This window comes from Phalacrocorax carbo, chromosome 10 (genome assembly GCF_963921805.1).
Source record: "Phalacrocorax carbo chromosome 10, bPhaCar2.1, whole genome shotgun sequence".
Taxonomy (NCBI): Eukaryota; Metazoa; Chordata; class Aves; order Suliformes; family Phalacrocoracidae; genus Phalacrocorax; species Phalacrocorax carbo.
The window spans coordinates 9,014,408-9,221,895 of NC_087522.1; the positions used below are offsets into that span (position 1 = coordinate 9,014,408).

Sequence of the window (207,488 nt, forward strand, 5' to 3'; positions counted from 1 at the left end):
TTCCTGGCACAGGAGTTAGCCAGAGAAGAGCAAGGTCCCAACACTTGTATTGGTTATGTCCAGACTAAGGACCAGGCCTGGTGGTTACAAGACTGTGAGCTGTCCCCTCAAAGTGTTCGGGTCCCCCACAGCGGGAGGCACACGATAGATGCTTCTGAATTTAAACCTGAAAACAGCCTGACTCACCACCAGCACTGGCCCTGAATCCAACCTGAGGTTCCAGCAAAATCCTCCCTTTCAAAATTCAGATGAGAAGCCCTGATTTGGACCCCCTGAACTACACCTGTGTCTGTCAGCAGTCATTCTACTCTCAGAACTGAAATTATCCCTGTGGGGAACAGAGTGAGATTCAAATCAGCCCCCACAGACCAGCAATTAAGAAACAGGCAATATTCTTCTTTACGCTTTGTAAGCGGTGGCTGTCTCCATGCCTTCTGATGGATGCTACCCCCACCTCCTTTGTTACACTTGCCAAGCACTCCAGCTCTCTGGGACAGCAGCTATAACTAAAGACAAGACTTGCAGTGCCAAATTTCACCAATTTTCATCTTAGTGACACTACGGTGAAGTGAAGATGCCCTGCTGGGCTTTTCTGTTAGGAGATTCTGCTATTTAAAAGTGCCTTTGATAGAGAACAATTTCATATTGTTTAAACTATACAAGTATAATAAGTTATACCTGTCTAAATAAAGCAATAAAAAACCACAGTAAGAGCTCCATTTTGAACAGTTTAAAAGGGCTAGTATCAGGCAGTTTATTCTCAAACTGAAAGGGAAATAAATCATACTGAAGATGACGGTATCATTAGATACTGGAGCCATTACAAAAACACTCTCCCACCTCAAATCATAGAGGCCAAGTATTTCCATTCTTTTCTCAGGACTAAGCAAAGACTGAGGGCACAGGGATGCCTCAGTAGCAGTCCTGCAAATGAGCACTTCAGCCCTTACATCTTATCCCATAGTAGTCCCAAACGTTGCATGTGTAACTGAATGAGAATAAAACAGCACATCAACCATTCAAGTTTTCTGGAGGAAAACAGATTTTCTTCATACACATCTAGTTATTTCTTCCCAGTTAGTTACTTCTGACTGTTGAAAGTTTATTAAATCAGAGATGGAACAATAAAAACAACACCGAGAATTTCTGGAAGCTTGCAATAGTAGTATTGAACTTTGGCAAATTATAAAGAAAAAACCAAAAGCAAACCCCCCACGCAATGACTGAAACTCTACTGAGAAAAGTGACAAAAAGAACAACTTTATTGACCAGCCAGATGAAACCAGACAAAGTGAATGAGGGGGCTGAGTGATGCAGGCCATCAGTGTTTGCGTGTCTGACATGCAAACAATGGCTTCCATCTCACTGTCCTCACCCAAGCAATATTCCCACCAACAACCAGAAACACTGAAACCAGGCAAGTTCTGGCAGGCTGAGCCTCAGATTTATTTTCACATTTTTTAAAAGTACAGATTTTTATTTATTCATTGTGAATAGATTAAAAATGCAGCATACAGCAATATCATTCCAAAAGTCTGTCAAATATATAGTTTTTCTCTTCAAAAGAATGTCATAAGTTGTGCAGATTTCTGTAAACAATTTCTATTTTGAACTTATTGAAAGTCCTATTCATTGTGTAGCTAAATAATACAATACCACCTTAGGACTGAAGGTAGCCTGCATTACTAAAAAAAAGTAGTATTTGAAAACAAAGAATTAATAATCATCATAAATTTTATATTGAGCTTTGTTCACATTTACATGCCAGATCTACAGAGAACTGTCAGCAACTTTAACAACTACTGAATTTAGCAAATTAACCTACATCAAAAAGTGTAAATAATTACATTCTACATACATTACATACACATTTTGGGCAAGCACATTCAATCTCCTCTCCTCCCTACATTGTTGGTGGTGGAGTTACAAATGCTTCCTTCTCAAGGAAAATCTCAAAGCCGTGGCATCAACACCTTATGAGGAAAACAAATCCTTTTGTCTGAATTTGTTACAGTGCCTACACTGTATCTGTTCTGCACAAAACACTGTTCAGCTGTCTTCAGAGGTGAAAGGTACATTCACATTTCATTGACAGCTGGTATTTTAATGCTATAAACTGAAAGGGCAAAAAGGCCACATCTAAAAGAGGCTTTAGGCACCTAAAGCAGACCTTTGGATAGGCACTTAAAACATCCATCTGACTTGTGAACCTACAAACGCTGGTTCTATTTCAGCATATTAGGTCCTAAAAATATTAGGTCCTAACATTTGGTTATTTTAGTACCTAGCTTAGTATCTACCTGAGCCCAACAGAGATCTAGAAATTAAGATATTCCTCCACTAATGGGTGAAGAGCTTCACTTTCACTCTCAAAAGAAAACAAACACATAAAAAGGCCACAAGCACTACTTTCCCACAGCCCCTGCATTACATATGCAGCAAGAAGATGCGGCCCTGTGTTACAAGGGTACTCACGGCTACAGCTGCCTGGTGGTTACAGCACCCACCCAGAAGTACGACACCCAAGGATAACTTTTCTTTCTCTCCTAGAAAGGATTCAGATCTTCCCATCTCACTTAACCACCAGTATACCACCTCTTTCAGACTGTGGCAGTTGTTACTAATATCACGCTTGGAGACTGTCTAAACGGTAATTCAAGATCCACTTGCCAGAAAGAGAGTAAGTGGGGAGCACAAGTTTAGAGCCCAGTGATAAGCACTCGCACAGGAAAGGAACAATTGATTTCTGTTCTTTGAATGGTTTCTATATTTTACAAGAAATTAATATTACTTGGCTATGCATGCAAGAAGTCCCAATGAAATCAACTGCATCATCTAGCAGCCTGCTTAGTTTTAAGCATGTTTTTAAAAACTTGGCTGAAGTGAGGCTGGTGAACATCACAGGTCATTCAGCACTTCACAGGGGCTGCCCCTTATTTTTACCAATTTACACCCTCAGGAGACTATAAGGCCAAGAATGCAAAAGCTTCCATCTTAATCTTCTGCAAAATGACTGTTAACCATGACCAAGAAATAGGAACAGCTTCTGTACTATCCATATAGATAGCACGACAGCTTTGGAATAAATACTGGATTTGGAAGAGAATTATCCCTATGCAGTGATAATTTAACCACCACCATGTTATTTGTCCTCTCATTACTGGTTAGGATTATGCAAACAAGACACAAATTCAAGGTCTTTGGGGATAATACTGTTTTCTCTTTTTAACCAGTGATTTTCTCTAACTGGTATCTGAAACCATTTGCAGATAAAACACTATTTTAAAAGCTACTTAAACCAGATAAATTATTTCCTATACATAGAAATAGGTGAATCAACATCCTCTAACCTTTTCAAACATCCCTCTGGAAATGGCGGAAAGCGTATTCTCATTTTAAGTGAGATGATCTAGCATCACTGAGAATTGAGATGTCACTGTAAAAATAACTTCAAATTACCCATACATTACAGGTCTTGCTACTGTACGTCACTGGACAAATTTAATAAGATCAGCAGAATTTTGTACAACTAGGTTATTATATGGTGCAAAATACGAAAGTGAGAGAGGTAGCTGGATGCCTCACCTCATCAAGAACATCAGTGATGTTACTGATAGAAACATGCAATATTGGAAATGAATAAAACATATTCTAACCTTGAATATCCTCACTGCCAATCCAAAGCATCTTCCCCACCTGCCCCCAAACTGTAAGGATTCTATCTGGAATTCATTTGAGAAGAACAGAGGCGCCCAATGACACCAGTGTAACAGAATGCAACTAATTAAAATTAGTAGTTGCATGCTTACATTGAAAAATTATATTAACATGCAGATTTGGTGAGATACACCAAAAATTATGAAGAAATGCTGAGAATTTAGAAAATATTTTCCTGTATGTGGGAAGGAGAAGAAAAATGAAAACACATTAATCATTTGCCATGTAAAAAACAGGATATGTGAAACCTAAACAAACATCAGCTTCATTTTTCATCAAAAAAACTAGGCCCCTCAGTTCTAACAGTTAAAAATATACAAAAGGTCAAGTGTGTCTGTATTACAGCTTTAAAACCCTAGCAGAAGGATGCTATGGCACCCTATACACCACTTACATTTGGATTGCTCCCCTCAAAAAAAATTATAAAACTAAAATACAAAAAATAAACTTGTAACACCACATAAAAATATATCTTTTAGCTGCAAATGCAGCAAGTCTATAAAAAAAGGTTATATACAAGATCTGCTTAATTGTGGTGTCATTCTTCCATCATCGCCCAAGCCTCTTCCGCTTTCTGGTAGTACTGATTTGCCAGTCTGCCTTTCATGGCTTCCATTGCTGCTTCTGCTGCTTCTGTGTACAGCTCACCTAGAGGAAACAGGATCAGTTACATTGACATGGTAAAGAAAAAGCATCTTTCTATACTGAAGCAATTAAAGGACAAAAAGAGAAATTGAGGTCAAACTACAGGGCTGGATGTACAGATATATTTTAATAGTGTCAGCAGAGTTTCATCAGCTGGGAATCTGGCTTTTGCTCTTCAAGCTGAAAGTTATATGACTGGCTGCTGATGGCTCTTCAATGTATTTGCAAGGATTGGATACATTACCAGCCTGTAGGAGCCCCCAAGATGACTGTATGACTTAGACGCCTGACGTAGATTACAGAACAACTAAGACAATGCTGTGTAGGGCCTGGGAGTCATGGGTGTAACTCAAAACACAAGGAGCAACCACCTGCAATTCAGAGGCCTCACAGGTTGTGAAGGTTGCTTGCTAGTGAGTCAGTGTGTCACAGGATTGGACCTTGCACCACCCACTACCCCTGTCATCAGAAAGGTCTCTTATTTCACTGTCTTCAGCCTTGTAACACCCAGCATCATTAAAGCTTAATTCACAAATCTGAGGGTACTGACACTCTATGTTTTTCAACAGCTGAAGTGGGAAATATATTTTGGGGGTACGTGTTGGGGGAAAGGGAAGGAAAAGCAGGATTACTGATTAGAGAAACAAAATGAGACCTCACCTGATCTCTGTGGATCCTTATTCAGGTGGAACCCTCCCGTCATTAACATCTCTGCTTCCCTGGCCAGGAGCAGATACCGGGGCTCATCGTGAGTGCCATCGTATTCACCTCCTTCATCATAGTCGGTCATGTTCAGTGCAGCATTGTACCAGTACAGTGCCTCCTTCCAATCCTGTACTCTGAAGTTAAAAATAATTTTTGAAGATGGTTACCTTGGGAAACAAATGTACTTTGCACTGGAGATTCAGAATTCACTTTTGCACTAGCTTCTCAGAGCCTTGATGCTCTCCAAGGAAGCAAAAGTTCTCAGAGGCTCGCTAACCCTGCACTGCAGCATTAGGCCACTGTACCAAATGAGGCTGGGGTCACTTCATGTAGTAATTACAGAGGAGAAAGTATGAGACTGAAGTGTCATGCTGATCACCGGAGTCTGAGCTTTACATTACTAGTTGTATGGTTTTGCTCTGGCATTCATGTTTGTGAAGATAACTGATTTAGAAACAATCTGAAGTTGCGGAGACTCTTGTTTCATAAATACTTTAAAACCAGCCATTTGCCTACTGAGGATGCTCAGTGCATTTCAATGAGAAGTTTAATATTATTTTAAATTTCACCATTGCCAAGGGGTTCATTGTTGTGCAGAACAGAAACCTCATGTAAATAACGAAGATATGCTCCAATACAAAATCACTATCATCACCTGTTATATTTGGTACTTAAGGAAATTAATGTTTTTAAAAATGGACAAACTCATCTAGAATGCTAAATACAAAAAAATTCAAACCAATATACTGTGTAGCCTTTTGGCAAATCAGAATCTATTTCTTAGTCACAATGCTGATCCCATCCCTCCTATCAAGGTAGGAGTGCTGGCTGAATTAAGAGAGACTTACTGAGGGAAAAGCATTTTTAAACTTCTTAAAACTTAAAATTATCGTTAATTAAAAGTAACAACTTCAGCATTAAGAATATGTTCCTCTGAAATGTTCATTCCTACTTTTATTATGAGAAGTGATGAAAGACTACAGCTGTGACAAATACTTTGTTCATCTGACTGCATCTTGTCTGTAGTCACTTTATAACTTCACCTATTTCTCCTGTTCTACAGCTTCTTTCACAGCTTAATTAGAAAAAAAAACCCCAAACCCTTCTTTAAAAATAAAAAAGAACAACTGTGCTTTTAAAACAAAAAAATCACTAAGGAGGAGGCATGGTAGTTGTAAATACTTTTCACTTATTTTTTGGGTACTACATCTCCAAAACATCTCGTGTTCATTTTTTCCCCACTAATCCCACTATTTTCAAGTATGCAAATCCCAGTGAAGTCAAGGGGAGTTTTATCACCAACATCAGAGAAAAAAAAAACAACTTAGCTATCATAGGGCAACCTCGGTGTAAGGGCTAAACTCAAACATGCAGGTGGATCCAACACACATGCAGGTGTCCAACAGCAGAAATGGTCTCTGATTTTTGTTCTGTGTTTATATATCACGGCCTAAATTCTGCTTTTATTCACTACTGTGTAAGTTTGAAGTAACTCCCAGAACACTAATTCATAGCAGCTGTTTATCTGAATGAAAGACATGCAGCAAGTGCTTCTCCACCCCCACCCCACTGTGGAGTACCACCAAGTGAGTCAGTCATGCACAGTACCTGTCTGAACCAAGATTTACACCTGTATCATATGCTCTTGCTACCAGAATCATGGAAGGCCGGTCTCCAGCTTCTGCTGCTTTCAGCAAGTAATCAAATCCTTTATTTCTGTTCTCCTTTGTGTCCTAGTAAAACAAACAGAACCTTCAAAATGTGTATTTCTAAGTAAAACCTTCTCTTCCTTCCTCTAACACTAAATGCAGTTTCTCCAAGTCAGTAATGGCTGCACGTGTTTAGTGTGTCTGAGAAACAGGCCCAGCCACAAGAAACTAAGAAGCTGAATAGTAAGGATCACTTCAGAAACTTCCCAAAGATATGCAGTAATTTGCAGGCAAAACAAGGAACAGGCAGCATTTTTTGCTGCTTTGTCCAAGTCCTTAATTACAAAGTAATCTATTTTCTCTGAAGATGCTACAGAACACCTAGCTACAGTTCATGTTTTGTCTCCGTTTCCTGCTGTTCTTTATGTGATTTTTTACAATGGACCACAATTCCACATTTTGGCACTTTCTTTGATCTTTCTGTTTACCTCCAGAGTGACCTCAGAAAGAATGTGATGTGGTAGCTGAGAGCACATGAGTCCTAACCCAACGATGGCTTCTAGCTCCCCGCAGTCTGCAGCATGCTCCAGGTGAAACAGGGCTGACTCCCGATCCCATTCCTTGTCTTTCTCACAGAAACGCCCAGCTTCATGATAGCGAACCATGGCCAAATGAACCTAGAACACAATTGCATAGGAAAGACACACAAGCATTAAGTATAGACCTGCTTCTTCAAAAGCCCTGTGCCCATACTTAGGAACAAAAATACCTCTCTGAGGTAACTACTTAAAGCTAATTTGTGACTGAGCAGAGGACTAGTTTGATAACACATAACACAAACTGAGCAGGCAAAAAGTCATGCTTATATGCAGTGCAGCTGCTTCTCCAGTTCTGTAAGTTTAGACACATACAGCTTTATAAACTTGACTACTAGAAATAAAAGACTGAATTCAGCAAGACAGTAGCTGCCACATCACCTTCCCACATCAGTGTGCCCTAAGCAGTAATCTACCAGGTTGCCACACCAGAGCACCAGGTCTTAGGGGCATGTCCCAGCATGTCTGCTAGGGCCTTAGACACCTTTATGAGGGAGTCATAGTTAAAGGCAGCCAGCCTGCAACCACCTAATATGCCAGCCAGCAGCACAAACAGCAGTGACCATGCGTCACAGACTTTTATGTACAGCAAGGGCCCTCACAGGAAAGGAACTACCCTAAGACATAGAAAATCAATAAGGTTATCCAGGGTAAAATCCTCATACCCCTGAAGCCTTTATTGTCAGTGGGGGCAGGATTTAATTCCAAACATGTCATGGGATTTTCAGTTTTTTTCCCTCCCCTCCCCAAGGGAAAGGCAGATTTCCTCTCACACCAAAAGGCCTGAGAACATCTGAGGCTCTCAGGATGTTCAGGAAGATCTACGCCATGTGTTTTGAGTGTGGGCTTAAGCCCGTACATAAACTTAATTCACATTTGCATTGTCTGGGATAGTCTGAAGCAAAAAGAGTTGGTCCATGCTACCATTTTTCAAGAGGCCAACCTTGCCTATTTGCAAGGTATGCGGGTCAGGCACACCACATCTATCCCACTGTATCTTCTCTGCATGATGCCTCTGGAAAGGCAGATGAACTGACAGCAGGATCCTTCCCAAAGAAGCCCAGATTTTGCAAGTCTAAACACAAATGGAATTAATAGGTTCCTGAGCTTAGGTGTCCCTTATGAAATATGATTAGGTGACAGAAAGCTATAGACATGTTATTTATTTTCACCTGCACAAATAACTCATGCAGGGCAACACTTCTATGTAAGTAATAAATACAAGATGGTTCTTTCCAGGTGGAAAGAACAGGATTACTATACTCAGTGTACCTTCCCAAGGACTGACTTCCCAATTTTCTTTTCAAGTTCTAGTGCATTGAGCCTCTGAATTTCTTGGGCAACACACGACGGTCTGTGGATGTGGACTCTGGAAGAGTTGTAGAGATTCCATTTCTCCACACTGATCTGAAATAGGGAATATACTATCATTTCTATAAAAAAATTAAAATTTCCATACTATTTATATGGATTACCATCCAGAAATCACAGCCTCCATTAATATTATTAGTAAATACTGTGATTTAAGACAGAGCTTTCAAAAGTTGTGTTAGTAGCTGAATGAGTGGTTATTATTCTTCATTAAAGAAACAGAGTAAAGCCCTCTACTTCTACTCCCAACATCAAATATCTTCCATAAATGACAGTAGCAAAGCAAAGCATTATCTTTAAGTTCTGAATCAGAAAAAAGGTACTTATAAAAATAAGCACCTGAATAGTCACACTGCAAGCACTGAGGTTATCCATGCACAAAAAAATTAAACCCATACTTTTCTAGTCAGAATTTCAGTTCAAAACATTTTAAATGCTGCTTGCATTCTACAACTCTAGAAAAATTAAAAGTAACAATGCAGAAGATAGGCAGATACATGTATTAGTGCTTTTCAGGATGTCCAACACAAATAACAACAAACAACTTTTCAACATAATCGGTGGATGGGAAACAGTAGCCAAAAACAATCCTATCAAAGTGAAAGCCTTTGGAGGTACACGGGGGAAACACAACAGGGAAGGTTACTGGCACAGAACTTCAGTCTGGTAAAGCTTTCAACTTCCTGAAACAGCAATATATAATCATTACAAGGAAATTCTGAAAAGTGTGTCTAATTAAATTATTCATTGTTGTCAAAGCGCTGTTTTTTCTTTCCTTGCATAATAGTTATTTAAGTTTATAGCCACAGAAACTAATTATCACAGAAGCAACATTTTGTAAAAACATACAAGGTCTGGTCTTCCCTGAGGTACACAACGGAGAGAGCTACTGTCACATATTTCAAACACTGCATGTTTTAAAAAACAAAAATCATCCAACCACGTATGGGCCACAACTCCAAAACTGAAGTGAAGAAAGGAAATCTAATCTAGTTAGGCAGAAAAACAGTCCATAGAACTAGACTTCCACCCCCCCAAGTGAGAAACCCATGCATAATCACTAATTTATGTCAGGGATCAGTTGCAGAGGCTACAATTTGTTTATAACTACTTTAAGTGGAAAATAAAGACAAAACAAAAACAGAGTGGCAAGTTAATATTAATAAACATATTCAGTAGCTGAAAAGGAAGGAAACCTGACATCTGAGTTAGTGATGTGAAGTTAGATGGCAGATGAATGGAACAAAGGACAAGAAGAGTGGCAAACTCATAGTCTATGAACATATCTGCTTTATTTACCCTTGCAGAGCTTCCCAAACTGTCTTCATCAGATTCATGTCTTCGGTTGTTGTTTGAATGGCCCTACATTAATGTAAAGATTTGCATCATTTAATTTGCAGCAACTGATGTGTGCCAGTTACCATAAAATAATTAAGGTTGGAAAAAACCTCTAGAATCATCAAGTCCAACTGTCAAACCAACACCACCAGGCCTCCTAAACCATCTCCTGAAGTGCCACATCTACACGACCTGTAAATACCTCCAGGGACAGTGACTCCACCACCTCTCTGGGCAGCCCGTTCCAATGCCTGACCACACTCTCAGTAAAGAAATTTTTCCTAAAAATCAAATCTAGACCTCCCCTGATGCAGCTTGAGGCTATTTCCTCTCGTTCTATCGCTAGTAATTTGGGAGAAGAGACCAACATCCACCTATTCCCATCCAGCAAACTTAATAGTGACAATGACCAAAATAGTTCCCACTGGATCCTTCTCCCTCAGTGATACCGCAATATAAAAAGAAACATACTGAAATGGCAAAGAATATGGCATACCCAGGCTTTAATCCTGCAAACTGGATATCCCATGACAAACACCTTGCCACTTCAAAGGTGACAAAAGGAGTGGTATCTTTGGAAGCAGGATTCTCTTTCCTATCCTCTAATTAAATACTTAGTTAAGATCTTCAGGTCAAAAAGCATTTATTTATAAGTTTGTATTTTAAAGGAGTAGCCAACTAACCCACAGGAATTCTAAAGCTGCATATTATTAACTGACAACAACATTAAGTCATACAAAGTAGAGGGGGTAAAAGAGTCTGAAAGTAGATCATATTCATGGATTCCACGTGACAAGCTAGCTACATTTCTCAAATGCAGTACAGAATACTTAAAAAAACTTCAAAACAATATGCAATCAAATGTAATATTTGAAATTAAGCTCCTCATTACAAACAGTCTTTGTCCTGTAAAAGTGTCATTAACATTCCCAAGGTAAGTAATTTTGCAACATGTGGGTATTTCTTTCCAACCGTTTCATCTGTTTACAAAGTCTAGATCAAGAGGGATAAAAAGTAAGATTCTTCTATGGAAACAGTTCAAGTATGAACAGGCCCAACTATACTAAACCCAGAGTCAGGTTCCTACCCTCTCTCTATGATCCAGATCTTCTAGCTCACTTCTCTTTTCACTGGGATATCCACTGTCTCCACCATTTTCAAAATCCTACAGAAGACAAGAACAAAACATCACAGCATTAGCACTACCCTTTGTAAGGATCTCAGCTTGACATTTCCCACAGAAAAAACCTTCTGCTGTTTAGTGGGATATGTTGGATGGATATGCTGCATGAAAATGATTTTATGTTGTGCTATGTCTGACAGAACAGGCCTTAACGACTCAGAACATACTGTCCAAGCTTGTGTTCTCTCTTAGATACATAACCCACCCCTGCAAGGACTCACATACTTTGTCAAACCAAGAGTCCACTTAATATAGTTTTCAGTCTTCAGTGGTAGCCAGTTAAAAGATAAATCAGTTACCAACAGCCCCTGGTACTAAGGCCCTAGTGTTGGAAAATTCCCACTGCAATCTTATTGATTGCAGAGAACCCCAGGTGAGGTTCTCTAACATCTCACAGTACCAGCATTTGCAGAGACCTAATCAATGGGGATTCTGTTTAGCTTTTATACCACAGCAGTTGGTACAAGTGCCAAAGACACAGTATGCAGGCAGGGCAACACACACACACTTTAATGAACTGTTAAAATACACCAAATGCAAATACATTTCTGGAGGGAAAAAATGAATACTATTTTAAAATAAAATGTTCTTCCTTTTTAGGAACAGCAAATGCATGCAGATAACATGACCTGCAGCAAGGAAAGCAGGCAGAGCACCTTTATAGGCTTTTGCTGAACAAAGCCTTCAAGCAGTCCTTTAAGGACGCACTCATTAAGGAACTGCAATTTCATTTCCTGTTGGATAGACACTCACCCTTTGGTTATCAAGTTGATCATAGTCTTTGTGAACCAAGTTATCTACTTCATTGAACACAGGCCAATCTAGGAAGAAAAGGATTTACTACTTATTGTAAGGATAACATGCTTGAGGAGAAAGCTCTTAGATACCATTTTACCACAGTTTTTTCACAGAAGCACCTCTGCATTAATTATCTACATAGAAGTACCTTTAGTTTTATTTCTCCTCAAAGGAATGCTAGAGACAAGTATTCTAGACTAAATACAACCTGCTGTTGTGTTTAAAACCAACAAAATAAAACAAGTCACTGTCAATTGTTCTGGAACCTCCAAGGAAGTTATGTATGAAGCTAACTCACTAAGCATGTCCATCTTTTGGCTGTGAGGGGTTGCTGAGGAAGGAGAGCAAGGTAGAGAGTCAAATGCCACATCGCTCATGCTTTCATCTCCAGAGTTTTCAGACACGCGGAAGAGCAGAGGAGGCCGACTACCAGAGACTGTTCTCACCCGGCTGCTGCCACATTTTTCCTCTGTGCCACGGAGAATTGTTTGAGCGGATTCCTTGGCAAATTAACAAGAAAGTCCCATGAATAATGCTTCTCTGTATTCTAAGCATGCTATGTAAGCCAATATGAATGTTTATCACGGGTCCTCTACAAAAAGGAGGGTAAAAATACACACATGTATACTTAACTATTTGCTTTGAAAAGTTCTACACCCCAACCAAATATCAAGTCCTGGAATTGTTACAGTCAGAGAGAGTTCTGTTTAGGACTGAATTTCATTCAAAGTGTTTCATCAAGTCTCATTCCCACTAATATCAGTTGAAATTGATATCCCTTGAAGACTAGCAGTTCTATTTGTTTTTCTCCCAAAATTAAGTTTGTGAGATACAAAACTTACTAATGACTTCAGCATTCAAAGGTATACTTGGTCCTAAATATACATGTTACAAGATTCCCAATTAATTAAAGCTACAGCATTAATTCAGAGACAAGTATGGATAAGTCAGCTTTAAACTGCTGTATTTTAAACTGCAACATTAGTGATTAAGGTAGTTTTATTTGTCATGTAAATAGCATATTTCGGTTTTATTTACAGGGCTTTTAGAGTTAGAATAAACCAGCTATTCGCCTTAGTTATACTTTTTTCATCAGGCACTTACAAGCAATTTTTTATTACAATCCAAGGCATCTTTCTCTTTGGATGAAAGATCAAATGGTGCAAGCCCCATGCTTTTGCAAATCTTGTTGCAGAAATGAGAATGAAAGAACAAGGCCATACCTCGAACACCTATGGCATTAAAAAAAAAAGTGAGGAAAGGGTTTACTCAAAGTGTATATGACCGTTTACTTATTAAAAGCTAGAAGTCCCAAAGCATTTTTTAAGAAGTCAAAAGAGAAGGAAAGTGCTTTGCAGCACACACAGTTCAACCAACTCCCATTTTCTTTTAACACCTCTAAGGGCTTTTCACTCTCTCTTGCAAAGTGAGTGAAAGGAAGTCTGAAAAATCTTCAAAAGCTACGTATGCACAGGGATATAATAATAATTTCGGCTGCATCCTTGAGAAACATGCCTAAAGTTGATCCTGCTTACAAAACTTGCTGTGTCCTATGAACAACTTCATGTATGGACACTTGGAGCTTTAAAAATATGCAAAGCTTATCTCTCCACATTCAGCCATATTCATTCCTGCAATGTGGCAAGGGAATTAAAGGCTATGATTATTGCTCTCACATTGTAGGAAGCTACTTAATTTCATTACTTGTTTGGTTTAAGAGTAGGCCAGGAGACATGAGCTAAGACCAGCTCTCATTTTAAATCTGCCCTTGTGTGACAGCTGCCCTGTTCAGGGCCTCCTTACAACAGAACTTCCCCAGCTGTTTGCATGAACCTCAGAAATGTGCCTGCTCACTCAGCCATGTAGCAGCTATTCAGCAGACAGCCTGGAAGAGAAAATAAGCATCTGTTAGCATGTGAAACAGGATCGTTGATTTTACCTAGGTTGCCATCTCCAAAATCTGTCCCGTTCTCTGTATGGATCTGAGGGTCCGTGTAAAGATCTCCAACTCCCTGGATATCAACAATAATAAGCTGGTGTCCTGAGCGCTCAAAGGTGAAGTGACTAAAGGCCTAGGAAGAACCACAGAAGATGTCTGAGAAAACTCTCCTTTGATCTACTGAAAACAGCAACACATATTCACCTCTTATAAGTGGGCAAAGAAGTCTGATAACCCTATTGGTAAAATATAACTGGTATAAATGTCATGATGAAAGCAATTGGAGACTAAAAGCATGTAGCAGATTGCTTCTTCAGCCTGCCACCAAACAGAGATGGGCTAAAGAGGTCGGGTGTAAAGCAGCAGTGGGATCATGCAGGGGAGATTGCTTTATTCCTCCTCCTTGTACTGGGGATTCTGTTTTCCACTACAGTCTTCACCTTAAGAAGTGGGGAGCTGCCTGGCAGAGGGAACAACAGTGGTGAAGCCAGTGCAGAATAACTTCTGCATAAACATCCCGGCTGTGCCTGTGGATCTCCAAGCTCAGCAGCCCTGCAACATTGCTTCCTTCCGCCAACAGGCAAAGATCTGCTACATTTTGGGGAGAAAAAAAAAGAAGAAAAAAAAAAAAAGACCAGCATCCCCACAAATTTTCCTTTCCCATACTGTGCCCTCTGGGAGGTCTTCCTGAGCTGCTGATCTGGCTCTACATTCATGTATCAGATAATGAAGTGTATGTTTGTACTCTTTAAATGCAGCATTTCAAGAATCAGGTATAAAAAGCCCTTCTCTTCGGCATAAAGCTAAGACGTGAGGAATCTTCTGGGAAGGTCTCCAAAAAAGCACTGTGGGCCTGGGGGAGGTGACTGGTGGTGATAGACAAACATTTTAACTGCAGCAAATCTCATGGAACATTTTGTTCCTAACTTGTGAAAGCATAGCACTGATTCGGTGTACAAAAGACAGCCCAGAACGTAAACCCTCTGCTTACATTAAGCATCATGACAAATACCTTAAAAATGGGAAAAAAAATGAAAAAGCCAAAACCCTCAAGCCCCAGTAAAACACTCCTTTGCTACACCAACACTTTGCATTTTTCACCAGTATTTTAAAATTCTCTTATGAGATTCAAGGAGCACTTGAAATCTGTACTTATATTTCTATACACAATCTCAGATTCACCTATTCAGAGGCTGCAGCTAAAAAAACCAGATTCTTATGTGCAGATAGACTAGATTTCTTATTTACGTGAGTTGGATATCTGCCACCTCCTTTGGTATATTACATGAGGCACCAGAAAACTATTTAGCACATAGTACGTGAGAGGTCTTTCTCCCCACCTGAATTTGAAGAGAGTCGAAATATGTTGATGCCTGCAATTACAATCAGAGTGAAGGGGCTTAAGGTTTCCAAAGAGTATTAACCATGTTCAACTCAACTAAAATCAACAGACACCGAAATGCAGTGAAGAAGCACTCAGCTCTTGAAACAGTGGGCCCCAAATAATGGTCAGACTTACGGCAAAAAGAGAAATTAATCTGGCATTGTACTGGAAAGCCTGCAGTTTCCTTTCTTGGCAGTAATGCAAGACCTTTGGACAGAGCCAAGAAGCTCCCTGCAGCAGACTCTATGGAAAGCATTAAACAAAGCCTCACTTGCGGGGTAAGACGAATGTTGTCGTCTCGCACAAATCCAGAATTTGAGTTGTATTTGATGTATTTGCCCTCAATGTAATGTTCCAGATGAAAGAGAGGCTTTCCAGGTCTGTTCTTCAATTCAATAATACAGGTCTGTACTATATCCACCTAGAGAGGGAAAGAAGATAAGCAATGACTAACAGAATACCGTCTTCAGATCAAAGTGTGTGTGAATCCTCCAGCTGTGGAAACTTTCCCCATGAAAGAAGCCGAATAATTGCAAAGATATGTCTGTTTAACAAGGGGGTGAGGGAAGAGTCACATGCTTTGTAGGTTATTGGAGGAATTCCAGAAATTAAAAGCAGTCACTTCAAAACAGCTCACTTCTGGAACAAATCCCTCTGAAAATTCCTAGTAAGTGTTGGTTTTCTATTTTATTTTTGTGGGCACCTTAAGAGTACCCTGCAAAGAGTCTATACCCAGAGAGCAAACCATACATTAACTACTACACAACCTGAAGAAATGCTTTTTCAGAGTACTGAAGACTTCTACCATTCAGATATTTCTGGATTCTGCCTCACCTCCTCCCTCTGTCTTGGACGCAGAGGAGGTGAGCAGGATAAAGATGAAACCATCACAACTCTCACTTTGCTTACATCTTTTCCCCCACATGGCATTTCAAACTTCTAGATTCCTCTGTGCACTTCACTCTTGTGCCTCACCTTGCTGTTGTGAGACAGGTAGTTATTAACTGTTATTAGCCCTCATATGGAGAGAATGCACATAGTCCACATATTCAAAAGCACTCATTTTGGCTATGAAATTTTTAAGGCCCCCACGCTGAGGCATACTTCTTGACCCAAGCATCTTGTCACATTACACACAGTCAGTGGTAGAGCCAAGAGCAGGAACCAAGATACCACAGTGCATGTATAGCAACCTTCCTACAAGCTGCCTGTTCCACTCATTTGAAGTCATAGTTACACTCATGCATTCAGTACCAGCTGTGGATTAAAGAGACTTGACAGTTTCACTGATGCATGTCAGATACATACCAGGGACATACTCAGCAAAGAAGAGCTTCTGGCTGGGAGTGCATGACAGCTGCAGTCCTTCATACCTGCACTTCAGTTTCTTGTCTTTTAACAAGGTGATTGCTGCTGGAGGTGTTTTTGTCCAGGACACAATGGCCAGCTTTCACCAGCAGCTATCCAGCTTACCAGCATGGAAAAGCACAAAGCTATGTTGGCTGTACAAAATGTTTAGCAAGGACCCCAGAACCAGAAACACAGCCAGCAAAGCAGGACTCAGGAAGAAGTGGTTCTGCTATGTGTTCATGGACATCCCTAGCACAGAGGATGGGAACTTCTCTTGATACCCTGAGCCCAGCTTGATATTCCATCCACCTGTGAGTTTCATACATCTTTGTGTTAAGTGCAAAGCATAATGTGCTAGTATTGTCTCTGAGACACCTAAAGGAAACAAAGCCACGGTATCTTAATTTTTCAGAAAATTCTTCACCACTCCTCAGAAATCTGTGTTTGAATAGCTTTGTAAAGCTATTCAGGTTTCCAGCTGTTCTTAAAAATCAGTGCTAGTTAGGTGTTTAGATAGGTTTACAAGATTTAAGCATCTACTTTCCTGGAGCACTAACAGTTAAGTGCTTGCTGAGACTGCTGCAGGCAATAAATTCTGTGACATCTTTGGTTATCTCAAAAGCAGCTAGGCAAATATCAAAAAGAGCAATACAAACACCATTTTATTTTGGTCTTCAGTCAACAGCTGAGAACAGTCAGACATTCACAAACACCCTAATGCCCCTAATTTTGGAAATATAAAGCAACTTCATTTGAAATATACTTCGTTGGAAATATAAAGCATTTACTTCATTAAAAATCAGCTACCATTTAATGGAAAACACAGTAGGGCAGATGAATCTATCTAAACAATTAAATTTAATGGAATATGAGAACTAATCTAATAGGAGAACCAGACCACATTTTTACTTAGCAATATCTTTGAATATACCTGTTTTGGTGGCTTGTGCCGGTTGTACTCTTCTCCCCAGAGTTTTGCTTCCATCTGAAGTCGGACATCCTCAAAATACACATCCCTGCCCACACTCTCTATGTATTGCTTGGCAACATAGTTATAGGCACCTTTCCAGTTCTGCGTGTGTAAGAAGTTGGACAGCTTTTTCCTGAAAGACAGGTCGATTGTTGATGAAGGGAAAACCAAGTTTTTAATTCCACGTTCCCCATTTCTTTGCCCACAGAGCCAGGCGCTGAGATCAGCATTACCCTCAGTCATTTACCAAATATTCTAGCTGAAGAGTGAAGCACAGGTGGGGGGCAAGGGAAAAAACATCCCACACGAATGGCTGGGACATGCCAAAGTGCCTGTTTCATTTGACTGCAGCTACTTCTACTCTCAACTTCCTCCCTTTCTCATTTCCTTCCCCTCCCCACTCCTCTCAAACCCAGAATATGAAGGGTTGGTGCCTCCTCAACACCCTGTTCTAATGTCAACAATTAACTTCTGCAGAAATTAACAGGGAGCGGTGTTTTAAACATGAACCGAGAGGAGAAACCCCGCTCCTATGGTAAGAACAAACTGCTGCCTTCTCAACGCACAGGGGTAACTACTTAGTATCCCCCCACGATCCCACAAGGAAAACTGCACGTGACAGTTGTTCTTAGGATGTAGCTTTTAACTTTTGTTCATGTGCAAATCTTTAATCAACAGATGTCTCAAGACTCGGGGGGGATGGGACACATACTTTAGGACTTTGACAACAGAGAGTCTGCTGGCTGTCAACAAATGGATTAAGCACGTACCCAGCAGTTGCAGAAGATGCCAACATTCAAGTTAAAGGAGGAAAAAAACCCCACTGTTATCAAGAATTTCAAAGCAGACACACTCTTCTTTCCTAGAACAACCTCATCCATTTGTATGGGATGCAAGGGGGAAAGCACTTCTCCCCCACCCCCCAAGAACTTAATTCAACAGAGAAGGTGGCAAAACAGTATCAAAACCCTCTCCTGTGGCAGCAGTGGTGCTGCTGGAGACGCCAGCAATGCCAAGCCAGTCTGAAGGGGGAGGAGGAGTATGAAAAGAAGTATCTAGAGTAAGGCATGGCTGGCTACTGAGCAGTTCTTGTATTCTGCTCAATAACAATGGTCCTCCAAGCCTTTCTTGGTGCCATGGCAAATTTTACATTTTGAGAAGCAAGTAGCAGCACTCAAAGTCTCAGACCTTCCCCTCCTTCCTTTCCTCTCTCTCTCCCAAGACTTTGGTCAGAGGCAGAAGTACATGGATGCTCTAAAGGCAAAGCAACTCCGGATTGTCTCTCCTCCTGCAGGGATAGGCAGACAGTCGCTATAACGTAGGTCTTGGAAAGAAGTAACAAGCATGTGAGATAAGAATTTCGGCCAGGATTTTAAACCTTACCAGTTCTCTGAAGAAACAAACTTTTCTGCATAAACCAAGCTAGCCCATGTGCTCCTCCAAAGCCAACCCTCTCTGAAGTTCCTTGAGCCAAGTGCAGCTAATGCTGCCTCTGTAATGACTAAAGACTTGCAGAGTTGCAAAAATCTATAAGAGAGCGCTCCAGATGGGAAATATCAGTGCGCCATTGAGAGTTATGGAAAATCCAGGAGTAGAAAGTTGACATTCGAGTTATGTCTTCTTTGTACAAAAGGTTAAGGCAAAGCTGCAAAGATAAATTTCTGTTTATGGCATTACTCAAGATATTCTGTAAAGAGGAATTTGGTCATTCAGAAACAAGACCTAAAAGCGATGTCAGCAGCAAAGTCAGCAGGCTAAGATTTGTTACTTCCTAGGCTTCATCCACTGCTGTCTCTATCTGGGTTTGCAAGAACAGAGCCACCAGCACGAACTGACACTGAAACAATGCCTAACTGGAGGACTAAGGGGTTACTTTTCCCCCTTTTTCCTCAAGTTCAAAACATGACATTGTCATTCAGGAGATTCTTTCTTCCCAGAAGTGAAAAAAGACATGAAATGCATTTTCTCTGGATTGTGCAGCTGGGAAGAGTGGGGAGTGGCCTTAAACACACACATGTCCAGGAAACATTCATTTCCAGAGCCTGCAAAGGGTGGGGTACTCTTCTAGCACAAACTGACTTATAACTAACTACATGCTGATGCCCACAACTGTATTTGCTAACACTCTCTGAGGAAAGAAAAGGTCCTCCTCTGTCTTCCCCCACACTTCACCCTTCTGGAAAGGGGAACTGTTAGTATTCAAGCTCTGCCTTATTCACAACAGGATTATTCTGGTACACATGATCTACTGGGAGGATAACTTTCTTTACCAAGGGAGGCTTTCTGAGTTGAGATTGCACCCTCCAACTATTCCTTCCCTTTTCTCTGCCTAACTATAGGCCTCAAGCTGGCCTTCAGGCTGAATACACCTACTGCTTCATATTAAATTCAAAGGTATTTTAACACACTAGGAACACAGACACAAAGTAGCCTCCAAGAGATGGTGGAAATAGCATTAATTTATGAACTGCTAATTGATAGGCTGATAGCTTGCTGGAGCTGGGCATGATTGCACATTATCCATCCCACAGCAGCTCTAGTACAGACAATGGCTTGACTTTCCAAAGCAAGCTCACTGGATGCCTGCATCATGCTTACTTGTGCTTCCCTTAAGAGAATGTTCTGCTTTCTGATCCCCACTCCCTGTGCTGCAGCTGGAGTCACACTAACAGGAATAAACCTCTCAGCTATGCCTTTTAGAAAGACAGAGCAGGGAGCTAATAAGGAGCCACACTTTACACAATTTCCACCACACCCAAGTAGAATTCCAGTCACCACCGAAGCAAATACTGCATGGAAGCCAACAAAGATAAAGCCAGCAGATACTTACGTTCTGAAACACTCTCGCATTGCTCCACGGCCAAAAGGCTAAAGAAAAAAAAACAACAACTCAGCATTGCCATTTCCACAAAGTCAATTTCTAACCAGTAAGAGTGACAACCATGTCTTCCCCCTTTGTATCCTGCAGAAAGCAGTTCTCTAACAGGGTCTATATGATACAAACAGTCTTCCCAAAGAAAAGTGAAAACTCACTGGCAGTTAAGTAGGAATCTGGGGAAAAGACACTGGGAATAAGCCCCCCTCTCAATATCTCATGGAGCAGACATGATGTGTCTTTTAAAGAAGCTATTTAAATTCCCTCTCCAGTTTGGAGTCAGCTCTGTTGTGACTGCCTAGAGAAGCTGGCCTTGCAGACCTCATGCTCTCCACATTTAGGCTTCCATACAGGATGTGCCAAACAGAGCATCACCTCCCTGAACACCAGATACTATGTCAGTAGCACAGAGCAAGGTGACTCCAACACACCACGAAACCTGTGATTTAACTAGAAAGTGACAGTAGCTTCTACCCTCAGATACCAAAAATTCAGTCTGTTTTCATCCTAAGAGCAGAAATTATTTGGAAGCACACAAAATAGTAGGACTACTGCCAGGCAGGGAGATGAGGCCAACAGGAAATGGGAGGGCTGAAATAGGAAGGAGATCACTGGGAAAGGAATGAATGCCTCATGTTGCTGATGGGGAAGGGCTGACTCCGTGTTATACTCTATTCTGAGGAAAAACGGCTGTCGGGACACCAAAACATAATGGATGAGCCAAGGAAAAGAGAGGCAGGAGAAAAGCATAACATTGAGACTTCAAAACTTCTATACAAGGAAAACATCTTGCTGCCACTATTCAGTAACAGGAAGGAAATTACAAATATGGGTGCTAATAAACATGAAGGACAGTGTGATCTTACTTGTGAAGCCATCTTGATGAGGACTTCATCTTCAACCCAGTCCCCAGTAACTGCATTGTACCTGCAAAATCAGGATATGTGCCTCAGAAAAATGCAGAGGGAACCCAAATCCTCCCATCCCCAGTGCCTATCCTCCCCTGTCTCTAGCTGACTGCTAAAAAGTGCTGCCACCACTCCAACACAAAATCTTCTAGTCTTCGCACCACACTCCTCCCCTCCTTACTTCAGGTGGGAAACAAAAAATATGTATAGCTCTTTGAAGAGACACTGAATCCTATTGACAATGAACAGATTCCACTACAGAAACTAAATTTTTGTGACATTACAGATTAGGCTTTATCTGCTTTGCCATTAAATCTCCTCTGGAATGCCTAGGCAGTACACTGATAGCAGAAAGAGCCTTACCAAGCCCTATACACTGGACAGGTTGCCTCCCCCAGCCCTGAGCTTGAATAAACCTGGTTCTTACTGGGGATCTGCCACAGTGCTGTGGAGGATAAGCAGAACGCAGCACCGGCTGTGGCTACAAAAAGCAGCAGAGCCAAGAACTGCCCAACACTGCACCAAGGGAGGAGCAAGTCTCTGCACAACCCTATGATAATGGAAAGAGTATGACTGGTTTCTCCCCACCCCCTTAACTCCCAACACAGTAAGAGCCAAATTGAGAACACAGTGGTTGAGTCACTGACATGTGATTGTTTCCAGCCTGACCTGCACTGAGCACTTTGTGCATGCAGACACCCCATATACACCCTGTATATTCTGTATCACCCCAGTTTGCAGCATACAAAAGAGGTAAAAACAGGAATATCAGAGCCATCTCTTTTTAACAGGTATTATTCGAGTAGCCCTATACCAATATTAACGCTTATTTGTATTCTAAAATATGCAAACTATTTAGGGACTGTGTGCTAACCAGGGACAGATGCAGTCTATGGGGAAGAAGAGCACTCACTGCATGACAGGGTTATGTGATTGGAAGGGAGGCCTCCCCAGACACTGATGCTAAGTGGTAATTAACTGGCCTCTAACTCCTACCCCTTCCACCCAGAAACCTGTGTCAGTAGGGGAAACGTTTTGTCAAAGCCTGTGCTAAAACACTGAGAACAGTTTAAGTGCCAAACTCAGTTTCAGCATGTACACCATGCTGAGCTATTCTGGGCTTTATAAGGATTTAAATTCCAGCCACATGCAGCAATACTACACGGACAAGCAACAGTAAAACTGCTATTTTGGGAAAGGCACAGAGCGTTATGTTGCTTTTTTTTCTAAACTATTTAAACTGAGTATGCTGCCTCTTTATTGGGATTCATTTCCTTATTAGATTAAGTTTACAGCATTAATAAATCAGCTAGAAAATACTTCTCAGCCTCATTTCCTGTCTACATGGTGAAACTCATAGATAGTACTTAGGTGGGAGAGAGAGAAAGAACGTGACACAGGTTTGCTTTTTGATGATATGCAGAATTTACATATTCCTCGGTGATTCAGTTAAGACACACTTATTTTGGGCATTATTGAAAGTTCTTCAGCCATGTAGATACGCATATTCTGCGCTACACAAACACAGCCCTTTCATAAAGCAGCACATTCTGTTTAACAGCAGCATTAAAAGCAGAAAGACCCACAGACCTGTAACGAGTGGCTTGCTCTGTCTCAATGTCCTCAAGATGAAATTCTGCCCATGGATCAGGCATGTGCTTAGCTTTCTGAATAGCATGTTTCCATGTTTCCTGAAGAAGTTACAAATTGGCAGGTTATTTATAATCAGCAGCAACTCACAACAACAGCATTTTCCAGAGCACATCAGGATCCCAATGCTACGAAGACAGGCAACCACACAACCCCCAAAGCACTATTCACAGCAGGGACCAAGCAGTACAGAAGACCACCCTAACATTTTATAGCTTCAGGTTTAATGAAACACAGTTCAGAACTATAAAGCATCAGGTTTCAGTTCAATCTGCACTGCCGTAAAGTTACTGAGAATAGAATCTGGTCTAGTATATACCAAACATAATTTGCAAAACCTGTTGTAATTTGCAAATATGTCTAACATACGCTGCAATTAGTGATAAGGCACAACCAGATTATATTAATTCACTTTTACTGTTTTGATTTTTAACTTCTTGTAACTAACAGCATATACTGGCAGTGTAGGTGTAAAAAAGTCCATTAGCGATAGAGCAATATGGATGAAGAAAAAAAGTTCTGTAAACCCCAAGGCCCCCGAACTGTGCTCAGCATAAGAAAGAAGAAATTAGAATGTTGTAAAAGTGGATTATTATAACAATTCCAGATAAGTAGCTATTTCAATCTCCACCATTTCAACACTAAAAAAAATCAAAAGCGTTTTCTGGAATATAAACAGTCTTTCTCTAACAGTCACTTTGGCTGCTTTTCTCTTAACACTTTGATCTCCCTCTTTTTACATTGTACTGTTCGAAGAGAACTGCAGATATGATCCTGTGATGTGCCAAACACCTTCCACAAGGTGAGCACAAGAAAAGGCCACTCTGCACCCCTACCAGTACAGACACACCGAGCTCTGAGGTTTTTTACTGCCTCTGTGACTGAATTTCAAGTATGCAGAAACAGTAATTTTTAAAATATTGGGGTTTTTTTTCCCCCGTTGGCATTTAAATCTCAGTCAAAACTTTTAAAAAAATACAGGATAAACTGGTGTCAGCAATGACATCAAGGAACTTTTTGAAGCAGCTGAGCTTTTAAATTGTTCATGTTTATTTTTATTTTAGCCACAATACTGCGTACCTTGCAAACAATTTAAATGCTCCCCTTTCTGACAATAAAACCACAAAATGAACACAATACTACAATAAACAAAACAAGTTTGAAGGACTTGCTGAGAAAGAGTTCCTACATGTTTCATAAGAAAATGAAGTTGCCTCAGATCGTGTGATGATACGTATTTCATATAGACCTGGGAACTTCCATACCTGAATATGTATGAAGGAAAGAGGGAGAGACAGAAACAGGTAGAATTGCTTGGTCAGTTATCTATGTCAAATCATTCTTGAGCAGGGTCCCTCTCCAAAAGGTGATCTGTTTGCATGCTAGGTAATGATTTAAATAAATTAACTGTGCTTGATTTTGTGAGGTCCTTTGTACAAAAGCCGCATTCTAATCTTCAAACAAGCAGAAGTTGGACTTCACGGAAATGGTGCTAACAGTGCCATTTTTTTCCTGCTGTAGGCATATGGCTGCCACACAGACTAAGTAGTGGTCTTGCATCCTACTTGTCCCACAGTAGGAAATACTGTGAAGAAACAACTACAGATACGCACTTTAAAAGAAGTGATATTTCAGGGTAGGGAACAAAAGATGGGTATTATCTCATTTAACAGATATCTTTTTTTAGTTTTGACTTCATGACTTTTATGGGCTGAGGCAAGCAGTTCTCCCAGACAATAAAATAATGAACAAAAAAGGCCATAAAAGGAAAAAAAAACCAAAACAAAAATCTTAATGCATCTATTAGATATGGTGTTCACATTTTCTTTTTAACCTACCCGACTATGGTCAACCACAGAGCCGTGCTTAGAACGATGCTGTGTGTCATTCTAAAGGATGCATGAGAAACATAAAAGTAGGAAAATACATGTCATAAGACAAATGATTGACAAAGAGTCTCTGTTCTCTTTGTTAATTAAAAAAAAGAAAATATTTTTTCACTTAAAAGCCACTTTTCAATTTATATTCCTAATTTAAGTTCATTTTTAGAACAGCTGTGAACAAAACTACTGAAGTACATTGGCAATTTTTTTTATTTGAAAACGTGTTAAAAGGGTCTTGCCTATTAAGTAGCTAATTAAACATTGCTGAGTCCTGTTTAAAGGCAGAGAGTTAATAGTAACACTTCTATCTGTCTCTGCATTTCATTATCAATGGCCCACACTGCCATTAGCTTTGGGGTCTGCAAGCTAGACTCTGATCAGACCAAGCTGTGGTAGTTTGCGATGTTATCAGTGCTGGCTGGCTGCTTCACTGTGTGTTGGAAGTCACCATTTCTCCAGCTTAAGCAGCAGATGGAGATTTGCTTGCTCTACATCTCAATCCAATGCATTTTACCTGTGATAGGAGCTAAAATGCCAAACTAGACTTTGTGAAGCCCAAAGCATGAGCGTATATATTCTGCAGAAGCAACACGATAGCTTAGGAAGAAGGAAATAACTGCAGTTTCTTAAGTCTTTATCAGTTTTATCTCAGGCCACATGAGTCAGAACTCACGCTGCAAACCCAGAGGCAAGTGTTTAGTACATGCTAAAACATACACACAAATGAAGACTAAGCTCCCTATCAGATCCTAACTTGCTCAGCATGACATAGGCTAAAATCTGTCCCCTCTTTTATAACTAAATTTTTACTCTTCACCTTCCGTAGGAACATATACCTTTCAATATTTCTCTTAACTAGCCTTGGTAAAAATCTTACTGCAGATAAGACAGTTTCACTTTTAATATGTTACTTAATATGTTAGCTGACTGAAATAAACCATCTGGTATCTCTCCAGGAATAAAGCATGCATTAGGCATAACCAAGGCTTTAGAGCATCTATTAAATAAGTAACACGTTAATATTTATAACAAGAAACGTGTTAATAAAACACATTAAATCCTAGTTTAGACAAAACCTAAAAGACATGCCAGTTTACCACAAATGGTGCATTCTTGGAATATGTAACCTATAGAGTGAATGTCACTTGCATTCTTGAAGTTCCATCACCTGTCCTGTCCTGTGCAAAGGGAGCCAAGTGACACAGGACACACTGCCAAGGAAGCCCCAGTTACGGCCCCTTTGACCTCTCTGCAATGCTGTGATTGCCATTCGTTTCAAAAAGGTCAGATACTGCTCGAGTACACTGTCAGGAACTACAGCCATAGTGACACTTCATGCCCAAGCATGAGAGTCAACATGTTAAAAGCTCCCTAAGAAGGAACTATAACCTAAAAACCTATCATTACAATTTCATAATTTACAATTTTATTTGTCCAAATAAAAATATTATGGACTGTTAACTCTGCTTGGCAAAATCCATAATAAAGTATCTTCTGCTGGGCCCCAATTTATCTTACAGTAAGTATCATCTTTTAAATCTCCCAATCAATGTATTGCTTTTTAAATGGTTTGATCATAACAGCAGTGAATTGTTCGCCTGGAATCTGCTACCTTTGTAGATGAAAATCTCCCACTGAACTAAAAGGGAGAGTAAGCAATTCAATGGCAGTGTCAGACTATTGGCTTAATAGAATTAACTGCAAGTCTGGAAAAAGCAGATGTATTTTTTCATTGAAAAGTGTTAATTACAAGACATGAAGCAGCTAGATAATCTCTTGTGGCATCTAAGTAAAACCAAAACCTTATTGAAGGCTGGAGCCAACACTTACCTTAAAGTTAAATGAGTTCCTAGGAGAAGAGCTTGAACTGTACTGTTCAGCTTTTGCTAAGTTTCTATAATAATTGTCAACTTTGATACTGGCAGACTTGCTAGAAACTGGATCATCAGTTATTGGACAGATAAAATAATTGTCTTCATCATCACTATCAGCATCAAGATAATTTCCAGAGTTTGCTGTAGTCGATCCAGCATTATCAATCCCTTCCATTCGAAAAATAAGGTCCTCGTCTGCCATGTTTGTGGGAGGTTGGTTTAACTCCTGCAGCGATTAAAACAGCCACTATTCCAACACACATGCAAATAGAGGGAAGAAACTGGGAGGGAGAGAAAAAAACAGAAAGAGGTTATTAAAGGAACAAATTATGCATGAAACTGATGTCAGCACACTGGCAGAAAAAAATCATTTGCATATGGCTCTATAAAAATGATCCCTAAGTACCTACATGTGTTTTTGAACACCTCAGTGCTAGATCTGGGTTTCCAGAACACACTCAGTTTTTAAATTGCTGCGTGACTGAGAAAAGATGATAACCAAGTATAGAACAATACTATAAAATCTGAGGGACCACAAACACCACCTGCTGCCCATGGCTGACATTTGCTAATGCTCCTATCTCTTCCCCTCAATGTTTTTATTCTTCCTTACCTGAAATGCTGAGTTTCACAACACTTGTCTTAGAAACTTGACGGAGTTTTACCTCGAACACCACAGTCGGGTTTTTGAATTTTTTCAGGAAGTCTTCTCAAGGATATTGCATACAAATCAACAGCCAAAGGAGTTAGAAAGTATTATTAGGACAACGTAGAAAATTGTCCCACCACTGCCAAGATTTAAGCTGGCTTTTAGCTCACATACAGCCAATGGTCCACAGTGGAAAGCACGCTGCTGAAAGTGCAGCATGTTGCCCAGGCTACCCAGGACGTCCTCGCAAGGACAAAGTACAAGAGAGGCCAAGAAAGGAGGCCTGCCATGCCGCTGCTGCTGCCCAAGTGCAGTCACTAGTAGACTACAGAGACAAGAGGAGGTACGTGTAAGGGGTACCTCAACCCTTCTGTCTTTTACACTCTGTGAAGGGATTTCACTTTGGACTACTCTTGTATGATCTAAACAATCATCTTCCAACTCCAAAGACAGCAGACAAGGCAGTCCGCTCAACAGCATCAAGTCTAAGATGTGTTTGCTTAAAGGAAAAAATATTCTCTCTCTAGCTAGTAGTTCTTTTCCAAAGAGGTTAGAAAGCTTGATTTTGTCACTTTTTAGTAGCTTCCTCGATCCTAAGAGAATAGAATAAGTAGGGTTTGGCTTCTCCTGGGTCCTAGCTCCAAAGTAAACTAGGCAAATTGAAAGTAAAAGCAACAGTGTGAGGCAGATAGGTCATGGGGTTTTATTAAAATCTGATCAACTATTTCTAAGCCCCGATGGTGACGTTCTAGTTAAAGATTCCACTGAGGCCTTCTGACACATTAAACGATGTTAGAGTAAACAATAAGGGGAGTTCCATATGGGTACCAAAACTGCAGCTCTGCAAAGCCTCCCATCAGTGTACCTTTTCCAAGTTAGTGACACCAGTTTCAGGGAGGCAGAGCACAGACACTGCACAGCCCAACGTGTTATAAGAGAAGATAGGTGAATCATGGAAGTATTTTTCTGGAAGCTCAGGTCCCACCCCTGGAGATCTTACAACAGGAATGTGCCCAGCAGCCTCCATCCAAGAAACAGTTTGTGATGATTCAGCAGAACTCAAACAGAAATAAATTCCTACAGTCCCAGGCTATGGAAGGCGAACATGGTGTCTTTCACACATTACCAGCCATACAGATGCAAACAGTTTCCCTCCTTCCACATTTCACAGTTCAGAGCCACTGGCAGCAGGACGCCAACGCAGACTTTCAGAGAAAAGAGTGTGCCAGTTTCTAGACCTATAAAGTCTCCCCCTTCTACCCCACAACACAGCTTTGGCAAGGAGGCCTCTGGCACACAAGGAGGCAGGTGGCCGTGACACCCCTGGAGTAGAGTAGCACTGCACTTCCTGTGCAAGGGCCCATCATATATAACATATGCTGCCAAGCAGATGGCTAGGGATATATACCTGAGTAGGAAACTGGTGTTACCTGCCAGCATCCCCGCCTCCTGTTCAGTGTGATGCCTTTGCTTCACAGTGCTTCTCTATAGCTCAGGCTCCCTTTCCACACTGCCAGCTTATTTCCCGGATACTCTTGCACTTAAAGGTCTTTTTTACCTCTGAATTTTTGTCCTCTTCCCACTCGCACTATCAAGTACATGTCTATGGAGGCTTCTAGCTATCGAGGAAGGTATGAAGAGCCAGTGTGGAACAGGTCCATGATTCACCTAATACCATCTGCTTCAAAGAGCAAAGAAACCTTCACAGAACAACAATCCATCCCTGTTCATGTTTTACTAATTGCTGATAGTTCAAATTTTCTGATACTCTGTTTTCATTAATTGCACTGACTCTAGGTTTCAGAGTCATTTCCTGAAGTCTGTAACACCTGTCTTTGCCAAATTTAATAACTTTCTGTAATGACTTTAATACCCAATCACACCAAATCAAGCTCAGACCACACTAAAGAGAACATACAAAATGAAGAGAAATAATCTTTCTGACACACACTTTCATTAACTGTTTCTTCTATTGAGCATACCACAACATAGGACTGATTCCCCTATGACCGTATCCTGCTTGGAGCTTTCCAGGTCACTCCACTGTTTCCTGTTGCATTTTTGTTCATGCTAAGGTCAATCAGCTTGGTCATGATCAGATTTGCTAACAGCAAAGAACAACCTGACTCACCAGAAGAATCTAACGCCTGGACAAGAACCCAGGGGGTATCAACACAACACAAATTCTTCCACACCACAAGTACTGTGGTGAACTGGGGGCAGGTCTGTAAAGCAGCACAGTTGCATTGAGGGTCTGACATCCTCTAGTCTGGTCTCAGGGAGTGGACACCACCAGTGGCTGTGCTATTTTCTCCAGTTAATTTTCATGCACAAGGAGTTTAGCTTGCAAGCTCTGAGACTGCATTTCAACGTGAATCAAAGTGCAGTGAGCTGAGATGATCAGGAGAGTCACTTTAGAAGCACTTTTCTCATCAGAACAAAAAGACAGTGTAGGCCTACCCAGGGAAGGCTGGAAAGGGACGTGCAAGGGACTGGACTACTGCTTGATTTTACTGTACATTTTTCTCCTTACAAATAATATATAATGTTTACAAACCATACCATGATTCTTAAAACACTACCAGCGCTTAAGGGTATTTTCTTTGAAGCAGTCGGAAACCAGTAGCACAAGCACAAACTCCTGGACCCACTCAAATTAATGGGAATATTTTCTCCTCATTTTAAGCTTTGATTATTCACATTGCTCTGCTGCATGAAATACAGGAAGGGGTTAAATGAATGCAAAATAATCACTGAAATCTTCACACAGATTTAGCTACGTTTAAACAAATATTTGCTGGAAAGTCTGCTTCAGTGAATTTTGCTGGTTCTTCAGATGGGTACTGTAAGTATACTACAGTCAGGTCTGCCTGCTTTGTTCTCAAGCACAAGGCAGAAGCAGACTACACAAAGCAGCGTATCTTGATTTGTTCCACACGACATATAGCTTAAAGTCCTTTTGGTCCTGGAGCCCTGAAAACAACGATTTGAACTTAGAGACTATTGCAATTAATTTGTTCTCAATATTATGTAAGTATCACCCTTCCTTTTGATATCCATCTAACGGAAGTATCATCTGTTCTACAAGCTAGAAAAATTAGAGGTAGGAATGATCAAAGCCTTTGGAATAGGAAGTCTACATAGATACTTTGAAAATACCTGCACCTACAGAAGTGAGGGTTAGTTAGTATTTTCAAAATTCAGCCCTGATGCTGGCTGTGCAACAGCACACAACTTAAAGCGGACGCTTAGAAGTGTCCCATCAATTGCTTAGTTCTAGAGCAACCTCACACAACCAGACAAATCAGGGATTTTCACCCAGCTAGACAACTATAAAACAAGGTTTTCAGCTTTGCTTCACTGTTACGCTTCAGCTCTGTGCATATCCAACCTCCTGTCTCCATGAAAAAGTACCAGATAAATACACCCCTACAGCAGCATTCATAGCTGCAGACCTTACACCACAGCTACTGAGAAGACCGTCACCACAAAAACAGTGACTTAATGTACGGCAGCTTTCACCAGCAACATTATATTGTTGCTTACTGACTTTCTGACAGAGGTAACATTCCCAAAGCTTAGCTGGCAACACAGGTAACACCAGAACTCCACCTGCATCAGGCAGCATCAGCTTCAGTAAACCTCTGCTGAAGGAGGTCTGAGCCAACTCATCTGACTTGGCACTGAAGCAGCTTTGGAGCATTCACATAATCTGATTTTCTGGCAAAGACCACACAAAAGCTGTCATTTCTGGAATGAGGCAGTAGCACTTAACTGGAAGGGGAAGGTATCCTCAGTTGCCACCGCCATTTTTACTGCGATCATCTTACTAGAGTCTAACAAGTATTTGAAAACATTAACCTCTACTGCTTGTCAGGCACACATGAAGAGCAGATGTAAAATGATGCTTCAAGTACAGGACTAACTCCAGGATATACTGTAGCACAGGACCAGCCTCATTACCCACAGCTGCTGTCCTGCACTTATTTCTGCTACTCAAGTCAAATATACACCAACAGATCCATCAGGTCTGAGGCAGTTGGGAAGAAGCAGCAACAAGAACACATGTTTATGCAGCAATGGTTGCAAACATTCATGATGTCTGTGATTTACTGTGTAAATAGATCATCATCACACAAATCAGTTTGTATTTAAAGTCAATAGTGTTTATAAAACTCTGTCCGTTTTTCTTGGAACCATACTTCTTGTAAAGGACTTGCAGTGTTTACTTTGGAAGTGTATTTACTAAAAATTGTCCTCACATAACATGCTCTTTAAAACAGAATTCAATAACCAAACTTTAAACTCCACAAACACTGCTCTAAACATCACAGTTTATTTGACCAAAAGCCCTATAAAAAGCCTGAGCTTCATCCCAAGGCTTATATTCTGTGCTTTTGCATCATGGCATAAAGGTGCACTATCTAGGAACCCTTAGTCTTTAAGACCCGTTACAGAAGCTTTCCTAGGGCTAAGCAGCAGAGAGAGTCACACTGCACGGAACCTAGCCTGCAAGCCTGCATTATCACACACAAGCTGTAATTTAAAATACCCACTCCAATCTACTTAGAAAATTTATTCCATTTTGTTAATCAACCTTGTACTATGTGATTCAAAACAAAGATAATCTAAAATACAGTCAGTTATTAAATCTGCTCAAATCTCTCATAATTTTGGGGGCTTTTCCAATGCCTGTCTGAATTACTTTTCTTTCCCTTGCCTTTACACCCAAGAGTCACACCACCAGCAGGGGCAGGCGAGTTGCAAGGACAATCCACTGTGTTTCCAAGCACAATGCATATGCAAACACAGATAAACAGAGGGGAAAATTCACATCACAGTGCTGGTAAAACATGACTTGTTTCTTGTAGGGTGTCTGTTGTTACAAAACATTCCTGACTTGGCAGGACCCTTGAGCAGGACCTCACAGCTGCCTCAGCATTGAAACCTGCCTTAATTCATCCCAAAGAACTGAGCAATAGGAATGCTCTACTCTAATCAGCAAAAGGGATAACTGGAGCATCGGCAGCTACTTCTCAGTGGCTGTTTCAGCTCAGACACAGCCCTCTGCACCACTTTAGCACAGGACAGGGGAACAGGAACTGCCCTAGAACAGAGGAAGTCCCACCTTCTCTTGCAGAGAAGCATTCAAGCAAGAATAATCCCCCTCTCCCTGGTATAATAGCAAATCCCTTTTGGTTTAATACCACATCAGCTAAAGCCATCTAGGAGGATACCTGTAACAGCAACCAGCAGTTTCTTCTTTTAAGAGAGAAATTGGGGTTTTGGTTTTTTTTTTTTTTTCAGATTAACATTACTTTAAAATACAGATTTGAAATTTAACCTAAGCAACTATACAGGCTGTGCACCTTACAATGTATTGTTATCATCTTTATGAACTAGAGACACAAAGCTGCATAACATGGTCCAGAACAACCCCACTGCTACATTAACGTCCTGTAGCACGTTACAAAACTACTGCACTCTCCAAACACCCAACCGACCCTTGTAAAGCAAACATTTATACTCATCTGCACCACACACTGGTAAGAAAACAGGTTTATTGAGTCAAAGTAACAGCTCTAATAAAAAACAAACACCCAGAAATGTCTCAACTCACTTGCTACCCTTGACAAACCTGTTCTTATCAAGTACAGATCTTCTAATGAGAAAGAAGCCTTTACTTCAGGGCCCTTCCAGTGTGTCACTACTGCAAACACCATGGCACAAATCACATCCAGTCTTGTCTGCAAGCACAGCTGAGAAAATGCGTTGCATTAGCCAGACAGTGTTACAGAGCAATAATGCAAAATTCATGAGGTGAATGGGAGAGTTCGTCTGCACCAGCCCAGAGTATGAAACATTTGAGACTTAAAACCCCATACAAGGAAACGCACTGTGGCTTCAATCACTGAAATGGATTTTGGAGTTGCAAGCAATATATCACAGAAATGGCCCTTCTGAGTCAAGTCTACCCTTCTGCCAAACATGCAAACAGATACTACGTTAGCGGTAGCCAAAACATGAGGGTATAGAAGGACAGAAAAGGAACTTTCGAGATAACTTTAATATGTCCTTCCGTTGCCAATAATAGCTTTGTTATTTCAACTGGCTTTAAACACACCGAACAATTAAGTATCACTGACTTTTTGTAAGCATTTGCTCAGTACTCTATGTTGTTCATCAACCCCATGCTTTATGCATATTGAGGCATATGAAGAACTATCCAGATATGAAAAGTCCTAGAGACCATTACAGGCTGTAACCATGTACTCGCCTTGCCCTTCACGTGCCTGTGGGCCACCAGTGCCCGCCATCGCTCTGTGCACCCCGGCCCTGTCCTCCTCTTGGGCTGTTCTGCAGTTAGGAACAGGATTTTGGGACTTTAAAACTGGGCATGGTCTAAAATTATTTACACTGTCCTAGGAAGATACATGGATGAAACAATTATCTCCAGGCGTAAGTGCAGGAGCGCTGCCCAATACAAAAATATCAGGTTATTTTTAGGTCACCGCAGAAGCTCACGGTTTGGCCACCGGCCTCTTACAGGCTCTAACCGCTAAGTTGTTCGCTATTTTCTGTAATTAAAAACGCCCATTCCACCCTCCGCACTCCACCCCGCGAGCAGCCTGCGACAGCCTTCGCGGGCCCGATCCCCGGCCTGTGTCGGCCCCGCAGCGCCAAGGCACCTACCGAGTTAGCGCAGTCCAAACCTGCCGCCCCCGCCGGTGAGGAGCGGAGCAACCCCACGGCCACCGCGCCGCCGCCGCCCGGCCCACGGCAGGCAGGCGCGCAGCCGCCCCGCTGAGGGGAGGCGGGAGGCGGTGCCGCCCCTCACCAGCCGCGGTGCCGCCCCTCACCAGCCGCGGTGCGGCCGCCTTCCCGCCCTCCGCCTGCAGGAGCGGCGCCTCCCGCTCGCCTTAGCGGCTGCGGGGTGTTTGCGACCCGCTGGTAGCCTTATACCGAGCTGGCGCGCTCCAAGACGCTTTTTTCCTCTGAGAAAAAAAAAAAAAGCATTGAAAATTCGAGGAGAAACCCCCCGATTAGCACTGCTAGGTGTTAGAGACGGGGGAATCCCGGGAGAGAGGGAGCAGGAGGGAAAGTGGCTGCGCTAGAACCCGCATGAAGCCGGGTCTCCTGAGCCCTGCTCACAGGAGCGGCATCCGAGTTTCCTTCCGTTTCTGCTTCCTTTGGGTTTAGAGCCGAAAGGTGGGCTTCCCGGGGCAGGTGCTCCCACGGGAAGGGCCCGCCGCACAGCAGCCCTCCCGAAGACCCTGGGCGAAGGCAGGGAGCAGACAGGCAGTGACCGTGGGGGCTCCGTGCACCTCAGGTTGGCCGCTTCAGCTAAATAGCACAGTGCTCTATTTACCGATGAGAAATGGTAGAAGTGTGCACCAGATTGCAAGTTCCAAAGGCTTCAGATTTCTTCAGATCACCCGCATGTGCTTTCTTCCTAAAACATTGGGTTTCTGGGTTGAAAACGCCCACGTTGAAGTTTTTCCTCAAGCTAGAATTTGTAGAAAATTTAAACTCCTTATCCTTTCATGGGTTACATGGAAATTAATGTAAATAGGTTCTGGCTTAATTGTACTACTTGGCAGCCTGCAAAGGGTCTGCCACTTTTACTCTTGTTGAATCTTTTTTTCATGTAAATAATCCTCATTAGTGCTTTTTACCATGAGCAGGGGTTACAAAACCGAGACTGGAAGATGTGAGTACGACCTTTATGACAGATGGTCTCTTGTGGCATCACAGACAGAAGAATGCACAACCCCTGTGCTCTCCAAAGAGGGAGGGAATACAGAGAAATGCTGCTGCAACACTAGCGGAGAGATAATCTTCAGGAGGATGACTACTAACATTTAATTAAAAACACAGAGCAGATGCTCTGACTCTCTGCCAGGAACACCCGCCTGCCACCACCATTACTTACATGGATTAAACTCTATCTTAGCTTGGGGACTGGAGGGAGTGGCACGTGCGTGCAGGAACGCCACCTAAGATTTGAGGGTACCTGTAATTTTGGTAGGAATTTCCAGCACTATGCTGAAGGTGCAGCCCTTGTTTGTGAATGTAAAGGGGAGCCTTGACTGAGCCTCCATTTAATGCCACTTCCTACACGCACATTTCTGAGTAGCCTCAAATTCCTGCAGAGTTTAAGCTCAAATTAAACACGTTTACAACGTTTGTGGATTGTGCAGAAAACCTCTCAGGTCCTAGTCATCTACCAGCTGCAAACCACTCTTGTAAATATTAACAACTACTGAAAACTGAGTGGTTTTGCCCCATCAGCACCAAAATGTGCATCTCCCCATTTCTCATTCTGCAGGCAGCCCAGCTGAGCATCCTGGGGAGAGCAGCACCCGGCAGGGCTGCGATCGGGGTGCCTCACAGCAGGGCCTGGGAAGAGCACAGACTTGTCACATTAATTCTGAAGGCCTGGTGAAAGCCAGATGCCCGGTTCCCACTGCATAAAAATGTGTTGATAATGGTTAAAAAAAAATCACCATCTGCTATTGCAGGCTACTGATAGCAGTGGAATACTGTTACCAATGTGATACATGAGCACAGCTGAACAAGTCCCAAGAATAAGTGGCTTCAAACTCGTGTAAATACACAGCATTGGTTTGGACTAAAAGGGACCCAGTGGCATTTGGCTGTATTATCCTATAAAGCTTCATGGAGAGTGTTCTGCTCTCTTAGGAACATAGCTGGGCTATACTGTCTCAAGCTACACATTTCTCATGCTTTTAAGTAAGTGAGCTCTGGTACCCTGATGCAAGGGTGTACTTATCTGCAGGTTTGAGCCTGGGGCTTCTCTATAACATTTTTTTAAAAGAACAATCAGTGATGATGAAAACGTGTTTGATGAAATACTAAAGCTGTATATTGAAATTAGGTATTAGATATTAGCCCAGACATGCTGCACCTTATAGTTTTAGTTTTCTATTTAGATGTTACCTGTTATATCCTTAACACTTAAGGAGTTTGAGTCACGTTTTTGTTTGAAAATATTAAAAATTAAATTTAAAGTGGCAGCCTTGGAAATTAGTGCCCTGCAAGTCTTGTGTGTTACCCTTCCATCTGGTATGGTCTTCAATGCATATGTATTTTTTCCAAGAGCACCAAAGCTTGTAAAGTTCCAGTATCCTAGTGCTAAACGAGGTTCTGTTTAGAAACTGCTGTTCTGGGGAACTGCAGTTTTTGAAAGGAAAAAGGAAACCATACCCCAGATAACGCTAACTTTCAGAGCAATTTTGTTCTGCATTCATTTGAAAATCCAGATGAAAAATTGCCTGTAAATAAAAGAATGCTCTCAACAATGTGTGCCTACATACTCCTACAACAGTCCTTTCTTATAAAGTAAATCCAGTTGGTCATAAACCTCACTTCAGCCATATGGTAGATGCATGTAATACACATACATAAAACTTCCTGGAGCACCAGTGCATGACCTCCTACAAGAAGAAAAGCATGAGCAGACATCATTTCTCTGTGTTGTTTTAATTGCATGGCATTTAGGCCTGATGTTTTTAGCTACATCCACAAAGTAATTGTACAGATTCCTCCTGCAGGCCTCCCAGAACAAGAGATTTTGTCTTTCTACTCACCAGTGACAGCTTGAATCTGGCTCTTGTTGCAAAACCCAGCTCCCTCATTGAGTTGGACAGGAAAAGCAGCTGCTTACACCATGCCCGAGCTCGGACACCAATGCAGCAGGACAACAAGCTGCATATGGACAGCCCTGGCAACCAGCTGCACTTTGTACTGGCCTCCACTGCTCCATGTTGGGCAGCACAGAGATAAAGGCAGCCAGGGGCCTCCCATTTTGGGTGGGAATGGTTCAGCTGAAGACATATGGTGATGCCAAGCCAGCAGCTGTCTGGGAAGGTCACTAGCACGACAGCGTGCAGGCAGCTCTGGGGCGTGCAGGTCTGCGGGCAGCACTTGGGCTGTGGCAGGCCGGGGGGCTACTGTCTCCCCGAGAGAAGCTGAAAGTGAAGGTGGGAGGTCCAGCTTGTGGGGCAGGCGGCAGACCAGGCCCCCTTCCTGGCAGGGAGGCGCGTGCAGGTCTGTTCTTGCGGCTGCAAAGGCACCACTGAAGGGCTGCCCTCGTCCCTGCGTGGCCATGGCAAGGACAGCCCTGGGGTGGCGCATCCGCGCCGCCGGGCCAAAGCCCTCCTGAGGGCAAGCTGGCTCTCCACCGCTGCTGAGGCTGCGGGGAACAGGCCCCCGGGCAGCGCCTTGCCGGAGCCCTGGCCTGCGCCTGCCGCGGACAAAGCGCCCCGCGGGAGGAGGGAGCCGGGACCCGGGGGCTGGCGCCGCCCCGGGGTCTGTCCGGGTTCCGCTCCGGCCTACCCAGCCGGCGGCCGCGGGCCCGCTCTCAGGGCGGGCGGCGCCCAGGTCCACGTGTGCAGCCGGCGCGGGGCAGCGGCGCCCCCTACCGGACGCGCGCGGGCCGCGGGGTGCCGGCGACGCCTGGGGCGGAAAACGGGCCGCGGTGGCAGCGTCAGTGCCGGAGCCCTCCGCCGGTGGGGGGCGCGGAGACCGTGCCCGCCGCGGCAGTTGCGGTCTCCGCCGCGGCGAGGGCCGACCGCGTCGAAGGGCGGGGCGGGAGCGCAAGGGCAGGTGGGCACCGTGCGGGGGTGGGTGGGGAGAGCGGCGGCGCCGCCCCCTTGAAAGAGGCCTGGCGGGCGGCTGAGCACCCAGGCGGTAGCGTGGCCGAGTGGTCTAAGGCGCTGGATTTAGGCTCCAGTCATTTCGATGGCGTGGGTTCGAATCCCACCGCTGCCAAGCTGTTTTGGCCGCGCCGCGGCGGCGGCTCCTTTTCGCCGCGCCGGCGGCGAGCGGGGCCGGCACGGTTCGGTACGGTATAGCCTTCCCGGGCCGGGCCCGGCGGCCTGCGGCCGCTCGGGGGATGGGGCTGGAGTGGCCGGTCACGCCTGATAAAATCGAATTATAGAAAGTTGTGGTATGTACTGGGGAAAGGGGCTTCTCCTCCTTGCGTCTCTTTTGGATTAAAAATAAAATCAGAAATACTGATTTCGGCAGTTGTAGCTTCCCGCGCTGCGTCGGAGTTACTGCGCCCTCAGCCGTAGGCCCGCGCCCGGCCTTCGCTACCTGCCCTGAGGCGACTGAGCCGAACTCCAAGCGCTCTCGCCTTCTCCAGAGTTCTCAGATCCATCCGTGACTCCCTCTCACCCCCGACCTTGATTCCTCTGGATCGGGGGTCTCATCTCCCCAGCTCTCCCGTCCCGCTCCCGACTGTTCCCTCCCCATGTTCCGGGCTGGGAAAGGTGCAGGTGCGGAGGGAGGTGTCTGTGATAAATCACCATCGTAAGTGGCGGTGGGAGGCAGGGAGGAGGGCCTTCCACACCCCCGGCGGTTCAGGCTCATTTTAGCTGAACAAATTCAAAGTACATTTTTCACTTTAGCTACTGCAGGGCTTTGCTCAGCGCAGCTGCTATAATTTAGAAATTAGATGCAAAAACATAGGCGTACCTAAAGTTCAGCTGATAAGCAGCTAAACTTTATTGTTAGTAGTTATCTGCAGTAACTACAGGAGGTAAAGGAAGTAGTACAAATATTAGAGCAACCCGTAGTGTCAGATTCCTGTACTGTGACATGAATGCACTTAGGTAATGTAACTTAGCTAATAACTTCAATTTAACTGAAATACACAGTTTTGAATTGTGAAAAAACCCCTAGGCCTCCAAAGTGCCACAAGGTGCTGTGGCAGGTGGCCGCACCCCAGGGGTGCAATGGGAAGCGATTCTGCAACAGTGTGCACAGAGGCGCAGGACAGACTTAGCAAAGTTTCAAGTACACTTTTATTTCCCCTCATATGCAGTGATACAGCTGATTCATGAAAGAAAGTCACACAGTGTGAACTGTCTGTATGGCTGGGATGTGTTATTCACAGTCATGTCTGTCCCTTTGCACATTCCCCAAGGTAGTGAGCCATGCCAGCAGCTGTGGTCAGTTTTTCTCCTTACTTTAGCCATTTTTCTTTACCAGTAAAGCACTGCAGACTGGCTGTAGCTCTTGTTCTTCCTGCAGGTTTCATTGACTTCAGCAATCAATTTGGAAATTATATTTTTTGGGTGTGAAATGAACAGAGGCAACAATCTTGACCCTAGTGTGTTTCAGTGATTTGGCCATAACTGTGTACTGTATTTTAATTTCTCAAGTACAGCTACTGATATGTTACAGTTTTGGTTTTAAATCTAAAAATAACTGCCCGTTTATTGCATTGGGACAAGTAACTATTGTGGAGATCGGAATGATCCAGGTAGCAGTACTGTGACTGTGTATGTGCAGTTTATGCAAGTCAGTGTTGTCTTTCTTTAAAAAAATGCAGAACTGAAAGGCTATCAAATCTTAAAGAAAGAAAGATCAAACTTAAACTAACAATTAAAGAAAGCAAAACTTTGAGGAAGATGTGATGACGCTGGGCTTCTGGTCTGGTTTTAATGTAATGGTCCACAGAATCGGCAAATGCAAACTTCTCTGGGCTGTACCCCAGCTGACTCCGCGCCTTGTCTATTCGAAATGTATGAGTTATAGAAATGTTCTGTACCTGTAGGGCAAAAGAGTCAACATACAAAGATATTAATACCTAGGGAATTGGAACAAAGTCTGTATAGCAAAGACACAGTTAAAGGAAATGTAAAATAAAAAAACACCACAACATTATATCAATGTCCAATTGACGTATGTCACATTATTTTTTAAATTGTTCACTCAGAAAGGAGAATCTTGAAAGCCCAAAGAGGCAGAAAAAGCTGCAAAGCAGAATCTTCTAGTCTCAAAAACATCCATAAAAAAAAATGTTCTGCACTCTTGTTTATGTACCTAAGGAGGCAGACAAAAGCCATCTCTTAGATTACTAAATATCTTCAGAAATTAAGGCCCAAGTGACCAGCCAAAGCCATACAGAATACTGGGCCTTGGAAGGAAGGAGCTGAAGCAGTCTCTCCCACATGGCAAGCATAAGCTCTTACCTTCTCAAAGATTATGGTAACGAGCATACTATTTTGCCTAAAATGTATGATGCATACATTTGCCTTGGAAACTGGAGGCTGAAGTAGTACTGTGTGGATTTTACTTTCTGCTGACTTAATCTTAAATTGTACCTCAGTATTAACACGTACGTAAGTATCCTCTAAGAATTAAGGAGAGTTTACAAAGACTTTACCTCATTTCTAGTCAGCAGTGGGGACAGTTCAACAAATGGCTTCAGCGTCAGATGGAGGTATTCCATTATCATGGCTGCATAACAAAAGATTTCTACTTTAGGTAAGAGTAGTAAATTTCTATGCCTTTATGATTTTGGCATATCTCATGCTGTCTATAATAGTGAAGGATAATCACATGCCTAAGAGCCCAGGGCACCATTACTAATACCAACAGGACTACTTGCTCACAAGGGGCTGGATTTAATACTTCAGTCAGCATGAATTAGGGTGTTTGTGTGAAAAGGGTTTGGAGGGTTGGTGACAGGTCTAGTGAGAAGCTCATGAGATTTTATAAAACTAAATACTCCAAGTGGGATTCTGTCTTAGTTGCACATGGGGTTGGTTCTGGAGAGAGCACATGTTACAGGAGAACAAGAAATTTACCCATGCAGCAAAGCAGAATTCTTCAGTGTCCTTCATGAAGTAATGGATTTTTACATTTAACTTTTGGTATTTATACCATTAACTCCACAAAGTTATAAATCTGTTAAGTCCTACATAAAACCTGTTTTTGTGGGACTTAAATAACAGATCATTCTGGTTTCAACACACTGCATACACACAGCATAGAGCTGAGCCTCACCCCTAACCTGCTGCGCACTGGATGAGCCCGCAGCATATTATTTTTATACATGAAGCTGCAAATTGTGGGCAAATTAAAAAAAACCCAAAACATTATATTACAATTAGGAATGAGGGTAGTGTGTACAGGAAAGAGAAATGTTAAATAGTTATAAAACACCTTTAATTAGTATTTATATATTATTTATATTATTACACAATTATATTATTTATATTTATTAAAATGATAAAATACTTTTACCTGATGCATAAACTAAGGAAGTAGGAATACGTATCCATGGCTTATTGCAACCTAATCTTTCAAACTGAAATAAATTTTAAAAACAGTGAAAAAACCAGAAACATCAAACAAGTTTTAAAGTTTCAATACAGTAGATATTTGTGGAAATATTTACTGATAAAACAGAAAAATTAATCATTGCTGGTACTATTTGAGTTTTAATTTTTCAGGGAATTCCTATTAAATGTCACATGCAGACACTATGTAATTTTCAAGTGGCAGTCTTAAAAAAAGGAAAAAACAATTAGAATGATCAATCGAAATGTCATGGTGCTCTGATACCTAATATAACATTGTGACATATTTATGGTTTTGAGCCTATCATTTTGAGCCTATGTATATTACAGATTAATAATTAGGATTTATATTTTTTGTCCACCCAAAATAGCCACCGTTATCAGATGCACAACTCAGAAGAGGATATTGGTTTAGATGGTCCTTTGGTCTCAGTGAAGACAGTTGCTTTAATGTAATATTTTAGGTAGGCTTTGTTACAGCACTGATCACACTGAATTTTAAGCAGGAATTAAACCAACATTCAGAACAGAGCTCTTACACCTGAAGCAAACATACCAAATGTAAGATGCATACAAAAGCTGGAGCTTTATACGGTCAAAGAAATTAATGTATTTGGAGATAAAGTGTATGCATTGTACGTACAAGTGGAGTTAACCATTCAAAAAGGTTGAATTTTTCACCATCATTAATGAAATACACCTGGCCACTCTGTTAAAGACGTAGAGGAGAGACAAGTTAGTAAAAACAATACTGCATATATATTGACTTATTCTTCTTTATCTCACTCCTTATTAACAGCTGAAAAATAATACAGCAATATAAAATATTCATGGATGTACATCCAAGCCAACAAAGTATCTACATGTGTTTCGGTCAGTTGCACTAATGTGTGCAATGAAATTGGTGGACAAGTGGGTTATGTGATTAACATGCCTTGGTATAACTTATTTACTACCAATGTGCCTATACAGAATGTCTATACTGACTACGCAGAGATTATCATGTGCACTGCAAGTGGTGCCACATCTAACTTGTGCTGTTAACACACACTTGCTAAATGGTGGGACATGTGCTGCGCTCAGTCTAGTTAACTCATTGAAATCTCTAAGACTCCATCTGTGTAACCAAGGCGTAAGTCACCTCTTCTTCTTTTGCCTTTAGGGTTTTAGAAAAAGTAGTTTAATCTACCTTGAAAATCTTTCTAATACACTTTAAGGGTATTCTAGGGGCTTCTAGGTCAAATAAAAAACTGTGTTTACAAGGAAGAAAACAGTTGCAACTATTTTTGAAATCAATGAACCCAAATAAAATGTGCTTTCATTTGCATATGGTATGGGAAGAACTGATAATCATAGTTCAGAACATTAAGTCTGGATCTATATACAGGGAAACAGAATAAATCTGCCTGAACTTCCAGTTTAATTTCTGACGTAGCAAACATTCTTTGTTCATCTTCCAGAAATGGCAAATATTATACTACAAAAATGCAAAGATGGACATATCCTTACAGAACTGAATATTCCAACTCTTAACATGCTGCACAGCCAGTGCTGCCAGGTCCCACACTGTTCATAGCACATTTGTCAACTAAAACCAGAGACGACAACAGGACCATAACACATACTTAATTACCGCTGCTCCAGTAGTTACTGTAGTACAGGGTACAGTGGCAGGATCCACTGTCAAATGAACACTGTGGTGCTTTTATTGTTTACTTACAGCTATGTAGTTCTTTTCAGGGGTGAGAGCTTCAGCAGCTAGAATTTGAGCTTGTACAAGGTTCTGTGCATGCACCCAGTTCATCTTAGCAGAAGGATCCCCAAACTTGAAGCTAAGGAGCCCTCTCTCAATATTCTTCTGCAGAAATAAACAAACATGAAACCAAAGCAACGTGGGTTTTAAAATGAGGTACAGTGCACTTTCTTGTCCAGCTGTTTGTCTCTAATAAAAAAAAAAATTATATGAATCCATTAAAAAGAGCCAAGAGGAGTGCAGAGCGCTCTAAAAATATTGCTCAGGAGGAAGGATCAAAGAACATATTGAGCACAATATGTCCTGAATTTACAAAAAATGCAAGTCTATTCAAGGATAAGTAAAATATTGTATGGAAAGGTAAGATAGAGTTCTGAATGGATCAAAAGTATTTGCAATACTGGATCAAATTTAATAGCTTTGGCTGGGAAAAAAATGGAAAGTAATGCTAGGTGTCACATTTTTCATTTAACAGGTACATTTTAGAAACTGCAAAATGTGACAGTTGCATAATGCCTTCAAGTGGGCTCATAATAAATAAGCTTGAAATCTTAAATAGAAATTTTTAAATACTATTTTTTTTTCCAGGGGCTAAAGAAAACACCTCAGTTTTAACTAAAATGACACTCACCATTCTTAAAAAGTATTTTATTTAGAAGACGATGAAGTATATTTTGACTGACTTCAATATGATTCCCTACTTCAGCCACAAAACAAAAATGTTTACTTTGTAGTAAGCTTGAAGCTATTCTTTCCTCAAAGCTGTGCGTAACTTAATATTGTACTGATTCTTCTAAAATAACTGACTCATACAGTTCTACAGGGATCATATTCTAAACACTGTACCAGTCCTACAAGTTAAGAGACAGCGAGTGGAAAAGAGTAAAACATGAGCACCTCAGCTGTTTGCCCTTTAGTAACCTATTGTGCCAGGAGGTGCTTCCGACTCCTTAACTTGTTTCATTGGATAGTGAAAGCTGCTAATAGCTGAGACTGGAAATAAGATATTTTGCCGTATCTCTTTTCATTAATATTTTAAACCATTTGGTGTAAGTTGCATGTAGACAGACATTTGAAATATCATAGATTGGCCTGAGTCTTATAACTATATTAAGCATTAAATTATAAAGCTGGACTTACATCTGTTTGCATGTTAAAAAAAGGCTTTTCTAATGTACTATATGTTCTTTACAGAACAATATAGTGCCTGTTAACAACAGTTCTAATATCCTCAACAGACAATTGAATTGATGAATTGCTGCCCAGTAAGAAATTCAGTCAATTTATAACACAAATAAGTGATGCTGTTGTATATCATAGAAAATTCTGCTGATTAAAAAATTAAAATACCTACTGCTAGCCTTGGCAAGTGTCTTTGCTCATCTGGTCCATAGATGCCTGGTGGGCGAAGAACACACGTATAGAGTATTCCACCTCCTAGAAGAATTGATAATACCATTCTTCAGTGACTTTCACATGACTACGTTACATCTTTCTTTGTATGAATCAAAGACTGTGGTAGCAGAACTTACTCTGAAATTAATTAACTTCACCATCTTAAAAAATAATACACAGCAAAAGATGTGAATTAGTAGCTGGATATTAAGTTGGCAGATCAGAACATGCCAAATAGCAAGGTAGGATTCAGAGAAGTCCTGCCAGCATAGTCAGGCTCCTAGAAATTACCAGATATTTCAAAACCTCTTTCTAACCAGTCCTTTGTCTCTGCGCCAAAGCAGTGAATGAATGTGCCAACAGTGGTGATGAGTTTGCTGAAGTGAGCAAGGTATTGGTAAGAAAGTGGAATAAAACCAACTAATGTCACACAAAATTATTGATGGGAAACAGTGACTCCCTAGCACTACAGGATAGAGCTGAAATGTTCTCAACAGCAGGCACAGCCAGCTCCCGCTAGAACTGCTCTAGAAGCCCTTGGTAACTTCAGTGGGGGAAAGTAAGGACCATCATAAAAATCCAGTCACTTCCCAAGTATCTCAGTTGGCTGGTTGGTTCATCATCTGCTAATAACTGAACCTGATGGTTCTTGAAAACATGCAAAACAATCCTGCTATGGCACAGGACCACAATGGGATGTTTGGAACAATGGCATTCTAGTTTCATTGAGAGATACAGGACTGTGTATTGCTCCTAAAATGAAGAGGGTCTTTGTTGTGAAGAGCTGCTGAAGAAAGAGGAAACAAGGAAAAAAACCTTTATTTTTAAAACTAAGTATATTGGAGTAGAATGCCCATCAATGACTTTATATCTCTTTATAGCCCTCTGCAAGTATCAAGTGGAGAGATTGTTTTCTGTAAGTTGTCTACAGCTAAATTTAGCTCAGTATCACTTTGACACATAGAATCACATTGCACTTTACATTAATTTGTTTTGCACTGGCAGTTATAGTATCTCACAGGTGAGCTTAAATATTCAAGTGTATAACTGGCTTCCTCAACATGGAAAACTTTGGGAAGCACTAATAAATAATTCCAGGCTGTAGTATCAGGTGTCTTCTTCAGATTTTAATATATGACTCAATTTAATCAGCATTCATGTTTTACTTTTGTTGCATAATACAGTGACATTAAACACTTGTTTAATTTATAGCTGTCTGCATTCTCCAGTTAACATGCTGCACTCATTGCTACCATGCTAAAACCTTTTACGGACTCTGTGGGAACTTAAAACTAATTAAAAACGGTTTTTAAGTGAAAATCTTCTATTTTGTGCGAGGGGGTAGATAACTTGATTTTATAATTGCTGGACAGTCTTGTCCACTAAGGATTGATATGGGATACAGGATGTTAGTGAGGAACAAGAAAAGGAGGAGTAAATTCCACTCTGAACTCATGCTAAGATGAAAGTACCTGCTAGTGGAGTTCCATTAGCTGCTAGTACCATTTGTTCTGCAATTGATTTGGTTCTGGAATAATGATCAACATGCTACAGAGAGAAAGCAAATATATTTTTATCTATTCCTGAAATGACAGAACAGAGGGGCATCTCTTCTCCAATGTTTTTTACTTAGCATATGGCAACAATTACCTCAAAATACAGAAGCTGCAGGGTATTAGTTTAGGATAAAACACATGCATATTGCTAAGGTAAGCAAGCATTTTTGTTTATTCAAATCCAGTTAATTAATTTCAGCACATTTGAGAAGCAATAAATACATGTATGCTTTGAATGGTGCCAAGAATGTAATTGATCACTACTTTGTAATCTGGATTTCTTTTTCAGGTAATGGAAAAGCCAAAAGCCAAGTTTTAAAGACATTACGATTGGTCTGAATAATCCTGTTCACTTCCTTGTGACACTGTCCCAGAGAAAATATTATTTGATATATTATTCAACATATTATTAAATATTTTCTCTACCCATCTCTGCTTGAAAGATGGTGAAGTACTTGATGGAGAGAGGAGGGACACAAAAACCAACTGTGTATGCAAAGCACCCAGAAGTACTTTCTCCTTTTTAATTAAATGCAAGAAAACCATATAAAAATAGGCTGCTTTTCCATATCAGCTCTGCATTGAATATGTAATCTTCCATATGGGAGAAACAGAAAAATCATATAAATAATAAATGGCTAAAGAGGCACCAAGCCATATAACACAATCCCTATGTCCAGGTGGAATTTCATTAATGTTAAGAGGACACTGTATGAATTATTCTCCAAAATCAAGGCCTTGGTGGGAAACAGAGAAATATATACTGCAGTGTACATAAAACTGATGTGTTAAGGTTGTGAATAGCATCTACAAAAAGTGTAAGGAGTTTTCTTTCTTCTTTCTTGTACCTGGATTCTGGCATCAGGCAAAACATGGTCATGGAAACTTTAGGCTTTTTCAGAAACAAGAAAGTAAACAAAGATGAAACTTGAAAATATAATACAACCAAAATACCTTTTCAATTGGAAAATATGGCACAGTTTCCTCATCTCCATCTTCAATAGGAAGCCCTCCAAACACCACATTTACTGTACTGGTGTATATCAATCTAGTGATGTTCCTTTGTTTACAGGCTGCAGCAATGTATAAAGTAAATTAGTTTAGTGGAAACAAACAATACGGAAAAAAGTCCGTATGACCTTTTTCTGAGAAACTGTCAAATCTTAAAAGAGAAAATCCTTCCATTTTATGATTGGGTGATTTAAAGTGCAAAGCATATTTATTGAGAAGACATCAGTGTAGAACCAAGTCCTTCATAGTCTGGTACATCCTAATTTGGGTGCTGTAAGCTAACACTGTGCCTCTGGGAGGGCCGCTACCAGCCCAGCGAGGTGGGCTTCAGCTCTGGCCGGGCAGGTGGCCAGAAGTCCATCTGCTTTGAGGGCTGCCCACTACCTGTGCACGAGCTATCAGATAGCAACGAGATTTACTGCTACAGGATACACATGGAAATAATTAACGCCTCGCATGGATGTGGATTCTGACAGCAGGTCAAACGTGGTTACAAAAAACTGAAGTAGTTGAACTACAGTGCCAGCTCTCATATCACACCCCATAGCAGAATCGAGTGTAAAGATCCCCAATGACATGTTTCCTCATCTTCTGCCAACAATATAAAGTATTTGGTAAAAACCACTGTGTGCCAAAAAAGCCAACTGGCTATTTCCAAGTGGTACAATATTTTGATATGCTATACCAATGCCCATCAGCAAGGTTAGATACGTACCATCAATGATGAATCTTGTTCCATGAATATTTACAGTCTCAATCTCTTCTCTGTGCAACTAGGAAAATAAAGAAATTGTGCATTTTTTAATAATATACATTTTAAATTCTATAGGGGTATGTTATACATGTCCCCAAATAAAGGTAATGAGTTTAGTGCTTTGATTACAAAAAAAGATAATTTAGACTGCTGTTTCAGGCTTCAAGAAGTCAAAGAATTATTTTTAAATTATACCTGTATTTTTCTTATATTTTTACAGACTAGCCTGCTTGAAGCAAAGAGAATCACAGTGCTTCTGAACATACATTTACAGTTATTACACATCTTGCAGCTGATATATTAAATGTCCATGTTTCAGTAGCACTTCAGTGACCAGTTGCCTCTACCCAGAGCAATTCCAAGTATGCATTGCTTAATTGCAAACATCTTTGGATGAGCTATTCTATGCAGCTAAGGTAATTACCAATGTTCCTTTTATTAAATAAGGTAAGAAAGGGGGTGTGTTTGTGTTTGTAATTCTAATCACAAAAATTGTGGCTCAGAGTCCTACATTGAGTACATCCTTTCAGCTTTTTACCCAATGGCAAACAATTAAGACTTGGAATACAGCCATTGTTATCATTTAGTTATATAAAATAATTTACAATTTAGTTCAGGTTCTATTCCTCCCGGTTGACCTTATACCTAGGAGTTCTATGTGAAAGGTTTAGCAAAGGATCAGGGTTTTGGAGGGAACCTGTCTCCCTTGTCTTTCCTTATGTCCTCGCGCTATTTCAGAACTCTTCAATGCCATTTCCAACCCAACAGCTCTCCCAGGGTGCTGGTGGAGCCTCTAATGGGGAGGAAATAATTTCACAACTGGGAAAACAGTACTGTAAGCAGGCTGCTTGCAGCTAGCACACCAGTTTGCACAGAGCAGTTTACCAGAACAGCATGGACATGGATTCAGGCTCTCAGGATAATCTGAAGAGATAAAATCTAACACGCAGTGATACAGCATCAGGTCTCTCACCCTCACTGTGGGCAGTCACACAGAAAAATACAAAACTATTTGGACTCACTTGCTCTCTTCCTGACATTCCATATGAAGCTACATGAAACACACAGTCAGCCCCTTCACAGGCTGCAAATATGGCATCATAATCCCTGACATCTGCCTGTAATACATAAGAAAAGATATTTGAACTTGAAATCAAAGCTGCAGGTTGGCATTTGTCATATAGTGGGTTAGCACAGAGGGAATGCATGTATATAATTATACTTACTGCACACCCTGGGACTGAAAACTAGGCCCATTTCAGTACTTGCTGATAATCATGCTTTTCTTCCACAGAACTCAAAGGACTTAAAAAAAGTTCATTAAGCCTCATAATACCCCTATGTTCATTCTACAGGTGATTAAACCAAGGCACAGGTGAGGGCAGTGACCGGCTGCTGAGGAGTACTTCGGAGTCAGAGGCGAAGCGGGTACTCTGTGCTAGGCATGACAGGTTTTGTTGTTTTCCTTATTTCAGGCATGCTAAAATCAGTTGACCAAAAAATTGTGTGGGATATTTAGACAGTTGAAAAGATTATTGAAATTTACAATAATTTGCAGTTAGGTATCTGGATCCTGTCACAACCAGTAAGACATTATGGGAAAGACAAATTAACTAGTTTTGACTGTTGTGAAAATATAATTTATCATACCTGGATACACACTACTCCATTGGGAATTTCCCAGGTGGGCTTGTGTATGTCATACAGAACAACAGAAGCTCCTGCCTTGGCAAGAGCACATCCCAGCTTGTATCCAAAATAGCCTCCGCCGCCTGTCACCACAGCTCTCATACTTGTTCCATTCACTTTGGAGTTAGAGGTTTGGTGCCAGGGTGTTGCTACGCCGCTCAGTATAAGTTTTCTGTCAGTGAAATACTGTCTTCTATTACCAGACACATGTAACAATTTCTCCTCCATGTTGAAAATTGCTCCATAGCGCTCCTGGATGCCGACGATTCCAGTGAGTTTCATGTTAAGCTCTATTCACAGCAGCAAGGTTCTACTTTAATGCAACCTGTTTAAGAGAGATAAAGACAAAAGCAGAACACTAGCTACGAAAGATTCAGGCTTCAAAGATTTCTTTTAAAAACCCATTTAAATTTTCTGCTTAGATCATTTAAGACCTTTTTAAACTGTAATTTTCACATTTTACAAACATTTGTCTGTATGGTGTATTAAAGACAGCATCCTGAAAACACATAACAAAGGTTGCATGTTTTGAATTAAATATTTATTTGCAAATGGGATCCAGAATAATAAAACAGAAAAATAAAAATTCCCCTAGTGCAGAGAACATGAATTCAAATATTTTCCACAAATGGGTCAGAATTAGAATAACGGTACAGACCATAATTTTTTATTAGCAGAAGAGAAATTGCCACCTGTGTGAAATGCATCCCCTCGTCTTAGTTCACTGTGTTCTGCTCTGTGTCACAAGCTCAGAGACGGCCTTTAGGGGTCAGGTGTGATACCTGAATTTGAAATCTTGGACTGTCAGGAAAACACTAAAGATGAACAAATTGCATTGAAGTTTCTGTGCTTAAACCAGCAAGCAAGGGCAAGTGGAACAGCAGCACAAAACATCCCCTAAAGCAAAAGAAATCTTTAATGCTTCTTCCACTTCTCCCTGGTTTATCACAAAGACAGACATCTGAGAAAAGTGGTATTTCCAACTCCTTTCTAAGTAGCAGCAGCTGAATGTGAATTAAGAATACACCGTGTCTTTATCATTGGCAGTGATGGAGTTGAGATGAACGAGGATTTCAGAAGGGAAGAGGAATGCCTTATGCTAACTCGGTATCTTTAGGTGTATCAAAGAACGAGGTTATCAAACCCCTCACTTCCCAGCGGAACTAGAGTGAAATAATTGCCATGTGACAGAAGGGGTCACTGAGTGTATTAAGAAAAAAGTAACGGTGAATTATTTAGGCCTTAAACATCTGTGCAATGGTCAGGGGTTCATCCCAGACGAGGCGTTTTAGAGGCTGCAGCTGCCGATCCGCGTAGTTCCCCACCTCCCTTCCCTGTCCGCAATGAAAGATTTAGCGTCACCCGAGCTCCCGCGGCGACTCTCTGCATCTCACTTGCAAATTTGCCGGGGAAGGGCGCTGCGGGGGGACGGCGCCGCTCGGCCGCGGGCCCGGCACCCCGCGGGGCGGCCGTTGGGGCTGCTCCGTGTCGTGTCCCGCCCCGGGGCCGTTGGGCGCCGCCCGCGGGGCCCAGGAGCGGAAGCGGCACCGCCGCGTCCCCGCCGCGCTCGGGCTGCGGCTCCGGGCCGGGGGCTCCCCGCCGCCAGCCCCCGCGGCCACCCGGCCCCCGCCGCCGGGCAGCGCGCCGGCCTCCTCGGCGTCCCGCAGCACCTCCCGGCCCCCCTCATGCCGCGCAGCATCTCTGGCATCCCACTGCACTCACAGGCTCCCACAGCCCCCCTCGGGTCCCACATCCCCTCACCCCGGGGTCCCACAGGCCCCCTGGGGTCCCACTCATTTTGCAGCAACTTTGGAATGCCACAACCTTCTTGGGATATTGCTCATCCCACAGCACCCTTGGGAGCCCACAGCATCCCTGGGATCCCACGGCATTCCTGGGGTCTCACAGCATTCCTGGGATCCCACGTCATTCCTGGGGTCCCACGGCATTTCTGGGATTCTGCTCATCCCACAGCAGTCTTGGGAGCCCACAGCGTTCCTGGGTTCCCACAGCATTCCTGGGATCCCACAGCATTCCTGGGATCCCACGGCATCCCTGGGATCCAACAGCGTCCTACAGCACCTCTAGGATTCTGCTCGTCCCACAGCACCCTCGGGAGCCCACAGCATCCTGGAGATCCTAGAGCATTCCTGGGATCCTACAGCATTCCTGGGGTCCCACAGCATTCCTGGGATTTTGCTCATCCCACAGCACCCTTGGAAGCCCACAGCATTCCTGGGTTCCCACAGCATTCCTGGGATCCCATGGCATCCCTGGGATCCCACAGCATCCTATAGCACCTCTAGGATTCTGCTCATCCCACAGCACCCTTGGGAGCCCACAGCATCCCGGGGATCTTAGAGCATTCCTGGGATTCCGCAGCTCCCCTGAGATCCCACAGTATCCTAAGGTGGCTCTTACCTCTATGTGTCTTCGTACAGCCAGGACCACTGCAGGAAAGCATCCTGTGGGTGGCTAGGGCTCCGTCCACACTGAGCTACCTGTTGAACAGGTTGTTCAGGGAAAATTTTAATCATTTAAAGACACACTTGCAATTATGTTAGAGCGTAAGTAACTCGAACAATAGTCAGCTTAAACTAAGATTCAGTAAAGACTGATGGAATTGAGCCCCCAGCTGATACTAAAATTTGTCTTAAAACTTCAAATACTGGATTTGTAATGATAAAGCAATTGAACTAAGCCAGGTAGTATTAGTCAGTACTATTATAACAGTGATATAAAAAGCATCTTACCTGAAATAACAAACTAGAGGTCTGACATCACAGGGCTGGAATGGCATAACTCCAGGGGGACTTGCAAATGCAAAACCAGTGAATTCCTCCGTTAGTCCGTACTGAGGAGTATCCACAAAAAGGCCAGAGTCTACATTTCTCACTGGGCTGCAGTCAGCTGCCCGGCATCTCTTCTGAAAAGTGTCAGTGTGATCCAGGATGCAGTCCCGAGCTCTTAGTCTGATAAAAGCAATATATGAAAGATTTGTAAATAACTAATTGAAGCAAATTAAATGTTTGCATAGTTAAAATGCTGGGAAGCAACTTTGTACTTGTGGTTTTCTATTCTTCATTTCTAGGGAAACAAAGCTTGCGCAGTGCCTCCTGCTGTGCTTGTCAGTCGGCTGCACCTCTGTATTGATAAATTGTGAACTTAACCGGTTTTAAGCACACTTGTCTAAGTGGATAAAGGTCTCATATATACTGAGTTTCTTTAAGTTTCCTGACAACAGGTAGTCAGGAGTATGAGAGAGGGCTGCGCACTGGTCCTGCTAAGGGAAGATGTACGGTGTGAGCTCAGTTTGTGTGGGCAAGGACAATCTCCAAATGCAAATCCGTAAGAGAGCAAGTGTTACAACTTTCACTCCACACCGAACTATTTGTTTGACGAAGACAAAATAGAGTGAAACAAATCTTTGCTCGCGTAAGCTGCAGTGGTAATTGTAGTTGCTCACACATTTTCTTGACACTGTGTATTATCTTTTACCTATAACGCTTTATTCTTGTAGGGTTGCTGTTAGCTCTCCTGGGTACCCTGTACGTTTAAAGATAGAATGAGAGAGTCTCCATAAACTTATTGGTCTTAAAAATCCTGTAAAATGCTAACCGAAAGGCAAGATAAATACAGAGTGGAGATAATCAGATGGCAGAGCTTTTCCATCTCTCCTTCTGTGACCCACCCTGGGAAGTCCAGCTCTGCTGATCCATGTGGGGTGCAACAGAGGGAGAAGCTGCTCCCTGGTGAGACCACAGCTGGTCCCTGAGAAAATCCATGTGACCTCATGAGAATTCAGCTGGGCTACATGTGGCATGCATACATGTAGTAGACATGTAGCATCTGTAGTTTGTGCAGTTACAATCCACCCAAGAAGCAACTAACGTAAGTCTTAAGAAGGGTGAAAAGAGAGAGGTTGGATCCTCACTCGAGTCTTAATGCTTGGCTTGCCTGCTCACCCCGAAACAGCAATTCGCTGAACAAACAGCGTGTACCTGCACTGGTACAGGATTACAGATAGCGTGACTTACCTTCATTTACATGGAAAGGCAGCAGTAACAGCTTGCCTAACTCCAAGGCCCTCCCTCCCCCTTCCCACAGATTCCTTAAAAACAGTATTTGGTTCAGTTATTATTTATTATTGCATTGAAAGGATATGATTTGATTTACAAACACAGTGTTATTACATTTTTACAAAGCTTTTGAACAATAAAACTATTTTACATAAATACGACTTTCAGTCCTCTCACTATCTGTTATTTATAAATATTTACTTTTCATATTTTTTGTACTATTTTCCAGGTCTTCATAACTCCCCGTACTGGCATACAGTAGCAGTAGCTTCATCAGAATAATTGTTTAGTCAACCTTTTCTTCATTGGAGCTACTGACTTGTTACAGCACTGCAGTCCTACCATGGTTCGTCTTCTTCCAATTTCTTACCCTCCTGAATTATCATTTTTAGAAAATCATTCTCAGCATGAAGCAATCAATTAATGAAGAGCCATTAAAACTATTCCTGCAACTGTTAGTGATGCACTCCTTGGGGTTTGTGACACTGCATTGTCCTTTGAGAACATTTCCTGATGTGTCCTGTGTTTTCACTTTCGTGGGGTTTTGTTTTGGTTTTTTAAATGAAATCACAGAGGTGTCATCATCATAATAATAAGAAAAATAAAATCCTTAGTGACTGAGGGATGTACTATGGCCAGATCATTAATACTCAGAAACAAAAGAGGTTTCCTGGAACAGGTGGGTAGTTATTAGATTTTAGTAGAAAGAAAGAATGATCAAACTTAACAAGAAGCCAAAAGCAAACACCATTTTAAGGAATGTGTGATCTTCTTGGCAAGTAGGTCTTGTTTTAAGATAATGATCCACAGAATCAGCGAATGAGAATTTCTTGGGTTTGTAACCAAGTTGATTTCGAGCCTTGTCTATTCGGAAAGTGTGAGTTACAGTAACATTCCATACCTAAAATCCAAAAGGACAGTTACAGAAGTGACTTTAATGTCTGATTTTCTAGAACTTGGATGAAAATATGTCAAAAATGATACTACAGTGGAATTAAAAACATGAATAAAGATACACAAAAATGTATACATTTTGGAGTCGTATTCTGTCCAGAGCTAACAGAACGAGCTGATGTAGCTGACAGGTAAAGAGCCAAAGCTCTATGGACTGGGTGCTGGAGGAGTTTATGACACTGATTTCTCACTTGTGAATGTGAGATAAAGAACTAAGGAAATCCCATGCAACAGATCAGCACGCTTCCCTCAAACTGGTACAGAGAAACGCGCAATGGAACTGCATGAATATATTGGAGAAGAGTGTGTGGCTTCTCAACTTTGGAGAAATGCATATCTAAGGAGTTGAAAACACACACTTCTGGAGAGTTATATCTTCCATCTCTGAAAACAGGGTACCCGTGGAAGTGCTTAAATTGCGTAATCTCAATGATTTCTGCTTCTGATGTAGAACTAATGTAGAAGTATAAAAACAGATAGATAAATTGTGGAATAACTGAAAAGCTACAGCAGAAGTCAAGGAGGTCCATTCAGTCCCTTCAGTGTCCTATTATGTTACATGCTACAATACAGCAAGAGATTAGATTATAGATTAAAGCATTTTGTCTTATATTATAAATCATAATATTGTACAAAAGTGTAAGTTAGATCAGAAGGAATTTGCCCAGAAGTTTGGGTGGTTTTTGGTTTTGGGTTTTTTTTTTCCCCCCTCAGAAAATGGACTTTTCATTCCACTTTAGAATTATTTTTAGTGGACTTTCTAATTATTGGCTAGGCTGGTATTATGATAATTGCCACCACATTGACCTGAGACTCGTGCTCTGTACTCTTGGACTGCCTTCCTTTAACAAGCAGTTCCACAGCATAAGACAGCTCGCTGGAAATGATGATGTAGTGCCTGTTTTCCCCTTTGCCAGCTCTATGTCAACCGCTCTGTCTTGCACCTCTAGGATGTTTCTCTGGATCATTTAATTTTCAAGTAAGGATTAATTTCTGATGATTTTATACGAGGTGGCCACAACAGCATGGAAAAATCAAGCTACAAAATGACTGTGCAAGCCCTGAATGGGCTACGCCCTGAGCAGAAAACCAGAGCTTTAATGCATCCAGTTCTGGCTGCATCCAAAGGGTGTAGCATGTACTTCATGAGAATTTTGGTCAGAAATATATAAGCATTCCCTCTTTTTACATATTTACCTCATTCCTTGTCAAGAAAGGTGTAAAGCTAAAAACAGGCTTTAGTATCAGGTGCAGATATTCCATCACAGCGGCTGTGAAATAGAAAGTTACTTAATGAGACAGCTGCATAACAATAAACTCAGATAATATCAAACTTGTACATCCTATAATTCCCACTGATATCAGAGGATGCAATTAAGGTGGTAGAAGGCAGTGTTTAATTTATAAAGTACGTGATGGACTTAGTTTATTAATAGCCTTTATATATAAACACACCAGTTTATCTGGTATAATTAATGCCAAATGGCATAAACAATTATTGTATTAATTGGAATTATGTTAAGTTATATAATTTCTACAATTTGGGTGCCTGAATTTTATAGAAACATTATGTAGCTTTATAGGAATTAAAAAAAATTTAAAAAATAAGTAGCACAATAATTAGGTATGTATTTTATTATTTTTTACCTGCTATATGAACCAGAAGAACAGGAATATGTATCCAGGGTTTCCTGTAGCCTAATTTTTCAAACTAGAAGGGGTATAAATGGAAGGAATAACAGAGAATTTGTACCAAGTTGAGGGTGTAAATGAAGCATGAAAATGGAAAAATGAATATTGATAAAACATGTATCTAAACTTTTTTCCAGTTAATAATAATACTACCAATACTGATAGTAAGAAATGTAATTGAAACCCACATTCTTCAGCATCCACCTCCCACCGTTCAAATGCAATTGGATAGTAAAGGCGAAACAATGGTATTTCCAAGGGGTAAGTGACCGAGACTGGCATACTTAATTACATTTAGATACAGGCCCACCATTCTACTGCAATAATTCTCCTGGAAGTCGTCTTTGTGTTGGCATTGCAGGGTCAAAGCTTTAGCATGTTTCTAAAATCCCAGCCTGAAATTTATGAAAATGTAATGTTGCCTCTTTTTAGCTTTTAAGATATGATTCTAAATGACCTTCTCTTCTGTGCTGCAGTTGATGGTAGAACAATGAAATAAACAATGGTTATAACAGGCCTGCCAGATGCTAATAAGTAGAACTTCTCATGCACTGTGAGCTTGCTTTACAGAAATGCTACTGTTCTGTAGCAGGTTCTATACCTCTCAGCTAAATTCTCTCAGAACAACGAGGGCTGAACTCCAGAGTTAGGCATATACAAAACTTCCCTTAAACCCAGCGGAACTTTGGGATATGCAGGGAGGAGAGGACTAACTTCAATGTTAAATAATTCAGTAATTAATGTGCACTGAACTTCATTTAGTTAGTATGGTCTTTTAGTTAATGATATGAACAGGGCCCATACGGCGCATTAGAGCTAAATGTGTGTGCAATACATACTAAAGGGACTATCCATTCAGAAAATATGACGTTTTCGCCATCATGTATGTAATATGCCTGACCACTCTGTTAAAGAAGAAGAGAAAAACAATTAGAAAAACGCTATATGTAGGACGGCATTTTCATTCTCTCTCATACATACCTATCCTTCTTGGTTTTGTGAATAACACGCCAGCGTGCATATGGTGAACGTACACAAATCAGCTCAAACTACCTTCACTGGACTTCACTGTGATCTCAAACATGTCTCATACTTTTGGGTAACCCCATGGTGATAGTAGAGCTAATCATTATTAACCATGGTCTAATGTAGGTCAGAGCTTGACTTCACTGTGCAGTAACCCAACTGTTGGAGCATTGAGTTCTTCATGATGTGCAGCGGCCAGAATTATCTTCATGAGTCCAACAGAAGTGGCAACACTGACAGCATTTAATAAACACAGCTTTTTGAGGTCAAGTTCCAACTCTGACTAATTTTCTGGTTAAAACAAATGCAGTACACATATTCCATGGACATGTCACAGTGCCTGATTCCACTTCTGGCTTCCAGTCTATCTTCTTCTAGACTTCCAGATGTGCAGGCAATACTTCCTTGACAGCTATGCTCTGGATGAGGAGTCTATCCAGCTGTGAGCACCATGAACACCTGAGCACTCCAGCAGACCCTGGGAATTTGGGCATTATGCCATTCTAAAACAGCCGCATATCTTCCAAGCACTTAACTGGTTGACAGCATGTGGAGAGATGTTCAGACATATCTGTACCTGTTGCCTACGTGTTCCTACCAACATAAATGAAGCTGGAGCCTTCAGGAACTCTGAATGTAGCAGCTGCTGCAACACTGTCAGTTCTGTAATGCTTCACAGTCCTCAAATTGTTGCAATTATGACCAGTAGAAGAATAGAAAACCCTTTTAAAATTGCCCATTAATTTTGTACATCTCTCTCTGGAATTTTCAACCCTGAAAATTAAACTGGAATGCCTCAGAATGGTTGCTTTAAATTTTATGCATCTAGAATCAGAATCTATTTTCAAAAGAGTAACAGAATATGTAGATTTGTATGATGGTGAATATATTAACCTGGTTAAAAATACTATTTCCTCCAATCAAACAGGAAATTATATTTTTTCAAAATGGAAAAAAAACCCAGAATCAAAATATTAGCAGAATGTATTTGCAATTGCACTGTGCATGTGCTTGTGGAGCCACACACCGTTTTTGAGAATTTAGCACACAACCTTTTGGAGAACCATTGATCTCAAAACATCAAAAATTAAACCTATTTGAGAGCTAAAGCTAGTAGGACACAATGTTTATATTGTTTACTTACAGCCACATAACTCTTCTCAGAGGTGAGAGCCTCAGCAGCTAGTAAGTGAGCTTGTACTAGATTTCCTATGTGAACCCAGTTCATCTGAACTTTGTGATTCCCAAACTTGAAGTTAAATAGTCTCCGCTGGATATTTACCTGTAGGAACAGAAAACACGATATAACAATGTTATTGTTTTATTATGCAGTATAACATATCCATTTTGACTCAGCCTGAATACTTAGAATTTGTTATATTTGTGTACAATTACAGCACAAGAAATGTGTCACAAGAAAAAAAAACAACTAGTTGGTGGTTTTACAAATGAAGGACTGTTGCACTGATACACAGTGGTAAAATATGGTGACATTTTATGGTGTTTGGCTGAAATTAAAGTGCATATTTAGAAGACAGTAATTACATTAAATGATCAGGGATGCAAACCTAGTTCTTCTGCCACAGCATTTCAGCCTTACATTTTTTTATTTTCACTTAAAAGTACAGCTTGATCCTTGCCGTTTCTGCAAACCTCATGTCATGCAATTTGTTATCTTGCATCATATGACCTGTCACCAACTTTCACAACAGTTTTCCTGGAGGAATTGTTAAGAACTGTAATCAAGATACTTCCGGTTTTGTTATGCCCTTACAACTACTTGTAGTGTCCTCCAGAGCTGACTACATAACACATACGGCTACTCGTGGCAAGTGGCGCGGCTCTTCTGGTCCGTATATGCCTGGTGGACGAAGCACACAAGTATGGAGCTTATCACCTCCTTGGAGAGAGAACAAAATGTGATTTTCAGATGGCCTTGATACCAACACATGGCTAGACGTATATTGCCTGAATTTTACATCGTGAAAGTAAAGGATCAGTCTGACCATTCTATGTGATTTGGCTTCCTAGTAACTTGTTTTAATTTCTGTACAAAATTGAATTCAATAGTAGTGAAAGACCCTAGTTTAGCAACCTGAAAAACTGAATCCCTCTGACCACAGAAGAGTTTGAACAGGGACAGGATAAATCAAACTTACCTATAGATATGCCTCCTGCTTGACTGACTTTTGCTATTTATTATAGATCTAAGTTTATAATGTACATATTTCTCCAATGTTGTAGGCACATGCAATACTGGAAAAAGGTAATTCAATTTGCTCTATTTAGACACCCTGCTTGCTTGCAGCTCAATGCCATCATTGCCATCATGCCATCATGGAAGAGGTCTCTTTAAAAGGGGCTTTCAAATTAGTTAGAATATTTGAAATCAAAATGAGTACTTTAAGCTCTACATGTGAATTAGTAAGTAGACTCCTCTGACTCCTGAGGATAGGCACAATTACACCTTTTGTGTGTGCAAGTGTAACAAGTGGTAGGCATTTTCTCAGTAGTTAACTGAGGATGCTGAAATTGAATCCCCACCTAATTTACGTTTGCCAACTTTTCAGTTTGGAGAAATCAGTAGGAATAGAAAAATATGCATGTAAAAGCAGAGATAAATATTTCCCTTGCCATGTACAGATAGATTTTTAGACACAGCTATTCATGCATGTGTGACTTTAGAAGCCAACATGATCTGTTTAAGAAACTGCAAGTGTTCTTGCAAGACACCTGGCAAGCCTTTGGGGATTGTAAGACTGACCTGTTAGACAGTGCATGAGAATAACAGTATTGGACAGATTGTTATTATCAGAGAGGCTTGAATGATAGACTGGATGGAGAATAAAAGCACAAATCCTCTATCTGCTGTAAAATTGGTAAACTTTTCAGACTATTTGAAAAAGGCTAAATTTTCTGAATTCTCCCATCTGTTATTTCGGTTAAAGTATACAATTTATTGATAAATGAGTAACCTGAAAACGGAGTACCCCTTAGCACTACTAATGATAGGAAAAACCCAAATATTTATATGTACCTTTGAGTAAAGTTCCATTAGCAGCAAGAACCATTTGGTCTGCAATTGCCTTTGTCCTAGAATAATGATTAAATTGCTATAAAGAAAGGCAGAATATGATCAACATTTCAGTCACATTATTGTATCTGTAAAGGCGACTTACTGTGTATGTCTGATAACATTTAAATCTAGCCAGCTTGTAGACATCAGCTGAGTAAAACCAAACTAGAAATAACATGAAGATATAGCAAATATATGTGCTTTTTTATGACAAAGAAACTCATTAGACTTACATTTTAGTTGCACAAGTTTAGCTTTAGAGTGAATTTAAGTCCACTAGTATTTATTTAACTTTTTGTGCTGGATGTACTGAAAAAATTAACATCAAGCCAAATATTCTGGTGTATCAGATCATTTTATTTAAAAAAAAAATCCATTCTAAATTGGAAAAAGTTTTTTAAAACACTAAATATGAAACTAAAAATTCAGACTCCCCTAAAAATGTTTCCATTTCTTACTGAAACTATTTGGAAAGATATAAATAATTCTCTCCAACTGTATCTTTTACTATTAACTTTTAAAAATGCACTCAAGTATACACAATAGGATTCTGGACATAGCACATGCTGGTTTAGTGATTACTTATCCACACAAGGTTATTTATATATCTGTTGAATTTTGTATTGCCATACTTTATACCAAAAAATATACTTAAAAATCACACCATGGATAACTTTTCCACTCTCAAGTGGCTTAACCCACCTGCTCCACCTCCCTCCGTGCCCCACCTACCTCTGCTGTTTGGTATTACGTGATCACTTTTAGAGAAAATATATGATTAGGGCTCAGACACATGCAACTAATTGCAAATTCCTGAAATGCCTTCTCAGAAGTCTGAGGTGCTGTGTGGGCTGTGCACAAACTGACATATCTAACTAAGTATCTCAGGAGGCACCAACAGAGTAGTAGTCAGTCCTACTTAGGATTACTGGGCACAGGATGTGTGTTCTAAAATTATAGCTTTTAACAGCAGACAGTGTGCTAGGAGCAGGAAAGAACAAATGGGAAGAGTGGACAGAATGCATTCAGCTAGAAAATATTTTCTAAATGATGACAGCAAAGACGGAAATGGTATTTCAGAGCAGCCCTGAGGTGACTGTAACTACCACCTGGCCTGCAGCAAGAAAGCAGGGTTTGGGAACTTTAAAGAAGCAAAATGGTTGTGAATGAAGATGTAGAATTTGACATTTAACAATATTCTTCAATGCAAATGCTCGTGGGGGCCATAATATTCAGTATTTAGATAGTGGATGGTCCCCTGAAAGCCCTTCCTCTTAAAATATTCTTGTTAAATGTCACATTCCACTTTTCTTAGTAATTTTTAGGTATTTTACCATCTCAAATCTGTCTAGTTATAGCAGATTAAAGCCACTATGATTTGAGTGTTTCTGCACTGATCATGGGTCCATTTTTATTAATGAAAAATAATTTCATAGAATTTGATAAGATCTATAGTAAAACAGCTCCTGCTCTCAGAACAGCCTTCAAATAATCTATCCTTTGGAGCACAGTAAATGCCATGCCATCACACGAACAAAGTACCTTTTCCAGTGGAAAATATGGCACAGTTTCTTCATCTCCTTCTTCAATAGGATTCCCTCCAAACACCACATTCACTGTACTGGTATATATCAGTCTAGGGATATTTCTTTGTTTGCAGACTACAATGGTATACAAAATAAATTATTTTAAAACAAAAATAAAGAGTGAGAAACAACATGGGAAAGGGCAGCTTCTAGTTTTGAAACAAACATTACATTTATACAAAAAGTTATCTTGTAATTTTAATATTAACTTACAATTTAACATAAGATTATATTTCATTCAGCTGGAATTTTTCATCCCAAGTATCTGTTATGTAAATATTACATATTGTGGTCACCAAACGTTTTATGATTAGGTACCTGCAACTATCATATCACCATTGGACTGTATTTGTCAGCTAGATAGAGGAATTATCTTGGCAGGGGAAAAAATGCCTCCTTTACTTCAGAAACATTTCTTAAAACATGTTTGTTTTACAAACCAAATAAAAAGATGACTGCGATCTTTTCTTGTGATCAAATAGCACTGAAAACTCCCTGCCTCTTTCTGTAGGGGTAGTACTGTAGAGAACAGCCCACCTACAGACCGTTATTTTTGCCCTTATTTCAGCAGTGAGCAGTAAGCAGTGCTGCTTCTTGCACCACAGTTTCATGGGTGCCTGTGCAGGTAAGTAAGGTCATACAAGAAAATGTGCTAGCCCTCTCTGGCGTAGAACAAAGCTGCATTTGTGTCAGTCTGTTTGTAAGTGACAACTGACGTTAGCAGGAAACATACACTGTTAGTCTATAATCAATAGTACCTTAAATAAAAATGAAATTAATATTATTTACAAAACAAAGTCTTAATCATGGATTCCAGTCAGGTGTTAAGATACTATGTCTAAATTCTGCTGCATGTATGTCATTGCAAACTTGAATAACATAAATTTCCTTTTGATTTAACCATGCTTCTAAAGTTTAAGTGAATTCAAAGTCAGGAATTTTTAGAGCCTACAAAGCAGTCAGTCCCGCTGGCTCATTGGCTCATTTGGAAAATAATGAATGTAATTACTGTGTTGTAAGTAATTAGAATAAAATACAATAATAAAATCTATTATTAAAATGTAGATTAACAGGTTCATGCTCTTTCCAGACTCTTGCTTTGTTGGGAGCCTATGGAAATTTGACATGACATGTTTCTGTGTGCTCAGAGGCTGGGGAAGAGGAAGGGAATATGTGGCAACCTCTTCCCTCTAACTCATTTGGAGTTTTACTTGCCTACCATTTCACTCTAATCATTCCTGCTTTTTTTCAGTAAAAACCACAGGCAGCATGAAAATGGGTCTAAATTAAAACTGCTTTTGTCATTTTGCTTTTTGATTTTTTTGCCATTTGGTTTTTGAAGGAAAAGCCAAGAGAAAGTAGCTTTGGTATTTACAATACACTTTGAAATGGTATTTTCGGAAATGAATAGACAGGAAGAAATCTACTAATGTTTTCCAGAGATGGTTTAAAATCAGTATATAATAAGAAAGGATCACAAAAAGGATAGAATATTTTCTATATTAATATGAAAAAATAATATCTAAATATACTTAGCACACCTATGTCTCCCATCACCAAATGTTTACAACACAACAAACAGTACAATATATCTCATGTTATTTCTATGAGTAAAGAGGGTAACATTTCTCCATTATATAGACTAAAGGGAAAAAATAACCAGTACGTGGAGGAGAGTTTAAGTTGGTCTGCCAAGGAATGAAGTCCAGATTGAAAACCTATCCCCAATTCAAACCAGTTGCAAATCTACCAGTTTTAATGGGACCTGCACACCTATCCTTCATATTATCATACTCTGAAAGGAAGGACAGAAGAGCCTCATTTTACTGCCAAATCGACACAGGAAACATCCAATTAGGGATTTTTTTTATTTTTTTTTTTTAATTAATGGTTTGGATCAGATGCAAAGAAAGAAAATCTAGGTACATACCATCAATTATTATTTTTGTGCCTCCGACATTTATGGATTCAATCTGGTCTTTCTTTTGAAGCTAAAAATAGAGTTTGCACAATATCTAATTAATTGAATAAGTCACATCCACAATACAATTGTTCCAATTGCTAGATCTAGAACAGCTGTGGCCTTTTTGTGATGTATGTGTTACAGTTCTCTGTCCTTCTGATATACAATGACCCCTAGCAGTTCTCATCTTTATTGACTTGTTCAGTGTATGAATAAAGTTGAAAAATGAAAGATAAAATGCATCTAAAAGGAAATGATAATGCATCAATTTTTTAATCGCCCCCCAGATAATCCATGATACAGAAACAGGAATTACAAGCAAAGGTTATGCTCCCTGAAAGCTTTCACAAATTCTCATTCCAGTGGCAATCCCTCCTGTTCCTAGCAAGAAACTAGTATTTTCATGAGTTTTTTGATAACACACTCCGTGAATATTACTGTTATTTACCATAACCACACTGAATGGCTGGTCTGTTTTCTCATGGTTATGAGTTTCCAAAATGAAAATGCATTAGCATTAGTTCTAGAGCGATAGTGTCACACTTCAGATTACAGAAAAAGGTTATGCCTTCTTATCCAAGATCTTAAATCTATGACGTAATTTTTCTAGAGTATTGTGTAGTACATTAGTTTCATGCTTTGACATTTATCATTTAAGGAATACCACCCTTGTTGCCTGTATGGATGACTTGACCTTTATAACTAACTTCTGTCTGACATATGTATCATATAATTACATTCTTTGCTACATGCAGACAAATTTTTGCTTTCACAAGAATAAAGAAAGAAAATGTTAGGAAAATTGTACTTGCTTGTTCTAATCCTGACATTCCACATGCAGCCACATGAAAAATACAGTCAACCCCTTCACATGCTTTGAACACTGCATCATAATCCCTCACATCACCCTGTAAAATAAGAAAAGAATGGATTTTTGACTGGTAGAGCTCATTACATTCCCTATAGAATTATGGCTATTAATGAAAATCTAAAGTAATTCTGATCTATTTTTCACAATACTTAATTAGCATTAAATAAAACATTAAAAACGTGGAGAAAAATCCATGACTAAGAATTTTGTCAGTATTTTGTGGCAGAACAAATATGACTCTTGTTGCCTTCAATTATAACGTGTATTTTCACACTTAGTCCTGCAGCCTGCAGGCTGGCAAAACTTGTTTGACTTGAATGGGAGCAGCATATGCTCGAGGGCTGGAGAATCAAGCCCCAGGGACAAATCACAGCAGGAAGGGTTGAGAACGGAATCACCAAAAAAGAGGACTCCTCTTCTGTTAGCACCTTAAGATCTGACTTGTACAATCTGGACAAATGTCTCTTTGCCCATCTAAGCTTTATTTTAGGTGCACTGCATGGTAAATTTAATGACAGTTTTATACAAGATTAAAACAAAAGAATACACACTAAATGCATTTAATATTGTATTAGTATACATTAGTGTATTATAATCACATTATATGAAATGCTATATAGTACCAAACACTGTACTGTATTAAATACACACCATATCTAGTATCAAATGCTATGCTGTGCTTAGAGTATTATATTGCATTTTTGTATACCAGGTAATACTGTATGAATAATACTCCACATACATATAAATAAAAATATAATACCTTTCTTTTCAGAATTATGTTATTTCAAAATATATTATTTACTTTACTGTAATGAAATTGATAGAATAATCACACACACACAAAAGGTTGGTGGTAATATTAAGAAGTAATCTAATCAGTCTTTAGCCTCAACTTTTTTCTTCTGAGGTTGCCAAAGTATTCACAAATATGGCTGACTTACACGTCCTACCTTCAATCAAATGCCAAAATAGCTAATCAGTATGAACAATGTTAACAGTCTCCAAAATACTGATCAAGGCTCAGATCTCTGGCGTGAGTTATGACTTTATTTACTAGAACTCTCTAGTTCCATTTTCTAGGTAATTCACCTATACTTTGTAATATATATTCTTTTTAAATTGAATTATAAAGAAAACCCTTCTCAGAAGATCATTTGTCAGACCTCTTGAGTCTCCTTTAAAAGATGTAAATTGCCATCTTAAATGGCAACTTAAATCAAATTATGTGGATGTATATAATTAACAAATCAATATAATGTTTTTTGAATGGTTCCTCATATCTCTTCTGTATTCTGTAAAAGTTTTTTATGAAATTGAACATAAGAACAACCATCCTGGGTCAGACTAAAGGTCTGCTTAGCTTGGTATTGTGCCCACTGCAGAGCCATGCAGAGCAGTATTGTGCATCCCCCTTTGCCTCCCTTGCCACCTGTCCCATGTGGTGATGTAGCTGGAAAGAGAAAATCTGGCATCAGCTTGACAGGCCCTGGGACAAGGGTCCTGTGATCACTTTCAGCTTTGCCATCAACTTTCTAGTTCTAGTGGAGTCAAAGAGTTCTTACACTAAATGCTCAGACAAGATCAGCTGAACGTCTCGCTAGAACTTGTGCAAGATGACAGAAGCCTGCAGAAAGTGGAAGTGCCCCCCCTGTGCACCAGACCCCTGAACCTGAGTGGGTGAAGCAGCTGCGAGGAGTTGGTGCTCCCCACATCAGGGAGTGGTGGGGGGATGCTGTCCTCCACAGATGGCTGTGAACCGTTAAATATTTGAGGTCTCTTTTGTTCCCCTTCTTTTGCAGACAAAATAAATTCCTTGAATTATTAAGAATCAAAAGGAATCAATGTTTATAAATGGGTGCCCTGGGAAGAGCAGGAACAGGGCAAGCACATGTGACATTCTCCCAGAATACTCTTCCAGTCTCCAAGTATTTTCATTCAGCAGATTTCCTGAGCCTAATTTAGCTTACCTGTTTAGTAACCTCCAATGGAAGTAAATTTTTGGCAAGGCTTTGTACGTGCCGTTTACCCACTGTATGAAAACACAACCTCTTTTTGTTTGCATTGAACTGACTCCTCCTCATTTCACCTGACGGCCCTTCCTTCTTGTACTGGAAAGGACAGAAGAGTCAATCCCTATTTGTCTCCACGCCACTCACAGTTTGAAGAGCTCTCCTGCTCCCAAGTCATCTTTCTCAGACTGGGAAGTCCTAGTTTCCTCAGCAGTCTCTGCACAGCAGTCATTCTACATTTGTGATCACCTTTGTTACCCTGTTTTGTTCTCATCCTTTTATTCCAAATAATTTTCCTCAGCAGTAAACTTTGTGACTTCATTGTTCACTCCTTCACCTAGGTGCGCTACAAATATGTTGAGTGGCACTCCCAACACAGGACTCTTGAGAACTTCACTGGTGACACTGAGAGCACTGACCACTTGGACTCCTGTTCGCTATCTCTTAATCAGTTACTTATGCATGTGAAGACATTTTACCATGACTTCTTATTGGCCTTAAAGGCTTTTCAGTAAATGCTTTTATCAAAATCTTTAAGAGGAAGCCTTGCTAATGTGCATAAAAGTAGTAGAACTTTATTTCACTGCTGTTAAATGTGTATTTTCAACATACCTTGAAAAAATCTGCTCCATTTGGAATTTCCCATTTAGGTTTGCGTACATCAAACAGAACAACAGCAATTCCTGACCTAACAAGAGCACATCCCAGATGGTATCCCAGGTAGCCGCCACCTCCTGTCACCATTGTCTTTCTTCTTCTGTTAACCAGTGGTCCAGCATGCTCATTTAGTTTGCCCTCACATGGTTGGCTGCTGTGGAGCTCCTCTGAAAATCCTTCTTGCATCACGACTGCAAGATAGAAGATCTCCTGAAAATTCCTGCATAATACTCTGAGATCTGGGTAATTTCAGGAAATTTCATGTTACAATGCTCCTTTTGTGACTCTACTATTTTTATTTATATATTTTTATTACCTTAACATGTTAAAAATGTATAAATTAATAACTTTGGTGATGGTATTTCTATGTACAATGGGTAATGAGTATGAATACCTTTATACTGCAAGATTTAGTCTTTTCTTCCTACCCACGAGTGTAATGTTATATAGAAATGAAGAGAAATTACAGGATTTTAGAAACATTCTAATTACCTAACCTTAACAGGTATGATTACAGTTTTGAATTCTTGGTATATCAAACCTTTTATGCTTGAAAACTCACTGACTTCTGATATATTAATGCCAATAACTGTTAGCCTACAAGTCAAGAAAAAAAAATAGATAAGGAATATAAGAAAGGATTGATTCTGCTTTTTAAATCCACTTTATTTCACGTTTGGGTCCCAGTTCTTCAGTAATGATAACAATTTGTTACCATTTTAAACTTTTCTGGTTACACACTAAATACATTTAGTTTTCCATCCAGTTCTTACTAACTTTTGTCCATATTGTTCTCATTAGGGCATTAGTATATAGCTAAACTGACAAGGAACAGAAGGGATAAGCCATCTGCCCTGTAGGTTCATCTACTTGGGAAAACTGATTAGAATATCATTCTGTGATAAGCAATTCCACAGGATTTACCCATCGGTACTCATAATTCTGCAATTAAAATGACTGGTATTCCAGATCACAATATACTCTGAGAAATTAGTCCAGTTAATATTCCCACATACAAAGCTTCTGTTGTTCTGTTTCCTTGCATGGTGTTTGCACATTGGGATCTAGGCTTTTATGTCCCCAGATAGAAACACAGAACAAATACATCTGAATTAAGTCACTGTGAAGTGGGAGCCAAACTGGGTGCCTGCCAGTCTAAGATAGGAATATAGACTCAATTCCTGCAGATTATTAAGTTTTTTTCATAGCTGGAATGGGTCCTCATAGCAACATCCCCATGCATGAGAGTACATCATCTTCCACCAGCTGGGCGTAGATAGTTAAGCATAGATTACTCTCAGTCGTTTACACCAGGGTTCAGCAGAGATTATGCAGAAACTGGGCATGATTGGTAACTGACAGCCATATCGCTTCCAGGGTGACAAAAAATACTAGAAAAGCAACAGAAAATGCAGCCCACAGTACAGAAAGTTACGGACTACTTTTGCCATTGCCTAGTTAACAAAAATATCACAAAGATAATTATAAAAAAATATTTTATGCATTTTTTTTTAGATTTCAGACACAGGGGAGTAAGTACCAGATTCTCCATTCTGTTATACTGTTTTAACACCATTGTGAGCTCACTAAATTCAAGTAACTGAGTGGCATATCACAGTGGAAAATAAGAGCTCCTTGTGTTGAAAAATACCCTGAAAATTTCAAAAATGAAAAATAATCCACCTTTCCAAACAAAATTTAAATTAGAACTAATAGAATAAAACCAAACCAAGTATGCTTCTCCTGTTCAGTCAAGGAAATTTAAATTTGCATCTCCACATTATGCTATGCAGCAGTCTTAAGCCATATAAAACTCTCTTGCCTTGTCTTCTGTGAAAAAGCACCTTTTTATACACTGTAAGGAGAACTAAGGTCAATCTTATTACATATGCCATAAAACAACATATTTGAAAAATTGCATATATTTCAATTAATATTAATATTTGAACAACAATTTGTCATTAATTAATATCTCCTTATATTCTAAGTAAGCTTGGGGTTGTATCAAAAAGTTTTAAGATTTTGCTAGAAATCTTTCTTAAAAAGCACTAATAGCATTAATATATTAATCTGCTCGTGGAATTAGAAAACTATTATCAAATTTTGAATGTAAACAATTTCCTATGAGAAAATACTTATTTCCAGAATGAGTAACTTTCTTGTTTCTCTAAATTTGTAGGAGCTATTCTGATTTATTAATGTATTCTGCATGATGAACATAGTTACATCTTACGTAGTGCATGTGGTGTGAGTTGTTCTTAGCTCCCCCACTGTCATTTCAAATATTAGAAATGCAGAAATTACTTCCCATAAAAAGTCAGAACCAAACATTTCAGGTTTTTAAAAAAATAGCTAAAGTAGTATTAAGTACCCTTGGTAGAATCCTGGATGTCAGCGTTCTCCCAGTCCTTCCTGTCCAAGTAAGATGGTGAGACTTCTCTGCTGGACAATGAGTAATACAGGGGCATCAGGTACTCTCAGACAAACAAGAGATGTTCACGTGTGCTCAGGCCCTTTTGCTGTTCCTGCTCCTTTGTAGCTGGTGGCTGGGATAGGAGCCAAAAAAGGGCAGGGCTTAATTGCTACATAATTTACGTTCCTTTTCAGGAAAAAAAGAAATATCTTCTCCACATCAGTCCCTTCTAAATAGGATGATATCTCTTACTGCTACCTGGTAAAAATACTGATAAGACACTGGACAACACAAATATACTATTGGTACCATCATTCTGTATATAAATTGTACTAGATTACTCAAACATCTCACAGTGTTTTTAAAAAGTACAGAGAAAAAGGTTCTTTACTAAAGAAAAACAGGGAAGACATTCTTAACACTAATGTTTAAAAGTGAACCTCTCTCAAAGTTGTGTGAAACTTTGGTAGGATACATCTCTAGCAGCAGAGTGAATGGAAATACTTTCTCCTTCTACCTACAGTTTCCAATCTAAATTTGGATAAAGAAAAGAAACAAAAATCTTATTTGGCAGTGGTACTTAGCACTTTCATCCTGACTCTTCTATCTATGTATTTGCAAAGAGGCTTAACTGTAGGCACAAGGGTTGTTCTGTGGCTTCTAAGACGAGTGAAGTACAGGCAGCAAACTGGTACACAACAGAACAGGAAAAGGTGATTAACTATTAAATAATGAATTTAAAATGAATAATTCATTAAATGATTAATAATTACAGAAATTCTCTGAGCCTAAGATTTTAAAGCGCTTTTCAAACACGTATCTTTTTGCAAATTAAACAATGAGAAATCAAAGCCAACATTTTTAAATGGGTGTGTCTAGAATTAGGTCTCAGAGCAGTAGTTAAAATGCTGAAGAAACACTCCCAAGTCTAAATATAAATTACTTGAATTTTAAATATTGGCATGTTAGAAATATCTCAAGTTCATAGGTGACTTTGCAATTTAAATGTAATTTAAAGTTCATGTGCTGACAAGAACTCAAACTGACACCTAAGCAAATATATTTTAGCATAACATATATGTATTTAAGTCCCTGTAGTCTGCATTAGAACTAGAATCTTTGAACCTGTCAAGCTAATATGCACTTCTCAGATTGCCGGATTAGTGACAAACCCAGCTCGCTATAAAACCCCCAAGAATACCAAATTGTCTCCTTTGAGCTGTCCACAGCACTGACAGCTTTTACCATTTAATCCAAGAAAGAAAGTGGCTATTCTAGCCCTGGACTACTACAGAACTCCTCCACAAGTCAAAGCAGCTGGTCATCTTATTCATAGCATATCAATCCCTCATCGCTCAGTGAAAATCAACAAAGAGCATTTTAACCTGGCTTTGGGTTCCACCTTAGCCACAAGGATACACATAAGAAGAGCTTTCAGAACTGGTATTTTGTTCCTCTCCTGTTATGCTTATTCTGCTACCTGTAATGACAAAGACGGTGGCCGTATTTTAGTCTCTACATCCTGCTAAGTCTTTTTGAAAGAAACAGAAGCTAAAGTTACAATGAAAAAGCTGCTGCATTAATATTTAAGCTTTCTTCTGGTCTCGAATCACAACTTTACATTGCTCTTTTCTATTTTATCTCCTACAACCACTCACAGTTCATGTAGGCACACAGAAATAGACAAAACATCCAGTACTTCTAGAAGATGACTGCATAAAATACAACAGCAAGGTGTCAGAGAGTTGGCCTGCTTATTTACATGAAAAAGGTCCACGTTTCTGAAATGTTATGTTGGCTTATCAAAGTGTTACTCGCATCCAGACTGTAAAAGTGTTGAAATGTAATTGCACTGTTTCACAGAGGAATCTAGTAAGCTTACACAAGCTGATTTCAAATCACATGCTGATAGACCCACCGATACATCTGAATTGAGTAAGAGTGAGTAGGACTCAGGGCATGAGAAAGACAAGACACTACATGTCTCCAGTGTACAAAGGAACACTCTTGTCCCCATGCTAGTTCTGTGGACACCACTGCTGGGTACTGGACTGTAGAGGAGTATTAGATCATGGCCTAGGAGACAGATGTGAGGAGACCGGGGCTTTGTCCCTTTCATTCAGCAGGTCCTATTAACTTTGTAGGTCTGCATTTTCAGGCCACACAACAGGACCCATGCTCCAGCTGTGAGGTAATAGGAACCCAAATGAGGGTTTTTAATTGTGTAGAAGATACTATGCCGAAAGGAGCCTTTAACAGTATGCCAAAAGGAGCCTTTAACAGAGACGTAACCAAAGAATGAAGAGCTAGACAGAGGTCCGAGGTAAAATGACAGCCGGATGTTTGGCCTGAGTCATAGGCAGGATGGGATGTTCTGCAGCGCCCGAGGGCAGAAGAATAGCAGAAAAACTTAAGAGACTAAGCTCTCTCTTAAAGCTATCTCAAGGATAGGATTTTGCTGAAATAACTGCAGCACAAAAATATCCTCTTTTCATTTGACTTATTAAAAATTCTATATCTGAGCCCTAAATCAGTAGCGTTGTCCAGGCTCATCATGTGTTTGAACACCTCCTTGTGCACTTGTTCACAACCAGGTGCCCAGTCATATGTACTGACACAATCATATGAACTCAGAGTGGTGAAACTTGTTTGGACAACGTACCAAATCGCTGATCCTCTCTGCAACCCCAAAAAAGTCTGGATGGATCTGTTGCAGGGTGTAAGTACTTCCGACTAAAGGCACTTAGCTCTTTGTGACTTCAAAAACAATCATCCTCATAACAAGGATTTAGTCTAAGACAACAGAAAACCGAGAGAAGTCAAGTGAAAATAGTGAGGTATTCACATTTTAAGTGAGAGATGACAGAAAATGTTAAAAAGCATTTTAGTCAGGTCTTGCAATGTTAATGGAAAAGAGGAAAAGAACAGAACTCTCCTCTAAACATCATACCTTGCTGTGCTTAGAATTTTTGTTTCAAAAAGAGAAATCATAGGATCTGAATTTGGGAAAGGGAATTTAAGAATATTTACGTTTCATGTAATCAAATGCTAAATATTAGTACATATCAGACATTTCTAAGGAATGAAGTTGTCCTTAAAAAAGTTTCCCAATGCAATATTAATGCAACGACAGATGTAATTTAATACTCAAAGTATGCATCATTCAAATGCACCATTAAATACTTTATGATAATGCAACGTTCTTCACATTCCTTGCTAAGTTAGAAAAGCAAGAAACAGAGGCAAAGCAACTTACCCACATCATGCTGTAAGTCCATGCCAGAAGGGAAAAAAAGACGTAGAACCATATTCCTGTTATTGGACAAAAGGTGTGGTTTTGATTCCTAATACAGCAAAAGAACAACTGTAAACTAGGACTAAGTTATGATCCTTTGGGCAGTAAACTCCCTCCCATTTTTCGTTAGGCAAAGATATTAAGCATTCATCACTATGCATTTCAATAGCTTGTCTTTTGTAAAGACATTTCTTGCATATGGCAATGCAATTATACATTTCTGTATAATATAATAATAATAACAACAGAAGAAAGTTACAAATATACATTTAGTAGAGATGATACTATGCTTTTTCTGTTTTTCTCATGTACTCTCATCTGTTAATGGCTTTTTCTTTTTAATACTATCAGTGTTTCTAAACCTAGTGATATTTAGTACTTTAGACACGTTTTTCCTCCTAAAAAAGGTCTGAAAAAAAAATCAAGGTTTTCTACTATACTCTTCAGACAGCTAGCTGCAAGGCTAAGAGACCAGATTCTTCTTAAATCCCTCAGTTCTTCATTAACTTACATAAACATTCTCACTCTATTCCTTCCTTTTTCCTGTGACTTTGTGTATTTATTTGTGTTACGATTCTGCATATTTCACTGTTTCCTCATGGAAAGTATAAAGTTCGCAAAAATACTTCAAAGCACAGCCTTGGAACATGTCATATAAAATGCTTTTCAGGTTACATTGTTCTCGTTTACTCTGCATACGTGGTTGCTTTGCATGCTACACAGATTGATTTACAGGTCAAATGAAATGATAACTGTGAGACTGCCTTGCCAAGTCAGGCTGGAATTACAGGAAGAAACAAAGCAACTTCTAACAGCAACAATGAACATGCCCTTTATCAGCTCTTAGGTCTTGTTAGTTAAGGAGGCAGTTTATGCAATATTTGAAGGGAAGGAATATAAACGCATCATAAATAAAAATACTGCATGAACTTGTACTGAATAAAGGCATGTTTCTATATAATGAGCAGGGATAACAGCTTGGCTTCTTACATATAGGAATCAGAGAAAAAAAAAACCACAGGAGCTACATATATGCAGGTTTTAAAAAGATTATTGAAGACCAATCCTAATAGGTTTCCTTTTAATTCAAAGGTTTTCTAACAGTCATTGCACTGGAAAAGAGAAGTACAGATGATCACTACTACTATGTGGTTTGTTTTCATGCCCAAATACATTGGAGGAGTAATGAGGGCATGGGAGGTGGCTTAGGACAGATGGAAGAGGAGGATCTGTTTTGCACTATGCCAGTCAGATATCATTCAAAATCTTGTCATAACTTCTACCAAGTTTAATTTACAAAGTTCCACTCATCTTTATCATTGTTACTAACCCAAAAATCGTAACAAAAGCTGCAGAACTTGTCAAGTAGGAAAGGAAAAGCCCTCTAAAAGTGATGAATTTGTTATTTGCTAGTTATTTATCTATTAAGAGCGAGCTTCGGTACCACATTAAATGTGGCTGCAATTACAGAGGCAGTCCATATCACTGAAAGCATGCAAATTTGTGGCTTATAAACTCAGCCTAATCTACCTATCAAACACTGGGTAGAATTTAAGATTCTAACTGATGAAGTCTCATATGATACGAGTCAGGGATTATCAACCTCCTCATATGGTGGTTCCACCACTGCATTCAATATAGTTACCTAAAACCTAGATTCTCTTTATTGTAACAGAGATGGGGAAGAAACAGGGTGTTTTCTGATACTGGCAGGTTTCTGGAATTGGATTTTCCCTTCTTCCTCTCTCTTTTTTTTTTGTTTTTAAACTATTCAGAAAGCAAACATCTAATAAGCACCTGTTTAAGATGGTTTCACCGAGGACTGAAGTTCGTTGGAATGAAAAGTATCCTTTATACATCTAACTGGTTGAGATGCATTAAAATGATTCAATGAAAATTCTTGTGACTTAGTTGCATTAACAAGTTTGGGTGCCTAATGTCTTGGAACTTTTGTAGTTACAAATCTAGACACATGCTAATAGCAGATAACATACAAAGCACAGAGAAATTCTTAGTGGACAGAATTCTAAAGGACAGAGCACAACAAAAACATATTGCTGTTAACTTCCTTAAAAGCAGCATGAACTTCCTGCGGTTGACTCAAATTCAGGTGTATTTAGATGGAATAATTTGTTACTATCCCAAGCTGTCACACCCTTCTGAAGGTTGTTGTCCCCTGAAGCATGTATGGCTGAACGATGCACAGAGGAGTTCCTGAACCGCCAGTCCATACTAAGCTTTTATGCACATCTGCACCAGTTAACTGTAGCACAGCCGCTGGAAGTTGACTGTAAATGATGGCAGTACATGAGCTGTTCCACATGGAAGTTACTCACTTTTGCTGCAAAACAGCACTCTTCTGATACAAGGTAGAATGCATACTTCAAGGTAGCAACTGGTTTAGCTGTTCATCTTTAATTCACTGCATGCAAATGAACATATTCAGTGAGTCACAGCAATGACATGAGTTACTCACAAGCTGGCAGAAAAATATACATCATTGTCAATTATAAAATTCCATTTTTATTATGTCTTGTATACAGTGAATTGCATTCCAGAAAACAGAAACCAGGAAAGCAATGACATACACGTGACAGATCAACATAGAAAAGTCATTAACAGAGCACTTGACTAATCAGGTCATCACAGCTGAACCATCTCCTTAAAATGTTTTCCTGACTAAGTAGCCCTCAGATTGGTGGGAGCAGGTAGGATGAGAGTGTCCAGGCACGTAATAGGCAGGAGACAGAAACTATGTTTTAAAGAAAGGAGCTGCCCTGAGCAGATAGCAGAACTGGCCAGCCTGCAAGACAACAAGGCTTTAGAAGGATAGAGGGAGGCTGCACAGCCTGAAAACACTTACAAAAGAACTGAATGGATGCAATGGCTAAATACTGTAACGCCTAACTATTTTATAGCTTCTGTGGTGACACAAATTCTAATGTCAACATTTGTTCCTTACTTTTCAGTTGCATTTTTCTTGAACTGGAGACTTGGAAACCCTTAGCTCACACCACCAGCAAAGAGAGGACTCCTGAATTCCTAACACCTACTTAAGTCTGGGAGCATGCTCAGGAGAACCAGAGAAACTTGCTATGCTCTGCCCACAGAAACGAATGACCTGTCTAAACCAAACCAACCAACCTAGTGAGAGATGGGTATTAGTGTAGGTTGTCGTGAGTTTAGGATTACATAGATCCACTGACAATCAGTCTATAGATACATTGTGTAAATGGAGTTGTTTTAAATGAGTAAAACCTCTGAACACCAAATACTATAGAGGGGAAAAAAAAGGCTGTAAATGAGAGGTGTGACAGATTGCACACCACACTGAAATATTGTGATGCTTATCCACATTTGCGAAATCTGATGCATACATTACTATCTTATTTCACAAGAAGTCTCTGATATCATTTAACATACCTGCACAAGTATATTTTGTTTTAACATTCTTTTAAAAAACCTTCATAAAAATATCAGAATCTGTGCTACAGTACTGTGACACATCTTAAATCCTCTGAGGAATAAATAAGAACCTCTTTTTGGCAATACAGAAACGTTATCCTTTTTTCCCTGGATTTACTGTTTTTCCATTGTACTAATTTCCATTAGTACAAATCCACTCATTTTATCAGTGACCATCATCTAATATTTATATACCCCAAATAAAAATGTAACTAGTCCTACTAATTTACAATTACCTTTTTCATATCAAAGCATCTCAGTAGTTACACACATACCAACACATATACTCATAAAATCACAGAAAGTGATGCATAGCACAAAGTTCCATTTTAAATGCAGTATTTCACAGTAGGCTGGTACTAACACGGAACGCGGGAGTCAGCTGGTGCAGAGCATACAACACTAAAAAGAGACTTTTGTCATAGAAATTATTTTTAATTCTTTATGGAGACAAAAAAGATGGAGTGAAAGAAAAGACAATATATCCCGTATCAATGTATATCCAACCATTCCTATCAGCTGGCACTCAGGAGATGCAGCTGTTATTGCAGAGTTCCTCATTAAATGAAACATGTATTGCATAAATCAACTGGAAAAATATATGCCTCATTACTGCAGTTAGCTTAAACTGGATTTTCTTATATAGTACTAGCAAACATATTTTTAACCTCTCTAGGACAGGACACAGATAAGAATTTAACAGAATTGCTTAGAAGACTGTCAGTATCTAGTTATAAAAACATAACAAGGCTTTATCAACAACAAGATATTAATTGTTTGCATGTCTGATGATTTCTGAATCATCAACTCTATATCTTTCTCTACTGCCAACATAAAAAGGAGTCAAAATAATTATTAGCAAACTTCTTTTGGCAAGAACATTCATTCCAAGCTTTGTTTTCTGCACTAAGGTTATTTCTTGGACTCCCTATCCCAAACTGGTGTAAAGAATTCTCTTTCTAGTATCACAGCCATCTGTCCCATCTGTTAGGGATAATGAGCACCAGCAAAGAAGTCTCAAACCACTGCCAAAAAAGACATCTTGGACATACCAACTGATTGAAGCAATTATTAGTATTATGCAGTAGAATAGAAGAGAAACAGAAGTTGTGATTATGTATAACTACTAATTATATTAGAAATACATTACACTCTTAAAATTTGTGTTAGCTATATTGAAAAATATCCTCTACTTATATTTAAACTTTGGAGAGTTCAGGGCTTGATTTGAGTCCTGCAAAATCTGCAAGTGGAATAAGTCAGCTGCACTTATCATCTGTAACTTCTCTTGCCAGAAGTTCAGAGACAAAGAATACATCTTCCCTCTTTCTGCTTGAAGCTGGAAGATTTAAGCACACTCTGAAAAGAAGCAGGCTAGCAGCACCACTCCAAACCTCTTCAGCATCTTTTCTTCATCTAAAATTTAATCCTACAAGTCAAGCACATGAATAGCTTTTTAAATACAATTCAAAATATATAAACTGCATAGGCTGACCATCACAATGCTAAGTCCTTTCTGAAGCACATTAACAGGAATGCCTTCCTATACACTTCACAAGCAATACAGTTTACCTTGGAAGCCTGAACGACAGAGATGGTTGTAGAACACTAGCCTCTGCCTATACATACCTGTAACAACTTTGCTACTACAGGATGGTTATATATCTGTTTCCTCTCCAAGCATCTCTTTATTGATCAGCCCTTATATACTGAATTCCACACATACTTAACCAGGTTCCATCCTCCATGAAGGAAGCATTCTTAATCAATCAAAGTACAAACTACACCTACAGAAACAAGGATTTAAAAAACACTCTCACCAAATATCTGCCTTACCCAATTCCTTCATTAATATCTTGGCAGGCCTACCTAAGTTCTCTAGTGCAACTCTCTCTGTAATTGTCTGCATGTCCACTTTTTCCTCTCAGACAACTCTGTGACAAATGCTTCTGTCCTGTTTAACCTTGAGAAAGCAATTTATCTTTTCTTGTAATTTTTACTTTGCCAATTTAAAAGCAGCATGTTGGCTCTGTGAGAGGTTTAGTTTGTCCAGCTGCCTCTCCCACAACTTTGTAACAATAGCCCAGTGTTTGCTGAGGCTGTCTTTACTATTAGTGGGGTCTTTTTTTCAGTCAGGCTTGTTCCTTTAACTGATAAATCAGGCAGCCCATGGAGCAGTTATTACAGCCATTACATCTTGTCCTAACTCTCTATTGTGCTTAGCTGTTTGCTCTTAGAAAGAGCTAAACCATTAATAACTGTAAAATCACATCTGCCTTGCTCCTTTCACCCAAAATATAGCTATCTTTGTGTAAATAAGATTATACTGTGGACTAGCTCAGCTAAGAACTAAATCATTACAAATATTTTCAACTTTGGAAAAAGTCACTGCTGGAAATTAATACATTTTACATTAGGCTTATGATACACTATCCTTTTACTGAAATATATTACCTATATATAAACTATGATCTATTTGAGATGACTGCTTACCTGAGCACTTTTTTTAAAGCCTGAATTCATCTTTTGGTTTACATTCCATTTTTGTAGTAATAACCTGTTTGAAAGAAAAACAAAACCCAAAGAATTACAGCAGCTTTTCAGAGAGACATATAGTAGCTTTGTATCTCTTGTTTGGCCATGCCCTTGTGTGACAGAAAATCTTTTCACTGAGCAGGTATAATGCACTTTAAAGCTCTTTGCAAGTATGTTTACCCGCTATTACTATTGAAATAGCACTTTCTGGTTCTGGATTGGCAGGTAGAAAGTGAAACAATGAAGAAACGAAAGGATCAACACAATTTAACTGCCCTTCAGTCCAGCCCTAGGCAGGTATCAAAGCTAGCTCTGAGAGATACCAGAAGCAGCAGGGATAGTTTGCCACCTGAGCCAATTCAGTTTACTGAGAGAGAGATGGCATGCAGTGCCAACAGGGCTATGCTGCTTCCAGGAACTGACTTAGCTTATTTGGAGTCTGCTGGGATGCCTCTGCCTGGTGCCATGTTGTACTGTTATCTGTTATATACCTGTTAACAGAAAAGGAAAAAGGAAACTTCATGGTGAGGGAGGAGGCTGAAGAGAAGATGAGGAAAAGAAAAGAAAGGGAGAAAAACCTGAACAGTGTTGGCAGAACATTCTTATTACATTACAGTAAAGGAGGAGAGAGAAGACCCAGGACAAATTCTTGTGGGCCCGAGACTTAATAAGGAAAGGAAAAAGGTTAAGAGTCAAGTTATTTAGGAAAGCAGAAAAAGACTGAGATTGAGAGGAGAAGGATTTTGACATCTCTGAGAGGAGAATGATTTTGTTAGATCCTTCAGTAAATCAGGAAGTGTAAGAGGAATGAAGAGGAAGGCTTAGGGAATCTTCCCAGAAAAAGGACAGTAGAAACTTTACAGGTCTTCAGAGGCAAAAAGAAAGGGAGATTGATGATAACTTGAAAAGTAAATGGGTTGACAGGATTGTCTGAGAACAGAAGGAAGACCTCACATTTATTCCATTCCGAGAACGTAATTCTAGCAGACAGAGAATGGATGATGATGCAGTTAGAGAAGTCAGGATAAGGTAGGATAGAAGGAGCCCATACAGATTTTGGCAAAGAAAAGTAATTTGCATTTCTGAGTAAGAAGTCATACTAAGGGAAGAGGTACTAAAAAGAACATTGCATCACATTAACAAGAATCAATTTTGTGTTTTAATAACAGAAGAGAAATACATTGATTTGGCAGATGATAGAGCTCAGCAAGGAAAGGAACAACTTAATGTAAATTCTGTTTGACATAAGAAATGGAGGGACAACTACTGAGAGAAAACATCAACTGTGAAGTATAACACAGTGTTAGAATCTGCTCAGATCCTTCACTATGATGGTAGTTAACTGTGTAAGACCTTAAAACTAAATCCCTCTGATGCAGACAGCTTGCTTGCGTGTCATTTTCCAAGCCTCAAAAAAACCCCTAACATTGACAGTACAAGGAAAGAAACAGCAACTCTTTTTTAAATAACAAATATTGCAAGTCAGATATTCTTGTCTTCCTTTCATGAAATAAAAACCCAATTATTTAAAGATTCTTGATACAGACTCACCTCAAAGATTTTGCCTGCTTTAAGAATCTTCTAGCTTTTGTTACTTCTTGAGTAAGTTTCTTTAAATCATCTCCTTCAAAGTAAGGGAAGACTGGATCCTGAAAACAGAATTAAAATATTCTACTTTAACTTGCACCTATTTATTATTTTCAGTTTCTACCAACTTAGTTAACTGAGCCTAAGGTCTATATCTCCCTGCTCCTACCTACTTGCCGAGAAGGTCTTGTCTTACAGGGGGAGAGCAGAGCAACTCTGGCTTAAATATAGTTCTGTTCACTAACATATTTTTCTGCCATGGCAATCCCTGAGGTCTCCTGTTTGAGCACTAATGTGCTAAACGCTGTATAAGAATTTTACAGTTACATAAATGAAATACAAGATGGTAAGGATAAGAAAGCACAGTAAAAGCTAAAGTTAGCTTAAAAACCAGTGCCCAGATACAATACATTTTTTTGCTTCCTTTCAAAGGCTACAATGCACTGTATACTTCTGAAACGGCTTTGGTCATCTGACCAAGGCAGCCAGCAGAGAGGCAAAGCCAAATATTAAGATTTCTCCATTCAGTTTCTATGTGAAGTATCTTAGGAGTTTTGTATTAATTTTTCTCATGATTTTTCTTTTTTAAATGTAGTGTGACTACCGATGAAGAACTTAGTTGAAATGAAACAAAAGCAAACCTAAGAAAACCAGTCAACTCAACATACATCATCATCATCAAGCCCCTCTGTCAACATTCTGTGTGCTGCTAATTGTCCATCCACATCTCCAAAACTGCAATGGTAGCGCCCTCCTGTCTGGGAAGCAAGCTTCTTCAGAAATTCGTTAGCTCCTCTGTTAACAACAAAGTAGTAAGCTACTTATGAAAATTGTTTCTCTGAAAGCAACAACAATAGAAAAAGAATTTCTAAGAATTCCTTAAAAAATATTACATCAAAACAAATAGTTTGGAGGACATGATTATATACTTCTGTGTAATTTCTAATTGTCAATTGCTAATGAAGAATATACACTGCTTAGCTGTCACAACCTGCAAAACCAGGCTATTTTTGGACAAGAGGTTCAGTGTAGCAATAGAAACAAAAAAAAGAAACTAAACTAAGAAATCCAGAGGCCAGGCTGGCAGGTAAAGGCAGTAATATTTTACACAGGGAAAGAAAACCAAAAGCTGGGAGACTCCATAAAGGGAAAGAACACTTGGTACATGAGCCATATTTTATTCTCTTGCCTAAGCCTCCATTACTTGCCATGGTCCATTGCGATAACTGGTACAGTTGTTACTGTATTCTTATTGGAAGTATGCTAGATCACACACTTTTACTGCCATACATACATCATTTTAGAGTCCTGTCTCCCGAACACTAGCATTGCAAAGTCAAAACCAGCCATACATCCATTAATTTCAAGTAAGCTGCAAGGTTTAATTCCATTCTAGAACTGGACACTAAAATCTCTGCAACTAACTAGGAGATTTCTTTGAAAGGAAGCAGCAGATTTTGTTTCAGTGTACCTCGTAGTCAGTTACAGTCTTTCTCCCTTATTAGCAGATTTCCTTAACAGACAGTTACTGGTTACTGACCAGTTAACCAAATTATAGGCAAATAAATTAACTCAAAATATTAATAATTAAAAGACTTTTAGTAAATAGTTGAAGTTGGCTTTTTCAACTCAGGACCAATAATTCAAAGGCTTACCAGACAGGAAGATATATAAAAGCTTACAAAATGACACTCTCTTCCTGTCAAACCTCACTTCCAAAATCACAAACACCACAGACTTATCAAGAGGTCTACTGCTTTTCTGCTTTTAATGGCTTGAAAAATGACATCCATATAACTGTTGACTTTTGAGGGATTTAGTTTTAAGGTCTATTAGCTACCATCGCAGTATAGGATCTGGCCAATTTAATTTGGAGCAGTGATGGAGTTTTGAAGCAAATTTCCCAATTATTTTTGTCTGCCATGTGTTGGTTTGGCTCTCACAGTAGCTCTGTTGTGTGCAAACTATACTCCTTTAGCAGGAAACTGATCTTGAAACTTCAGTCCACACATGCTCTCAACATTTTATCAGGTATTAGTGTGGTTGTACTACCACAACATTCTCCAGTCTAGACCTAGCAGGCATGCCCACAGATTACTCCTGAAACATCCAGAACTCTGAGAACACCCGGAAGCTCTACAGAATGGTCCAAGCATCCTATGTGCCCTATTTTCTTATGAGTATCATCTCTCAGGCTTCCTTGAGATTCTGCTGGTCCTTCCTCATCAATCCTCAATCCTGCTTTGAAATCTTTTGCCCTTCCTATGGTGACATTTTCTGTTGCATATTCACCTTCCTGAACTTCTTATTTCTTTTACTTTTTAATCTCTTTTAACAGCTCTATTCTATTGCTGTGGCAACACTCATCCCACAGTTCACCAGGATGCAACCTAGGACCTAACAGAAACAACACTGTTTGTCAGTTTGTGCTATGAGAGGGTCAAAATCTTCCCATGGCAGCTGGATAATCCAATGGAATTATCCAGAAGTTAACCCCATGACTGCCACTGGGACAGAAGCGTTGGCAGGCAATGCTGCATTCAATTCAAGGCTGAGTTCTTGAAGACCTGAGACAACCGCTGCATTTTGAGGTGGCAGACAGGACATGCTCAAAGTTTGAAGAACTGGTGGCCTGTCTGGCTATCTGCTCCCTGTGTCACACAGGCACAGCCATGAATGAGAATCTAGAGGAGTGCCAACTTTTTGATATTATCTCATGGTCCCTAGTTCTGGACGATGCAAAGGTACCTGAAAAGGAACATCCAGATACATGATTTAACCTACACCCCACCATGGCCAGCATTAGCACTCTTCTGTCACTCCTGGCTCCAGTCCAGGTCAGTGTATTAACTTTTTATACCTCTATAAGGATGTGTATATGATAGACTAATGACAGAACTACAGGAATGACCTCAGTGCTGCAGACTAGTGATGCATATCCCTTCTCTGTGTGCCTAAAAGGCAACTCTCTCAAGGACTTACGCAGTAGGAGACGAAGACCACATACCTGTCTGTACAGCTAAAAGAAATGGTGTGGATCTTAATATCTTGTTTCTTTCTCAATCTTTCAATTTCTTTCAAAATCAGACTGCCACTGGTGTCTGGTTTTCCATCAGTCAACACATAGAGTGCCTCTATACCTTGGAAACTGAGAGCCTTCTGAAAAGCAGAAAATAAGCTTATATAACTAGTACATTCATAATAAAAGATATATTTAAGAATGAAAACACTGTTCCAATGATTTAAGATAGTTTTATATTTACGACATCATTAATTGAATTAGTATTTTCCTTTTCACTAAGTATGAAAGAGATCAAGGATATAAATTTTAAAAATAAACAAGTAGATAATTTGTAGCATAAGGCAATATAGTCATAAGCAGGGCATCATAAAAAATATGACTCATTGAAATAAGCAAATTAAGTGGGTTCAGAGAACAGCTGACAATTTTACATCACATTTTGTGGGAGTTAAAGATGCTTAATGTCTGAAAATCAGGATCACTAGGACTTGGCATTTTTACATTATGAAAATTTGCTATGGTAATTGACTCAGTGGACATTTTTGTAATATAGACATGCCTTACAATTCTACTGGACTTGATTCATGATGAATTCCATAAAATTTATAAGGAGATTCTGCAAAGGTGTCTGGAAGAAGAATCATACATTTAAGGCAACATTTCTTTTTTGATTCAAATTTTAAATCTCATGAAATTGCAGGTTCTTTCAGTCTCTGTTTTAGATTATTACTACTATTTAATTTCTACACTGAGAATTTTTATGGGAGAAAAGTTTCTTCACCTGTTTCTGAAGTTGAAGAATTGTACTCAATGCCCATGGGATTCCAACAAACACTACTACTTTAAAATTCCTGTTTGACCCAGAGCAAATATATTACAGCCACAGTTTTACATAAGCATTATTTTGAGCAACTGGCTGTTTTCCCTCACCAGTATTCTCTGAACACAAATATTAATGCAACTATTTACATTTCACATTTTTCTTAAGCTCAATGTGAGCAATGCATTCTAGTATCTCTAAGTCCTGTGGACCAGAACAGTGGCTTGATTCTTTATCTGTTCAGTGTTTTTCATACAAAAATGTTGTATGCTTTGATAAAATAATTATCCTAAAATATAATCAGTCAGATGAAATATTTTATCACAAGACATGATGCCTTCTCCAAAAATTGGTACACAATTACTAACCTGTAAAGCCATAAGGATGCATGTATTACCATGAGCGTGGAATTTGGACACCCACTGCACAGCATCATGACATGTTTCATCAGTTGCCTCTACAAGACACCCCTTCCAACTCTCTGTATTTTCTGCAAATCTCAGCAGGTTAAACCTGAGGAGAAAAATGGCCCACAGCATTTATCCCTAACCAATGCTACCAGTCACTCTGGATAAGCCACTTTTGAAGTAAATAAAAAAAAAACCAAAACAAAAAATAAATCCCAGAAACAAAAACCCAATTAAAAAAAAAAAACAAACGAAACCACCAACCAAACAAAACCCAAACACAAATCCAAACCCAATTAAAAAAAAACCCAACCAAACAAAAAACCCCCAACCCTAAGAGCCTAGAATTGGATTAAGGTCTTCAGCTTGGAAGAGTTAGAAAGCGTGCCTCACTCTGCATGAACAGAACATCTATGGGAATGCTGAGCCCAAAAGGATAAACAGCGTCAGCCTATGGCAAAAGAGGCTCAAATCTTAGAGAGCTCAGAATTAAAAGTTGGTTAAAAAGAAATCTGGAAAAAGCAGTTCATGTCACATGCATATTATACATTAACATATAATAATTACTTTTGTTTCAGTACTGTATTATTTGTAATTATTAAGTAATCTTATTACATAATAACTGTAGATTTCAGTCTTTATCAGTAGTTCATCATACCTGACTTCATTTTTTCTCAGCTGCTCCCAGATAAGAGAGGTAAGTTCTTTTGTGATATGTGGCAAATATGGGTCCATGGAACCAGATGTATCAATCAAAACACAGACATTTGCTTCTAAAATGGTACCAAATAATCTTCGGCTTCCTGGGCCAGAACATTAGAACTAATTAAGTGTCATTACATAACCTTATTTTATTGAACATATTATTTTACTGAGCAAACGGTAAAATCTTCTGTCTTTAGCGGTTATTCTGGGCATATTTCTACAAAATAAATTCTAATCTGTGTGGAAATGAGGTAGTTCAAAGGTTAATAATAGAAAAGTCTTCTGCCACTTCCAATCTAGTACTGTCAACCATTAATTACTAGCCAATTGTAGCAACTTGCATTAAAAAATTTGTAGCTTTTACTCTACAATCCAGAAAAAAATTAAACTTTCCCAACAAAAATCTTTATGAGCAACAGAGGCATCAAAATACTTTTCACTAGCAGTAATGCTGAACTTCTAAATAGGGCACATTCTTAGCAAAAGAAACAGAGAAGCTTGTTTTGCTTGCACATGTTTTTGTATATGTTCTGTTGATAGAAAAATTCTGACACCAGGAACCTTGTGTTCATGAACACAACATAAAAAAGGAAAAACTTACATCACAGCCCTAATGATTTCACAGCAAGCTAGATGCTTATCAGCTATACAGATGCCCAATTCTCTTGTATTCTTATTTTATTGTCATAAAAATACTTTTTAAAATTTCAGTGAAATGCAAAATGGATGATCTTTATTCATATTTGAGGTCCAGACTTACGTTCATATTTATTCTATTATAAATAGCAGACAAGAAGATTTTATGTATGTTTAAGTTGTGCTTTATAGAAAAACAGATGTACACCAGTACCTGACAGAAGCCACTGTATTCTTTGTATATAGCGCTGCAACACTTTCTCCAGTTGTTCAGTGTACATTTCCAGTTCTTTAGATTGAAACTGCAGATGTTTAACAACCCCCTGGAAAAATTCAATTTGTACAAGAGCATCTTACTTCAGGAGATTTGAGGTCAGCTGCATTATATGCAATGTCTGCCTTAGGGAGATTCGTTTTTTTGTCTTTACCTCTATGAAATAGTGTAACAAAATTTTTGTGACTCTGTTGTTACTAAATAACTGGTTTACCCAAATTAGCAAGGTCTAGTTCTCATCTCAGCCAGTTGGGCTGGGAAACAAAATTATATAATTTGACTAGACAGATGCATCTGTTGCATTATTTCTGACAGTTTTAGATATAATAGAGGAATAATATCCTGGACTTAACTTCTCTCCAGTTGTTACACAAACCAAAACAATTGAGATCCAACATTTTCCCAGTTTCAACTCACACATCATTTTTAAAAGCTTTATTTAAAATTTTAAAATTATTTTTCACATGGCATGAGCACAGGAGGCACCACAAGTTTTAAAGGTCCTGCGCACTTTGCACTTCAAACATACTCAATATTTTTTGTGGTGAATAAAAGACCTTCTCCAGCTTTCTGATAGAAGGGTGATTTAGAAACAACAGGGAATACTGGAGGTAATGTCACACTACCAAGCCACAAACATTGATCAACACGCATTGTCTTAAACAAATACAGAGCCTTTCAACAATGTCAGTATACAGCATCCACAAAAGCTTACATTGATTTCAACACTAGGGAAGATAGTACAGTATTTTGCTGAAACTTCCTTGTGTAGAGACTCCACAGTTTTCTTTTGGTGAGTACAGCCTGGACCAAACATCAGTCTGGGCAATTCCAGTTTCAGCTTTTTAATACTGTACTTGGTCAGCCACTTGCAAGACAAACAAATGGAACAATTGGTTGTTAGTAAATATTAGAACAGTTTAAATAATAATACATTTTACAGAATCACAATTAACATGTTCACATTAATTCATATGGATAATTCTAAAATGGCAATTTATTAGTAAGGAGCAAAATACCTCTTTGCTTGAACAGATTTCCTCTTTTTTTGGCAGTGTAACAGAGGGAACAGACTTTCTTATGCATGTTATCTCTGGATACTTTCGGTATACCATACCTAGTTACGAAAATGAACAAAGTAATAGTGGAAGCCCTAGGTTTAAATCACAGTCCTTTTAAATCACATATGACTGCTGATTATAAACAACCACCCAAACAAACAACCCCCCCAGAAACCCACAGACTAGCATTTCATACACAATTCCACGTGAAAAAACCTCAAAGTTCCGATATATCAAAGTACTTTAAAAAAATCACTTATTTTTAAAAATTGTCACCTTCAAAAAGTTCTAAACCAAATCTTGAGTAATCATCTAAACCATGATGACAGCATTTTTCCTTAGACCATCTTTGATCAAAAGATCCCAAAGGACTTTACGAAAAAAAAAAGACCACAGAAAAAAGCAACCCCCAAAACCCCAACAAAACACCCAGAAAACCCAAAAGAGCCAAGCTATGCCCAAAACCAAAAACATCAAACCAAAAATATTTGATAAGTAGAATTAACTTCCACTCGCTATTTAAAGCACGCTGATTAACATCCTAACAGTTTAATAGAAAGACTGATAATAAAAAGGCTTCACCCACCATATCCTGACAACACATACCCACATTTCTTCCTTTATCAGTATAAAATGCCGACACAGAAAACTCTGGCTGCTTTCTTGGTTTATGCTTTCTTTTATTCTCAGTCTGAGGCCATTCTTTTGTTGTTTGTGCTAATAACAATAATAATAATAATAATAATAAAGATATGTTGACTTACTTCAGCTAGATAAAACTCTTACATGCAACCCTGTTCTTCAGTTCATAATTTTCTATTACCAAAATTATAAATACTTAATTTTCTTAGATATTGGTTAAGAAAAACCCATATTATAGAACTTCTTATGCTACTTTCATAGAAATGGAATCAGAACTTTTACAAATCTATAAATTACCATCAAGAAGAATGCCACAGGGCATAATGTCAAAAGATTAGGAATTTACAATAAGCATAGTTTTTGTTAAAAAAGCCAATTACATTGTACAGACTCTGATATGCAAATGTTAATCCAGATTTGGAAGCACTGCTACATATCAATATTCATTTCAATAAATCAATAGATTTCAAGACTCAAATTTAATGCAGAAAAAAAATTGCAGATGTTAGCAAAGATGCAAAGAAAAAAACACAGGAAAGTTACAAAAATGGAGGAGAAAGGAATCGAACATTAAGGGACCAACAGTGACTGGAATCAATTTAAGAGCTGTTTCATATACCAGGAGCAGCTGCAAGAGCCAGCACTTCAGATAACCTGACATTTGGGGTTTTTTTGCTTCATTACTGGATCATAAGATAAAGCAAGTGGAACAGCATATTAATTTCAACAGAATCTAACAGTATTAGCAGAAATATATATGTTGAACTAATAATAAATCTCTGAATTGTAGAGCCTTTGAAAAAAAAAATTGAGTATGAATTGAAAATTAAAAGAAGTGAGGTTCTAATTATGGATTCAGGCATGGGACAAAACAGGACTCTACTGTCCACCACACACATTTGACATTTCCTGATATAGGATGGATATTCAGTCATATGACCTGGAAATAGTCATAAGTTTTGCAGTGTTCCTTCTGCTCACAACCTAAAAGAATGCTAGATACATTACAGCTAAACCTCATACTCAATGTTTCCTATCAGTCTAATTAAAGATGAAAATTGCAAGTGTATCTAAAACTTAAATTAGAGCTCGAATTAAATATTTGCTTTTAACCCAAAGAAACTGAAGACAAAAATCCCCTAATCCATACAGACCTGGTGGAATTTCTGCTTTGGCACTAGTAGGACGCCATGCCAGTACTCTTACGGAAGCATTTCTCTCTCCACCACGGTTGTCTTTAATATACTATGAGCACATATAATAATAAAAAAATTAAAAGTATTTCAGTTGGATCATTACTGTGTTATTCAAAACTGGAACTATCCTTCATTATTGTCTAATTCTGCTACTCTGGCTCTTCTAACAAGTCAGCAGATTGCCATGATGACTTGTTAATTTGTGATTTCTTGCTAGGTTAAGGAACTCCAATTGCTCAGTTTTAATTATCTTGCTAATTTCATCTGCTGCCATAAAACTAAAGATTAACATATACAGAAAGATGAGCTTGGAACATTTTTGCCAGTCGAAGGAGCAGTCTAGTATGGTAATAGCACTGTTTTATAGAATATACTATATAGTATTTTCCTCAGAGTTTTACTGAATATTGGAAACCTAGTGCTGACAACAGTAATTTTTACTTCAGGTAAGGCTTAACCCTCTAGGGGCTGAGCAGTCTTCTAAACAACATGAACAATTGTTTAACGCTATTGTAGGATCAGACTTTTGCTGTGACACAGAGCCTTCAAGTAACTGAATTTAACACACAGCTCTACTATGAATATCACCAAACATCTACAAACAAACCTGTATCAGTTTTTGCACAGGTTTAATCCCTATAAAACTACGCTATGTAGTTGTATCCCTGAGTGATAATTTCTTTCCTGCATTTGTGAAGAGGTGTTCAGAATATATTGGTTTTGATAAAATAGCACGGAAGACCTGTTTGGGCTTACCTACAAAGGCCTCTGCAACATAAACACACCTACACTTAAGAATGCCATTCCCATTTCAAAGATGAGATCTGAAAATTCCAGGTCAGAAGTTAACTATATCCTTTGCAATAGGCTGTTCTGATCTAGTCATTTATACACCAAAGTGGTAAGCACTGGCCACATACGTATGTTACAGATCTGCACACCCACTCAGAACAGATGCATACACAGTCAAAATTAACAAGGAAAACAACAGAATCCCAAAGGACTCAGTAGGGTAACTCTATGGAAATAAATACAGTGGGCAGGAAACAAATCCTGAATCCTATGTCTTGTTCTATGCTGGCTCTCTTGTTAGGTAAGAGACATGCTACTCAGCTGCAGCTGTCTCATCTGTAAATGAGCAGAATACCACAGAATTCACTACTTGTTAGAAGGACTTGTAAAATAGACATAACTTGTTAAAGCACATTTCTGCTTTGCCTTTGCTTTCATCACACACCAAATTTTTTAAGGTGAAAGGAGGGATTACCACTACAATGTGGTTCTATTATGATTAATTACTTTGCAGGAGTTAGTAAGATGTACTTTTTGTTTATGTAGCATTTTGAATGCACATTAAAATGTAAATTCAGAGTACTATCACAGTGCTGTTCTACTCCCTTCAAATTTTCAGCCTGAGCACTTCTCTCACAAAGAGCAGCATCTGATAGTTGGGTAGGATCTCTAATTAAAACACACAACATTTTAAAAAAGGGACCATTTCAAACCATTCTAGCCAGACTCAGAGCTGTGGGTTTAGGAGACAGCAACTTCTGTGGCCTTCTGTCCTCTTTCTTCATAAGCACGTTTGAGCCTCCTGGTATAAATGGGTTAACAGACTGATTTACTGAACGTTGCTTCAAGGATTCCACTAGGAATGCACACTGAAATAGAAGTTCACATTGTTTAGTAACCCATATATGTGAAATTTAAGTAAATGACATTTCAAAGACAGGCATTCTGTATTTATTACTTCAATAATAAAAAAAAAATCTATACCAAATTTATTAATCTGGTAGTGCTTAAAACCTCTAACTGAACAGAAACCCCTTTGTGCTGTGCTTGCTCAAACACAAAGGAGGAAATCCTCCTTGCTCGGAACAAACATTCTAAAAGAAAAGGCAACAGTACGCATACCAAGATAAGAACAAATTGGAAGATGATGAACCAAGTATATGCAACTATTAAATGACAACACAATATTTTAAGATCCCATTGAATATCCACCAACTCTTCTCTTTAGAAATACTTTTGTGACTCAGACTTGAATGCAGCAAGGTGCTCAGACCTCTGGACATATATCTTATTGCATATATCCTTCTAAACACACTTTTCTAAGAAGCAACAACCATACTGCCGGGCTGGCTATATTGCCTCAGTCACTTTGTTAGATATCTTTGGAAAAAGTCACGTGCATGTAATATGGAGAGATACGGTGTAGTTCTACATCCTTAGTACACTTCAGAAAACAACTGTTTTAGAATCGAACAAATGTATTGCGCCAATGACAACCCCTCCCTCCACTGTGACTTATAGGAAGATAATATTATAGATTTGCTATATAATATATATACGTTTTAAATATATTTATATCTATAATTTTAAAAACCAATTAATTCTGCTTGAGAAGAATTCATCATAGGATTGGCAACAAAAGGGAGAATGACTTCCACTGCAAACTCCTAGTATTTCATCCGGAATCATGGCCACTCCCACACCAATCACTGCAGTTCTATTGTATAACTGCTTTCTAGTCCATATTTACTCTACAGTGACTATTCTTACACTGTGGCACATTCCTGCCCATCTTACAAGGACTTTCTATTTGTCTAATCTTCTGCATTGTCAGCTAAACAAACACTGTTCAATTTTTTTCTGAAGAAAAATGTAACTTAGGAAAATACATATAAATAATACCTTTTGGGAGTAGTTGTTTGCTTTTTCCATTTCAGACACAATAACAGTGATATCATCACTTTCAAAAATACCTGGTAATCAAATATATGCCAATCAGTGTGGGGTTTTTAAGTGTACAAAATACATCTTTTTTAAAGTTTACAACAATTTGTAGAACATGCCAAATTGCAATGAAAAGAATCAAAAAGCCTTTGTTTCCTGTATGCCAGGCAGTCTGGACATACCACATGAATAACTATATTTTAAATGTGTATCTTAAAAATATATAGCAGAAGACAGTGAATTCAAATAGAAAAGAGAAATCAAATTCCTGCATTATGCCTACTTTATAATATTGTGCAATACAACTGAAAGCCTTAATGAAACCAGGACCTCTGTTTTTATCTCAGTGCTAGTATAGCATTATCACATGCTAAAAAGTACACTATTTGATTTGGGGGACAAAAAACAAATTAATTAATAAAAAATAAGTATGTGCTGACTTTCCTTTTCACATACCTGCTTCCCCAAACCAATGAAATCTGCCATTGGCTGCCTGTACTATTTCTTTAAAAGCAATGGCAGTTTCAGCTGCATTAGCATAGTGGGCTGGAACAATCCCATTGGAGTCAACATCCTCCATTACACTAAAAAGACAGACATGAAGCTGCAAATCAAAACCTCTGCAAACCTCAGCCACATAAGCACTGACTGTGTGCTGCAAGACAGAGAAGAAAAAAAGAAAAAAAGTCAGTAGTAACCCTCTACCTCAGGTGAGCTTTCACCTACTCCACTGGTTCTTGAACCGATGTACAAACACTCCTTACCTGAGCAATCCAGTACAGGAACATACCCTGAGTAGCTGAATGCCTCCTCACATCATGCATATGCATAAAACCTGCCACTGTTACTAGTGACAATGGCAACAGCATTGCTGCAGCCACGAAGTGAGACGGGGTAGTTATGGGAATCGGACACAAGGTCATGGACTGCAAGGTAGCCATACACTGAAGCAAAGAAATAGGGATGGAACTATTCAATTGCCTTTTTGAATGTATCCTTCATTTTCTTGTTATCCACATGGATTTTTAATGATTTTGTAGGTTTGCCCAGAATTTCCAGATGTTTGGTGACAAAAGCAAGAGACACCCTACTGTGCACCCATGGTTATTCCAGTTAGATCACCTTACGTTCAGAAACTCTAGGCTGTGCATGTGGCTTAACAGTCACAGATCCCATGCACTGTGGACATATATCCAAGAAATGGATTGCTGCTATTAAAAATAGTAGCTGTCTCTACATAGTGTACTATGGAGCTCCACCATGAAATTATTTGTGGCTTTGTTCCCATGAGTTATAAGGAAATTATATAATCCTAAAAATCAGAGTTGGTTTGGTCAAACTCAGTAATTTGCAATGAAATGATGGCCAGGGCTGGAGTGGGAAAGGGATCCTAAAAACACCTCTTGAATTTTCTAGGATTCACACATTATTAATAATTGCTACCTGCAACACATGAACAGCAATTGCAGAAATGGAAGTTTGAGATCCCAATAGCTGTGCTGGCTTAGATATGTAAAGGAGAAGTATTCTGCCAACAAGCTATAGTGACTAGCCAAAAGGGGCAGGGGGGGAAGCTGAGATTAATTCTGTTAGGAACATACAGAAAAGTTGCAAAACCTGTGATGATACTTACTGTTTCCTGATCAGGTATTCCAGTAGTCAGCAGGTAAAGCCCTTGTGATTTGTGTTTGTCTTTGTCTTTGAAATCTACTTCCACAGCTCTCCTGAGAGCACTCATGAAGTTTCTACTCCCTTTGCACTGCAAGCTCAACACCCACCTAAAAGATGATGTTTACAGTTCAAAGAATGAAGCAACAAAAGCTTTTGTTTCTGCTTAAAGCAATAAAGAGAACTAAAAATCTTAAATAACACTGCACTGGAGTCTAAAATTTTTGACAATGTTCTAGTTTCTGTACTGCCACCATGGCAAGCTAGTTTTTAAGATAAGATTCAGAGCATAGAGATGAAAGAATTCTCTCTTAATTTTATGTAGAAAATTTGTAACATAGTAGGACTTACAGGAATAAAAATGAAGCCACAGAGGTATAATGAAACCTGGGATTTGTTTCCACTGTATGTGGGGAAAAAAACCTCATGGTTTAGCTTTCACATCCCAGTTGAATTTGAAGCAGTTTTCAATTCTTCATGTAACCTGTGCATTTCTTACACAGACACTTCTATATCTGTGCACATATATATTCTAAATACATATGAACTACAAAATCACACGGCCATATTAAACTGTTTTCACAACAAACCATCATGAACAATCAATATGGAACAGTTCATGGCAAACTATTTTTGTAATATGATAAATTATCAATTTTGTAAATTGTGCACATTGCTGTCTAAATCTGTTTCTCTGTTTTCTCTGTTTCATGGTACCTACCATCACTTAATTCAGATATATGGGAAAGTTATTTGGTCCTACCTCCAAGCATTTTGTAAGTTTTCTGGTTGGGAAGGAACCAGTTCCAGCTGCCAAGGCACAACATCACTCCCAAACCTTTTATGGAAAGATAAAAGCAATTAATTTTCAGATTATGCTTTAGAACAAAAAAAAAAGAGAGCAAATTCACTGAAAAATAAATATTTGATTTGGGGTATTACAAACAGAGAACAGTAAGCATCAGGCAATTTTACATTTCAGACAACATAGTTATTCACAGTTATCCATCACTCAGGGGTTGTCCGATTTTCAAGGCAGTGGGTCAGACTACATTTTTCTTTCCTGAACAGGATACTAAGCAAGCTGGTAAAAGTTCAGCAAGATTGTGACAGAACAACCCCAGCCCTCAGATGCTCCCTGTATCTCTCTTGTGAGGCAACAGATCTGCTCTCCCACCAGGTTTGGAATACCACGAGCTACTATCTCTTGCTTTCACCTGCCATTCAGAAACCTGCCCAGCTGCTGTTCAGCAGGTGTGCCATACATTTCTGACTACCAGCGTTGAGTGCAAAATTTTACTACTATTACATATTAAAAAAAAAAAAAGTACTGGAGTTACTGAAAAGTGTAAAGGGTGTTCTCAGTTATGGTACCTCAGACACCTCCAGAATCCTCTTCAGTAAAAGTTTCTGACATGTGAACTGATACTGTTATGAACGATATAGCATGAAGAGAATTTGTTGCACGCATGATGCTATCAGTTTCAGTGAGCGTCACCCAAAAGTTATTTTTAATTACTAATCTGATCTCTGTACACCTGACCCATACACCTATCCAAAAATGATAAATCAGTGCTACTTTTGCAATTCATCATAAAATGTTAAATAGAATTTTAAAAATCTAAGATATGCCCATTAGTAACTACAGTCTCTCAGCATACTTTTCATTGCAGTGTGTTACAATTATTTTAAAAGAATCTTAAATAGTTGCTTACGCTATAATATTGAAGTAATCCTTATCTGACATTTGTTCCTCAAGTAAAAGCCGCAAAGAATGTTGGATGTGGATGAGGTATGCAGAGTTTGTCACTGACATATCAACAAGTATAGCCACCCTATATAGGAAACATGTTATTTGTCAAAAAAACTCCAACTTATTTAATTATGTATTCTTTTCTTTACTGTACTCTAACTCACCAGGGAAAATATCTTCTAGGTACGTGTCAAAATATATAAACACTGAATCTATATTTAAAAAAAAATCTGCAAAACGTAAGACGAAATTAAAAAAAAACCAGCAGTAACAATAACAGAAAAGTTGTGCAATAATCAGGGTACTGGCACATGTAGTGCCATAATGGCCGTTGAACCCTAAGCAGGTCCTCTTCCTTCTCTGTACTTGACTATCTAAAACACATCTGAAACATGGGGCTTACTTGCTAGATACCTCAAATTTAAAAGTCCCATTCTGTCTCATAGAAATTGCAGTTTTGTGTTGACTGATGATCATGGGATTCAGTAAATTCACTGGATTATTAAAAAAGCTGAATATCCATATCTGTCTTCAAAAGTGGATTGTTTACACTGGTTATATCTGCAACTGTTGTCTCTACATCTGACTGTCTTCTGCCCTATATTACTTGGTGCTGACTTACACACAAAGCAAAGGCTGGCAAATAAGAACCATCACCAAAACGCAAAAGAAGGACTATCAAAGTACGATACCTCCTTTCACAAACACTTCCCCATATTCTTCTGCTAGTAACAGATAGCCAGTCAATTCGTTTCTCATAGATTCTTACCATTTTAGCAAGCAGCTTCTGTGGATAAAATATAGAAAATTTAGATTAAAAATAAAAAGTTTAAGTCTTTTATTGCCAAATGTTTAATCCAGAAGTAACATGACAGCATAATATTGAAAAAATTAATGACTTCCATTCATTTTGACAGTAGCATTTCATTCTTAGTAAAGGTAACACAGTCCATGAGAAAAAACATACAACGATGAAAAAGCAACAAGGTGTATAAAGGTCTAAAGTCTCTTCACGTTTCCTCTTGCTAGTATGTCCCAAAATAGTGGTCAAGCACATTAGTAAAAGGAAAAAAAAGTTTCAGAATACAGTGTTTGCAAGCTTACAATTTCTTCAATAGCAATTTTAGGCCGTGTTTGTAACAAAACACATCATTTAAAATAAACGCAATATTTTCCAACAGGTATCATCCTTTAGCACAGTATCGATTTGAAGACATTAAGGCATTTTGTCCGAACTCTATAGAATATGACCTTTGCAAGCATACGTATGCATTATATGTATGAGGGCAAATCAAACTAGAAAAGGACACTGACCCCAGGAAAAAAAAACAACTATCAAGTAGCATGCTTTTGGAGCACAAACACAAGCATCTACTAGTGATCAAGGAGTCAGAAGCTACTCTCATGTCAGCCAGTTAAGCTTTACACTCTCCTTTGTTGTCTAAGTGTAGAGTTCTCCAGATTTCTCATCCCTCCACTATTTTAAAGAAATATTTGCCCTGCCTGGAAACATTCCCACAGCCCTTTGACAGGACTGCTAGTGGAGTTGTACAGACGAAAGGAAAGAAAAAGAATGGAATAGACCACTGTATTTATATACCCCAGCTGCAAATATCCCCAAGAAGCTTCTATTTCATTAAACTTGTCCCACACTCTGATGATCTGCATTCTGACCAAGGAGGAAATCCTCAAGGATCACTACTGCCTGTAAGAACTCCAGTAGCCTTCATTATGTTACCTGTATATGGATATCTCCACTTCTTCCCCACTTAAAAGAGCTAATGAAGTCCTCAAAAATCCTCAACATCCCATACAGTGTAAATATTCTCGTGCACCAGTAGTTTTAAGGTTATCTATATAGTAATATCCCCATGGCAAATATGCAAAAAATCCTAACATCCCATACCTAATAGTGTTCTTAATTCATCTGCAAACTTGGATGTAAAAACTCTAGTAGCAGCCTTGCTATCCTCTTGAAGAATGTCTGGCAAATAGCAGGCTGAAGCCAAAGAAGGATAATAAGTTTGTACAGCCAGTTGAAAAACTTAAAATCATAGAATCATTAAGGTTGGAAAAGACCTCTAGGATCATCAAGTCCAACCATCAACCCAACACTACCATGTCCTCCTAAACCATGCCCTGAAGTGCCATATCTACACATCTTTTAAATATCTCCAGGGATAGTGATTCCACCACCCCCCTGGGGCAGCCTGTTCCAATGCCTGACCACTCCTTTAGGGAAGAAATTTTTCTTAATATCCAATCTAATCTTCCCCTCATGCAGCTTGAAGCCATTTCCTCTCATTCTATTGCTAGTAACTTGGAAGAAGAGACCAATACCCAACCTCCTTTCAGGTAGTTGTAGAGAGCGATAAGGTCTCCCCTCAGCCTCCTCTTCTCCAGACTAAACAACCCCAGTTCCCTCAATCTCTCCTCATCAGACTTGGTCTCTAGACCCTTCACCAGCTTCACTGCCCTTCTTTGGACATGCTCCAGCAACTCAATGTCCTTCTTGTAGTGAGGGGCCCAAAACTGAACACAATATTCAAGGTGTAGCCTCACCAGTGCCAAGCACAGGGGCATGATCGCTGCTCTGCTCCTGCTGGCCACACTACTCCTGATACAAGCTGGGATCCTGTTGGCCTTCTTGCCCACGTGGGCACACTACTGGCTCAGGTTCAGCTGGCTGTCAGCCAATGCCCCCAGGGCCTTCTCCACCAGGCAGATTTCCAGCCACACTTCCCCAAGCCTGTAGCATTGCATGGGGTTTTTGTGACCAAAGCGCAGGACCCGGCACTTGGCCTTGTTAAACCTCATACAGTTGGCCTCGGCCCATCGATCCAGCCTGACCAGGTCCCTCTGCAGAGCCTTCCTACCCTCAAGCAGATCAACACTCCCGCCCAGCCTGGTGTCATCTGCAAACTTACTGAGGGCACTCTCAATCCCCTCATCCAGATCATTGATAAAGATATTAAACAAGACTGGCCCCAACACTGAGCCCTGGGGAACCCCGCTCGTGACTGGCTGCCAACTGGATTTAGCTCCATTCACCACAACTCTCTGGGCTCGGCCATCCAGCCAGTTTTTTACCCAGTAAAGAGTACACCCATCCAAGCCATGAGCTGCCAGCTTCTGTAGGAGGATGCTGTGGGAGACAGTATCAAAGGCTTTGCTAAAGTCCACGCAGACAACATCCACAGCCTTTCCCTCATCCACTAGATGGGTCAACCCTGTCATAGAAGGAGATCAGGTTGGTCAGGCAGGACCTGACTTTCATGAACCCATGCTGGCTGGGCCTGATCCCCTGATTTTCCTGCACTTGCCTGGTGAGCTCATTCAGGATGTATCGCTCCATAACCTTCCCTGGTACTGAGGTCAGGCTGAGGGGCCTGTAGTTCCCCAGACCCTCCTTTTGTCCCTTCTTGTAGATGGACATCACATCAGCAAGCCTCCTGTCATCTGGGGCCTCCCCTGTTAACCAGGACTGCTGATAAATGATGGAGAGTGGCTCAGCAAGCTCCTCTGCCAGCTCCCTCAGCACTCTGAGGGAGTACATTCACTTTAAGTGAATATAAGGGATGGCAGAGAGCAGTGTGCAACATAGCTCAAGGGAGATAGCAGGAATAGTAAGACAACACAGAGCATTGTCTAGACACCCATCTTTTCTTCAACGTGAATGGTCATCCTGTTGTGCTTGACACAGTTCCAGTTGTGCTTAACACAAATGAACATGTCTTGGAATAAAAAGCTGCTCTGACTTGAGACATAGCAATCAATATTTAACATAAATCTATTACCTATAAGGGATTTTACTGTTCTGACTGAATTCACCAGTGACACCATCTACATCACCATTTGTAAGCTCTCTTTTAAAGCTTCCCTTTAGACAGACACCAAAGCCAATGCCACCTGCATAGTCTAAAAATAATGTACTTGCTAAAAAGTTACCCAATGAAAAATTAACTTATATTACCAGAGACCTGGCCAAGGAGATATTGCCTTGTTCTGTCTCTTGATTACAATTTAGAAAGCACCACACATGCCACACAAAAGAAACAGTTACCTGGCCCACTTCCCATCTGCTGCATTTATCACCAGCATCTCCCTCTCTGTCTCAAGACAGAGAGGCACATTTTTCAGAATTCACGTTAAGTATAAAGAACAGTTGAGCATATCTTAAAACATACAAAAACCCAGCGTCTACTGACATTTTGGAGTAAAGCAAAAGTATGACAACCTTCCATAAAGTAAGCAGAAATAGCTTCTCCTTTCTGATTCTTAAAAAAAGTTGGTTTTGCCAAAAACACATAAAAAAATAATTTGTCCTTGACATTCACATCAGCAGAAATACATTCTGTCTAAATGCACTGCAAGAGTGTTTTAGGAATGCTGTCAAGGCTAAAATGCTACTCTTGGTAAAGAGTAACTTCAGAGTTAATTACTTCTGATGTGACCATCTGCAGAATACTGATATTCAGCAATCATGTAGAACTTATTAGTTTGGATCTCATAATTTTACAGTGGAGACTTCTAGCTACCTCTGATGTGGAAAGAGTGAAGTATTCACAATGAAAAGGCTAATGTGATGTCTCCGAAAGTACAGATCAGATGCTGAATTCAGAATATAAGATAGATCTCCAAATCCTACTGGACTCTCCATATGGACTGTACTACATTACTGGTGTTAAGGTATTACAGCAGAATTTCAAACAGAAGGAGAGTGGGTGCTGGATGTTGTAGGATCTACCCCAAACTACACAGGAGAAAGAAGCTCATGTGTATGTACACATTATCCAAACATAGAATACAGACTAATGCAAGATCCTGACTAAGGCAACCTAATTTTATTCCTGTGCCTTTCTTCATAATGGAGACTTTCATATGCTTCTGCCATGTTCTCACATGCAGAAATCAACATCACTCTCCTGGAATACTGTGTCTTTTTTCATCATTCACCATAATTCACCATTCTCCCCATCTCCATCCATCCATGGAGTTGAAAGAAGCTCACCTACCGAAGAAACTCATGTCACAGTATATTTTTTTAATCCCTTACTTAACCAGTCTTCTGGATTATTTGATAGTTTAGGATCAAACTTTTATTTCAAAATAATCCCTTGCCTTGACTCTTTTTCCTACACATCTGAGAAGCTAGGTTGCTATATAGGAAGAGGCTCTGGTTTGCTGCTGTTTTGTGCCTTCACGCATACTTTCTATCACACAACATCCTTGTCATGCAACAATCATCCAAGCTTGCTCCTACACTACTTCCTAGAGTGTTCCTGCTATGCCTTGATTCCCTCTTGGTCTAGCCAGTAACAATTACAGTACAATTACACATTCTTCTTCAAAAAACTTGTTTGACTTTCAAAGAGATAAAACAAAACACAAAATTTTTTTTTAACGGTTAAACCAAGATGAAATGGGACAGTTCTGTTAAAGCAAGCAGCAGTACTCTATAGTGTTGTATCCTCTCACTGTACAGGCTAAAGGATTCATACATATGTGGGTAAAATAATGTAAATATTCTTACACATCACAGATTGCAAAATGCACACTGCTGTATTTATGAGCAGCACTGATGGACTCTTTCTCTTACTTAGCCTCCTTCCTCACCACCATAAGAATCTGGGTCCCAGGTCTGATCAGATCACTGCAGACTTACATGGACAGCTGTCTGCACATGAATCCCTGTAGTACTTATGTAACACGACAATTAATGTGGAATAATTAGATGGTAATCTAGCCCTGACAAGGCCACATCATTACAGACAACTCACCTGATAGTTGTATAATACTGGCAGGTCAACGTGGATATTTTTCACAGTTCCATCATACCATTCAAACTGCATCATCACTTTCTAGAAGGATGGATAATACAGTTATATGTTTTCAGAAGCTACACTAACATGGAATTCCTTCTCGAATCATTCTTAAGAATTACCTAAGTATCTGACTTGAATCTATGACTCAAATGTCAGTTAAAGCCTGTAGAAATTAACTAACTTAGAAAGTACTGGTTTTTATTAGAAAGATGTAGCAACAGAAAGAAAAAGAAAAAAAAAGAAAAAGAAAGGGTCCCCATCACTTACCTCGTGTAGAGTTGATGATACTTTTTTTTTAAGAACAGGTACAAATTCTTCCACGGGAGAAAAAGCATTGGGAGCCAAAACTTGATAAAGGTTTAACTTTTTAGCTATAGTAGGGAACAAAGAAATTAAATAAAACACATGCTCTGTCTTTAATTCATGTTTCATACCTGTTAAGCTTTTCTTTCTGTGCTACCTTTCAATCCATTTGTCTTTAACCAGTCTGTTGAGGTTTTGGCCAGGACGCATGGTGTTTGAATAACTAATGGTCCTTCATGCTTTGGAGGCTTTGGTAGGAAGTTGGAAGGTGCTGTATTTGCAAATTCTGTGGAAACCTAAAATGGATTTTAAGAAAGACTCCTACAAGTTTTAGCATATATTTTTTTTTTACCCTCAATCCAAAATACCCAGCATGGAATATTAGTTTTACTTATGTTCACCAAAGTGCTGGGATTTCAACAAGCAAAATACTTTGAAAATAGCTATCATTGGTCCTCCTAAAAATAGCTTTTGGGGTTCCATTAACTTCACTGTGCTTGCCACAGTGCAAAACCCAAAGGGAAAACAAAACATCACTGTTTTACATACTGGTGTGAAAACAGCCAATCACCTCTCTAAGAAAAGCAAGTAGGAAAAGGGTCTTTGTTGCACACAGATCAGATCTTGACTGCTCCATTTCTCACTGGCACCAAGCACAGAGTCAAATGAACCACATTCTACCTTCATTCACACAAACAGAAACAAGTCAACAAAAACTCCTGTGGGGCACTAGAATTCCTTTATTTCAAAAAAGGGGTAAAACCCCTTTGTTTTATGAATGGAGAGAAGTTTATGAATGGAGAGAAGGTTTGACTAGTAAGTTTCTGAAATTACATGTTTTTATTTGGGGATATAGGACCTTCTAAGTGATTTCAGGGCGACTTCTGTTCCATATGTAGTCTACGTGGTCCTTAGTAATTATGAGGTTGGAAGACAGATGAAAGAATTCTATATATATGGAATAGGGAGGATGAGGGGAAACATTATTAGAAATATTATTCTCAAATGACCAGTTTGGCTCCTCGTCTGGAATATCTCAGGTCAGATGACCAGATATGCAAGGATACCCAATGGAAGCTTTCAGTCCCTCTTTCAGATCAGACTTGTCCACCTCACACAACTGCCTACAGTAACTGTTACAGAGAACAGACTATTTTGTTAAGAAAACAAATCCTCACAGATTTGTAAAATGGTGCTGCCAAATTTTTAGCATTAAAGTTTAGCAACTACAGGTGAATCCAACCACTTTCTAAATTTTCAGGTCCCTATAAGTACAGAGGTGAAAATAAGGCAAGAGAGATGCATATTTCCACTTAAGACTATCTGCCCAAGGTGAAAGCCAGACATGAGTAAATAATCTCTCTACCAGATCAAAGCAGAACTAGAAATTATCCAAACACTCCATACAAAAAATTAAAATCACAGGAGATTCTTTTTCGTCCTCATCTATATTTCATCAAGAGCACCTAGAAGTTAGTTTATTGGAGAAAAGACAAACAAGGTAAGAACCTCTGGTATGTCGGTCAAATAAAGCAGAGAAATAGAAACATTACCAAGACATTGTTACAGAACAAATAGTGCCAAATCCTCACAATAAGATAGGACCAACACAGACACAGATGTGTAACAGACAGACTATAGCTTGCTAACTTCAACACTAGTAATGGGTCTAGACAAGCCCTTATGATTTTGCAACTGATTTAAGGGTCCGCCTTAATCAGGCAGGAGTAAGTACCTTTTTACCAATTTAAAGGACGGTTGGAACTTCATTTAAATGATCATGCATACAGTTAGGCTAGTGATTCCCTTAGATTTCCGTTATGATCATGGTACAGTGTTCTTTTTGTTGCATTTTGGTTGCTTTAGAAAACTTGCTGCATTCTAGAGAATGACTCCTTTACTGGTTTTGGCCTTAGTTTGCTCTTACAATGGATCTCCAATACATAATATTCAAAGTTCACTCAACAAAATACCAGACTAATCACATATTTTTTTTTTCATATTGTGAACACTAAAAACTTCTACCCCGACACTTCAAAGTACATATGAAAATAAAAAGATACATACATCTGCTATTCTACTAACAAGTGAGCCACCAATTCTTCTTTGAAAAGTCTGTTTGATGCTCTTGAGTAGATCCTTAGCCTTCTGGGATTCCTGAAGTAGCAGATGAACATCACTGCTATCAAAATTCTGTACATATAAAAACAAAGGGGGGAAAGATAAGTTAACTACTTCTCAAATACCAATCAAACACAGCTTTCCAATTTCGATATGCATATATCTATACAAGACTGCCTGGCATAGCAGAATTGAGTGTAAATGTATCTAATGCACAGCATGTAAGTTATTCATCCTTTTATAAGCAAGATATTGTTTTATTATTTTGAATCAGCCTACAGTAAGCCACCACTTTCATCCTGTTCACCAGCTTTAAGTCAGTGAACAATATCTGCAAAATTTATTGCACTTTTAGGAAAGCATTTTCAGTTGCAGAAAGAATTAGCCACAGGTTTATTGACCCCATCCTCAGCGCTTCTATGACAGACTTTCAGCACCAAGTCTTGCTATAAAGTTCTACTCAGAGGATAATTAGCTTACCTTCTCAAAGTGAAGAATCATCAAGAAGAGAGAAAAATGCTTTACCTCTCTAGTTGTCACCTACCTCTCCCTTTGAAGAGTAGCAATGATAATGGCCTCTTACAGCTTCTGCAAGGCTCTTTAGAACTGCCTACATACATTAATAGGAACAAAAACAGTTACTCTGATTCAGTAGTCTCTCTTGATAACATGGGTTGTTGGTATTCAATTCTCAATTAGAGACAGAGAAAGAATTTTTGAGGTACGTGTAGTGAGAAAGCCAAATTATATTTCCATGGTTTTCTTACCAGTCTTATTTTAATATGGCTGAAAAACTAACTCAGTAAAGAAATCTACAAAATAGGCAATAAGGGTCACGTTCATTCACCTTGTGTTAAAATGCCAGTCACTTTCACTTACTTTGAAGGCAGGCTTGTACTAGTCAGATCAAAGGCGTTATCATCAAAGTCTACAAGTATAAATATTATGCTACCCTTCCCCTGCCCACAATTACCTCTTAAATCCTTTGCTGCTTCTTTCACCTCTCCCATCTCCTTCCACCTACCACTGCAATCCCCTTACTACATCCAATCTTCTCTTCAAACCAGGATTTCAACCGAGTTCTCCCTGCCACTTAAGTCACTACATGCCTTAGGGAAAGGCTTAAATAAGCAGTCAACACCTTAAAACAAGTTTCTATGCAGAAGCTAATCAAAAGTAACTGCTTATCCTCCTGTCCTCCATTTCCTTCAGGCAGTCAGTGCTAACATCCAAACCATTGCTTGTGATCAACACTGTAATTTAAGCAGGGCTGCTGGATCTTGCACTGATACTATTCCATACAAAATTATTCCTATCCCAGAGACTGCCATACTTTTATGATCTCTCTCTGAAGTCCTTGCCTTTCTCCAATGATCCCTCTCCCTACCCATTTGTCCTTACTGGAATATTGCCTTCCTGAAGTCCCCTGTTTTTCTGCTTTCACCTGCAAAAGAGCCCTTAGCCCCAAAGTTGTCTCAGTAAACACACAGGATTATTATCCTGAAATAACTGCTTCCCTTCAGGTGCCAAGCCTGTCAACTCTGCTTGGTTGCCACTTCTGGCTTTGGTATGAACCAAGATGAATGATCCACACAAATTTTTTCATGTGTGAATCTCCTCTAAAGAAAATGCAACTCTAGATCGAGAACTCTTTAATGAGTAGGTTAGCCTCCCCACAAGTTTATGAAAGAAGACATTGCAGCTGAATAGGAAACATATGTCCGGACACTTAAGTAAATATTAACACACTTACAAGAGAAGCAGGATTGCTGCAATCATATGTAACAGCATGAGTCTGCAGTTTTCTCCCCAGCATACACTGCTGAGCATAGTCAGACAGTATTTCCACGGACTGATCAGGGCTGACAAAAATAAATAAATAAATAGAAAAGGGGGAAAAAAGAGATCTTAACAGTGGCAGTAATCAAATGGGAAAAAAAGCCATACTGAAGAAGACAGGGAAGAAAATGAAGTGGGAAGGAAATAACAAATCATGGGAATGTAATCCAGTCGTTTAGCATAACTAGACCTCCTCTCCCTCTTTCAACAATTACTGACATACCACTACCGGAGTTTGGTTCTGTCCTGAAAAACTGAATGATAGTAAAAGCACTAAGACTCTATTCCAGTTCATAACAGTTAGAACAGAAATGTTCTAAATTATTCCTTGCTAGCTTTGGAAGCTAAAAATCAGGAATTGTGGTTTTGCCCCCTGTGACAAACTCTGACAGAAAAGTTTTCAACTCAGATCTTCAACTGTACCTAAGTATGTCCATTGTCTTCTAAAGGCACCAAAGAAAGTACAACTTTGGTTTGTGTTTAGACGTAGCAACCCACATTCTCTGAGTTCTGATGGTTCTGCATGGCTAGAAAAAACTTTTTTTTCCAGCCACACTTTTGACAGGGACAGAAATTAAGGAAGTTTTCACTTGCAAATATTAAAAACTTTTGCTTTCTGTTCAAAGAGGACCTAAACAGAACTTGGAACCTTTTAACTGAATACCGTGTGTTCAGTAAATTAGCTGAAATGTAATCTCAATCATCCTAACCATCCTTTTTTTGCACACTTAAAATACAACGAATAAATTAAGAGTACCATAACACTCCCAGAATCCGTACTGTAGTCTTTTTCTTGTAATCCTGACTTTAGTACTGCAAGTTTTCAAATAATGATAGTAGAACTGAAGAATTTAGGTCTATAGTTTATCTAATCTCAGCCTGGTTTCATTTATCTAATTGGACATTTTAAGCTTTCCATCAGCATCAAGATGACAGAGAAAAGACTATCTTTGAATGCTTAATGCTATCTAATCTTCCCAGAGGTGTGGACCCTTTCAGTGACATCCTTAATGATGCTGAAGGATTTTTATTGACGTAACATTAGAGCTAGCAGACTCTCAACGGATTACTGCGATAACTGATCTGCAAAGGAAAAATGTAGCTTTGTATCAGAACAGAGAAGATGTATAAACAGTTAAAAAGGGAAGAGATAAAGGAATTCAGTGCCATGAACTAGAACCACATAAAACCTGGATCTTAATTTTTCCATTTATTTTTGTATCAAGTTCAGATTTCTTGTACCCAACTTAAAGATGGTTGTTAGGACAGGTAACAAACTTACCAGCTTCCTATAACAAGAACCAGAGAATTCAGTTCTTTCATCATAAGGACCTGTTTTAAGGCTTTCAGCAAATTGCAGCCTCGACCAGGCTCCAGTTGTTGTATCCACTGTCTTGCTTCATGTAGCCTGGGGGCAGGGGAGGGAAAGGTATACATACACTTAATGTGCAGGTGCTAAATAACATAGATCATGAATAATACTACAAACTACAGCAGCTGCTAAGATATTTTATGCATGAAAAAACAGCTTGAAATCACTGACTGCACTTAAAATTAATTGGGGTTTTTCCCCCCTTCTTACAAATCACTGCAGGCACAAATGAAAAACACAATTTATTATCTACAAGAGATTGCTCTAATTAAATGGAGACCTTCTTTGAAACACCTTTTTTCGTCAGAGAAGCAAACTTACTTACACATGAACGTTGATGTTTTTTGGACTCTCCCATAGAGGTGAAATTTCTGTACTGAATGAGAGGCAGTACAATTGCTTCTTACAACATAGCTGTTCATCTAGTAAGCACTAATAGATAAAAAATAATCAATGCATTAGTATCCATGCTGTTTCTAGTAAGGTTATTATGTAAAAGAATAAAAATAGTTAATATTTTATATTGTCATATTAATTATTATTAATAATATATAATATATAATAATATATACATATATAATAATATAATAATAATATAATATTATAATATTATATCAATATAGCAATATTATCAGCTACCACTGAGGAAAAATAAAAATCATACAGATTCAAATGTTTGGTAAGGAGTACAGAGACAAAACCTGCAAGTAATGCAGTCAATTTATTAATGGGGCAGGATGCAGGGAACATTTGTTGTACTGGTATCAGTTTTTCTATCCAGCTGAGGAGCACATGAAAGAACATACTGATAAAATGAATATATTCACCCACTAAAAAATGTTTAATACATATTCATGGATAGGGCTAAACGATAGTTCAGGTATTACAACTAAGCAAAGCAGACTATGTGAAAATTGAGTTTTCTTGAAGGAGTTATAAATAAAACACACAGATAATATTAATTGATTTTAAATAATTTCTGAATGCAGGAAATGAAATTGTACAAAGTTTCAAAGTTAGATACTAAACCAGCTACATTATATCTTCCTTATGACTAAAAAAGTTTTATAAAATTAAAGAGCACAACATAGGACAATTCTCTTTTGGGACTTCAGGAAGTGATTAACTCACCAAGGTTCTGAGCAAAATTGTGAAGTCTGCCTTGTTGTAACAAAACATAAAGCTATAAGGAAACTATATTTACTATAAATTACTCTATGTACAACTTGGTTCTAGCTCTTAGAGCTGTTTCTGTTAGACAAGTTTATTCCATAGAGAATACTGGTACAAGAATTGAGAAACTTCCAAATATTAATAAGGAAAGTATTATTTTTATAGTACGTAGTGGTGTTTGTTTGGATCTAGATATTAACAAAGACTACACTTTCAAAGACATTGAAAACATACTTTTTTACAACAGAAAACTTCTATTCTATTGTGCATTAAGAATTTAAGCAGACTTTTTTCTACTTAGTTCCTAGCTTGTGGTTATACAAAAGTTTGATTAGTATTTTATAATTGCCAAAGTCAGCTTTATTATTACTTACTAAAAGGTCTTTCTGAAAATCCAGTAGTCTAGGTCTATAACTTATATGAGACACATCAACCACAAGTCCAACTTTGGTTCCTTTTATAAGGCCAAATACCTTAAAAGAGAAAAGTCATTGTAAATACTAAGCTTATCTAAAGTTTTTAAAATGTTACTGTTTATTCTGTACAACATCAGTTTAGAATCAAACACTAGGTATTTATTTCCACAATGACAAACCCAAGGAAAAAAAAGAAAGAAGAGAGGAGTACTGCCTCCCAATTTATCCTTACCAGTGAATCATATTCCACCCTTGCCAAGACAACCTATTCATTATTTGAGAGGATAAAAATTAACTTTGTCTATAGCATCTCCTTCAGGTTAAATGAAGCAACTTTGTGGAAGGTACATTTTGGAATGCTGCTTCTTTCTCTGTCCCCTTTGAGAGGGAGTTATGTCCCCTTCCCATTCCTGAGAATTAGCACTGCTAGGCACAGTAAGTGACTAACCAGCTGTGCAAAAGAAGGCACAATGGACTACAAGACAGCTCCACCCCAATCAGAGCTTAAGCTCAGCATTGTCTGCTCCTGTTTAAATCACATGGAGAGGTCCTGATTATTAAGATTGCTAAGAAAAAAACTATAAATTAAGAAAAATAATCAATTGTCAAGATAAGTATCACTGCACATGATGAGTAATTCATTGTAAATAATGAAGATACATAAGCTTTCTGGAAGCTACTTTTCACTAGTATTCAAAAGCTAATTTATTCCTCAATGCTATACACAGTTCCATTCTAAAAATACACCACAAAGTTAAAGTTACCTTTCTGCTGTCCTGCAACAGCCACTGAACTCGCTGCTGATAAAGTTCAATCACTCTGACAAAAGGCATAGCACACATTTAGCTAAGGCATTCTCTTGCATTGTGTATCAATATAACATTCAACTATTTGTCTTCATCACATCCTCTTTCTCACAGACGCAGAATCACCTTTTAAAAATACTGTTTTCAGTGTTCTCATAACTGGTGGTGGCAGGGCTAACCATTTAAATACTTCTTCTCATAAAGCTGTTTGATTAGATACGTAGCTGTGTGAAAAACTGGATCACTGAAATGCTTTCTAATCAGTTGCTGGCTTATTCTGTTCAGAGATAGGAGAGGGGTATTCACCATGTGTTATGTGTGAACAACAGAAGCTTAGGCAAAACTGAGCTTAGTTCATCACACACAGGTTATTTTCAGCAGATGCATTTAACACAAACTACAGTATTGCTTAAGATGCTCATGAGATACAACCTTGTGATTGAAAAGCAGCACACTCACTGAAGTGCCAGACTAACTGCAGCACAACTTTCAACAATTTCATTTAAAAACAGGTTTAACCTGAAGTAAAACAAAGTGTTTGCTGTCCTCTAAAGTTTTTTACTTCAACCAATTTATAATACCATGTAAATAGTTTTTACAATTTAGTGAACACAAAGTTTAAATCAATGTTTCAAAGGGTGAAAAACTTTTTGCATTTTCAAAATACAAAAGCTGCTTCTTTTTTAAACCAGATCTGCAGAAAGTTTGCTCAGATGGCGTGGGACCACATACTGAAGGTGGACCTTCTGAAGATTCTGGATCGTCATGACTGACACTGTGAGGTGTGCTGAAGTAGTGGCACTCCTAGGAAGAGTCTAACAAGTGTTGTGAAGACCAGCAAACACATTATGATTACTCTACAGCTTATTGAACCTATTCATTAAATCTTTTCCTCAATTTAAGTTTCCTTGATTTTATACATTTAAAATTCACTTCGAAAACTTTTACCTTCTACATATCATGACTAGATCCATAACTTGAAACTAATCCAAGTTACAGTAAACATAACACACAAATATGCAGTAATACCTGTGAAAACGCAACTATTCACTAGCTGTCTTTCTAAACTGAACTAACTGCTTCAGTCCAAAACCTGGTTGATAGGCATCTTCATTAAAAAAAAAAACAACAACCCTCAGCTGTAGTGACACATAATTATCACCCACCCTAAATCTCAGCAGAAAGGATTTAATGCTGCGATACTCTGAAGTTCCCAGATACAACAAATTAAGATTTAAGGTAGTACCTGTAATCATGGGGGATGGGGATATAGAATCAGTTACATGTCAAAATCATAAACAAGATGGATGCTTACTCAGAAAGTCTGGACTCAAAATCCGTAACAGTCTCTTCTGTAAACTCTATCTCTTCAACACCGTTTCTTGAATTCCTAGAACACTATGCATAATTAGCATCAGAGATGCACACAAGGACTGACTACAAGACAGGGTTTGTAAATTGCACTTACAAAATATTTCCTTCATTTATCAGATGCTGTAACGTTAATTGCAAGGATTCTAAACTGTAGTTTTTTAGCCATTCTTCTGTGGTTTGCAGCTTTTTAGACTGCATTTTCTTCATTTGTACTCTCTATAGATCAAATAAGAAGAAATTAAATGCAGTATGAGAAATGAAATGTGCTGTTCAAATGTGACAAAAATATAAGTCCTACAGATGGCTGCTGGTAGGCAGCGCTTATCCAAGAAGAGCACAATTTTAGGTACTGGCATACTCTTTTGAACGTGGGATGTAAAAGAAAAGAAGGTTTCAGAATATCCTCAGATTGTGAGCTAGGGGAGGGGGAAGGAGAGCTTAGTTTGGAGGTGACAGGAAGGAAGACAGGAAATAAGAGAGTTTAGTAGAAGAAATAACACAGTGATTTACACAGAGGAAGAAAAAGTAAGCATTTCCAAAACCTGCCTCACAGAGTTTGAAGGGGTATATATTGTCTTTTGCTTTTCCAAAGTAAAATGCAGTATCAACAGTTCATCTACCTTTATTGTTTTGCCCAATTTGCTCACAGATAGATTCATCTCTGCAGAGAAACTATATGTAGTTTCCTGACTTTAGTGATTACATCTATCAAAATGTCTGTGTTTGTATGCAAATATAGGTAAGAAAACATATCAATTGTCTATTCCCCACCCTGTGTTTATAGTGGGTATGTGTTACTTTTCTAGATGCTCCATTTAGCAGGAAACTTTGCCTACCAACAAATCTTGTGTCTTGTTGATATGCGTTACCAGCAATCCATTATCTCGTCCTAGATGAGACACAGGAAAATCTTGACATGGCAGATGATCATGCTGTAGACTGGATTTTGTGGTCACCCTACAAGACAATTAGTTTTATGGGATGACTTCATTACCCATAATATTCTTGTATTGTCATAAAGTCTTTACAAGTTATTTCTGCAGGAACTGGTTTATATTTTGTCATTTGTTCACATGTTCCATCTGATACATGATAAATCTTTTGAAGCGACATAATACATAGTTTATACAACCTACAGTTATTCCCTCTGTATCTAGTTATTCAGTCCCAACAAGATTTTGCAACAACATCCTTACCCAACTTTTTCCAAAAACTTATCATTGTCCAACAACTGTGCCATTTTCCTGATGTGTGTATCCGTTATACAAACGGACATAGCCTTGTTAAAAAAAGCAAAAAGACACAGTATTAGAGTAAAAAGCTTAAATCCTCAGGAACATACACTGTTAAAAAATGTGTTGATATTGTCAGCAGTTTACGTAATTACATTGCATGTGAGACAACAAAAAATTAAAAGGCAGCTACAAAGAGAGGTTACAATTAGCCTTCTATAGAAAACGCATTTAGGAGGTGTTTTGCAGGAGCTATTTGTTAAGGGGTTTTATGCAGAGCTGCCGGGAGACTAGCTACACAGCTCAACCAGAAAACCGAAGGGCCGGCGGGAGCCATGGGGCCGGCAGCTGGGGCCCGCCGGGCTGCGAGACGCGGGGACGGGGGCGTGCAGGTGCGCTGCCCCTCGGGTTTAGGCAATAAAGCCAGAGCAAAATCGATCATAAAATCCTGCTTTTCAGTTCGCTGGGCCACTCCGCCTCGCTCCGTCCCCAGCCACCCGTGACCTTCCACGCACCAGCGGCTATCAGAGCAGCCCTTCCGTCCGCCGACACTCCCCTCACCTCACGGGGGACAGGGCCCCTCAGCTCCCACGGCCCCGCGCCGTCCCGTCCCCAGAGACCCACCTCCCCGGGGGAAAGGCTCCCCCCTTCCCCTCCTCCCTGCCCAGCCTAGGCACGTCCCGACAGCCCGGGCTGCCACCGCGCCGGAGACAGGGATCCCCCAACCCAAGCCCGTCGGGCCGCGGCAGCTCCCGGCACTCACCCGTCCCTTCCCTTCCCTTCCACCCGTGCGCGCCGCGAGCCGCGTTACGGCGTTGCCGCTGGAGACAGGCCGGCCCCGGCGGCCGCCGTCGGTAGGCGCCGACGCCGCTTCCCGCCGCCTGAGGGCGGTGGCGGGCGGAAGGCGGGCGGGGGTCCCCGAGGTGGGACCGGCGGGGCCGGGGCCAGTCAGCGCAGCCGGGGCCAGTCGCTTTAGTAGACAATTTATTTTGATAAACTTGCTCAATAACAAAAATACAAGTGAAGAAAATTATGTTCATTTTATACAGTTTGTATTAACATTTGTTCGGAAATCATTAATTGAAAAAAAAAGAAAATGTTCTAACCAATTAGAAAACAATCCTCAGTAAAGGCCGGGGCGGGGGACGCAGACGGTCAGGCCTCGAGCGGGGAGCGATGCGACGCCCAGGCAGGACAACCCGCTTCCAGACACCATTTCCTTCATTATTTTCATCCTTCACAAAGGTTTTAAAGGACAGCTTTTTTTTTTTCTTTATCTTTTGTGTGTGTGTGTGTGTTGGGGCAAACAGTAATCTACAGTTGTGTTCTGAAGTGGTTAAGCAACGGCTCTGAAACACAGGTATGGCATGAGGGCCCTAATCTGGAGGCTTTACATCAGCCAGAAGACAGGGCTCGGAGTCTTGCACACTACCAGCGTCTTTGGGAAACTGGTATCACTTGCCAGCAGCATTAACAACGGACAACGATGTTAAATGGTTAGACTGGTGTGTTAAGGGAAGCGCATCATCCCCAGGGCTGAGACAAACAGCTTCCAGGCAATTGCTGCAGCTGAGCTCAACAATTAGATTTATACAGACAAATTAACTAGTTTTCCCTCTGAAGGTATTTTACATTCCGATCTTACATTTTGTTAGCCAAATAAATGACAAAGTGTGCACAAATTACATTACGATGGGATAGCAAACCTTTTGGGAATTTTGAAGCAAAAGACTAAATAAGAATCTCTAGTGACACGTGAAATGAGCTGTCCTTCAAAAAGTTAAAAATAATGGCTGGCAGAATCAGAAAGGTTTATGTAAACACTCAACACAAATATGGGATTACCTTTGGAGAAGATTCATATAGAAACATTTGCTTTTCATGAACTGAAAAAGTCTACAGATGTTTAGGCATGTTCAATACGAACTTCTTGTAGTTTAAAACAAAACCTTGTGCAAATAAAACCTATAAATAGTCTTCAGCAGATTTTACAGTGATGCTCTTAGGTATGAAAAGAATGCACACAGCTTTAAAACAAAAGTAACAGACATAAGTTTGACAAATGATTGCACCATAAAACAGTGTTTTATATACAGTTTACAAGATATGATTTTCTGCTATAAATTAACACTGTACTATATAGTACTTAGTGACCTTATTAAAAGCAACTGTTGACAGCTGTCTCTTCAATTACTGGGTGGGTTTTTTTTAAGCACAGATGGCTGCATCTATTCCTGGACTTAAAATGCTCAAATATTTAATCAAACAATCTCCTAGTTAAATCTCTGCCATTTAATAATTCACAGCAATAACACTGGCAGATCGAAGAAACTTCCAGCCAGCCACAGTCTGGGTACACTCCAAGGTAAGTGTTTATATTTTTTTACTAAATGATGATCCATTGAATCTAAGCCTAAATCCACTGTATACATGACGTTACTATAACTGAAATAAGTAAGCTGAGGGGGGAGAAATCTGAGCAGCTGAGAAACTCTCCCCCGACCTGTGTTACAGTTACAAGAATCTCCCAGAACTATTTACAAGAGTGATGTTTCTGAAAAAAAGATGAGCTTATTTTTTCAACATAATTTATGATCTAAGTTTCAGTGAATACTTCAGCTTAGGATACAGCAGTGGTAACACCAAAAATTTAGACACGCATACAGCAGCTGAACCCTGCATTTTATCTCCACCAACATCACTGGGGACCTCAGACTAACCATGCAGTTGAAGGCTTAAATTAGGAACCAAATCATATTTAAACCATTGCTTCCAAGTAGGTGCCTGGATGTATTTACAGATTAGTATATTTTTGAAAAATATTGTGTTTTATGAACATTCCCCCTTCTACCTGTGAGTGAGCTGACTGGAAAAAAAGTCACTTATAGACCATTCCAGTGACAAGTTTGTTCAAAAATGTCACAAGAAAAAATACTTAGTTCAGCAAATAACCTTTTCATATTAAAATACCTGGGGAGAGGGAGAAGGAACAGGTAGAGGAGGACAGGGACCCCGCTAGGGTCTGAATGGCACACAGTTTAAAAGAATTGTGCAAATTGTCTTATTTTCAAACGCTTAAGCTTATCTGATAAGTGATTATTTTGGAGACTGCTGATTATGTTTTAACAACCACCTAATTCTAAAATACACTTTCACTGGCATTTTAGAAAAATGTCTACTTAGCAATGCAGTTGTTCTAATAGGCTCAATGAGAGAGCGCTTGAAACATACAAATTTATTTTTTTTTTCATAATGAATCTCAGGTAAACCATGTTATTAACTGGAAAATAAATACTGATAAGTGCAGGCAGCTTTCGTGGGACACTAAACTGTACTTTCTGCAAGGTTAGATTGAGCAGTGAATTATGACGTCTATGGATTCAAAGGTTTATCCTTGTGTTGAAAAATAAAACTACCTTTAGTGAGGAATATTTACTCCAAATATGGGTGGCCCTTAAATCAAAATTTAAAATAACAACTTTAGTAAACAAGCCATATATTATTTAAACAATTATATTGCTAATTTTTTTTGTAAAGAGGAATTAATACTCAAATGAAAATAATGTCATACATCTTTGCAGTGGAGTAGTGTTTGCATTACTTTAAACACTGCATTTTACATGTACTAGAGAAATACTTATTTATGGTAAAATGCTGTGCTTGAACATGTAAGAATGGGAATGTAACAATGCAGTAGAAAAAGAGACCTTCTGTACAACAGTTGCTAATAATTTAAATAGTGTCAGTTTCCCAAAATTAGGATTTTAACTTTAAGGTATGACATGATTTCACCTTCTACCCTCATATACAAATAAATTACCATAAAAAGAATTTTAGCTTAACTTAAAATTGCACCTAGAAAGGCATGGGATCGTTTGTACCTATTACAAAAAGTGTTAAAATCAAGGGCTGCTACAAAGAATGAGGTAAACTGAAGACTCTCAGCTATGTGGCCTTCAGAGAAATGGCTTTTTTCTATTGAGTTCTAGTTTTGCACACCACAGTGTTTTGCTAGCAAAGCGTTCTGAGTTCTTTTCCAGGAACCATTTGTGTGTATATACATATATATACATATATGTGTATACACACACACACACACACACACACATACACACACACTGTATACTGCATCAGCAAAATATATATATATTTATATATATATTTATATAAATATGAGGAAGAAATCCCCCTCTGAAATGTTCTTTAGTGTTTTTCTAGAGCTTATGGGGGAGGAGGGGATGTATGTCGTCTTGTTGTTACATACATTTAGAGAACATGTTTTGATCTATTGGCTTCTTGGTGCAGTAATGCAAGATTGATCCACATTGGTGCCAAAGGCTTTGCTCATCAGAAGGAAGATGTAAAATACCAATCTCCTAAACAGCGAGGCCAGCCTCACTTGAATTCCTCTGCAACCCTCTGGTCTACCACAAAGTTCATAAATACTTTGACTTCCAAATCATTAGACGTTAAAAACAGAAACAGTACAGTAACATGGGGCATTATGCTTCTCAGTGTAAAGCATTCTTCACTAGCTCCTATCACAGTGCAGACCTGACTGCATTAAAATATGCTCAGGAGATTAGTCAATGTTGTCTGTATTTGGTTATGGGAAAGGCTCTCCTTTTTTTCATCCAAAGTGCATAGTGAGAACAAGTCAAAGCATTCCTCTTTTCAGTAAGAGTTTGATAGTCTGATCTAGGCATCCTCCTGAGAATGCAATTCTGATGTCTTCCTCTTCTCCAAAATAAAGTCTTGCAGTCCAGACATTCATCAGCCAGGTAAACAAACTTTGCCAGCAAATAGAAGTCCCACTATTGTAAAGAAAATGGATAAGACAAACAGTACATACGAAGACCCAACGACTGTGTTATTGGGTAATTTATATGGTTGACCTCCAACTTCATTGATGTAAAATCCTATTGGAAATATTAGGGCTGCCATACAGAATAGAATCACTGCAAAGGAAAGAGAAAAGAAAAAAATGGTCACTGTTGTGTTAAAGTCAAAACATTTACCCATTCACAGAGCACTCCAGAAAAGCAAGCAAAATATTCTGACCAAACCGAAGATCTGAGATACTGTAGTACCTAACTTGTTTGAAATGACTGAGTAGGCTTTATTTTGCTTTTAAAACGTCCCTCATCTACTCCCAAGAAAGACTAAAAGACCCCAATTTTGACTGTAATTTCAGTCCTGCTCACTAGATCACGAACTGTCTTTACAGAATAGAAACTTGGTGGATGTACTTCTACCGCCATCCACAAATTCAGTCACAGAGTTCATTACTTCTCCAGTTATTTTAGAGTAATTTTCCCCCAAAGTCAATACAAACTAACATTCAACATCAAAGAAACTGCTATTATCAGAGTTATCTTTCTCCAACTGTAGATGCCCTCTCCCATTCTTCCACACAAATTCCTTTTCTGTAAAAGTTTTGCTAAAAATAGAAAACACACAGATTGTCATTACAGTTTCTTTTAGATTTAAAGATATCAGTTTCCTAAAGTTATATGACTGTTTCCTTAAGTAATGAAATATCCTTAAGATTTCCCATTGGAATACAAATAAAGTTTTCTGATTCAGTTTAACCTAAGCTTCTTAGTGAAAAACTTCAGACTCCAGGAAGGAAGAAAACCAAGCAATGAGGCTTTTTATTTCACCTGAACAGTTAGACTTATGTACATGGTTCATGCTTACAACTGACTCTGTGTGGATGTACAAAAATAATCCCAGAACTCCTGTTAAAGCCCTTCATTAGAATTACATTATGGATTTCACAGGCCTTCAGGTATCAATAGTGACCAACGTTCCTCACAGCACATTTCAGTACTCTGATCAAATCCAGGAGAGAACTTCCAGTGTTGTAATCTTTCCCAGATGACAACTTCAGTATTCCATTAACGTACCTTTGGATAAGTAACCCTGTTTAGTTTGAACGTAGCAACACACAGGGCTCTACTGTCTTGACCAAGGGAATGACTTCCAAATATGGCTGCTCTAAGAGGCAAGACATTCTTCACAATAAAATGGATTAGCTTTTGAATTGGTTTGATTGCATATGCAAGAATATACAATTAGGTTTTTTCTATCAGTATTAAAATAACACAGAATCTTATAGAATTCTACCAGTTCAGTCAACTATTAGTGCTTTACTCTTATTTCACTTCTATGTATGTCAACTTTGTTTCAAACATTATTTATTGGGAGTGGAATGTGGCATCCCAACACCCATTATTCAACCAAATCCAAATTATATCTGGGGGGAGAGAGGGGCTGAGCCTGCTCTGTTCTCTCACCAACCCTACAAATCCACATACCAGCATCTCCTACCATGATGCACAGCTAACACTGGAGCCTCTCCTCATCCTCAGTCTACCTATAAACCTAGCCACATGAAAAAGAAAATTCAAGCCAAGTTACAATGCTCCTGCCTGAACACAGTGCATTACACACTAATTTTTTCAGTCTTCTCTCAGTTAACACCGACTTCTGCTTTCTGTTTGTTAGTAAGGGACACAGGTGCTGTCCTTCTCTCCCCTTTCTCTTCATCACAAAGAGACAGAACAACCTCTGGGGTTGCTGTTCCCTACTTAAGCTTCCCCACAAGTCAAGCAACAGTAAAAACCACTGGCAATAGTAATAGCCATCACCTTAACCTTTGGTTCCTGTGCAAGTCAGCAGTGCTGCAGCTGTATTTGTTTCCAAGGTACACAAAACAAATTCAGGAGCTCGTCTGTCCCCTTCAGCCTTACCAGGACAGTGTCTCTAGTCTTTCCAAATAAGGAAATGATGGGCTGGAGCAGCCCCAATATTTTTTAATGTAACTTCACTACTGCTTTTCCTGACTGTATCCAGCTACAATGTTACATGCCCATACTAAAATCTTTTTTTAATGGACTCCATGTTTACCCCAAACAAATAGTTTATCACATATTTTATATCTTAATGCTCAAAGCTTATGATTTGCATAGCACAGGTCTCAGCTTTTAGGAAAACAGTCGTGTTCAATAGAAGAGACTAGTTATGGGCACGATGAATCTGAATTCAAAAAGTGTCCAAGTAGGACTTGCACATAAACAAAAAAGGACAGTTTCACAAACCAGGACCCACATCAGAACAGCAGCTGCTCCTTGCTTCTGGAAACACATGAAACAGCTTTCACAACACCCTGAGCCAAGAGCAGCTACCACCAGGATCAGCCTTTCTTTCGGCTGACAATACTGAGCAGGAAAATACCAAAATGTTCCACTCGAGGGAGCTCGTGTCTCGCCTTTCATGTTACAGCTCCGGTGGATTATTTTTTAAAGGGGAAGAAAAAGAGCACAAACAAAAAACATCTGGCAATTGCACAGTTACTACACTCTTTCTCAGTGCTACCTCGTTAGGCCATCTAGTAAAACAAAACCAAAGAACCAGCCACCAGACGTTAAACATTAAGGAATCTAGAAGGTTTTAATCTACATGATTATCGGTCCATGTAATTCCACACTACACAACCAAAACTTAAAGAATGTTTCCCTTTTTTAAATTGGATCTTAACCAACAGCTGGTCCATCTGAGGAAAGAAAGCTTGGGTATGTGTTTCTTGAGCAGATCTGTGTAAGCACTGAAGAGCTCTATACTTGAGTGGTCCAGAAAACAGTGGTTGATGTGTGATTAGTGACACAACATACAATAAGTAACAGTTTGAACAATATTCTGAGGATGAGTCACATTATCATAACTCAGCACACTTCCTATTACATTCAGTTTGTCCCTGATGAGCATTCCAGGTATTTACAAAACTTCTGTTTTATTTTAACAATAACACACTTAGAGGAAATAGCTTTAGGATTCTGAAAACAACCTGCGCTTTCAAGATTAAATCACCTTTATTACATTCAAGAACTCCACAGCTGGAATAGTTCTGATGGCCTCACGGATATGGTTGAAGGCTAGATCTTTATCACTCTCTACCAAACCAGCATTATCTGAGGTGTGTTGTCCATACATGCACCAGTGCTCTGAGGTCTGAGGCCTGCTGGTGGCACTGTACTGCCAAGTGGAGCGTCTGCCCACTGCCTCGTGTTCCTGCCTGAGGACAGAGGGGTGCAGGCACCTCAACCCTCCCTCAGTTCTCAGCAGGAGAAAAAATAAATTCTGCACGTGCAGGCAGTGTGCAGAATGCTGATGTGCATACACATTTCAAACATTTACTACAGAAGCAACCGGCCATCTTTTCCCTTCTGGTGGGCATACATACAGTGCACATGTTCTGCTGTGAGGGTGTCCAAGCATTTTCTTTGTGTGGTCTGAATTTTTAGTCTACTGAAATAGCAAATAAAAACCACATTAATCAAAGTCTCTGTCAGATTAGGAAGCCTGGCAAAGGAATTACGGCAAAGTTTTGAGAAGTCATTAAGAAAAGACTGCATATAAATCTATTTTTTAAAAAAAGAAGAAACTAAGGAGAAAATCCAATATATGAAGTGCTCGGTATTCTTTCAGAAGAAGATTTTTAAGCTAGAGGATAGGAATTTCTTATACAAGCTATAGCCTAATGTAACTCTCCATATCCGGTAGTATCAACTCAGTGAATTTCCAGCAACACTTCCAACAATCCATAAAGAACTTCTCCCTCAAGCATACTTGCTTTTGATTTAAAATTCTTCCTTGTGAAGGAAAATTTGCAGAGAAGACACTTAATGACTACAATTTCTGTTAACAAAAATATTTAGGTAACACGCTATCATTTCTAGTCTGCTTCTGCATGGCAGCTGTCAAAAAAAGACCTAGTTCCTGTAATTCTTTAGCTTGAAATTGTTTTGAGCGTCCAATGACAACTTCGAAAAGTCCAAGATACAGTCTGTTAAAAGAAGGAAAATGCTATAGTCTAGTCTTTAGAGGGCTCGCTGTAGTACCTGCTTGCCTCTTTGGAGATGCATAACATAGAAAGCAGCACCTGGTATACATCTTTAATAACTAAAGAAGCACTTTATTCACTGGGAAACACCAGAGACAGACGTTTGCAGGATTATCCTGCCCCATTTTTACTTGCATTCTAAAAAGCAACTCCATTATACTCATGAACATGTAGATCCTCAGGCAAAAAGAATAACAGACTCTCTGGTAACTCCTGGAAAAAATGTAGAAATATGATTTTTTCTGTCCAGCATCTCCTCCCTCGATGCATCTCAGAGAAGCACCCAATTCAGTGGTAGCAGACACAGAATTAATTCCCCTTCTAGTTGTAACAGATGGTAAGAGACCTGAATCTGTGTAAGATGTAAACAGATCTTGTGGGAGCTCTGTAAATTCCTGCAATAGCCAAGATTGTTATCACATACATAAGACCACCTAGGTGGCCTCTGCAGAGAATAAGCTCTGGACGTTGATTCTAATTATGAAACCTAACAGCATCTGTCCCAAGGACCACAGAAATTACCATGTTTGAGATTTACTATAGGTTTACCATATCATATCTTCTAAACCAGAAGATGGCATAACAAGCACCCTGAAAAGGCAAGGGGACTACGTAAATTTGAAGCAAGGCTAGCAAAAAAGGAGCAGTTTCAGAGATACACGGAACAATACCAAAGCCAGGTTACATTTTTGCTACCTTTATGCCTCTATATCACAGGGCATAATTAGCGATTAAGTGGTATAAAAGCTGGGATGGTAATAGGCAGTTAGCTCACACTTGAGCAATCAGTAAATAATACCATGCAAAGGAATAGCTGATCAGATCTTTTGTGGCTGTCAACACACGAGGCATAGCTATGAGTTTGCAATGCCTCATTGATTGAAGAAGCACACGAAGACCGGGGCAGTGCATGAACTAACACCAGGAAGGAATCCACGCTCCACTACTTTCTCTGAATTTGGTACTACAGTTACCAGGACTCAAACATCAGTGATAGTTTTGACAGTATCTATGCCCAAAGTGACAATACCCATCACATCAGTAGGAATACTGAGATTCTTGAAAGACTCTTCTCTACAGAAAGCAAAGGAAAACTTTCACATTTGCCTTTAGAAGACTCTTTTCACTCATGCAGTATGACTTGGAGGAGGGAAATCTCTCTCCTGTCCACCAAGCTGTGTTGAGAGAATCCAGAAAGACAAGTTCCTGTGCAGTAAAACCACCAAAGGCTGGGGAAGGACACAAACACTGTGTAAATACTCTCTCAGGAGTATCCCTTTAGAAGTGTATAGAGGAAGGAGAATTGACAGATCAAACTTTTGTCCTTCCTGTGTCCCTTAGCTAAACAAGGTAGACAAGATGACTCTCAGCAATAATTCATATTTATAGGTACACAGTTGAAAAAACTCTGGAGTCATCCAAGATTATAAGATTACAAACAAAAATTCCATGAAAATCTAAGCTATATATTTATATACAGATTCCAGCATCAACTGGGTAAGAGTAACCTCTTACCAGGCTCTCCTTGCTGTGGTCAGAGTTGCAAGGAAAGATCTGAGCAAGACGATTCCTTTGCCCTTAGATAATTTACTCTAAACCCCCTTGCATTTCAAGAGAATGGAGCTGCCAGTCCCAGAGGTGCCCTTGGCAGTCCCAGCAGACTTCCCTGCCTGCCTAGGATAGCATGTCCTATGCTGTGTTCAGAAAGTTCTACAAGAAGAATATCTGCTAGCTGCCTGTACTGGGCTGTTGAGTCTTGAAATTGCATGCAGAAGAGATGTAATACAACTATGAAGTTTTCCCTACCCCCTCCTAATGAGTTGCACACTTTTTCATCTTACAGCACTGACTCTTCACAGGAAGGACCTGTTCATGGTATACCAAGTTGATTCCACATGGCTGCATGTTTCCCAATACTAATCTACAAACAGGTTACTTATTTGTGTTGCCCTCCAATGAACCACAGAAGTCACTCTCATCAACTTGTTGAAAAATACAGAACTCTTCCTCCCATTCACTTCTTTTTTTCAAAAGTGATTTTTCTTGCAAGTGAGTTAAGCAGTAACAGGAATTGCTAACAGGAATGCAAAGTCACAGAATCATATGCATTGGAGATGAATACCAAAGACACTGAATTTTAATATTTTGGCAATGCAGCGATCATATCTTAATAGAATTATGAATAATTCTGACTTGCAAAAGAACAAATTAGTATGCTTCATTATTAAACATCTCATAACATAAAGGCAAGTGCTGAAATAAAAGAATGTCTTTCTATATTTAGACTTGCAATAATGGACCTGTTGCAAGCCTAAAGAAATCTACAGGAAAAAACCCAGCTTTAGGTTATCAGATTTTTTGGCTGAACTAACCATCACAGCTGTAGAAAACTAAAGATGCGGGGATGTGATGATTGGAGATATTAAAAGAAAAACATTAAAATATGTGAACCCCAAAATACAAGCTCTGAATTAAGAAAAGAACCTCAGTAAATAAATTCTGGTGGTAACTATTAATATATAGTTCTCCAAAAATCCTCCTTACCTTAGAGCTTTGACTTCAGCCTACTATAAGCATCTTAATTTTAGATGGCATTTTGATTTTAAACCCTCCCTGCATACATTAGATATACATGAAATACATATAGATAAACAAGGGTACTAGAAACCTTGGGATGGAATATTCAGTAATACTCATGTCTGCTATTTTAATCATTCACCGGAAAATAAATAAAACTCAGTCACAATGGATACAGCATTTCAATAGCTCCATTGTCTGCAAGAGCTGCACTATTATTTTAATATGCTGTGTAGCAAAGTTGTCAGAAGGATGGCTTTGATTGTAGAAGTGCTTCAGTGCAGTACCTTTGTTGAAGCTGAGCGCTTTTCTGTATTATTCCATCCCCCAAAACAAGGTTAGAGCTCATTCATATTAGGTATCATTAGATGTCACAGAGTTCCATTAAACTTTATTTATGACTGTGTAAACCACAAACTTGCATTTTCTAGTTAGTGTTCACACTACCTTTAGTGGTATGTCATAATTCAAGTCAATTTAAAAGCCCTCAGGTTTTGAGTTTTTTCATGCTGTCATCCCCACCATTAAGGCACCATTTCACAGTTGGGCTAAGCCTGTAACACACACCAAGAAAAGGAAGTTTGAAAGTTATTCTCCTTACTTGTTATAACTGTTTTTCTTTTGCACCAAAGTAGCCATAGGATATATTTCCCTGTGTGGAAACACAGGGCTGCTAGAGAAGGCTCAGCTGTGAGGGATTATGCTGGTGCTTGTACGGAGCAGAATCAAGGGAGGCAGAAAAACACTGGTACTCCTCCCTCCAGCTAAAGCGCTGCTGCGGGTCACTTATGGAAGCAAAAGTCTCAGCGCTGCAAAGCACAGCAGATGCTCTGCAGTGGGCAATCCTCCTGCATAGCCAATTAGGATGCAGATATTCTGAATAAAACACCCGCTGTGAGCACGAAGCAGGACTGAACCAGCACCAACCCGGAATGAGGTATTCATGAGACACCTGAAGTAGGCATAAGTCCTGGGTACATGCGAGTGGGGAAGTATGGAAGACTGTAAGACACACAATTCAGGACTGACCTCTTCTATCCCCGCTCACTTTCTTAGGCCAATTAATGGCACTGCCCAAGGAGGGTAAGGGGTAAGGCCTTCCTTTCTCTCACCTTGGGCCCGCAGACTATTATTCCCTCTCAATTATAGTCACTTGAGATACCAACCCCTTGATTTTTGAAGGATTTTATTTTTCCCTCAGATGTTGTACTTAAAGAGAGGGAATGTTTTGTATAGGAAGAGCCCTAAGCACTGCTCCTTGGCAACACCATAGCGTTATTTTAGACTCCACCAGTTTATCCTGCATACAGGTCAACTGTGTAGTTGAGGTCACTTACTTCCAGTGAAAGCTATCCAGCGGGCATATTTAGTAGCTTCTCTTCGCCAGTGGGAAGCCACCAGCAAACCACATGTGACAGTTAGTGAAATGATTCCCATAATGATGAAAAATAACGTAGTGACCCACTCAGGAGGCAGCCGTGGAGGAATACAGGTCCTGTCACGTCCATGGATGGTTTGACACTGTCGCACAAGGCCAACTGTGAGAGCACCTGAAAACACACAGCAGAGAGGCAAGTAAACTTTCAAAATCCTCTCTGAGGGGCGCTCAACTGCAAACCAAAGCTTGGAATTCTCCAAAAATAAGGGATTCTTTCTTTGATGAACTTCAATAAGCCTTTCAAACACAGAGGATGGGGGGGCATGCTTTAAACATCTGTCTTCATGGTCTTTCATCACACACTTGCACAAGTTGAAGTGAGATGGCTGCAAGCTGTATCTGGCTCTTGAGTGGCAATCAAGGTCTAATCAAAGGGATAAAGCACTCCCACAAAGCCTGACAATATCAGCTAAAGTGGTAGCTGAGTTGTATAGAGGATCACTCCGTCATCTGTGCAAGATGAAATACTTTTATAATCTAACAAAATGAGCTGCAGCCCCCTAAAATGCCTTTACTTGTCTAATGCCTTCTTTCCTCATCTGTAAATACAGCTTTAATCCTCAAACTCTTGCAGCAGAAACTATATTTGATTCATACCAAGATTTAAGAACATTTTTTAAAAAAAACACTTCTTGACAATAGCTCTTTAAGAGTCCCTCTGTGCAAGAGACTGGTCAATCTTTTTGACAGCTAACAAGAGTTACTACACACACAAACTGGGATATCTACACAAAAGATCAATCAAAAAGATCCTAGAAAAAGGACAAGACTGGTATAGGAACCATAACATTTTACACAAAATGAGGTATTTTTGCTAAATAAAAAAAAAATCTTATTTAAAATCCAATTCAGTGCTTTTGAGATGCATAAAGAAACTTTTAGTAAGATTTAATAGTGAAGTTCTCTTTATTTGGAAAATTTCAACCCAAAATTAACATGAAAGATTAAAATCCATTTTCCAATGTCTCTCATACATTAAATTCTATATTTCTCAATTTTGTCCCTTCTTCTGAACTGTCTTCCTAAATAACCACAGTTGTCCTTTATCTAAATTAGGAACAAAAACCAGTGTATAATATTAGACTCAACATCTTCCTCCAAAAAGTGTTTTAAGTAAATATTGTTACAGTTGGCCTGTTTAAAATAAAAAGAGAGCAACTTAGAAACAATTACAGTAAGACTTGGACGCTTAGGTTTAGCATGTCTTTTGGAGGGAGGAACAACTGTCATATTTCGAGCTTCTTTTTGGGAAAAAAGAAAAAGCATGAAACACAGAAGTAAGCCAATAGTCAAAAGGGTAACCAGTCCTAGCATGCACCTCCTAGCACCCTGGAGCCAATTTCTACAAGTGTTCAGATCCTGTCTGCTTACACCTCAGCAAAGCGTAGCAGCAGAATCAGCTTCTGAGCTTAGAATCATTGGGTTAGGAGGCAGAATATCACATTTTATCAGACATAGTGCTTCTGATACACTCCTAAAGGATGAGAATAACCAAGTGCAAAAACATTACTGAATCAGTTCTGTTGAAGCATTCCTGTAACATTTGTTTAGACTACAAATTTTTATCCCTATTCAAATACGTCCTTTTAATTACATTTTCATCAACTGAAAGATTCAGAGATGGATTTTCAGGTAAAGGTTGAAGTAAAATCCTTTTAAAAAGTGTCAGTTACAAAACCAACAAAATTGGCATTTTATACTACAGATATACAACAATCACACCATTTCTGGGCACCAGGATTACAGGAAACTGAGCCAGAATTACACAAGCAATCTTGCACAGCTCACACACCTGTACAACGCAGTTTTACATGAACCGCTTCTCGGTTGCTTTTTCATAGCCTGCAATGTTTTCATTTTGCATCAGCTGCTGGGGTAGAGGAGAGATGTGCATGTGTCCTTAAAAGTCAAGCTCCCTGAAACACACACTGCAGAACCTCATGCAAAACACTAAGTAGTTTCCTGTAGTTTAGGGATAAAGAGGCTATTCACTGCAGTATCACAGAACAGGAAATTAACCCCAATCACTCTGCAAGACTAGATTTAACAAAAACTTTACTATACTTACAGTAGAAGTCAGTTTTTTCTAAATTGCAATTCTGATCTAAAGAATGACTTCATAAAAATGACATGACACACTCAACAGATGTTTTCTGAATTCAGAGACCTCTCCTGAATTCAGTGGCAATAATTTAGTGCATTTTTAACTTCGGCAAAAGCAACAGTGATAAGAACCACTGTGCTGGACTCTGTTCCATTTTGTGTGTTAACTGAAACTGAAGAACAGTTGCTATAGGTGAGCATGTATTAGAAAGAGACAACTAACTCACCTTTCAGATGCAATTTGCAGTTTACATTGAAGATATTTTTCAACTAACAAGAGCACATTTAACAAGTCAGATTCAGAGAGGGCCAAAGCTAAGCCCAGTAGGGACATATCTAGCGGAAACAGAGAGAACTCCATCTTGAACTACTATTTTTCTTTTTTTTTGCTGCCAACATCTACTTCTCCAAAGGCTGATTTTCTTAAAAATAAAAACAAAAAACAAACCACAAAACCCACCCCAACAATCCCACAACTGAAAATTAAGAAAGAAAAAAAGAAAAAAAAAAAAGAGAGAACAAAAATCTCTGAATTGAGAGTACCAGGGTAGCATCCCTTTTGAAGACACAAGGATAGCTGCAAGAAACTACTCAGAGCAGGATTTCCTAACTGTCACTTCTGGTGCTCAAGTGTGGTGTTCCACTCTTCCCCCTCCCCGAGTGTTAAAGTGTCAGCAATTAAACTGAGGATCTGCCTCAATTTAATGGTTAAGCTTTTGCTAGCACATACTTAGTATTTTCTCTTAACTCTGCTTTGTGGATTACAAATTTGAAGTAGATATACTCCATATTCAAGGTTTTGAACCTTGAGTCTGCACACTCTAGGGAGGCAAATGGAGGGCAACAGAAGGTCTGTAAACTATTTCTCAAGGTTTCACAAAGGTAACTGGGAGAAGCAACCTCATTAGTTAAAGTACAAGTTTAAGTTCACTATACAGGGATACCTCACTTGTGTACATAAACTGGGCAGAAGGAAACTAAACCTCAGATTGCTCCCATAGTGACAAATCTCCTGTTGAATGCAGACTTCAGAAAAAGTAATTATTTGCCATGAAATTAAAAAGAAGAGTGGTTTTACATGGTATTTTATTGTCTTGGTCCCATTCTAAAGCAATCAAGCAAACAGTTGCCAGGCAGCTGCCAACAAGCTAACTTGTTACAGATAATCTTGTTTAACTTTACCTAGTCTATCACTGAAAGGAAGGACAGAGATTCTAAATCAAACAGTCTCCTCCTGCCTGTAGTTAGAGAATAGCCCAACAGTCCATCTCAAGCCAGTCACCAAGTTCCACTCTGATCCCTAGGTATAAGGTTTTCAGTCATTCCCTCAGAACAATTCCAGCATAACTGCTGAAAATCTAAGCACCTAACACAGGTATAAAACAAAGAGCACAGCTAATGCTAGTAGATTAGGCAGCTTAAAAGATGGATGCAGCCCTAAAACATATGCAGTGGAGTAACCACGCCTGCCCATCCTCCACCTCCCAATGCCTGCACTGCACAGCCATTGGGAGCTACAATGACAACCTGGAGATGCAGGGGGCTGCTCCCTTTCTCTCCTATGCCTCTTCCTCCGTAGCTTCCGAGACTGCCATTATGCAGGTCAGTACAACTAGTGCAAGAGGTGATTAGGATATATATTCTAATTACCAACAATGAGATTCAGCCTTCATCAAAACAGAGAATGCTGCACCAAGCAAACGTCAGTGAAGTGGTCCTTAGTCTTTTCCAGTAAAACTATTCCCTAAAAAGTGCCAGTGCATTTCAAGCATATTAAACAACCTTCCAGTCGTGACAGTCTGACTATAATCAGGACTGCAGTTTATACCACTGAAAGATTTCATTATCATTTTCCTACACTACCTTATGCAACTCCTCCAGACCACCAGTAATGCTTATTTTCTGACATCCATATTTTCACTAGAATCTCTAATAAAAAGGCTCTTTAACAAATGCACCAATATTTGGGAGCATCAGCTGTTTAACAACTAAGTTTCAAAAAACTATTGAGGGAAAGAGGGGAAAAGGCACCAACCAAAGAAAGGCAAGCCCTCGTTCTTCCATTCTGCTGATGTGGGGCTGCCACAAAGCCGACCCTCGAGTCCCACCCCAGCCCTGCTGGTGTGGTGCCATCCCTCTCCCGTTTCCGTGGTAACTACACAGCCACCAAGGAGGAATCACACACTATAGAGAGAAACAAGGATTGCTGCAGCCCTGTCACTCCCCCACCTCTCCATCGTTTCTGAATTATTAAAAGTGGCACAGCAATACCATGGCTGGAAAGCAGTAGCATAATAATGACTATTCAGATGTTCTCTGCTCATCTATTATTTGATTGCCAGAACTCATGGGATCAAGCATCCCAGATGGACACAGGAGAGGTGCCACTGCCGTGAAGAGCTTACCATAGCATAAGAAGTAACTAATATGGTAAAATGATGCGGTGAACAAGGTGGGGCTCAAACGTTAGGTGACAGAGCTCAGCAGTTATGCTGTCACGTGAACATACAAAGCACAGATCCACAAAACTGCTCTTGCTCATACAGCCTGGGGTACCTGCCTCTCCTCTGCCCTCCCCTACTGTCCCCACTTGAAAATGCCCTTATTCTTTCCCATCATTTTAGGGAAAGTGCTATTCCTTGGGTTTAAATGCATCTGCAACCCTTTATATTTCTTGACAACAGCTTCCTCACTTTTACCTTCCATATACCAACCACACCCTTAGAAAATGCTTATTACTAACCTTAAGTAAGTATTATGGGCCAATATGCTTATTGAGGAGGTTAAAACACCCAACCGTTCTCAGACAGCCCGCCGGCCTGCCCTCCCTCGCTGTCCTGACGAGGTGGCGTGGTTCTGCTAGAAACCTCAGTCTGACTGCCAGACAACTTCTGCTCAAACAAGACACTTTTCTTTAGTGTACTGTGGACTTGTTAAACCATCCTTTCTAAAGGAAGAGCACAGTTTACAGGCTTCCTAATGAGGTGTTGGTGACGTAAATCTTAGAGCACCGCCAGTGTGGCAAGGACGCTGATAAGTTTTATGTTTTAGTAATGAGCACAGTACATGGAGCTATTTTATTTGGGCACACTAAAACATTCATTGCTGCTGGTTAGGTAACAGTCGCATGCCAGAGAACAACATATGTAAAATAAGGGCAGCTCAGTTAAGCCATTCCCTGCAACTCTTATTGGGCCACAGACAAGGACAGGAGGAAATGAAGTTTTTCTTGGAAAGTTTCTAAGTTCTATCCAATTAATAAACTTGAAGGGAAAAAGGTCTCGGTCCATCTAAGAGGAGGAACAGGCTGCAGCTGTCTAGTGCGTAGGTGTAGCTTGCTACCCAATCCAGGTAGAAGCTTTGAAGGTCTAAAGAGAATGCAGTGATTTAGTCATGGCAGACTAATTGCCTGTACCAATGTTAAGGATAACCATCAAGTTGACTTCTGCCACCTTGCCTTTAACACGTCTGCTGCTCCTTGCCTGCAATGAAGCCTCTCTGACAGAAGACCACTTTCAAAGTGAGCAAAGCATAGCTGAAGAATTCCTGAGAGGAACAAACAACAGAGCATGGTAAGAATAGTTCCAGTGCAACTGTCTGTAACAGCAAACAAGGAAGAGGTATTTCTAAGATGATGATTTTTCAAAGCCATCCAAGGAATTTGGCAGTTTAAGTGGTATGTTTCCCAGTCTTACGTATGGAATTTATTTTCCTGCAATGGGCAGTTTAAGTGATGTTACTATACAGAGGGAAAAGAGAGAATTACTTATTTAGGATTATTTATATGTATTTTGTTCTGGGGAAATTTTCTATTAACTCTTTATTCCAGGTATTAGTTTCTTGGAAACAGAGTACTCTCCCTTCTGCCTTTCCTGAAATCCAGGGAACTGACACTGCTGATTCTTCCCTACCATAGCCTGGGCAGTCACCCCAGGGTGCGTATAGTTAATTATACTTATTCCAGTGTAAAACCCCACCAGAAATCAGGCCCTATACCCTCTCTTATGAAGAGATTAGTCTTGCTTAGAGTAAGCAATGCAGAAGGTCAGGGAAAAAGCTATACTTTTGCAGGATACGCACCACCTCTGATGTGAGGAAGAAAAAGATACAGTAGCCTGCTGGTTTGCAAAGCTCTTCAAAATCGGGGAGGAAAAAGGATTAAAAACTCTGGGGAAGACCTCTTGAGTTTAAAAGGCAAGGTCCATATTGTAACAGTTAAATAGAATTGCAAGGTCTCTGTATCTAAGGTCCCACTGAATGACGCCTACAGGCATAGCGTGTATAATTTTTTTTTGTATCTACAACTGCTCGGAATTACAGCCTTGTAAAAGGAAACGTAGTTAGTCCTCATCTGAATTTTCAACCATTGACTCATTAAAGCAATTTTAAAAATTTTACAGCCTCAAATAATGCCATATCAGAGCATTTTGTAAAATATCACATACACATAATTAACTGCAGCTAAGGAACTATAAGCAAGTCGAACATCCTTTCTTTCACTTTTTTAGGTAGTTCATTACAGTAAAATATAATAACTAGATTATAACTAAATAACTATAAAGGGTATATAAAAAGATCAAAATGTAAGATAGGATCAACTGCCAGTTTCCAATCAAGTATGAGAATACCGTATCTGTTACTGTTCTTATATAAATAATTTACTTCTTTTGTGAGGGATGGGGTTTAGTTTGAATAGGTGCTCTTTAGCACTTACGCTGCTAAAATAACTTCGAGGTTACCATGCAAGTACAGTATTCAGGATGTGGCATGACAGATTGATTCTTTTACTGCGGGTGTTCCAGTATGTTGTTCAGTTAGTAGATTGAGAGGCACCTAAGTTCAGACTTACTAAAGTAAGATTTATTAATGTTAAAGGATGATCTAAGGAAATGCTTAAAAGAATTACAGAGGATTAACTGCAAAGGCACAGAACATAGAAGAGTCCAAACCAAAGGTATTATGAATTATCTTTCCTGTCCTTTGTATGCCAGATCTTATGTTTTTGGCATTCACTCTGATTCATCTCTCAATTAAACTAATAGGTACTGTAACCCTGGAAGAAAAACTTTGGAGTTTCTCACTTTGAAGCAGACCAGATGCAAGACCAGCTCATATGCCCACTGGATATTTATTGGTACAAACCAAACACCTACAAAGTATTTATACAATGTTAAAAGATCAGTTTTAATAAAGACCTAGATTTGCTCACAAAGTCCTTGCTATATCTAGAGTGCATCTTTTCAGAGCAATTCAATATTGCAAGACAGAGCATGTTATTATATAAGCTGTTATTTCTCTTCTACTCCATTTATTCCCTTCTCTGAAATCAGAATCTTCTTTCCCTTTCAAACCAACTTTGAAATGAACCGTCCTTCTTACTCTAAAGAGGTTTCCTTTTTTCAAGAGCTAAGTGACTTTCTTAAAAATACTCATATTGGCAAAAATAGGTGAGGTAATATCCCTAGCTTCAAACCCAGCTTATGCTAGTTATGAGGAACCTACCAGTTGAATTCTATTTACCAATCTAATGCCCAGAAAATTTAATTTATTATGTATAATTTTTGGCACTCTTTAGAACTCCAAAGCTTACTGGCTTTTAAACAGAAGAATTCTCATGCTTAAAGTCTAAACTCAATGTTAAAAAGAATTGTGGTACATTAGCAGAAAAGCCTGCCTTGCTGCTGAAGACCATCTGGTGCCTGAACTGTCTCAAAAGTTTTCAGTTCAGTGTTTGTATCATGCCTAATTCAAACCAAATCCCGCCTCAACAAAAACCACAGTCTTCTCCCTCCCTCCTCCCACCCTGAAAGAGAGAGAGAAAAACAAATGAGGGGCCATCTACTGGGAAAGATCCTTATGACATACACATATTAGAAAAGTTTATTACTACAGATAACAATGATTATAATATGTTTAAATTGCAGACCTTTGGACCAATAAAAATCAAGTTTATTTCTGAATTCTAACATACAAGTTTCAAAGTCATGCTGTTTGTGTATTGGTTGCTGATTGTGGTTTTTGGTTTTGGTTTTTTTTTTTTTTTTTTGGGGGGGTGGGGTAGGGTAAGAAGAAACAGACCACCACACACTGAAAAAGCTATCCTCAGGCAACAACGCAAGAACAACTCTCCTGAGGACATAACAAAGGCTGTTTGTTCTCACGTATCAGAGCCAAGCAATCTGCCCACACTGAAGGTATTCTTTCCTACTTCAGAAGACAGCATTAATTAAATGTTGGTAAACAGGATCTCTTATAAATTGCATTCTTCTGGTTGTTTATTTTCTAACACTACAAGCATTTTTACAATAGGATAGTGTTGTCAGTGACTAGAATCCTTACAATTTCTGAAGTGGCAAAGGCCTGGGAAAAAAAGAAAACTTTAAAAAAAACACCCCAAAACTTAATGTTTTATTTAGCTTAAAAAACAACAGAAAAACCCAGTTATTCCTTTTTTCCTCCAGCCAAAACAGAGCTACTCAAAGTTGATGAAATCCACTGCCTAAAAAAGAAAGATCAAAGGCAGTGTCAATATTTGCAAGTGATTTTTCTAGTCAGCTACACCAATTTTATGCCATATGTTCAGTTGAAAGCCAGAAGCTGTGACACCTGCAGCTGTTCTGCCATTTAACATCTGATGAGCTTGTGTTCTTTTTAAGAGTTATATTTGGCTTCAGACAGAGCTGTAACATGATACCTCTCCATCCAATGCACCACATAATCCTACCTCAACCTTCTCAGAAATGGTCTGCTAATCACTTCACACTCGTATGGTTGATGTACAGGCTCTTCGAGGCCGGCCATCATTGACAGGAGCCAGTGATGTGAGGTGGCCAGGCTGGTTCAGTAATGACAGCACCAGACTGCCATGTGGTACAAACACAACACAACCAACGAGAACAGGGAAATTCTTGATCTTCATAGTTTAGCGGATCTCCCTCCACATAGGTGTCTTATAAAGTGGCCCATTCACAGGCTGGCAACATCTGGACTTCAGAGCTCTCCATTTTTGACTCCTGCGTATCTAAAAGCACCATTTCACCAAGTCAGTTGAGTTTCAAAATTCATAGATGTCCAAGCAGATCAGGACAGATAGACCAAAACACCCAAATGACACCATGTAAAGTACCCTATCGTTCTCTCTTTACTCATGAAGACAAAATATCTGCCAATCTTCCTGTTTACAATCTGAAGCAACATCTCTGTTCTCATGACAAGGGCATTCCACAGCAGGGAGAATATTCAGGTTCTGGCCCTGCCCTCAAGATTGCTTGTGCATTTTATTAAATGAAATTCAGGAGGAATAAGGATCAGCTTCCTCTGCCAGCCGTCACTGTTGCACTTTGTGCTGATCTCAGCTTGCATTAGATATGGTCCAAGGACACACATGTATCTGGCTTTTCCACGGCCTTGTGAATCACTCAGTAGTGTAAGGTGAAGAGAGAAATATTGAAATGCCTTTTAGCATTTATATGGTTAGAAACATAATTGCAAATTTTAGGTGTCTGCTCTACAAACAGCCTAAATACACCTTATGGGCTTGAATGGTTTCTTACAGCTGAGACTAACTTTCTCCTGGTCCACTGCTGAGAGCAAATTTTAGGCCCAGGTTGCCAGAAAGTACAATAGATCTTGCTAAACAAACAACAGAATACTCAAAAAGCAAATAAAATGTACTAACAATTTGGTGGCAATTTCTTTAAATCACAACTGATGGCAGGATTGCATTTATAGCAATGAGGATGCGAGAAGGGAAGTTTGCAGGAGAAAGTAATAACTTTTATTAGAACAACTAGAATAATTGGAAAGATTAAGCACATCTCTGGTCTTAAAAGGCCTTCCTTGGCCACAAAAGTTTCCCCCACTCTACTAACTGGGGATGTAAAAGACTATCTCTGTGTACTAGACTTGCTTTATTCCGTAAGGCACCTTTGTCAACTGAAGAATAGCGCCTAAATGTCCCAAGATGTATTTCATTCCAACTAGAGTAATATTTCAAAGCAGAATAAAACCTCACCTTAGTTTTTATTCCTAAAGGCACTTTTTAGCTGTTGCCAAATCTGTGTATGACATGCTTGTAACAACTGGCAATACAGGTTGAACTGCACTTTAAAGAGGGATTAGGTGCAGGACCAACAAAGAATTTATTCTCTACAAGTAATGCTTCATGTGCTGAAAGACAGACTGACATATAGCTTAACAACATACTATCTGTCCTCAAAGACAGCCAGCACACAGTTTCCTGGCTGATTAACATTTAAGCCTCCCCCAATCTAAAAGGTAGCTTTAACTTTTCAGGCAAATTAGCAAAAAAAACAACCCAACCTTCTTCTGCAGTAATAACTCTCAAATTTAGACATTTACTTCTTCCCATCACAACAAAAAAACATTAAAAAGAAAGAATAGGAAGGCAGGGAGCATTCTCAGGATTTATCATGAAGTTATATTTTCTTATCCCATTTGCTAAGGCAAGTCCCTGTGTTAGAAGCCTGCATAATTTAAGCCTGAATTATTCAGGCAATTAACAGGTGCTGTGTGGTGATAACACTTTCTCCCTTATCACAAATCAGCATCTACAAAAATAGACTGTAAAAGTCTGGAGACTTTTTTTTTTTGGCTAGAATGTGTGAAGACAGACCACTCCTGAACAGTAAAACTTGCACTTTACTGAAATAAAATACAACTTTATCTTAACAGCAGAGCTCAGTCCTTTCTGAAGTGGGACTATTCTTAAAAAGCAATCTGATGTTATATAGTGCTCCAAAGAGCATATCTGTTAACATATGTTTATACAGTTGTTATACTGACATTCTGAAACAGAATTCTCTCTAATTTTAGATTCAGTATAAACAGGCAAGAAATGTTCTGTCTTTATCACCAACTTCATCTTACTGAACTTATTCTTACAGAGAGAATTTACTTCAGATTACACTGGGCATACATCAACAGACTTCTGTTTGTAAAACAGCAACTACTACTTCTAGCCTTTACTTACTTTATTCCACCATTTTTCATGTATTAAGTTTCAGGGTGCTTTATGTAATCGCTGAGTGACCCAATAATATTCCACTGAAATAATTTATGAGACCACATTAGAAATGCTTGGCCATTCAATCTTTTCAGGTTTCCTGTACAATCTTCTTGCAGTTTTCAAACTGAATTAAGCGTGGGTTTAAAAAACAAAGTGAAACATGCTTCTTCCCACACGAGTTTCTACAATGGAGAACAATATCATTAACACATGAATTTAGGTGCATGATTAGTTTCAGAACGGAATTCAACCTAAGGAAAAAAAAAGTTCTTTCTTCACCCTTGTGACTTCTCTTCCCCCACAGCATGCAATGTCTACAATGCTCCTCGCATCAACAGGCACAGAAGCCACAGTGCACTTTCTCCTGTATACGAAAGGAGATCAGAATCTTCCACTGTGGCAGTTCTGGAGCTGACACTTCCACTCACTCTGGAATACCGTTGGTTGCTGTCTATGCTTAAGAAAAGATATCTCTTAATACTGCAATTTATAATATCTCTACTTTGTACAGAGAAGACTGAACATTAGAGCAAATTTTCAAGTCGAACAAGTCACCTTCTATACAAACATCAACCTTCAGAAAACTTGAGGTCCATGACCACCTCTTATCAGTTTTCTTCACTTTGCTTCAGTATAAAGACATTACAGTTAAAGATTGTGTACGTTTGATGCATTAAGCTCATACTCATAAAGTTACAGATAAAACCACTCCCTGTTACTTGTACATTTATCCTGGCTATCATGGAAGTCAGGATCCATCTCATTTCAGATGTATACAAAGATTTCATTGCAGAAAGGAAGCAGTTTCACTGTGACATCCTAATAACATTAGTATAATATATGCCATCAATTTGAGAAGTGTAGAAAGAATCTAGATTCAAAGCAGCTCTTTTGAAGTATTCACAGCAAAGCAGTTCTGAGGCACACTGAACAATCAGTTTGTCCCATTCTCTCTTATTCTGATCCCATACCTATTCCTTAAAATACCACTAAATTACATTGCTACCAATAGCTGGAAGCAGTCACAAGAGAAGTGGAAAGAAGGCAAGAAGAACCTGGGCAATGACTGGGGAGCAAGAGAACAGGAAGCCCAGGAGTAAGAACTGCAACTCTCTGAACTGGGAAGTTGGCTCAACGATGAGCATCACAAAAGTAAACTCCTTGACTTTACTGCCATGAACACTGCCATTTGATTATTAAATTCTTGGATGTACCAAGCTCAGAGGCAGCTCAGCCCTACTAATGCAGCATCCAAACAACTGCACAAAGAATTGCTCATGGACAAGTTCAAGGCCTAATGTGAACTTTCTTCAACTGGACAAACATTTAAACATCTAAGTGGATGATTAATCATCACACCTTGAGAGACTGTCATCCTTAATAATCCCAAAGTGCTTTGTAATTTATGGCACAGAACTGCAGCTACCATGAGGTTCTTGGGTAGCAGCCAACTGTTGCTTATCGCACTATGTTGGGCGGATAGGAAATGCTGGCTTCTGATACTGCAGTAAATCCCTGGGAGGCTTTTGATGCCTTCACAAGGGAGCATTTTAGTTCATCCCAAGGACCCAAACATAATAGACTGAATATGTTTTGCTCAAAGAGAGGAACTGGACTCCACATACTCTGTGGAATTTTGAACCTCTAACCCTTAGCAGCTAGTGTTTCATACTTGATTAGCTCATCCCACAAACTGTCACAATCAGACTGCATTTCCTAAGATACCCAAGAGAGACCAAACTCTTGTAATCAACTCAATTTACAAAATTTAAAAAACATATACAAGATTATACATCAAATAGGAAATCAAGTATGATATAATAGGAAGATACCAAGAGCTTCACCCTGAGAAGGTATGTAACCTACGATTGTTAATTCCATATAGATTCCTATGGAATTAGGCCAGTATAAGTGCTTTGCCAGTCAAATGCTGTAGCTTGTTTCCCCTCTCCTTAAAATAGGCACCTACCCTGCACAGATCCTCTTCTTGGCCATATCTCCAGTTTTTCAGATCTGTGTGTATCTCCATCAGTCAGAGGCTTGGGGAAGAAAAGTGAGATTGAGAAGAGCAGCTGGAGCACACATAAGGGGATTGCTGCAAAATTACCAGAGAACTTTTTTCCTGCATGTAGCCCTCAAAAAAAAAAAAAAAAAAAAAAAGACTCTGTCCATTACTAAATTTGTAAGCACTGTGAATTACAATAAAATTATAATTATGTAATATTAAATAGATTTAAAATTTTAAAATGTTATAGACTATAAATTTATAATAATTTATAATTTCCCCCAATTAATTTGTCCAAGAAAAAACCCTCCCTCCATATTGTATTTAAACCACCATACTATAGAAGTCATTTTCTATGTGATTTTGAAATAGATAGCAGCATTTAATATCTTCAGAGGTCAACATTCCTCCTCATCCATGAGTTACTCTAGTTACCCTCTTCTGAAATATATAGGTACCAACAGTTGCCAGAAAAAGATACCTGAACTCGGTGGAGAGCTCCTGTATAAGATGAAAATCCTACATACTGTACTGCAGCAGGCAAGAAAAGTTAGTTCTCTCTACTTTGTTTCAAGATTAGCAAGAACGTAAGTGGGAAAAAGTTGAGCTGTTGTGAAGTACCTATAAAAAAAAAAGTAGGTCAATCTCAAAAGTTTGACCTACTGATCTTCTTTGCTTTGGCAAAAGTACAAATGGAGTTTACATAATGCTGTTCACATGTAAGCGCTGGCTTGAAACTAAACGATACAAATGTTTTTAATAAGCCTCAGCCATTAACAGAATCCCATTTTTTGGATTTCAGTTAGGTTTAAATCCTTGTTTTGTGGTACATACTATTGAATCCTTACTTTTAAGATTCATATCTTTAAGTCACTCTTGTGTTAATCTCAGTGTCATATTGTGCCAACAAATGTAATACACATGCCTAAAACAGCTCTAAGTTGATTTAAAAAATCATCGCTATTAGTCAAACACAGATAGTTCCTGAAGCCACAAAGCCGAAGTCTCAACAAGGCACCTTTCCCACAATTTGTACTGGCTATATAAAGCAGATTTACAACTACGTACTTCTTGAGTAAAGCATAGGATAGACAGAAAACAAGATCTCTATCTGCACATACCGAATATAATTTAGTTCTATAACTGTCCATACTGCTGTGAAGTAAACACCTAAAAAAAACAAAACCCAAAACTTATTCCAAATACCTGAAACTCAAGTGCCTTTGGAAAAATGCCTACTATCAGAAAACACAAACAAAATACCTTTTCTTCTTAGATTTTTTTCCTCTGTTTAATAAGGTAAAACTGTGATAGGAAACAAAAGGGTTTTTTTAAAAATCAAATTAAGCTTTGCTGCTAATGCTCAAAGGGGTTTCTGTGATAAGGATACCACCTCTGTTTCACAGAATCAGCAGCTGCGGCATTTCCACAATAACTTTCCAACATCCGAAGTTAGTTGTGCCAGGTGTTAGATTTTAACGAAAATACAAATTATTAGCTCCTAGAGCTGTACTCTATAAATCAGGTATTTCTTACCTAATTCCTTAACACTAATTGGAGAATGAGGAATTCAACAGGATTGGGGGGGGGGGGGGGGGGGGGCGGGAAGGGGGGCAACTAATAGTTCTGTACCTTCACACGCTAAAGAGAAAACAAAATGTTCACCTAACAGGAGCACTATTAGTTTTTATTTGTTAAAAAGCAGATGTAAAACATCAGTTTCTCTATGGACAAAAACAATCAGCTCTCCCATGTCTGCTCTGGCAGGCTCAAATAACCAGGCTGACACAGCTCTCTTTCATGAGATTCTTCCTACACGTAAAATAGTTCCATATGTTTAAATGTTGAGTGGTTAAGCAAGCACAAAATTAATTCATTACAACAATGCCTTACTATTAATTTTTCTTGTGCCTTAAGGCATGTTCAATTACAGAACCCAAGCACAATTCAAGCACTCTGCTTTGTCAGATTTTTACATTCATTTGAAAGACATCTACAGTCACAAAGTGGAATGGAAACGTTCGTTTTAAAGATGGCACTGACACTCCCAGTCCAGGCACACCTATCAACAGACTGCTCTTGTTAGAGTATTTGGATTATTTGGGGTTTAGATTCTTTGCCAGTCCTTAGTAGCTCTTATTTGAGGTTTGTTTTGTTTTGTATTGTTGTTTTTAAGGCACTGGCAACATCTCTGAAATGCAAGTACTGTTAGCAGTGCCTGCATATTAACACCAGGTCCTAATCCCCTCAGTGTCCAGATCAGCAACGTATCACAGAGCACCACCTTTCTGTCCTTGCTCACGCACCTGGGGGCACCTACCAAAAGGAAAGTGTTTTCCTGGAATTTATATTCCAGAACCTACTTTTAACACACTGATGTTCAGATGGCTGTGGAGACTGCTTTTCAGCAGTCACTTCCTTCTAGGGCATGATGGTACACAATTCTTCATTCTCCATATCATCACAGCTGCATTTAGAACAATAATGCTAGCTGGAACTCAAGTTCACACCTTCTTTTAAGTTGTTGATGCTTTATTTAATCTATTCTATCCTATTTAGAAATATTGGTTCATTTGACCATTTTCATGTGGTCTTGGGTTTATTCCATGTATAGTCAGTGCTCCAAGTAGAGAAAAATATTTCAGTGGCAATATGGTCTCAAGCTCAGTAGGAGCCAAGAATCACTGCTTCGTTGCATCACCTGCAATTGTTCATTAAGCTGATCCCAACACAGCTACAGCTCCTGTTGGAACTGTGCAGCAAAATTCCTCAGGAAGAGCTATCACATGCAGAGGAATAACACTGAAGAGCAGTAATTTGCCACTTAGTACTAGGCAACCTATTTCACAGGAGCAGGGAGTTAACTGCCTCTGGAGGAATGGCTCACTGGGAATAGCTTGATCTTCTACAAGACCATAGATACTACTGAATCTGGAATCATCCTTCACAAGTAAAAAAAAAACCTACCGAGTATGGAAAACCAAGAACTACAAATAATACTTTGGAATATATGTGGAAAGGCAGCATTTGTAAACAAAACAGACAAAATAAGTGGCATGTCAATATACTGTGCTACTGCACAGCATGGTACTGAAGGCAGTTTAAATGAAAAGTGTAATTCCTAACATAACTGACCTTGATGCTAATGTCACAGAGGCAATATGAAATCAGAAGCTCTGCTGAACACTAATATCACCTAAGTCAGCAGTGTTGTGCATATGTTGAGTGGCCTGGCCATAACATCATACTGGGTGCCCGTTGTGATATATGCATCAACATACGAGGATGTGACAAATACTTGCTTTAGAAGGTACCCAGGGTTTAGCAGCCTTAAATTCTGACATCCATATTAACTTAATGACTGCTATAAAAAAGGTACACATTGTTCTGTAAATTGGAATCAAATGAACAGTCATGCTACACAGGAAGGGATGACTAAGTCATATAAACAAACTGATAGCTTAGCTTTCTGAAGGGGGATTTTATGTAATTAAATTCTCCTCCTGAATTATTTGACCTACCCTAAAAGCATTTCAAATTGTCAATCCCCTCCAAGTACAGCTTTTAACATGTCTAATTTCAAATGTGCATACTATTCATACCCTTTTCCCTAAAAAAGGGTTGAGACCTGAAGCTAGAGCAACTTCTATCCCCCCTCCTCCCCTACTGAAGACAAAATATCAAAATCATTAAAGACCCTCCCACACAAAAAAGAAACATATGGAGACAAAACTACCAGCTTTTAAAGTTCATCGCAAAAGAAGTGTAGAGATACAGGAGCAAAAATTCATTACTACCGAAATCAGAGGGAGCTTAGGTTTTGGCTTAAATTAAAGCCAACTCTGTCCTTATTTCTCACATAGTATCGGTTTGATAAGAAAAGGATGTCAGTGCAAGAATACTGAGAAGCCACTGATTTCCAGACTGGTGTTATCAGTGTTCTGTACTTGTACACCATGAATAACTAAACCTCACTGAGAACTCTCTGAAAGAAAAATCTATTTAATTTTAATCTTTCCTTTATAATCTTAAAGATGTGTGAAATACCTGAAACCAAGTTAATGGACAATTCTTACGAAGCTACATAAAGAAAAAGCGCCCAATGAAGACTTGGACCTATTTCCATGAAGGTGTAGTTTCTCTGGCCTATAGACAGATAAGCGTGTGAAACCTTCAATGATCTCAGTTGCGGTTCTTTGCTCATAATGACAATGCTGGAAAGGAATTTTTATAACCAACATTTTTCAAATTACTGTAAAACTTATCTTTAAGAGTAAGATCTAGGAGACTAATCAACCCTTCTCCTATATTAATTTCCCCAGAACACTGATTTCCTTTAAGAAAAATATTGAAAACAACCTAGGTTTTTCAGAAAAGCATTAAAGCCACAGATTTATTTTGCTATCCAACTTAGCAGAAAATCATCATTATCTCTGGAGTAAGATGTACACATTGTTCAGCATTCAAACCAGAACAGATATCTTTTTCTTCCTGAAACATAAGCCCAGGTTCCCAACCTCCATGGCTGTAAACAGCTCTGAATGAGCCAATGCAGTGCTGCCTTCCCAGGTTTGCCAAGACCTCTGCTCTATGCAATTCTCAAACAGCTGCAGTATTGAGTAGACCAAGCTGTTCCACACTGCTTTTCAGAACCCTGAGGACAGCAGCCAAGGAGAGATACAGTATTACTCCCCTTTCTCTTTGGTACTAGGCTGACTTGTAGAAGCAGGATCTAGAATAATTCCTACAGGGGATAAACCTAAGAACACAGAGGTAAAGCAAAGAAATATTTTCTTTCACCAAATACTTTCTTTCACCAGCTGAGAGCAGGATGCTTCAGAAAAACCTGCTTCTTAGTGGCACATATGGAAGTTGGATGGCTTGAATATGGTCCAAGTACAGCAGTCTGCTGAGAGTGCCTGAATCTCGCTAGCAGCTGGGACAGGGTTTACCATCGGGGCTGTGTCCTCCTGTGCCACACTTCTCCACAGCAGTCTCCGAGTAATGAATGGCACTCATAAAAGCATTTATCTCATAATTCAATACTACAGTGTTCACTGCAGGAAGTCCTTGATTCAATGGGCATCCTCACACTTCCTTTCTTTACAGTATGGGCAAAACACTCATTTTAGAAGGTCTAAGTACTAGAAATATGCATTTATATTGCTTTTAACTAGAAGTCTTATAACAGATTGCATAAAATCCCATATCAATAAAACTCTACAAAAGATTCATTAAGGAAGGATGACAGCTAGCTCTCCTCTACAATTTTATCAAGTCAACAACTTGTGTGGCTTCAAAATGTAGCAAAAAGTAATAAGAAGAAAAAGGCCTAGGTCTCTCAAAACATTATTTGACTAGTGAAGTCCTTCAAAAAAAATCCATACAGATTTAATGTTTTCCAGCCTAATTAAAACTATTATTTGCACCTCTAAAAGGAGTACAGGACAGAAATGGCATATGATTCTTAAGTAACCATGCGTCACATAACTAAGAACTAATGATTTCTAGGTATAATATTTCTGGAAACAATTTTTGTATTGTAAAGAGATATTAAACATTTCTCTTTAACGCAGAATGTAATGGACTGTGCTTAGTTCCCAAAAGACCTTTTTTTCCATCCACAGTTTTTTCATAATAGTTTCTGTTATCTCATTTCTATACAGGCAGAGCGAATCCAGCATCTTACACATTGCAAAGGATCTGTTAACATGAGGCAGGACTTAAGAAAGACATACTTAAGTATTTAAAATGAAGATTATTTTATTAGACTTTAAGCCCCTGAAGAAGGCCTCATTAATGCACTGCTGCTAGGTAGAATTGTAAGAGGAAAGATACGCAGGAAGATCATCACAAATAGCTATAAGAGGAACGTCTAGGAAGCTACTGAATACTGCACTTTGGGAAGGAAAGTGACTCGTTCCTCTCCTCTGGACCATGTAGGAAAGGTCAGGTTCTAGACTAGGTAACTACAAGCGATTGAAAAAAAAAAACCATACGGATTGTCTGGTCAGAGGGAACGGCCAGTCATCAGTCCCTAATAGCCAACATTTTTAATACGCTGCTGCATCAGAATAAAAGAAATATGACTCCATTTGAACCAATTCAGTCCTCTGATGTGCCCAAATATCAGGCATGGAAGATGTGTGACAGATGAAGAAAATTTTTTAAACCCTCTACAAGAATTTAAGACACGAGCCTTTACCACAAGACCTCTTTTCTCTATTCTATACCTGTGGTTTGCTTGGAAATTTTAAGTTTTGGAAAATGTGGTTAAGTTAGTTCCATCTGTTTGTAGTAAGGCTTCCTTTCCTGACAAGGAGATTCAGGTTTCTCTGGGAGATGAGATCAAAGAACAGCCCACCTCCTGTTGTACCTTCTCCCTGCTCCACTCATCAGAACATGCACATCCTTATCAACAGGCTGAAATAAATTGTTCATCCAATTACATCATTACTAAAAAGACAGATGCACAAATCCTTGTTATTTTAAGTAAAACAATGCCAGAGTCTAAAATAAAAATCACACGGATCTAGGCTTGAAAACTGATAAAAATCAGTATGCAAGAAATAATCTGGAAAAGAAAAAAATTAAGGAAAGCAAGATCTTCCCTGCAACAAAGGAAGCATCAGTGTAGTACGAAAGATTCAAGATCTGCCACAAACTCTGCAGAGGGACCGACTGCAGTTCCCTGTCCAAGGTGACTGAGCCTGGGAGGCACAGGCGGAGATGCCGCCCCGGCCCTCGGCTTTGCGGAGCGGCAAGACCCTTCACGGGCTTCGGCAGGACCCCCGGGAGACGGGGCTCGGCGGGGCGACCCCCCCCGCACCCGGGGTCAGCAGCCAGGCCGGGCCGCACCGCGGGGCACCCGCCGCCCTGCCCGAGGAGGCGGGTCCCGCCAGTGACCACCGGGCGGTTCGCCCTCCCCCGCACCGGGGGCCGGGGCCGGCACCGGCAGCTCCCCGGGGCCCAGCCCCGCCACTCCACACCCCCCCCCGGGCTTTCCCTTCCCCGGCGCCTCACGCCGGCCCCACGGCGGCAGCGCCAGGCCCCGCGGCCCCCGCCTGAGGGGCGGCCCCTCCGGGGGAGCCTCCCCGGCTCCTCCGGCCGCGGGCGGAGCCCCCGCCCGGCCACCCGCCGCCGGCCCCCCTCACCTGCGGACTCGCCGGTGTTGATCCAGTCCGGGTTCGCCAGGCTGGCGATGGCGAAGATGTCGGCGGCCAAGAAGAGGCATCCTGAGATGATGGTCAGTTTGTCCATCTCCTCCGCGCTCCGGCGGCTCCCGGCTCCGGCCTCCGCCCGGCTCCCGCAGCAGGCCGGGCCGGGGGCGCCTCACAGCCGCGGCTCCATGGGCCCCGCGCTCCCCTCGGCAGCGGCGCCAGGAACGGGCCCCCCCGGATGGAGCCGGAAGCGAACCCGGCGAGCGGGGGGGCGGTGGTTACTCCGGAAGGGAAACCCACTCCCTCCGCCGTTCTCCCCCGGGAGGGGAGGGGCTTCCCGCCGGGGGGCGGGGCCGCGGCCGCGACGGGGCGGGGACACCCCGAAGCTCCCGCGGGCTTTCTCTAGGGAGCTGCGCGCGGGGAGGCGGGGCTCGCCGCTGGTGGGCGGGGAGTGGGGTGGGGCTGGCCCCAAAGGGGCGGGGGCGGGCTCTCCGCGCCAGGTGTAGGGAGGGGCGGGGCCGAGCGTCGCCGGTGGGCGGGGCCTCGGGAAGGGGGAGGGGCTTGTCGCCGCTACCGTGGGGCCTGCGGGGGGCGCTGCCGCCGCGCGGCGCCGCGGGGGCGGGAAAAGGGTGACCGTCACCTCAGAGTGAGTCTCCTGTGAGGGGCGGCCGGTACGGCGGGGCTCCGGCTCGTCCGCCCGCCCCGGATGGGCACCAGCACCTGCCCCGGGGTCCGGCCCCTCGCTGCCCTCACGCTGCCCTATCCCCACAGATGTTTTTCAGCCGGGGCACACGGGGATCCCCGTTTTCCCCCTGCGCCGCCCCGACACCTCAGGCTGGGCACAGCCCGGGCTGCCCCCTCCTCACCGCCTTCCGGCATGGCCTGCCGTCCCCCGGGGGATGAAACATGCAGAGAGAGACCGGAACGAGCAACTTGGCCAGCACTGTGTCAAGGGGACTGAGGAACGCTCGCAGATCTGTCTTCACCACACAAAAAAAATCTTGTTTTACTAGTCTCTGTCATTCTTTACCTCTTTGAAATACTGGGCATTAGCTTGAATTTCAGAGCTGCTTCTGTAGCAATGGTAAAAGCAGGGGAAGTGAAAGGACTGATTTATGGGGGTTCCCTCAGATGTTACGCAGCTGGGGAGCACCACAAAAGCCCTATGTGGTGTTGATGTCTGTGTTGGTGTTTGGAAGAAAACCTAATTAATCTTGACTAGAAAACTCACCCAAATACAGCGATTTTTGATGGCATGCTTTTCGATGGATTCAGCTATATTGAAGCATGGGGGAATCCATAGCCAATAAATTAACAATGCACCAAATGTGGGAAACCAGCCCAGTTTTGGCCACAGTAACTCTGTGCCTTTGATATTGTCACTCTGCCATGGGAATGCTGAACTAATTAGTCTAGCAGCCCCCACATCTACAGGTACTTGGAAAATATCTAATTGCTTAGATACTTTTTTTCCTTCTAACAGTGAACATCCATGTGTTTTTTCCAGAGCAGCACAACTGGTCTATACGGAACATATGGGGAAGCCAAGCGGGCAATTGTCTGTGCTGTTTATTTTTGTGTAAGTCATATGGAGATGGGAGACTATACAAACAAAATGGAGTTATTAGTAAAGTAATCTTGGAGTGTTCAACAGCAATCAGTAGGACTTATTATTTGGAGGACAAGAGCTGTACTTAGGTTCTATTGAAATTGCTTATTCTTGACAGACTTTCTTAAGGGTGTAGAAAATAGTAAGACTTTTGATGAAAAACAGCTGAAATTATTCCCTTTAAACAGGGAACAATTGGTGCGTGGAAGAAATGGGACAATCAAATTTTTTTTTATTTAAAATATTTGAGAATTATATTGCACTAACAATGGGAATCCAGCAGCCTTGAAAAGAAGTTATTTCCAAGTATCATCAGCAGATATCCCATAAACTGGCTTTAAGTGGTATTTAAATAGCTTTTAATACAAGCATTATGTAAAAGTCTGCCTCAAAATGAGTTTGTCTCCAAATAACAGCTTCATGGCAAAAGTAATAAAGGAAGGAGGGGTGGAGAGAGTACACAAAGGGAAGATATGGTTTTCATTGGCTTTTAATATGCAGGCAAATATGAAGTCGGAAACAGTGACAGAATCCGCTCTTCATACCCTGCAGGCTGTGTGGTCAGTTGTTTAATCTTTCTCGGGTTTATTAGGCCATGAGTACACGCCTAAGGGTGCCGGGCAGGGGACACCACTGGCTATAGGTTCTCCAGGGAGCTTTGGGGCCTCAGACAGTGCTGCAGTATTGATGTATGGACAGCCTAAATCAAATTACTCCTCTGGACTGAAACGATGTGCTGGATACAGACGCATCCTCTGCCCAACGCCAGACTTCCCTGTGCCCGTGTTACTGGTGTGGCGCTGGGGGCGGGCTCAGAACCCACCTGCCCCGGCGTTCTGAGCGGTTGCTGGGGGTTGTTGCCTCCTCACCTGCTGGTAGGCTCTTCCTCCACAGGCTGTCAGAAAGCGGTAGCACATCTCCAAGAGGCTCACCTAGGTAACGCCTGCCCAGGGGCTTTGGCTCCATAGAAATAACTCTTCCTCCAGACTCGATGGAACGTACAGAGTCTTCACAAGCGGTTGGGGATGAAACTAAGAGTGAGTTCCTATCTCGCTCTGTCATTTCTTCCTCTGTTCATTTCCATCACCACACTGCTGCCCCAGCACTACTCTTCCGGTCTTGTAGTTCAGTGTCTCAAACTTTTTAAGTCCTTATGCTACCGGACAGTTTATCTTCTTCACAGAGCCCCCAGTGCCCCAAATTTTCTTAGTATCAGAAGGCATTCCTGCTCTTGACGTTGAGTATTTGGAACGTAATAGTAGGCAGATGACAAGAGGGAAAGGATGTTTCTTTAGCAGAAGAGGATTGGGTGGGATCCTGTGCTGCTGCCTGCAGAAACTGCAGAATTTAAGGATGACTTTGGAGGAAATCAGGACAGCATTAGGACAACTGTAATATGAGTTCTGTCAATTGTCTAAACTTTCTGTAGCACAGAACAAAGAGAAAATCCACCTTCCTTGGAGACTATATAGACTGATATCAGGTATAGTAAAAAGACAAGAGTCTCATCTAAAAGTGTGAATCTTAGCATTCCTCCTAAATGTTTCTGGCTGAAGAAGATTGAAACACACATTTCTTGAAAAGTGACCAAGAACACCATAGGGAAGGTTTCAATCCCTTCTACCAATCCTGTACCACTCTGCATAAATTCCTGAGCTGGAAAAACAGTAGCAGGTCAGATATCCAACCTCTCAGGATATCAACAGATGTGTTCCAGAGTGGGCCTTCCTTTGCTTTTCTTGCATGACCATGAAAATTAAGCATTTCATCCAAACAAAATGTAGTATTTTACTCAACAGAAAAAAAAAATCTGCACTTTTCATTGGGAAGGAAAAAGAAAATTCAAACCATTCCTGCTTCCTTCTCTGTTTTTCACTTCAGCAGCCAAACTGTCAAATCAAACGTTCATATTGCTATACTTTCAGTCCTAATTCTTTTATAGACATTCTGTGCTGTCATTTAGACCCTGATCCAAAGCTTTACTGAAGCCACTGGAAAGATGACTAAGTCTCCGTGTTTTAAAGAAGAGGGGTAAAGTGGTGGGAATTTTCATTAAGTGATCCCAGACCACTGGAGACGGTCCTAAGCAGTTAAGTTATTGCTACCCTACTATCAGAAGTTACATTTAGAGATTACATCTTAGAACAGAGACAAAAGTATAATTTTTAACAGAATACAGTTTGTTTTAGGAGTCTCAAGCACTTAACTTTTCCCGGCTCTTGATGAGGAGAACAGGCTTGAGAGATGGAGGATTTACTTTATCACCCTATTATATTTCTTGGTGGAGACACTGGGATAATGTCATTTATATTGTATTACTTGTATTATGCATTTTAATGGATAGTGGATGCTCATGAGTATTTTATTTCTGTAGGTGTTAAATATGGCAAGCACAGTCCCTTGCCTCATGTCAGCAGTCGGGTGTGAAACCAACCTGCTGGAAATTTATAAACTAATCTCTATAAATATTGGTTGGAAAAAAATCCATTTTTATAGGAATTCTATCTTTACTTGAAGTCCTTAACAGCTGTCAGCTCCTCTGTTCTGTTACTCTGTAGCCTGTTCTCTACCTTCCCTGAATGTGTCACCATTTGTAATGAGTACTTAACAGCAGTATTGCTTTTTCTCTTGGTTACATGTGACTTTTTAAGAAATAAGTTTATAAGTAAAAACTACTTTCGGTATATTTACTTGCAGAAAGCTAGTTTATGGAGTACACTAACTTTTTATAAGTATTGCTATAATGGCTTTTTGGCAGCAACTCAGCAGGAAATGCCTATCTAGAGAAGCAATTAAGGGTGAGGGACTTAACTGTTTGGACAATTAAGAATGGGTACAGCACCTGCTCAAATGTCTCCCTAAACATTTTATTGAAGAATGATAACACACTTTCAACTAGTAAAATTTTCCTCTCACTTTTCAAAGGGCAGTTGCCGGCACTGGAAAACATCTCTGACCACACACTGATTGCATCACTGAAGGCAAATATTAGGATTGGTGAACAAGGATTAGGTCTCATACAGAATGGGCCCTATCTCCAGATAACAAGCCTTGTGGAGCTCTGCAGCTAATGATGGAAAGCTAAAACCAGGTAAAAGGAACCAACGGTATTATTAAATTTTAATAGCATCGAAAATATTGTTCTGCATTTATGAGCCTGTCACAGTTACACAGATCAAAAGAAACTCAGTTTAAAATTACAGAGAAAAGAAACTAGCACAAACTGTATGAAGCTCAGTGCCAGCATTCCATTGTAATGAAATACCTCTGATCTTAAAATAGCTGATATGGGTGGCTGTTTCATAGTCACATCAAGATTTAAGTCTATATATTGTTCTCCAGCAAAAACAGATTTCCTATTCATCAGCAGGTTTGTCCAAAAATAGTCTATTACCTTTATATAGCAACTAAACTTGAATAATATAATTCTTTGTTCAGTGCATTATTGTTCAAGTAATTTCACTCTACAGGTAACACAAAACTTCCTGAAGGCTTGAAATTAATTTCCCTTATTGTTTGCTTTTCATATCTCTTTATACAGAGTAGTTACAAAGTGGCAATGAACAAATCTCTGTGCTCTAACAGTCCATGCAGGTGTTCATTTGCTAAATGCTTTAAACCTGCATTGTGCTGTATCTGTCCTAACAGACTATTACTCGTTATTAAGGTTTCTTGTGGAACATCAGACTCCTATATTAAGCTTGTAATTGAAAGCTCTGTAAATTTGACTGCTTCACACAGGTCCCTAGATCAATTACATTAGACTCATGAAGTACAGTTTGGGGACGACAGTGTGCTATGCTATTACCATTTATTAAATTGTCTCCAGCATAGAAATCTGTGAAGCTAAGACTTGAGTGTAATGAAGTCATTTAGAAATTTACTGGCTATATATTGAAAATGCATATCTTTAAATTAGAACAATTTTCCCAGCGTTGCCTTTATAGTTTGGGCGGTCCTTTCTTCTCGCACCTTTCAAAGAGAATTAGAATTTCAAGCACTAGGAAGAAAGATGTACTTGTTTGATACAATAAAACGATTGAGTGGAGTTCTTCACCTCTTTTTAGACAAAGCTTTGCACTTTTGATCCAAGTATAAAAATCAGTGGAAAAATCCTGACCATAAAATAAAAATGGAGTTGGATCTGAACAAGTACTTTTATTATTATTATCTTAGGAGCTGATAACTTTATTCCCTAAACCCACACCCACCCCCCCACCCCCGGTATACAAAGGCATATATATGATACTGATTTAGTTGGGGGTTTTTTTGTTTGTTTTTGTTTTGGGTTTTTTTTGGTGTGTGTGTTTTGGTTTTTTTAACATCCATAAGGTAAAAAATACACTGAAACTAAGTGGTTCCATTTGCAACAATTTGAAAAAGGCAAGCTCCAAAAGCATTTTTAATAAAGGCTACAAGAAAAAGGAGTCAAATTATTTGTGGTACATGATGTGTTTGCTTTACTACAGCAAGAATTAAACAGTTTAAAGGGGGTTGAGGATTGGTGAAGAACATTGTCCCTTTGTAGCTGATCTTGGTTTTTGGAGCCAAAAGGAATAATTTGAGCATGTTTCATGGAGCACCTAAACACATTCCACACACAAAAAAAGGGAAACGGCTGAATTTGTTCAATTAATGTTTAGAGTGAGCTTACCAAAACTTTGTATTTAAGATGAAAGCTGTAAAATTTTGCAGAAAAGATAGTATTCTGTGGAAGCTGTCACTTAATGACACCAGAGGTGGCACACTTATTTTGACACTAATACCAGTGTACAGAGCATGGGGCTTGAGAAAAATATGATGCACTGTTTAGAGTTTTTCTTGCAGTGAATTGGGTTTTATCTTTATGGACTTTTTTTTTCAGTTATGTAAGCTGAGTATTATCTGTACAATTTTGAACTGGAAGCTAAAAGAACAATTTTATTAGTGCTTACAACTTAAAAGAGCTGGCACCATTCTGCTGACTTTACTAGGGAGGAGGCAGAAATTAACAGAGGTAGTGGGAAGCACTAATGTCTTGAAATCCCACAGTTAGACTCACCAAACTCAGATGTATGTATGCACGCCCTGTTCTCCCTGCTAGCAAGAAGAAACAGGACTGCTTAGTACACGTGTTTCCTCAGAACATCTTCACAGGGGAAAAGGGTATCTCCACATATCAATCACAAAACTGATTGGCAAACTGAAAAGCTGGGTGGTTCAGGCTCTAGGTGCTGGAGCAGAGGAGCAAAATTATTTATGTCTGCAGTTCAGAGATGGCTTTAACTTGCCACAACAGTGTTAGCAGCACAGTATGGGCAGAAAAAACAGAATTCTGAAAGAATCTATTAAAAGCTGAGAGTGTCTTGCAGATATTTTAAAGCATAAGTACATTTATGTCTGTGCATTTTGAAATTACATAATCTGAGTGATTTGCCTTTCTGTTCGAGGCTGAGAACTCACATAAAACTGTGGGTAAAATATTTCCTTTTTGGTATCTGCTGTGCTGGTACTCATTCAGGAACTTCTTGTCTGTACCCCAGTAGAACCAGGATCATGTGATAAGCTAGAGTGGAGCGAGGTTGTGATGATGATGGAGTAGAAGGAGTACTTAGAGGAAAATGTGAATGAAAAAATGGTAGTCAGTAGTTCAGGTAAACAGTTTTAAAGCCTGTAAATTTTTGCCACAGACATTTTTAACCCAAAAGGATTAAGAAAGTAGAGCAGATGGAGAGAGGCTCCTTGCTCTAATACGGCAGCAGACAGCTGTACTGCTTGTTTAAATCCCCAATGCTGTTCTGTTGCAGTTCAGTACATAGTGTTTACTGACACTGCTCCCCTGTGCAACTGTTTTTGCCAGGCTGCAGATTGAGCTGTGATCTGCTGCACGTTGATTCTGCTTGCCTTTGCAGTCTCCAAAATTACAGGTTTACGAAGTAATTGCAATCCCCCAACTTCTCAAAGCCCATCTTGTTATGCCCCATGGTACATAGAGGTGCTGGGGCTTCTGTACTATGTTGTTCATGGATGCAGTACTGCTTTTTGCAAACTGCAGCTCAGTGCTTTCCACTGGCAGCAGGTCAAAAGAACATTATTTGCAGGCTCACCCCTTAAAACAGACAAACACAAAAAACATCACTGCCACTTTCTGCTGGAACTCTTCAGTTGGATTCTGCACCAGTTCTTGTAGGCGCCTCCTACTTCTCCCCTGGCCATGCTTGACGTTGTCTTGCAATGTGCCCATGTTTTGGTTGTTCTCAGAGCAGAGGGACAGGCACCAGCTACCGAGGAGAGTCAAACCCTGGAAAGCTCTAGGGGCCTAGACACATGTAAGATGACATGGCTGTTACTTAGCCACTGTGGAGGGAAGGGTATGCTTGGCTCCACACCAACAGATAAACAGCAAGGTGACGTAAAAGGGTAGGCAGCAGATAGGTATAGGCAGGGTATTGCAGCTGTGAAAAGGTAGAGCGAAACAGTGGAAAGATGCCAGCAGAACTGTTCAGAGAGCAGCTACGTAACCTCAGCTCAACCTTGCTGGTGTCTGATGGGCCCAAGTAGTGGTCATGATTAGAGCATGCACCATTGTACCTTTAATTTGCCTAAGAAACCCCACAGAAATGGAAGGTAGCACTGAACAGGCAATCTAAAGTTTAGCACGTTTGCTTGGAAAAATCCCAAAGTTAGTATGTGAATTGCAGCTTTCCTTAGTGTTGTGAAAAGTTTAGTTCTCATCAGAGATAAAAAACCCCTTTCATTAAAAAAGGAAAAAAAAGCATCCATTTGTAGAGCTGCTGAACACGTGCTTTTAAATAGAATTGTGAAAGTGGTTAAGGCTACACATTTTGTAATGTGAACATTAAAAAAAACCAACAAACTCTTAAATGGTTTGCTGTTAATTTTCTTCCTCAGCAGGTGATGTTCTAATAACAATTGGACACGCTAACATTTTAGGATGGACTCTGCGAGAGCTTAGGCAACTTCTGCACAATATTCTTGTAGGAACTATCCTACAAATCAGAGTTTTCAGAGATTTTGTTGAATTACCTCAACACTGGCAAAGTGCAGTTGAATTAATTCCTGAAGCAAAGCTTCCTGTGATGACAGCAGAGTAAGAAATAAGTATTGTACATAACTAAGATTTCACACCTTGCTTATCATTCTGGCAAGAAACAAGAAATAGTGTAATAGCTTTTTCATTTTAGGATAAAATATTAGTCTAAGGATTTACTTTCATTTATTTTTCTGAAATAGGAAACTGTGATCTGAAATGAGCAAATACCAAAAGAAAAGTTTACTTTTCTAGTTATAGTGAAGATGGGGTCAGGACAAACAGTAATTTTAGACATGCCCCTTCCTGCCTCCAGAGACACCATAAAAAGTCTGGCTGGTAATAATGCTGCTGAAGTCGAAGAGGCCATGTGGATTGTAATAACCAAGGATCTAGGCAATGACAAGTAGCTGATGATACCAAGATGAAGATCTTGCTACAACCATGTGAAAAACTTATCTGTTTCTTAGTCAGACTAACTCCTGACAGTGGTTAATGATTATGACTTTTAAAATTAAAATTTAGGAAAAATAAACTCTTCTTGTGAGAGCCACTGCATACAGTAGCTTTTAAAAAGATATTGCTCTCAATCCTAAAGGTGCCTCGTATAGCAAGTATAATTAATCTAGATGGGATAAAAAGGCAGTGACAAGTTTTCCTGAGGCACAAAGTTTTAATAGAAAAGAAACCTCAGAGCTAGGGAAAGGCATAGAAGTATTAAAAGGAGATAATTAGGCTAGAAGAGCAGAAAGGAAGCTCACACAGCAAGGCCCTTTCCAAGAGCTTAAACCTCTAAGCTTATGTTTAAATAAATCAAATTATTTGCTCTTCTGAAGGAGCAGAAAAAGGATAGCTTGCTTTTCTATTGACCGAGTTACAACTTACCCATTACTTTAGAGTGCAAAGGAAACTGTGCGAACGACTATGGATAATAGTATTAGTTTGATATGAGAGGAGCTTCAGAACTAATGAACTTGTCTTTAGAACAAGTATTCGCAAAAAACTTAAGACTCCATGATTAGTTAAACTAAATGGCTATGGGCATTATTGCATGTTGAAGTAATACTATGCTGTGTATTTTCAGCCCAAGTGAAGATGCTGAGGATGAAGATGACACCTGGTCCTGCAGCAATGATGATGTGGCCTTGGAAACTTTTCAGTACAGATCTTCCCAGTCATACTGTTGTGAGTTCACTCATAATTTACCATCAACATCCAAAATTTGATGGGCATCTGATACAGGCCAGACACTTGGAGCAGGCACAGACACTGTTTGCAATGCTGTACTTCATAATGATGTTGATGCACTGTGCAGTCCTAAGTTTGATGCTGGTGGTGTTAGACCTCCTTCATACTGCATGGTGGAAAACAACGAGACCAGTTCCTCTTCCCCATACCCTTCTGTATCAGATACATCCTACCTGGAAGAATTTGCCTTTGTTTCAGAATAGCTCAAAACTTGACTTCTTCAAAACCCAGATTTAAGTTGTATCTTGTCCGTTTCAATACATGCCTAGACTTCAAAAAAGATCTAAGTGTCCTAAGATATTTGCAATTATATATTAGCTATATAAAGCTGTTTTAGCAATACCCTCCCCTCAAAGATGCCTATCAATGTTACTCGTGGAGAAGACATTCAGAAACACTACCTCTGCTAGTCCCAGACATGCAGCAGTTGTAGGCTCCGAGGTCTAATATATTAATCTTTCTCTGAAGGTAAATTTCTTCATTTACTTGATACAGGATGGTACACACAGTTTATCAAGAACTCTTCCTGAATACATGGACAACTAGTGGTGATTGCAGTATTTGTCTGCACCACAATAACCATTTCTGATACATCTATTTTTTACATCAACTAAAATTCACCTTATTTTCTTACTGCAGTTTTACTTTCAGTGTACAGAGCTAGACTTACCAGCATTTTAGATACCATTTTCAGTGGAATAAAGCCTCAGCACAAAATACATGAACTCAGCACTTTATTTGATGAGTGCAAGCCCACAATTACTCCAGATTAATTTTCTGAAAGAACTGAATTCATAAATAACATGTTGGTAGTAATTTATTTAAAACATAGGTGACTTAGAGCTCAGGTCCATCTTGAATCCACATCCCAGTTTTGCTTTTTTACAACTCATCAAGAAAAGGAGTATTTCCCAAATCCCCACTAGCTGCCATTGATTTCTTCCCATTGACAAACTTCTTTGCAGCCTGAAAATAAATCAGAAAGATGGATATAAGGAAATAGTCACTACAACAGAATTTATCTTGCCGCTGGTAGCCTTAGCTTCAAGTTATTAAAACAAACAACAAATCCCTATAGTACATCAAGTAAACAATTTTCCTTTTGCTGTCTAAGCTTACTGGCTTCTAATCCTTGTTACTTTATCACCTAAACAGGAATGGTAGAATGACAGTTGGATATAAAAGGCATAAATTCTTTGAAAATGGTAATTCTTAGAATAACTATTACACCACCAGATACAGTGGATTTCTCCTACTAAAGATATTGCCAGTTGCCACTGCAACACAAATTAGTGGTGACTGTGAAAAACCAAGGGTTTTTTTATCTTAGAATTTCTTTCTGATGGATTTCTGTATCAAGTTTGCTTCAAATATAAGCAACAAGATAATAAGGAACAGCAACATAGTGTCAATTTATCATTGAAAGTCTAATTGTTTTATTAAGCACACCAAATATTCTAGACTCAGGAATCCTAAGAGACTTGACACAGAAGCACCTGCATGGGAACTAATATCAGGTTTTCCACAAATACTAGTTGGCAGTTTTGGTAAATTTAAGTGAAGTAGATGAGAATTTCACACACTCCCAGCTACGCTAGTTTTACAGTGTATTGGATTAAAGACACCCAGCTGGGGTTTGTAAATGAGTGAGTTTTTTTTTTTTTAAAGATAGTACATATGTCTGTTTATAAACACACAGAAACAAGCACCAGTTTTGTATAAAAAAAATATTACACAGTGATTAAGGAACACCTGTAGATGCCGACACATACTTACATTCACAACATCAGCAGTGGCTACGGAGTCGATTTTTTGAGCAACAACAGATGGTGATGTGTGTGTGCCAGAAACCAAAGATTCGGAGCCAATTTCATTCAGTAACCCTGCTGCAGTTTCCACTGACATCAAATAGGTGGCTTTCAGCTGGTTTCTGACATCAAACAAAGCAGTAAGGATGAGTGAGCACGTAAACCCTGTTATTACGTTCCACACCGCCCCTGTAAGTGCAATGAGGTTTTGGTGCTTTTTAAGTTTTCAAGATTCTCTCCATTTTGAAGTGTTTCTCTTTTCAAGTATGGAAGGGTTCTGTAGTTAGAAAAGAGGCACCACAAATAGTCCAAGCTTGAAAATGACAGGGTGCTTGAACACCTATGGCCTTGGAACGATCAGCCACCCCACGCAGTCAGAAGATGTCTAGCTCAGAATTTGTTTCTATTTGAAGGAACTAATGCAGTACTCCAGAAATTAGATGAACTAATCAAGTTTAAAAATTAGGTTTAAAATTTATTCCAGCTTCTCATCACGAACAGATATACATAGAGCTTTTTTATTCACAGAATCACAGGTTGGAAGGGACCTCAGGGATCATCTAGTCCAACCTTTCTAGGAAGAGCACAGTCTAGACAAGATGGCCCAGCACCCTGTCCAGACGACTCTTGAAGGTGTCCAACGTGGCCGAGTCAACCACTTCCCTGGGGAGATTATTCCAATGGTGACTGTCCTCACTGTGAAAAATTTCCCTCTCATATCCAATCAGAATCTCCCCAAGAGCAACTTGTGTCCATTCCCCCTTGTCCTCTCCATGTGACTCCTTGTAGAAAGGGAGTCTCCATCTTCTTTGTAACTACCGCTTAAGTACTGGTACATGGTGATGAGATTATTGTGGCAAAGCAGCAATGAATATAAACGGTTAGGTTCCTTGTGCAATAGTTCCATGTTCTGTTAAAAGACAGCGAGCTTATGTTTCCTTCTCACACAGTCTCACTGCTACATATGAAAATCTTATTTCATAAGCTAGTCCTCCTATTATTTTTTAAAAGTCAAAATGGCAGAAAATGGTTAATTCAAATAGAATATGGTTAAGTAGCTTGGTATTTTTGACTGAATTGCAAGACTGCAAATACCACTGACCTTGAATTTGGTGTTTTTGTGGGTTTTTTTTGGTCACTAAAGGAAAAACAGCAATATAGAAAATATGTGAAGCCATTCCAGAAGGGAGAATAAAAAAAATAAAAAAAGAAGCAAGCCACAGCAGTGTAACTGCCTAAGCAGCGTCTTTTAAAAAAAGCTACCAAAACAACAACAAAAAAACCCAAGAGACCAAAAAAATCCCACAAAACTAATAATGCCAAATATAAAGGTCCAGAATTCACCATTTAGCTACTAGTGACGAAGGCACAACCAACCACGTCTAAGTTCTCGTGTCTTGTTTAATAAAGCTTTATGTGAAGTCTTGTAAGTATTTTACATATGCAACAGACAATATTTTAATTTTTCTACTTGAGTGAATCTGTACTATATTGTTGTATTGCACAACTACAGTTTTAGAGGCTCAGTGCAGTTCAACACTATTTGGAGATCACAACCCTCTAATGTGCACAACCCTCTATAAATTAGAGACTATAAAACTTTGTTGGCGTGACTGCATCTCTAAGAGTAATTTTCCCCATCTCAAATATTCCTAGGGGCATGTATTGCAAGCACTTGGATGTAACATCACTAATTCAGTGCTCTACACTTGCAGCCCCTCATTACTACCATTCTTTGAAGATGCAGAAGATTGCTTAATATAATTGTTTGGGGAATTGCTGCAGTGCAACTGTAAAGGGAATTACCTAAATAATGCAATTGAGGATTCTAGTTTAAATACATCTTAATACTACAGAGTATAATTAAAATGACAGCATGTGCTGATACTTGCCGATTTCTTACATTGAAACAGTTTTCAGAAAACATTAATGTGCTTATCTAACAAGTTTTTATTAGGAAATACCACTAGCGGAGAATCAGTGTAGCTTGGGGGGGGAAGAATATTGACAGTGCTTCAATTTTAACACAAAAGTAAGCAGTTCCCCATGGAAATCATTACAGGACAATGGTAAGCTTTGCTGTACAGAATAGTCTCAGTGTTTGACAAGTAGCTACAAGTTAAGAAACTTCTCCTTACAACACACAAGACAGTTCTTTACTCACTTACTTTGCTTTTGTGACATCGTCATCAGTGATGCTGCCCTGAGCAACTGCCTTTATCTGGTTCAAAGCAGCTTTAATGACCTGAGGAAAATTAAATCATTTAAGACTTCTTCCCACATTAAATTTCAACATATTATTTGTATTATCTGATATCTTAGAAGCTTCAGGGGAGAGCGGTCAACAGAAAGCAAGTCTCATTCCCAGCTTACAGAGTTAAGTGATAACTGAACACAAAGAATTCTTATACAAGAAACCAGATTAATCAGTTACTATCTCAAATCAAAACACTAGTTTGAGAGTTACGTTGTTAACACAGAAATTCTAACCAGCAACTCACCTCACCAGCATTTGGAGCCTGAGATATGGTATAAATCCCGAAGAGCCCAGAATCAGAGTAGTTAACATTAAGCGCGGAAGCCTGCAAAACAAACATTATCGTCAACTGTTTCAAGAACAGCCCAGCATCAAGCATAGGAAAATAATTACTATTAGGATCTAAAATACTCTAATTCTAAACTCCATCTGTGCAGAGGAAAGATCAGATTGGAAGGCCTCCTCTGAAATATTTTAACTTGTGCAAGAATGCACTAATCAAGATTCTAGCTGGAGGCAGGAACCTCCCAAAGGATATAGGCATTTTACTTAAAATATTAAAGTACAGTAACCCTTTGAACTTACATCAAATGGCTGGGTAGTTGCTTTAGCAATACCCTGGAACAATTTGCTGGTAACATTGCCTCCCCTCTTGATAAGGGGTCCAGCACCTAAAACATGCTGAAGAACACTGAACGCATTTGCTTCTGCACTTCCAACAGCAGCTCCTTCTGTTACGATAGCAGCATGGACAAGGCTATCACCATTCTGTTCTCTGATTTCTCCTAAAAATACAACAGAATAAAAGGTAACGCAGGGCTCAGCTAGAAACTACTGTACACTCAGAGGCACGGAAAGGAAACATTTCTAGCCAGGAGCTAGTTTCATGAGAGAAGCCAGGGTGTGCAGTTATTGCATGTCCACTCAGGAAGGCAGCAAGAAGCTGTTAGGAGGCTGTAGGTTCTTTAAAAAGTCCTCTACATTCAAAAATGTTCTTGAAAGCACAAAACCAAGTACCTTACTATGCCTTATCTGAACCTGACCCTAAACCATACATAGTATGAGATACTAAAACTCAGGGAGTCTCCAGACAACAATATCCAGAAAAGTAGTGTACCTTCTGTTCATAGTAATATGTATCCTGTTTTATAGGAACTGAAGTTATTCCAGTCAAATATTAAACGTTGAAATGTTTTTTCTTTTTTTCCCTCTGTTTACAGAGTGATCTGATACCCCAATGAAAGAATAGCTGTTGGTATTAGTACAAGATACTGCTCTGAAAGAGCTAAGCATTGCTTCGTCTTTTATGGAAGACTTACAACATTCTAGCAGATCTTCCCTAAAAAGAAAAGCCTACCACCACTTCTAGACAGTCCTGAATCTATTCTTAAGGGAATCTTCCCAAAATACCAAAAGAAACCATATGCCAGCTTGTTTTTCACTTTAGGGAATAAATGATCTTGCAGGTAAAGCTCTACTGGAGATCTGGGTTCAGTTCTATCCCAGAACTTTCCATGGTGGGGAATAATCCCCTGCTTATTTATATGGGAGATGCCTCTGAACCGTCAATTCCCACGTACAGCCGTTAGTACAATTATACAGTTTTCAGCTGCAACTCTGAATACTACTACATTTACAATAAACTGAAAATCAGTCATTCAGAACTCAGAACAGGTACAAGAAACATACTTACCCCCACGATAGACAGCCTTTGCACTAGAAATACCAGCTCCACTTCGGATATTTAGAAAGTGCTCTGCAACTTGTTTTAAGTCAGAGTGCTTTACACCTGCAATACAATAGTTTATTCCAAGTAACGTGACAGCATTGAAAGCTATAGCAGTTACATCAAAGTGTTTTAAGTGTATCGTAACATTTTACTGCTACGGAGAACTCAAATTTCTAAAGTAGTTTTCCCTTATGAATTGCGGCACCCATTAAAGAACATACGTACCTATTCCTACAAGAGCCATTCTCGCACTTGTGAAATTGTTCTGCACAAAATGGTGAAGCTGCAACAGTAAATTCACATTTCAGGGTATTTTGTATAAAGAACAAATATGGCAAGTGTGTTTCTGACGTCTGCTGTTCAGCCTTATACTTCTTAATGCAGCAAACTCCAATGCTGCCAAAAGGAACTGTCTACAGAATAGCATTTTATGCATCCTCCAGTGACAGCTACAAAACCCTTTCATACAAGAACACTTGCATTTGATTGACAGCCTTCTATCAACAAAAAGCCACCATCTCTCTCAATGTGAACATGACTTCTGTACCGAATACTAAAAGCGGCATGGAAAAAGTATTTTAACACCAGACTAATATGATAGTAAATACTGACTGTATATTTACTAAATTAATTTTCTCTTTCACCTATCCTTGATGAAGAAACTAAAACAGGTTTATAACACAACACAAATAATCCTACCTGCTCAGAAGTAATTTTTCCAATTGTGTAATCTGGACAATATAAAGGGTTTGCCAGAGCATTCTTATAAGCTGCAGCATGCAAGTTTTCCAGCACTCCTAAGAGGAACAAAGTTTCAGTGATGATGATTAATGTAACAGGCACTTCTAATGAAGATTTAGAATCATAGAATCATTAAGGTTAGAAAAAACCTAAGATCATCAAGTCCAACCATCAACCCAACACTACCATGTCCTCCTAAACCATGCCCTGAAGTGCCACGTCTACATGTTTTCTGAACACCTCCAGGGATGGTGACTCCCCCACCTCTCTGGGCAGCCTGTCCAATGCCTGGCCACTCTTTCAGTGAAGACATTTTTCCTAATATCAAATCTAAACTGCCCCGATGCAGCTTGAGGCCATTTTCTCTCATCCTATCTCTAGTAACTTGGGAGAAGAGACCAACCCCCACCTCACCACAACCTCCTTTCAGGTAGTTGTAGAGAGCAATAAGGTCTCCCCTCAGCCTCCCCTTCTCCAGACTAAACAACCCCAGCTCCCTCAGTATCTCCATAAGGCTTGTTCTCCAGACCCTTTACCAACTTCGTTGCCCTTCTCTGGACAAGCTCCAGCACCTCAATGTCCTTCTTGTAGCGAGGGGCCCAAAACTCAACATTATTTGAGGCGTGGCCTCACCAGTGCCGAGCACAGGGGCACAATCACTGCCCTGCTCCTGATGGCCACACTATTCCTGATACAAGCCAGGATGCTGTTGGCCGCCTTGGACACCTGGGTACACTACTGGCTCATGTTCAGCTGACTGTCAACCAACGCCCCCAGGTCCTTCTCCACCAGGCAGCTTTCCAGCCACTCTTCCCCAAGCCTGTAGCATTGCCTGGGGCTGTTGTGACTCAAGTCCAGGACCCAGCATGAATGAAACTAAATGTTACCCCAGTGAAACAGAGCTGTGGTCCTTAAAGTGGACCACAAGATCCACAAAAGCAGGTCTAGAATAATCCAATACACACTGAAGTTTCATCCAAATCCTTGCGCAACAGATTCTGGTCTGAGGGCTTCTATTCTTTTGTAACTTACTAAAAAAAAATTTACATCTAATAACCTGTATATGCTCAACACTTTTTAGCCTCAACAGCGAGCTATAAATGCAGTCAGTGTTTGTGGGAGGGGGAGCAGTAGGAAACAACAAACCCCAACATCCTTTTAATTTGTTTCAGAATCATCATCATCTTCACTGTAACCATCCCTTGTTCTTGAGCTTGAGAAAGAACAGGCTTTTTACAATCCTATTTGTAGCTTTGTTTCATGTCTCATCTATCTCCCTACTCATAGCTCACTCCTGTTTGATAGTCTCAAAATACTCTTAACAGAAAGATGACACTCCTTTCTCCATAGTTCTGATTCTAAACATCACTGTAACTAAAAACTATTAAATTACTATGAACCAACCTGAAGGTGATACAAGGTTAAAAAGCAAAGATTGTTCTTGATTCTGATTTAAAAAAAATAGTAGCCCTCCAACATAAGCCAGAGATTTTCCAAAGCCCAACATCATGTTGTCACCTTTAATGGGTTATGAAGGTGAGCAGGCTTCCCAGAGTACTACAGATTTTATGTTTGTTGTGCAGAACTACCTGGATGAACTTGGATGACTAGAGTTAAGTAATACAAGATGTATCGGGATAGGCTTGGTTTGGCTGAGGCTTTGTTTTGGCCTTTTTTTTTTTTTTTTTAAACCCCACAAACCTAAATTTATAAACCTAAAACTGGAATCCATTTCCAGTAGAATGAAAATGTATATTGTTTTTATACCAAAATAACTATAAATATTCAAGATGTCTTTTGTAGAATAATGTTTCCCATCAATGAGTAATACTTAAATATTGTTTTCAGAACACAAGCTGCTGCAAATATATTGTCAACAACAGTCATGACTTGCACATTCTTTGGTTGTACCTCAAAAAAATTAAAAAGGTAAAATGGAAGCTGTCAAGGAGAATGGTGTAAGCTGTCTTCAGCAGGTTAACTTGCTAAATGTTGTTATGCACAGGCTAGAAACACTTGTGGATTTAGAAAAAAGGGTTCCATAACAACAGAAAGACCATACCTATCAACAGGAAAAAGCTGAAAATTGAAATGGTCATGTGACAGAGCAAAAGAGAAACTATTTTTTTCTGAAGTTCTTCATTTTGACAAAACTCCCACAAAGCCAATGCAGTGGACCAGAAAATACACTTACCAACTTGAGGATTCTGAAATGCGATTGCTTTGTCAATTTTTAATTGTGGCTGAAGATCAGCTACTTCCCATGGTCTGAACTCTGGTGCTGTGGTGACATTAAGAAGGTATTCCATTACTGTATCACTAGATAAAAAAAGTTACAAAGGCATTAAACACACAGAAGCATCACATATTTCTTCTGAAGTTGAAGCAACTCAAACTACTCTAAGCAACACATTAACAACAAAAGATATCACTCAAGCCAGAGTAGTTGTTGGCACTGCTGTACAAAGTGTGAGAATTCAATTTCAGTTCCGCAGCATTTTTATGCTTAGTAACATGATACAGCAGCTGAATATTAATATGGCAATTTATTGATTTATTACAAAGACATGAAAATAGGTATTATTCCTACCCTACAAAATGACAGGTCCCTACACTACTGCAAAGCAGCTTGCAAGGAATGCAATAATTCAATTTACGGCGTATCTAGATACCTACACATAGTCACGCAGGCATTCAACAGAGTAAGTCATTTTCTCTCTTGTTGAGTACACACTAAATAGGAAAAAATGATACAAAATCAATTTCAGCAGAGAACATAGAATTGGATTTTCACACATATTTCCCATTGACTGAACTCATCAGTAAGATATTGACTAGAATATAGTTAACCTTAAATCTGCTTGAGATGACTGTTTAAAGCAGTGATAAGACACACACAGCAGAAACAGACATAACTAAAACTCATATCTTTATAAGTATTCACGTAATAACAAGTGTCTTGTGAGCATCAGAATTTAAGATACCATGATAATTGAAGGTAAAACAACAAATAAGGCTGAACAGCAAAACTTGAAGAAAAATGCATGTATGTATTCAACAAGGCAATCTGGAAATTATTCTTTGGGCAGAAAACATAGTTGGTCTTTTCCACTTGTTTCAACACATTTGTGATTAACAGGAAGAAAAAAGGGTAGAGTCTCAAGTTATATAAAACACTGCTTTTAACCAAATTCTATATAAAACAATCTTACTGGATGATTTCGAGATACATTGCAAGAAAGCAGGCACAGGGACATCCCTCTCTTGTTTCTCTTAGGCTTGTTTTCTGGGCTTTAAACACTCAAACCACGAAAGGCAACTACTGTCTGAAATGTTCCCAAAATTGCAGTGTGATGAGGGGTATCTATTCACAAGAGATGGAGAAGAAAAAAAACCAAAATAACAAAAGAAATCTACTGACTTCAGGAAGCTTAATCTCAAAGCCTGAACCCGCAGAAAGAACATTAAGCCTTCTAGACAAATTAAATTTCTTCCAGGTACACATTTATATATTAACTGAAAGGTGTTTTTAAAATACCAATCATGGGTGCACTCTTGAACCTTAATAGAAGTTGTTCCTTGTCAATGTTCACCATTCAAGTACCATTACCACACTGAGCTTATCTGCCTCCATATTGTTATGCTTACTGTTTTAAGTTTCCTTCAGTCATACAGCTTCTTTGCACTTTACCAAGACAGATTATCTTTGTATGGGGTTACAAACCTTAGGCTACCCCCAACAGCTTCAATGCCGCGAGTAATCCGGAAAGAAGATGCTCCTTTAGTAGTCTATTAAAAAAAAAAAAAAAAAAAAAAAAAGAGAGACAACTTAAAATTCTAGCTATTTTAAGAAAAGACTTGCCTGGGGTTGTTCAGTGTTCAGGTGAAGTTCAAACAGCATCAGTTCATTCATTTATATAGAAGCCATTTTGTAAAGTTGAGCCAGCTTACTGGATCTCTACTCCCAATCATTTCTATCATCCTCTCTGACTTTCCACCATAACTGCTCACATATTTGCTCCCCCATCCTGTTCTAGAATTGTCCAGGTTCGCTTCAACATTTAATAGGATTCTTTGAATTAGATAAGCTTGACAGAACCAGGGCAAAGAATGCCTACACATACTATTACGCAGACAGCTGTCGGGGAAAGTAACTTCGTGCAGCAGTTGGGAAGGAGGTAATAAGCAGCTGGGATCCTTTTTTTTTCCCTGCCTGAAACTGATGTGTACTGAGCCCATACAACAGCAGTCAAAGAGTGTCAGCGGTGCTGTGTAGCTCCAATTGTCACAGCATGGCTGGTGTGCGAGAGAGGCTGTGTTTACATCTGCAGCCAGAGCCCAAAAAAAATTGAGATAAACAGGAACAAGGGGAATGGCCACAGTGGGTGAAGCTCGTGGGACATCTAGCCCAGTGTTCTGCACCTGACAGTGGCAGCTACTGCCAGCATAATAACAAAGAGAATAAGTAAACACCTACCAAATTAGATGCAAGACGAAGCAAGTGAGCAGTTCCCAAGTTACCAGTGGTTTCATATCTGCTGCCTGCTTTAATAAACACACCAATTCTTGAAGCTGGAGAAAAGTTTTCCAGAGATGCAATAACTAAGCCATTTGGTAATTTTGTGATCTGTATTAAAAAGAAAAAATTTATTTAGTCATCCACTGGAAGTACTGTCACAGTTCTGCTTTGACTGAGTTTTAAAAGATAAATAAAGAGGACAGAGAAAAAATACCAGTATTCATACTGACCTCAAGATCCTCAGACTCTGGAGATAATTTCACTCGTTCTGCAGTTGCTGAGCTTGCAACTTTAGGAGCTACCTTAAGCGAGTAAAGTCTCTTCTAGAGGAGAATGAATTTACTGAATTAGGTCATAACATATTCCATTACGTACTGATTTTAAAGGAGAAATACAATAAATGACTTCAAGCCCCAGAGTAAAAACAGTAATTCCCTTCTAACTCCTCTGATAGTTTTTTACATCGCTGTGGGAACCTGTACAATGACTTATACAAGGTCTCTGGAAGTTCAAGAAATAGCACTGTAAGAAAGCTTTTGCTTTCCCCCTTTGCCCCTCCCCCATTCTCTTTATTGTTGTGCAGTGGGTATCTCTACTGATACTATATAGTCTGTAGAACCAACATATAGCAATTAGCTGAACAAACCACCACAACAATCCATATATACAGAACACAGCTTTGGAGATAACTGTCTAATTTATCAGGTGTTGGCAGTTCAACTCCTAAAGAGTCACCCCTCAGAACACCAACCTATCACACTGACTGCTGTGTACAAAGAGGGCACAGATACAAGTCCCCAAACTGCAGATTAATGTCCTTCAGATTGAAGAGGCAAACGTCATGAGATCCTTCCCTTCAGTAGCTGGCAACAGAAATGACAAGTCTATTGATTTCAAATCTGAATTGCCACTCCCTTCCACCATTTTTGGAACTTTCTTACACTTGCAAAATAAATTTATTTGTTACTCTTCATGTTAAAAAAATAACTTAATTCCCATACATCTCAGAGTAAAAACTGAGTGACAGAAACAGCGCTGCACTCAGCTGTAGGGATGCCAATGACAGAATTCCCCTTGCTTTGCCACAGACTCTGTTCAATGTATGAGCCTAGGAAAAACTCCTTTCTTCCCCCCCCCAATCTGTTCGGACACCTAATTTTAACCTCTAAGCCTACTTATTTATGAACTACTACCGCACGTCTAGAATTGACTTACAGATACCGTGCGACTCAGAAGACGCCATCCTTACTCAGGAGCGCATTTCCAGCGGAGAGCTAACCCCAGCCGTCCACGGCCCAAGGGGCCGTTCTGCAGCAGAACCGGCCCTCTGCCCCCGCCGCCCGCGGGACGGGCCAAGGGCACCGCACTGCCGCAGGCGGCCGAAGCCTCCCCCGCCAGAAAGGATCCCCCCGGGGGCCGCTCCTCCCCTCTCCGGCCCCACGGGCTGTCGCACGGGACAGGCCCCGGCTGCGGAACCCCTCGCTCCGGCAGCAGCTCCCCACCGCAGAGCTGCGCCGGGCCGGGCCCGGCCTGACCTTCAGCCCCGCTCCGCCGTCCGTCCGTCCGCCCGCCCGTCCGGCATGACCCCGGCTCCGACCCCGGCCCCCGCTCACGCCCCTCGCTGCCAACCCCACGGGCGCGGGCGCAGCCCACTCCATCGCCCGCCCGCCACCCGCCAGCCCGACTCGATGCCTCGGGGCTGGCTAGGCTCAGGCCCGCCCGCAGCCGCAGAGGCCCGGACAACCGCTGTCGCCGCTGCCTGCGCCTCCCCCCACCGCGCACGACGCCTCCAGGCCGCACTCACTGAGAGGAAACGCGCGACCACCGGGAACCCCTTCATCCTCCCGCGCCCCTCCGCTTAACCCTGTCCAGGAGAACAAGATGGCTGCCCTGGAGGAGGACTCTGCCTTCCCGGTACGCCCTGCGCCGCTTTGACTTTCTAGCGAGCGATACCCAATCTCTACTGCTTGTGCTTGGAATCACGCCTTGAGGATAGAGCGACACCTCGCGGGGTGACGGGGCGACTGTGCGCAGGCGCAGAGCGCCGCCGCCTCCCGGTCACCGGGACGGGACGGGACGGGACGGGACGGGACAGGCCAGGCTAGTCTGGGGTGGGGTGGCTGTTGCGCCCCTCGGGGCGTGGGGTGCCGGTGATGCCTCCGGGCTGTACCCGACCGTAAAGAAATCACGGCAAACTCATTTCGCATTGTTCGCAGCCACCCGGTCCCCGCGGCGGTGCCTGAGGAGGAGCGGCGGCGGGGCCTGAGGGTGGGCGGCGGGGCGGTGCGGGGCCGGGCCGGGGGGCGGGAGCGTCCCGCCGAGTACTTAGCGGCGGGGCGGTACAAGGTGCCGCAGTCTCGTCTGCTTCGGCCGGTGCTCGCCATGGGCTCGGCTCCGCCCGCCTTCATCGGGGCGGAGGAGGTGGAGAAGCACCTGCACCGGGCCAGCCTCCTGCTCCCGGGGCTGGAGGCCGCCCTGGCCAACTTCTCGGCGGGCGCGGCGGGGGGGGTGGCGCAGCCCCTGCGCACCGTGGTGCCGGTGCGGCGGCACGGCGGGTGAGAAGGCGGCGGCGGGGCTGCGCGCCCGGCGGCGGGGTGGCCGCTGGGAGGGGGCGGCCCGGCCCGTGGAGCCCTGGGGGGCGGCGGGGAGATGCCGCCGCCGGAGCGGGCAACGGGGCTGGCGGCAACGGGGGGCTGGCCTTGGAGGGAGCGGTAGAAGGAATCGGAGCGTCGGAAAAATGTCCTTGGTGCCGAGTTACCGATTAACTGGTCAGCAGCCGTGTGGCGGTGGCCGTGGGCTGCCATGCTAAAGGTATGAAAGTAACAGAGGTGATTCTCCTGCCAGGTTCCTGGGGGTCATGCCGGCTTACAGTGCCGCAGACGATGCTCTGACAACCAAGTTGGTGACTTTTTATGAGCACAAGAAGGATTCCTCCGTCCCTTCTCATCAAGCGACTGTCCTCTTATTTGACCCCAGAAACGGTTCTTTAAAAGCCGTAAGTTTCATGCGTGCTTCTGCGTTCTCTGTTAATGCTCTGTCCGATCTCCCTTCTGATCCTCAGAAGCTGGAGCTGGCGTGAATTAGTCTGAGTTAATGAAAATGTGTTTGTGCCAAATAAGGATTTGGCATAAAACCTTATTTCTTTCATATGTGTTGAACTGTACTCTGTTTGCTCTTTATGGCTACTTATGATTTGAAGGGAATCTGATGGCTCACAGGGTGACTGGAAGAGACAAATGGTTGGGAAAAGTTTGCCTTGTATTTGAAAGGGTGAAAAACTGATTAAAGAATTGATCTTGAACCATCTTAAGTTAAATCTAAAGAGATTTACAATTGGTATAACAGGGATTAGTATTCAGGGTCTGATTTTTTTATTGTTTGTTGGTTTAAAGGATTTAAGAATTTTCTGAGAACATTGACTGTTTTCATTACACTTCAGTAATAATTATTATTAAAGGACCAAAAACTGGCCAAAAAAACTGTATTGGGCTTTTATTCCTAAACTGTACCGGAAAGCATGTCAGCTTTTTAAGCTTCTTAATTCATTTATACACAGTAGCTAATGCACATTGGGGCAGGAGTGCCCCTCTGCGTGTGATACAGATTAAGGGAATTTCATGGTTCCCTGTCAACCCTTTCCACAGACCAAGGCAGTGCAGGACTTGTGAGCACTGCCAGCTTGCACAAGTCCCTGGTCTTACTGGAGTGCAAAATATTGTGGTTATATTGATCCATTCCCTGTGTTGGAGAGCCAGGGAAGTGCCCTGCAGGAAGAGATGTGTGCATTAGGGACAGCTCAGCTCTGGCCAGTTTTCACTCCATTTGTGCTGGTGGAATGCCATGGAAGCACTGGAATAGATGGAGAATCTGCCCACTTTAAATATGATTTTTATATGGCTTATGGTTGCTGTAATAGTAACTACCAGCTTTTCTATTTTATCTGTGCCCTGTAATATCACATAATTCATAAATCAGATTAAAATGGTATTTAGTCTTATTTTGAGTGTTCATTTCAGTCTGTTTGAGCTTTTTTTTTTTTTAAAGGTCCTAGATGGCAGTGTGATTACAGCAAAACGAACAGCTGCAGTTTCTGCGATTGCTACTAAGGTATGTCTTCTGTTTCCTAGATTACAGAATCACAGAATGGTAGGGGTTGGAAGGGACCTCTGGAGATCATCTTGTCCAACCCCCCTGCTTGAGCAGGCACACCCAGAGCAGGGGCACAGGACCACGTCCAGGCAGGGTTTGAATGTCTCCAGGGAAGGGACCCCACAGCCTCCCTGGGCAGCCTGTGCCACTGCTCTGTTACCCTCACAGTAAAGTTTTTTTCACATGTTTAGGTGGAACTTTCTGTGTTCCACCTTGTCCCCATTGCCCCTTGTCCTGTCATATGGCACTACTGAAAAGAGTCTAGACCCATCGTCCTGACACCCACCGTTTAGATATTTATAGGTATTGATGAAATCCCCCTCAGTCTTCTCTTCTCCAGGCTGAGCAAACCCAGGTCTCTCAGCCTTTCATCATAAGGGAGATGTTCCAGTCCCCTGATCATCTTCGTAGCTCTCTGCTGGACTTGGTCAAGCAGTTCCACATCCTTCTTAAACTGGGGGGCCCAAAACTGGATGCAGTACTCCAAATGTGGTCTCACTAGGGCAGAGTAGAGGGGGAGGATAACCTCTCTCGACCTGCTGGCCACACTCCTTTTAATGCATCCCAGGATACCATTGGCCTTCTTGGCCCCAAGGGCACGTTGCTGGCTCAGGGTCAGCTTGTTGTCCACCAGCACTCCCAGGTCCAAACTGGGACAGATTTAGTGGTGTTATATATAAAATAACTAGAAGGAATGATGTAAATGGCTTTCATCAAATACAGCTTTAAATTAGATTTATGATAACATATGTACCTTCAGGGAAAAATTAGAAGTGGAGTTTTCTATTTTGGCCGAGTCATGTCTGACTGTAACACTTTGTGTGTGATTGAAAAAGGAATCTGAGCTATGTTTTTGTGGCTCATTCTGCAGCCTCTTCTGGGAATTTACTGAGGTGTCATCCTCTGTAACTTACTTTCTTTTGTGATTGTCTTAACTTGTTCCTTTACAGCTTTGGGTGATGCAGCTGTGGTGGTAAATTCAGTTTTGTTTAGACATATGTTTTCTGCTATTGGCCCAGGACAGGTGGTTTTACGGGACCTGGAGAAATGGGGGAAAAAAGACATGTTTCCAGGGGGCAGTGTGGGTTTTCCTAAGAAAGATGATGCCCAGGATAGATGGATGTCTTGTCCAGAGGGGTTGGTCTGTCTGTTTTTCTGTTGTCACTGGAAGGTGTCCAGATGACTGTCCCTGACTACAGCCATAAATCTCAGTGTCTAAAGACAGGTGAGGTGTATCTTGCTGTATGTTGCTTTACATCTCTTCAAATTCAGTTGGAAATTGTTGGCTTTGAATTATTTTTTTTTTTTAAACTATATTTGGCTGGGCTGCTAACAGTGGGAGGACAGCAAGTCACAGTCCATTGCACAGCAGGGTTTTTAGTCCTCACCTCAAAGGATGAGGAAATAAGAGGGCCAGAGCTCTGTTTTTCACCCATCAGCTTTGCATCGGACTGAAGGCTGATCTCACCACTTTGTTAGTGGCAGTCTTCGTGCCAGCATGACTCTATCCATGGCAATAGAGCTAAAATGACATAAAATTGGAGTGAAGAACCTGTCCCCAAGAGGTTCCCCTGGTCCAAGGAACAGGACAATTTACAATGGATTCCTTGGACATGAGGTTATAGGACATCATTCATCTCAGCTGTTCTATACTTGGGCAGTTCTGACAGTTTTTACACAGTCAAGGCTCTGCTGGCTTCAAAGGAGCTTGGCTGCTGAAGGGCCTTCAAGATCAGATCCTTCATTGTCGTCTGCTGTTTTGGGAAATTTTCAGGAGTGTTTCAGTTTAGCTCAGTTGTCATCTTGTCCTCTTTATGGCGTTTGCTTTTCAAAGACCCATGTTTCTCCGCAAGAAACCTTTGAAATCAATGCTTCAGAGTCTGAAAAGAACATTAAACAGAGTTCTTGCTACTGAAAAATGAGATCAATGAGGGTTTTTTTTTCAATGTATTTGCAGTAGAATAAGCGTTGAGAGCATAGACAGTTGTAAAGCTTTTTATACAGAAGTGAGTGGCTGCAGCGAACGCATAAACAAGACACAATGATAGCATTGGGCTGCATTCCAGCAGCCCCCTCTTCACCTTTTCCAAGCGCTGGTGAATCACAGGCAAGAACTAAATCAGAAAACCAAAAGCAGTCATAGAACTGAATTTTAATATTTGTTTCTCAGAACCATCCCTATTTTTACAATACCTGATGCATATATATCATGGCTCTTACAGTGCCAAGGTCTGCTTGCGCTATGATTTATGGCTTCAGTGAATTGAAAAAGAAGGGTTTTTTTGTGGCTACCAGAACCAGTTTACCCACACAGCTACCACTTTCAGTACTGATAGCTTTCGGTATTATGAGCCCTGCTTTCAGCCAGAGCAGAACATCAACACTCTGGTTTTACACTTAGTCACCTGGGTGTAATATTTTATATTAACATTAGAGTGTGCCAAGGTGACAGAATTTTCAGTGGCTTATGTTGTTTTGTGTTAAGCCTGAATTTCAAGAGTTGGACAATTCAAAACTGGAATCAAGCCAAGAAGTACTTAGGTGCTATTGATATGAGCTTTTGCATTCTAAAAGAATTATGCATAGTGGTAATTGAAGATTGTTTTATATTTATATGAATCAGTACTAACTTTTGCATAAAAACTTTTTTTTTTAAAGGACTAAGGATACTAGTCTCTTTTTTTAGTATTTTGATATATATTTGTCATATCTGTTAATATGTTGTCTTTACATACTTTTTTTTTTATATTTGGTACTGTTTAGTTGTTAATGCCAGCTTTTGCAGAAGTGCTGTGCATTTTGGGAGCTGGTGTTCAAGCATATAGCCATTATGATATCTTCATGGAGCTGTTCACATTTAAAGAGGTAATTGACACATTGTAACAGGATGCATCTATTTTCCTCTATTGTGTTTCAAGAGCACTTAATATAAATAAACCATACTACAGCCAATGAAGTCAACGGATTTATCATATTTTGATTCTGTTTTTACAGAACCCAGGAACACTCTGAAGAGCTGTAGAACTTGCTCAAATGTTAGTCTTTAGAAAAAAAAAGGGCGGGGGGGGAGCTGGAGACAAAGCTGAGTTTCACATGGCTTTTTCTCCCTGAGAAAATCCTACTATATATGCCATATTTGCATAAGCTTTCTGTGACTTTCCCTTAAATACACTTACTGGAAATAGCTGTATTTTGTAAATACAGCTGTTATTCTGGCATCACAAAACAGTCATGTAAATTTAGCTGTGCACATGTGAAATTTAGTTGCTTATATGACAAGAACATTAAAGGGAAAAACCGGACATTTAGGATACATATAATTATCTGCTGAAAACTGAAACAGTGTTCTGTTTCTGCAGGAGAAATTCTCTAAACTAATCTGTTTGGTTTTTTTTTTTTTTTCCCTTGAAGGTCAGGATATGGAATCGCACCAAAGAGAATGCGGTGAAGTTCGCTAATTCAGTTAACGGTCCAGTGCAGGTCTGCTCTTCTGCTCAGGAGGCAGTTACTGGGGCCGATGTGATTATAACAGTCACTATGGCAACAACACCAATTTTATTTGGAGACTGGGTAAAACCAGGTGCTCATATCAATGGTATGCTATGTTTTCATCGTTCAAAGGATGTATTTATTACCACATTGTTTAGCATCAAAAACTGTTGAAAAGCAATACTCTGTGCATCTCGGAATGAATATTCTTTCCATTTTGACTTTTCCCTTTTAGCGAGGTTCACTTTTCCCAACCCTGACTCCTGCATATTCCAGAACTGGATGGTTGCTGGAGCATGGGATATGCTTTTTTCCCCTAGTGGTGCATTGTCTTTGCTACCATGTTGTCACTTGACACTTGCCTTGCTCTCTATTTAAATAGCCCATACAAAGATGTTCTTTCCAAAGTGATTCGTGCTCATTCTACTTTTTCCCAATTTTGTAAGCTCTTCTGTTACTTATTGGGTGATCACATTGATTTTTATTTTTTCTTTTTTTTTCCCCCTGCCTTGTAATGCTGTTGCCACACTATCATTTGGAATTTCTGGACATGCCCATACTTGCTGATTTTATTAATTGTATGTCAGGTTCAGATGACTTTGCACCTTCCAAATAGCATGGCAATAAGACAAAAGTTACTTGTCAAAGGGAACAGTTTAAAGGAAGGTCCCACATTCCAGCAGCATCCTACCAATTTTTCAAACTCAGTTTAGTCCTTTGTCAGTAAATATAGTTGTTTCTGTTATGTCATGGAATGGAAGCCAGAAGTGCCACCAAAATCAATTAAGGTGTCCAGTCACTGAGGCGACACATACACATAGACCCTTTTCTCCCCTGCATTGAGGCGTTTGTGCTGTTTGAAGAGGCATTCAGGCAATGTGGAATTTATTATTCCATAATGGTTGGATGCTTTTTTAAAAGCATGTGACTACAGCATAACAACTGTTTTATTTTATATATATATTATTTTTTTAGCCTGTAACAAGTTCATAGTGGTCTTGCTATATTTAACAAGTTGAGCTCCTTGATTTAGGATAGAATTAGACTAGATAAGTGAATTAAACTAGATAAGTTAAAATCTATAACCTGCTCAACTTGTACTGCTTATAAAGTTACAAGGAAATAACAGAAGGCTATAGGTTTAAAAACCCTAACTGGTATCACTGAACTCTGTCTGCCTGTGCAAATCTTTGCTGCACAATGTTTTGGTTCTCATCTGTTCAGGATAATTGAGGGATTCTTCAAATCTTATTTTCCCTATAGACACATAAAAAACACAGTCTGGATCAAATGAAAGGACTATAAAATTCAGGGCATTTGGTAATGATCTGATGAAATACAAGGGCACAAGAGAGAATGGACAAAGGAAGACAATTTTCTTATGCCTCAGCTACCCAGAGTTTGCTGACAAGGATATTCTACTGAAAAATCAAATATTAATGTTTTAGAGGAACTATATTGGGTGTCAACTCTGTTTAAAAACTAAAAAGCCACAAAAACCTGTTAATTTGGCAGTCAGAGTTTACTGTTTGTCTGCAGTAGACTTGCAGTCTGTATAACCTTATCTTGTCCAAGCTGCATTACCAAATGATTCAAGTTTATTCTAATTGTGCCTTCTGTAACCAGAATAGAGTAATTGTGTCACACGTTATCAGTGTCATTTTCAAGGCTCCTAGCAAAGGCTGTTTGTTTTGTAGCTATACATAGTTACACATACCTTTGTTTCTTGTGTTGATATGAGGTGATGAAGGGCTAAGCAGAGCTACTTCCCCTTCTCTTCTCTGTTCACATTATTTGGAAGGAGCAGGTTGACTAGTGTACCAAAGAGGTAAAACAGTGCCAGCAAAGATGCTCACTTCTACTTCCTGAAGAGATGCAGTGTAATGCTTCAGTAGGATGAAATGCAACAGCCAATTGGTTCCAGTTGTTCTGGCTGTGCTGATGGGGAATGTAAGACTTTTGTCTGCAGCAGTATCTGCATGACTAGAGATGAAGGATGCCGTACACTTTAATGAGCTGTAATGTGGGGGGCTGGGCCCAATGTCATCCTTCATTGACATCAGTGGAAATTTAGGGGGTTAACACCTTAAAGAAACAGGGCATATTTATGTCAGCGTTAAAGCTGAGGCCAGGTTGAGAAAAATCCACGCTTCTTCCCAGTTCTTCAGGCACATCCTAAATATTTTTCTTGTTTTATCAATCAACGTGTCTCCAGTGCTAACATCAGTTTGTGTATTACACTTCCACAATAATGTCCATTGTTACTTCACAAATGTCTTTTGGACAAAACGTGGTTTGTATTTGTTTTAAACATTCCTCCCAGGTTCATCAGTTTTATTTTTTTAGCTGTTGGAGCAAGCAGACCTGACTGGAGGGAACTGGATGATGAACTGATGAAGAATTCTGTGCTGTTTGTGGATTCCAGAGAAGCTGCTCTTACAGAATCAGGAGATGTTATATTATCAGGGGTAAGACTTTCTTAAATTACGGACTTTATTTTTGTGGCAATTGGCTTGCATTTGAAATGAGTTGGTACTTATGATATGCTATGCTGAACCTTTTTAGAGCATCAAAAGTAGTTGTTAACACTTTCAAGGCACAGGCTGAAAGATAAACTGGCTTCAAACTGAGGCTTCTATATGCCTATGCCAAAACCATGCAACCTAAGTACCAACTATTCATTACATGGCACCATATTGTAGTAGCATGTTTTCAGCGTTGGCCTTTCTGTACAAAAACAAAGTATTGGTTTTGAAAGACCTACATTTCCTGCACTATTTGGTAGTTATGTTAAATATTTTTCATATCTATTTGTTAAACCTGTAACTTTCCTCCCATAATATTTCAGTGTGATTGACACACATCAGGCTTCTAGAGAATGGATGACAGAAGCCAAGCAGACAGTTAGGGATCTGCAGAAATTTGATAGCGGGGGCTTTGCAGGGGCTTTTTTAGTTTTAATGGAGGTTTCTTTTTTTTTTTATTCCCCCCCACCATTTCAATTTTTTTTTGCAGAACAAATATGGTTTCCACTTTTGAGGCTTAACATCAGAGGTCCAGATATGGTAAGGTGTCTGGAACCCCATGTGTTTTGTTGGATAAGCAACAAGCTATCCACTGTAATTTGCTGACTGAGGAAAGTCTGTCAGCTGTATCTCTATGAAAACCGTTCCACTCCTCTCTGATTTCTGTCCGGTTTCTCTATTATTTGTCTGAAAACTCATCTGCTTCAACATGGAAAGGAATCAGTTCTGGGACAGTAGAACTGAAGGAGTACGTTTTTTTTGAAGTCACTCAGAAAAGAAGTTTTTCTCTTAACATATGTATGGATATTATGTTTTTGAATAAATGTGTATTTGTTTTACAGGCAGAGATTTTTGCTGAGCTGGGAGAGGTATTGAAGGGTACAAAACCAGCCCTGCCTGAGAAAACAACAGTATTTAAATCGCTGGGTAAGAACAACCTCTCCTGTGTACCAGTCTGACATAAAACAATGCCTTGTTATTTATTAGGCCCTCCAAGCGTGGGAAAGCTGCTGATCATCTTCAGAACTACTGTGGCAATGCACTGTCCAGAAGAAACTAGAACGTGATTTGCATGTTCCCTTTTTATTTCCCTTTTTATTTATCTAGCAGAACTGATGTAATGAAAAGTGATAGGAAAGCAAACAAACAATAGGAAGAAGTACATTTTTCCATTTCACAATTGTTCAACGTGACTGCAGCGTTTATTAATACAGCTCCAGCTCAAATACGGTGCTGTTACACGCCTGAAGTCTGTCTGACCTACAATGTGGCAGTGTACTGTGGAGTTGGAGTTGCTGGTTGGGGGAAAGAGTTCTGAAAGGGCCAAGTTGTGATATGAACACTGAAAATTAGATTCATAATACTACATTAACTTCATATAGCACACTTAACAGTTATATGAAGGCTATAAACTTTGAATGTAACACTATAGGTGTTTGGGATGGGGAACGATTTCTGTTCCTGTCCAGTTAGATAATTTTGTGAGTCCTTCTGTTCCTTTCTGAAGCTAAATTATTTTTACAGCTGAAGAACTGTTTGAAGGTGACTTTAATTCTTTTTCAGGGATGGCGGTTGAAGATACAATAGCAGCAAAATTTGTTTATGACTCATGGTCAGCTGGTAACTAAAGAGAAGCCTACAGTGCCAACGAGGCCAAGAAAACTGTTTGCACTTAGTTTCCTTGGATCTTTTGTTAATAAGAGGCACCAATCCTATCTGAATGTGGCCCTTCTAGAACATTCAAGAATGAAAAGTAAAATTTTAGCAGTACACTAATTTCTACAGTATTCTAATGGCAAGTATTAGATACCTGCAGTGTTACTAATAAATGTATGTCATGTAAGAGCAAGTATTAGATGTTTGCAGTGATACTAACAAGTATTTTTACATATTTTGGTATAATTCTGGAATCAATGCTGTTCCTCCCTAATTATTTATGTAGCAGAAATCTGTAGGTGTATTTTGTGTTTTTAGAGAGGTAATTCATACTGGAGTAAAATACATCGGTTCAGAGAATGGACTCTGGCATCCTGTTTACCTGTGATAGTACTTTAAACACAACTGTGGGTTTCAGCGCTACTCTGACAGTAATCTAGCCTTCAGTCTCTCCTGAAGGGAATCCACCCCTGACTCCTGGCCACCCCCTCCCTTCCAGCTCGGACTGGGATCTGGAAGTCACTGTCCTTACTTTCAGCCCCTCACAATCTTCCTTCTCTGCCCTCAGAACCAATGGTTATTCATTGAAGAGCACACTCCTGAGTGGGAATTTATATAAATAATGATGCCTCCATACAGTTAGATTCCTGTCTGTTTTTGCAAAAGGCCTGGCTTAGGAAGACTTAAGAGTGCAAAACAATCAGAGCTAATATTATGTACATTTTAAACTGAGGGGAAACTATACTCAATACCTCCCTTAGTACATTCCTGAGTAGGATATTGCCATTTTCATACTGCAAGGAGTCACCCAAAATGTGCTAAAAATCTGGTTTTATCTTTTTTAATCTGTATTCTGTGGGGAGATTTTTTTGTTATTAATCTATTGTGTTTATAAGTTCTTTTTCTAAGCTTCTGGAAGATTTGAACTGTGCAAATTGATTTTGGTAGGATAAACTTAAAGTATATAGGCAAATATTTTTCACCTTGGCTGTACTATGCATCAAGTGGTAATTGTTCTTTTATCCCAGAGAGTATTTGCTGGGGCAGGAATTGCCATGATCCTTTCTTGGCGGAGGAACCCAGTTATGTTCTACATAATGATAAGTTCCAGTTTTGTGCTGTTACACAACCGCCTTACAGAAGATTGAGCGTCTGCTGAAAAATAGCTATAGCCCTGGAAACAAATTCCTGGCTCAGGCTAGAGCTGTGCCTTATGAAATTTCATTTCTACTTACATATTACTTCATGCAGGCTATTAAGTGCTTCTTCACTCTGTGGAAGGATTAGATGACATGGTCATTCTATACTGATGTCAGTAGAATATGGCAGAGCAATGGGAAGGAGGTTCAGAAGCAGTTAATGTTAAAGCCCGTGATGGTGCATAAGTAAGTATAACAGAGGTTAATGAGTACAGTGTAGGTGTGACATAAATAGTACTCCAAGTTATAAGCCTGGTGTAAACTAGTTGGAAAAAAGAAGTAAGTGACAGTTTGTAATTTGCAGAGTTTTAGCATGGAAGGGTACCAGAGTAGTGAATAGGGCCAAAGGATGTGCTTGTGTGGACAGAAATCTATCTCTGTTGACTTTGTTTATATCAGCAGAAACAAGAACAGAAATTCTCTAAGCTTTTGCATTTTTAATTGTAGCAAAATTACCCTTGTATTTTTACATGTGTTTTTCCTTCTGTGTCATTTCTGAAGTGTTCAGAAATGTATGTGTTGACTTAGCCTGTTACTTGAGCAATTTGTAACTCCATTAGTGTGAGACAAACGTGACAGCCATCAATGCTTCTGTACAGTTCTTAAATTATGGAACTTGCACTTCCTGTTTGTGACAATATTATCCCAGTTCTGTGCCTGTGGAAAACAAGGTTTGTAACTTGAAGCGAGACGCAGTGTTTGGGAAGAAGACAAATGCAGTTTTCACATGTACTCTTCTACAGACTATGCACTTTAAAAGTAGATGGAACTAGTCCAAAAACCTGGTTCTGAAAACCCACAGTGTTCTTGGATTTCAGTGGCAATAGGAGGTTCTGGGAGTCTGGCTTCAGCCTTGTACCTCTGAATTCATGAAGAGGATTTGATCCAACTACAATGGGAGTTGCTTGGATGCCGTCTTTAGATTTTTTTGAGGGGAAATAATAACCTTAATTTCCATGTTTCCTTCTCTTACAAATCAGTCTCAAGAAATTGTGTAACTTGCATTTATGTTAAAATTAAATAGATACTGCTGTTTTGCTTTGACTTTCATTTTTGTTGTCATGGTTTAACCCCAGTCATTGACTAAGCACCATCCAGCTGCTTGCTCACTCCCCCCCACCCCAGTGGGATTGGGGAGAGAATCAGAAGGGCAGAAGTAGGAAAACTCGTGGGTTGAGATAAGAAGAATTTCATTAATAATTAAAATATAATAATGTAAAAGAAAAGAGAGAGAGAGGTGAAACCCAGGGAAAAAAATAAGTGATGCAACTGCTTACTACCTGCTGACTGACACCCTGCCAGTCCCTGAGCTGCAATTGCTGCCCACTCCCCCAGTTAATATACTGGGCATGATGTCATATGGTATGAAATATCCCTTTGGCCATGTTGGATCAGGTGTCTTGGCTGTGCCCCCTCCCCTCTCAGCTTCTTGTGCACCCGGCAGAGCATGGGGAGCTGGAAAAGTCCTTGACTAGTGTAAGCACTGAAACCAGGACAGCTGTCCATTACTTTTGTTTTGGATGGCTTTTTTTTTTTTGACAATGAGGAATAAAGTATTCAAGTTGTTGCAGTGACTACTTCCTCAGTAAATGTGATCACTGAATGTAAAGGGGAAAATAAATTGAGGCTGCCTTGCTTTGCTGTGATACTCATGTTTGTGGTTGTTATTGCATGCTGCACGTTCCCTGCTCTTGACATTTCTCCAGTGTAGAGTATTAAATCCTCAAGGAAGGAGAATCTTGTACTTGGCAGGGCTGTGATCATGTGTGACCCCTTGGTTTTATGATTTGGGTTGGGATTGCACTGTAAGATTGGATGTGTGATACATAAAGTGTCTCCAACTGAACTGCGCTGTATAAATGTTACTAAGGAATCAGACTTGGGATTCACTAATTTAAATACTTCAAATTATAAAAGAAAGAGAGGCTTTGGTGAAAAAATTTAGAAAACAGCAAAGCCCATAAGTGGAAAAAACTGAAATGTGAGTCATCTTTTTTTATTATTTCCCCCCAAGTAGTTCCACATGGCTGCTTTACACCAGAGGCCAATTTCCAGGACCACCCTGCAAGAAAAGGACTAGCAGTAGAACACTATTATTTTTTTTTTTTCCACATGGCGTGCTCTGGGGCTTCTTATTCAGTCTCTAGATGCAGTTCCAGAAGGACAAGGAACTCCTTCCATAGGACTTGTGCTGTACCTGCGAGCTCCACAGAGTTGCTGTGGATACCTAAGGACATACCAAAATATGCTGGGTGCTTGTGACAGCTGAGTGGATTTATGTGCAGATAGTCTCTGCCATTATCTCTGGTTGTCAGAAGCCACAATAGTCAGGCAGATTTTCAGTGCAATTTAGAGATACTTGGGGCCTATTGCCTAACTGGACAGGTCCCTGATGAGGGATGCCACTCACTGGTGTTTTGGTGGTGTGTTGTGAGCAGGTCACAAGCATTTGGGCAGGTAAAGGACCAAAAATTGCGTCAGTTGTGTGACTGAAAATGACAGGATTTGACCCTTCAAAATCCACTCATCATACACCTTCAAATATGTAAGATTCATCATTTCATTCTTGCTTTGTTAAGCATTTGGAAGTTTCTTAGCCAAAATGAAAACAACCCAGCAGGTTAATAACACAGACCTTGGGGGGATGCTGTCTGGTTTAATTACTGTGCTAAGCACAGCAGTTGTTTAAGGTTGCGCAGAACAGGACTCTGATGTGCCTCATTAATAGAAGAAAATATCAACCTGCTGAAGTACAGGAATCCAAGGAGGAAAGAATGCAGTATAAAGGCCAGCCAAGAAAAGGAATTAGAATATACAAATCAAAGTAACAAGAAGACATGGAAAGAAGGAAGCATGACAAAATAGATTATTAACTAGGATTAGTGTCCACAAATGCAGTATACTCCTAAGGAAAAAATGATAACTAATGGAAAGCTATAAAATTAGATTTAAAGATAAAAGTCCTGCTAATAATTGTGCCTCTAAAATCTGAGATCTTAGGCAGTGCAAGACTGCTACAAGCACCTTATTGGATTCACAAAACTCAACAGGAGTGATTAATTCATATCAGGTACTGCTGTCTTCCCAAGGGAACAGGCCCAAGAGAGATGAAGGGAAGTCTGCTGTGAATGCCCCCAGAGCTTCCACAGGAGCACAGTCTCATTTTCCTTCTCTTTTCTTGAGCTGGGACTGTGTGTTACGTGCAGTTTTCAGGCTAAGGCTGACAACAACCAACAGAAAATGCTGGGTGATAGGAGTTCTGGTTTCTGGGACTTCACATGGAAAATGCACCCTATAGGAAGCAAGCTGAGGATATACCAAAACAGATCAAAAATGTTGAAAATAAAATATCAGCTTCTTGTACTTAAAAGTATTGCAGTCTTGATGCCATTTGGGACACGATGGGTACTGGCAATTGGGTCCAGTCTAATGAGACAAGAGAAAAGAATATACAACTCACACTGAACATCTCTTGGAAAGGTACTTAATATATTTTTAAATTAATATCAATACAGTAGCAAAACACTTCACTGACAAGAGCACAAAACTTGCTGTAAATGAGTCTCATTTACATTCATTCAGAGAGTATTAGAGTCAATAAGTCATAGCTAAAATCAAGATTCAGATGCTATTTCTGACATATCACCAATACCAGGAAGGGAGGTTTGTAGCAATCTAACAGAAGCAAATGGAGAAAACTTAAAGCTCTCAAGCTTTGGGAATGCTCTTTGCATTGTGGTTTTGGAGAAGAGAAGGGCTTTATTAAGTAGTGTAGTGTGCCTGGCCTTCACTAATATTTTAAGTTATTCTGATGAGAAGAAATCCATTACCCGTAAACAGTTCAGGGAGAAAAAGGTTTAAATCTATAGCTTTGGGGTTTTTACCTTCACATTTTTTCTTTTTGGCAGAATATGCTTGAACTAATATCCTGCATACCACAGCCATCAATCCAGAGAGAAAAATCTTTGTCCTTACTGTACTTTCTAAAGCAATTGGTAACCTCTCTGCCTTTTGCTTTAGCAGATATCTGAAAAGTATTTTGTGCTCTTTGGAGAGAGGAAAAGGATGAATCAGTGTGCAGGTTACAGAAACAAGTATGTTTGTTTATAAGCAAGTATCTATAGTCTTTCCAGGGTTCTTGAGTGCTTGTTTTCTTTTATTCATGGCATTCAGTACTTTTTTTCTTGGGCCAAGCTCCATCTGAATGTTCTGTAGATCTTCATCAGAACATAGCATCAGGGCATCTAAATCAATTTTTTCCCTCATTAAGACTGGAAGAAACTCATCCAGCATCTGTGATGCCAGAAATACCTCAAGAGGCGTGTTTTCTGCTTCGTTGTTGTCATCCCAAATGACTTCTTCCTCATGCCAAGGGATATCATCACCATTTTCAACATCACCTTCCCTGCTGTTCTCAGCATTTTCATACTGAAAGAGCTCACTGGACATTTTAAAGCTTATTCCTTCTTTCTCAGAAGACACAGTTCCAGGATTTACATCCGCAGCCAAATGCCTTCCAAATACAATCTTGCCAAGACCTGGCCGCTTAAAAATGGAGACCTGACTGTCATTATCAGAAAAGTTTTTGTCTCCGAGTTCATTCAGTAATTCATCCTCCTCTTTCTCATTGAACAAATGCATCACAGTTCTCCTACCCGTACCATTCTCTTGGTCATTGCTTTGTGTTTCCTGGCTTCTTGTGATGTCAGTTGTCTTTTTTGCCTTCAGTTTGAAGGTATCTTTCAGATTTTTGGAGAAAGGATTTGTTGTATTTGAAGCAAAGAGACTAGGCAACTTTACTCTGGAGTGTGTCCCTCTGGAAGAATTTACTGTGCCAACCTTTTCTTTGATATAATTCCGGTTCATTTCATGCTGGTGTTTCTCTTGGCGCTTCTCACATTCCTTGATTTGTTTCTCCACATTCCTCTGGGCCTGTGCTTTGAGTTTGGAGACCTTCTTTGGGTTCAGCATATTCTGCTCGGTGGCAGCTTGGTCCAGGATTTGGACACATTCAGTGCGGTCTCTGCTGGCAGCCGCCTCCAGAGGAGTGCGGAGGTCATTGTCTAAAGCAAATATATTGGCACCGAAGTTGATCAAAAAAGAAACACAATGGATGTGACCATTGCAAGCGGCGTGGTGGAGAGGAGTGTTTCCCCAGATGTCACACTTGTCTGGATCACCTCTGAGAAGGAAAATAGCATACAGTGAGCTGGATGTACTCATGCATAGCAGTGCAGTGGGATTGAACAGATACTAAATGTTTAGCTCAGCTTTGCTTTGAAGAGTACAGCCCAATGCAAGTGAGTCAGCTTAGCTCCATCCTCTAGAATGGTGCTGCATCTACTTCCACGAGCACTGAGTTTGGCTGTGTCTGTGGCATAAGCTCTAAATCCTGCCTGTCTGTGGGCTCAGGCTTCAACTCAGACTCATGGGAATTAATGGCAAAATTGTTTCGATAGCTTTTTGGTGGAATATTTTAAAGGCTTTTTGGTGACTGTTCCCTTTTACATGTCAAATGCAGGGACAATATTAGGAGGATTCTTTGTTGGCCACAGTGATATATATTTAGCGAGCCCTTGCTGTAATGTTTTTGGTAGATAATACATAAATGATTAGGAATATAGCCCTGATTTCACATTTGTCTCCATTGCTATTAGATTAAGCTCAGAGAGATGCCCGTTGTTTTTCTTCAGCTCTTTTGTCCTCCTTAAGCTGCTTTGCTCATGGGGTTTGAAAAGCAGAAGCTCATTTGAAAATAAAATACCACATCTTTTCAATTGAATTTAAAGCCAGTGAAAATTGTTTTTCTTTTTAACTCTTGCACTGACTTCACACTGAGCTGCTGCCTGCAGATGAGAATCAGCTTGAATCTTTTAATTCATATTTGGCAGGATCAACATTAGCAATGGTTCAGAACAGGACTTGACTCATCTGTGGCCAATAACCAAGGCAGCCACAGTAGCCCAAAATCATTAATAACCTCAGAGCCAGGGGCCAAATTTACAAGAATTTCTGCTCTTGGGCGTTTAAACATTTCAGTGTGTTGGCTATTTGTTCCATGGCAGCTGTACTATGAAAGAAATGGTACATCCTATCACAAACTGTCCTTCAGGCATTGATTGCTGGCTTTGAGTATCTCTGAAGAAAAGCACTAACATATTTGTTGAGGGCCAAATCTGAAAACATCCTTCAGCCTGAAATGCCACAGGCAAGAGAGAGTTCAGGAGTTCCCGCAAAGCTGAGACACGGAGCTGCTCGCATTGAGAAACAATGGCAAGTCTGAGCGTGCCAGGCTGTGAGAGCGCAGGCATTTCTACAAGGAGGTGGCAGCTGAGGATCAGAGTTTCTCCACTTAGACATATGGAAACCATGTGTACATATTTCTGCTTTAGTGGCTCTGCCCTGGGGAACTGCCAGACTGCGGCTGAGCGTGCCAGATTCCTTAATTCCCATGTTAGCAAACCGGCTGCGTTATCCTGAGCCTTGGGAGCGCCGGGACATCCATCCTCCCACAGGTCCCTTCATAGCTGCTTGTGGTCTCTTTCCCCCATGGAGCCTGCCAGCCTTTGAGCCTCAAACTGACAAACTAGACTGTCTGTTCTCAGCTCAGTGGGACTCTGGATAAGGTTTGACATCTACTTGGGCTTCTCATACTCCTGTTTTCCCTCCTTTCCCAAGAAAGAAGCTCACACAAAAAAGAGCAGAACTGCTACTTGGTCTTGCCTTTATTCATGTACCTGCACAGCAAGCAGAGAAAACTTCTCTTGGTGCCTGGGAAACTAAACTATTTCAAGATGAAAGGGGTTTATTGTTAGTATTGCTACATTTTCCAAGGGCTGAACGTGTTGCAATTTTTAGTCCTAAAATCTGCAACCACTCTGAAGAAAATCTCCCTGTATCTCAGTGCGTTTGTTAGAAAACCTCTTCAAGGAAAGGATGAATTTGTTAAAAATAATTAAAATACTTTCTCACAAAAAAACGTTAACTGACTGACTGCAGAACAGATTGAATGTCTCCCAAAATTCAGCTTCTCCCAAGAAAACCAGTGAGACTACAGCTATATCTCTGACAGCCCCACCTTGCTGATTGTGTCAAGAGATCTTGGATTAAAATAGAGGTGAATGCATATGTTTGAAGATTTTGAGGACAATACTGTGCCAAAGCTGTCTCTACCAAGAAAGAGTTAGAAATATGTTAAATGACAAATACATAGAAATTCTGATCTTTGTGTCATCCTCTGTGACTTCTATCAGCTTATATGGTAGAAGACATATTTTTCACTCAAATTTTGAAAAAAAATGATTTTGTTATTTATTCCTTATCTTATTGTTCTGTGTTCTAGGTATTCAGGGACAAACCTTTATTGACGTGAGGTATTTCCTTGGAGCTGCCTTAATTATGTGAGTTGAAAAACTGTCAATCTATTTTTGCTTCTCCTGAACACAGCAATAACCATGCAGTCCAAAGGTCTTTTTTATTGTGTTATCACAGCCACACCTGAGCTTAATGGTCTATAAAGCAAATCTATGAAAAACTGATTTTTATTCCATATTTTCAATTCTATTTTTAATAAAAGAAAACTCAGATACATCAAAATAGTTATTCAACTTTTCCCTCCAATCTTCTTTAAACTATTATGATTGAAAATATGGGTCAACTTAGCCTTCATCTCATCCCAGAAAGAATATTTTATTGACTGTATCTCTGCACAGGAGCAGATTTTCTTCTGTTCGATCTTATTACAGAATCACAGCTTAAAAGGTAGGCTCCAAGCAAGAGAGTATGGAGGTTGGGGAGGTAATTACCATTTCAATAATACATTTTAAGCATGTAGTACATTTAAATTATACCAAACAGATATATTACTATTAGAAAACAAACCTGTAGAAAACCTTCCTTTACTTTTAAATTTTTTTTTTCAGGATTGCAAGTATCGTACCCCAGCTTCTGAGACAGTATTATAATTTTTTATCATGACGGTAGTTGCTAATACTATAAAAAGCAGAGAAATAACAATTTCTGATGTTATGGTCTCAAAACTATCAGGTGTGACTTGCCTCTGGAAAGTATTAAACCATCACAGGTGTCTACTAACTACACTTTGGAAGCAAATACGAGAGATTTTTTGCTAAAAATGTTTCAAACAATGCATTTCTCTAGCCCCAATTTCAAAGACATGTTATCACCAAAGGTTGTTATTCAACTTCTCCATTACAGTGAGATGAAGTCCCAGGGCCCTGCTCCTACTAACCACTCCCTGCAGACTCTGTGTATGAGATCGTCCTGCTGATGCCGACGTGGCTTCACCGACTGCACCTACAGACCTGTTCACAGGTGCTGGGCCGTTGCAAATGAAGAGAAACAATTCTTGACAATGCATTGAAAGAACTGACCATGACTTTCAGCCTTTTGGGTCTGAGGTCATCGAGGCATTAGAAAAAACGACACACTAATTATCGTTGTAAGCCACAAGCTTTAAGCAGTGGAGGCTGATTGACTTACCCCCTCCGACATATGACTTCCAGAGCTTCTAGATATCCATGGTATGCTGCCAGAAGGGTGGGCGTCATCCCAGCTTCATCTGAAGTATTGAGGTCTTTCCTAGTGGCTTCTTTCAAGAGGCCCAGATTGCCGTCAGCTGCTGCTTTGTGATACCTGCTGGACATTTTCAGTAACGTTTGGTTTCCCAAAGCAGCTCTGAACAATATCCAGACTGTACAGTCACCCTTCCATTACAGGGATAGTTCATTAATGATTACAAGTTGAGACGTCCCCGTGAGGATGGAAATGAGGAGGCAAAGTTCATCCTAGCAAACAACTTATCTGGAGCTCTGCATAGGTAATAAGGCAGTGGCGTGGTGAATGCTTTCATTTTCTGGAAGGTGGCTCTGCCATTAACAATTTGTTGCATAATTCACTATTTAAACAATAGCAGGGATTCATGCACCTTCTCTGTGTCTTTGCCTAACTGTCTGGGAAAACTTCAAAAGGACCTGAACTTCAAAAAAACTTCAAAAAAACTTCAAAAACCTTCAAAAGGCCTTGAATGTTAGTACGACCAGATTTTACCCTAAGTAATAAAGCATCCCGAGTTTTGATAGGATGAAATGCATAAGCAGTTACCTTTACTGGTGAAGTCCTTTGTAACCTTATCATTTACTGTGTTGTTGCATTTAAAAACAAGCCTCTCCCCTGCCAAACTGGGCATATCCATGAAGCTGTTTTGTGTACACAGATTGATGTGTGTATGGAAACAGGTCTGTAGGGACCAGGGTAGTGTTTGGACAAAACCACCAAAAGGTCTGCAAGTCACAGCAGGCAAAATCACAGCCTAGTGTGTGATCCTTTTAACTGCAAATTGCATTTCCTCAGAGGATCTTAAGGCACTTGGCAAAAATAAATTAATCTAACAGGTATTGTAATCTCTGTTTTGGAAGAAGAAGAAAAAAAAAGGTGCAGGATTTCCTCTGGATAGCACAGGGAATTCCAGAAATGGAAACATGATGGGCCTGAACCTGCTGCCCCAGCCTGGGCACTGTGGCCCTTGCCTGGGAACAGATGGGTCCAGTCCCCATCTCACATAACAACTTCTTGCTTTAGAAATTATTTCCTCTGATTTCAGTGGTGTTACGGGCTCCCTCTATGAGTTGAAGCTTATAGAATTAGACCATAATTCCAATTTTTATGTTCAAAAGAATTACTAAGAGAAAACCATGTAAAAGGTTAGTTTTGAAACAGTAGCTGAGAAGAAATCAGTAAGAGACTACCTGCTGCTTAATAAAATGCTGCAGGTTATCTATTATTCTGGTCACATTCACAACAGCTGCCAAATAAATGTTACTTTTTTGTCAAGCTGTTTTCTTTGACTAACTGAATTAACCTGTATCTTAGAGAATCCACCCTCAGCAATTAGCAGTGAGGTTTTGTTGCTTATTATGCCCCTGTTACAGAAGCAGTAGCAATTGCAAACCAAGTGATTGTCCAGAGTCGGTGCAATTACTGAATGGAGTGCCACCTCATTTACTTCCCATAATGCCACCTACGTAATGCAGCAGAGGCCTCTCCAAATGGGCTTTCTCTCTTAATTATTTTAATTAGGGGAGTTGGACAAGATGATCTCCAGTGGTCCCTTCCAACCCTTACCATTCTGTGGTTCTGTGATTTTCTTAGGGATTGAAGAGCTCTTCAGGAACAAACTTGTACCAACATTTTCCTCCATGAGGACAAGGAGAGTCAGTCAGGTCCTGTGACAAGTTTGAATCTTTGAGTAAACGAGTCTAGGTAGGAGTAAACTAAAGCCCTGGTTTTCCTTCTTGTCATCCACAGACGCAGCCATTCCCGGTGCTATCCTGCCATCTCAGAGCAGTGAGGAAGGGCTGTGCTTCACCCAGGCCACCTCCATCCCTGCATTAGAAGACAGCTTTACCCTCAGCCCTTTTTCAAGTTCCCTGCATTGCCCTTAATACTTTTCTAATAAAAAATACAGTCATTTTTTTCCATTTTCTATTTAACCAGGCTCAGAACTGACTTAAATTTACAGCTACTAGAAAAAAAACCTAGCTGTTGCAGAACAAAGACAAGTAATACATATACTTTTCCATGTATATTTTACATAAGCTGTTTCTTGATGCCACTGAATTTTATTTCCTTTACTGGGTAGTGTAAGCTTTTTTACTCTCAAGAGTGTAAAATGATCATCAAAGCACATATTGCATATAACACCAGTGCCTGGTAGAAGAGACAGCGTTTTTCTTGTACATTGACATTTTGCATTGTTAGCTACACCCATGAAAGTGAGTTGGTGGCAAAACAGACCTTATCATTTTTCAAAATTATTGATCTCTTCTACAGAAGTACATACATTTGCTTTTCTGTTAATTGATTCAGCACACAAACTGTTGATCTCAGGGTGATTTTTATCATCTAACATCTGAAAATATTGATTTTAAAAGAAAGTTTCTCTGTATGATGCTAAGTGGGAAACTATTGTTCCAAGTTTTAATTAGAGGTAAAGCAAAACCCATATCAATTGGAGAGAAACTCTGGGACTTTGCGAGCTTCATTATTATTAATGTCACAAAAGGGGGAATCACAAAAAAGAAAGAAAAAAGAAAAGAACAAACAAAATCTCCATCTGTTTCTAAACTCCTGGTGTTTGTTCATCTTTGTCCCATCCAAAAACCTCAACTTAAAATGCAATAAATGACTCAACATCAAATGAGCTAAATTTCTCAGCCTGAATGGAGATTTTTCCTTTTGAGATTGAAGCTCAAAATTGTGAACTTTTAAAACTCCCTCAGTAGTTAGAATGAAGCTTTTCTTTTGGGGGTTGAAAAGAACTTCAAAACCATTCTACTTCCAATTGAAATGTCTTACCAGGCTCAGGAGAAACTCTGCTGTCATGGTACATGGTGTTGTAAGCTAATGAATTATTTAACTAGCAGTTTTGATTTATTACTGGATTTTTCTGTGTCTTTCATTATTGCTTAATTTTTTTTTTATAACTGTCTTAAATAAAATATTACCAGTTAAACTATTTAGATTGAAAGACTACAGCATCATTATTTATGTTTTCTAGATCACTCAGGGTCCGGTCTGAACAGCGATGTTGTTGTGCCATCTGTTTTGCCTGAGGTGTTACCCAGCACAACACTTCCTCATTGCAACTTTTGTAAGCACCAAATGTGGTATGGTAAAGGCCATATGAGGGGAGGCAAGTAAGTCTCTGCTTGTCTAATGAGATCCTTGGAACTAACGGTCTTAGAGAAGAATGAAATTAGTCACATGGGATAATTGTGGCTACACAATTCAGAGGTGATGACAACATTTAAACAACAAGAAAAGCTTATTTCTTCACTCCTTAGAGAGGCAAAACTGCTGTGCCCAAGGGCAGTGTTACTGGATGACCTCCTGAGCAGCCCTGTTCCCACAGCAAAGTTGAGTGTGACCCATGCTGATGGTGCCTGAGACCCATCCCAATGTGATCTTTGTTCAGGTGTTACCGTGCTCAGGTCGGAGGTCCAAGGGCAGCCCTTGCAGTTTGTCTGCACACATCATTTCAGGAGCGAGGCCCTAATCAATACGGAAAGATACATAAAATTGGAAGGGAGTAAAGGCAATTCTACAAAATCCCTGTCTCTCCTCACCTGCACTCCTCAATGCCTGGCTGTACTGGGCATATAAAGCAGACTGGGGAACTTCTGTAGGGCTAGAAACAGTGACATTATCTGTTGTATCGGAGTGACATCTGCAATAACTGTTTTTGCTGCAAATGCTCAAACACAGGAGTCCTGACCTGGCATTTGGGATTTTTGCATTGCTGAAGACTTTTCCTTTGTTTTGTTTTGTTTTTTTTTCCATAATACCATCATCGGTGCTACAAACAGTCCCACGGGAAGATACATTGAGCTCATTGGTGCCTCAGATGCTGTCCTGCTGCCAGTGTGTGAGGGACAGGGACAGCCAAAGCCCCTAGGAAAGTGCATCTATGCTGAAGTGGTCTGTGCTCTCCAGAGATGGTATGCAATGCCCCAATGCTCAGGGGTGTTCAGCAGTGCTCTTGGGCAATGCTTTTTTCCCCAAAAGTTAGAAAATCAAACAAATAAATGAAAAAAGTAGAGGATTGGAAGAGGAGACCTTGCAGGTTTTTGCAGCAGAAAAAAATTAATGAAAGCCATGGAGATAGCTTTGTGTTTCAGGATATGAATTAGCTGTTGACTTGTAACTCAGGCCATAGTTATTTTTACAGGTTCAGCAACTTGGACAGGTGGAACTGAATTTTTTGAAAGAAGGAATGGCTGTCCTTTCTCTTTAGCTTAAGTTGTAAATTCAGACTTGTTAAGTGAAGCAACAACTAATTATTTTAGCCCATGCTGATGAATTACGTCCTACAAACCTGCATGCTTGAAGATTGATATTAGAAGCTGCTAACTTGCACCACAGGGCAAAACCAGTTGGTGACTGTGGCGATAGTGTTGCTCCAACTGTTAAATGTTGTCTGGCCCAACATTATCTTTCAGCTACACAAGCCACAGCCTGTTACAAGGCATTTGGGAGTTGACAAAACCCTGAGTTAACTGTAGCAGGTGAGGACAGGCTGTCCTTCTGTGAAGGGCCTTGCATTGCTGCTGCCCAGGCCAACGCAGGTTTCTCCCACACTAGCAGCATCACTCTGGCATGACGCAAGACAGAGCTTTTACCAGCCCAGAGTCAGCCAGACTCTGAGAACATGATCCAAAGCTCCCTGGAACTTAGAGCTTTTCCACCAATTTAACAAAGCTGGGAATCAGGGGCAGGGAAATTACAAATTTAACTTTACATTGGATTTGACTGCCTGAAAGTACCTTGTTTGCGTAATTCTTTAAAGGATGTGTATTGAAACACCTTTTTTCCCCTACTGTCTCAGTTAAACCCAAGCTAAATAATAATAGATACATAATACAATAAAGTTGCGTGTGACTTCAGAGTTTTTTTCATTAGTTTCTGTATAATCATTGCTTTTGAAAACAATTTCATTATAAAAAAAGAGAGAAAAAGAAAGGTACATGATGTATGTTTGTGAATTCATGAGTCTCTGGGAAGTTAATTTCTTGCCAAACGTTATCCGCATGCTAATCCTATTGATGGCAAAAGCGGAAATGCAATTTCTTTTTATGCTACTAAAATCAGGTGCTGTTTACTCTGGCATGGTTATGGATCTGAGCTAGTGACTGCTTATTGCTATGAGTTGCATCGTGCACACTTGGTATCCCCACTTGCATAATAGCTTTAACCCTGCATTTGCCATGTTGTCACAAGGATAAGAGTTAAAGAGATGCTTCTAAAGAATTTATATTTTAAAATTACTTACAGTAGTCATCTGCTCTGCCTGTATGGATCATATTACTTTGCTACGTAGAGCACTGATGGCAATCACACACTCTGCAGCTACCTGCCTCCACCATGCTGTTGTCCCACACAAGTTCCAAGCACTTCAGTACCTACCAGCAGTTGATAGACAAGCTCTTTCTCACAACTCTCAATCTTTAAGAGAAATGAGGCTACTGTTTGGGAAACTATAAATCTAAACTCCAAATTGGCCTGGAAACTCTAAAATCTGCTCTAGGCACAGGTCTATAACTGTAAAAAGAAATATAAATTAATGTATTTTACATTAATACATGGTACAGTAACACAAAATTTATTATTCCCTGAAGCCTAATTTAACATCCCATTCCTAAATTACTCTTTCATAATATTAATTTTCCTCTATTCCTATGATCTATCTTTTTGCTTTCTCACATCTCAAGAATTCAAGGACTTTTAAAAAGATGACTCTTTGGGAGTTCTTTACAAGTCTGTCTGAATTCGAAAGCATTGGAGAAGCTGAAAGATAACATAAATATGAGATTTTTTCTTCCCAGGCCTCTTCCCCACAGCTTTGAACAATGACTGTCTCACCAAAGCCTCCAGAGAGCTTCTAGTCTAAGATCTGATCTAGGACTTCTCTTCCTTAACCTGCCACTCATGTTTTTCTCCTAAATAGATCTGTATCAGCATTGCAGATTTGCACATACAGAGGAATAAAATATTCTTAGTTACATAAAAATCTGCTGGTGGAATTGTTTTAAGTATCAGAAAATCAAAGTGGCACAGAAATCTCCTTTTTAAAAAATTACCACCAAAAGACATGCATTCTTCTGTGCAACATCTGACAACGGAATAAAGGGAGTAAATTATCAGAGCAAGAAAAAAATGCCTTAAAAAGAGAAGGAAACAACAACCCATGCCAAAGGTTTAATATCACCTTAAGGTCTCGTGGGAGCCCTTCTCTTCACAGCAAGGAGACTGCATCTCAATGAGGGGCAGGTGCAAGCTGTCAGTCCCCCAGGCAGCAGAAAGGCTGCACCTGTGTGAGCCTGCACCCGGTCCTATATAATCGTCCCTGGACAGCTGAAGAGCAAGCTTGTGGTGGCAGTGAGGAGATGGGGCTGTTTGTGGGGCAGCAGTGCTTAAGCACATCCCTGATGTGGTGAGTAGGGTTTGGAGGCAGCATAGACAACTGGATGTTTTGCTGGGTTTTTTTTTTTTTTCCTCCTTTTTCTTCTCTGTGTTCTCATTTGGTCTTGTTTATCTTGCAGGTGGCTGCTCCTGTTTGGATTTTTGCTGCCATTAGCCCCTTGTGCTGATGGCCTGGGAGATCAGGATCTCTTGGGTAATGAGGCCTCTCTGGGCTGGTAGTGATATGGATGTGGGCTTTAGGTTTGCTTGGGGCTGCTTCCCCTCTGTCTTAGTGTGGAAGGGGTCTCTGAAGCACAGCTGGTTAGCTGGAGACCTTGGAGGGTGTGTGCCTCCAGGAGGGTGATGGTGGAGCTAATTGTGGTCTTCCCTCTGCAGAGAGTGTGACCTGTCACAGGGATGGGATGGAAGTTGAGTTTTCCAGAGAGCTTGGTAACTACTCCTGGCATGTGTGTGTTGTGGGTAGGTATTGCTACTGGCTTGGCTTGGTCCTTCTACTGTAGCTTGAAAGCAGATGCCTGCCTGCAGGGCTAACCTTCCACCTTCTTCCTAGATGTGAGTGGTGAGGAGATAGTGTCCTGTGACCACACTGTGGATTATGAGAGGCTGTTGCTCAGTGTCCTGTTTGCCAACTGCACTAGCCTGGAGGTAAAGGGATCTCTGTTCTGGGAGGGTGCTGTGATGGAGTGTGGTTTTTCTCCTGGCCAGGACTGGGTTTAATAGGGTTTCTAGCTCTAACTTTCTTCAATACTGGAAATGCTTAAACTAGTCTGTAAGACCAGTTAATGCCAGAAACAGTTAAAAACTAAACTGTTACTGTAATACTTGTTCTCTCAACTGTGGGTTAAACCCTCTCAGACACAGCCATAAATGTTGTGTTCTCCTGTGAAGGAATTGAGATCTTTGTTAAATAACATCTTGTAAGGAATTGGACAAGGTTCAGGAGCTTCATAGCACCACTCTATTTACTCATATGTATATTGATAGAACAATTAACATGCATGCTATTCATAGCTATTGGGTTGGTCCCCCACATACTACTCTACCTCAAACTAGTTTCAGAAACAGATGATTTGCTGGTATTGGTTGCTTTTAGGCATTTGAAATACCACAAGACTCTTTATTTTTGGCATTTATTAACTTGTTTCCTGAACAGCTGACTCCTTGGCACTACTGCCTGCCAGTCCTTGAAGGCTTTCTTCTTGACTCCTGCAGTCTTCTTGGTACCTTCTGCTTTTCAACCTAGTCTTGTTAACCTATGCTTTCCTAGAGAACCTATCCTTTTCCATAAACTTCTAAAATGACAGTTCATTGGGTCCTTGCACTGGTATGAACACTTAAAACAACCCTGAAGTCACAGTTTAGTCTCAAAGGCTTTTAGTTGTCATCATGCTGCAGTAAGCAATGCTGCTTCTTTCTAATTAATGTCTCTTTCCTATAGCATGGCAAGCACCAGCTAAGGTTGAGGCTGATGGTGAATGACACTATGGGAGAGGAGAATGTAACCTACAGCACTCACTGCAATACTGTTCATGCAGATGAAATCACTACTCCTTCCTTTGTTGGTGCAACAAACTGTACAAAAGACTTCATGGCAGTAAGTAGAGGAATAGGAGTGCTATAGATCCTGTTTAGAGGCTTGTGAGATGGGATGGCTGTCTCCTGGAACTGCATGGCTGGGATCTGCAGAAGCTCCAGCCAGCTTCAGGGAGGTCTGTTGGCTGCATGTCCATCTTGGCATGACAACTACCTCTTTGAAGAGCTAGTTTGCAAATGGTTATTAATGATGCACATGGCCTGGCTTCAACCCTATTGCAGGGCAATCTGGGATACTGGTACCAGATGCCTGCTTTGGAAAACTATAGTGGATATTTTTCTTAGGAAGTTGTAAGGTTGTGGCTGCTGTCTGTCCCTGTGGTCTAACCCCTGTGTTGTGTTCTAGGTTACTTTCCCAAGACTCATTCCAAGCCTCAGTGATGAGCATATGGTATGTGCATTCTGTCTTGCAAAGGGAGGGCATGGGAATGCATGGGTTTTGGATCTAAATTGAGTCTCGTGTCTCCAAGCTAGAATAGTTCCCTCTTCTGGGGTAACTGTCTTGCTGGGAAGCTTAATTCTATACTATCAATATGGGGAGCTTGAATGTAAGACCTGCAAGGTGGCAGCCCTGTAGGGTGAAGAATTGTTATGTCTTCCTGCTTCTATGTGGATATGCCTTCCCTCTCTAAGGAAAGATCTCCTGCTTTCAGGTTCCAGCAACTCCAATGACCTGGACTCTGTCAATTGATGATGGAACCAGAATACATCAGCTGAGCCTTGGGCAAGCCATGCAGCAAGGCTATAATTTTCTAGCTGATGGCCACAATCTGATCTTTCAGGTGGCCTTTACTGCCACTGGAGTTGTTTCCTACAAGGTAGGTGACAAAGAATTCTCCCTGAGGAGAGAGTGCAGCTTTAACAGAGGCTAGGTATGTCCCTCCTGTAGACATGTGGAAACATGTAAACTGCCCAGCCCTATAAAATGGGGAAGCACAGTGTGCACCTCCGCAGAACAGCTGACAAGTACTGAGATAAGTGGGCTCCTAACTATAGCCTGTCCTGTGAACATGTGAAGGGCAGTGTCATGAGCAGAGCCTTTTTGAAAAGGTGAGATGGGAAGAAACTGCTGTTGCAAGTGTGCACAGCAGCAGTCCTGAACTAGACATAGTATATGGCCCTGCAGGGTTGGTCTTGTGATGGTTTATGAACTGGGTACTTTCTAATAAACATGTTTCATCTTTGCCAGTACAATGATAAGGTGCTCTACACTGTGGCAGTCAGGCTCACATATGGCCCTCCTGAACATAGACTGACTGTGGAGTCAAGAATGCTTTGTGCACCAGGTAATGCATGGAAAAAGTAGGAACCTGTCCTGCTTCTGGCCTGAGGAAACTGGTGTTATATTTAACAAAGATGTTGTTGCAGGTCCAGCAACCTGTAATGCAACACACATGACTGTTGCCCTCCCAGCCTTCCCGGGGATCCTTATGGCTGTGAGTGTAGAGGATAAGACCATCCCCATGGACCAGCTTCAGGAAAATGGGATTGCTGTGGACACACAGAGAGGGGTTAAGATGCATATTAACAGGGGAGTCCTGAAGTCCAGGGTGAGTTCTGATCCTCAAGTCACGGGAGCTGGTGGGATCACAACTCTCTGGCACTTACTGAGAACCAGAGCGCACATCTTTGACCTTGACTAAGTACCTGTCAAGACAGCTATGTGCAATGTGGCTGGCTGAGGGCAGTTGTGGTTAAGATGAATGTAAATTGACTTTATAATAGATAGTAATCACTCAAAGGTAACTTACATTTTGTAAAGTCTCTTGGTAAAAAAGCTGGAGGTGAAAATATTCCTCTTCAAGTGGCTTGGTATTTTGCATGCCTGGAGCAATGCAAGTTAACAAACCTGCATTTTTAGCAAACTAGGGCACCATGGCCCCAGAGCAAGTGAAACACTAACACATGCATGTGTTAAAATGAGCTCTTGTAGTTACACTTCAGGAAGTAACTCTTGTTTTTCAGCTACATGGGGAGAGCTGCTCAGGACTTCAGTCCTACATGACTTCTTTGAAACTGTCTTTTTACTTTCATGGGGAGACTGTGACAATGGTGATGCACCCAGAGTGCCCCTGTGACCAGCATGTACCAATAGGTAAGTGACTAACTACTGCAGTGGACTCAGCCCATGTGCTGCTCAGATGGTAATCCTTCAGCATGGCTTGCTGTTAAACTTTCCTGTGAAGGGCTAGTTCATCTCTAGCCAGAACACAACAGCTCTTGGCAGACTGGGCTGTCAATGACAGGCATAACAACTTATGTGAATGTCTGTTACAGCTGCTGTATGCACCCAGGATGGGTACATGGATTTTGAAATCCTTGCTGAGAGTACTATACCACTGCTAGACTTGGATACACTTAGACTCAGAGATCCTGCATGCCGGCCAGCCTTTAAGTCACCTTTGAATGACAGAGTTTGGTTTCATGTCCCACTGAATGGATGTGGGACCAGGTATTGGGTAAGTATGTAGCCAGGATTGATGGGGAGGGCTTCATACACTGGGAATGCCCTCATAAATGCTGTTATTTCCCCACAGTTTGATGGGGAGAAGATTGTTTATGAGAATGAGGTGAGGGCATTATGGGCAGACCTTCCACTGCGCAGGATCTCAAGAGACAGTGAACTCAGGTGTGTCTGGAAACCTCTTTAGGTAATACTTAGTCCTGGATATCCTACATATGTTCATAAGACTCACCTGCTCATGCCTTGTTACAGGCTAACAGTCCTGTGCTCCTTCAGGAATGGTGATGCCTCTCTTACTGTAAGGGTAGACAACCTTCCTTCTCTGGCTTCCTCAGTGAATGAAGGTCCCCTCTCCTTAGTTCTTCTAAGCTACCCAGGTAAATCTGACTCTGGGCTCAGGTGGCTAGCAAGCAACTGAGCTGGGGGGGGAAGGGGGAGGGTGTATGAATGAATTGTTCTGGTGCATGGGCTCCTAATGACCTGAGGGGCTTTCTTCCCTCCCACCCATGCTACTTGAGGCAGATGCCTTAAATCTGTCACTCCAGGACAAACTACAGCTGGAGAACTGCCTGCTGTTGAAGATCTCTAGACCAATACTTCAGGACTTTTTGTACACTGACTTATCTAACAAAACTGTTTTTTGCAGACAACTCATACAGGCAGCCATACCGTGATGACCAGTACCCAATAGTAAGGTACCTACGGCAGCCCATCTTCCTGGAAGTTCAGGTCCTGAACCGCAATGATCCCAACCTCCATTTGGTATTGGATGACTGCTGGGCAACAGCTTCCCAAGATCCAAGCTCACTTCCCCAGTGGAATATTGTTGTTGATGGGTGAGTGTCCTGCAAGAGAAATTAAAGCACTCTTGGCAGCATGTGGGAGGATTCCCTAATTCCCTGTCTCTCCCTTGGGAACAGAGACCCAGGTACAGGAGCTTTTACTTCAGGTGGCCTTCAAGATACTTTAGTGGTGCTGCCCTGATATGCTGAAAATCGTAGGAGGTCTTCAGCACATCTACATCAAACTCAAAAAACCACAACCCCCAGAAACCCATAAAACCAACACATGAACTACTGATCTCCACCCTGTTGTTCTGACTTGCTGCTGCTTAACCATTTGCAGGTGTGAGTATGACCTGGACAGCTACAGGACTGTATTTCACCCTGTGGGGCATGGTGTCAGCTATGCTAACTATCGCCAAAGGCTGGAAGTGAAGACTTTTGTCTTTGTCTCTGGTGACAAAGCCCTCCCTGGCCTAGTAAGTGATGTTTGCTGCCTTAGAGCGGTAAGCAAGGGCAGTTATTGTCCCAGAATGAATGGACCTCTCATTCTGTCCCAGGTATACTTCCATTGCAGTGTCCTGATCTGTGACCGTTTTCAACCGGATTCCCCTCTGTGTATGATGAGATGCCCCCGGCAATCTAGAAGCAAGCGAGGTAATGTCTAAGCAGATGTCAGGTTGAACTTATCCAAGATAACCTGCTGTTAACCTCTGGGTTAACCTCTACTACATTACTGTTGTAGAGAGTGGGATTCCAGGAGTGAACTCAGCACTGGTGAGCTTGTGGGGTCCTGTCCTCCTTGTGCCAGAAGGATGGTCTGCAACTCAAGGTACTAAGCAAGTGTGGTGCTAATGTATGCTGCTTGGCTTAGTGAAGAGTTGTCTCCACCAACTATATCTTTCTCTTTGCTTTGTAGGGAGCATCCTCTTGAGTGAGGAGGCATGGATTGTCATTACAACGACTGCTGTTAGCATTCTCTCTCTGGTGGCCATAACAATACTATTTTCAGCTTTTCTTAAATGTCTAAAGAGAAGAGCATTCCTGGTAAATGTGGTACGTTAGTGTAGTTTTGCAAATAAACCTGGATTGCAAGTGTCTTCTGGATGAATTGTATAGTTCTGGAGTTCTTGCTGTAGAGCATTCAAGAAACTGGACTGGACAACTATGAATGTCTGTCTTGCTGAGCAGTGGTACTGCTCTCAATGTCTCTTGACAAAGCATTCTAACTGAAGCCTTTGAAAGCCTAAGCTTTTTGGGTTAGACTCAATGGAAGCTTCCCCTATACTAGATGGCTTCCTTAGCTCACATTATGGGGTACCCTGATGGACAGGGTATCACTTCATTTCTTCTAATGCTGTGGGAACTGGGCTCTTGTAAGATTCTATAGAGTTCTCCTGCCTTTTCCTAGGACTGTAGAAAAGGATTTAACTGAAGAAAAATATTACTTTAAGGCAAAGCAGTGTTCCTTAACAACTGTGCAGTAAACTTGTGGCGTTTAGGCCTAATGCTGGTAATTCAGCATCATCTAGACCCTTTACAGCAGTAACCAAATACTCAAATTCACTACTATTTAGCTGGGACTATATGAAAACAAGTGGTGTTTCATGATACCTACTCTGCAGAATCAAAGCCCATCTGTGAATTTCACTTCATGCTAGTCATCTAGATAACTCCAACATTGAAACTAGATTTTTTTTTTAACATAAGGGTTTAATATGGGCAAATGGTAGCTGCTCAGTGAATGTTTTGTGGTACTTAAGTAAAAGTACAGATACATGACCCAGGTAGTAGCATCACTCTCTAATTTCTAAAGATTAGTTTATGCAGCAGTACTCAATGCCACATTACTCTTCAGAACCAAGTGAAGTTATGACTGACTGTACTTTTACCTTGGCTTGTCAAAATCAAGTCTTTGCATTGTAGGGGTGGTGAGTGCAATGTGTAATCTATAGCTTATACACATAGCATATAGTTTAAGGCTTGTTAGTGACAGTGGAAATGAATTAACTGACTGTAAAATACAAGCAAATCTTCTGCTGAGTCTTTTTTTGAAAGACCAAGACAGCTGCCACATTATTAATGAGTGTCAGTCTGTCAAGGTTTCTAGATTCAAACACTTCATGGCTCTGCTATTATTTTCTAGCTTAAAACATGCTCATGGAGTGCCCTCTGGCATAGGCTGATGTACTCTATCCCAGAGGCTTAGAGACCTTTAGTTGCCTGGAACTCAAGCTTAGTTTCAATGTGTAAAATGAACTTCCACATCTGAGAAACTTGATGACCACATTGAAGTGGTTACAGATGACTTGGATGATAGAGAATGTGCTGAGTTATCTATGTAGCTTTAAGTATGCTGTTTTCAAAAATAGCAAACCAGTTTGAAGCAGGGACACTTTTTATTTGGTTTCATGCCTCACCACTACAGGCAGGGACGGCTAAATGTGATTGAATAAGCTGTCCTAGAATAACTTAACTTTATGTACTTGTACCTTGAGGACTAGAAAGTGACCATGTAAAAGTAGCTCCTTGTTGCTGGTTTATACCTTCAAGCTTGACTTCAATGCACTAGCTCTTCCTGAGGAGCTGAAGTCTCTGCAGTAAAGCTTTTAAGTTCACTGGCTGATTTTTAACTATACTTGAGTCAAAGATCACAAGCTTCTTGAGGCTAAATGAAGTTCAGTGGTGGTATGTTAAATTCATGGCTGTTGAGCTGTGGTCTGGGATTGCCCTTCTGTACTCTCAGATTGAACACCCTGTTCCCCTTTGCTCTGGCATAACTGCTGCTGTCAAGCACAGCTGCCTTTCCTACTACCCATGCTTGCCTTGTATTAGACTGGCTAAGAGGGAACTGCTATGTAGCCAACAGACCACCTCTGGTGCGGGGGCATGGGTATCCAAAGGAGCTGGATGTGTAGATAGTGAGTGACAGCCTGGTCTGGTTCTTTCATACTGAACATCAGCTTCAGGATTTCTAGCTATTTCACTAATGAGCAGATGCTTGACATCTGCCTCTCTGTTGTGGTTTAGCCCAGTCAGCAACTAAGCACCACCCAGCTGCTCACTCATTTCCCCTGTGGTGGGATGGGGGAGAAAATCAGAAGAGTCAAAGTGAGGAAACTCATGGGTTGAGACAAAGACAGTTTAACAGGTAAAGCAAAAGCCCTGCATGCAAGCAAAGCAAACCAAGGAATTCATTCGCTGCTTCCCATTGGCAGGCAGGTGTTCAGCCATCTCCAGGAAAGCAGGGCTCCATCATGTATAATAGTTACTTGGGAAGACAAACACAATCACTTCAAATTTCCCCCCTTCCTCCTCCTTCCCCAGCTTTATATACTGAGCATGATGTCATATGGTGTGGAATATCCCTTTGGCCAGTTTGGATCAGCTGTCTTGGCTGTGCACCTGGCAGAGCATGGGAAGCTGGAAAAGTCCTTGACTTAGTGTAAGCACTACGTAACACACTGCTTTAGCTGTTGCCATCAATGCTGTTTTCAGCATGAATCCAAAATGCAGCCCCATACTAGCTACTACAAAGAAAATTATCCTAGCTGAAACTAGGATACTCTTTAATTGGTACTAAGCTTTTGAAAAAACTCTTATGCTGCAAGTGTACCAGCTAACTGCTACCTTATCTTCTGGTGCAGTTAACAATAGTTTCTGTTGTTTGGCCACCTCTGTCTTTGTAGGTCTGGTCCTTATTTGCAGATGTATTGCTGTTAGTAATGTATTTTAGAAGGTTTTTTGATGCCCTATCTAACTGTTCTGTTCCCTATAGACCAAACAGTTGTTTGTTTTGGTGACTCTAGCCATTGATGATAAACCCAAGAACAGTTCTCTGAAGTAGAAAAATGTTACCCTTACCAGAACAGTTCTTATGTTCTGCTGTTACTTAAAAGGTTTATAAATGTTATCTGTATTGTAAACATTGGGAAAAATTTTTTACCCAAACTGGCTTGATATGTTGCCCTTACTCCCTCTAAAGGAACATTTTTCTAAATACAAATAAGTTTGAAGGAAACTACCATGTAACCATATAAACTAAATAATAGTAGGTTGAGGGCAGCCACACAGGGTTTAACAGTATATCTAGCCTGCAGGCAGAGAGAATGGAGAGCATTAGTGCTGCCTCTGCATTAAAGGCACCTCATTTGAAGACTGGTTGTACCACACTAAACTTTATTAGACTGCCTTTGATCTGTGGGTGCTAATCTGCTAGGTTACAACAGATGTCCTAGAAGAATGGAGTTGATGACTGGGACAGCTCTGTTAAACTGACTGTTAACTTGCTGTGCCCTTCCCTACCTCTGTTGTTGTCACCAGTATCAGTTTCTGTGCTTAGTGCCTTCACTTGTATGGTACTGTTTCCTTTGCTTTTTTTAATACCAAAATAATTTTCAGGGGCAACTCTACTTCTGTAGTCATATGTGAAGAATGTGACTTGTATTAGTAGTCAGTCTTCTGCACTAAACCAAATAGTGAGAGAGTCCTAAAGTGCTGGGAGTAGTGAGATTCAGCTGAGTTTCATTTTAAACACAAATGTTTGGACTTGTATCAAAAGCAAATGCATTAGAAACCCTCCATCCTAGAGCTGGTAGCAGAGCAAAAACACTGAGTTACTAAACATCTGCTGCATATCTGAGGCACACAAATGTCTTGGATCTTTAGTTTTACTGTCCCATAGATTAAGCCTATGATTTTTCCTTACATAACCTGGTATGAAAGGTGATAGCACTCAAAACTTCAGCATGTCAAGAAATATAGTAAATGATTTTTTGTTAAAAGGCTAGTGTATGTTTTTAAAATGTCGTTGTGGTTGCTTATTGCAGTTTTCAGTGTAGAGGGCAGCAATATCTCTATCATAGAATGGTTTGGGTTGGAAGGGACCAGGCTGAACAACCCCAACTCTCTCAGCCTGTCCTCATAGGAGAGGGGCTCCAGCACTCAGATTATTTTGTGACTAATTTTTGTGGTTTTTTAAAATTTCTTGTAAATGTAGTAGTCCCTTGAAAGTGAAGAGGTTTTGGTCATGCAGTTGGGCTTTTTATTTTGCATTTATCTACATTGTCTTACACAATCAAGGAAATGAGGTGTAAAAATATAGTTGTATGTGTCAGAATAAAATGGCTCTGTTGCAGTGAGTGCAACAGCCTTAGGTTAAACATTGTCTGGCAACTTTGTGTAAACAGGTAGAGTGGTCATCAAAAGTCTAGCTCTGTGTTCTCTAGGCATGCAGGGCTTCAGATCAAGCTAGCGGATGGACTCTGCTAATGCTAAGTGTCAAGCATGCTGTGCATAAATAGCACACGCTGGGGGCTCATCCGCCACAGCCCCTACTTCACTTAACAAGCATTTTTAATGAGCTATTTTTAATACAACAGATTTCAGGGTACCTTTTCTAAGTATTAATGTAAATTCCATGTGAGGAGAGCATGGATTATTGAGAACATGATCATTAGGAAGACTTGATGCTGTTGTTAATCACAGTTATAATGTCAATAGAAGTACAATGAAACTGTATTTCACATTAGAGCCATTTATTTGCAAGTCACTTCTATCATCAGCCTGAGAGGGGTTAGGGTTGAAATGATTACTTAAGATATTGTCCAGAAAACCACCTACTATACTTAAGCCCTGTTGACTTAGCACTTCAATGGAATATGAAGTATTTCTGCAAAAGCTAGAACAGTGGTGCTTAACAAAGAGGGTGTATGTACTTGACAGCACATCGTACTTAACTTTATTAGCTTTTAGCTCTTTTGAGCCAAAAAGGCTGATACTCTTAATATTCTTTCCTCTCCATCTTTCTCCTCTTTCCTAAGTGTGGGAAAAGATTGGTGTGTGTTCAGGCAGAGAAGTGACTCCTTGTTTGTTATTGCTGGATGGCGTTTGAACCTCCATTCTGGGACTGTTTGAATTTACTAAATAACACTACATTGGCTGTCATGCAAACACTCTGTAAAAGAGGAACACTAACATCCCCCTGAAGTATTTCTCTTATAGCTTGCATAAATGAATCTGGAGATTTTCACAAGTGAGGGTGTTTAAAATGCCTCACTTACCTTTAGTAAGGTAAAAGCTTTACTTCTGCTCTTTGACTTCTACCTTTTGTACTATTCTTATGAGCTGGGGAGATGAGACAAAGAGATGGCTGCCACTGTGTGCAATCCAGGTCAAAAGGAAGGTGGTTCTTGCCTGGTTCCTGTCCCTGGCTGATATTGTCTGCTTAGGGGAAGACTGTCAGAGGTGGTACATGAGAGGACATCTGTCCCTAGTCTCTGGGAGGATTAACTCTCTAGTTCTAGGGTGGTTTGGTTCTGCTGTATTTGTAGGCATTGCAAGGGAAGCTTGAATGAAGGCTTGTGTAATTTATTCAGATCAAGGAAAACATGGGTTTGGTTTTTCTCCCCTACTTTGTAAATAATTTCCCTTGGAGCCCAGCTACATACATTCCTTCCTGCTTCCTGTATGAGTGCTGGTGTTTCCAAGTCCCCTGGTGAAATGTGTTAACCGTGGAGTTTTCAAGCTCACTTTACAAATACAAAAGATTCCTTTAGTGCATTCAGGGCTGATGTACGTCTCTTCTGACACACATAGGAGGGTAAAGCATGAATGATGGTGCAGCAAGAGGAGGCATAAGAAAAGAGACTCAATAAACCTGTTGCATATGGAGTCAGTAGTGCGGTCTCTCCAGCTGAGTTCAAGCAGCTGCTTCAGGAACTGTAACAAGAGGTGGCTGCTCCAAATGTCCTTAGAAAGACTCTGGCTGTTTCACATTCCCCAGGATGTAGGGATTAGGGCTGCAGGAATGGCTGCCAACTGAGGTATGTTTATGTCTGGAGTAAGGGCCAGTGAACTAGGTCTTGGGGCTGGGCAGGCTGAGTCCCCAGTTGGGAATGTTGCCACCAGGGTGGGAAAGGCTCCTGCCCCTTCCCTGCTGGGCTGATGCTTTTCTGTAGGAAGGCAAGAGAGTGGCTAGGAACATGAGGCCTTGGCACCATTTCCCCAGTCTCCCTTGCTAAGGGCTTCTTAGGTCTACTGCAGTATTTAACAATTAATCCCCACAGCCCCCCCCCCCCCCCCCCCCCCCCCCAAAAAAAAAAAAAAACAACAAACCCAAACCACAAACACAAAACACCAAAAACCCTCCAACAACAAACCACCACAACCAAACCCCAAACAATTTATGCCCTCATTTGAGGGATGGCCTTACTGTCTCTGTAAAAACACCTGATCTGTGCTGACCTAGTTTTATTTCTTCAGCATATCCCTATCAAAAATCATGCTAATATGATGGCATAGCACTGAAAGCAGCACTTATTGACAGGACATGGTAAGAAGCTTTAAAATGACAGTGACTGATAAACATGCAAAGGTCAGGGCAGCAGGAGTGAAACCACTCCATGTTTATGTGCTGGTAATTGAGAATTCACAGCTTTAGCTCCTGGTAAGTGCTGATGACAGAATGAATTACATAATGAAAAATCAATTTAAAATGCAGAAGGAAATGGTTCATATGAGGCCAGACTCTGAGCTGGAATAAATTAATTTGCTTCAGTGTCTGCTGGGTTTATTAAGCAATGCCTGGTCCCTTCTGCTGAAGGTGAGGGTATGAAGGAAATCAGGAGGGAAAGGATTAGATGCCTTCAGCTGTGTTTCTGCATATGAGCTGTGGTCTAAAGCTTTGAGTGTTGTGGCTTGATACAGGTGTTAAGGGTTTTACTGCTCTGTCTTTGGAAGGGTCTCCTGAAGCTATTGCAGGCAGGCTTGCCTCAGGGATTTCTGGCTATGTGGGTTTGTAATTGTGTAATTGTTCGCTGAATTAATGTGCTATTAAAATAAAATAAATAGCTCCTGAAAATCTAAAGAGCTGGAGATAAGGATTCTCCAGGTTACAGACTGCATATAAATAGTCACAAGTACATTTCATCATTTGCAGTGTTTGATGTTTGGTTACTTTATAGGAGCAGTAATAAATCAAGGTAGTGATGAAGTTTTTAACTTTAATTTTAATAAATTAAAAGTAGGTTGTGCTTTCTAGCAACTGAATTCCTGATAAAGAATTTCATCTGGTCTTTGTGATCTTTTGAAATAGCACTTTTAAAGCAGTTTTAAGGGATCTA

At 40.0% G+C, this 207,488-nt stretch overlaps 10 protein-coding genes and 2 non-coding genes across 19 annotated transcripts; 4 read left to right on the top strand and 8 right to left on the bottom strand.

Moving 5' to 3' along the window:
- Nucleotides 1–1,240: 1,240 nt before the first annotated feature.
- Nucleotides 1,241–37,183, bottom strand: EEF2K (eukaryotic elongation factor 2 kinase). 3 transcript variants are annotated; one of them, XM_064461744.1, is made up of 19 exons: nucleotides 37,096–37,183; nucleotides 26,792–27,116; nucleotides 24,917–24,967; nucleotides 23,019–23,119; nucleotides 21,387–21,447; nucleotides 20,476–20,513; nucleotides 17,607–17,778; nucleotides 15,597–15,746; nucleotides 13,942–14,074; nucleotides 13,107–13,234; nucleotides 12,301–12,502; nucleotides 11,958–12,025; nucleotides 11,109–11,186; nucleotides 9,983–10,045; nucleotides 8,585–8,719; nucleotides 7,205–7,393; nucleotides 6,676–6,800; nucleotides 5,018–5,201; nucleotides 1,241–4,360 (listed from the first exon to the last, which is right to left on the bottom strand). In XM_064461744.1, exons 2-19 carry the CDS (start codon nucleotides 27,035–27,037, stop codon nucleotides 4,256–4,258), a joined length of 2,229 nt encoding a protein of 742 aa, XP_064317814.1. In that variant the 5' UTR covers nucleotides 27,038–27,116; nucleotides 37,096–37,183; the 3' UTR covers nucleotides 1,241–4,255. The 3 variants fall into 3 exon arrangements, with proteins under 3 accessions (XP_064317814.1, XP_064317813.1, XP_064317815.1); XM_064461743.1 differs by lacking the exon at nucleotides 37,096–37,183 and adding an exon at nucleotides 34,178–34,303; XM_064461745.1 differs by lacking the exons at nucleotides 24,917–24,967; nucleotides 37,096–37,183 and adding an exon at nucleotides 34,178–34,303.
- Nucleotides 37,184–38,196: 1,013 nt separating this feature from the next.
- On the top strand, nucleotides 38,197–38,278 carry TRNAL-UAG (transfer RNA leucine (anticodon UAG)). The gene has a single exon. It is a non-coding gene; the product is annotated as a tRNA-Leu (tRNA).
- Nucleotides 38,279–39,317: 1,039 nt separating this feature from the next.
- SDR42E2 (short chain dehydrogenase/reductase family 42E, member 2) lies at nucleotides 39,318–52,837 on the bottom strand. The gene is made up of 13 exons (XM_064461748.1): nucleotides 52,513–52,837; nucleotides 52,181–52,260; nucleotides 49,721–50,084; nucleotides 49,093–49,188; nucleotides 48,032–48,089; nucleotides 47,260–47,378; nucleotides 46,222–46,297; nucleotides 44,709–44,791; nucleotides 43,322–43,459; nucleotides 42,245–42,310; nucleotides 41,546–41,609; nucleotides 40,683–40,756; nucleotides 39,318–40,064 (listed from the first exon to the last, which is right to left on the bottom strand). Exons 3-13 carry the CDS (start codon nucleotides 50,039–50,041, stop codon nucleotides 39,816–39,818), a joined length of 1,344 nt encoding a protein of 447 aa, XP_064317818.1. The 5' UTR covers nucleotides 50,042–50,084; nucleotides 52,181–52,260; nucleotides 52,513–52,837; the 3' UTR covers nucleotides 39,318–39,815.
- A 1,052-nt stretch (nucleotides 52,838–53,889) lies between these two features.
- On the bottom strand, nucleotides 53,890–70,143 carry LOC104047324 (putative short-chain dehydrogenase/reductase family 42E member 2). The gene is made up of 12 exons (XM_009507616.2): nucleotides 70,047–70,143; nucleotides 67,631–67,866; nucleotides 64,948–65,043; nucleotides 64,103–64,163; nucleotides 62,129–62,247; nucleotides 60,548–60,623; nucleotides 59,328–59,410; nucleotides 58,655–58,792; nucleotides 57,324–57,389; nucleotides 56,440–56,503; nucleotides 55,990–56,063; nucleotides 53,890–54,739 (listed from the first exon to the last, which is right to left on the bottom strand). Exons 1-12 carry the CDS (start codon nucleotides 70,141–70,143, stop codon nucleotides 54,536–54,538), a joined length of 1,314 nt encoding a protein of 437 aa, XP_009505911.2. The 3' UTR covers nucleotides 53,890–54,535.
- VWA3A (von Willebrand factor A domain containing 3A) lies at nucleotides 70,136–111,137 on the bottom strand (the record flags this gene model as incomplete). The annotated part of the gene is made up of 30 exons (XM_064461964.1): nucleotides 70,136–70,221; nucleotides 79,342–79,405; nucleotides 80,935–81,032; nucleotides 81,639–81,765; nucleotides 83,978–84,129; nucleotides 85,181–85,325; nucleotides 85,878–86,022; nucleotides 86,775–86,883; nucleotides 87,550–87,702; nucleotides 87,854–87,951; nucleotides 88,502–88,612; nucleotides 89,692–89,782; nucleotides 91,239–91,394; nucleotides 92,428–92,498; nucleotides 92,926–93,124; nucleotides 94,103–94,247; nucleotides 94,901–94,975; nucleotides 95,853–95,972; nucleotides 96,583–96,677; nucleotides 101,671–101,751; nucleotides 101,983–102,086; nucleotides 102,176–102,314; nucleotides 104,086–104,211; nucleotides 104,684–104,749; nucleotides 105,893–106,001; nucleotides 107,261–107,386; nucleotides 107,676–107,782; nucleotides 108,898–108,996; nucleotides 109,704–109,758; nucleotides 111,061–111,137. Coding segments are annotated over 30 exons (3,312 nt in total), but the record flags the coding sequence as incomplete, so codon positions are not given.
- Nucleotides 111,138–111,187: 50 nt separating this feature from the next.
- Nucleotides 111,188–113,283, bottom strand: LOC135315190 (von Willebrand factor A domain-containing protein 3A-like). The gene is made up of 4 exons (XM_064461753.1): nucleotides 113,115–113,283; nucleotides 112,316–112,398; nucleotides 111,956–112,076; nucleotides 111,188–111,335 (listed from the first exon to the last, which is right to left on the bottom strand). Exons 2-4 carry the CDS (start codon nucleotides 112,393–112,395, stop codon nucleotides 111,210–111,212), a joined length of 327 nt encoding a protein of 108 aa, XP_064317823.1. The 5' UTR covers nucleotides 112,396–112,398; nucleotides 113,115–113,283; the 3' UTR covers nucleotides 111,188–111,209.
- A 35-nt stretch (nucleotides 113,284–113,318) lies between these two features.
- MOSMO (modulator of smoothened) lies at nucleotides 113,319–145,892 on the bottom strand. 2 transcript variants are annotated; one of them, XR_010374626.1, is made up of 4 exons: nucleotides 145,562–145,892; nucleotides 125,171–125,383; nucleotides 124,281–124,387; nucleotides 117,221–117,309 (listed from the first exon to the last, which is right to left on the bottom strand). XR_010374626.1 is itself a non-coding variant. In XM_064461751.1 (3 exons), the coding sequence occupies exons 1-3, from the start codon at nucleotides 145,665–145,667 to the stop codon at nucleotides 117,125–117,127; spliced, it is 504 nt and encodes a 167-aa protein (XP_064317821.1). In that variant the 5' UTR covers nucleotides 145,668–145,892; the 3' UTR covers nucleotides 113,319–117,124. The 2 variants fall into 2 exon arrangements, 1 of the variants encoding a protein (XP_064317821.1); XM_064461751.1 differs by lacking the exon at nucleotides 124,281–124,387 and having other exon boundaries at nucleotides 113,319–117,309.
- On the top strand, nucleotides 145,562–156,101 carry LOC104053296 (uncharacterized). Of its 4 annotated transcripts, none has more exons than XR_010374629.1 (3): nucleotides 145,562–145,653; nucleotides 150,107–150,267; nucleotides 155,291–156,101. It is a non-coding gene; the product is annotated as an uncharacterized LOC104053296 (transcript). The 4 variants fall into 4 exon arrangements; XR_010374627.1 differs by having other exon boundaries at nucleotides 145,580–145,653; nucleotides 150,102–150,267; XR_010374630.1 differs by lacking the exon at nucleotides 145,562–145,653 and adding an exon at nucleotides 146,136–146,213 and having other exon boundaries at nucleotides 150,102–150,267.
- A 70-nt stretch (nucleotides 156,102–156,171) lies between these two features.
- On the bottom strand, nucleotides 156,172–168,449 carry LOC104053295 (cytochrome b-c1 complex subunit 2, mitochondrial). Its single transcript, XM_064461747.1, has 14 exons — nucleotides 168,313–168,449; nucleotides 166,739–166,831; nucleotides 166,467–166,616; nucleotides 165,714–165,778; nucleotides 164,666–164,722; nucleotides 164,184–164,308; nucleotides 161,948–162,045; nucleotides 161,474–161,531; nucleotides 161,213–161,308; nucleotides 160,105–160,304; nucleotides 159,764–159,844; nucleotides 159,431–159,507; nucleotides 157,231–157,384; nucleotides 156,172–156,420 (listed from the first exon to the last, which is right to left on the bottom strand). Exons 1-14 carry the CDS (start codon nucleotides 168,346–168,348, stop codon nucleotides 156,337–156,339), a joined length of 1,374 nt encoding a protein of 457 aa, XP_064317817.1. The 5' UTR covers nucleotides 168,349–168,449; the 3' UTR covers nucleotides 156,172–156,336.
- Nucleotides 168,450–168,588: 139 nt separating this feature from the next.
- On the top strand, nucleotides 168,589–180,576 carry CRYM (crystallin mu). 2 transcript variants are annotated; one of them, XM_064461750.1, is made up of 8 exons: nucleotides 168,589–168,776; nucleotides 169,353–169,503; nucleotides 170,553–170,615; nucleotides 173,421–173,522; nucleotides 174,069–174,252; nucleotides 176,493–176,614; nucleotides 177,514–177,598; nucleotides 178,235–180,576. In XM_064461750.1, the coding sequence occupies exons 2-8, from the start codon at nucleotides 169,366–169,368 to the stop codon at nucleotides 178,297–178,299; spliced, it is 759 nt and encodes a 252-aa protein (XP_064317820.1). In that variant the 5' UTR covers nucleotides 168,589–168,776; nucleotides 169,353–169,365; the 3' UTR covers nucleotides 178,300–180,576. The 2 variants fall into 2 exon arrangements, with proteins under 2 accessions (XP_064317820.1, XP_064317819.1); XM_064461749.1 differs by lacking the exon at nucleotides 168,589–168,776 and adding an exon at nucleotides 168,852–169,063.
- Nucleotides 180,577–182,996: 2,420 nt separating this feature from the next.
- On the bottom strand, nucleotides 182,997–188,285 carry ANKS4B (ankyrin repeat and sterile alpha motif domain containing 4B). The gene is made up of 2 exons (XM_009508995.2): nucleotides 188,029–188,285; nucleotides 182,997–184,708 (listed from the first exon to the last, which is right to left on the bottom strand). The coding sequence occupies exons 1-2, from the start codon at nucleotides 188,190–188,192 to the stop codon at nucleotides 183,631–183,633; spliced, it is 1,242 nt and encodes a 413-aa protein (XP_009507290.1). The 5' UTR covers nucleotides 188,193–188,285; the 3' UTR covers nucleotides 182,997–183,630.
- A 5,274-nt stretch (nucleotides 188,286–193,559) lies between these two features.
- On the top strand, nucleotides 193,560–203,212 carry ZP2 (zona pellucida glycoprotein 2). Its single transcript, XM_009508997.2, has 19 exons — nucleotides 193,560–193,570; nucleotides 194,646–194,719; nucleotides 194,902–194,985; nucleotides 195,077–195,171; nucleotides 195,965–196,120; nucleotides 196,466–196,510; nucleotides 196,773–196,937; nucleotides 197,309–197,405; nucleotides 197,488–197,669; nucleotides 198,085–198,214; nucleotides 198,397–198,578; nucleotides 198,657–198,748; nucleotides 198,836–198,960; nucleotides 199,230–199,419; nucleotides 199,709–199,844; nucleotides 199,926–200,022; nucleotides 200,111–200,197; nucleotides 200,285–200,421; nucleotides 203,144–203,212. The coding sequence occupies exons 1-19, from the start codon at nucleotides 193,560–193,562 to the stop codon at nucleotides 203,210–203,212; spliced, it is 2,154 nt and encodes a 717-aa protein (XP_009507292.2).
- The last annotated feature ends 4,276 nt before the right edge of the window (nucleotides 203,213–207,488 follow it).

Bases quoted from the DNA above. Each gene is read 5' to 3' on its own strand.
- EEF2K (XM_064461744.1), bottom strand. From the start codon at position 27,037: ATGGCAGACGAGGACCTTATTTTTCGAATGGAAGGGATTGATAATGCT. The intron at 7,394-8,584 runs GTACACTGAGTA...ATTGTGTTCTAG, and splicing joins GGAAGTCAGTCCTTGGGAAG to GTTCATTTGGCCATGGTTCG. The intron at 4,361-5,017 runs GTCTCATTTTGT...CCTCTAGGTGAG, and splicing joins ATCCACAGAGATCAGGTGAG to CTGTACACAGAAGCAGCAGA.
- SDR42E2 (XM_064461748.1), bottom strand. From the start codon at position 50,041: ATGAAACTCACTGGAATCGTCGGCATCCAGGAGCGCTATGGAGCAATT. The intron at 47,379-48,031 runs GTACGTATCTAA...ACATTGCTGCAG, and splicing joins AACAAGATTCATCATTGATG to CCTGTAAACAAAGGAACATC. The intron at 42,311-43,321 runs GTAAGTAAACAA...CGTCTTTAACAG, and splicing joins CTGAAAAGAACTACATAGCT to AGTGGCCAGGTGTATTTCAT.
- LOC104047324 (XM_009507616.2), bottom strand. From the start codon at position 70,143: ATGCCCCTGTATTACTCATTGTCCAGCAGAGAAGTCTCACCATCTTAC. The intron at 59,411-60,547 runs GTACATATAAAT...TCTCTCTCCAAG, and splicing joins TAATGGAACTTTACTCAAAG to GAGGTGATAAGCTCCATACT. The intron at 58,793-59,327 runs GTATGTGTTATG...CTGTTCCTACAG, and splicing joins GCCACTTGCCACGAGTAGCC to GTAAATATCCAGCGGAGACT.
- LOC135315190 (XM_064461753.1), bottom strand. From the start codon at position 112,395: ATGTCCGTTTGTATAACGGATACACACATCAGGAAAATGGCACAGTTG. The intron at 112,077-112,315 runs GTAAGGATGTTG...ATTGTCTTGTAG, and splicing joins AAGTTTTTGGAAAAAGTTGG to GGTGACCACAAAATCCAGTC. The intron at 111,336-111,955 runs GTAGGCAAAGTT...TTTGATCTATAG, and splicing joins ACAAGACACAAGATTTGTTG to AGAGTACAAATGAAGAAAAT.
- MOSMO (XM_064461751.1), bottom strand. From the start codon at position 145,667: ATGGACAAACTGACCATCATCTCAGGATGCCTCTTCTTGGCCGCCGAC. The intron at 125,384-145,561 runs GTGAGGGGGGCC...GTGTGTTTTCAG, and splicing joins CAACACCGGCGAGTCCGCAG to GTGCTCTCACAGTTGGCCTT. The intron at 117,310-125,170 runs GTAAGTGACCTC...TTTCCTTTGCAG, and splicing joins CTGGATAGCTTTCACTGGAA to TGATTCTATTCTGTATGGCA.
- LOC104053295 (XM_064461747.1), bottom strand. From the start codon at position 168,348: ATGAAGGGGTTCCCGGTGGTCGCGCGTTTCCTCTCA. The intron at 164,723-165,713 runs GTTTGTAACCCC...TTTCCTATTTAG, and splicing joins GCTGTTGGGGGTAGCCTAAG to TGTGTACTCAACAAGAGAGA. The intron at 161,532-161,947 runs GTAGGATTATTT...TTACTGTTGCAG, and splicing joins GAAAAATTACTTCTGAGCAG to CTTCACCATTTTGTGCAGAA.
- CRYM (XM_064461749.1), top strand. From the start codon at position 168,891: ATGGGCTCGGCTCCGCCCGCCTTCATCGGGGCGGAGGAGGTGGAGAAG. The intron at 169,064-169,352 runs GTGAGAAGGCGG...TTCTCCTGCCAG, and splicing joins CCGGTGCGGCGGCACGGCGG to GTTCCTGGGGGTCATGCCGG. The intron at 174,253-176,492 runs GTATGCTATGTT...TTATTTTTTTAG, and splicing joins ACCAGGTGCTCATATCAATG to CTGTTGGAGCAAGCAGACCT.
- ANKS4B (XM_009508995.2), bottom strand. From the start codon at position 188,192: ATGTCCAGCAGGTATCACAAAGCAGCAGCTGACGGCAATCTGGGCCTC. The intron at 184,709-188,028 runs GTAAGTCAATCA...TTTCCTTCTCAG, and splicing joins GAAGTCATATGTCGGAGGGG to AGGTGATCCAGACAAGTGTG.
- ZP2 (XM_009508997.2), top strand. The intron at 194,720-194,901 runs GTAATGAGGCCT...TTCCCTCTGCAG, and splicing joins GGGAGATCAGGATCTCTTGG to AGAGTGTGACCTGTCACAGG. The intron at 200,422-203,143 runs GTACGTTAGTGT...TGTTCCCTATAG, and splicing joins GAGCATTCCTGGTAAATGTG to ACCAAACAGTTGTTTGTTTT.